Source organism: Schistocerca piceifrons, chromosome 3 (assembly GCF_021461385.2).
Source record: "Schistocerca piceifrons isolate TAMUIC-IGC-003096 chromosome 3, iqSchPice1.1, whole genome shotgun sequence".
Classification (NCBI taxonomy): Eukaryota; Metazoa; Arthropoda; class Insecta; order Orthoptera; family Acrididae; genus Schistocerca; species Schistocerca piceifrons.
Genome location: NC_060140.1, coordinates 557,269,597 through 557,557,954, shown reverse-complemented (window position 1 = coordinate 557,557,954; position 288,358 = coordinate 557,269,597). Strand labels below are relative to the sequence as shown.

The following is a 288,358-nucleotide window of genomic DNA, read 5'->3' as shown; positions in this document are numbered from 1 at the left end:
CTTTGGGTGGAATCTAAAAATCTCTGATAGCACGTGAGATTTCTTGTGTGTGATTATTATGAAAGAACTCATGTATCTTACCTACATATTCGCATTTGGCAATGATAACTACTTAGGGTCATCTTCAGATTTCACTGTCAGTGAAAAATTTCGAAATTAATCGTAGTATAAGACAACTCAAGCTAGATATTTATTTTTTCTGTAGCTCCATGATATTTGATTCCATTACTTATTTTTCGTTTCTTGTGTACCTAGTCTTTCGCGTTACTTTCTAGAGGTTCCAAATTATTGCAGATTGCATAGTTTGACTAAAAGTAACATATTATTTTAAAGTTTTAATAACCGCGGTAGTCTAATTTGGTATTAACGAAATGTTAAGGGCGTTTTTAAGTTCTCACATGTTGGTGATGCGATTTTATTTGTGCATGTGCTTCAATTTTTCGGCAGTCATTTCAGTCCAGTTTTATGTGAAATGCAGTGTCGGATTGTGTCAGTTGCCGTTGGTTGGACTATCTGTAACACATGTTTCAAATCACGCTGCAAGACAGTACGAATACCGAGTTGAAGTAGATGGCAAATTAAACTTTGCTGCAACAAAACTCAGTCGCTGTTTCTTTGTACGAAACTGCATCACGTGACAACGTTTTTCCAAGATGCCACACTGTCGTAATTCTTACCTGTAAAATTGAAGTCGTAGTTGAGGTTCAGGTCGACACCTGTACAATTCTGATAGGGCTGAATGTTCTTTCTCCATAGACGATCCTGTAAACAGATGAACCGAATATTTCACAGAGTGCTACCATCTATGAGAATTATAGCCTCTTAGCAGTAGTTGAGCAGTCAGGTACGTTATAATTAATTATAGCGTATCTTCATAACATCAACAACAATGAACAGAAAAAGAATAAGTTTCTTACGATCCTATGTAGCTATGTATCTCATTAAGTCATTTACCGGGTACATTTCACACAGTATTTTTAGACGTATATCTGCAAAATTTTCACAAATCTGCCAAAAGGAGATGTTACATGATATATTAAAAGCTGAGCTGGATCGGAATTCAGAGCGAGACGATGTGTCACATTTCAAAAGCTTTTATTTTCTACTTCTCTGAGGTTTTTACAACAAGATTGAAACCTTTAATTCTTCTGATATTAATTCCGTTTAATATTAAAAATTTTGATGTCATGTGCCTCCTTGACAACAAAAGAAAATGAACATAAGATTAGATTTGAACACGGTGCACTAAATTTCTAAAATCGTGCTCTTAGCTACTGCTCTACAAGCACACTTCCTTTTATGGCGCTAGTAGTCTGATGAAATCGCTTCGAAACTTTGACCGCCATTTCATTGGCAGCTATTGAGTGTTGGGACGTAAAGTAAAATAGGTACCCCTCTATTTTCATCCTCCTATCACCGTGCCACGTTTGAACTTGGTGACAGTGGCGGTAATCAATTGTGAGAGTTTCGGGTGATTACATATTCCCGCATACTGTCGGTTCGAGCATTTGGATAGCGACAGACATGAAAAAAAAAAAGAAAAAGAAAAACAAATCTAATAGGCTTTAGCCTACACTTGCACTTCTATTTTGCCAAATGATCACCGGTTGCGACAACAAGTACCATCATCAGTCTGTCCTACGATCAAAATTCAACAGTGCTCGATTAAAATATACTTTAGAAAATATTTACGAAATATTTTTCCATTTGATAGCTAAACTATGGCACAAACTCCACTTTTAAAATACAGGGAACCCCTACCTACGGTGCGTAATCACTAAGCGCTTACCCAAGCAAATGTGTGAATGTACGAGTAAGTGAACGTCAATTCTGTAGAAGCGAATAGCCACTACAAGTAATGAGGAAGCATGTTCCACAATGTAAGGAGTTTTTAAAAGCTTTTAGTGCAAAATAAACATTTTATTTATCTTCTGAACTACAGTTTACTGTGATGTTTTATTTTCTACATACACATCTAACTGTTAAAGGGATTTTTATGAATGAGCAACAGCGGTGACGGGCTGCCTATATTTTAATGATTCACTTTGAACCATATTTACATACAGAAAAACATTTTATCAGTACTTCCGGAAGTGTATTTCAGTTGTGCAGTGTGGTGATTGCGGCCCTGTGTTGATATGAAGATGGTACATGGCACCGAAATCTGTAGTCATGGGGCGAAACAAAGGGTGTGACAGTAGATTATAACAAATACAAATTTCTGTGTAGACTGATGTTTACATCTGCATCTACATCTGTAATTCACAAGCCACTTTATATTGTGATGCAGACGGTAATTCTTTGTCCACTGCCACGTCCCCCACCCCCCACAGCATCCATCCAGTCGCGAATAGTGCTCACGAAGATTGTTGGTAATCCTGTGTATGCGCTTTAGTTATTCAGATTTTACGTTCATTGTCTGTATGACGAAGAAATGTGTTACTTAATTCTTATTGGAAAGTAGGTTCACGGAATTTTAACTTTAAACCACAGTTTGATGCACAGTGCCTCTTGTAAAGTCTACCATGGGAGTTGGGTGAAAATCTTCGTGACACCTTTGCACTTACTGAATATACCTGAAACGAAGCGACTGCTCTTCTCTGCTGCTTCTGTCAATCGTCCTAGTCTGATGAGAATATTCAGGTGCCTAGATACGAGAGTTTTGTAAGGTATCTCCTTCGCGGATGGACTACGCTTCATGAGGATTCTCCCAATGAATCTCTGTCTGACATCTAACTTACCAACCATTACTTTTAGCGGTCGCTCCACATGAAATCTCTCCATATGATTACTCTACTGATTGTTCCGAAATAGCGTAAGCATAAAGTAATGTGTATTTGGGCGTATTGATGCGCGATACGTTACATTGGCTTATACTGAGAGTCAGCTGCTAATCAATTACCAGGCAATGTCCCTCTGCAGGTCTTCCTGCATTTCGCTACAGTTGTCTAGAGTTGAGACTTCAGTGCATACATAAGCATCATTCGCGAACATCCTCAACGTGTTTCCGGTGTTATGCTCTAGGTCATTCGTGCATGAAGGGTGAATTACCTAAAACCCGCTCCGCAAATATTGCTGAAATGGAAAGTGCTATTGATGAGCGATTTTCACAAAATGGATTGGTAGCCAGTCAATAAACAGATTGTAATAATACCTAGAAAGTTCATTTTTTGTGGGAACATACAGATTTTTGAGTGGAGGAACGCCTCCCAATATTAACAAACAAAACATAGGTTAAATTAAATTATCAATGGTGTTTGTTGCAGGATTACGAGGCAATAATATTTTGAAAAGTTCTTACAATAACACTTGTACAATATCTGTAGTGTTACACACCAAAGAACAACGCAAGTGTATACACTAGTTACGTGGACTGTGACCGCTAAAGGGACAACTGACCGTCACAGGTTATGTTCAAAACGATCATCGGCAGTGGAACTATCGCTAAAAACCTACTCAAATGCTAGCGTTTCAGCGGAGATTCCCGATCAAGCTGCAGTAATGAGTCGTTGCATATCACCGGATGTAGTTGGTATGTATTTGTAGACAGCGTCTTTCAGCTTTCCCCGCAGAAGAAAAAGTCTATAGGTGTGAAACCCGGGGAACGGGCCGGCCAATCCAACGATTTGGAAAAAAATACATGAAGACGTACTGTAGTAATTCGTGCACCGTGGGATGGACAGCCATCATGTTGGTCTCACATGTCATCTTAATCTACAGAGCAACGTCTTCTAGCAACCGTGGAAGATGGTCTGTTGGGAGGCTGCGATAGTTGTGCGCGGTCAGTGTTCTGTCTGTGAAATACGGGCCTATCACCTGATGTTTCACTATCCCACACCACACGTTTACACTCCATGGATGCTGAGGTTCCACCCGAAAAAGCCAACGGGTGTGGTCAACAGACCAATAGCATATGTTTCGCTGGTTTATCTGGCCATGATTGGTAAGTGTGGCCTCATCACTAAACAAGATACGTGGTAATCTAGAGTAGCTCGTCTTAAGGCCCATGTAGAGAAGTTAACACGATTCTCATAATCGTTTTCATATAGCTCTTGATGGAGAGAGATGTGATAGGGATGGAAACTATGTCGATGGAGAATGTGTAGGACGTTTGCCTGACTCACGCCACTTCCTCGTGTGATTGCGTGGGAGCTAATGTGCGGATCAACAACAGCAGCAAGAAAATTAATTTCCCTCTCTTCTGTCGTCACGTATTTCCTTCTGTTACTTTGCCTAAGTATTACATTACCACTTTCACGTGACTGGTTGAAAAGTTTTATATATAACTGCCGAAATGGTTGACGTCTATTGGCATATCTTGCCGCATACACCGTGCCAGAACAGACTGCATTCTTCCACACAGTCCATACGCTATGAGCTTACCGGATTTTTCTCCATTCGTCCACCCAATCGTCCACTCACGACCAGCTGCTTGGACTGTCACACACTAACTGAATGGCAAAGCACAGTATACTCAAGGAGCACACAAGCACACTGTATGCAAACAAAAGAAAAGCGTTGTACCTAGCAACTACCCTGCTTGAATGGCGTACGCAACTGTCGGTGTGTAAACTTTTGAAATAGTATGTCTAGTGAAAGACTCCCACCAGAATCGTGCAACACACGACACTGACAATCTGATTTACCATAATGTTATTAAAGTCAATAGGCATTGTTTCTTTCAAGAGAGCGTACGTTTGCACAAAATATACATTTTCAAAGTATTGTTGCAGTTTGTTTATTGGCTAACAATGCCAGTTCCTGACTACCAATACATTCTGTGAAAACCGCACATCAGAAACATCTTCCATTTCCGCAATAGTTGCGGTGCAAGTTTTAGATGATTCATCTCGCATGCTGAATGATGACGGTCCTGTAATACTCTCTTGGGCTATGTTTGAAGGTACCTTTAGGTACGAAGATTTCTCTCCGGTAAGATTCATGTGATGTGTTATATTTTCTACAAATGCTCACTCTATTGGCAAAGCTCGTCTTATATTGAGGACTCACTAGTTTCGTTCATTCCGCGATATTGCCGATCTGTATCGAATGTCTTCGGAAAACCAACTAGCACTTCAAACTAGGCGCAGTTGTCTAGTACCTTCTTTGTCTCGTGGATGAACAGAGCGATCTGGGTTTTACACGATCATTGTTTGTGAGTTTCATGTTGATTCACACAGTGGAGATTTTCAGTCTTTGGAAAGGTTATCACATGCGAGTATAACACAGACCGGTGCCACTGATGTAGGCCTATATTTGTGTGCGTCTGTTCGACGATCTTCCTTGAAAACAAGAATGACCTGGGCATTTTTATATTTTTTTTTCCAGTAATCTACGTTACACTGCAGTTACAAGACGAGCAGATCCTTCGCATATTCCATGTAGAATCGTATAGGTATACCATCAGGTACAGACTCTTTTCTTCTGTAAAGTGATTTTTATTATTTTCCTGTATCACACTTGAGAGGATTGAAAGCTGTAAACATAGTACGATATTCCTCAGCGAAACAATTTCGGGCAAGGGACTTTAATATTTCTACTATATCTCTCTCATCTTCCGTATCTGTGTCATGGCGTTGGTCCGTTTACTGATTTAAACTTAGACATAAACATTTAAAGATTTTTTATCAGATGTAGTTAGAATTTAGTTTTGAATTTACTGAACGCTTCACACATTGTTCCCCTTACGCAAATTTCGTCTTCGTTCAGTTTATGATTGTCTGTGAGACTTCAGTTTAGTCTAAATCTGCTGAGAAACTGTTTTTGTATCTGGATGGAACTTTCCAACACCATTTAGGAACCACTACAGTTCTTTCGAATCCTCACAATTTTCTACTTAAATAGTGAGAATTAGATAGTGAGATAACCAAGAAATAACGATTTATATTAAAGCATCACAACAATAGGAACACTGCTGAGATTATGTCCCATCTTTTGTCAAAATACGTGATTTATTCAATTTGGAAACACAACATGTTTCAGAAAGAAAATTATGAAATTCTATAAACAGTGGTACCACGAATCATTATTTTCGATAATTTCACATAAGCATCATACATGTAATGGATATCCGTTTATTCTGCCTATGTACTAATCTGTGTCCTAAAAGTGTTACGCTAATAGGCCTAGTCAAAAATCAAGCGGTAAAACTCCACTAACAGACATGTAAGACCCTCCGCTATGCAGGCCATGGTATAAAAATCGTAATTACTGCAGGCGCTCATATTTGTATGTCTATGTCGTAGTAGAGTCTAAAAGCATTGTTTACAGGTCTTGATAACGAGAGCTTGTTCTTCGCGATACAAGTTGTATTTTAAAATTAAACGAATCACACATTTGGACAACTGGTGCTTCATAATCTCTGCGTTGATGACTTGTTACACGTACACAACGGGCTTCGCAATGGATGAAACCAGAATAATTTCAGTGGAAACGTTAACTTCGATATTCCAACAACGACTTGCAAATCTACACTGATTGCGTAAAGACAAAGCTGATTTACGAATACATCATAAAAGACACTCAAAAGAAGAATTATGTTACAAGCAGTTACTCACTGTCGTCCAGGTATAGTTGTACCCATCAGGATTGCTGGAGGGCAAGATGTTGAACGTGACACGGGTGATGACGTCCCTGACGTCTGAGTCGTCTGTGGTTAAGATCTCGTTGATGAACCAGTTCATGCAGGCGGTGGCGATCCACTCATTGCCGTGCATACCTGTGAAGTTAAAGTTAATTCAACGCCGAAAGGAGGCACTCCATCGGCAAAATTTTTGAAACCCAACAATACTGCCACAGAGACTTCATATTCTCACTCCTTAGGGGTATATATTAACGGACAAAAAAAGTAAAGCGCCGAAAGACGTTTTCGGATGTCAATGTAACACAGTACACGCACACACCATTAACCGGTATATAATTCATTACAACTGCGATTCTCCTTGAAAGGTAAAACGGCCATCATAGTGCTCTGATGTTGTTCGCGTTTAGTGTTGTTACCAGGTTTAGTAGGATATACAAGGGAGTGAAGAGCGTCATATGTTGATTACGTTAAGTCGTATGGCATTAATGACTGTGAGATCCCGATGGATAGGTTTAGTTACCTAATTGGAAACATTTATCCTATCTTTCGCGCACGCAGGTAGATTTCCTTCGCGAAATGTGAGAGTTGTATGGGTAAGTGTACTTGTTAAGTACAGGTGACTATAGTGTGTGTTCGTGGAGTGTAGTGTCGTATCGTGTTGTCGTCTCTAACACGACGATGAGATAAGGAAGAGGGTGAAAATGGGAGCCAGCTTATAGCTTACACCTCTCTAATAACATAAAGGAGCCCGCCCAGCTTAACGTCTCCATGTGACAGACGGATCACCATCAAGTGTCGCATGCCTTCATTTCACGAAACACTATCGAGAGGATTGGTATTTAATTCACGACATCGGCGCAAAGGCTAATGATCGAGAGGATTGGTATTTAATCCACGACATCGGCGCAGAGGCTAATGGTCAGAGATTTTACGCTAACAACCCTTCTGCCCTCCACCGTAAAGACAATGGGGAAATGGTCAAAAGCACGCGACGTAACAGGGCGGCCACCCATTGAAGTATCGACCGCATCAGACGGTGTTAGACTTCGGTGGTCTGATGTTAACTGGTGTAACAACTTGGCACGGCCATTCAAGACGTAGAGTGACCATTGATAAAGACACGGAGACGCCGCGTGCTCGTTTGAGACAGTGTTACAGCAACCGACAGAGTTTGATGGGGATTCATTGTGCGTCTCCATATGGCCTGATAGTCGAATCGTGCAGCATCCTGACCTGTGGAGCATTTGGCTGTGACACTGCCCAGGCGTTCGACTTTATGGGAATGTGAGGACAGGCGTGTTATCGTCGAGGTACCAGTCGCCCACGTCTGACCAGAAGGGGGGATCGCCGTATTGTGCATCAGGAGCATCGTTAACCCATCGTATAGGTGCCTGCCATCCTACAGCAGCTGCACCTTTGGTTGGAGACACCAACCGGACTATGGAATTATCTTTCCAAATGTAGGTTACAGTTAACACCACAACACAAAAGGTTGAATTAGGAGTGGTGTCGTGACTGAGAAGCAGGTAGTGGCGATGAATGGCGTCGGTTTATACTTAGCGATGAATAGTGGTTCTATACTACCCTGGATGATCATCGTCGGCCAGTACGTTAGCGACCTGGGGAGAAGTCACACTTTTCCAATCTATTGGAGAGACACAAAGTTTTTGCTCCTGGTGTCATGGTTTGGGGAGCCGTCTGTGGTGACGTAAGGACATGGATGGCAGCGATTGAGGAAACACTGATGGCACAATGGTGTGCCACTGTTATCCTCCATCCTCATGGTTATCTCTCGTGTGGCAGTATTGTGCTGCTATTTTTCAGTAGGAAAATGCTCGTCCAGACATGAACTGTATGCGTGATTTTGAGGTACACCTGTGGTCCGCAGGATCCCCACATCCGTCCCCAGTAGAACATGTCTGTGGACATCTCGGATGTCAACTCATCCCAATGCCACTATGCAGAATACGAGGAACAGCACTTTGGACCAGTTTGTCTCAAGAGAGGATACGATGGCCTTATGAAAGAAAACTTTTCAAACCGAATGAGTGCTTGTATACTGTTATACTGTAAAAAGGTGGTGCAACATTATACTGATAAGTGGTCTCATTCTACCAAGTTATGTGCAAATAAGGATTTGACCACAGTATTCACCGTGGTTTAGGGGAAGCGTCTTTGGTTCACAATCAAAATATCATTGGTCCCGAGTTCTAACCCTGCCACCGCTTATAATTTGAATAAAAATCGCCACCAATGGCGGCCGAAGACTTCCGGCATAAGAAGTCACCTTCATTCTGCCAACGGTCTTGTCAAAGACGGTAGAAGAACTATTAGAGTTTCAGGGTACTCTTGTCCTTGGAGTGCAAAACTGATCCTTATGGCAGAAGAGTCGGTAATGATCAACGGCATCAGGATGAAGAAGGAAATGGAATTAAACACACATGGCATTAAAAACACATAATCTGTATTAACAGGACATGTAGCATGTAATCGACAAATTGTAATGATGACCTCCCCATAGGCAAAAGATTCGACTAGTCACCCATTCGGATCTCCGGGAGGGGACTGCCGATGGGGAGCTAACTATGAGGAAAAGCTTGAATAACCAACGGAGTGATAACGTTGTACGAGTCAGGGCACTGAACGTGGTAGCCAAGCTAGAAAATCTCAAAAGGGAAATGCTAAGGCCTAGTCTAGATAGAGTAGGGGTCAATAGAGTCATATGGAAAGAAGACTAGAATTTCTGAACAGGTAAGTATAGGGTAGTTTAAAAAGAGGAAGTAAGATCGTATTTAACGTACCGTCGACATCGGGGTCATTAGAAGCGGAGCACAAGCTCGTATTGCGTCATGGATAGCGAAGGAAATCGGCCGTGTCCTTTCGAACGAACCACGCTGGCATTTGCCTGGAGCGATTTTGGGGACATCATGAAAAGTCAAGATCAGGCTGCCCGGACGCGGGTTTGAGCCGTTATCCTCCAGAATGCAGGTCCAGTGTGCTAACCCCTGCGGTACCTCGCTCGATGGTAGTAACAACAACAAAAAAATGGTTCAAATGGCTCTGAGCACTATGGGACTTAACTTCTGAGGTTATCAGTCCCCTAGAACTTAGAACTACATAAGCCTAACTAACCTAAGGACATCACACTCATCCATGTCCGAAGCAGGATTCGAACCTGCGACCGTAGCGGTCGCGAGGTTCCAGACTATAGCGCCTAGAACCGCTCGGCCACTCAGGCTGGCGTAGTATCAACAGCAGTAGAAAGTGATATAACCGGAATAAGATTCGTGATGGATAGGAACGTAGGGCAGAGAATGTGTTACTGTGAACAGTTCAGTAATAGGGTGGTTCTCATCAGAATCTACGTCAAACCAACATGGACAACGATAGCTCAGGTATACATGCGGAAGTCGCAAGCCGAAATTAAAGAGATAGAGAAAATACATGACGGTGTTGAACAGGTAACTCAGCACGTAAAGGAAGACGAAAATCTAATAATCATGGGGGGAATTCGGTTGTAGGGAAAGGAGCAGAAGAAAGTGCTGCGGGAGAATAAGGGCTTGGTAGTAGGAATGAGAGAGGAGAAAAACTTACTGAGTTCTGCAAAAATCTCGGATGGAAATATCGAATACTCTGTTGAAGAAACAGCAGAGGAGGAGGTACACTAGGAAAAGTCCGGGAGATACATGAAGATTTCACTTAGATTATATCATTGTCAGGCAGTGATACCGAAATCAGATACTGGGTTGTAAGGCGTTCCCTGGAGAAGAAGAATGAAAAGATACGCTTGGAGTTCTCTGACATTTCAATAAGAAACAGTTTATTAGTCAGTTCAATGTAAGAGGAATGGACATCTCTAAAAAGGGTAATCACAGAGTTGGAAAGAAAAACGTAGGTACAAACAAGGTAACTGCGAAGAAACCATGGGTATCAGGAGAAATACTTGAGTAGACGAAAGAAGAAAAAGGATAGAAAAATACAAGTCTCTTAGGAATGAATGATGTAGTAAGTTCAGGGAAGCTAAGGCGAAATGGCTTCATGAGAAATGTGAAAAAACGGAACTGAAATGGTTGTCGGAAGGACTGACACAGCATATAAAATAATGTAAACAACCTTCAGTAAAATCAAAAGCAAGGGTAGCATCATTAAGAGTGCAATGGGAACAGTGCTGTTAAATGTAGCGGAGAGAACAGGTAAGTAGAAAAAGTACTTTGAAGACCTCTATGAGCGCAAAGACTGGTCTGATGACGTGATATAAGAAGAAAGACGAGTCGTCATAGAAGGAATAAGTGATCCAGTATTACAATCAGATTTTAAAAGAGCTTCGGAAGACTAAAGGTTGAATGGAGCAGTAGAGATGGATAACACTCGATCAGAATTTCTAAAATCATTGGCGGAGTGGCAACAAAACGACTGTTCACTATGGCGTGTAGAATGTATGAGTCTGAGGTTATACCAACTAATCTTCGGGAAAACATCATCCACACAATTCTGAAAATTGCATCAGCTGACAAATGCGAGAATTATCATTTTAACAGTCCTTGCATACAAGTTCCAAATAGAAAAGAGAAGTGAGCATCTGTTAGATGGCGATCGGTTTGGCTCTAGGAAAGGGAAGGGCACCAGAGAGGCGATTATAACGTTACAATTGATAATAGAATCGAGACTAAAGAAAAATCAAAACACGTTTATAGGTTTTGTCGACCTGGAAAAAGCGTTTGACAATGTCAAATGGAGCGAGATGTTCAAAATTATGAGAAAAATAGGAGTAAGCTATAGGGAAAGACGGGGAATATACAAAATGTACAAGAACTGTCCAATCTATACAGCGAAGAGGCAAGGATGGAAATTAAAGAAAGGTTTCAGAGTGGAATTAATATTCAACGTGAAAGGATAGCAAGGATAAGATTGGCTGATGACATTGCTATCCTGAGTGAAAATGGAGGAGAATTACAGGAAATGCTGAATGGATTGAACAATATAATGTGTACAGAATATTGATTGAGAGTAAATCGAAGAAAGATGAAAATAATAAGAAGTTACAGAAATGAGAAAACCGATAAACTTAAAGTTAGGATCGGTGATCAATAAATAGATGAAGTAAGGAATTCTGATAACGGGGTAGCAGAATAACCAATGATGGGCAGATCAGGGAGGACATCAGAGGCAGACTAGCACTAGCAGAAAAGGCATTCTTGGACAGAAGAAGCCTGTTAGTATCAAATATAGGCCTTAATTTGAGGAAGAAGTTTCTGTGAATGTACATTTGGAGATCAGCATTGTATGGTGGTAAAATATAGACTGTGGGAAAGCCGGAACAGCCGCGCGGGATTAGCCGAGCGGTCTAGGGCGCTGCAGTCATGGACTGTGCGGCTGGTCCCGGCGGAGGTTCGAGTCCTCCCTCGGGCGTGGGTGTGTGTGTTTGTCCTTAGGATAATTTAGGTTAAGTAGTGTGTAAGCTTAGGGACTGATGACCTTAGCAGTTAATTCCCATAAGATTTCACACACATTTGATTTTTTTTTTTTTTTTTTTTGAATCGGTGAGGAAAGGAATATATGGATAACACTGACAGGAAGGAAGGACAGGTTAGTAGGGCATCTGCTATATGCATCTAATAGCTCAGGAAATAGGTTGCAAGTACCCTGAGATGAAGAGGCTGGCGACTGACGAACAACTGTATGAAGCAGAACCACGTCCTCACTATCGGACGCTCAGAGAAGGGAAAAGGTCGCCAGGAGTCATGAGTCACGGAACACCTTCGATGGTAGGGGATTAGTACCTCAAAAATCACATGTGACAGTGTATCGAAATTGCCAACAGGACACGCTACATGTAGGTAGTGGAGGGATTGTCACGTACGAGATGGTTAGACGGAATGAAACAAGGCTCCTGAATCATCAGTTCTCATAGCCAAACCCACTCGCAAATTAAATGCATTCATTTCTTCCCCTATAGCGCCCTGAACACGAATTACTGACTGGTAGTCTATGGTTCAGTGTCTCAAGAGTGTAACTATGTGAACAGAAGCAATAAATAGGTCCGAAGAAGAGAACCTCCAACGAGAGACGTGAATTCAGTAACTTAGGAGGCTGACAGTAAATTATGAGACCTGATTTACTGAATTGTATATGAAACAGTTTCTACACGTTTATTTGCTGTGTTTAAAACTCTTTCACTATAAGCTACTTTACTGTAAAAGAAACAGTGGCGTACAAAATACGTAGGGTTGAAAGAAGCGAATTGGATATACTAAAAACGTAACAGACGTTCTGAAATAGTGAGTTTATAAAGGTTCATGGCAGATTGCACATACAAATTTTTAAACACGTAATTTCACATTACTCCCATCTAGTACAACATGCCATCATCATTGTGATATACGCGGAAACTTTGTCTATGTTGCCGAATATGTGTCTTTCTTTGAGAGAAGTTCTTTCCATTTAAGAAATGTCAACAAAATTAGCGTGGAAAATTACGAAAAAACAATCTCGAAGGAAATATCTACTTAGGTCATTATTCACAGGTGTAAGAAAAAGTTTACGTTCTTTGAGCTATTGAACATGAAAGTTTGTAGAAGAAATAAATGCTTGAGGATAATGAGTAAATAGTTATAGACCCATCCAAGGTACCCAGCACGAGAAATTGCGTCAAAGCTACACAAGAAATTATATTGAAAGAAATTCACTCACTCACCCTTATTTTATTATAAAGCAGTTGCAGACTTTACTCCGCCATCTCTTTAGCTTTCTCTCTTCAAATAGTTAACTTGTACCGCTATGTATTTGGCGAAGCTGATATTGGTGCAACTTGCACGCTCACTTACTCTTAATGAGAAAGTGAATTTCTCGCTGTCGACAAGTCTCATAAACAGACAAGTAAGATCTCTATGTTGGCCACGACCACGATGAGTTACGTATTGCAAATGGATCAGTATGCTTATAAACTAAGTTAAAAATATTGGTTATAAAGTATAATGTGGTATACGTGCCTCCCTCAAGCATTACTAGCCTGTTGTCCTCTGCAAATTTGATCTCGAGACCTAATTGTAGACCATTGTATGCTGTCCCAAGTTCAATAAACCTCGCAGTGCCAGGGTACTTCTCCTCTAGTGATGGCAACCATGCGTAGATCTATGAATGAGAATGAATGTATTAACTACAAGCTATACTCTAGTGAACAAAAAAAAAAATAAAATGATCGTATGGCAGTGATGGCAGTGAGTATCCACCTGGAGAAGTTCGGAGCCCGAGTTGCAAGTCTCTACAGTTGGGACCACACTGGACGACTTACGCGTCGATGATGAGGACAATGCAGCAACCAGTCCACGACCGAAGGAAAATACTACTGAACATTTCATGCATTGCGTTCGCCATACTTAGGAAGCTTCTGTGTTAATGCACAGTCTTCAAACCCTACTGTGAGCTACCAAAAGAAACTAGCTAGGACTATACACGTACCTTTTTTTTAAAAAAAATCTTACACTTGTTTGTTTCCTATGAACTTTCATTTTTAGTACATATAAAATGAATTTTAATTACTTTTATTTTGGAAGCTACCAAATAATAGATATGAAATTTTAAAAATGCAGTTTAGGTCAATTCATCGTCTTAGTAGGATTTCTTATTCTGTGCATTAATGTCTGAAACTCTGAATGAAATTTCGATTGCTGCTTAGACTTAGTACTACTTAAACCTAACTAACCCAAGTGCAGCACTCACATCCACGCCCGAGGCCGGATTCGAACCTGCGATCGTAGCAGCAGCGCGGTTCCGGATGAAGCGCCTAGAGCTGCTCGGTCACAGCGGCCGGCTAGTTGCCGGTTTGTATGGAATATTGATGAATGACATTGTATACATATTTGAAGGGCGATGAAGTAGCCACTAAAATGAAAACTGAGTTTTCACCAAACCATCTTAACTGACGGAAGCTTGCCGTTAATACGTTTTGAACCTACTTGATATAAGCATTCACACTACATATTTTTAAGTGATTTACAGGAATCATGAGCATTTTTGAAGGTTCACGTAGTGGCCACTTTTCCCTACCTTAGTGGATAACGTGACCAGTGCCTGACCGCATTACGGTTCAGGTCGTTGGTATAAAAACGATGTTGTATTTTGTTTTCTTCTGTCAAATGGTTCAAATGGCTCTGAGCACTATGGGACTCAACTGCTGAGGTCATTAGTCCCCTAGAACTTAGAACTAGTTAAGCCTAACTAACCTAAGGACATCACAAACATCCATGCCCGAGGCAGGATTCGAACCTGCGACCGTAGCGGTCTTGCGGTTCCAGACTGCAGCGCCTTTAACCGCACGGCCACTTCGGCCGGCTTTCTTCTGTCAGCTAGATTGCTAATTACCATAGGTTATTCAACTAAATCCATAAAATCGTTTTTCCATTTCAAAATTATTATTAACGGTTTCTTGTTCGTTTTCTTCACTGAATAAATTCCTTAAGCTTTCCATGATTATTTGACCACCCATTGCATTTCAGTTTTTTGCTATAGCTCTTCTTTTCTTTCATAAATTGTTTTGCTGGTTTAGAAAAAGACATCATTCTTTCAATCGCACTTTCCATCGCAACAGTCTCGCATGTTTGTTCCTGTGATTTCTAGACATATCAGCATAATCTTCAGGGCCTAGTGCCTAAAATAATACCGGGCGGCTGCAGAAGACCATTTTCAATCGGATTTTTGTACACGTATAACAGAACGGAAATGGTTTCAAATATAAGTAATTAATTAATTCAAAATCGCCATAATCAGTATAATACAAATGATAGCTTTGTATATAAGCGGATTTAGAAGTCCATCTGTAGCAATGCGCCTGACATATGGAAGTAATTAACTCTCATTGAGTTAAGCGGATACAAAATAAATTGCAGGGAAAGTAGTCAACTTGGCGACGAGTAGTGTGGTCTCCCTTTCACTGGACGACATGCTGGCATTATTGGTTCACAAATGAAACCATAAAACAAAAACAAAACAGCAAGGCACTATACTAGAAAACCAAAATATGTTTTTACACATAAGTTTTTAAAATGTATTTCTTTATGTATAAGAGAGCTAGAAATAATTATATAAATGACTTACCTTACATTAGAGAACTGAAAGTCAGAAAAAATTTTCCTAAACAATAACGGAACCAGCTCCGTTTGTCAAACTCACTGACAAGAATGAAGGTATATACACATTCGCTCATCAACTTCACGAAGGCTTCAGGACACCGTGAATACAAAATACGGGAGGTGTACATCAGCTCTTTTGAGTCACTGATATGCTGACACGAGCGTAGGTGGCTAAGAGAGGCCTCGCAGATTGGACAAGCGAGATTCAAATCTCAGTCTGGCCATTCAGGTTTTGGTTTTCATTCGAACTGGAGGCGACGAATTGTTCTTACCCCCCCCCCCCCCCTTTATCGGAGCCCAGATTGTGATCCTTCATGAATGACAACGACATCTTCGACGAATTGTCAAATCTTAACCCTGATTGGTTAGGGATGTATTTCATTAATAATATTTCGTCTCCTGTCACTATGCCTTTATTTTCTAATTATTGTACTAATACTGTGACTGAAAAGGAAATACTATTAATAAAATATATTCCTAAAGTACAAGCTAGAGTCACGGACAGCCAACGACTTATTACCTACAGGAAACGTGTTCGCAGTTGCGAATATGAAGAGTAGTCGGCAGTATATTGGAATGATGATTGTGAAAATTTGTGCTGAACCAGCACCCGATTTCGGAATTACGTGAGCGGTCGCCTTCACCGCTTTGGCCGTCCGATCATGATTCAGGGCCACAGTCAAACCTTTATATGTTGTCGTCCATGTGTCACATTCTGCATTCTTATTTTACATAGATTCCTGTCTAGAAAGGACGTGTTTATTGATGCGTTCATGGCAAATAAATACGAAATAAAAGTGCCTGTGTTATTTAGAAGTACGATACAATATTCCTTTGGACATGCATGTCCACGTGCTATTTCGTATTCGGTCTTAATATCCACTCATAACTAAATCCTTCTTATTGTTTGTACAAGTAGATACAATTGTAAAAATCTCATCATCTTTAAATGCTTAGAAATTAATAATTGCTCGTAAATTTTTCTACAGGAGAAAGTTAACTGGTAGTATGTACAGATGTAAGGCTATGAAGCTTTTATGTTTTTTGTAATGTCGGAAACTGGTACAGGTAATAACTTTTATAAGATTCAAAGAAAAATTTTGCAAACGCGTCGCGCTGTTAGTGGTGGAAACTACTCAACAGTAGGCTAGAGTTTGGCATTCGGAGAGAATTCGACAGGCGCTGTGCAGATGTCGGTCTGTGCGTGGCTTGGAGAAGAGACAATGTAACAATAATTTTTAAGTAACAAGTACGATCATATAAGGCTCTGACCCGTTATCAGCGATAAGTAGGGCTCGCTTCCAGCAACGCTTATGAAGAGGAAGAAACAGCTTTTGCAACCACAACTGGAGCGGGCTTGATAGAATTACGTTCAAGAGAAAGGCCATACTATCGGTTGATTGTGATTAAATGGGACTTATTCATAGAAAGGCCAGTGTGGACAGTAATTAACGTATGGCATTGAAACTTGGTTGATATGCTAATACGTTAATGCAGAACCGATTTACGCTGGAAAAAATTGGTTCTAATTTTGACCACCAGGTGTAAATCTGGCGCTGTGCAGCATCTCGTCGACGTCTCCAGTCCTCATACTGAACAAATTGTGTAAGTGGTGGTTAATAATAAACTTTACACTATGCTTATCTCATTTCTTTCAGTTTGTCTGCCAGCGTCCCGTTCGTAATCCATTAGATATGGAAACGTTTCTAAACCTCTTTCTTGCATTCACAGCGCCACAGATATGTTCCTGGTGGTGAAAACTGGTAGTAACTTTTTTGCAGCGTCAATCGATTCCTCTTTACCGCATCAGAATATCTACCAAGTTTCGCTGGCACAGAATAATTACAGCCCGTACTGGACTGGACTGGAACCGCGCATAGTGTGGAAGTGCCGAACTACAACAGGAAGTGGGCGTGCTGGTTGGTCGCTTCCCGGCTGTAATACGCAGTCTGTTAAATGGCACGCTGGATGCGCTGTTTGTGAAACCGTGCAGGGTCCACCTTGTTTAACCTTGGCCGATAGAAGGAGTAAATGAATTTGGTGAGCATCTTCGTGAAACATTTGCCCACACCATTTTCATGTCGCGGTATGTACAACTGTGGGTGTGCGAGCTTGTTTGGCTCCTTGTTTCAGCACGTTTAGGTGAGGACCGTTGAAGATATTTTTTCCCGTCGTTGTGTGACAGTGTAAATCTGAGAACAGGAAATTTTTCCATCTTGTTTGTTGCTGAAAGGTTTTGTGATTTAATTATTTATTTTTATGTTTAAAGACTCTTTCAATTTACTCTCCCTTATACATGCGAAGAAGGGTGTCGAGTTCCTACCCTAGACATTGAGATTGTTGTTGTTACCGAAATTCTAAGTTCTGTGGATCTTTGGAAATCAGTTATTCTGTGTTTAACTGAAGCTTCTTGATGGCTTTTACAAAGCTCTTGGTTTATAAAATGCAACTAGTTGTCCTATTTAAACCGTAAATTGCTATTTTATTCTTTTATTAACCTGTCTCAAGCTCAATTGCTTCTTTTTATTGGTATAATTATCACATTGTAGAATTCTTTGCATCATCGGTGTTTCAGGTTGTTTATATTTTGTTAATCATTAGGGCTTAGGAATATCCAGAGAAATTTCTCTGGTCCTCACTAAAAATTGTTACATAATGAGCGCCTCGGTGTATTGTAGTACAGCCAATGGATGCTAGAACTTAGACCAACTTCTGAGGGTGGATGGGTGGGGGGGGGGGGGTGGTTGAGGGGTGGTGGGGAGGGAGTGCGACGGGGGAGTTGGCATCTCCAGTACTGGTGATAGTCGTCGATTTCTTACTGGGTGTATTATCAGGTCATTGTAAACGCCTTGGCTGGTTTTTCAGAACCTTTGTCTTATAGTACAATTTTTGGCAGTTATTCGCGTGTTAATTTAAACCATTACAGCCGTGGTCTAAGTAAACACTCATTTTCTGTCTTCATGTGAATGATTTTTATATGATCACCTGGTACTTCCACTCCCAGGTCCGCTCTCCTAACGTTTCTGTTTCCTAATGTAATTTCCGGAATATCGCATGATGAAATTAGACTAAATTCCATTACCCTTGAGTTACTTTTGTTGACGATCAACTCGTATTGTTTCAAGACAGTATTCATATTGTTCAACATTTTTACAGATTCTACCCCGTCTGTGACAAAATTACAGTGTCATCAGCAAATCTCAAATTTTTATTTCTTCTTCCTGAACTTTAATTCCCTTTGCAAATTGCTCCTTGACAGGCAGGCAGGGTCGCCAACGAAGTACAACACTTAGCACTGATACCACGGTTATTATTGATACCAACGTACAGCCAGAACAGAGCGGACTTCGTAGGCGGAGAGTGCAGCTATTTATACAAACATAGAATATTCCAGAATATACAAATATTAGATATTTCAAGGACCATCCAGAAATATGAAATACTAAGTAACAAGCCATTTCTGCTTGCTTAATTTACAAATTCAATCACACTGGGGCAGGATACAACATTGTCTCGCTCTCTTCTCAAGCACTGCTCCCATTTGAAATCCTTCGACTCTTATAACTGCAGTTTGGTTTTTATGCAAGTTGTGGATGACCTCTCGCACGCTGTGTTGTGTCCTTGCTACGTCCCAATTTTCATACAGTGTAGTTCAATCAGCATAGTTAAAAGCTTTCTCTAAGTCCACAAACGCTATAAACGTAGGTTTGAATTTCTTCCTATTGTCTTCTAACTCGTAGAGTCAGTATTGCCTCGTATGTACGTGCAGTGCTCTGGGACCCAAACTGACTTTCCTCAAGGACGGCTTCTATTAGTTTTTCCATTCTCCTCTGAAATGTATGCTGTGCATTTCTATACGCACAGTCCTGGTAGAAAAGCGTTTCTAATGCTCCACGTTTAAACAGGTGGCGATCTTTATCACAGCAGACCGTTGATTTGTCCATATACCTCTGTGAAGACGATGTGACGACGCTTCGTCGAATACGTCTAGTCTTTTACGGGTGTGGAATTATCGTCTCTGCGATACGGCACCCTAGACACAAGAATTATTGTGTAGTGTTCGATGTGCTACTGTCACGTGGATGCTACAATGATGAACAAATCAGAAGGCAGGGTCGCCAACGAAGTGCAACACTTAGCACTGATATCAGTTATTACTGGTACCAATGTACAGGCCGGCCGTAGTGGCCGAGCGGTTCTGGGCGCTTCAGTCTGGAACCGCGTGACTGCTACGGTCGCAGGATCGAATCCTGCCTCGGGCATGGACGTGTGTGATGTCCTTAGGTTAGTTAGGTTTAAGTAGTTCTAAGTTCTAGGCGACTGATGACCTCAGATGTTAAGTTTCACGGTGCTCAGAGCCATTTGAACCATTTGAACCAACGTATAGCCAGAACAGAGCTGACTTTGTAGGCGGAGAGTGCAGCTATTTATACAAACATAGAATATTCCAGAATTCACAAATATCAGATATTTCGAGGACCATCCAGAAATATGAAATACTAAGTAACAAATAACTGCTGGTATCGGGACTGAGCAGGCGCACGCCAGCCAGCAGTGCTGATCACTAAGCCACACTGCACGCAGTGGCACAGCTCTCCCTCCTGGCGAAACAGCGATCCGCTGTTCCAAGTTGTCAGTCGAGTCGACTACAGCTCCCTTGATTCACATTTTGGCAGTCCTCTGTACGGCAGCGCTGATGAATCGTCAGGTTCTGGCCGAGTTGTTACACCCTCTTCACTAATGTGAGCACCGAAGGTGGATCCTCCCATTCAAGATTCACGATCGTCGAGTAGGTTTTCTGTTTCCTTGAACTTCCCATAATTTATCTGCGCCTCTGGACTGTAGTAGAGATTCATACAGAGGACATGGACGAATTCTCTACTTTCTCGTCTTCTTGATGCTCACAGTCCCATACTTTATTTCTGGCGACTGACAAGCTCCGAACAATACCATACGGTCCAAAGTGGCGCTTTAGCTACTTTTCCGATAGTGCCACTTTCCGCACCAGCGTAAAAATCAATACCAAGTCTCCCGGATTGTATCACAGATTTTCATATATATCTATTTGCTCATACATATGTCCGTAGCTGCCGTTCATCCCTGTCATCTACGGCTCGTGGTACACTCCAACTGCCGTGACGCCGGACTTGGATAGCTCTATTTTGTCAAGCACGCTATACTTATCCACAGCGGTACGCGAAAACTTTACAAACTTAGCCGTTTCAGGAATGCTTGCACCCATGGTCCGAAAGCCAATAATCACGCCCTTTTGGACGTCAGATAAATCGCTTCGTCTCAACATTATGACAACAACTTTACTATTTCCCTCGTCCCCCGAAACACCTTATATACCCTCCACTGCTCATGCTACCACATTACGTCTGTGAATGGTTACTACACGTTAATGTCTAACATAGACAGTGGTCACATTTAAGTGTTTTTATCGTCTAGTTTAAACTTCAGACAGTTCAATACATGGAAAATGAGCACTGCTGGCAAAAATACCGCCTTGTCATCCTGAACGGGTGGCATGAAGTCCAAGTCAGATATCTAACTGTATAGTGTGGATAACTGTGTCGTTTACTTACGTGATAAAGTTTTATATTTGTGTTGTGGATGAAGGAGACGGTAAAATGCTGTACTAGCTTCCACTTACTCCTCTAAATAAGCAAAAGTGACAGCCTCAAGATTTCAATGAAAGGACGCTGTGCACAGAAGCTCTGAATTTAACATTTAACCCAGATGAGGGAAATTTTACGCCAGCCCATTCATTGCTCCTTTTCAGTTTTCATCATTTATCCTTCTGCACGCCTACCCCCCCCCCCCCCCCCCAACACCATCAAGCGCACACACACACACACACACACACCACACACATACTCTTTGAGGCAAAACAGAACAGATGAAACTTCCTTTCACAATCCCGGTTCGAAGCAGCTACCTCAAGTTCAGTGCCACCACAACCGTTAATAATCTCTACCATGCAAATAGATCATTGGTATGAAGCTTAACTCATATGTTTTCAGTTCTTAAATTTAAAGCTGGCCATGATAAACCCTCAGAAAATAAAGGACACACTGTGCCGAATTTTTACAAACTTGTCAGAAGTAGGCTGAAGGATTTTTCAAAGAATTGCTCACCTCCTCAATGGTGTGATATTCATCTAAGGCAAAGTCCTCTCTCGTAGCTTTTTCTCGCCTCTGGTTGTCTATCAGTCTGAAAAGCGTGAGAAGTAATGTAATAATCAACTATGGTTTGAAATTCAAAGTGATTTGCCAGAGGTAATCAGACCAACTGACTATGATGTCTGCTCTTGTTTCAGAAACAGCTTACGTTGTCATTTGTGTACATCAAAATAACATTAAATCAACGTAAAACTTAAGGGTTTTCTGTTGCACTGTTATTTTCGAGAAAATCTAGTCTTTTCATGTTCTGGTAAAAAAATTCTTTAAGGATCCACATATAAAATACAAACTATGCCCCTATTCAAACATGCCAGCACATGTTATGCGTATTTTTTCTGCTTTTGCTTCTACTATTTCTATACCGCCTGGCGGTGCTTGGCGTGGAATAACTTGTGTAACAGTGTCACTTGGCACTTTTCCAGTTCCAGTCGGTGAAAGTACACAAGCAGTACGATTGCTTCTAGGCCTCCGTGTGAATTCTAATCATCTGCATATATCTCGAGAAAATAGCCTAAAGCGATCTGACATTTCTATAAGCAACAGTGTCATGAGTGTATAGTCTCGTGGCGTTTCAACGTTTCCCGCCAGAATGACATGGTGTGTTCTACTTGGTCACAAAGCTGGTCCGATATTCTCTATGATCATATATTGTTTATTAGGCAAAACTGCGGAAGTGTATCGGACGCCCTCTGAAAGTCAAGCAACCTGACTGCAGAGCGTTAATAAGTACACTCTACGATCTGTTTGGTTTTCACATGTGTCGTAAGACGAAAAAAAAAACTTCTCATAACCCTAGATGATTTTGCTACATTATACAGTGGTATGGGAGGATACTGCGCTTGGAAGAATTTCAGATGTTTGACAGTGATGTCACCGGTTTTCCAGGTATATCTGATGATGGAATTAGTAGTCTGAATCGAGGCTATATCTCCTATAAGTAACCTACATACACCTTTATATACATAATACAGGATGTATGTACGTAGGTCCAGCATCTTCTCCTAAATCAATGGAACTATTTCATCCTGGTTTGGTATATATACTGCTTGCTATATGAGAATCAGCACTGTGGGGTTTAGAGCCTCATAGGTCCCAGAGGAGGAAAGATAGAGTTGTGCAGACGGTATCAGCATGCCTCTCAGGGCTACATGTGTTTAGACAGAGAGAGTGTGTGAGAGGAGGAGATGGATACAGAGAGGGAGGTGAACCGGTGGACAGAGAGAGGAGGAAGAATGAGTTGGACAGAGGGAACGAGAGGAAGAAACAGACAGAGGGGGTGGGAGAGAGGTGAATAAATAGAGAGTGAGAATGTGAACATGAACAGAGAGAGTGAGGAGGAGGTGACAGACAAAGATAGTAGGGAGGAGAAGATGGATAGAAAGGGTTGATGATGAAATGGTCATAGAGAGGGGTAGGATGAAATGGACAGAGGTAGGGGACATGGACACAGAGAAAAGAGGAGGATGACATAGAGAGAAGGTGTAGGTGAGACAGAGAGCTGGGGTGGAGGAGATGGGCAGACACGTGTTACACTTAATAAATGGACCGTGGGAACACATACCGTGCCGACAGTACACCCTGTCGACATAGCGTAAGGGAAGTCCAGGAAGTTGGGAAAGTATGGGTAAGCTTTCAACTACAATTCGCTATTGACTAGAAAATCAAGAAGATATCCGTTGACATAACACCAGCTGCACTGAGGCGTTTCCATGGAAACATCAACAGAATACCAGCTGCACAGTAGCGTTTCCATAGAAATTTTCACTAGTTCGGCTCACCTGATGTCTTCAGGCAGGCTCGTGAGGCAGTAGCGCCATGCACACTGCATCCATCCTTATTCATCTTACGTCAACGCTACAATAGGATTACGCCTAAGGTAATAACAAACCAGATAAATTTCACTTATTAGGTTCCAACGCAGTATTCCTGTACCAACACAAATGTCGTTCATTCATTGCAGCTGTTCAAGTTACACATGTAACTGTATTTACAGGAACAAGCGACAACACACACCAAGAATTATCCTTTGACACAGTTCCAGCAACACTGAGGCACTGAGACGTGCACAAATTCAGGTAACGTAACTGGTTGAAGCAGGGGTAGAAGTGGCTCCACACTGCCTCCTACTTTCTGGCTTCATATCACGCCAACGCGACTACTACAGAGACGTTTCACGCTATTTCATTAACAATTACAGACTGAAATAAATAACAACTCCACATCTCCTGCACAGAGAGATTGGGGGAGGAAGAGCTGGACATACAGATGGTGGAAGAAGAGATGTGTGCGTTATATACGTCGAATGTCACAAGGGCAAACTCGCGGGGAAAAAGTTTATCATCAATAAATTTCAGCATCACGGAGTCCTCATTCTTTGTTAATAAATTTTTATTCAGTAATTTTTTATTTATCAGATGACAGTGATAAAGTTACCACTCTTTAGCCTTTAGTATAGAAGTAAAAGAAATGCAACCATTAACTTTTATGATGACGGAAAACGAGGGAATCCAGACATGATGCAATCGAGTTCTGTTTACTCCGCACAGTGATGATAGTAGTAATGATTCCTGGTAACTATATGGAAAATTAATTTGGGCGAGGCAGGTATTTTAGGCGATGTTACATGAAAAAGGATGCAGGAAGTACCTGGACATAAGAATTAATAGGGCTGATGTCGAGATTAGTGGGTTATAGGATTTGAGAGAGGATGGCGTGGAGCGTTTATTCAGAATGATGCAGGTGAGGTGGGTTAGCTACATTTAGCAGGATGGGTAGATTCCACGGATTTTATGACGGCCTGGAATAGGGAGACAGAATCGTCCTGGAAGTGTATTTGGAGTGTTTCGAGATGGAAAGAAGGTTGGATGTGCTGACATTGGCGTGGCAGCAGGTCACGGTTCTCAAGAATGTGCCTCACAGTGGGCTGTTAGGACTTACGTTAACGGCGGATGTAGGACTGGCGAAGGTGTAGGTGTTTGATATGATGAAACTTTATGAGCTGCCATAGCTTACAAATCGGAGAACGTATTTGGTTGCAGGAACAAAGAGGAGTGTTTGTCATTCAGGAATTTGGATGGATTCCTAAAAAATGGGAGGAGCAGAACACAAATTCAATCCCTTTTTTTCTCTATTTTCTTTCCGCAATTACGGCTACGGGCACGCAGCATTGATGCTACCCTCTTCAGTCGTTGATTAATACAATTAAAAATCTATATAATACACAGATGTGGGAATGAAAACGATGATGTGGGATTGCTAAGTTGATATGCTGTGAGAATACTGGTGCTGTGGTACCTTGGTAACAGTTTCAATGTGTGAATTTAGATGCGGATAGGAGTCGAGTGAAAATGATTGGAGAACGAACGTGGGATCAGTACTGATGAAGGACTAGAGACGGCATGTAAACAGGAATCAACACACGCAGGGAAACAGCGGGTTCGAGAATTCACTGGAAAAACGAGCATCGATGTTAGGTTACAGTTGATACAGTTCTCAGAAATTATCCTGAGAAAGGACACAATTTCAAAGCACACGAGCCACAATATAAACTAAAAGTTTATAGCATACGAAACGCACCGATAATTTCGAAGTCCAAACCGCTTTTTCCCCGCAATATCAGCGAAACCGAAAAATAAAGAGGCTCGCTGCTACTGCTAAAAGCGAGCTTCTTTATTTTTCGACTTTGTCGACATTGCTGTGAAAGAACGATTTGGACTTTGAAATTATCGGTGCGTACCATATAATGTAAACTTGCAGTTTTTGTTGTGGCTCGAGTACTCCATTTCAGCTTCAATACAGTCAAGTTGCCACCAGTGAACTTTTGAGACACATTTAGTGCTTTCAATGTGTAAATTTAAACCGTTTGCTTCTTTGGCCAGAAATATATGTCAGTAGGCACAAGTTCCGCAAACCTGCACTCACTGTTCGGATGGCGGAAACTGAAATCAAAATACAGTTTATCGACTGTAACTAAGCTCATAAACGTTTAAGTGTTTGTGTTGTGGAGCATTACATGCATACTCATGTGTGCACCATATGTGAAAAGTTTAGTGTACGATGTCCTCACTCACCATATTCATCGAACTTAGAAATGCTCCCATCAGTGAAAACTTTCAAGCTTTTCTATGTATTTCACCATAATTCTCTTAGAAGCCATATCTAAGTTTTAAAGTGCTTTCTAAATACTGAACATGTGCAGTAATATTTGATCATCTTGTTCCTCTGCGATGTCATCATGACGTTTCACCACCATCTCTCAAAATAATGCTATGTGTTAAGATGAGAAATAATCCACAAGTGAATAACTTCGTTCAGCATTGTAATTCTTCCCCGCAGCCTGCCTGAGTTGTCGCGTGAACGATAGGAGTTCTATTTATTACTAGCTAGTATGCATTTACTTCAATCTCATTAGTCCATATCCTCTTCCTTCCTCTCCGTTTCCATCTAGTCTGCCTGCTGTCCTTCCATCTGCTTCTCCCCCTTCTTTATGTCCACCTTCTCCACCACCACTCTCTGTTCAGCTCTTACTGTGCCACCGTCTATTCATCTGATACTCCCCCCCCCCCTCTCTCTCTCTCTCTGCCCACCTTCTCCACTCCTCTCTGTCAATCTCCATTTGTCCCTTCTCTCTGTTCAGCTAGTCCATCCCAATCCCTGCCCATCTCCTCCTGCCCCTCTGTCTATCTATCAACTGCTCCTATCTATCTCTGCCCATCTGCTCCTCCCCTCTCTAGATTCATCCCTTTCGCTTTTCTTTCTATGTCCACCTCCTTTTCCTCTCTCTCCCCAGCCACCTCCTCCGCTTTCCTTTCTCTGTCCATCCTCTCCTCTCCCTCTGTCTGTCTGTCTCCCCTTTCCCCCATATTTCCTGAACTATGAATCGTACAATGATATACTGAAGAGCCAAAGAAACTGGTGTACCTAACTAATACTGCGTACGGGCTCCGCGAACACACAGAAGTGCCGCAACACGACGTGGCATGGACACGACTAATCCCTATTAGTGCTGGAGGACATTTACACCATAAATCCTGCAGGGCTTTCCATAAATCCGTAAGAGTACGAGGGGTTCGAGATCTCATCTGAACAGCATCTTGTAAGGCATCCCAGATATGCTTCATAATGTTCATTTCTGGGGAGTTTAGTGAGCAGCGGAAGTGTTTAAACTCAGAAGAGTGTTCGTGGAGCCACTTTGTAGCAATTCTGGACTTGTGGAGTATCGCATTGTCCTGCTGCAAATGCCTAAGTCCCTCGGAATGCACAATAGACATGAATGGATGCAGGTGATCAGACAGGATGCTTACGTACGTGTCACCTGTCAGAATCATATCTAGACGTATCAGGGGCGAGATATCACTCCAGCTGCACACGCCCCCCACGATTAAAGTACCTCCACCAGTTTCAACAGTCCTCTGCTGACATGCAGGGGCCATGGATTCATGAAGTTGTCTCCACACTCATACACGTCCATCCGTTCGATACAGTTTGAAACGAAACTCGTCCGACCAGGCAACATGTTTCCAGTCATCAACAGTCCAATGTCGGTGATGATGGGCCCAGGCGACGCGCATTGCGCCGTGTAGTCATGAAGGGTACACGAGTGGTGCTTCGGCTCAGAAAGCCCATATTTCTTTGATGGTTCACATACTGACACTTACTGATGGCCCAACATTGAAATCTGCTGTAATTTGCGGAAGGGTTTCATTTCTGCCACGTTGAACGATTCTCTTCAGTCGGCATTGGTCCCGTTCTTGCAGAATATTTTTCCGCCCGCAGCGATGATGGAGATTTGATGTTTTACAGGATTCCTGATATTCAAAGTACACTCGTGAAATGGTCGTACGGGAAAATCCCCACTTCATCGCTACCTCAAAGATTCTGTGTCCTATCTCTCGTGCGCCGATTATAGCACCACATTCAAACTCCCTTAAATCTTGATAACCTGCCATTGTAGCAGCAGTAACCGGATCTAACAACTGCCCCAGGCATCTGTTGTCTTGTATGGGCGTTACCGACCGCAGCGCCGTATTCTGCCTGTTTACATTTCTCTGTATTTGACCACTCATGCCTATACCAGTTTCTTTGGCCCTTCGGTGTATAATTCGGCAGGTGTATTGAGCACCAAATTGGGATACTGTTTACAAGATTTCTTGCGAATTGAGTTAGTAGCAAAGAAGCTGTAAATGTAAACGTCATGAAGTCGTACGTGATGCTGCAGTTTTCCTGCATAACTAGCGAAAACGTAGTAAGCGATCATCTTTCTTTTCATTATTTTGTGGAGGTTTTCAGAAGGAAAAGTTTCATGTAAATGTTTGAAATCATGTGTAGAGTTTGTTACAAGTGACTAGGTGCTCTCGTTTTCAAGTACTGGTTGAATAAAATGTGGATATTCGTGCACTGTGGAAAACCCTTCTTTCTCAGCCCTACCCCTTTGATACGTAGGATTGTTCTTACCACCACAGTGATTATTTCCTGAAACTAAGTGGTGTGATTACCAAATTTGGTGGAAGTAGTTCCAGTGGTCTCAGAGGTCATGTGGAAATATATACACTTTTATAATATTTATGAATATTTTTTTGTGATCCGATTTTCATAAAATATAACCTATACGGTGCTCCTAGATTCACTGAAATTACTAGTGAAAACTCCATAAAAATCCGTCTAATAGTATTTGAGATTAGTGTGTTCAGAGAGACAGAAAAGAAAGCTGGAAGCATGTTATTTTAAATTGTGGACAACCGCAGCTAAATTTCCACACTTTGAATGAAATTATCCGCACTGGTTGCAGAATTCCTTTTATTAAATGCCACGAGCGGTTTCGCGTCAATTGAAGACGCATCCTCAGCTGATCTGTACAAATAATAAGAAAACGCCTTTTACAAACAATCCTTAAAAATGACAATGGTGGAAAGAAGAGAGGGACACCGAAAGATTGTATTATAGAGCTGTGCTTGAAGCGTAGTCACAAAGTTTCCTTTCAACAAGTCATCGCCGAAAGGAAATTGTCTTAGAACCACTCCCCATCAATCAAATCAAGTTATAAACAAATAACGCGCTGAAGGAGGTAGTTCATACTTAATATGAAGGGGAAACCTGTAAAAATAAAATCTGGATAAAAATTGAAGAGGCCAAACGAAGTTGTAGATAATGATGTACATAGACAATTTCAAAGAATAAACCCAGTAAACGAGAAGAGCCGTCTGAGTTATTGGCCGTTTTCGCGAACGACACATTCGGGCTCTCGTCTGCGTTGTACTTTTTATCCGTCGTAGCAATACGGCGGAGGTCATTTAACTTTTAGTTCTGGACCTCCGTTTCTCTATGGTGTATTTTATAGACCTTCCTCCACGTCCTTCTTTTAGCTGTTTTATCTTCCGTCGATTGAAATTGACGTTTAGTTGTTTTTAACTCCTCTCTTTGTCTTCATGTTTCACAGTTTTGACATGGGAGCCAATGCCCCTAGTGTTTCTTCTCGTCTTAAAACAAAAGAAACAAACAAACCGCAACACAAGCAGGAAGGTGGTTGAGCGGCATCAGGCAAGGCACTACTGACCGCTCTGCAATGGGGAAAACGTTTACAGGTGGTGTCAGAGGCGACAGGAACAACACCGACACTACAGCTGGCGTGATGGAGGGGTGGGGGGAGAAACATGTGCTGAAATACTTAAAAATATGCAAAAAAAAGACTTTCCCTACTTATAAAAATACTGAAAGTGCAAGATGTGCAGCATATTAATAATCCATGAGTCATAAAGTAAATTTCCTCTTGGACGAATATAGTTTATAAAAATACTGAAAGTGGATAGTTAAAATTGAAAATATTAATAAAACCCGACTGTTAGCGCTTATGCCCTCTTTGACAGCTACAGTGCCACGTTAGCGGACAAACGCAAAGGATAATGTGGGAAGCTAAAAGCTTGTGATAATAAAATGGTGGGCTATAAGAGTGCTGTGTAGACAGCAGAAAAAAATTTCACTAACATGCAGTTTAACAAGCAATGTCCAACAGAGAAAATTATTCCAAATTATTTCAAGTGTTTGTTTCGCAAAAATAGTTGTGATACAAGAAATGGTATGTGGAATATTACGCTGTTTTGCTTTCGAAATGAAATACGTTCTCTATATTCCAAAAAAATTTAGTGTAAATAAGTACCCATAACTAGCTCATTTGCATTTATCTAGGGTACTGAATGGACAGCAGTTTCAGGGCATTGAAGAGCAGTTTGATGTGTATCTGGACATTATTTGACCAAAAACCAGGATAACGGCGTAGTTTTTGTAATTCAGTAACAAACTGTGATTTTATGTTTTTTTTCCAAAAACATATAACTTAACGAATATCGCCTTCGATAAGAAAAGGAAATAGTTATTTTATGAGAGCTTACCATACAATACCTCATAGAAATTATAGCAACAACAGTTCGGTCAGTTAATCTCGCTTACTCTTCCTGATTTGGACGGAAAATTATTGACGATGGCCCAGCGCAATGAACTGGCTATAGGAGTAAACAAGATAGGTGAGAATAACTCTATTAGTTCATGTATTCCTAGATACCCATCTTCAATAGCATCTACAGAGAACATTACCATAAACAGAATTAATAAAAAAACTTCAGGATAAAAATAAGCTTGTAATACAGGTGGAAAAATCCAAACTAGCCGTGGTTATATCTGAAGAGCAATAAATCACTAAAGTGCAACATTCCACTGAGGCGGATCACATTGAAAAAAAATAGGTATAATCCACCCGCCAAAAATGTAGCATGTACTAAAAAACGATAAGGACACTAAATCATCTCTTAGTCCCTATCTATTATTCCGGTGATCCACTGTGCCCCTAGACTTCGAAGTGTTGTACAGTTGCATAAAGAAGGTATGCTGATTGACCAATTGTTAACGCCAGGAATGGACCCGGTTTTCATCAAGAGAATTTATTGGCAGAATATTTGAATAGGAATTTTAAAATCCAGTGAATTTCAATTTTTCGAACGGAGAGGAGCTGTTTAGTGAACTTCCCGACTTGTTAATCCTAGAGGACACATCTCTAGTTTCCTTTGCCATATATAATACGTATTCAAGCATACCTGCAGACCTACCTCATCACATAATCAACGAAAATCTCAGGGAGCATAGTGGAAGATCTTTTGACGAAACTGACGAAGTTTCTCAGTTACTGAAAATGAGTTTAGGTCCTGAAAAACTGGGTTTGACAATGGCCTCACCTGTGTCTTACTGCCATGCCAAATTTTTTTATGATTTTTTTTCGAACACAATATGACGTCGAAATAAAGCAAATTTCCTAGTCACATTCGAATGTTTTGCTTTTTTGCGTGAGTTGAACAAACTGCATGACAGGATCCAGTTCACTATGAAACAAAGCAATTATGAGACCCTCGCATTTTCCGATATATCTGCCAAAACTGATGGCTGTTCGATTAGTTATGATATTTTTAGGAAGATGATCGCCTGTGACGTCGTTATACACAAAACATCCAACCTCACATTACAGTTCAAAAAGGCGGCATTCAGGCCTCTACACCACAGACTACACAGTGTCCCACTGTCCCGTGAAGCTCATGATCAGGACTTCAAAATAATACGCTTCATAGCATACGCAAATGAATATGACACTGGTTTTACTAGTAAAATTAACAAAAGTATGTTACAGAAGTTTAATGAAAAGTTACATACAGCTCTACGGTCGCAGGCTCGAATCCTGCCTTGGGCATGGATGTGTGTGATGTCCTTAGGTTAGTTAGGTTTAGGTAGTTTTAAGTTCTAGGGGACTGATGACCTCAGAAGTTAAGTCCCATAGTGCTCAGAGCCATTTGAACCATTTTTTGACACAGGGGCGTTTTAGAAAATTTTGACTGCCTAAATAAACAGGCACCTCTCAAATGGTTCAAATGGCTCTGAGCACTATGGGACTCAACTGCTGAGGTCATTAGTCCCCTAGAACTTAGAACGAGTTAAACCTAACTAACCTAAGGACATCACAAACATCCATGCCCGAGGCAGGATTCGAACAGGCATCTCTCCTAAGGCCCACTGTTTTATTACCACAAGCGATTAGCTTCCCTGATTAGCCTTTGCCTTCGTTCAGTAATATGGCGTTGTCCTTGTGAAAGAAGGAATTTGTACTACCACTCGTGTTTTATTAATATTTTACATTTTAAATATCCACATTCAGTATCTTAATAAATTGTGCTTGTCAAAGTGAAAATTTAGAGTATCGTTCAGGTTTCATAAATACTTTACATTTTAATTGTCCACTTTCTATATTTGTTATTAATAGGGCTTGGTCTTTTTACATATTTTAAGTAGTTTAGCACACATACAGATCCCCCCCCCTTTCAATCACGGCCTCTATAGCGTCAGTTTTGTTCCCGTCTCCCCCGACGCCAGCAGTAAACATCGTCCCCATTGCATGGCGGTCAGTTCTGTCTTGTCTGCTGCCGTGCAACCCCCTTCCTGCTTGTGACGCGGTAAGGCTCGTCTCGTTTACTGGGTTCAGGCTTTGACGTTATCTCAATGCAATACTGGTTTCCAGCCTGGCTTGTCCCTTTGAGATGTCATCGAGATATAATTTTTATAGGTTCTGCTACCCCTCCGTTTTAAATAAGGACTACCGCTTTTGGGGTGCTATTTGTTTATATCATGACACGAATAATGGGGTGTGGCTCCAAGGTAATTATCTTTCAGCCATGACTTATTAGAAAGAATCTGTTAGCTACTCTTGGAGGACAGCTCTATAATATTACCTTTCAGTATCACTTTTTTCTATAGACCATAGGTAAGAATTGTTTGTAAAAATTTTTTCCTTATTATTTGAACAGACCTCTTGGAGATGCGTCTTCAGTTGACGTGAAACCGGTCGTGACTTTTAACAAAATGCTTCCTACAGCCAAAGAGGACCAGTTCATTAAAAAAGGAAGTTTCAGTAAAATTTTAAATCACGTAATCTTTTTTCCCCGTGATCTGATTCTAGTGATGTAAATCCTGTACGGTGCCACAAATTACGCTAGAACCCCTTGAATATTCGTTTAGTACTTTCGGAGATCAGCGTGTAGAGAGCCAAACACAAAGGTAAGTCGGTTCTACAGATGTATTATTACTGTAAGTTTAAAGAATTTTAACAACTGAGAGTTGGAAATGGCTCGTTTTACATTGAAACTTACTCCTGCACGTTGTAAATGAGGACGGGCGCCTCGATAGAATTTGCTTGAAGCCATGTCATGAAGCTGTTTTGCATCTTTGGCGCCACCATGACATCCGCTGCCACGTTGACGGCTCTGGCATCCTTCCAGAAGCGAATCTGGAAAGGAATTAAAAGTTGTTTGTCAGTATGATGTCTTAGTTTCTAAGGTGTAAGTTATCGTTAACGCAGAAGGGAACCAAATAATCTTACACAGTAACTCGTTGCTATATTTAACATACATTATATTGTACTTCCAAATGAAAGTGAGATAAAACCATTACCGTAGACAATAACTAACTGAAAGGTTTCCTGCAATGTTGTGCACAAAGGAAAATAAACGTTTTTGTGCTAACATAGAAATGTACGAAAATTTCACTCACGTTAAACATCTTCATCACATCATTTACGAATATTTGCGATGTTAGTGTGCTCCATAAATTTATTTATCTCATGTGTTATTTTAGTGAATCAGCCAGAGATACACACGAATAGACATACGCGCACGCATGGATGTATGCATGCATGCAAGCACATTCGCCAGATAATGAGTAATGCATTTACAGTGACTGTGTATTTTACTGTGTGATGTAAGAGAAAAGTATTATTGTAATTTGTACATAACTCTACTAGACTCAGGTCTAGACAAATAATCCTTCGAATTTTGTAGCCATATTAGTGTGAAATCAATAGAGACCTGTGAGTCACTTGCAGTATTGCAACAAACTGTAGACGATATAATTTTCCTTTTTATCTTTCGTTAGAGAGTGCGTGAACTACTCACACCAGTGCATTAACGAAAATAGTAAATTGAGTGAATTAAAATGTTGTGATGAGACTAGGAACTCAGTGGAAATAATGTGTAAAAACGAGATTGATTTACATCTTCACAACGGATTGCAATTTTTTGAAATATTGTGTGTATCTGTTGATGTACACTGATGTGAACAGAATGTGACATTATGATCTTGCATTAATGATACTGGAAGCAGTTGATAAGGCGCAGTCATGCTCTTTGGATACGGTCATTCCTTCAAAGAATATACCAAATACATATAATATACCTGATCACTGTTGTAATATAAATAAAATGCTGTAATTTCTTTCGTCACAGCAAGTTATTAAAGGCAACCGGGTTGAGCAGAGCACTTAGAGGAGCGGGTCCCAACCTTTCTTAGACCTTTATTCCTGAGTGCAATTAGGTATTACCTATTACCCCCGTCCTCCCTGTCGTCTGTTGACCCCCTCTCCACCACATTATCACCCCTCCACTACATTATCACCAACTTTAGCAATTAACTAAGCTGTAGAATGAAAGACTTTCCTTGGAACTCTTTTATGTCTAAAATAATGAATTATTTGAAAGATGATTGATATTTAGCGTGTGTCTTAGAAAGAATGATGAAGCAGGTTATGATGCATCACAAGTGCCATGACCCAAAACTCCTTCTCAGACAAGTAAGCTCTACTCAATGTGAATATAGACACTTGGTACAAAAGCTACTTCCCGTGAATTACTTCTCACCATTGCGGCACTTGCGTGACTTCCGTAGTTACTGCTGTGTCGTTCTGTCAGTTAATTTATTTATCTGTTTCGATGCGAGTAACGAAGCAATTTCTGAATGACGGGAAGTACTATCTACAACTTAAAGACTTTTGTTACGTGTGTGTCTCACTTTTATCAGCAATGTACGGGAGAAAGCACAACATATTTGTGTAGTGGGTGGACTATGTGGGGAATCTGTAACCTCTACCATATGAATGCCCCTAACTGAGAAAAAGTAATTGTTGATAATTTATATAAACAATGTTATCCCTCAGAAAATTTCATTTCACCCCTCAGGGGTTGATTACCCCCATGTTGAGAACTACTGACTTAGAGTCAGTGTTTGCAACCTTTTTTTGTATTTCGGGTACTTTGTTATCGGGATTGAGTCAGTGGCTTTTTAAATTCGTGCAGTTTTCACGTGACAGTGCCACAGTAGTAGTCTGGTACTCATGTGTGGATCACCGTTCGATTCACCAGGGGGGAGGGAGCACTGGGTTGTAGGCTCACAGGTTTTACTGTCTCTCTCCCTCTCCCGCTCCCCCCTATCCCAAACAGAACTAGCTGTAACCATCACTTAGAACAACTGCAAATGCCTACGTTTTTAATAACTAAAATAATATTAAATAAAATTATTTTAATACACTGGTGTCCAAAATTAAAGGAAGAAACGGAAATTTTGTAGGTTGCGTTTATTTTGCCACAAAACAGTATCAACAAGTGATAGTAAAGTAGAAACACTGTAAATAACACAGAAATTAAGCTGCAACGTACATAGTGGTAGACAATAATGTTCTTAGTTTTTTTCCATCTTAGTGACTTTGCACACACATTCCGGCAGCTGACTGCTGTGCTCAGTATGGGGTGTGATCACTTCTGGCAGCAATACAGGCCTGACAACGACGGGAATTGCTATGGATGATGTCATGGGTCTCACAGTGAGGCACTGATGCCCATTCTTCCTGCTGAGCCGTTTGCAAGTCTTGGAGAGTGGTTGGTGCATGCTCATACGACGCAATTCGTCTCCACAGTGCATCCCAGATATGCTCTATGCGATTTAAATCGGAAGAATGAGCAGGGCACGTTATGCGTGAAATATCTTCTGTTTCCAAGAAAACATCAACCACCCATGCACTGTTGGGTCAAGTATTATTGTCCATCAGTCCCAAGTCTGGACCCACAGCACCTCGCAACAGCCGCACATGAGGTCCCAAGACCTCGTCGCAGTACCTGACAGCAGTTAAACCTTGCCGATTCACCAGTACAGTTTCATGAAGAACTGTTCGAGCCGGCCGGAGTGGCCGTACGGTTCTAGGCGCTACAGTCTGGAACCGAGCGACCGCTACGGTCGCAGGTTCGAATCCTTCCTCGGGCATGGATGTGTGTGATGTTAATTAGTTCTAAGTTCTAGGTGACTGATGCCTCAGAAGTTAAGTCGCATAGTGCTCAGAGCCATTTGAAACATTTTGAACTGTTCGAGTGGTCAACATAGTCCCTACACACACCGTTAGGGATCATTCTCGTTATCGGTCTGTTTCCACAACGTTTGGGTCCCGAAATCGTGTTCCACGTTCCCTCCCCAGGCGAATGCGTTGAGAATCACTCTTCAGACCAATTCGGGACTCAACTGTGAGAAGAACATTTGCCCCTGTAGCAAGTTGACGACTCCACTCTGGACGTTCCCTTCTGAGAAGACGCATAGAGGTACACACACAGAAAATCTCCGACAGTAAAATCCACTCAGTCAAAGCCTTCTTTATATCGTTTGCTTCGACACAACACGTCCAACGGCTGTTGCGAGGTCAGCTGCAGTTGCCGTGCAGTACTAACGCGGTACCGTCGTGCCCTTACAGCTAAATAACAGTCCTCTCTTTCTGATGTCACACGTGGTCGGCCCTGTCCTGGTCTTTGAGGTACAGTTTCGTTCTCCACAAACTGCTGTCACATCCGAGAAGCAACAGAATGATTCTCATTAAGCCATCGGGCCACATCAGTTTGCGACTGTCCTGCTTACACTCTTCCTACGGCTCTCCACTGCACCGTCTGTGACAGTTTACACAGCGGTTGTGGATGTGGGACTACCCGACAAATACTACCGGGTATGATGGATGCCCTGACGTCATGGCTGGCGTGGTTACCTGTTGACCGGAATGCTGTCTTCCGTGCAGAACACGATCCTATGGACATCTGTTGATACTGTGTTTGATTATATCGTGAACTATGGCTGGGAGAGCGGGTTAATGACGAGAATGCTGTTGGCTTCAGGATTTCGGGAAGTCTGCCTTGCATTACTGAACTTGCTGCATCTTAGAGACTCTCGCTATGGATTCAGGAACTTTGTGGGATTTCCCGTTGACACCAGGTACCGCTAACCAGTGAATGTTTGCCTTCTCTTGGCTGTAATGTACACTGTACGCCGCAAGCCCGGCCAGGCAATCAACTGAAAAGCATCCTGTGTCAGACGCAGCTCGTAAGTTGTGGAATTTCTTGCTACATACCTTTGAGACTTTTTGTTTTCGTTTCATTATATTCTGCAAAAGCAAACAAATTTAGAAATTTATGTATGTAAAAATATAAGCAGTTTTACTCATATGCTTTAGCGGTGTTCATGACCCCACGCCACCCTCTTTTGATTCGCGCCTATTTTGTTTAAGTTCGTAAGCGCAAACGTTGTCAGTATAGATACAGTAGCCACACTGAGCAGGTCGCATAGAGGCACAGTTACTTCATTATTTGGCTTCTCTGCTACAGATTATTTGAGAAGCCGTTCAAAGTACAGCATCTGTTTAATTCGTAAGAAGTTGAACTGCAAGGGTTGAAACTACTTTATTAAACATTTTACTTAAACTGCTGAGCGAAATTGAATGCAAGTGAACCTACTTTGTCTTTACTTATTCCTATCATGTCAACACTGACCGACAATATTCTAGCGCAACGCAATCTGACTGCTCAAAAAGAGGATAACCTCACTTCAAATAATTAATTCAAAGGAATGGCTCTGACTAAAGAGAAACCCTAACAATAATCTATACACTTCATTAAGCACTTACGTCAGAAAAATCTTCATTACGCGAACTACTGCAATACGGCGAGCGTCAATACTGCCAGCTAAATAAAGATTCTAACCACTAAAGCCAGTAACTACTAATAGGCATGTGGTTGGCAAAGGAAATATTTTGTTACAAACCAAATAATGTATTCTTTTACCTTAATAATGTGACATCCACTTCAGACACAAACATAAATCGTCATTGACATCTAGTACAAAGGTGTATAATCATGAATAATATTCAATCTCCAAGTCGAACATGTATAGATTGTTAGCCAACGCTAACACTTCACACCGCTACCCTCCATCAATGGTGACTTCTCACATCTAACATCCATCACTGCTGACAGTTCACCTCCAACTGCCCAACAATACTTCCACCACTGCTGGCGACTAACTTCCAACTGCCCAACACTACCAGCGATTAACTTCCAGCAACGAGTCCAACCAGCCACAGAGTCTCTTACAAAGAAAGCGCAGTCAGAGATTCAATGCAAAGTGCTACACAGCGCTGCCAACACAGAAGCTGCCCACTTACAGAGCCTGAAGCTGGACAGGTGCTGGAAAGCTCAGAAGCGAGATAAGTTGGCTCCTCTCCGATCACAGATTCTCGCCGTGTTGGCTCCCGTCACATAGCTCGAGGCTTTCGCCAGCGAACGGGGTAATCCAGGAGACGTCCCAAGCTTATCCCTATCGTTTCGCTGCTGTGATAGGTCGGTTCCTGCCGACATTGAGAATGACCCTTCACACTGTGTCGAGTGGGAGCTTTATTCAGATGTTGCAGGCAGCAGTGAAATTTTTTCTGGCGAATTGGTCCAACAGTATTCCCTATTTCTCTGACACACAACTTTAAGATTTTGGGTCTCGCTAAAAATGATCCTGCCACGTTTCGTAGGTCGCGTGTCAGCCTGCACGTTCCGTCCTTTCACGAAGAGGAGGAGATTACGAGGTCAGTAGCGAAAGCTCGGATTAAGGAAAGATGGAGAAGGAAAGCAGCCGTGCCCTTTCTAGGGAAACATCGCGGCATTTGCCATAAGCGATTTAGTGAAATCAAGGAAAACGTATATCAGGATGGTGAGACGAGACCTTGAACAGTCGATCTCCCGAGTCGGAATTCAGCGAGCTACCACTGCGCTACTCCGCTCGGTCGCTCGTTCACAGAAGGGAGAGTAATTGTGTTAGGCAGCTCCAGTGTTGGCCCGCAATGGTGCGATGTAGAGTGGCCAAAGAGCGGAACTCCCGTGAGCAATGTAATCCGCGCACTACTGTTGTCATGGCAGTGCCGGTGCGAAGCAGCACGCTATCTCACCATGCGACACTATTACGGTATTGCAAGAAAAAATATTCTCAGCCGACCCATATCCCCACCGCGACCTCGAGGTACGGAAATAAATGTCCTAAAGTACTCGAAGAGGTCTTTAATGAAACCTATTCAGCGTTTGTTCGCTTTGTAGTAGCGATTTCAAAACGGAAATACTTATCGAAACAATGAATCATGTTTGATCTCGAAATGTTTAATTTATTTTATCAATGTCACGTTCAAATTTGTAGCCTCAGCAGTTTTCACATCGAGACACTGGTCAAGCATCCGGAGGTACGATGCATCAAGCCCGCTTCTGGACATCGTGATCCAGGTTTTTAGTGATTTCCCTTAACCGCTTCAGGCAAATGTCGGGATGATTCCTTTGAAAGGGCACGGGCGATTTCCTGCCCCATCCTTCACTAATCCGAGCTTGCGCTCCGTCTCTAATGACGTCGTTGTCGACGGGCGTTAAACACTAACCTCCTCCGCCAATTTTCATGCTGGCTCGAAATGGTTCAAATGGCTCTGAGCACTATGGGACTTAACATCTCAGGTCATCAGTCCCCTAGAACTACTTAAACCTAACTAACATAGGTACATCACACGCATCCATGTCCGAGGCAGGATTCGAACCTGGGGCCGTAGCGGTCGCGCGGTTCCAGACTGAAGCGCCTAGAACCGCTCGGCCACACATGCCGGGCAATTTTGATGCTTTGCAAGTCATTTCACGGTGATGACAAGAGTGAGATGTTTAATGTTCATGGGTATAAGGCGCTCTTGTTTGCGCTATTTGCAAGACTCCGATTCTTTTCAGTTAAGCAAGAGCCGATGGGAAATATTATAATAGATAAGTTCAAGTCTACAGGGGCCATCTTGGAATCGTAATTAACACTTTGCATTAGTCTCCAAGACGAAACGAAATTTAAGTTATTTTAGTCCACAGAGCCAGATTACCGTATTATCTAATGTGTCAGTCTGTTATAACAATCAATGGGTCAGGATATAAACTATGAGCAAAATGTGACAGCTGTGGGGAGCTGTATACAGATTCCATGGCGCGCTCACTTAAGTGAACCTTTTCCTGTTACTTTTGTTTCTCTGTGTCTTGATCGGCCTGAAAATTAAATAGCTTATTCATCAGGTGTTTCTTGCTTTTACTGACACAGCATCACCAGCAATTGTATGGTAATTGTTATGAGTTTATGATACTTTTAGTTCCTTTGAATTTTATGTTCTGAAAGACAGTTTTGGTTAAAGACGACAAATGGTTCAAATGGCTCTGAGCACTATGCGACATAACTTCTGAGGTCATCAGTCGCTTAGAACTTAGAACTAATTAAACCTAACTAACGTAAGGACATCACACACATCCATGCCCGAGGCAGGAGTCGAGCCTGCGACCGTAGCGGTCGCTCGGTTCCAGACTGTAGCGCCTAAAGACGACATATTCGAGTCATTACACACAGCGTCCTGTTTTCTTTCTTACTTCACGTTGACAAAGGCCCTACCAAGGTCGAAAGTGCGTAATCTGTATCACTAAGCGATTAGCCCGGGGCATGTTATCTAACAGCTACTGGGGAAAACAAAAATTTGACTTTCAGCCTTTCATATAGTCAGCAAATTTAAAAATCTGAAGTGCTGCTGTGATCTTTTTATCAAGATAAATCGTCGTTATAGTAAGACACGTATTACGCTTTTTGTATAGGGTTTCTGAAATTCCCGTTACAGACTTCCAGGACAGGACAGGAGAAAGAATACATAACATTCTGAATAGGAACCCACGTCCGGAAACACACTGTTTCCGTGCTACAGCCGTTTGAAAACATGTTTGCTAGGGTGGCACGCAACAGGGTAGTCATGTTGGGATGTGGTTACGTCGGATCGTCTGGTGTCACTTGACATGTCTGCGAATGTTAGAGGTACATGGTTGAGTACATACTTGCAGAATATATCGACGTGATCCCTCCGAATGGCGAAGCTCATTGTAATAGATGAACTGCTCGTCGCCTTTATCAATATCGTTCTCCATAACATTCGACTCCATCACATACCGTTTTCGCCACAATTATGCAACAGCTTCGAGCAAGGCTAACTTCACTGTCAGCAGGCGTGACTTTTGTGCTTTAAGCAGACGCCACGCATACGAAATGGAAGAGGCCGTACTGCATCACGTTGAAGAGAAGCCGTCAACGAGCACAAAAGCAATTCCTTTGGCTATTAGTGAGTGGAATTGAAAAACAAGTGATGTACTGGGTCATGCCTAATCGATTACTTGTGGAAGTGGTCGCATTTCCAACTTGTTTTCAGATGGTTCTAGCGCGGAAGCGATTCGTTTTCGGACATGGGTTCCAGTTCAAAATATTATCTACTCACTTCCCTCTACCAGCCCTAGAAGTTTACAACGGGAGTTTCCAAACGCTCTCTTTGTCTGGATACAGCGTAACTCGTAGTGGCAAGTTCCCCAAACTACATTCATCGACTACTTGAGAATGAGAGTACTTACGAACTTGCAATAAACTTCATATAAAGTTCCTAACCTTTGCAAAGCTTTTTCTCGCTGAAATCCCCCCTTAAAAATGTTACGAAAGGAAAAAGGTTTATCATTCCCTGAGATAACGAGCATTTCGCTCTCATTTAAGTATATGCTGAAAGAGTCAGTTTTCAGGAATTGTGAAACGAACGCTGTCGTCCAGTACCGGATGCCACAAAGGGGGTAGGTTCACCACGAGGTGGGGAAACTCATAGGCGTCTATTGTCTATTGAGGCCTAAGCGCTGTAGTGTGCGCGTGAGACAGACGAGAACCTACGTCATAGGAAAACCCAGTAGAAGCCACGTGTGGCCAAGGAGACGTAGCAGTGTTAAATATAGCGAACCTATGATCGACCATAAAGGGAAACGTTTATGAAAAGTATTTAATGTTGTAGTAGTGGAGGGAATCAAGCCACAGTAATTTTACTCTGCCATCCTCCATGAAATTTCTTTGTGATCCCAATAAAACTTGAATATTGATCAAGTCTATAATAGTTTGGGATTTACTGTTAAAGTGAAATTAACAAGTTTTGTAACAAAGACCTGAATGCTAAAATCTGAACGCTTTGGTCTTAACGATCGACATTTCATATACAAGTGCATCATTAAAATGACAGTTGGTGTAAATATCAACTCCGTACCTTTATATGTTTAAAAGATATAGTAAATTTACATTACCAGTATTTTCAGTTAAGCATCGGATCATCATTCCCTCCATATAAAACCCATTGAACGATGACGGCATGCCACCTTATTTAATCATTAGGCAATGGAATATTTGTTGTAACGTTTAGTGCATAATAGTTACTTTTGTTCTTTATTTATCGGGAAGCACATTGTTGCAAGGCTATTGGTCGTGACATTCAAAGCTAAGAAGGAAATTATATTGGTTTTATGTAAAAGAATGTAACGTTTATTATGTAATGGATATTATTGTTACTTTATTTAACACGTGAAAGTGGTCAAGCTTTGCTTATTTAAATATGTTGAAATGTAAAATAATGTAGAATAAGCTGTGGCCGATCAGATGGACGGCTTCAGGAAAGGGAACTGCCCTAGTCAGCTGAGCGACGATGTTCGGCAAGCGGGGGACGCGGCCCCAGGCGGGCAGGGGGACAGTTCGGCCGGAGACACTGAAGGTTACAGTTCGGATTGAGACGCGAAAGCGGACAGTCGGTCTTTAGGCAGGCAGGAAGTGAAACGACTTAGAAAATTTCGTGTTGTGTGGTATCGCGGGACTTAGTGTCTGAGAGGTGAGCAGCCGCGCGCGTGGTGTGAACTCTAACTTTTCGCATAGTTAACGAGGTGGAGTATCGAACTTGTATTTCGCGATGAGATTGTGAATGATCGAACTTTGTCAAATGGATATGCGCTCGAGTTTAACAGTAACTCTAAATACGACCACTTTCTCTGTTAGTTTGCTTTCTGAATAAACATTATTCTAACCATATCGCAAGTGTGTGGCCTACATCATTTACGGGTCGTTAATTTAGTTCCTGATATTATTATTACTGTTCTTATTTGTTATGTTAAATTTGTGTTCCGCAAACTTGCCATCAGCCACACAATTTAACCAAAGGATCGCAAGTGTCTAATTTAGGGTGTGTAATGCCACACGTGCGGTTCTGTCCCTAGACGAGTTTGAGCCAAGACATTTCGACGAAGAGAAACCGAATGTGAGCCCGAACATCTTTGAGATGTTAGCTCGCAACTCACTACATTTTCGCTGCTCGTGCAGTAAAACTGTCGCACCAGTCATGACCTTTTAATTTATTACTTCTTTATGAGTGACTGTATTCGCAAAGCGTTTTGCAGACAGTATTTAAATGTATTATTGAATATAACTGTAAAATTGGATCATTATACGATACATGGTTAAGTAGGTGTGACGTCCTAAAAGCTAAGATGCTTGAAAAATTTGCTTTCGCTTAAAATTTAGTGCACATTGCCCGGAATATACGCAACCTATATTTGTTAATTAGAACACTTAGCGGCTTCAAATATCAAATGTTTTGCTAAACTTTTCTCGCTTACATTCCTAACGTCACATATTTAACCCACTAACTCATTTATAAAATGATCAGATGTTTGAAACTGTTTTATACATTGGAATTCGATTCTTTAAAGATCGGTGGTTTACTGGTTTATCAAGAAAGTGTGAAGTTCTGGGCAGACTCGTATTTTGGGCAATATTTGTTCTGTTAAATTAGACACAAGGTAACCATGGTACGTTGTAATTCATTTGTGTTAGAGCTATGCACATTTTTATAGCGTTTGTCACTGGTTTTTTGAATATAACAGAAAGACAATAGAGAGAAATTATTCATCAACAAAATGTTCTCTTCCATCAACTAAAACAGTCTGATTATGGTTCTGAGGCGAGTTTTCGACTCCACGTCTGTAGAAACCAACTGGTTCAGCGATAATGATGTTAGACCAAATTTAAAGTGTATTTTCTGCCACAAAGAAATTTTCATCATAGCTGTTCAAGAAGGAGCGAGAAAGGTCAATGCTTGAGGGCGCGTGATTAGAATAAGTGCGGTAGGAATGGTTTTCCAGCCAAGCTCCTGGAGGGATCCTTTTGTACAATCAGCAAGGTGCAGAGGGGCGTTCTCATACGGTAGAAATACTTGATGCAGATTTCTTGGGCAGTTTTCTTATACTGCGACCACAAAGCTTCTCAATTGTTGGCAGTAGATGCCAGCTTGGTGATGGACACAACCCTGGAATACAGTTCGTAACACAAAACTCATTCTTTGTGTCACCAGATACATAACTTTACAGTTGAAGGACTTACACTGGCCTTTGTTCCAAATATATTTTTTTTCTTTTGGAGCCAGCCACTATTTTTGTTTTCTGAAGTTAGCAAACTATGTTTCAAATTCCTGTTTTGTCATCCTAAGCTAAGTTTTCCGTTAATTCCTCAATTCGATTAAGGCAAATGTTGGTATCCTTCCTGTGAATAGGCACAGTCGATTTCAGTCTCCATCTCTCCGAACCATACCTCCTGCTTTGTCTCTAATGACACTTTAGTCGATGGGACTTTAAACCGTAATCATCTTTTCTTTCATTTTCCTCCAACATTGTCCACTGAATGCATGTCTCTCACAAGCGTAAAGTAACCGCAGTTCACTACCTTTAGAAATAATCGGGTACACTGACGTGACCACAGAGGTAAACCTCAATGACGTCCTTTATCAAAGACAATTAGTCTTCTTGAATGTGGCGAATAACTGAAGTCAAAAAGATCCTACTTGAAACAAAAACAGTTTTCTGACGTGATGACCACAATGGACTTACTCCATACATAGCACACGGGTTTCCAGCTGAACATCCAACAAAAAGTCACAAATTTTAGAATTTTTCCGTTTCACACTCCTTTTTCTTGCGCTTCAACAACACTCAAACTTTCAAATCTGCAACAGTCAAGTGCGGTAGCGTTCTCGCTTCCCGCGCCCGGGTTCCCGGGTTCGATTCCCGGCGGTGTCAGGGATTTTCTCTGCCTCGTGATGACTGGGTGTTGTGTGATGTCCTTAGGTTAGTTAGGTTCTAAGTTCTAGGGGACTGATGACCGTAGATGTTAAGTCCCATAGTGCTCAGAGCCATTTTTTTTTTTTTTTTTTTTTTTGCAACAGTCCGGTCGGTCGGAGTGGGCGAGCGTTTCTAGGCGCTACAGTCTGGAACCGCGCGACTGTTACGGTCGCAGGTTCGAATCCTGCCTCGGGCATGGATTTGTGTGATGTCCTCAGGTTAGTTAGGTTTAAGTAGCGCTAAGTTCTAGAGGACTGATGACTTCAAATGTTAAGTCCCATAGTGCTCAGAGCCATTTGAACCATTTTTTTTTTTTTTTTTTTTTTTTGCAACAGTCAATAAGTAACGGGAAGAACAAAAGTAGAACCTCAAATAAAGAATGACTGATGGTGAATGTACTTATAGCAAGCTACTTACAACAGGCCTCACAAAAGCTCGACGAATTTATGCATCAATCTACTTTTTTTTAGGACCATTATGCGTGGAATCGGAGAGTACATACTTCAGTATTCTTTACGCTCGACGTTGCATGAGCAATGGTCACAACACTTTTGCCTATGCAGTTATACAAAACCAAATGCTATTCAAAACTAAACATAGCAGCACTCGACATCTAGACTTTCGGTTTACTCTGAACCCTATTTATCCACATACCATAGATACATAGAGCACTGTAGTAGCTCAGTTAGAAAGCGACATATTTGCTGACGTTTTCTTATCTTACAGTACTGGCAGTCCGTGCATATGACCGTTATGTAATTTTATGTCAGTGTTTACAAAATCAAGTCGAAAGTATGCATTGGGTAGCCGAGGCTGCTGGTAAAACGATGCGGACGAACAAGGAAATGTTTGAGACATTGTGGCGGATTAAAGTAGTATACTGTATCGGGATTCAAAATTAGGACGACTGCATTTTACTGGCAATTGCTCTAATGACTGAGCTTTCCAAGCAGAACACACGAGCAGCCGTCACAACTTTATTCTGCCAATACTTGCCCTCATCACAGAAGTTGCCCCGTGTCATTTGGACTAAGACTGCTGCAAGAAAATATATTCATGAGACATAACTTGCCGACAGCATTGGAGATTGCTTCCAAACTGCATTTTTTACTCTGCATCAGAATCTGGCCTGATGCGGAACTTAATGGCTAACGAAAACTGTGTGCCCAATCGGAACTTCAACGTGGTACCTGGCAGTTGTAAAGCTGTGAAGAGGGTTTGCGAGTCGTGATTGAGTAGATGAGCCAGTGTAGTAGATGACCGTGAGAAACAAGTTCGTGGGTTTCGTTTCCCGTGGGGCACAAGGTTTCCATCTGCTAGGAAGTTTCATATCAGAGCTAAAAATTGATCATCGTTTCTGGATAAGGCTGTAATATATCTCTCGAAAATGAAAATTCTCATGAAGTGTGGAACGTCCTTTGTTATGACAATGTAATAAGTCATGAAATGTATTCGCAAGTGAGAATGTGGAATCCATCAGCTGTATAATGGAATAACGACAATGAAAATTTCTGTCGGACTGGTACTCGAACGCGGATTTCCCGCTTATCGCAAGCGGTCGCCTTAGCATTTTTTAAATCTCATTTCATTCTATATTCTATCGCTTGAGCCTTGTCGCGTAGTTACGCACTGTCATCCATCGTTAATCGGATTTGGCATGTTAATGTTTAAGGGTTGGCCGGATGACCTTCCTGCCGCCATCCCGTACCCTCCCAGGACGGAATTAGTGTACCCCAACTGTCTGCATCGAGCATAATCCATGGAATAGTGCGAAAGTGTACAGATGTCTGCGAGCCGTGTAATTGAAGCGGAATATGGGGACCATCCCGGTATTCACCTAGCAGGATGTGGAAAACCGCCTAAAAACCACAACCAAGCTGGCTGGCACATCGGTCCTCGTCGTTAATCCGCCGGGCGGATTCGATCCGTTGCCAGCGCGCCTAGCCGAGTCCAGGAAGCAGCACGTTAGCGCTTTCGGCTACCATGGCGGGTCTCATTTCATCGGACGTCCGCCTCGACCAAATTCAACTAACTATAGCTAGTTGAATTTGGTCGAGGCGGACGTCCGATGACACCCGTCCGTGGCCGAGCGGTTCTAGGTGCTACAGTCTAGAACAGCGTGACCGCTACGGTCGCAGGTTCGAATCCTGCCTCGGGCATGGATGTGTGTGATGCCCTTAGGTTAGTTAGGTTTAAGTAGTTCTAAGTTCTAGGGGACTGATGACCTCAACAGTTGAGTCCCATAGTGCTCAGAGCCATTTGAACCATTTTGACGCCCGTTCAAGTTCTTCGTCGATACGTTCACTCTGTTTTTCATTACTGAGAATAGCTAACCTTCTGATTGAACACACTGAGCCACCGTGCCGGCAGCATTTGGCTCTTCGAGCGCAGCTGACAGGCGCAACCAAACTTCCATATGTCGTCAACCATGTGTCTACAACCTGTACTCGCATTCCATTATGTATATTTGCATACAGAGCAGACATATTACTCGAACGTCGCTTTCCCGGTGTCGGCGGATGAACTCGATATTGCAGCACCTGTGTTGTTGCGAATTACGACGCAAAGTGCCTTCGGACATGCATGCGGAAGTTTGGGTCGTGCTCATGTAGTCAAATGATAAGGCAACCGCTCGCGGTAGTCGGGAAATCCTTGTTTGAGTCCCTGTCCTGTACAAGTTTTCATTGTTGTCATTCCATTATAAAGTTGATGGTATTCCATATTCGCAGTTGTGAATACATTTCAGGTCTTTAATAATGGCTGTAGTTGCTGCAGTGTCTGTTGCTTCGGACATACATGCATGTCCAAAGGATCTTTGCATTATAATTCGGAATAACACAGGTGCTGCAACATCGTATGAATCATAAGTCATTCGTATGTAGTCTAGTTTAATGACTCTAGTTTCGTCTGCTAAAGGTCTGGATTCAAATCGTACTACAGGCAACAATTTTTAACAAGCACGAACAGACTATCTCACACCCGGTAACGCCAACTGAACAACGTAGAATTTCAGCGTGGTTCCAAACCCACGTTAAACATAATGCCCTTCCGCCACTGACCAGAGAAGATTTCCTGCATTGGAAGCTATGATATACTCAGAAATTGTGGCAAGCAGAAACTTCCACCAATAAGCATTATCAAACAAGAAAACTTATTTCAGTAATGAACCGTTCGTCTAAGGCGACAGTGCACTTGTTTCTAATGGCATCTGAACTGGTGACGTTGAAATATTGATACAGGACTGAGGTTCGAATTTCTAGGATTTAACTCCTCCGCGACGATAAAGTTCCACTGTTTCGCTGTCTCCCCAAGATTCCAAACCCTTAGGATGTCTGCGAAGTTCGTTTGTCTGGTTTTTGTGCCTTAACTGGCAAAAAAAAATTTCATCATATCATTTGAAGCTGTAGGACTGGCGTAAACTAATCTACAAATGAAAAATAGTTTTTACGTAATTTCGTACGTTATCAACAATAACGATAGGTGTCTGGTTTGACTTCGTGTCAGATTTTCATCACACCATATCATGTCCAAATATGCCACTCAGAGCCATCGGTGAAAAAGAATTCGGTACTTAACGTCTTGTCATGTATTGCCAACAAAAATGATAAATGCGGGTTCAACTTCTAGTCAGCACAGAACATTTCGTCAGCATATTTGCAGTTTAGACGTTCGCACATCTCGCTATTGGTGAAGTAAGCCGATTTATTACGACTGTTCGTGGCTAGGAAACGACGGCGATAGGTGACGGGTTTCAATCCTCGCAAAGGAAAACATTTTTGTCTCAACATTTCAGTTGGTCATCTCACTGCTAGTGATAAAATTCTATAACATTTGATTGGGCTTCCTTAACAACCAGAGTAGGTGCGAGTGCGATTCTCCGTCCAACGGAAACTGTACGTCAAGTCATATCAAATGTAAGCTTACGAAAACTTTGTTACTTTTAATTGATATCGCATTTAAGACCTTTCATGGTTAGTTGACAGGAATGATACTTGTCGGATAGCAGTTCCGGTCCAGTACAAAAATTTTCGTCATGTAATTTCAAGAAGGAGCTTGCTTTTTGAAATACCATTTCCTGAAATAAATTTGTGTTTACCAGCGCTAAGGACTGTGTCATCTCAAATAACGTGTTTCCTAATACTTGCGTTATCGTTTTATTTATTTGCGTATCCTTAAACGGCGGTGTTCTCTAGTGGTTTCTTGTAACATATATTTTGTCCAAGCGACTTAACTGAAAAGAGATTAAGACACCTGCAAGAAAATTATGGGTTCCATGCAAATCAGGTGTAACACAATTCAGATCATTCGTATACTTTTGAGCACGACACTGCAAGACGTAGCAGTGTAATACTGCACGGTCGAGAGTATAAAGTGTCTGTCATTTCGAACCTAGCCGAGCGCGGCCGCTGGGACCCAGCATGGAGTTGGATATGAACCTCCTGATAGCATCGACTCAAGGTTCGCTTGACAGGCCTATGATGCGGATGAATGGCAGCCGATCACTCTCGATAAGCAACGCTCCCATCCCTGACAAATTCCTACACGTGTTAGTACAGGTTTCTCTCTCTTACACGAATTGTGACACGATCTGATATACAACCACCATTCAAATGAGTTTTCTATATGAAATCTTTCCTGATACAGTATACGGAATGCCGGCCGAAGGGGCCGTGCGGTTCTAGGCGCTACAGTCTGGAGCCGAGCGACCGCTACGGTCGCAGGTTCGAATCCTGCCTCGGGCATGGATGTGTGTGATGTCCTTAGATTAGTTAGGTTTAATTAGTTCTAAGTTCTAGGCGACTGATGACCTCAGAAGTTAAGTCGCATAGTGCTCAGAGCCATTAGAACCATTTTTGAAGTATAAGGAATGTAGATGATATTACTTCTGTCTACATTTCGCGGTGATGTTGAGATACTAACCATTTGCATACTCAAACGTGTAGCACACTGTACGTTAATATGGCGTTAGTTGCACACCTCCTTCATGGTGTTGCAGTTTTAGTGGTCAGCTGTGGATTTGTAGTGATTTAGATCGAACTTATTGTTTCCGTACAAAACAAGAAATATTATAAAAGTTATGAAATTTTATTTTATTTGTGCGTAGGTACTGCAATTGTGAGCAATTTCATCGCTCCTTGAGGGTGAAATATCCTTTCATTACGAAAGTGGTCTCCACCCACGAGATAAAGAAAAAACGGATGGTTTTGGCGTGTAGCGTCTTAATGCGTGAGGAGAGCGCAGTACCCGTTTTGTAATTGTCCAAGTCAACAGCTTCAAACGGTTACTGTGGTACGAACCGGTAAAACCTGCATTGAAAGTATTAAATTGTTTTGAGTGGAGAAGAATATGGAGGCAGTCGCTTTTTTCCTTTTTTTCTATTTTTGCTTTGGACTATTTATGAAAACGCTGAAATCTGATGACTGGACGCCCCAACTGTAGTAACGCAAAATAAATCCTCGTTTCTTTTATTTTTGTAAGAGAGATATGAGTATTACTTATTTTTGATTCTCGTGTTTTGAAAAGGACAATACATGTGATTATTACAATCTTACAAGTGTATATGTAAGAAATGCGAACTGAATTTATAGTATTATCTTCCCTTTTTCTCGTGGCAACGGCCTTGCGGCAGTGGATACACCGGTTCCCGTGAGATCACTGAAGTTAAGCGCTGTCGGGCGTGGCAGGCAGTTAGGTGGGTCACCATCCAGCCGCCATGCGCTGATGCCATTTTTCGGGGTGCACTCAGCCTCGTGATGCCAATTGAGGAGCTACTCGACTGAATAGCAGCGGCTCCGGTCAAAGAAAACCATCATAACGACCGAGAGAGCGGTGTGCTGACCACACGCCCCTCCTATCCGCATCCTCAATGAGGATGACACGGCGGTCGGATGGTCCCGATGGGCCACTTGTGGCCTGAAGACGGAGTGCTGTTTTTCCCTTTCCTCGTACAGAGTGCATTCTGTTCAACAACAATTTTATTTACTAGTTATAGTTGTGTTATCTTTTCTATTGTGTTAGTGGAAATGTAATGTTTCAAATCATATTAAGTTAATGTGGCAACTAACTGAGAACCAGTTTTGCTGTTATGTATGTGTCGTTATCATTTAAGTACGAAAACCACAAAATACATTAGTATTGTCATGAATGCTTCAGTGAAAAGGTTGCTCCCTTATGATACTTAAAGAACGTTTCGTGTACAAATTTAGAAATAATTCATATATTCTATTAATATGCAAAAGGTGAACAAAGTTTTCAAAAGAGAAAAGTAATTTCGATTTGATATAAATATAGGGAGCTACTACATGATCCATCATCTTTTTCTTTGTCAGAGAAGAAAAGTTTCACAACAGAAGATATTGATAACAAATTGGTTAAAGTAGAAACAAAACAATTGTGAAACTGAGATTGGGTATTTATTTTAAATACAACATACTCATGAGTACAGTTTTTAAAAGATGAGTTATTGTGGTCACCGCTTGTGTTGTAAGTGTTGGCTCTGGAGTTCTCGGAAGAAAGAATCGAACTGTAGTCGATACCGATAATAAATGGAATTATCAGTATTCGAGTGCGCCAGATACGTGTTTGATTGTACACTATGTTCTTAGGAATTATAATATCCTTCGATGAGATAAATATGGTTTTCCACGCTACATTTAGTTATTGTAATAACTTGTTAATCAAAGTGAATATTATGTAGACTCTGTACTTAGGAAGTAGTTCCATTGAACATTAAGAGTTTCGCCTTCAGAAGCCGATGAACCTTCACTCTACTGGTGTCCAATGATAATTTAACGTAAACTTTAAAGTATGAGTGCTTGTTGCGTTAAACGGTACCTTAATCTGAACGATATAATTAAATTCACTCATTGAATATTTCGTAGTTATTATAGTTATATTAAGTAAGGTTAGACTTCCCGACTTACATTTCAGTCCCAATGCTGTTACAAGGACTGCAGCCAAAAACAATATGGAACATTTCGCTAGGGTGGTGACGCAATACTCACGTCGGGATGATACTTGACGAGTCCTCTAAGGAACTCCAACTGGTCCTGATACGCTGGCACCAGGCGGTAGACTCGGTAGCCGTCGTAGCGCACCATCTCCCCGGCAACCAGCACCAGACTAGCCACCAGGAACATCAAAATTCGAGGATCCATCCTGAAACTGAACCCCAGAGGCATAACTCTCATGTGCTGGACCATTACTACTGTACTCATAAGAGCCAACAAGTGAGAATAAACGTCTACAGTATGTTTCAGTGCACAAAAATTTAAGCTGATCAGCGAAAAAGACCAACCATTCGAATCCGAGTCGGATGAAAAGTTTCGATTACTGAAGAGTATCATTTCATTGCCTATGCCGGTGGAGGCTATGGTTGCTTTCTGGGTTTCCTAGAAGGCTCGACAGTATAAACGAATCAGGATATACATTCTTCAGTAAAATTAACCAGCATTATGCTCATCATTCGCCTCCTACAGAAGCATACAGGACTCTTCTACTCTTCTATATGCATCAAGGCCTTCAGCTGCTGCCATAGCACGTAGCTCCTGCATGTTTTCCAGTAGTACACCAGCCGTCGACTGTATGCCCCATTAAGTCGTGCATCATTTATTCGTTTATCAAATACGCTACAAAATGAGTTAAGAGATAGTCACATGTTCGTCTTACATACCCCCCTATGGAACGTTTCCTATGTTACTATGCTCGCTTGAGTAACACTTAGCAGACCTCCTCAGATATAGTAACTAAATGTCCTTATTTGCAAAAATTATTCCATTCTACCTTGGCGTTGTGGTATAGCAATCTTCTGTAGCTACTATTTAAAAAAGCAGTCGTAGGTTGCAGATTGTTTTATATTAACTTAAGAACGAAGCGTTTCGGCCGGATAGGGCATTATCAGGTTATCTGAAAATTTAAGGAAACGACTATATTACAATAAATTCGGCTTGGTCCTATTCTGGATTACTATAAAAGCAAACAAGCTTCAAAAACCGACCGAATAAAACTCTACAGAGAAACGTAATGTAACTCACGTTTAATGATCAGAAATAGTCTACCAAAAAGCATTCGTCAATAAGACATGCTGCCGCATGAAACATGCTGAAAAGCAACCTATATGGAAAAATATTAAAAATTAATTAAATAAAATCAGCGGGATCAGGCATTAGTAGAGAGCGAAGAAGAAACCAAGAAATGCCTATCACCTTTCAGAGAAGCGACGACAGGTATAGCAGCGCGGAACAGGACCTCGCACGCAAACTGTTAACAGCCATTCACTAAAACTGCCCCAGAGGGTCGGTCGTATTCGCAGAGTATACGTATGACTGATAGGAGCTCATGCAAAATATTGGGCTAGTAGTAATGACAGTCGCCATGCGGCGCTGCCGTCAGGTTTACAGTGTGATAATTGCGTAAAATTCAAATAGTAAAGGGTAAATTAAGAAATAAACAAAAGATAATTCAGCATATGGGAATATATAGTACCTGCAGGACATGCCAGATCGAAAGCTATGCACAGAGACATAGAAAACCCTTATGCTTAAAAGCGGTGTAACGGAATAATGAAATAGAAATTTTTTTATGTGAGTTATATTACGTTTTTCTGCGTAATTTAATTCGATAGAGTGTTGAAGCTTATTTGCTTTTATAGTAATCCAGAGCAGGACCACGCCGAATTTATTGTAATATAGTGATTCCCTTAATGTTTCAGATAACATGATGACGCCCTATCCGAGAGAAACGCGTCGTTCTTAAGTTAATAAAAACAATCTGTAACTTATGTTCCATTCATCCGTAATGACAATATGACAACGAAATTCATTGTTGTTCTTTGAGGTTACTGTGGGGAACCTGGAAAAGAAGAAAATCAAAGCGTTTCACATGTGCTGCTTTAGAAGGATGCTGAAACTGACATAGGCTGATAAGATAAGAAATGTGAATACTCTCCGCACATCAAACGAGGAAAGAAAGATGCAGAAAACTTTCCTAAGAACGAGAAACGAAATGACAGTATATGAGTGAATAACTTTCATTGTACGAAAGGCAGCTTTAGAGGCTAAAAACTGTAGGAGAACAAGAAAGTTGGAATATACCCAACAAGTAACTGAGGACGGTGGGTGCAAGTGCTGCCCTGAAACGAAGAGATTTGGTCGCTGCAGAGGATGCTGTCTTTTATTGCCTAGTAAAGTCAACAGAAGGTCGAAACAAATTGCAAAACGATTTACAAAACATATCTGTCTGGGGCGAAAAATTACAACCAAGCCTAAATAATGAAAAGTGTGCGGTCATCCACATGAGTGCTAAAAGGAATTCGTTAATCTTCGGTTACACGATAAAACAATTGAATCTAAATGCCGTAAATTCAACTAAATACATAGGACTTACAACTACCAACAACTAAAACAGGAAAGAACACATATAAAACGTTACGGGGAAGGCGAATCGAAGACTGCGATTTATTGGTTAATAGGTTAACGGGGTGCATCCAGAAAGTATAAATAAGAGCAGTACGTTTTGTGTTATTGAGAAGTAGGGGAGAGAGTGTCACGGATATGATACAGGATCACTAAAACAAAGGCGTTTCTCGTTGCGGCGGGCTCACGAAATTTCAGTCACCAACATTCTTCCCCGAATGCAGAAATATTTTGTTGACACCGACCTAAAAGGGAGAAACGATCATCATAATGAAATAATGGAAAACAAAGCTTTCGCGGAAATATATAGTTGTTCGTTTCCTCTGCGCGCTTTTCAAGAGGCGCATAATAGAGAATTATTGTGAAGGTGTGCGATGAACCCTCCGCCAGTCATCTAAGTATGAGTTACAGAGTATCGATGTAAATGTAGATGAAGATGTATCTTTGCACTGTCCAAAGAAGCCATGCAGTAAACTATTACTTCCTGCAACAATAGCCCTGACCTACATTCGTTTTGATGTAATGAATTTTAGATTGGCTGGTTCTTCGCTAAAACCGTTGTTCTAAACAGATGATGGTAGTCAGTTTTTAGTCACTCAGTCCCACTCACGGAAGATGTGAAGTACACATGAAGACTTCTCCTGCAGACCAATATAAATCCAGGAATGCGGCTTATCACAACAGACGATTCTTGAAGAAGTCACCAAACCCATCAGTTTGTAAAAATAAAAGTTACCTACTTCTAGAGAGTCTCGACACTACACCTGTTTGAAGCAATCGTATTGAGAGTGTTCCTTTAAAATGGTAAACTGAAATACTGTACTGTTGTGTAATTCTTTATTTATGACGGTTGTCGACAATGAAACTTCATCCAAAGTCGGTGAATGTTTGTTTGTTAAGGGCCTGATGTTTCATTTTTCAATCGTTAATAATGGAATGGTTATTTTCAAAAGCAGCTCTATGGGTCTTGGAAGATGACTAAGGACGTCCAAAAACTGCGAACACATATGGAAACTTGCCGAAAATGTAAAATAAAGTAATGGCTTATCGGCGATTACAGGAGAGTGAAAGAACATGGTACACTGTGCGACAAGAATTAACTATAATAAAGATTTCTACAACATAGGGGTAGCACTAGTTTAAGTTATCTGAAATCCAAAAAGAAAACAAACTTCACAGTATGTTTGGAATTCAGTTGACGTTACATGACGTTGAATGAGACAGTGAATCAAATCTAGGTCCACACTATCTCGAGAAGCAAATGAGTTTCTACGTAAGAACATATCTTTTCATTACCAGTTTGAAAACTACTGATCTTGTCCTGTCATGAGGCTGTCTTGGTTCTTAAAAACGAATGTACTGTGCGAAATGAAGTAGTAAATAAGACATGAGACACTGGTTTCATATGTGGGAGTACATGGATCAACCTCCAGTCAGATGTTCTTTAAATGGCTTATTCACCCCCACACCAAACATTTGTAGATGCGAAGTCAAGCTTTCTGGAATGACGACAAGATCTGTGTTTAAGTTCAGAATTTCTGCCTTCATTACTGGTGTCATACGTTCCTTGAAAGTATCAAGGATCATCTTCCTACTATTCTTTAGAAGAGCAGGTGGAGTCCTGCTCCAGACTGTACGAAGGCAACTGATTGCTTATCCATCCTTTTCCGTTAAAACGAAATATGACACCAACCAGCAGCTTTTCCTTTGGCATAGTTTTACGGTTGAGGAAGACATCTTCGTTCCATCGACAAGCAAACACATCACGATGGTTCATGATTTCTCACTGCCCATATTGCGGACCAATATACTGCAATATACTGTCGGCGCCTGTTCCTTCGACTGTTGTGCTGGATGTCTTATCTTTCTCCTCCTCCCTACACCCTCTATTTCTTTATCTCCTCCTTTCCCTTAATTGTTCGTTTCGTCCATCCTCGTGTCTGATCGTATCTTCCTCCGCCTCTCTCTGACCATATCCCTTCCCCTCAACTCCTTTCCTACCTGCGCATCACGCCTATACACCTTCCACCTGTCTCATGCATCCCTGATTCCTCACCTCTCTCTGTCCAGTTCCTCCTTCCCCTCGTTCTGTCCATCCACTCCTCTGTCTGTCTCATCTTGTCCCAGGCGACCTTCATAAGCACATGTATCCCTCCTGTTATTCAGAGCAGGCTACATGTCATGTGCTTCGAAATCATTTATTTGTTCCCCATGTGCAGACCACCATGAAGAGCTGTTCGATAAAGCTGGCTGATAGTAGTCCAACACAACATGTCTGTTGTTGAGGGCAACCTACATGTCAGGGCCTGGAAAACCATTTCTTGGCTCTGACATGTAGACTGCCCTGCAAAGCAAGTTGATATGACAGGCCCGTATTGTCCATACAACGTGCCTGTAGTACAGCACACCCTAAATGCCTTTTCTCACCATATCTCCACTCCTGTCAGAACTAGGCAGTTATAAACTGCACCATACTGATACTCATGGAGTCTGCTATTTCTGTGCCAAATTTGCTTGAAATCAATACAGGGATTTGGGAGTATATCCTCCGCACATACACAAACACTGCACTTCATATATATTACAGATAACAGATTAAGACTTTCCTCAACACAGAGATTTCTATCAGATATACACTGGGAACGTATTACAATAGTAATTATTAGAAATATTTATTATAATGAGTATTGTACAAGAATTCAATCACAATCCCCTCAAGATGTTCCTCCAGGTATTTCGATCTTATGAATCCTCTTCTTTTGCACCAAATCTTCTCATTCTCATCTGTAAATTTGGTAGCCAAGTAGTCACTAGTCATAATCTTCTTCTTTCCTCAGTTTCCTCTCCAGGATCCGTTTTGAAATTAGTTTTCCTTTATTACTCTAGTGTTTCTTACATGTTCTATGTTGGAAATTATTGCTGACCTTCTCCTAAACCCCTTTTCTAATACTTCCAGACTGTTTATATGACTCTGATTAGTTACATTCTCTCTAATAGTCAACTTCAATATTAGTCTCTTTGCTGGACTTGTTCTATTGAAGTATGGCGTTCAGATTCGCTTATGCTCCTAAAATCTCTTTGACGTTGAAGTCCAGATATCCCTTATGGCACGAAGCCTGTAAGTTCTATAAACTGCCAGAATCCGATCACAGTGGTAGTGTCCAACATGCTTTCATCGTCACAGCAGTAGAACAGGCAGAACTGGATAACTGTGGAAACACTACATATTGCTATTCAATGCGTCACTTAAAACACACATAGGTCCTGTACATCCTGAGACGTTTTCAGTGTCTCCACGGAACTAAGTCCACAGAAGTAAAGGTAATATCCGGAGTACCACATGGAAGTGTAATAGGATCGTTGCTGTTAACAATATATATAAATTATCTAGTGGAAAGCGTCGGGTGCTCTTTAAGGCTATTTCCAGATGATGCAGTTGTTTGTACCAAAGTAGCAACGCCAGAAGATAGTAAGAATTTGCAGAAGACCTGCAGAGAACTGATGAATGGTGCAAAGTCTGGCAGTTGACCCTGAACGTAAATAAACGTAACACATTGCGCACACTTAGTGAAAAGAAATCCACTATTGTACAGCTACACTATTGATGACCAACAGCTGGAGACAGCATCTGACGCAAAATATCTAGGCTTAACTATCCAGAGCGACATTAAGTGGAATGACCGTGCAAAAAAGATAGTGGGAGAAGCAGACACAAGACGCAGATTCATCGGAAGAATCTTAAGGAAATGTAACTCATCGACGAAAGAAGTGGCTAATAAGGCGCTTGTTCGCCCGATTATTGAGTACTGTTCATGTATCTGGGATCCCTATCAGGTAGGACTGATAGAGGGGATAGAGAAGGTCCAACGAAGAGCGGCGCGTTTAGTCACGGGATCGTTTAGGTGGCGAGAGAGCGTCACAGATGATGAACAAACTCCACTGGCAGACTGAGTGATTTACTATTGAAATTTCGGGACAGCACTTTTCAGGAGAAGTAAGATAACATATTACTTCCTCCACATACATCTCGGGTATTGATCACGAGGAGGAAATTCGAGAAATTAGAGCCAATACAGAGGCTTATCGACAATCATTCTTCCCACGCACTATTCGCGAGTGGAACAGGGTTGGGGGCATCAGATAGTGATACCGAAAGTACCCTCCGACATACACCATTAGGTGGCTTGTGGAGTATGATGTAGATGTAGATGAATGTGTATACTAGCAGCATTCTAATGTGACTTGTGTAGGCGCTAACCTTAGGTGAATAACAACATCAGTATCGTTCTTGCAATCTCTAGTTAACGCTAATCTGAAGTCAGATTGTTTGGCCTTTATTTTTCGTTCACTACTCATAAAACCACAACATTCATTCAACTATCAATACTCTCATTTGCAGTCGTACTCCCACATGACAAAAACACAACACACATCATCTCTTCCACCCACCTTGAGCGCTCTTGACTACCTGGCTTTGCAGTGGCAGTACCTCAGAGTGGGGGCGGCAGTAACACATACCAGACGAATAACTCGATATGTTTCAAGTGGGAGTCGAAACAATGGCACGCCAGTGACATTTCCGCCAACATCGCAGAAGAGGGCATCAAACAGTCGACGCAGGCAGTCTCACATCTGCAGGAAAGCTCTGACGCTGATTCAACATTGGTCGAACCTACGCGTCATATAATGGACATGATAAACAAACGTCTATTATTTCGCTAAGCTGCTACATTGCAGAATCTGTCACTGTGTTATAGCTCCTTTTGCATCCAGTGTTTCTACTCAAACATCACTGTCGTCCAGATATGCCCAACGTAAATCGAAATCATGTAACATAATAATAATAATAATAATAATAATAATAATAATAATAATAGCAATACTCAGTCGCCCTTAGCTCATTTGTACGGTGATACGAACAAGTTAATCAAAGAGGTATACTGGAATATGATAACATGGAAATTAACTATAGTTTTAAGCAGGTACAAAAACCATGGACCTGTGTAGCTGGTGTATAACTGGTGCCAGAGGATTGTGTGACCCTCCACTGCAGACATCATTCCTTTCAATGATTGTTTCAATTGTTAGGTAGAGAAAAACCTTAATGCAATACTGTTGTATAGTTGTGAGGGCAAATCTAAACGACGGCCCGTTCATAGTGGACAAATACGATGGACTTACACTGAAATGACCAAACTCATGGGACAGCGATATGCACATATACAGATGGCAGTAGTATGGCGTATGCAAGGGGCAGTGCACTGGCAGAAATGCCAACGCGTCATTGCATAGTTCTCTGCGAGTTGCCGAACGGAGAGGTACGATCTGACTGAGCGAAGGGAGTGGCGGATCGTTGCCCTGCAGAGCCTGCTATCTCGGCGGGCCTATTCGGACCCCTGCCTACAAAGGACCAGCAAATGCACCCGACCACAGGAGCGGTTGCCGAATGGAGCTCGAGACGGCGTTATGCACACGCGGCTTCGGCCGAAGAAAGGAATGATGTGGCTGATCCCCGTTCGGCAGAGCTTGCTCTGTCGGTGGCTGTATCCTGGCTGCCACCTACGACTGACAGACACTCACACCAAGTTGCAAGAAGATCGCAGTCATGAGATTCGGACACATTCAGTTGACATGTACAATGTTGATATGCACCGCATGGTCATCGTGGCCAATTCTAGAGCAAACAGGGCGACGCAAGAATCATCGTAGCCACCTGGAAGACGGAGCCAGCGCTGCACGCAGTCGCGCAGAACACGTCTGCAGAACGACCTGTTTCTGATGAGGACGACCCCTCACTTCGGGCCGCCTGTGGCAAGTTGCGGCCAGAAAAGAAGTTGCAGAAGTGAACCGCTGCACCCCCTCCAATCCTTAACAAGGACCATGACTGATTCGTCGCCCTCAGCCGGAGATACACTTCCAGGGCCAAAGTTCTCGAACCGATACTACAGCAGCAGACGTCAAATGGATTCGATGGTATCCTGGAGTCGGCTGATGCTGGCGTGAGTGACGCTGAGGTGTCACAGCGGAGGAAGCCTCCTCACCCTCTGCCAGTCGTCATCCGAGGAGGAGGGGTGGAAACATACAAGGTTTTCACGCAGAAAACCGAAGAGATCGAGTCAGCAACTGTTGCCTCTCTGAGCGGTTCAGTGATAGGATTGTTCTCATCAGAATCGACGGCAAAGTAACACCGACTGCGGCGATTCACTCATACGTGCCGACTTTGCAAGCTGAAGATAAAGAGATAGAGAAAATACACGAGGGTATTGAACGGGTAATTCAGTCTGAAAATTGAGTAGGAAATCTAATAGCCCTTGGGGCTGTAATGCTGTTGTAGCTGTAGGAGTAGACACACGGTTACAGGAGAAAACGGGCTTGATACTAGAAATGAGGGAGGAAAAAGACTAATTCAGTTCTGCAATAAATTCAGCTAGTAATACCGAATACTCTGTTCAAGAAACACACGATACAGGACGATTTTAGTTAGGTAACATCATGGGCAGTCTGAGATTCCGAAATCAGATACTGGATTATAATGCGTACGTGGGAAGAGTCATACCACAATTTAGTAATGGTGAAGAGTAGACTGAAACTCAAGAGCCCAGTCAGGAAGTAACAATGCGCAAAGAAGTGGGATACGGAAATACTAAGGAATGAAAAGGTACGCTTCAAGTTTTCGCAGGAGATAAATACTGCGATAAGGAATAGCCCAGTAAGCAGTTCAGTTGCAGACGAATCGACATCTCTAAAAAGTGAAATCACAGAGGTCGGAAAGATAAACATAGGTACAAAGAAGGTAACTGCGAAGAAACCGTCTTCAACAGAAGGAGTATTTCAGCAGATTGTTAAAAGAAAGAAGTACAAAAATGTCCAGAGAAATTCAGGAATACGGCAATACAAGTCGCTGAGGGACGCAACAAATAAGAAATGCGGGGAAGCTAAGGCGAAATGGCTGCATGAGAAACGTGATGTCAAAAAGGAATGTTTGCCGAAAGGACTGACTCAGCATACAGAAAAGTCAAGACAACCCCCTCCCCCCATCAGCTCCCCTACACCATTGCGCCGACGAGATTAGTAGAACACAGCGGCCAAGAATCAGTCAGCAGAAGAAGCTGGAGAAGCAGCCGCTCTACAAGCAGCACCGCGAGGCCGGACTTTATAGACAGAGCGTCTTCCCCCTCCCTCCCTACTACCCCTCCTCATTACCCCCTAAAGGTGCCACACACCAACTAGCAGCCGTTACCCAGTTCCACCGTGCTACTCCAACCGCGGAGGTTGCCCCATAGTGGCCGCCCCTGCACCAAGAGAAGACGCTGCAAAAGTACGATCACTTCTGCGATGGCTGAACGAGCTCCTGCAGCAACTGCCTCTCGTGGCGGAAGCCTCTGACCCCAGCAGGACAGGTTTCGTCAATGGCTTCAGGACGAGGGAATCGGCATCTGTCTCGTAAACATAAATCACCTCAAGGCTTAGTACAACGTGCGGACCCCTAAGTGCTCCTGTTACCGCAGCGATAGTCTTAATCCTGGAGTCGGCACTGCCATTTGCATTAAGAGGTCACTGCAGCATTATATGATACATATGCCCCCATTAGCCACCATGGAGGCCACAGGAGTGGCTGTCAGCACCGCTATCGCGCAGATCACATTCATCGCGGCCTATTGGCCTCCCAGAGGGAACTGAAAGTGTCCGATATTGACGCGCTACAGACAATGAGGGGTGCATTTTCGGTGCAAAGCATACGCAATGGGCTCCCGTCTGAGAAGGTTCAGCAGTCGTCGCCTCCTGCGTGCGACCCAGCAAAACAGCGCCACCATACTGGGACCGTACGAACGAACTCCCTTCCCGAGGACAGCCGGACATGCTCGACATCGCTATAGTCAAAGGTGTCGAAAAGCACTCGTCCGCCGCAACAACCTGCCCCCTGTCCATCTTCCTGTGGCGCACGAGCTCTACATGGTAGGCACATTGCTGTCTGCTTGCCGCCGCATTTAGGAAATAGTTAGGAAATTCAATATTTCTAGATCCACAGTGTCAAAAGTGTGCCGAGAATATCGGGTATCAGGTATTACCTCTCACCACGGACAATGTAGAGGCCTTTACTTAACGACCGAAAGAAACGGCGTTTGTGTAGAGTTGTCCATACTGACAGACAAACAACACTGCGTGAAATAACAACAGAAATCAGTGTGGGAGGCACGAAGAACGTATCCGTTAGGACAGTGCAGCGAAATTTTGCGTTAATGGGCTATGGCAGCAGATGATTGTCGTGAGTGCCTTTGCTAAAAGAAATACATCGCCTGCAGTGTCTCTCCTAGGCCCGTGATCATATCAGTTGGAGCCTAGGCGACTGGAAAACCGTAGCCTGGTCAGATGAGTCCCGAGTTCAGTTAATAAGAGGTGATGGTAGCGTTCGAGCGCGGGGCAGAACCCCCGAAGCCATGGACCCGAATTATCTGCAAGGAACTGTGAAAGCTGGTTGTGGCTCTGTAATGGGTGGGCTTTGTTTACATGGAACAGACCGCTCCCTCTGGTCGAACTAAACCGATCATCGACTGGAGACCATTCGCTATCATTCATGGACTCCATGTTCCCAAACAACGATGGAATTGTCACTGGGCAACAGCGGTTCGTGATTTGTTTGAACAACATTCTGGGAACTCGGGCGAATGATTTGACCTCCGAGAACGCCATAAATCGAGAGTCCAGTTCGTGTCCATCTTTACAACATCCTGTAGCGGCAACACTTTCACAATCATGGACGATTATAGGGCAGCATGGCTTAGTATATCTGCAGGGGACTTCCAATGACTTACTGAGTATGTGCCACGCCGAGTTGCTGCACTACGCAGGGCAAAAGGTTGTCCGACACGATATGAGGAGGTATCCCATTAGTTTTATCACCTCAGTGAATATCAAGAGTCACCCCCAGGCACACGTCTCCCACTGCTACAAAAGCCAATTACAAGTCAATGGGCTTCTCAATAGCTTCCCAGCTGCGCTTCAAACAAGATATCTCTGGAGATAGAAATCAAGTCTTCGGCACTCCTTAGAAAACACATTGTTATCTGTATCAGAATTCACGTTTGGAAATCTTAACAGGAAAAAAATATATATTTCCGTACGTCTACCAACCAAAGATAGTCTGCTTACTGCAGTGATTAATGAGCAACTTTCGATGTAGTTATTGCCAACTGAAGAGTATGAGAACTGATGTAGCTTCTTTACAGGCTCTATTTTCTATAAGTCCTAACTCTGTACAGTTTACGCGTTATTCATAATAGACAACGTAATAACTTCATAACTAACTAAAAGACTGTGTTCGAGAAGGACAGTAGATTAGAGTTTAACCCCGGGTCGTCGATGAGATTATTTGAGACGAAACATAATGTGCGAATGTTGGAGATGAAGAATAATGTTCGACAAACCCTCTTTAAAGAAACCAAGATAGTTGCCTAAACCAAATTACAAAACAACGCTCAGAAACTTTATTTAGGATTGCAGACCAGATTTAAAGTGAATACTTAAGGAGCTAAGAGCACTTGTTCCTCTTCGCTATTGTGAAATATATTTCCTGTACTGAACTAGTTCTCACAGCTCTTAAGGTATACTTTTTAGAGACCATGTAAACTAGAAATTCTTTTTCTTATTTTAGATCATACCGCCACCTCTGAAATTTGCCTGCATAAAATCTTAGCAACAACTGTACTACTGCCAGAGGTATTAGAACGATTTTCGCTTATAACTTCCGACTCGTTCGTGTCTGGGTTAGGGTCCGTTACTTAAGACTGATACATTTAACAAAAATTAACACATTAAATTTCCTACAGAAATTTGTTGTTTGTTATTTCTGTAAAAATAATAGTTGGCGCGTGGCTAGCGAGAGAATATTAAAGTCTCACCCTCGATTTTTGAAGACATTGGGGGTTGCATAAAATCCATTGGTAGGGGAAGCTAAATCTCGCTCTATATGGGCGCCAGCGCCTAGAACTTCGACTCTCTATAATGTCTTTGGATGATGTTCCCCGACGAGTGTTCCTACCCTCATCCTGTTTCTCAAGACATCTTCTACATCTCCTCAAAATCTGTCTGTGTAATTTTGAAACACCTTATATATATTAAGTATATACAGCCTACGTGCATCAAAATGTTCATTACACTATCACGTTAAAACATGAAGTAAATCGACCTGGAAGTTTTCGAGATTTTTTGCTGACAACCTTATCCAATATGTATGTGTGTGTGTGTGTGTGTGTGTGTGTGTGTGTGTGTGTGTGTGTATGTGTATTACGTAGATTAACTGATCTGAGGGTTCTTGGTAAAATATTTTATATATTTTGAAGGAACCAAAGACATCAGTGACCATATTCATGCTTTCAAGGTTTACAGGAAACTCACCGCCACAGATATTTTCATATCTGCCAATTCTCAACACTCAGTGATCCATAAACGTGGTGCCTTTTATTCAATGATGCATCACCTAATATCCATCCCCATGGGTGAAGACAAGTTTAAAATGGAATTAAATGCAAGAGAACATGAAGCATCAATTAATGACTACCCTCCTACGTTAGTGGACTTCATAAAGCGCAAAAAACAGAAGAAAACAGGAGTACTCTCTTCTCTACAATGTTTTCGACCCATCACCTCAAGAACACAATAAACGGTGCACGATTCCTTATTTAGAAAAAGTTTCATTGCATGTAGCCAGAAGCTTAAATCTAGGAACACGAAAACAACATTTTGTGTGCACAACACTCTTTGACACTTTTTGCCCAATGGTAAAGATAGCAGTCCAGCTTTGGGAAAGAGTGGAATATGTAAAAGTACTAGTAATTGTGAAGAATTCTGTAAAGGTCAATCTGGCAAGGCAATATGCACCCGCTTGAAGGAACACCACAAAAGTTGGAAATTTAGAAAAATAGAGTCTACTTTTGCAGACCACCTACTTGTAGGTATGATACGAGACGCTTTTCTGTTTATGTCAACTGACGGTACACGACCTTGAATATCTATTACCGCCATCGACAGAGCGCTCAGAGAAAGGTAACGGACGAACCAGAGCAATGTAAACATTGGACGTGTACAACGATGCGGCGCTGCGGTAAGGTGCTACCGGAACAAGAAATTTTAACAAAGTTGAGTAGTCAAGAACGTGTAATTCATTTCTCGTAAAGAATGAATTAAGTGCAAGCAGACTTTTCCACTTTTACGAAGTTACCTTAACGAAGGTCGTGATAGTAAAGAAAAGTTAACATTAAATAAGATGTGTTTCCGTTAGTACAAAATTAACCTACTATCAATTCGATCTGCATTAATTACAGACAGTTGTATCATCTTTTTACAATGGCATAAGGAAAATTAAATTAAGAATATTTTCCTTTTGTACAACAGTGCTGCAACGAAAATGAAAGCGGCATTACTTTGTTTCCTCTTACACCAATTTGCCTTTATGATACTGGCAGCATCGAAAATAAGTTCCTTTGTATGGCCCCAAAAGTAAAAATCCATTGATTTAAATCGATACTGCGTGCTGGTCATCGATGTGGACCAAAACGTCATATCCATCGTCCTAGAAATGGTCTTTTCAAAATTCTTAGCCGGCCACTGTGACCGAGTGGTTCTAGGCACTTCAGCCCGGAACCGCACTGCTGCTGCGGTCGCAGGTTCGAATCCTGCCTCGGACATAGATGTGTGTGATGTCCTTAGGTTAGTTAGGTTTACGTAGTTCTAAGTATAGGGAACTGATGACCTCAGATGTTAAGTCCCATAGTACTTAGAGCCATTTGAATCTGAAAAATCTTAGTACTATGTGACCAAAGTGCGGTGGAGCACCATCGTGCAGGAACCACGTGCTGTCTCCTACGGCTAACGGAATATCTTCTAATAACTTTGTTAGCAATCTCTCCTCTAGGGAGGTTCGGTAATGGTTACCAGTCAGTCGTGCAAGTAAAAACGTAAGGTCCAACAATGTAATCATCGATTATACCCAAAATTACATTTACGAAGAGCGGCGAATGCGTTGTTGCTAAATGGCACGGACTGTGTATACTCCACCTGCACGTGTTATGGAAATTAGTTATTCCATCGCGAGTGAAACACGCTTCATCTGTGCGATTCAGCCACTTGGCGGGCGATGCTTCTAGCACACTAAGTGGATGCGGTCCAGAATTTCTCAGCTTCCAATGTACGTTCTTCGCGTTGTGGACCATTGCCTTCTGCACGGGATAGTAAAGAGCCAATATCTCTCAACCTATGCAAATTAAATACGTACTCGTAAGTTGTATTCTGCCATGATTTATTTAATAATAAAACGGAAGTATATGAGAACAGAATACGGAATTAAATGATAAAATTGTATGGTTAACTACTGCATTTCGTCACGAATGTACTCCAAAATAATCGAGTAAAAGTGGAGAATTATTATGATATAAATCTTTGGTGAACTGTATCAAATGTCGATCGTGCAGGAAGTCTTCCTTGTGGGATGCGTTCTCGATAAATCCGTACATCTGCCCTCGCAACCCCTTTTGCCTCACCATAAATTAAATAAATACTCCATTGTTCAGCGATAGTAAATCTGCTTTCCATCATAACGTTTAACAGAGTTGCAATAACGTCTGCACAAGTAACTCGACGACAGTCAACGATTGGCGTGTTGCAGTACCTCAACGACGCGTACAGTAGATGCCTATGTGTTTGCGACTCTTTGATCGCGGTGTCAACAAAAGCAGGCAGCGGTGAATAACACAAACCGATTGCTCAAATATGTGGAGCTGTGCTAACGGAGGGGGCGGAGCAGGCAGCCCGTAGTGTTTTGATCCTGTTTAATCAATTCTCACAGTACACTGCACATAAAAGTTGCACAAGTCAGTCAAATCCGGATGCACAGTCCAGTGTCTACTTGCCCAAAGACATTGTCTCGAGGTGAACTGCTTTTTTTAAATGGAACAACCGTAATGGACAGTCATGTTACTAGGCGTTTTACAGCAGTTACTTGTGTTCTACTATCACGATTTTTTGGAAACTTAAACCATTTACACCCTGTGTTTTTATATATTAATATATGGCACTCCGTATTCAAATGAAACGTTGTGTCAGAATTAGAAGAACTTTCTGAGATTTGAGATTCCGAACACAATTTATATAGATTACGATTAGCATTTCTTGTTTCATGCCGTATTGAGAAATGTTTACTTACGACCTCAGGTAAGTGTTGTAAATGTGGATAATAAATCTAAGATGTCCTCAGGTACTGTGATGAGTAGCTATCATTGGATATTATGTGTTTTATCATATTAAGGTTGAACCGAAAGTAGTACCTAAGTTGTTGATTCTTTTTATTTCCCTTTTGGCTTTATCCTGTACCTCCACGAGGTCCACATGTTTACTATCGGGTTTGGAAATGTTAACGTTAGAGAGTTGCCTGAAGCCTTTCCTGTCTCCATAATAGGTAACTCGTTTTGCGTTGTGCAAATATGAAAACAAGAAAACGCATCTTTGTTCTATTAATAGTTAATTTCGAACAAGTTTCAGGCTTACTGGACCATTGCTGAGAGACAATTGACTATCGTCCAGTAGGGACGCTAGTGTGAAAGAAGCCGAATGTGAGAAACAATGATACCATCAACACAAGCAGAAACTTTTGCGATAACATGAGGTAGTAAACGTCAAATCGAGGGATCAGCTTTCGCGTTATGCAACGGACATGTTAAATTACAATTTACAAAATGAACAGCATAAGACACAGACATTATGGAAAAACGTAAAATTAAAATGTGCATGTCATGTGTATATAATACAAAAACTATAATTAAAAAGAAAGAAACGTAAAATTACAACACTCTCATCGTACAAGTTCAAGGAGATGATTCTCATCGTTTGAATTGTGGTTTGGAAATGTGTGGCTAGTCGATTGCATTATATGATGCTTAAGAGTAAGCACGTCTCTGCTGCAACCGATCAGTTACAACCAGGTGTGGTTTTCGATATAAAAACTTGCTTACCTCAGGTGCTTCTAATCAGGTACTGTTTCCCCTTTGTTTATCACAAATACACTCTAAGAGGAAAAAAGCGAAATACCACGAAGGAATTATCTGATCGGGACGGAAATCGATAAATTAGATGTATATGTACAGACAGATAAATGACTACAATTTCACAAAAAATTGGATAATTTATGCAGGAGAAAGATCTTCATAAACTGAGTAAACCAATAATGCGTTGATACACCTCTGACCCTTAAGCAGGCAAGTATTCAACTTGGCACTAATTCACAGAGTTATTAGTTGTCCTCCTGCGGGGTATCGTGCCAAATTCTGACCAATTGGCACGTTAGGTAGTCAAAATCCCTAGCACTGCCCACAAAGCTCCTGACGTTCTCAATCCGGGAGAAATCCAATCACCTCGGTGGCCAAGGTAGGGCTTGGCAAGCACGAGGAGAAGCAGTAGAAACTCTAGTCGCGTGTAGACAGGCATAATTTTGCTGAAATGTAAATCCGCGATTGCCTGCCATGAAGAACAACAAAACAAGGCGTAGAACATCGTCGACGTAACTCTGTGATGTAAGTTTTCCGCGGATGAGACATGTTATGAAATTGAAACGGCGCTCCACCCCACGGCACCACACCTGGCTGTCAGGTTGTATAGCAGGCGACAGGTTGGTAACCGCCGCTGTCCCGAACGTCCTTAGCAACCTCTTCGAGCTGGAATCTCACTGACTAGAGTAGAACTGTGTTCAGTAGTGAGTCCCACTTAGAAGTCAGCCACGATAACCAGTGAAGACATGCCTGGACACGGCTCAGACGCGGCGGGATACCAATATGTCAGTCGCCCGCCATGCGGAGCGACAACCAGCTGTAATGGCCAGGGGTGTCATTTCATTTCATTGTCATCTGCGGCACCCTTACAGTTCGGTGGTACGTCGACGATATTATACGACCCATTTTGTTTCCCTTCATGACAAGCCATCTTCGGCTTACACTGTAGCAAGGTAATGTCCGCCCACACAAAGCAAGAGTTTCAGCTGCTTACCAAACACTACTATGGCCAGAAATTCCCCAGATCTCTCCCAGTTGAGAACTTTTGGAGCATTATGAGTAGGGCCGCCCAAACAGCTCGGGCTATTGACAATCTAACGTGCAATTTGGACAGAATCTGACACGATATTTCTCAGGAGGACATCTAGAAACTCTGTCAAACAGTACCAACCCGAATAACTGGTTGCACATGGCCAGAGGTGGACCAACACATTATTGAGTTGCTCAGTTTGCGAACCTCGTTCCTTGAATAAATAATCCATTTTTTAAAATTAAAATCATTTGTTTTTCAATAAAAGTGCATCAGGTCTACCGATATTCGTCCCAAGCTGACAATTTCTTCGTGGTGCGTGTTTTTTATCTTAAGAGTGTGTATTCAGACAGCTGCCATGATGTGTTCCTGAAATGTACTGAGCTATGCTGGCCCAGTTTTTATCTCACTGTGTAGCACCTCTATGTTAACTTTTTACGTGTGACCTTCCATTCATACCCGTACAGAAGGAGTGGTATCTCACAGAATAAACTACAACCACGTTCATGCACAGCCAGTCTAGCCAATATATCTCCGCCTGTTTGACTAATATACAGTTCGTTACAGTTAATGCAAGTGACTTTATAAACTTCATTATTATTTAATAAGTCGGTTTATGCTTAACTGCAGTATAATTTGAATCGTGGTGTCTCTTAACATATAACAACTTTTGTAGTTATAGTTTTAGAGTTATGACTCTTACTGTAGAGTGGGCATTTAGGTAGGGAAGATCCATGTTGTTTCATTTGTAGAATGTTGTCAGTTAATTCGGAGCTATCGTCATTGCTCGACTCACAAGTTAATAGTGTCTATATCTAACTGGAAATGCTGTATTCAGATTGGTATAAATGCATATTACTCAAAATGCACATGCAGACTGTATAAAATTTGAAAGCAAGAAATTCTTCTCAAACATAATTTAAGTGGGATAAAAGGCTAGGCCTAGGTAGTTCAGTACATTTTAAGGATACATTACGGTAGTTGTTTGAAAATATTTGTGGTAAAAAATTGGTTTATATTTGGTGTTCAGGATCTTAAGAACGGCGGCTTGCCAGTTAAGAATTCTTTCATCAGCTTCAACGTAGGTGCTGCTAACGCTATTATTCTACAGAGTTAATATATCTATTTCTGCTGCTCGATAACGTTTGCCTAGAATTCAACACTCAGAAGGAATGGATTTTAACTCAGAGGAACTGTAAAACAAGGTAACATTTATCATCAAACGAACTTTCTGTCTCCTCTTCGGAAGCATAGGCCATTGGAGAATCAGTGACATGTGTTATACCAGTCTCACCTAAGCTGCTTTATATCAGATCTCAAAGGTGTCCTCCAATATTTGCACTCATCTAGTATAATGCAAACACCTAATAGATGTCATGCAAGAAGTACTAACAAAACACTACACAGCTGGCCAACAGGCACAGTTCATGTGGGTAATGGACCACTCAGGAACAATATTCGGGGAACAGGAGGACAGAACAGTAAAAGAGGCAATTTATGTACGACAGACACATGATTTAGAACTGCCACGAACTGAATTTAGTACTATCGTTAGAAGTTGAAAACTTTATACTGGATGACCCAGGAGGGATTCACATAGTTCGCGATGTGATTCTACGAGTGAAAATAAACCGAAAAGAGCCACGAGCATATGTCCAATTTTCGACCTTTACGGAAATGGAGTGGACTGAAGACTACACACATCCATGAATGAAAATGAGGACAAGTGTGACTATTACTTACGGAAATGCTGTGTAGGCGCTGTGGTGGACGGAGTAGTGATGGGACAGCTCACTGATCCATCCTACAACGGATGTTCAAAAAGTCGCTCATCCATCTCAAAGCACAATGTCAGTGCGTTGGAGGGTGTGTTGTGTTGCACATCTAACATCATCTCGGGGGATTTTAATGCACACAACAGCGTCGGTGATGCGAGAGTTCTTCATGTGTATCCAGCTTCGTAACATACAAATCTCCATTTTATGAGCTCCAAAAACAGAAGTTTCATGGGGTTAGCTCGCGTGATCTGGTACCTCACGACAAATTCACCATTGAGGAAATATATTATTCAGAAACTGGGTGATCCATCATGTTTCAGGTACATCTTCCGTCATTGCTATAATGTCACATCTTCCAAAAATCCAGGTAGGTCTCCTGTTAGGAAATATGCGTATGCTGTGGCTGTCATACCCTATCACCAGGTCATCAATCATACCACACTAGACGTTCACTGAAAACCTGACTTCGAATCTTGTTTTCATAATGTCGTGTCGGTTCCCATCGCCCTTGTATGAGAATTGCAGGTTTCATGACACCACTGGGTTTCAGTTTAGCCTCATCTGTAAACAAAGAGTACCCACGACGTCTCTGTGTGTAGCCAGCCATTCGCAGAACTCAATCGGTGTTGATCCACTGTGGACACGGGATTGTGGCTGGTCCAATATTTACCGAAGAAAATCGCCAAACAGCCGTAGGGTTTGAGAAGTTGTGAAAATAAAATAAAATCGTTTCTCAAAACATACGGCTGTTTGGCGATTTTTGTTGGTATATAAAACTGCACAAAATAGTGGTCTGCTTACTGAGTCACCTGGATGCAGATGTCGCACAGGCTGCACATGGAATGGGTAAAAGCCCTCAGATTGGAACGTACGCCACACTCGTGTTTTTAGAATATCGAACTGACTGCTGATGCACCGTGTATTGGTGATTGGACTCCGTTGTACCATTGCAATAATGAAGTTTCTTTCGTCACATGACCTGGCAGCGTCACGTTCTGATATTATGTGTACACTGTGTAGTGTTTCGGATTCACGTGATGTTGGAAAAGCTTGGGAAAATCCCTGGGACACGGGGTTCGTCTATGAGGGAAACGTCTGTGATATTCTGTCACAGCTGCACAGGCTCTGCTATTGCAATACTCCTACATAAACAACATGTCTACATATTCTGCATGAGTGAATGCTCGTGGCGTGTTGGTATTTACGGACACAATAGACTTGCTCAGTGGAACAACAGTCAAGCAACCCATGCACACGGCCTCGCTATTTCTCACTGATCCAATCCAGGATTGCACACTGGTTACGCTTGCAGCTGTTGTCTTGTTGCGACGTCACAATCCTGCCATCTGCTGGAGGACCCTCACATCTCTTGTAGGATGAATCAGTTATCTGTTCCACTCTTATACTGTCCACCACAGCATCTACACAGCCTTTCGGTAAGTATTTTTCACACTTGTCTTCAAATCCATTCATGGCTGTGTGTAGTGTACAACCTGCTCCAGTTCCGTAACGGTATAAAATCGGACATATATTCGTAGGTCTTTTTGAGTATATTTTCACATGTAGAATCACCTCACAAATTACACAATGCGATCAAAAGTATCCGGAGACTCCCAAAAACATACGTTTTTCATATTAGATGCATTGTGCTTCCACCTACTGGCAGGTACTCCATATCAGCGACCTCAGTAGTCATTAGACAACGTGAGAGAGCAGAACGGGGCGCTCCGCGGAACTCACGGACTTCGAACATGGTCCGGTGACCGAGTGTCACTTGTGACATACGTACGTATGCGAGATTTCCACACTCCTAAACATCCCAATGTCCGCTGTTTCCGATGTGCCCTGTTGACTGACAGAGGCCCACTGACAGTTGAAGAGATTCGTAATGTGTAGTAGGCAGACATCTATCCTCACCATCACGCAGGAATTCCAAACTGCATCGAGATCCACTGCAAGTACTATGACAGCTAGATGGGAGATGAGAAAACTTGGATTTCATAGTCGAGTGGGTGCTCATAAGCTACACATCACGCCAGTAAATGCTAAACGACGCCTCGCTCGGTGTAAGGAGTGTAAACATTGGACAATTGAACAGTCGAAAAACGTTGTGTGGAGTGACGAATCACGGTAAACAATGTGGGGATCCAATGACAGAGGGTGGGTATGGCGAATGCCTGGTGAACGTCATCTCTGAGCACTATGGGACTTAACATCTATGGTCATCAGTCGAACGTCATCTGCCATCGTGTATAGTGCCAACAGTAAAATTCGGAGGCGGTGGTCTTATGGTGTGGTCGTGTTTTTCGTGGATGGGGATTGCACCCTTTCTTGTTTTGCGTGGCACTATCACAGCACAGGTCTATATTGATGTTTTAAGCACCTTCTTGCTTCCCTCTGTTCAAGAGCAATTCGGGGATGGTGACTGCGTCTTTCAACACGATCGAGCACCTTTCCGTAACGCACGGCCTGTGGCGGAGTGGTTACACGACAATAACATCCCCGTAATGGAGTGGCCTGCGCAGAGACCTGACCTGAATCCTACAGAACACCTTTCGGATGCTTTGGAACGCCGACTTCGTGCCGGGCCTCAGCGACGACATCGATACTTCTCCTCAGTGCAGCACTCCGTGAAGAATGGGTTTCCATTCCCCAAGAACCCTTCCAGTACTTGTTTGAACGTGTCTGAGAGAGTGGAAGCTGTCATCAAGGCTAAGGGTGGGCCAACACCATACTGAATTCCAGCATTAACAATGGAGGGTGCCACGAACTTGTAAGCCGTTTTCAGCCATGTATCTAGATACTTTTGATTACACGATCTATGTGACATTCCTCCTGAATCACGCCTTATATCATGAGAAATGGCAGGTTCGTTTGGAATGTTTGCCGTAATGAGTGTCTCTGTTACTACCAGATGTGTATTATAAGTCATGGACGACCATGGCATGGAAAGAGAGAAACAGAGAGAGAAATTAGGTGTGATAGCTGACGTGATGCATAGAGAAAAAATTTTATTTGAGATGATTCCTGGTGTGTCTGAGAATAGAGAATGGTTCTGAGATGATCTAATAGAGAAACAGCACATCTGGATAAAATGTAGCGTGGATATAGTTCTTTTTTTGCCGGCAGCGCTAATCCAGAAATTATTGTGGCGTAAAGATTACATTTTATTCAGCTATATTTGCGTTCTGGTATCCAGGGCGAACTGTCGGTCATGAATCGAACATATTAATTACTATTATTTTGTCACCCTCGACTTCTACTTCAAAGCATTTTGTAGGAAGAGCAAGGAGCAAGTTTGATAACTAAAGTACTGTTTGTTTGAATGAGTGTTCATTGAATACTTTAATGCAAAGAAAGATCATAGTCTCACGTTAGTACGATTCACTTCTGTGTTATTAAAAGGACCACCTTACCATTTAAATTTAGAGCAACCTCTTTATTCGTTTGCAAACATTTCATTAAATTTGTCCTCACATTCCTACATTACAGTAAGTGGCTAACACTATTACGTGAACAGTTAGCTACAATTTTGGAAAGATAACAAAATTATACATTAGCAAAGCAACTTAAAGTAAATGATAAAGTAGTTATCCACGCAGTGATTTCTTTCAGAATCACGCAGTTCGGCACGTCATGTTCTTACGACTGAACAATACACAGCAGAGGTAAATTATCTGTTGTAGGAAAGAAACTATAGCAGTGCCTAAACAAACCTTGCGGGATGGGATTTGAAAAGTGTATTCATTTGTAAAATCTCTCTTTTGATTCAGTAGGTGCATGTCTCTAACAGGGCACAGTTTCCAAAACACAGCAATTAGCCAGTGTGTTATGATTATTTGATGAGGAAGCTGTTTTGTGTACTATTGATGGTCATTCCTTGTATTCAGTTTGATTTGTAGATAGTCATCCCATACATCTGAAGTAATCTATATAGTTAAAGTCCTTGTTCAAAAGTAGTTTATCAGTGCTATTCTAGAGCAGACCACATGGGCGACACTGTAATCGGACTATAAAAGTCACGCTGGAGTTAGAGGTCATCCACATCCCTTGCAGTGTAATATAGTCTCGGTACGGGAAACAGTGGTTGTAGCTTCTTCGCAGAAGAGCACTGCCTTGACAGTACTAGTCGGTAAAATGTTCACGTCTGACTTAAGCATTTAATGAATCGCCGTTAATTAATATGACACCTAGCATATCTTAATTCAGTACAACAACGATAATGGAAATTGTACACTCACTGCTCTGGGACCTACCATTACATACAGGTTCGCAAGACTTCAGGATGAAAGCAGCTTTCACATGATGTATCACTGCTAAGTAACATAGCTCGATGAAACTAAGGCCATACATCGAAAGAACTGCTACTGTATAGCAAAAAAGGTAACTGAAATAAATACGAAGTGGGAAGAACAGAAGTACCACTTTTATTCAAAGACAATAATTAGAAACAAGTCACCGCATTTCTTGATGATCCCCTGGATGTTTCAGAAGGCGGTACGTGGTTCTTAATAGGGTTTGACATCACCACACGCAGCTGTGTGATTCCATGCTGGAGACAGTGTTGGTGAACAGCTCTTGTGGTTGAGTTTTCCACAACTCCACCAGTGCGGTAGACAAGAGCTGGATAATCGTTGATGCATATGGACGTGCAGCAATACGTTCATTGCAAGGTATCGGTGTCCGAGCCCCATTATCAGATGTATCTGAAATGTAGCACTAGTAGGACGCCATGCCCGTGCCCTAACAACTAGTAGGCAAACATCTACGATACCTGTACCGTCGAATAACATCCCAAATTTTGACTGCGAAGAACTCCAACGTTCAGTCATAGCCACAAAGGGGGATGTTATTTGTTGGTCAGCCTAAGGTAGATGATTGTCTACTAGTGGTTAGTGCATTGACAAGACCTCCTACAACTGCTGGATTTCAGATACACCTGATGACGGGGCTAAGACGCCGAAAGCGTGGTAATATAAAGCGACTTATATCGTGCTAGACTTTGGTCAAAAACATTTTACATCTTTGGAGGGTTTATTTACCATGAAAATGTTGCAGAACAGTTGTGAATGCCTCACAGATAAAAACTTTTGCTGCAGTACATCTCCCCAACGCATCCTGCACGTGATCGATGGGATTTAAGTCGAGTGAAAGGGCACTCCAGTCCATTCCTCGAATACTTCACCGTCTGAGATGTTCGAAGTTATCCATAAAAATGAACTCAGGGTTGAATACATCCATGAAAAGACGGTCATGGGGACCAGAGAGCATACCGTGTCCAAAGATTTTTAGGTCAGTATGCCCATGCAACATTATGCCTCCCCACATGGACCTCCAAAGCGACCATTTTCGACAATTTTGCTGGGCCCATTACATACCCTCGTATGGCGGGAGGTGGAAATAGGAACTGCGCTTTGGAACACTTCCGAAAGAGATCGTTTTGTTGGTCCATGTGTTATGTTGTCAGGAGTCATAATGTTGCATGGGTGAACTGACATCCAAGTCATTGGAAAGTTACGCTCACCTGTCAACGTTATGGTGAGACTGTAGTCCTTCCTTGTGTCATTTGGCCCTGATTTCATTTCTTTTGATGACTGTGCGAGACCTTATCGAACAGCGAAGATGGAGGAGCTCTTGGAAAGAGAGGGTATTCGGCGAACGGATTCGTTGACCCGTTTCGCCGACTTAAATCACATCGAGCACGTGTGGGATGTATCGGGGTGGGTATATTGCACCAACGGCCACCCAGCGGCTGTCGACAAACCTGGCTGAGGAATGGAACGCCTTCCCAGAAGCGTGTCGAAGAGCATACATTGTCGTCCGTGGTGACCAATCATTCTATTAACAACCATGTTCCACGATTTGTAATGCCCAGAAGACCACAAAGAATCGCGGTGACTTAAGAGTGGTTATTGTATTTGCATAAAAAGTCATTCCTATTCGTCTTTTTCCGTATTCCTTCCTGTTACTTTCTGTATTTGACTGTAGAAATTCTTTCTATGCGTCCATATTTCGTTGACCTAAGTTAGTTGGCAGTGATACATCATGCGAAACATTTTTTCTTCCTTTAGTGTATTTTTACTCATCCAAAATGCAATTTTCAGACTTCGTCCTTTAGTGTATTTTTACGCATCCAAAATGCAATTTTCAGACTTCGGAGGTGAAAGAAGTTACAGCTATGTAGAATGTCGGTTATACAGTAGATACGAACGAGGACTATTCGTAAGGTAAGATCTGATCGGTTGCGAAATGGAAACAACAATGAAAATGAAAAATGTTTTGTTTGCAACAGTTCGCTATACCATCCAGCTACTTCTCTACACAATCACTTCTTCGATTTTGACGTTTGTCGCAGCGTTGTACGAACTTCCCTACACCCTCGTCATAGAAGGCAGCCACCCGTGCTTTCCGCCACTTCTCTACCCTAGTCTGCAGTTCGCTGTCTGTGCTAAAATGTTGTCTGCGGAAGCAGCGGTTCAAGTGAGCAGAGATGAACATCAGAGGGAGCGAAGTCCGGGCTGTGTTGTGGGTAATCTAAAACTTCCCACCGAAAACGATCCAGGGGCGCCCTCATTGCTCCTGCAGTGTACGGCCGGTAATTGCATGAAGAAGCAAATTCATAACAGAAACGTTATATGGGACTGCATGAAATCAGGCGAAAGGTCTTAGCAGGCACGTATATTTAGCTGGAGACGTTATTGTTCTAGTCGTCTTTACAAGCTCACGGTGTGCTCCGAACTGAAAAGCACGACGTGGCTCAATCGACAGGGATACTAGACACGCCGCCCAACACATATTTGCAAAGCTTCGTTGTTATTTCACAGTTGTTTCCATTTCTCGACCCATCGGACCCTACTTTCCGAAGAGCCCTTGTATATCCGCGACGTACCTCCCTTCGTCGATGTCGAACGCTGCGTTGCCGATGTCCTAAGAACAATATCGGTTCCAACGGCCAGGACCCGACTACGCCTTAATATGACGTTTGTGACATTAATAACTTGGCAAAAAACACTGATCCGTATCTTTTGTCTCCGATAAGACTTGTGATAATCGGAGAGGCTTGCGAGCGTCGGTATTATCGACCAGGCAGGGATAGCATTTAACGCACAGCTACTCTTTGACTTGATATCAATACGAGTACTTCAAAACAGGTACTAGCAGGAACGTCACTCAGGTTCTGTGTTTCTACACTGATGATTGGCGTGAACTTGTTGCCTAACTCTGAATAAATACGCAAACGTTTCTGAATATTTCTGCAGCAAAAGGGTGCATTCGAGTGAAAACTTGACGCCCCACAGTCAGAAGCATGAGAATGCACAAATAATAAAGTTTATAAAACTGTACATTATCTCTGACTTGGAGATTGGTTGTAAAGTCTCCAAATACTGCAATTATAGCCTCCATAGGTCACGACATGGAATCAACAAAGACTTGAAGTAATGATGACGAGTCATTGTCCGCACTTCTAGCGGCTGTATGTTGTAAGGCACTGGGGCAACGAAGGGTTTTAGGCCACAGAAAAAAAGACACATGAGATTCTCGTTTTCGAGAAAGCTGGTCGGACAGGTCCGCACAATTCTGTTTAAATTTCGTTTGCGACAGTTGTGTTTAGAATTATGAAATACGTCTTATGCTTATGTCTGCTCACCTTGGAAAACTAAAGTATCCTCTGCATGAACAGCATGGATTAAGTAAACATAAATTTTATTAAAATCTCCTTGTGCTGTTCTCCCGTGAGATCGAGAAGACCGTAGACAACGTCCATCATGTTGATGCTATGTTCCTTGACTTCCGAATGCGTTCATTATACTTCTGCTACGTTGTGTAGGGAAAAATATCAAATTATGGAATATAGAACAGGTTTAGTTATTTCCTTACCTCCTCCTTAACGTAATGAAGTAGTCAGAAATAAAAACAGCATAATGCGTACTCGAAGGAGTGTTACGGTGCCCTCAGATTTCACTTTGTACGTAAACGATACAGTGAATAAAATCGAAAGCTTCGTGACGTAGTTTGCTGATGATGTTTTAGTGTACTGGAAAGAACTAAATTGTACTAGAAACCAAGCTTGAAATGGTTGACAAGGTCGTGCGATTGCATCATCATCAAACATTGCTGGAAACATTGTCTTCCTCTACAGCTTTTTCCCTCTACAGCTCCCTCTAGTACCATGGAAGTCATTCCTTCATGTCTTAGCAGATGACCTATCATCCTGTCCCTTCTCCTTATCAGTGTTTTCCACATATTCCTTTCCTCTGCGATTCTGCGTAGAACCTCCTCATTCCTTACGTTATCAGTCCACCTAATTTTCAACATTCTTCTATAGTACCACATCTCAAATGCTTCGATTCTCTTCTGTTCCGGTTTTCCCACAGTCCATGTTTCACTACCATACAATGCTGTACTCCAGACGTACATCCTCAGAAATTTCTTCCTCAAATTATGGTCAGTATTTGATATTAGTAGACTTCTCTTGGCCAGAAATGCCTTTTTTGCCATAGCGAGTCTGCTTTTGATGTCCTCCTTGCTCCGACCGTCATTGGTTATTTTACTGCCTAGGTAGCAGAATTACTTAACTTCATTGACTTCGTGACCATCAATCCTGATGTTAAGTTTCTCGCTGTTCTCATTTCTACTACTTCTCATTACCTTCGTCTTTCTCCGATTTACTCTCAAACCATACTGTGTACTCATTAGACTGTTCATTCCGTTCAGCAGATCATTTAATTCTTCTTCACTTTCACTCAGGATATCAATGTCAGAATCTCCAACAGCTTGCACCATTTTATATTGTCAAACGCTTTTTCCAGGTCGACAAATCCTACGAAAGTGTCTTGATTTTTCTTTAGCCTTGCTTCCATTATTAGCCGTAACGTCAGAATTGCCTCTCTCGTCCCTTTACTTTTCCTAAAGCCAAACTGATCGTCACCTAGAGCATTCTCAATTTTCTTTTCCACTCTTCTGTATATTATTCTTGTAAGCAGCTTCGATGCATGAGCTGTTAAGCTGATTGTGCGATAATTCTCGCACTTGTCAGCTCTTGCCGTCTTCGGAATTGTGTGGATGATGCTTTTCCGAAAGTCAGATGGTGTATAGCCAGACTCATATATTCTACACACCAACGTGAATAGTCGTTTTGTTGCCCCTTCCCCCAATGATTTTAGAAATTCTGATGGAATGTTATCTATACCTTCTGCCTTATTTGACCGTAAGTCCTCCAAAGCTCTTTTAAATTGCGATTCTAATACTGGATCCCCTATCTCTTCTAAATCAACTCCTGTTTCTTCTTCTATCACATCAGACAAATCCTCACCCTCATAGAGGCTTTCAATGTATTCTTTTCACCTATCTGCTCTCTCCTCTGCATTTAACAGTGGAATTCCCGTTGCACTCTTAACGTCACCACCGTTGCTTTTAATGTCACCAAAGGTTGTTTTGACTTTCTTGTATGCTGAGTCTATCCTTCCGACAATCATATCTTTTTCGATGTCTTCACATTTTTCCTGCAGCCATTTCGTCTTAGCTTCCCTGCACTTCCTATTTATTTCATTCCTCAGCGACTTGTATTTCTGTATTCCTGATTTTCCCGGAAAATGTTTGTACTTCCTCCTTTCATCAATCAACTGAAGCATTTCTTCTGTTACCCGTGGTTTCTCCGCAGCTACCTTCTTTGTACGTATGTTTTCCTTCCCAACTTCTGTGATGGCCCTTTTTAGAGATGTCCATTCCTCTTCAACTAGTACTTCCATGGTACTAGAGGGAGCTGTAGAGGGCAAAAGCTGTAGAGGAAGACAGTGATTGGAATACGTCAAGCAAATAATTGAGGACGTAGGTTGCAAGTGCTACTCTCAGATGAAGAGGTTAGCACAGGAAAGGAATTTGTGGCGGGCCGCATCAAACCAAACCAGTCAGTAGTAGACTGCTGACAAAAAAAAAAAAAAAAAAAAAAAAAGAAGCGGAACGACGTGTTTACAGTCTGAGCTGCTATCGGCCCGGCTCTGTTTACCGACGGACTTTGCCTCCCGCGGAGCGGTATGTTGTGATGCCTGTACTTCGCCTCGTAGGCCGGCTGCCAATGGCACCTCTGGCTGATGCTTGCTGGAAATTGTACAGCCGGAGCCCGAGTTAGCAATTGCGAGGGCAGTGGTAACAATGTCTTTCGCAACATCCACAGCATCTGTCACCTATACAGCAGATGGAATAGCCGTTCGCAATACCTTTTGAGTCTCTCCATCATCTTCGCTCGGGCTACCGTCATCGCACGTGCGTCGCCGCTTATTCGCAATAAGATGACACTACTGCTGTCTGTTCGACAGTACCTTTATCAATGAGCGGCGTGAATTCTTCCCTGGAAATATGTTTTTTATCCTAGCATTCCCAACCGTGGACGGCTCCCCACTCACCAGCACTTTGGTGTCTGCTACCATACCCGCCAGCGTTAGTTTTTCACGCTGTTGCAAACTACTCTTTAACAGGAACACTTTGCGAGGGCAACTTTGGCGCAGATATCCACTTTCGTTGCAGATATGACATGTCAACGACTTACCACTGTACCTTACGTGGGCCCTGTAGCCACACACCAGAATGTAAGACGGGATATTGTCTTTAACGTGCATTTCAACTGACCTCATCCCACTGTAGCATTGTATCTTATGCTGACTGGACCATCATTTGTTACGAATATAGCGCACATCGTCGTATTTACTCAACACTTCCTTTAAGTAACAGTTCTCTACCTCCGGGGGTAAGTTAAACAAACGCACATTCTTGAATTCTAATATTTACTCAACACTTCCTTTAAGTAACAGTTCTCTACCTCCGGGGGTAAGTTAAACAAACGCACATTCTTGTATTCTACATCAGAGTTGGTAATAGTAACAGTACTTACAGTTTCATCGCGATGGCAAAATTCGGCTTTCCCTCCCGTTCTGAAGAGGTTTCTGTCGAGAAGCATTTTAATAAAAAAAAAAAAAAAACAGCATTTCTCAGTGTCATAATAAGCGGTGTGGACTTGGTTCGTTGTAAAGCCAATGATGTCAACAATCCACTCATAAACCTGTAAAGAACTCGGTTGCACACGTCGTGAAGCCTTGTCGAACTCGAAGCGCAGGGTACACTTCATTCGAAACATATGCTTGGTGTTTTTTAGCGCCCGGAGCAGCTATGAACAAAAAAACGACAAAAAAAGCACACACACACACACACACACACACACACACACACACACATACAGAAAACACACAGTCGCACACGAAATTACGACGCCACACGTAAAGTCACAAACAGTAGGAACAAGCGTTCGCGACTTGTAAAGACGAGTTAAAAGGAGCTTCAAGCACGTCCTCGCAGCACGGCGTCTCAGGCGGAACTGTGCTGAGCTAACCAAGAACGATTCATGACCCGTCCTCACAGCTTCAGTTCTGCCAGTACCTTGTCTCCTACCTTCCAAACTTCACAGAAGCTCTTCTGCGAACCTTGCAGAACTAGCAATCCTGGAAGAAAGAATATTGCGGAGACATGGCTTAGTCACAACTTACGGGATGTTTCCAAAATTCATTCTTGAAACATCCTGTTAGTTGTGGCTAAGCCATGTCTCCGCAGTATCCTTTCTATCAGGAATGCTAGTTCTGCAAGGTTCGCAGAAGGGGTTCTGTGAAGTTTGGAAGGTAGGAGACGAGGTACTGGCAGAATTGAAGCTGTGAGGATGGGTCGTGAATCGTTCTTGGGTAGCTCAGTTGGTAGCGCACGTGCCCTCGAAAGACAAAGGTCCCGAGTTCGAGTCTCGGTCCGGCACACAGTTTTAATCTACCAGGAAGTTTCATATCAGCTCACATTCCACTGGAGAGTCAAAATCTCATTCTGGAAAGAGAATATAAGTTTTCGGAATGTGGTGCTACAGACGAATGTTGAAGATTAGATGCGTCGATCTCGTAACTAATGAGGAGGTACTGAATAGAATTGGGAAACAAGAAAATTTTTTGCACAATTTGACCAAAACAAGGAATCGCTTGATAGGACACATTCTGAGGCACCGAGGGATCACCAGTTTAGTACCGGTTGGAAGGGGGGAGGGAGGGGGGTAAAAATCGTTGAAGGAGTCCAAGAGATGGATACAACGAGCAGATTAAGAAAGATGTATGTTGCGGTAGTTATTCTGATATGAACGGAAACGAAGAGGCTCGCACAGGATAGAGTAGCATGGATAGCTGCATCGCACCACACTTCGGACTGAAGGCGACAACGACAACGTTGTCACCTGGACTGTCGCATATAGAATATAATATGTGGTGAAATAAACCTGTCTCCCCACAGACCCCAGCAAATCGAATTCTTCGTCAGCGTTTCTTGCCTCTTATCAGAAAAGACTATCTCACCTGAGTAAACGGCATTAATATCGACATTGTCTCAGCGTCTTTGGATGGTCATCTCATAGGAGCCCAGAAAGAGTTTGATTAGAACCAGAACCGTGCTCCTTCAATAAGTTCAATATCTCGCAGGACATACAAAGATGTTCATACTTTCTCAAGCTTCCCCCTGAAAGATAAGGCGCAGAAACGTACAAGCTTCTGGCAGACATGAAGAAACATGCATCAGCGATGAGGCAGGGTCAAAGTTTACAAATTATAGTGCATAGTGAAGCACTCTGAGAAGGTTAAAGAGCTAAAAATCTAATTTCAGAGAGCCGAGGTGTCAACAATCAGCCACGCTCGCAGAACCTATCTGTACCCTAAGACAGTGAGACATAAACAGAAGTTCCAAGGAAGAAAAATCAGACAAAGGCAGCTGAGCACAGAAAAACCAAAATTCCATGATTCCCACCACGAAAACGAACAAGTAAAAACTGTACATTAAGTAGCTTAAAGGAAAATTGGGTCAAGGATACATCTGAATTGTGGTTATTGTGAATGAGAGTAGCGGTTGAAACTGAGGGCGACACGTATTATCGAATGGATCTTCAAGGAACGTGTGATGGCATGTATCTCGAGCTGTTAGGTGAAATGGTTGTGACTATAATGTTTACCCAGATTGAAGCTTTGTTTGTGTACTTCCAGCAAGGCACCGACACTGAGCCATTTGATTTCTCAGTCATTAACTGCTGGAATCGTCGACGTGGCTAGACATTGACTTTGCACTCCTCTGGAACAAGGGTTCTCAAACTTTACCTCTAACGTAACACTTTGAGAATCGTGATGCTTTGACGTAACACCTTGTTCATTTCTAAGGTTAATAATTTTTTTTTAATGAGAAAAATTTATTTTATTCAGTGATAACTTCAACCCTAAGTCATAAAATCATGACTAATAACACAGAAATCATAATAAAAAGAAGAACAAGAAATAGTGCCAAAAAAATCCATTTTACTAATAGTTTTTCTTGGAACACTTATTAACACGCAATTTGAGAAACCCTCCTCTAGAGCGATGGCGCTTTGGTATTTCTTTTGGGAGCGTGGTATAACCAGACGAAATTCAGCTTATGCGCTACTCCAAATGCCGTATCGTTGAAAGATGTCGAGAGTAAACTCACTGTTCCCTGCCCCCCCCCCCCCCCCCCCCCAATCTACGTCTATCTCTCACTTTTCCGATACTGTCAGTAGGTCTAAGCGAATCACGGCGGTCAGTTATTTTCTTCTCGCAACAGATCCAATCATATTATGTAATCAGAAAAGCTCACTCCATTAGTAAGAATAGTGACCTGACGACAGAGAGCAGTGACAGTAACTTTTAAAGACGGAAAATTCAGCACGTTTCATTGATCTCCGTCTGCTAAACTGCTTGCCGTGAACAACTGTTAACAGAATGAAATTTTCACTCCCGGCGGAGTGCACTGATAGGAAACTTCCTGAAAGAATAAAACTGTGTGCCAGACCGACTCTCTAGCTCGAGACCTTTGAATTTCGCGGGCAAAAGAATGGGTACTGGGGGAAGAAGAACAGTGAGGATGGGTCGTGGGTCGTAATTGGATAACTCAGTTGGTAGACCACTTGCCCGTGATAGGTTCAGAGTTTGAGTGTCGGTCCGACACACCGTTTTAATCTGCCAGGAAGCTTCAATAACTCTTAAGTAACGAGAAGTGTGTCATCCGTTTCCAAAATTCCTAATGTACTACACAAATCACTCTTTATTTTCGAGCCACTTTTATTACTTGGCAGCCGGCCGGAGTGGCCATGCGGTTCTAGGCGCTACAGTCTGGAACCGAGTGACCGCTACGGTCGCAGGTCCTAATGCTGCCTCGGGCATGGATGTGTGTGATGTCCTTAAGTTAGTTAGGTTTAATTAGTTCTAAGTTCTAGGCGACTGATGACCTCAGAAGTTAAGTCGCATAGTGCTCAGAGCCATTTGAACCATATTACTTGGCATGTAACTAAAATATTGTACATCTCATCAATATTGCCAGAGGTTTTGGTTTCTGCATGTTAATGATTCTTCATTCAGAACAAATATACTGAGCAAGCAATAAAGGAAACAAAAGAAAAATTTGTAGAAGGAATTAAAATCCATGGAGAAGAAATGAAAACTATGATGTTTGCCGATCACACTGTAATTCTGTCAGGCACACCAATGGACCTGGAAGAGCAGTTTAACGGAAAGGACATAGTCTTCAAAGGTGTATATAAGATGAACATCAACAAAATCAAGACGAGAATAATGGAATGTAGTCGAATTAAAGCAGGTGATGCTGAGGGAACTAGATTAGGAAATGAGACACTTAAAGTATTAGATGAGTTTTGCTGTTTAGGGAGGAAAATAAGTAATGATGGTCGAAAGAGAGAGGATATAAAGAGTGGCAATGGCAAGAAAAGTGTTTCTGAACAAGAGAAATCTGTTAACATCGAGTATAGATTTAAGTGTCAGGAAGTCTTTTCTAAAAATATTTGTATGGAGTGTAGCCATATAAGGATGTGAAACATGGACGATAAATAGTTTAGGCAAGAAGAGAACAGAAGCTTTCGAAATGTGGTACTACAGAAGAATGCTGAAGATTGGATGCATAGATCACGTAACGAATGAGGTGTTACTGAATATAATTGGGAAGAAGACGAATTTGTGGCATAACTTGATTAGAAGAAGGGATTGGTTGGTGGGACATTTTCTGAGGCATCACGGGATCACCAAGTTAGTGTTTGAGGGCTGCGTGGAGGGTAAAAATCATAGAGGGAGACCAAGAGATGAATACACTAATCAGATTCAGAAGGATGTAGGGTGCAGTAGTTACTTGGAGATGAAGAAGCTTGCACAGGATAGAGTAGCATGGAGAGCTGCATCAAACCAATCTCTGGATTGAAGACCACAACAATAATATTCAGAACAAAGTAGTAGGACTAGTGTGTAGCCTTCTTGGAAATCTTCATTCGTGGTATTTGTAATATCTCCTGTGAAGGTCATAACAGAAATTTGAAAGCTTTGGTTCTCGTCACTGAGCAGCCGGCTTATTCTAGTTGAAAGAAGTGTGTTCCATTCCACTAGGTTGGTGCTGCAGTACTCACATCAGGATGATACCTGCGGAGACCACCCAGGAACTCCAGCTGCTCCCCGCCTGCTGGCAGCACACGGTAGTCATCGTACCGCACCCTTTCTCCAGCTGTCAGCACCATCCCAGCCGCCAGGATCATCAAAATTCTAGGCACCATGGTGGAAGTGAAAACCAGAAGCATAACTGTAGCGCGCTCGATCCTTACAATGCAGCATATACAGTCTGATGAGAAGTATCCGGACACCCCACCCCTTGTAATTCAGAGTTGGCCACTAGATGTCATAGGAGGCGAAACCACCAGTATAAAAGGAAACTGGTAAAACTGTCAGTAGAGACGCAGTAACAACAGCAGAGCTCAGTGACTTAGAACATTGGATATCACCTCAGTAACGACACCCATAAGGGACACCTCAACCCTTCTAAATTTGCCTACGTCGACTGTTGATGAAGAGATTGTGAAGCGGAAACGCGGAATAGCAACCGCAGCTAAGCAAATGTACTCTCGGACAGGGACCGCTGAGCACAGCGGGGTGCGGATATAAAAATCGCATGAAATCTGCGGAAGGGAATAACCCGTGAGTTCCAGAGTTCTACCTGCAATCCAGCTAACACAAGAAATGTGTGCAGGGGCTCGATTTTGTGGTCAGTGCTGAGCGACGCTTGAGGAAGTATAAAGAGCGACGCTATTGGTCAGTGGATGACAGAAAATGTGGTGCCTGAGGAATCACGCTGTACCCTGTGGCAGTCCGATGGAAGGGGGTGAGTTTGGCGAACGCAGGCAAGTTACGCTCTGCCCTGACATACCTACATACTATGCAAAAATTTTCGATCTTTTTCACTTTTGTCTAGGAATAAGTCAGAATATATATAACGAGATGAAACTAGGTTCTAAACTTTATTTACTTAAAAAAAAGTATCGGAGCCCGGAAGACTAAATACTACAACTGTAGTTGGACTAAGGAATAATAGCGGTCGAGTTTAGGAACAACTGACATCACGGATTCACCTGTAAGCAATGAGGACTGAGTAGTGTTCTGAGTGCACTGCTGTGAAAGTCATGGCCGTTGCGAGAATTTAAACGTGGGCTTAGCGTGAATTTTTATTCCAGTTTTTGCGAGTTTTCATGGATAATGATAGTGGTAAGCGACAAATTCTACATAAGCAAGCGAGAGACGTAATTTTCAAGACGTACGCGTTCTCCAAGAGCAAAGATCTTGCATGCGCGTACCGCAGCTATCGCTTGAAACGGGCAACAACGCTATTTCCGACCTTGCATCGACCGGAACGTAACGGACTATAGTCGTAGAAGGCGCGCTCTAAGAATGCAACAACGAAACAGTGTATAGAAAGCAGTGACAGTATGTAGCAACAAAGGGCGGTGCAGTAGCCAAACACAATAAACGCAAACTTCTTTCAAAGAATTGAGTAATGAACAGCAGACTCTTTGATCTTCATCGCACAGAGAAAAAGGATTTCAAAGATCTTCTATAAATGACCATGGTATGTTTTAAATAGGGGAGCAATAAACTTTTTAATGGGTAATTTAAGAATATATTTCTGGAAAAAGAAAGGGAGAGCAACTTTTGTAGCCATATGTATATCGGTAAGAAACCAGAACTTTATAATATTGTAAGTAGCAAAAGTTAATCACCAAAAAAATTTGTGCCTTATGTTTAGGTACTAGATTACTATGTCAATTTATGTTTTAATGACAGGAAAAATAGTGATACCTATTGATGAAACTTCCTGGCAGATTAAAACTGTGTGCCGGACCGACACTCGAACTCGGGACCTTTGCCTTTCGCGGGCAAGTGCTCTACCAACTGAGCCACCCAAAGACGACTCACGCCCCGTCCTCACAGCTTTAGTTCTGCCAGTACCTCGTCTCCTACCTTCCAAACTTTACAGAAGCTCACTTGCGACCCTTGCAGAACTAGCACTCCTGAAAGAAAGGATATTGTGGAGACATGGCTTAGCCACAGCCTGGGGAATGTTTACAAAATGAGATTTTTACTCTGCAGCGGAGTGTGTGCTGATATGAAACTTCCTGGCAGATTAAAACTGTGTGCCGGCTTGAGACTCGAACTCGGGGCCTGTGCCTTTCGCGGACAATTGCTTGGTAGAGTTCGAGTCTCGAGGCGGCACACAGTTTTAATCTGCCAGGAAGTTTCATATCAGCGCACACTCCGCTGCAGAGTGAAAATCTCATTCTGGATACCTATTGATGATTGTTGGTAATCTAATAAATGAAAAGAGTTTTTTAATTATTCATCACGTTAGTCAAGTGATAATTTGGCAACCCTGACAGGATATTTATAGGATTTTTCCCCCATAAAAGTAGTGAGGGCTCGGCATCTTGAGAGATAGTGGCCGGCCGGAGTGGCCGAGCGGTTCTAGGCGCGTCAGTCTGGAACCGCGCGACCGCTACGATCGCAGGTTCGAATCCAGCCTCGGGCATGGATGTGTGTGATGTCCTTAGGTTAGTTAGGTTTAAGTAGTTCTAAGTTCTAGGGGACTAATGACCTCAGATGTTAAGTCCCATAGTGCTCAGAGCCATTTGAACCATTTTGAAGAGATAGTGCTCGAGTAGAATACATTTAAAATATAGCTCCTGTTTTCTTACTATAATAGTATCTACATATACATAAATACTCTGCAAGCCACCGTAAGGTGCGTAGCGCAGGGTATGCTGTTCTACTACGTGTCGTTTCTCGCCGTGCGGAGTGACCGCGCCGTTGGACGCGCCATGTCACGGATTGCGCGGCTCCTCCCGCCGGAGGTTCGAGTCCTCCCTCGGGCCCGGTGTTTGTGTTGTCCTTAGCAAAAGTTAGTTTAAGTAAGTCTAGGAACCGATGACCTTGGCAGTTTGGTCCCTCAGGAATTCAAACACATTTGAACATTTTAACGAGGCAAAAACGACAGTCTGCACGCCTCCGTATGAGCTCTAATTTCTCATATCTTATCTTCGTGGTCTTTGCGCGTGATGTAGTTGGCGGTAGAATCGTTCAGCATTCTGCTTCAAATTCTGGTTCTCTAAATTTTTCCAATAGTGTTCCCCGAAAGGGGCGCCACCTTCCCTCCAGGGATTCCCATTTCAGTTCCCGAAGCATCTCTGTAATACTTACGTTTTGTTCGAAGCTACCGGTAACAAATCTAGCAGCTCTCGTCTGAATTGCTTCGACGTCTTCCTTCATTCCGAACCAGTACGAATCCCAAGCACTCTAGCAGTACCCAAGAATAGGTTGCACCAGCATCCTACATGCGGTCTCTTTAACAGATGAACCACAGTTTCCTAAAATTCTCCCAATAAGCCAGAGTCGACCATTTGCCTTCCCTACCTCAGTTTTCACATGCCCGTTCCCCCTCATACCGCTTTGTAACGTTGCGTCTAGATACTTGAACGACTTAACTGTATCGAGTTGGACACTAGTAATACTGCATCGGAACGTTACAGGTTAGTTCTTCCTACTCATCCGTATTAACTTACATTTTTCCACGTTTAATGCTAGCTGCTATTCATCACAACTGAAAATTTTGTCTAAGTCCTGTTGTATCCTCCTATAGTCACACAACTTTGACACCTTGCCGTACATCACACACGGCATCATCGGCAGACTGCTGCCCACCCTGACCGCCAAATCATTTATGCATGTGGAGAACAACAGTGGTCCCATCACACTTCCCTGAGGCACTCCCGATGATACCTTTCTCTCTGATGAACATTCGCTGTCGCAGAAAATATACTGGGTTCTATTACGTAAGAAGTCTTAGTCACTCACATCTCTGTGAACTTATTCCATATGCTCATACCTTTGTTAACAGCCTGCAATGAGGCACCGTGTCAAATGCTTTCCGCAAATGTAGAAATATCGAATGTGCCTGTTGCCCTTCATCCCAAGCAAACCGGCAAAATATGGTATCAAGGTATGAACTCTGTGTGTCAGTAATCTTCATGTGTACTGAAAGAACAAATTTAAACAGGAAAAGGGAGTGGAGCGGCAGCGAGAAACAATTTGGGAATAAGAGTAGTTGCTGATTATACCTCTCATTTGTGCGTTCAGAATGTAAACATGACAACTTTTTTACGTCATACAATTTTAGACAGCAGCTCCTGAAAAGAAAACTGACAATGTTAGGAACCATACATAAAAATAAGCCAGATCATCCACAAAATATCACGAAAATGCAGGTTCATAGCTGTTCATTTTACATCACAAACGACACTGCGGTGGTCAATCATATTTCTAAGAGAAATAACAATGTTGTACTAATGAGCACTCTCCACCATAGTGGGGAAATATGTGACACTGGTGATAAGAAGCCATAAATGATTTTAGATTATAATTCAACCAAAGGTGCTGCAGACACACTCGATCATCTAACAGGTACGTATACATACAACCGAAAAACCAATAGATGGCCCATGATAGTTTTCTAGAATGTTATTGGTGTTGCTGCTTATAGTGTATATGTCCTGTAAACTTCAATGAATATAGAATGAGATTTTCACTCTGCAGCGGAGTGTGCGCTGATATGAAACTTCCTGGCAGAATAAAACTGCGTGCCAAACCGAGACTCGAAGTCGGGACCTTTGCCTTTCGCGGGCAAGTGCTCTATCGACTGAGCTACCCATGCACGACTCATGACCAGTCCTCACAGCTTCAATTCTGCCAGTACCTCGTCTCCTACCTTCCAAACTTCACAGAAGCTCTTCTGCGAACCTTGCAGAACTAGCACTCCTTCTAGAATGAAAATAATTTTGGAGGAATTTGGAAAGTAACTGGTTACAGAACTCATAGCATCAAGGAAACATTTTCCAAGAACAGAAAAATCTCTGAGAATGGTCAGGAGCATCCAATACCCTGAAGGGGTGGTAGGTGTGGTTAAATCAGTATCAACAAGAAACTCTACTAAATATGCATGCTGTAAGTTCTTTCGTTCATGCAATGACAATAAAACAAACATGTTGTGTGGAAAGGGTAATCAACACGTATGCAAAACACATGTTATCTACTTCCGTTCAAATGGCTCTGAGCACAATGCGACTTAAATTCTGAGGTCATCAGTCGCTTAGAACTTAGAACTAATTACACCTAACCAACCTAAGGACATCACACACATCCATGCCCGAGGCAGGATTCGGACCTGCGACCGTAGCGGTCGCTCGGTTCCAGACTGCAGCGCCTAGAACCGCACGGCCACTCTGGCCGGCATCTACTTGCGTCCAAACTGTAGTGAGTAAGAAGGAAGGAAAGTGATATGCGCAGGCCGACAGATGGTTGTTAAGTATGACTTTTGGTTGAAAAGATCTGTTGTTCCAAATACACCCAGCATGAAAATTAACACTGGGAGAGGCAAGTTATCCACTCATCTATTTTTCATGCACAAATAATTATCAAAGATTTTGTTACAACGTTACGCACCTTGAGTGAGACGCTAGAAAGTTAATGGCCTGAGCAGACGTTGATAGAGCCTGGTAGGGTACTAAAGGCATGAGGTATTTTTATGGTTCTTAAGAAGTCAGCCTCATCCTGCCAATGGCCTTGTCAAAGAGGGCGGAGGAGCGGATAGAGGTTCAGGGCAGTCTCTTGTCCTAGGGGTGGAAAATCGCCCCTAAAGGCGGAAGAATCAGCAATGATCAACGACATGAGGATGCAGAAGGCAATGGAAACCACTGCATTAAAGACACGTAACGTGTATCCACAGGACATGTGGCCTGTAATTGAAGAAGTGTCATGATGATCTCTCCATTGGCAAAAGATTCCGGAATAGTCCCCCATTCGAATCTCCGGGAGGGGACTGCCAAGGGGGAGGTTACCATGAGGAAAAGATTGAATAATCAACGAAAGGATAACGTTCTACGAGTAGGGGCGTGGAATGTCAGAAGCTTGAACGTGGTAGGGAAACTAGTAAATATGAAAAGGGAAATGCAAAGGCTCAATCTAGATATAGTAGGGATCAGTGAAGTGAAGTGGAGGGAAGACAGGGATTTCTGGTCAGATGAGTATCGGGTAATATCAACAGCACCAGAAAATGGTATAACAGATGTAGGATTCGTTATGAATAGGAAGGTAGGGCAGAGGGTGTGTTACTGTGAACAGTTCAGTGACCGGGTTGTTCTAATCAGAATCGACAGCAGACCAACACCGACAACGATAGTTCAGGTATACATGCCGACGTCGCAAGCTGAAGATGAACAGATAGAGAAAGTGTATGAGGATATTGAAAGGGTAATGCAGTATGTAAAGGGGGATGAAAATCTAATAGTCATGGGCGACTGGAATGCAGTTGTTGGGGAAGGAGTAGACGAAAACGTTACAGGAGAATATGGGCTAGGGGCAACGAATGAAAGAGGAGAAAGACTAATTGAGTTCTGTAACAAGTTTCAGCTAGTAATAGCGAATACCCTGTTCAAGACTCACAAGAGGAGGAGGTATACTTGGAAAAGGCCGGGAGATACGGGAAGATTTCAATTAGATTACATCATGGTCAGACAGAGATTCCGAAATCAGATACTGGATTGTAAGGCGTACCCAGGAGCAGATATAGACTCAGATCACAATATAGTAGTGATGAAGAGTAGGCTGAAGTTCAAGACATTAGTCAGGAAGAATCAATACGCAAAGAAGTGGGATACGGAAGTACTAAGGAATGACGAGATACGTTTGAAGTTCTCTAACTCTATAGATACAGCAATAGGGAATAGCGCAGTAGGCAGTACAGTTGAAGAGGAATGGACATCTCTAAAAAGGGAAGGAAAACATAGGTACAAGGAAGGTAGCTGCGAAGAAACCACGGGTAACAGAAGAAATGCTTCAGTTGATTGATGAAAGGAGGAAGTACAAACATGTTCCGGGAAAATCAGAAATACAGAAATACAAGTCGCTGAGGAATGAAATAAATAGGAAGTGCAGGGAAGCTAAGACGAAATGGCTGCAGGAAAAATGTGAAGACATCGAAAAAGATATAATTGTCGGAAGGACAGACTCAGCATACAGTAAAGTCAAAACAACCTTTGGTGACATTAAAAGCAACGGTGGTAACGTTAAGAGTGCAACGGGAATTCCACTGTTAAATGCAGAGGAGAGAGCAGATAGGTGAAAAGAATACATTGAAAGCCTCTATGAGGGTGAAGATTTGTCTGATGTGATAGAAGAAGAAACAGGAGTCGATTTAGAAGAGATAGGGGATCCAGTATTAGAATCGGAATTTAAAAGAGCTTCGGAGGACTTACGGTCAAATAAGGCAGAAAGGATAGATAACATTCCATCAGAATTTCTAAAATCATTTCGGAAAAGCATCATCCACACAATTCCGAAGACGGCAAGAGCTGACAAGTGCGAGAATTATCGCACAATCAGCTTAACAGCTCATGCATCGAAGCTGCTTACAAGAATAATATACAGAAGAATGGAAAAGAAAATTGAGAATGCGCTAGGTGACGATCAGTTTGGCTTTAGGAAAAGTAAAGGGGCGAGAGAGGCAATTCTGACGTTACGGCTAATAATGGAAGCAAGGCTAAAGAAAAATCAAGACACTTTCATCGGATCTGTCGACCTGGAAAAAGCGTTCGACAATATAAAATGGTGCAAGCTGTTCGAGATTCTGAAAAAAGTAGGGGTAAGCTATAGGGAGAGACGGGTCATATACAATATGTAGAACATCCAAGAGGGAATAATAAGAGTGGACGATCAAGAACGAAGTGCTCGTATTAAGAAGGGTGTAAGACAAGGCTGTAGCCTTTCGCCCCTACTCTTCAATCCGTACATCGAGGAAGCAATGATGGAAATAAAAGAAAGGTTCGGGAGTGGAATTAAAATACAAGCTGAAAGGATATCAGTGGTACGATTCGCTGATGACATTGCTATCCTGAGTGAAAGTGAAGAAGAATTAAATGATCTGCTGAACGGAATGAACAGTCTAATGAGTACACAGTATAATTTGAGAGTAAATCGGAGAAAGACGACGGTAATGAGAAGTAGTAGAAATGAGAACAGCGAGAAACTTAACATCAAGATTGATGGTCACGAAGTCAATGAAGTTAAGTAATTCTACTACCTAGGCAGTAAAATAACCAATGACGGACGGAGCAAGGAGGACATCAAAAGCAGACTCGCTATGGCAAAAAAGGCATTTCTGGCCAAGAGAAGTCTACTAATATCAAATACTGGCCTTAATTTGAGGAAGAAATTTCTGAGGATGTACGTCTGGAGTACAGCATTGTATGGTAGTGAAACATGGACTGTGGGAAAACCGGAACAGAAGAGCATCGAAGCATTTGAGATGTGGTGCTATAGAAGAATGTTGAAAATTATGTGGACTGATAACGTAAGGAATGAGGAGGTTCTACGCAGAATCGCAGAGGAAAGGAATATGTGGAAAACACTGATAAGGAGCAGGGACAGGATGATAGCACATCTGCTAAGACATGAAGGAATGACTTCCATGGCACTAGAGGGAGCTGTAGAGGGCAAAAGCTGTAGAGGAAGACAGAGATTGGAATACGTCAAGCAAATAATTGAGGACGTAGGTTGCAAGTGCTATTCTGAGATGAAGAGGTTAGCACAGGAAAGGAATTTGTGGCGGGCCGCTTCAAACCAGTCAGTAGACTGATGACCAAAAAAAAAAAGTTTGTAGAAATGGCATGTTGGAAGTTGACAGCAATTGGTGGTGAGCCCATCCATCAGTAAATCTTGCCACAGACGTACAGGACAGACAGAGCAGCACCTAGGTGAGACAGGTCTCCAGCAGAACAATGCCGCTATACCTGCATTGTGTGCAGAACCACATATAAAAAAATTGAAAAGATTTCGTGTTTGCCAATACTGCAAATAGGCCTGTGACCCACTTCCATCGACCACCTCAGTTGTATAAGAAACTCCAGCGTCTGAGAAACGTTTAGAGATAGAATCTTTATTACACCTCATAGCTAGGACTAACAAGCTCCAAGGCACAGGCGATTTATATAAAGATCTTTAAGATTTATCTGTTTGTTTGTTGCCGCAGGAAGCGACGCAACTTCAGACGAAAACACCTTCTCCCTCCACGGAAACTTAAAAAAGCCAGTAATTGTTTTTTTCCAGAGATGCAGGTTTCTTTACTCTTGCGCTGGTTCGACATGCGTTTGTGCTGTCGTGTAGGAGGGGAGATTAAACGCCTCTAAGACCCTGTGATTGGCTCAAGATGTGGTGAAGTTGGTATCGTTCTTCCACGATGCGTAAAAACGGAATTTTTTTATCTGGAGAGGTGTAGGGCACTCGGGTTCTGGACTACGGTCTAGAAGTGGTCTTCTGGTCGAAGCTCTGGCATGTGTGGTTGGTGCTTGGAACATGTCCTGAGACTGACTTCATTTGCAAGTAGTCAGACTGGAGAGCCACTGAGCCAAGAGAACGTGCAGCATAGCACCAGCAGCACTTGTGTGATAAACGGTAAATTAATTTAATGATTGTTTTTTCTTCAAATGCCTCTGTAAAATAAGTGAACTGTATGTGTGTATTTTACTGTGTAGACTAGTGGTTAGAAAATTAATCGTATTTTTTGTTTTTGCTTAATTCTTGTGAATATCCTTGTGAAGGGCGGCTTCCTAATGTAAATTATCCATGCAGAGATATTTGTTACTGTTTAATAGCTGGGAGTCTCAGAATCCAGTGAGAAATCTGCACGCCAACTGTTAGTGTTACTTTTTTCTCCTTTGGTATATTTTCAAACTTAGACCTCATTTGAGACCTCATATCTATTTTATACAAAGTATGATATCGCTAGGGACTGTGCTTGTTGTGAGCGGACACAAGGAGAGCTGGCTGCTGTCCGTAAACAGATGAAAGCTGCGTTGGCTACCGTCTACAAGCTTCTCGCTAATGCTCGAAGCTGCGGTGACGTCGGGGCGCCAGTGACGATACCTACAAACTTTTGGTGTCACTGGAATCGCCAGGTTGCCCGGACATCTCTGTGGCTTCCGATACGCAACATCTGACCGGTCCGTCTTCACTCCAGAGTGGGTTCGCGTGTCACTGGGTGGAAGGAGAAAGAGGGAGCAGGCTGTGTGGTCGGCTCCCTACGTCTTAGCAACGGGTACGAGGTGCTTCCCAGCGTTGACGATAGCTCTGAGCCAGCACAGGATGCCTCCCTTGTTGGGCCAGCGGTCGATTCTCCTGCCCAGTCCAGACACGTACAGAGAGTGGGTATGGTTGTCATTGGGAGCTACAGTGTTAGGTGGGTGATGGAGACCCTTAGGGAGATAGAAGGCAAGGCGAGAAAGAATTACAGTGTGCATTCGGTATGTTTGCCGGAAGGTCCCATCCATGATGTGATGGAGGCCCTACAGGCGGCTGTCGAGCACACTGTGTGCAACCGGCTGCATGTAGTAGCACATGTCGGTACGAATGATGCCTGCCGCTTCGGTTCTGAGGCCATCCTCGGCCCCTTTCTGCGGCTTGCTGCTTTGGTGAAGGCAACTAGCAATGCAGGCAGGGTGCAGGCTGAGCTGTCTATTTGTAGCATTTTACCAAGAGTTCATCGCGGTGCTCTGGTTTGGAGTGGCAGGTCTAAACCAGAGGCTATCGGATACGAATTTCTCGACCTACGCTATCGGGTAAAGAATTGTAAGGTTCCCCTTAATAGGTCAGGTATGCACTACACGCAGAAAGCGGCTACTTGGGTAGTGGAGTACCTGTGGCGTGCACATGGGGCTTTTTTAGTTTAGAGGACCCCTCCCTTGGGAGAAAACACAATTTGCCTGTTAAATCAGCCGCAGCAGCCTCAGAGAATCTTGGTCTTCGCAGATCAAAGATAGAAAAAATTAATATGAGTTTAGTAAACTGCAGGAGCATCCGAGGAAAGGTCCCAAATTAGTATCGCTTATTGAAGGTTATAATGCACAGTTATTACTGGGAACAGAAAGCTGGTTGAAGGCAGACGTCAATGACAACGAAATCCTAAGTTCAGACTGGAATGATTATCGTAAGGATAGGTTAGTCACCATTGGTGGTGGCGTGTTTATTGCAGTAAAAGATTAGATAAAATCGGGCGAGGTTATCACGGATTCCGAATGTGAATTAATCTGGGCGAAACTGAGTATCAAAGAACGGTAAAAAATGGTGATCGGATGCCTTTATAGACCACCTGGCTCAGTATCTGTAGTTCCAAAGCGCTTCAGACAGAGCTTGCAGAATATCATTAGTAATTGTCCTGATCATGTCCTTGTAATATGGGGTGACTCCAACATGCTAGTTATAGATTGGGAGTGTTATGCCATCAAAACTGGTGCCAGAGACAGGGAATGTGTGGCATTGTACTGGATGTCTTGTCCGAAAATTACCTTGAGCAGATAGAGAATCAACTCGTGAGAGTTGGCAACAAACAGACCTGAACTTATCGAATCAGTTAACGTAGAGGAAGAGGAAGGCTGTGACAGCATCTATGACGACGGATGCTACAATGAATGTTAAGAAAGGTGGGATGATATATTGGCTCAGCAAGACTGACCAGATACAAATTTCAGAATATCTCAGCAGCCAGCATCAAATATTCGGTGATGAGGAGGAAGATATGGAGAACAAATGAAAAAAATTCAAAGGCATCGTTCAATATGCCCTAAGCAAGAATGTTCCGAGTAAGATTTTAAGGGATGGGAAAGATCCACTATGGTTTAATAGCCGTGTTAGAAAAGCGCTACGTAAACAAAGAGCACTTCGTCTCAGATTCAAGAGAAGTAAAATCCTAGCTGGCAAACAAAACCTAAATGAAGCGAAAATGAGCATAAGGGGAATAATGAGATAAGCGTTCAATGATTTAGAAAGTAAGACGTTGTCAACCGACCTGAGTACAAACCGTAAGAGGTTTTGGTTGTATGTAAAATCAGTGGGTGAGTCAAAATCATCTATTCATTCTCTCAGCGACCACACCGCCCACCGAAACGGAAGATAACAGAGAGAAGGCCGAAATACTGAATTCGGTCTTCCGAAGTTGTTTCACCCCGGAAGATCGTAACACTGTCCCTCCTTTAAATCGTCGTGTGAACGTCGAAATGGCAGATACTGAGATGACCGATCGCGGAACTGAAAAGCAGCTACAATCGGGTAGTAGTGGAAAGGCTTCTGGACCAGATGAGATACCTAAAAGATTCTATAAAGATTATGCGAAAGAACTTGCCCCCTTTCTAGCAGTAATTTATCGTAGATCGCCTGAACAACAAAAGCTACCTAACGACTGGAAAAGAGCGCATGTTATTCCCGTTTCCAAGAACAGGCGTAAGACAGATCCACACAATTATAGAGCTATATCGTTGACGTCAATCTGTTGTAGAATTATGGAACACGTTTTATGCTCAATAATTATGACGTTTTTGGTAAGTGAACATCAACTCTATAAAAAACAAAATGGATTCCGCAAACAGAGATCCTGCGAAATTTAGCTCGCTCTGTTCCTCCATGAGATCCACAGTTCAGTGGACAACGGCGCTCAGGCTGATGCCGTGTTCTTTGACTTCAGTAAGGCATTTGACAGCGCCCCGCACTGCCGTTTAATGAAAAAAATACGAGCTTACAGAGTATCGGAGCTGACCTGCGATTTGATTCAAGACTTTCTTGCAGACAGAACTCAACACGTCGCTCTTAACGGTAATAAATCGACAGAGGTAAAGGCAATATCCGGAATACCACAGGGAAGTGTGATAGGACCGTTGCTGTTCACAATACATATAAATGATCTAGTAGAAAGCGTCGGATGCTCCTTAAGGCTTCTCTCAGAAGATGCAGTTGTTTATACTAAAGTAGCAACACTAGAAGATAGTAATAATTTGCAGAACGACCTGCAGAGAATTGATGAATGATGCAGACACTGGCAGTTGACCCTGAACGTAAATAAATGTAACATATTGTGCATACATAGAAAACGAAATCCACTACTATAGAGCTTCACTATTGATGACAAACAGCTGGAGACAGTGTCTGCCGTAAAATATCTAGACGTAACTATCCAGAGCGCCCATAAGTGGAATGACCATATAAAACAGATAGTGGGAAAAGCAGGCACAAGACTCAGATTCATCGGAAGAATCTTAAGGAAATGTAACTCATCCACGAAAGAAGGGGCTTATAAGGCGCTTGTTCGCCCGATTCTTGAGTATTGTTCATCTATCTGGGATCCCTATCAGGTAGAACTGATAGAGGAGATAGAGATGATCCCACGAAGAGCAGCGCGTTTCATCACGTGATCGTTTAGCTGCCGAGAGAGCGTTACGGAAACGCTAAACAAACTCCACTGGCAGACGTTACGAGAAAGACGTTGTGCATCACGGAGAGATTTACTACTGAAATCTCGGGACAGCACTTGTCAGGAGGAGTCAAATGGCTCTGAGCACTATGGGACTTAACATCTATGGTCATCAGTCCCCTAGAACTTAGAACTACTTAAACCTAACTAACCTAAGGACAGCACACAACACCCAGCCATCACGAGGCAGAGAAAATCCCTGACCCCGCCGGGAATCGAACCCGGGAAAGGAGGAGTCAGACATCATATTACTTCCCCCCACATATATCTCTCGTATTGAGAACGAGGAGAAAATTCGAGGAATTAGAACCAATACAGAGGCTCACCGACAATCATTCTTCCCACGCAATATTCGCGAGTGGAACAGGGTTGGAGGAATCAGATGGTGGTACCGAAAGTACCCTCCGCCACACACCATTAGGTGCTTGCGCAGTATGATATAGATGTAGATATAGAAGGTGAAGTTCTTACTGTATCGACAGTGTGACTTCAAACGTCTCGGACAACTCGTTTGCCGAGGGCATACTTATTCGTTTTAGGTTTACGTCTTGACGTTTGGCATTCTTGTGCGCTCTGTCGTATAAGTGAGCCCAATTGTTCCTCGGTACGACCAGCGAACGGGTGTGTTACATACTGAAATCTACCATCATTTCAGGGTTCTGATAGAGAGTAAATTGCGATCCGTCTACCTGACCGCTAGATCGTGAGATTTTTGCATTTCTGTCGTGGTCGCGATCGATTCACAGATGGCGCCTCGTCGCCAAATGTGGGGCCTTGTCCACTCGTCTCGTGTAGGGTGCCTGAGGGATGCTGCGTTCTCGGAATACTACACAATAATTCAAACAAATAACAACAGTAGGGTTATTTCAATAAAGCAGATTTGACAATACTTAACTTTGGGATTTACAAGGAGTAGTCGCAAAAGTTGGGCGACATAGAAACAGTAACGTTCTTCGCTATAGACAAGTAAGCAATTGATACAAATCATTACTAATTGCTACCGTGGCACTCTCTGCTAGGCCCTGCTAAAGGTCGGTGAATACTGTTCACTAACATTCGGCTGAGGCTACCAGGAGTGGCGCTTATATTCACTTCGGCTAGATGCCGTTCGTATCGTGGTGGCGTCCTGGTCAGCGCGCTATTGGCTGCCGTCATCTCACCGCCTTCTCTTCTCTTGCGTTCTTCATCTTCGTTGTTGTGCTAGTGGTTACGCCAGAACACTATCAAATACAGAGAGGAAACTATATTCATGGGACAACGGTACATACACATACAGCTAGCGATAGTATTGCGTGCACAGGGTGTAAAAGGGCAGTACACTGGCGGAGCAGTCATTTGTAAACAGGTGATTCATATGAAAGGTTTCCGCTGTGATTATGGCCACACGACGCTAATTAACAGAATTTCAACGCGGAATGTCAGTTGAAACTAGACACATTGGACATTACATTTCGGAAACCGTTAGGGAATTCAAAATTCCGTGATCCACTGTGTCAAGAGTGTGCCGAAATTAGCAAATTTCATTCATTATCTCTCACCACGGATTACGCAGTGCCCAACGGCCTTCGTTTAACGACCTAGAGCGGCGCTGTTTGCGTAGAGTTGTCAGGGCTAACGGACAAGCAGTACTCCAGAAATAACCACAGAAATCAATGTGGGATGTACAATGAAAGGATCCGCTAGGAAAGACGGCTAAATTTGGCGTTGATGGCCTATGGCAACATACGACCGACGCGAGTGCCTTTACTAATGGCACATCGCCAGCAATGCCTCCTCTAAGCTCGTGACCAAATCTGTTGAACTTTAGACGAACGGAAAATCGTGAGCTGGTCAAGTGAGTCCCGATTTCAGTTGGTAAGAGCTGATGGTAGATTTCACGTGTGGCGCAGACTGCAAGAAACCATGAACCCAAGATGTCAACAAAGCACTGTGCAAGATGTTGGTGGTTCCACAATGGTGTGGGCTGTGTTTACATGAGATGCACTGGGTCCTCTGGTCCGACTGAACCAATCACTGACTGGAAATGGTTATGATCGGCCCTTGGAGACCATTTGCAGCCATTCATGGACTTGATGTTCCCAAACAACGGTGTCATGTTACCAGGCCACAATAGTTCACAATTGGTTCGAAGAAAATTCTGGAGAATTCTAGAGAATAATTTGGTCGCCCATCGAATTTTTATGGAACATAATTGAGAGATCAGATAGTGCCAAACATGTTGCACCTGCAACACTTTCGTAATTGCGGACAGCTGTAGAAGCAGCATGACTCAGTATTTCTGCAGGAGACTTCCGACGACTTGTAGAATCAGTGTCACTTCCAGCTGCAGCTCTAAGCCGGAAAAAAGGAGGTCCGACACGATATTAAGAGGAATCACGACTTTTGCCACCTCAGTGTATATGAGAAAGTATGTCGAATGACAGGATCGCGTAGTCAATGAGGTTTAAGGATTCGATGTAAAAGGCAAAAGAACAAATCAATGAACTTGATATGGGTGAAACAAGACCATATAAGAAACAAAGTTGACAAAAAAATGATGAAAACGTAGAAGCGATGAAATCATTCAAGATGGAATGGTCTATGACCATTAAAGGGGATGATTAATAATCTGAACACCATTATCATACTAGACTGAGGTAATACTATTAGCCTAGTTCAAGGAGAATTTTGGGACAGCATGTGAACGCCAGATGGATTTTGAAATCCAGTGACAGGATTACATATTTGAGGAGTGAATAAAAGGAAAAGCAGTAAATTTGCCAATAGTCATGTGTAAATTTAGCACTAATGATCTGTATTTTAGTCAATGATGTTGGTTTTACCAAAGAAGAGTGCGAACATTTTATTAATGTAGAGTGGTTATGCAAGAGCCTGTACAAAAACCGAGGATAGTATAAAAGAACTGGACAGAAGGTCTTTTCCTTTGGCACAGCAATCAATAGAACACCGAGCAGGCACAGAGAGGAAATGAAGGAAGGTAAGAGGGAGTTTCCAGATTAGGAGAAATAAGATGTTCTTCTCATTCACTGAGAGGGAATTGCATTTAGTATTAAGTGCCCTATAGATGTTTTAAACAGAAGAAATATTTATTATCTTGATTTTGTGTCAAAATAAATTATCAGAAAACTAAATACTTATTGTAGAGAAATGAATGTTGGTATACAGTAGACTATAAGGTTATTTTAAAAAGACTAGATAGTTATTATATACAGTTTTCAGCAGAGAATATAGAAAGTGAGATTAATCGATGAAAAGAACAGGTAGCAATTTAGTGTAGATAACAATACTCATTGTAACGAGAGAAGAGGCCAGGACGGCATTTAAGGTAAGAGATAACCTCATTTTAAAATTACTTAAGAGCAAATGTGGGAGTAATGGGAGGAGAGCAGTAGCAAAACAAGGATATATTTTGTACTTACGAAAAACTTCGAGGAGAAGAGGGGTCTCAGGAATAATTACGCATCCATATACAAGTAGAGGGAAAGAAATGAAAATGGTATATTATGAATAAAGAAACATAGTAAAACCTTAAAAGTAGTCTATATGGCTATGGAAATGTTTTATTGCTTTGGGGAATCATGTTTTGACTATATGTGCGTATATGCTGGAAGATGTGAAGGTAACACAGAAAATATTTATTGAGAAAGTGTTTCTGGATTTCTACAATTTCTGCATAGTATATATTTTGTAAGTATTTAAAGTCTTACCTTTAATACAGTGATCTGAAATATATAAGCGGACTGAATATGTACTGACAAATATTATTTTGTAAGGTGTAAGACTGAGGATGAATATATTTCAATGTAATGTTCACGGGACATTTTCAAGGATCCTGGATTCAAAATCATTTCTTTTATCTGAATGTGCTTTGTAGCCACGAAGTCAATGATATAAAAAAATATTTTACTAATAACAGATGTACATAGTCTGCAAGTAAACAGAAGAAATGTAAGTGCGTATGTATATAAAAGAAGTCTAATTTAAATATTTAATAGAAAAGTCAGAACGCGTGCACTACGAAACTAATTCTAGAGGTAGGCAGTGTCAGGTCATACTTTACCCTGACGTAAAAATTCTGATTCTTTTTTACTTTTACCTTGCAAGAATAATGAATGTACGTAAAGAGATAGAGTTAGATTCTAAAGTTTCTTTTCTGTAATTTTAATATGTCGTAGAGTGTGGATGGCGAAATGTTCTGATAGATAAAGAAGGCTGACTCTGTGAATTCAACAAGAAAACAGGGTGTAGAAAATAGTGACACTATTGAACTAACAGAAGGCAGCGCAGTGGCCAGAGACAACAAATCCAGACTTCTTTCAAAAGATTACAAGAAGTAATGAACAGTGCTAACCTGTAAGTCTAACCTTTGTGGTTCGTAAAAGACGAAACTTTATGTGTGTAAAGTGTGTTCAGTGATTTAATTTCATTTTTAAACTTAATCAGTGTTTCCATCTACGGTAAATGTCAATGCTGCTGTAGGACAGTCATACAAAGAGTATTACATGTAGATTGTGGGTTGCAGTTCCTTTGAGGACACTGTAATGGTAATGGTGTGGGAACTCAATGAGGTACTCGAATGAAACTGTAGACTCGGTAAAAAGAGAAAGGAGAATCGCTGAACAGGAGGAAAAGGTTTTGCCCTCAGGTGAACAAGGTTACTTAAAATTTGAACTAACAAGGCTGAAGGGGGAAAGTGATTTTAGGAAACGGGTAAATATAACAAGTAATGGGAAAAATGGAAACAGCATTGCAATTTGTTTATCTACATTGAGCCAACAGTATCTGATAAGCTTGATTTATTACTTGGACTAAAACAGGAAGAGCCTCATTCACCTATATGTCACAGTAGGGTGCAGCGGACGTCTAGCCAAGAAACTAAGTGTATGTCGGTACCAAAAGAGAATATGAGGAAAACAGTCTCGCTGCCAGGTAGTAGCATATGGATGGGTGTAGGCTTGATGGTACAGGAAAATCTAGGAACTGGGTGACAGACGAGAGGTTTTCTGAAACCAAGTGTCAGCCTTAGCCAGGTGACAGGGGATGTCAAAAATTTGTGTAAAGATTTTTACGATATCACAGTAGGTGGAGCAGAGAACAGCTCTGGTGCTGCAGAGTGAAAATCTCGTTCTATTATATCTATGTTTACAGCTGAGTCAGAAATTGTGTCATCAAATGAGAGATCATCTTCACTTCCAGATGGAATCTCAAGGATGGCAAGAGTATCTTCCTCCTCTAACTTTCATTTGCGATCTTTGTAGCTGCTTCCATTTGAAGTACCTTACCACCTAAGTGATAACTGTATTTAGATTCAAATAGCAATTTTCTATCTATGAAACAACTACAAATAAGTCTATCTGACATTTATTGTAGACACTAAAAAAATACTTTCACTGCATGTTGCAGTATAAACGCTACACTCCTATTTCGGGATATTTTCCCATGAAAACGGAAAGAAAACACAGGCTGAACATAGATAGTTGTAATTCCATACCTTTTGCACAGAAAAATAGTTTTTGAAGACTTCTATGTGCCGTTTTTACTTGATAAACAAGCAGACTAATTCGACTTGATGGCACAGCCACCATTATAACATAGGCTTGTCCAAGATACAACAAACAAAACAACAGACATTTAAGGAACTCAGGAACAACAATGTCATACATAAGCTTACAGAAGTCAAGGAGACACTCTAACACAATTAATGCTGCCATTGGTTACAATTCTGCTGATTTAGAAGCAAATGACCTTGATGTAGCAAAAGTAACACATTATGCAGTGTAGAGTTAGGCTTCTGCAGTGACAGCACACTACGACAAATACTCAATATTACTAAGGAAAGCTATTAAACAATCATGAAACATCAGCAATATGCCAGAAATCAGTAATTCCCGCAGCAAATTTAAGACTGTATGGGAAACAAAAGAGAGGACAACAGTCCCCAGAGCAGGATATCATTATTACTGAATTAAACTGGAAAGCTGTAAATGATTGGACTTGGGTAGTAGATACATTCAAGAATCATTTATTTAAATTAGTAGAAAGGTTCAGGAGAAAAATCACAATGGGATGCTGAAAAAGCAACTCTCATGACATTCCCTCCTCTGTATGCATCCCCATCTTCCTTCGAAGCTGAAAAAATTATATAGTCTCTCAAAAATAAAAGTTCATACGTATTTTATCGTGCTACCAACAGAACACTTAAGAATTTTTCCCATATAACAAGTCCTGTTACATGTTGTTGTTGTTGTTGTTGTTGTGGTCTTCAGTCCTGAGACTGGTTTGATGCAGCTCTCCATGCTACTCTATCCTGTGCAAGCTTTTTCATCTCCCAGTACCTACTGCAACCTACATCCTTCTGAATCTGCTTAGTGTATTCATCTCTTGGTCTCCCTCTACGATTTTTACCCTCCACGCTGCCCTCCAATACTAAATTGGTGATCCCTTGATGCCTCAGAACATGTCCTACCAACCGATCCCTTCTTCTGGTCAAGTTGTGCCACAAACTTCTCTTCTCCCCAATCCTATTCAATACTTCCTCATTAGTTATGTGATCTACCCATCTAATCTTCAGCATTCTTCTGTAGCACCACATTTCGAAAGCTTCTATTCTCTTCTTGTCCAAACTATTTATCGTCCATGTTTCACTTCCATACATGGCTACACTCCATACGAATACTTTCAGAAATGACTTCCTGACACTTAAATCAATACAGGATGTTAACAAATTTCTCTTCTTCAGAAACGCTTTCCTTGCCATTGCCAGCCTACATTTTATATCCTCTCTACTTCGACCATCATCAGTTATTTTGCTCCCCAAATAGCAAAACTCCTTTACTACTTTAAGTGCCTCATTTCCTAATCTAATTCCCTCAGCATCACCCGACTTAATTAGACTACATTCCATTATCCTTGTTTTGCTTTTGTTGATGTTCATCTTATATCCTCCTTTCAAGACACTGTCCATTCCATTCAACTGCTCTTCCAAGTCCTTTGCTGTCTCTGACAGAATTACAATGTCATCGGCGAACCTCAAAGTTTTTATTTCTTCTCCATGAATTTTAATACCTACTCCGAATTTTTCTTGTGTTTCCTTTACTGCTTGCTCAATATACAGATTGAACAACATCGGGGAGAGGCTACAACCCTGTCTTACTCCCTTCCCAACAACTGCGTCCCTTTCATGTCCCTCGACTCTTATAACTGCCATCTGGTTTCTGTACAAATTGTAAATAGCCTTTCGCTCCCTGTATTTTATCCCTGCCACCTTTAGAATTTGAAAGAGAGTATTCCAGTCAACATTGTCAAAAGCTTTCTCTAAGTCTACAAATGCTAGAAACGTAGGTTTGCCTTTCCTTAATCTTTCTTCTAAGATAAGTCGTAAGGTCAGTATTGCCTCACGTGTTCCAGTGTTTCTACGGAATCCAAACTGATCTTCCCCGAGGTTGGCTTCTACTAGTTTTTCCATTCGTCTGTAAAGAATTCGTGTTAGTATTTTGCAACTGTGACTTATTAAGCTGATAGTTCGGTAATTTTCACATCTGTCAACACCTGCTTTCTTTGGGATTGGAATTATTATATTCTTCTTGAAGTCTGAGGGTATTTCGCCTGTTTCATACATCTTGCTCACCAGATGGTAGAGTTTTGTCAGGACTGGCTCTCCCACGGCCGTCAGTAGTTCCAATGGAATATTGTCTACTCCGGGGGTCTTGTTTTGACTCAGGTCTTTCAGTGCTCTGTCAAACTCTTCACGCAGTATCGTATCTCCCATTTCATCTTCATCTACATCCTCTTCCATTTCCATAATATTGTCCTCAAGTACATCGCCCTTGTATAGACCCTCTATATACTCCTTCCACCTTTCTGCTTTCCCTTCTTTGCTTAGAACTGGGTTTCCATCTGAGCTCTTGATATTCATACAAGTGTTTCTCCTTTCTCCAAAGGTCTCTTTAATTTTCCTGTAGGCGGTATCTATCTTACCCCTAGTGAGATAGGCCTCTACATCCTTACATTTGTCCTCTAGCCATCCCTGCTTAGCCATTTTGCACTTCCTGTCGATCTCATTTTTGAGACGTTTGTATTCCTTTTTGCCTGTTTCACTTACTGCATTTTTATATTTTCTCCTTGCATCAGTTAAATTCAATATTTCTTCTGTTACCCAAGGATTTCTACTAGCCCTCGTCTTTTTACCTACTTGATCCTCTGCTGCCTTCACTACTTCATCCCTCAAAGCTACCCATTCTTCTTCTACTGTATTTATTTCCCCCATTCCTGTCAATTGCTCCCTTATGCTCTCCCTGAATCTCTGTACAACCTCTGGTTCTTTTAGTTTATCCAGGTCCCATCTCCTTAAATTCCCACCTTTTTGCAGTTTCTTCAGTTTTAATCTACAGGTCATAACCAATAGATTGTGGTCAGAGTCCACATCTGCCCCTGGAAATGTCTTACAATTTAAAACCTGTTACATGTGAAATATGTAATTCGTCCTTAAGTCATTTTTCCAGACAGATCGAAACATGCCACTGTTAAACACGTCTACAAGGAAGATGAAGGGGAGATGTCAATAACTACCAAACTGTTTCACTACTGACTGTGCTTTCTAAAACTTTTGAGAAGGTAACGCATTATTAAAATAGTATCTCACCAGAGCAACAATATTATGCTCACTAAATCACAGTTTGGAGTTCCTAAGGCTTACCCAACTGAGAATTACACATTCACTTACTAAATTTACAAGCAAAAATAAGAAAAAGACAGCAGTTTCAACTATCTGCGACCTATCCAAGGCATCTGATTGTGTAAATCACAAATTTTTTACATAAACTGAGGCTTTATTGGTGTAGCCGAACAATGAATAATAGCATATCTAACCAAAAGAACGAAGAATGCAGGTGGCTTTACTTAGTAATCTAGCTAATTTAACCACAGAAAAACCACAGATCAGGGCCCCAGAGCTCAAATTCATGTTTGCTATTCTTCCTTATGCGTGTAAACGATCTCCCATCTATAATTTATGTATAATTAGTTCTTTTTGGGAATGACACTAGTATTTTAATCAGTCAAAGCATACATATGCCAAGAGAATCAATGGTAAACAATATTCCTTGAAGTATTATTGACTGATTTTCTGTGAATGGTCTCACTTTCAATGACAAAAATTTACAACATATTCAATTCTCCACGTCTAGAAGTATTACACCACCAATGACAGTAAACCATTGGGGCGCCTTTCGTACCTGCTCACCTTCTCGAAGTTACTGACATGTAGCTTCAGCTAGAAATAGGTATAGAAAAAAAACAGCTGTACACATCATAACCTCAAGTCGCAATAAAATTGTTTTGTCGGCAGAAGGAACAAGTAAATGAAAATATTTATGTGCATAATATTTCTTTCTATTACTATAAGTCTCCGGGCACTAGTTACTACCAAGCCCTAATCTAAGCTGTACAAAGTTTGAAAAATTCACATGCACACATCATTCATAATAGCAGCCAGTGTATGGTAATTATGAAACATTCTTCAAAGAAAGTTTACAAACGAATTGTTTCTTTCAGAATTGTTCGCTCAGATGTTGCTGATGTCAGTCTCACGGAACAAAGTGTTAGAGTTCGCTAGTAAGTAAGACACCACGCAGAATTAGTTATTTAAATGTCACCAAATGTTCCGAATTCCACACTGTGCTTTACATCGAACTTGCTTCCACACTTTTCGGCACTTCTCTAACATTTTGGTACTGTGATGTCACAATATCAATAATTTTCGACGGAGTACATATCCAACCCCCGACTCTACTCTCTCTCCCTCTACACAAAACAAGTTTCTACTTCCAAAGAAAGGTGCGAATATACTAATTTCGGATTGGCAGATAAACATCACAGACAATCGGAAAGCAACATAAAACCTGCTCAACCCCATACATATTTACAAAACCAATCAAAATTCGTCACTTAATCAGAACAGTAAATTATGATAACTAAACACAATAATATTAGTTATTAATAAACAATTAGAAATTTAAACAAACAAACCGGGAAATAAAATTGACAGTATTTTGACTGTAGCTCACTCAGTGTCCATCAGCTAGTGACCTCTGTCTTCCGTGTGACTCATACTGCACACCTATTTACAGATCTCCTATCTCAATAGTGAACATGTATAGGTGCTACGCCTCAACATGGAGGAAAATAATAACCAGGGTGAAAACTTCAAAAATTTTTGGTGTCTATCTTGATCAGAAGTGAATCTGGGAAAAGCACATTTTGGCACTCCTAAAACAAGTATCTAACAGCGCGCGGGAAGAACGAGCCCTTAAATCTTTCCGTGCGAGCCCTGATCTCTCTTACTTTATTATCGCGATTATTATTTCCTACGTATGTGGGCATCAACAAAATATTTCTACACTCTGAGGAGAATGTTAGCGAATGAAATTCCTAGAAAAGATCATCTCGCAATGAAAATCGTATTTGTTTTAATGATTTCCACCCCAGTTCACGTATCATGTCCGTAGTACATACATAATACGAAACGAGCTGCCCTTCTTTTAACTGTTTCGGTGTCCTACGTTGCTCCTCTCTGATATGGAGACCGCACATCAGTCTTCTAAAACATGGCGCACAAGGGTGGTGCAAGAACAATCCCTGTTGTACTTTTCAAGTGTTCTACTAGTAAATCTCTATCTTTGATTTCCTTTTCTCACATCATCGATGTGATTGATCCAATTTAAATTATTCGTAGTTGTAATGTAGCTGAAAGTACAGCTTTTTTATATTTGTGTTGTGTATCCTGTAACTAAAATTTAGCGTGAAATGAAATTTTTGCTCTGCAGCGGACAGTGCGCTGATATGGAACTTCCTGGCAGATGAAGAGTATGTGCAGGACGGAGACCCAAACACAGGACCTTCACTTTTCGGGGACAAGTGCTCTACCGCCTGAGCTACCCAAGCACGACTCTAAGACCTGTCCTCACAGCTTCACCTCCGGCAGTACCTCGTCACTTTGCCGGCGAAAGGCGAAGGTCCTGAGCTCGAGCCTCGGTCCAGCACACAGTTTTAATCTGTCAAGAAGTTTTGAAATTTAGTGTATTCCTTTTACTACTCATGTGAACCACTTCAAAATTTTCATTATTTAGAGTCAGTTGACACTTTTCGTATCATACACGTGTCTTGTCTAAATTGTTCAGCAATTTGATTTGATCATCTGATGACTTTATAAGACTATAAAGGGCTGGATCATCTGCAAAAAATCTAAGAGGCCTGCTTATAGTGTCTCCTAAATCGTTTATGTACTAGGGTGAGTCAAATGAAAACTTTCAATTTGTAATAACAAATCGAAATTTCGCCCCGTTATCCTGTAAGTTGGTAAGCGTGCTACGAACAGCGTGCAGAATGGCATATAGGTGGCAGCATACTGCATATGCACACATACCGTCGCAGTACCAGTATAAACATGGCCACCCCACTTGCGACTTGCAATAGGGAAGAATAGCGTTCTGTTATTAGGTTTTCGCGCATGAAGGTGTGAAACCTATTGAGATTCATCGACGAATGAAGGTTCAGTACGGTGATGCATGTCTGTCACAGCAGCAAGTCAACCAATAGAGTAGGAAGTTCGCAAATGATGTGACTTCAGTGGAAGATGCTCCTCGTCCAGGTCAGGTACAACGAGTTGTGACTCCACAGAACATTGCAGCAGTTGAAGCCATAGTGAAGGAAAACCGCCGAGTGACACTGAATGATATTGCAGTATGTTTGCAGGTTAGTCATGGATCAGCCCACCACATTGTGCATGATGTGCTCCAGTTTCACAAAGTGTCTGCAAGATGGGTGCCACGGCAGCTGACTCCTGAAATGAGAGAACGACGTTTTGATGCTTGTGAAGAACTTCTTCGGCGCTTTGAACGAGAAGGTGATGGCTTGCTTGCAAGAATCGTTACTGGGGACGAAACCTGGGTTCACTTCCAGCAACAGGAAACGAAGAGAGAAGGAATGGCACCATTCCTCATCACCAAAACCAAAGAAGTTTCCAAAAGAACCATCAGCAGGGAAGGTTATGCTGAATCTCTTTTGGGACGAAAAAGGCGTCATATTGGAGCATTACATGCCTATAGGGACCGCAGTCACCACTGAATCATACACAGATCTCCTAAAAAATCATCTGCGGCCTGCAATCAAATCAAATCGACTTGGATTGCTGTCAGCAGCTGTCCCTTTGCAACATGACAGTGCAAGGCCCCGTACAACAGTTGCAACGATCACAGACCTGCATTTTGAATGTCTTCCTCATCCACCATACTCACCATACCTTGCCCCAAGTAATTTCCATATGTTTGGAGCACTCAAAGAGGCAATGGAAGGAAAGAAGTTCCGTTTTGAAGAAGTACGCCACGCGGTGCATGAGTGGTTACGCGGACTACTAAAAGAATTTTTTAAAAGTAATTTATTCACTTTGTAAGAGCTGGAGGACTTACATTGAACGTGAGGGAGATTATGTTGAAAAAAGATACAGCTTTGTACCACTTCTGCACAATAAAAATAAACACTACTGGCCATTAAAATTGCTACACCAACGAGAAATGCAGATGATAAACGGGTATTCATTGGACAAATATATTATACCAGAACTGACATGTGATTACATTTTCACACAGTTTGGGTGCATAGATCCTGAGAAATCAGTACCCAGAACAACCACCTCTGGCCGTAATAACTGCCCTGATACGCCTGGGCATTGGGTCAAACAGAGTTTGGATGGCGTGTATAGGTACAGCTGCCCATGCAGCCTCAACACGATACCACAGTTCATCAAGAGTAGTGACTGGCGTATTGTGACGAGTTAGTTGCTCGACCACCATTGACCAGACGTTTTGAGTTGGTGAGAGATCTGGAGAATGTGCTGGCTAGGGCAGTAGTCGAACATTATCTGTATCCAGAAAGGCCCGTACAGGACCTGCAACATGCGGTCGTGGATTATCCTGCTGAAACGTAGAGTTTCGCAGGGATCGAATGAAGAGTAGAGCCACGGGTCGTATCACATCTTAAATGTAATGTCCACTATTCAAAGTGCCGTCAATGCGAACAGGAGGTGACCGAGACGTGTAACCACTGACACCCCATACTATCACGCCGGGTGATACGCCAGTATGGCGATGACGAATACACGCTTCCAATGTGCGTTCACCGCGATGTCGCCAAACACGGATGCGACCATCATGAAGCTGTAAACAGAACCTGGATTCATCCGAAAAAATGACGTTTTGCCATTCATGCACCCAGGTTCGTCGTTGTGTACACCATCGCAGGCGCTCCTGTCTGTGATGCAGCGTCAAGGGTAACCGCAGCCGTGGTCTCCGAGCTGATAGTCCATGCTGCTGCAAACGTCGTCGAACTGTTAGTGCAGATGGTTGTTGTCTTGTAAACGTCCCCATCTGTTGATTCAGGGATCGAGACGTGGCTGCACGATCCGTTACAGCCATGCGGATAAGATGCCTGCTAGTGATACAAGGCCGTTGAGATCCAGCACGGCGTTCCGTATTACCCCCCTGAACCCACCGATTCCATATTCTGCTAATAGTCATTGGATCTCGACCAACGCGAGCAGCAATGTTGCGATACGATAAACCACAATGGCGATAGGCTACAATCCGACCTTTATCAAAGACGAAAACGTGATGGTACGTATTTCTACTCCTTACACGAGGCATCACAACAACGTTTCACCAGGCAACGCCGGTCAACGGCTGTTTGTGTATGAGAAATCGGTTGGAAACTTTCCTTATGTCAGCACGTTGTAGGTGTCGCCACCGGCGCCAACCTTGTGTGAATACTCTGGAAAGCTAACCATTTACATATCACAGCATCTTCTTCCTGTCGGTTAAATAACGCGTCTGTAGCACGTCATCTTCGTGGTGTAGCAATTTTAATGGCCAGTAGTGTATTTTAAAAAATATTTAAGGTTTTCATTTGACTCACCTTCCTAGATCAGGAACAGTAGAGGGCCTATAACAATTCCTTGGGAAAAGCCTGATAGTACTTCTGTGTTACTATCTGATTTTTCGTCGATTACTACGAACTGTCATTTTTATGAGGAAATCACGAATCCATTCGCAAAGATGAAGTGACACTCAGTAGGAACACAATTTGATTTGAAGTCCCTTGTAAAGAACGGTGTCAAAAGCCTTCTGGAAATATAAAAATACACAATCAGTTTGGCATTCCCCGTCGAAAGCAATCAGTACTTCGTGAGAATGAAGTGCCACTTGTGTTTCACAAGACCGATATTATCTAAATCCGTGTTTCCTGTTCTTGAACAAATTGTTTTCTTCAATGGAACTCATAATGTTCGAAAACAGTATGTATTCTAGAATCCTACTGCAAATCGATGTTAGGACATGGGCCTTTCATTCAGCGGATTACTCCCATTTCCTTTCTTGGGTATTTGTGTGGCTTGTGCAACTTTACAGTTTTTAGCTACGTATCTTTCGAGGGGGGAGCTGTTGTATCAGGAACCTCACTGGGATACAGTCTGCCTTTATCATATTTATAAGTAGCTCATGTAGGTAGTTCTTCTTGATTCGAGTTCCGAGATATTTACTTCGTCTTCCTTGGTGAAGGAATTTCGGAAAACTGAGTTTAGTAACTCCACTTTAGTGTGATTGTCATCGGTAACATCACCGTTGTTATCGCACGGTGAAGGTATTGATTGAATCTTTCCGCAGGTGTACTGTACTTAACGACCAGAATCTCCGAATTTTCTGTCAGATTTCGAGTAAGAGTTTCGTTATGGAAACTATTAAAAGCATCTCGACTTATGTTTGCGTTAAATATCGACCTTTTGCAGATATTTACCAATCTTAGAGTTTTTGCGTTTTATCAAATTCGGCATGATTCTTTCGTTACCTTTGCAACAGTGTTGTGACCTTTTTTATGTACAATGTGGGATCAGTACCATCTCTTGTTAGATTACCTGGTATATATCTCTCAAGAGCTGTTGATACTATTTCTTTGAATTTAAACCTCACCTACACTTACGTAGATTGTAAGGATTTGGCACTATCTCTTAGGGAGGAATCAAAGACTTTTATCTGCTTTTCTTAAACAGATGTATTTTGCGTTTATTTTTGTTGGGTTTGGATGTTACGGCATTCAGTCTCCTTGCTGCAACCTTGTGGCTGCTACTCCCCGTAAATGCACAGAGATCCATCAACTGCAATTCAAGGCAAAGCTTAAGAGGAGCAGTTTATTGATACTTAAGTACGGTTTCTTTTCCTTATTTTTTATAAAATGAAATAACTAGAAGTGGCTAGGCGTTGTAGGCATCGTTACCGCACACTCTACTCGAAATGACAGAAGTACAAGGTAATTCTAGCGTAATTCTGAAAGCACATGTGAGTGGAAATATAGCAGTTGATGAGTCAGGGATTTTGAGAAATAACGACGTTATGGGAACAAAGTAATTTAGTAATTCATAACACCATGATGAACTAGAGAATCGAAGCTTCCACTCCGTTAACGAGGTCTATTGAGATCGAAATTAATGAGAATATGAAACGAAGACTTATTACTTTGATTTAGTAGAAATTCTATCTTTCAGATACTTCAACAAATTAATTCTAAAATAGAAATGTACGTTATATTGAACAAGGTTGTCAAGAATGCAGTGAGAAAATGGATATACAGACACTACTGAACAAACAGGTCAAGAATATAATAAAGTTTTGAAGCAAGTAAACATTATCCTGGGTACTGTTGAATAAAGATATTTACGAGGAGCAGTTGACACTGTTTTTAAAGAAAAAGGCAGTGAGGTCTTGATCTCTATTCCGAACTGAAACACTTCCATGATTGTGGATAGTTTCGAAAATTCAGACAAGATTAGATCCAGCTGCCATAGTAAGACGATTTAAGACCTCAGCTTCTAGCCTGTGTCCTGAGAGACATAAAATCGGCGTAATATGTGTCAGCTCCACGAAGAATGGAGTGCACATACGTTAATCAATAAGTATCCATGAAGCAGGAAATAACCTGTTTAGACTAATGGCAGAAACAGCGTGGAATTATTCGAACAGATAACATAACTCACGAAATTTTTCCTAGTGTGCGACAGGGACATAAATCACATATTTTCCGACCAACAAATTAAGGTTTGCGAATCCTTACTGGCTAAGCCCTCTGTCCATTAAATTGCGCACTCGGCAGAACAGGTCACATAATGAATATTTGTCGGAGATGAAAACTGAGTGCCGGACTGGGACTGGAGTTCGGGACCTTCGCCCTCTGCGGCAAGTGCTCCACGAAGTGGGCTACCCAAGTGCGACACATGATACGTCCTCATAGCTTTACTGTCTCCAGTACATCTCCAACCTTCCAAACTTCTCAGAAGCTCTCTAGCGAACCTTGCAACATTAGCACTACTTGAAGAATATCGCGGAGATATGGCTTAGCCACAGCCTAGAGGATGTTTCCAGAATGAAATTTTCAGTCTACAGCGGAGTGTGTATTGATGTTTGACTTCCTGGCAGATTAAAACTGTGCTACCAGATTTAAATTGCGTGACGTACTGAGACTTGAACCACAGCCCGCGAAATCCGCTAGCAATGTCTTTACCGAACGTTTCTACCGATTGAGCGATCCAGGCACAACACACGACCCGCCTCACAGCTCGCAGTAGGACGGTGGTCCTTGAGGATGAGAGATGTGAGCGGGTTGTGAGTCGCGCCTGGATAGCTCAGTCGGAGACAAAAGGGAAAGAAGGCATCGCCCGTGAGCGGCAGCTAATCAGACTCGAACCCCAAGAATTTCCAGTATCTGAAGTTAGGTTTATATCAGTATTTTCTAACAAGACATTTTAGTCGTAATAGAAAGCTAATGGCAGCGTTCTTTAATTCTATAAGTATTCCCGAATCCCGAAATCCAAAGCAATTTCGACAACAATTGACTGTTATCATCCATCGATACGGTGCCATTAATGAGTGTGAAATTTAGCAGTCGCATCAATGTACATGATGGAAAAAAGTCGCTACACCCAGAAGAGTTGTACGACATAAATGATAGTTTCTACACCTGAAAGATTATATCCATTACAATTTCGTGCCAGTCCCATAAAAGTGGCGCTAGTAGCACCCTTACGAGCATGCACATCAGGTTTGTTGTAAATGCACGCTGTACCGGTCGTGAGTGTTAGTTTATCTTTGAGACTGGACCTGGTGAGTTTTGTTATTCAAAAATGTGTTTAAGACGACAAAGGCATCATTATCAACACCTCATTGTGTTTGAACTAGGTGGTTTAATAAGGCTACGAGGGACTGGATGTTCCCTCTGCGATCTGCAGAGAGACGTGGCAGGAAAGTAGCAATAGTACATGGTTGATGGCAGCGGTGCACACGAGAATCTACGGTCGCGAGAAGACCAGGCGCCGGACGCCACGTGGCATTACCGAGAGGGAAGACCATCGTGTTCGGTGTATGGCTCTGGCGCATCGTACTGCATGTCCAGCATCGATATGAGTTGCAGTTGACATCGCAGAGACACAACGAACTATTACAAATCGGTTAGTTCAAGGATAGCTCCGAACCCGACACCCTGTAGAGTGCATTCCAATGATTCCAAACCACCGCCATTTTCGACTTCAGTGGTGTCAAACGAGAGCTCATATGGAGGGCGGGGTGGAGAGCTGTCGTGTTTTCTGATGAAATCTGATTCTACCTCGGTGCCGGTGATGGCCGTGTGTTGGTTAAAATGAGGCCAGGTGAGGGCGTGCAACCAACCTATCTGCGTGGTAGACACACTGGACCTACACCTGGAATTTCAGTCTGGAATGTGATTTAGTATGACAATTGGAGCACTCTCGTGGTTATCTCACTCACTCTGACTGCAAATTTGTACGTCCTCTTTTAGAATACTGCTGCGCGGTGTGGGATCCTTACCAGATAGGACTGAAGGAGTACATCGAAAAAGTTCAAAGAAAGCTAGCACGCTTTGTATTATCGCGAAGTATGAGAGAGAGTGTCACAGAATGCAAAAATATTTTGTTGACACCGACCTACATAGGGAGGAACGATCACCAAGATAAAATAAGGCAATTCAGAGCTCGTACGGAAAGATATAGCGCGCTATACGAGGTTGGAATAATAGAGAATTGTGAAGGTGGTTCGATGAACCCTCTGCCTGGCATTTAAATGTGATTTGCATAGTATCCATGTAGATGTAGATGTAGATGAGAATCTGGAGATTCTTCCTGTTGTGCTGCCATTCATGAACGAACAGTTTTCCAACACGATAACGCTCGCCTACATATCGCAGTTGTAACCCAACACGCTCTACAGAGTGTCAACGCGTTGCCTTCACCCGCTCTATCACCAGATCTGTCTATAATAGAGCACGTATGGGACACCAACGGACGACAGCTCCAGCGTAATCCACACATAGCATTAATCGTACCTGTGTTGGCCGACCAACTGCAACAGGCATGGAACTCCATCCCACAAACTGATATACGGCATCTGTACAACACAATGGATATACGTTTCCAGGCTTGGATTCAACATTCTGGCAGATTTCACAGGTTATTAATGTACCAATGTTTCACATATGCAATCGTTTATCTCGCGCTGACATTAACCTGTGGCCTCGTAATTTTAATCGCTTACTTGTGTTACCTAGACAAATATTTTCCAGAAATTTCGCTACACTACATTAATTATGGTTTCGTGTTGTAACTTTTTTTTCCATTAGTGCATCTGATGTTATCACATGGACCTGTCTGTTCAGTACTATGAAGGTTGTTAGCGTAGCATGGCTGACAATCATAGAGGAGACTATTCGGGATATTCACGTTAATAACGAACTGTTTTCTGTTTGATATTACTGCCGATTGTTTTTGGATCCAAGAAACCATTCTTAGAATAGTCAGCCAATATAATATTTCCTGAGACGTATACTGTGCAAAAAGTCTATGAAAGTATAACTAGAGAGATTCGAGCTACATAGAGGCTCACAAAAAACTGAAAACTAAGAAGTCCCAAAAAATCGATCAGCTAAGTATCAGAATGTAACCAGATTATTACAGACGTATTCCTGCGCTCCAAAGGATAATATATCTTGCCAGGTCTTACAAAAAAGTAACGAGACTGCGGCTGTAAACATAGTACTTATCAAAAGGTACACAATGGCACTTCAAATTAGGTTTCACCCGAATCCATAATGGTGCACATTCCTTCTTTCCATGGCTCAAAACTTTTCCGAGAATCATTTTCCATATAATGCACGTGATAGTGGCCCGTTTTGCTTCTCAGCGGAGCTTACGGACACAGCTGTAGTACGTTACTCATCCACCGACACTCAGTTTACGGATTCTGAAGGAACGTGACACAGCATAAAGCTCAAAAACAGTCGCACAACAAAACTAATCGTTGGAAAGGCCGCTGCCTTACATAGACCCATTTGAAGAAACCTCACGAAGTGTGATGGACCCGGGAAAAAGGGTAGCGTGCCGAATCCTCGTTCGAGAGTTACTTCAATGTGGCTCTCCAGTCTGGGATTCTTACCAGATATGATTGATAAATGAAATAGACAAGGTCCAAAGACGAGCAGCACATTTCCTCACAGATTCCCTCTGTAAGTGTGAAAGCGTCATCGATGTGTAGACCCAACTCCAGTGGCAGACGGTACAAGAGAGGCGCTGTGCACCACAATTAAAATTCAGAAGGCATAGCTTCCCTGAGAAGCAAACAATGTATTACATCCTCCTATGTATTTCTCGCGAAATGACCATGCAGGTAAATCACAAAGATATGAGCTCACACGGTAGCTTTCCTAGAGTCATTACTTTCGAGCTCCATTCGCGACTGGAACAGGAAACTGGGGACGTGACAGTGGTCACCAAGTGACTTGCAACGTGCAGATGAAGATCTATATGTACACCGCCGCAAACATTTCTTTGTTAAAGTCACCAGCCTCATTTCTTTTCTGATTGACTATATAGCATACTTTCTCAACACAACACACTCTCTTTGTACGAAATAGTTGTTTTATCTTCTTGTTGGACGGAAAGAATGGCCGTGGAGCACCATCTAAGGACTACTAAGCCGTTCAGTTTTCAGATACTAAGCACTCAACGAATTTCTATGAGGTTATCAGCATGACACAAGCCATCTCATTTCGATGCAACAACAGGAAATTGCATATTCCCATTCACTATTTTGTGAAAGATTATTGGCTTTTTTATGTATCCAAAATATGATACTTCCGCCATTCAGAGGTGAAAGTATTTAGATATCTAAACATCACATTTTACAGGACGCGGGTATCTGGCTGCAACGTACCTTTCTTCTTCGATGCCGGAACCTGTGCAGACGATGTCGTATGTGCAGTATTGAATACACACCGTAGGTGCCGACTATCAGATGACTTATATTTTCTGCCTCTGATAAAACTTCTTATAATTAAACAGATAACTATTTAAATAGAAAAACCAGCAACGCTGCAATTCACCGAACATGGTAAACAACTACTCCAACGCTATTCTTAGTCCCTATCGCAATTTATTTATTTTAACAACTCCGAGATAGATTCAAAGAAATGTTCCATGAACGCCGTACACACTCGATAATGCTACACTGACAACGTCAACTTCTTGTACGCTTCAACATACAGTGAGGTGACAAAAGTCATGGGGTTGCGGTACACACATATGCAGATAGTGGTACATGTATCACATTGGAGCAACCGAAATAAAATGTGCAAACGTACCTACGTTCTGTATTTTAATTTAAAAAAACTACCTGTTACCAACTGTTCGTCTAAAACTGTGAGCCATATGTTTGGGACTATTACAGCGCCATCTGTCACAAAGCGAAAAAAGTGGTCCAACTAAAACATTCATATTTCTTTACGTACTACACGAATATGTAATAAAAATGAGTTTTCCTATTTAAGAAACGCAGTTGATATCCGTTTGACCTATGGCAGCGCCATCTAGCGGGCCAGCCATAGCGCCATTTGGTTTCCCCCTTCAAGCTAGACAAGTTTCGTACTTTGTAGTTTTTTCGTTTGACGCTTATTTCGTGAGATATTTGGCCCGGTCACGATCAATGGACCACCCTGTATATAACCACTCGCTCACAGATAGATCCGTACCTAAGCCTGGAAAATTGCTCAAATCACACCAATACCCAAAAAGGGAAGTAGGAGTAATCCGCTGAATTACAGACCTATATCATATACTAAAACGTTGGGTATCACCTCAGAATTCATCAACCGACCACGGCATAACAGCCCGGATAATTATAATGGACATGATATTTCCGGCCGTGAAAGTTTACATTTTAGTATCAGACGCCTCTACGGCGAGGAGATGTCAAGAGAAGTGCGACGCCTGGAAGGACCCCAGAAGAAGAGAGTGCAGCTTTTGTGTTCCCTCACATTCCTGTCTCGTTGCAGAGCCGTCGGCGTTATACCGAAGTTTCTGAAGATAAAGCGACTGTTCTATTCGGGAAAGGCACAACGCATTTTCAAACGGACTGAGGAGGCCTTACTACGAGAGCGCATTCAGCAGACCCGACGGGACTTGGCAAGCACAAACTGTAAGTTAATGTCTCTCCATATTACGATCAGTAATAAACTGTGCAGCGGTGACTGGGATAAAATTGATAGACTACTGCATGATACCATGGGGAAGCGTATGTTGACGACGCCTAGTAGACAGAAGAAGAAGTTTGATAATTTGCTACCTAATCAGACTGTTCGGCATTTAGACGTTTCCCGGACCGTTATCAATTTGTCCAAACGTTCGTTATCTGACGATGAGACATCTGTGCTTGCCAAGGGAGGAAATTTTGCTGTTAGTCCGAGTTTTGTGCCCACGGAAGAAATTATAGCCAATGTAGAAGCAGGAATTCGCAGTGTAGATTCTGTAACAGCTGATAAAATCCGTATAGAAACAGTGAGAATATTAGCCAATGCAAAACCGTCGAAAAGTAATATAACCGTGGGTGAGAGAAGAGCTTTAAAACTCCTGAATGACGACGATAGTATTTTGGTTCTCCCAGCTGACAAAGGAAGCGCAACGGTGGTTATGGATGTGGCCGACTATCAGAGAAAAATTACGGATCTACTGGATCCGCAAGCATATAGGAAGCTGAATAAGGACCCCACTAACAACGTTCTCAGAACTGTGTCGCGGTTAATAAAAACGTCCTCCATTGACGAGAGTGTACAGAAAGGTCTCTGCAGTTCGGTTGCGCTACCACCGAGGCTTTATGGATTGCCCAAAATTCATAAAGAAAATGTTCCGTTAAGACCGATACTAAGTGCCATTGGTTCGCCCACCTACTCGTTAGCCAAGTTTTTGACTACGCTGTTAAAACCACATGTGGGCCGTTCGGACTCGTATATAAAGAATTCGACACATTTCATCAGCAGATTGAATGGCATAGTGGTCCAGCCGGAGGACGTATTGGTCAGCTTCGATGTGGTATCGCTGTTTACCATGGTTCCACTTAATGATGTATTGGAACAGCTGGATCGAATTTTTCCTGCCGATATTTTAGAGCTGTTTAAGTGTTGTTTGACGACCACATACTTCAAGTGGAATGAACAGTTTTATGAGCAAGCGGATGGCGTGGCTATGGGAAGCCCCCTAAGTCCCGTAATTGCAAACTTCTTTATGGAGAAATTCGAAGAACAGGCCTTAGGTACTGCCAGCAAGAAACCAAATGTATGGTTCCGATACGTGGATGACACGTTTGTGTTGTGGAGACATGGTAGGGAGGAACTAAGTCGGTTCCACGAACATCTGAACAGCATAAACCCAAGAATTCAGTTTACTATGGAGGAGGAGGTAGACGGCAAACTACATTTCCTCGATGTGCTTGTGTTTAGAAATGATAATGGTAGTTTGGGCCACTCAGTGTACTGCAAACCCACGCACACGGACCGTTATTTGCACCGGGATTCGAACCACCACCCACAACAGAAGCGGGGTGTTATCAAGACGTTAGCGGACAGAGCTAGAAATATTTGTGAACCTGAGTTGCTCGACGCTGAGATGGAACATCTCCACAATGCACTAACGAAGAACGGATATTCGTCCGCCGAAATAAAACGTGCGTTGAGGCAGCCACGCAGAAATCATACTGACGTACAGGCTACTGCAAAACCTAAGGTTTTCCTGCCGTTTGTTAAAAATGTAACGGAAAGAATAGGGAGGATCTTGACGAAGCGGAATATTACCGTAATTTACAAGCCCACCAGGAAGATACAGGAATACCTTAGGCCTGCCAAGGACGCTCGCAAACAATTGGAAAAATCTGGAGTGTATAGGATCCCATGCAGCTGTGGTGATGTTTATGTGGGTACCACCAAAAGAACTGTTTCTAAAAGTTTGGAAGAGCACAAGGGAAATTGTAGAAGAGGAGAAACGGAACGATCAGCTGTTGCGGAGCATGCTTTCCAGCCAGGGAACCACAATATTCGTTTCGAGGAGACGCAAGTACTAGCGGCCACGAGCGGATACTACGAAAGGCTCTACAGGGAGGCAATCGAAATCGCTAAACACCCAAATAATTTCAACCGAAAGGAGGAGGGCGTCAAATTTAACGGTATATGGATGCCGGTGTTAAAGAAGATGTGTACCACTCGTCCACTACAGGGTGATGGCAACGGCGATCGACGGCAACGGACAGCGGCCAATTGCACTGACGTTTTCAAAACACGTGACGTCACGCCGCGGCGCGGGGGCGCGCGGACACGGAATTTAGCGGCAGTCAGTAGCGAGCCAGTGTGTTTGTTGGACCTTCCATCAAGCTACGGACCCCCTTGAAGATGTCTCCCGCAGTCGGAGACGAAACGTTGGGAATCACCTCAGAATTCATCAACCGACCACGGCATAACAGCCCGGATAATTATAATGGACAAGACCCATATCACTAACGATTTGCAGTAGGGTTTTGGAACATATACGGTATTCGAACATTATGAAGTACCTCGAAGAAAACGATGTATTGACACTTCGCACGGTTTCAGAAAATATCGTTCTTGTGAAGCACACCTAGCTCTTTATACTCATGAAGTAATAAGAGCTACCGACAGGGGATTTGAAATTGATTCCATATTTTTAGATTTCCAGAAGGCTTTCGACACCGTTCCACACAAGCGTCTTCTAACCAGACTGCATGCCTACGGAGCATCTCCTCAGTTCTGCTACTGGATACGCGATTTTCTGTCAGAAAGGTCACAGTTCGTAGTAGTAGACGGAAAGTCATTGAGTAAAACAGAAGTAATATTCTGCGTTCCCCAAGGAAGTGTTATAGGCCCTCTATTGTCCCTGATCTATATTAACGACGTAGGAGACAATCGGAGTAGCCGTCTTAGATTGTTTGCAGATGATGCTGTCATTTACCGTCTTGTAAAATCATCAGATGATCAAAACGATTTGCAAAATTATTTAGGTAAGATATCTGAATGGTACGAAAAGTGGCAATTGACCCAGAATAAGGAAAGTGTGACGTTATTCACATGAGTACTGAAAGAAATAACCTAAATTTCGGTTACGCGATAACTCACACAAATCCGAAGGCTGTAGATTCAACTAAATACTTAGGGATTACAATTACAAATAAATTGGAACGATCACATAAATAATGTTGTGGGTAGAGCAAACCAAAGACTGCGATTCATTGGCAAAATACTTAGAAGGTTCAACAGGTCTACTAAAGAGACTGCTTACACCACGCTTGTCCGCCTTATTCTGGAGTATTGCTGTGCCGTGTGGGATCCGCATCAGTTGGGACTGACGGATGACATCGAAAAAGGGCATCTCGTTTTGTATTACCGCGAAATAGGGGAGATAGTGTCACAGACATGATACATGAATTGTAGTGGCAATCATTAAAACCAAGGCGTTTTTCGTTGCGACGGGATCTTCTCATGAAATTTCAATCACCAGTTTTCTGCTCCGATTGCGAAAACATTCTGTTGGCACCCACCTACGTAGGGAGATAAAATAAGATAAAAGAAGAGAAATCAGAGCTTGCACAGAAAAATTTAGGTGCTCGTTTATCCTGCGTGCCGTTCGAGAGTGGAACGGTAGAGAGGTAGCTTGAAGGTGGTTCATTGAACCCTCTCCCAGGCACTTTATTGTCAATAGCAGAGTAATCATGTAGATGTAGATGTATATGCAAACGAAATGCGATTAAAAAAAAAAAAAAGGAATGGAGTGAATTCTATCTCGTGACTGCGTGGCTACATTCCGCGATGTTTACCAGTAGACCACCAGCAGTTCCTGCATTGTAACCTCTCGAGGAAATATCAACACTTTGTCATTCTACGGTGTTTTCAGATCGTGCATATAACTGGACTTAGAATTCTAAGGGGCGATCGTCTTTTTTATTGGCCACTTGAAGTGAATAACTCTGACTTAGCGTCAGCAACAGCCGGCCGGTGATCTTTTTTTTTATTTTTTTAATAACTGTACCTGCTGCCTGTAAGTCTCTGTTAGGAGTTTTCGATTTTGTCTGTTTCAGGATACGCTGGTTGAATCATCGTCCTACGAAATTTGCTGGATGTTGGATTTCCTTGGATTCTAATGTTTCGACATCAGTTCCAATAATCCTGTAACATGCTTCTGTAAGCGGAAAGATATTGATTACATAATTTTCAGTGCTATGGGGTCCGCAGCTGCGATGAATGATTTCTTGAAGCCTTCATCTGCCATTTTCTTTATTTCCTGTACGATTGTAAAATTTCGGCCGTAGGCCATTTTATAGTATTTATAGTAGGCCATTTTATAGTATATAGTACAGTATAGTATTCATACACTGAATACATTAGTGACACTTTTGATTTTGATGTAGAAAGCAGATCATATCTGTAGATATAATGGGCGCATAATAACCTACTTTATGTATGAGTTTTTAGTAACTGACTATGTCATCTACGTCGTTGCTCCTATGACATCATGTTACGCTCATAAATAGGACCAACGTTTTCACGCCATTGTAGGAGCACGCTACTTCAGCGAAGTTGTTGCGAAGCTCTTATATATAACGTACTTCGGAAGATTATAATTATGTTACAGAAATTTGCTATTTAACCTGCGTACGCTTTCGTTCTCAGTTATATTTAATTACCGTTAAACGAAGCACAGAAAAAATAAAGTTCTTTTACGGCCGTATCTAGCTATTATTTCCGACAAAATTGCTCTATGTTCCAAGGATATAAAATTATGTACCAGTTACAGAACCACTAACAATATAAACCGATTGTTGAGACACATACCACGTATATCAGAACAGTTTTAGCAATCAGGAATCTACAAAATTAACTGATTTAAAGAACACACGACAACGATTTAAAGAACACACGACAACAACCCATCCACATTTGCTGCACACTTAAAAGACACCAACCACAAAATACCAAATATAGATGGATCACTTCAAATATTGCATAAGTTACAGAAAGGAAATTAAATACAACTGAGAACAGGCATATGCAGGTTAAATAGCAAATTTCTGTAAATTAATTATAATCTTCCTATGTACGTTATGTATAAGAGCTTTGAAACAACTGCTCTAAAGTAACGTGCTCTTAAAATAGCGTGAACATCTGGAACTAGTTTATGAGCATAACATGATGTCATAGGAGCAAAGATTTCTATGACATAATCTGATACAAAAATTCATCCATAATGTAAGTTAAAATGCGCCTAGTATACCTACAGATATGACTTGTTTCCTACATCAAAATCACAAGTGTCACTAATGTATCCAATGTATGAAACTTTCGTTTTAGATACTTGAAAATGTCCTAAGTCCGAAATTTTACAATCGTACAAGAAATAAAGATAATGGCAGCTGAGGGCTTCAAGAAATCATTCGAAAAAAATATTTATTAGCTGACGACTGTATTTCAACTTCTCTACCACTTCTGAAATTTTGGCCGTGAGAGTCTTAAAACTTTTGTGCCTCTTAGACCTTTAGTTCTTATAGCTGCACGTTTACGGAAATCCTCAAAGGTCTCTTTCATCTGTAAACATCTGCTCTGAAAACAAATACATTGTTATCTATCTTTTTATCAACTCGTGTTTCTAAATTCATTGTTGCTGAACTGCACTGCATCAACTTGTTCCCGAAGTTTACGTACTGAGTAAGCGCTGTGCGAACTTCGATTTGATTTACCCTAAGTTATTCATCTACAGCTTTTATCTAGTGATCTACTTAGCCTTCTAATGTGTCGAACCTTTAACACATGGTTTTCGTGTTTCCGTTTAATGTACCTAGTTCCCGCTGCAAAATTTCCAATTCATTGTTTTATAAAGACACTAGAGAAATGTTCGACGATTGGATTTTCTCACTTAATATACCGTTTGACTGACTGTTTCATTACGCACTCATAGCTAATATTCCTTTTGTCCGTTGACTGATTTCACTGTTTTGACTCGTTTCCAAGTTTCCAAATTTGTCTTTACAGTAACTGGACACTTTTGCTCCGTTAGTGGAAACGTCATTTCCCCTCCACCAAAACAGTCACACTCCTGTTCGTCTTCTACATCTGCGAGCAAACTTGCTTTGTAATTCATTTCGTTACAATTTCCTTTTTCATTAAAGAACTTATGGTTTTATTACACTGGCTACTGCCCTGTTGTCCCGGCCTACCCGTTTTGTTCCCGCTATGCTATTTTGCCACGGCATCTCCAATGACATGTCAGACACTTTTGTTGCTACCTGTTCAAATTTTCTAATCTCAGGCAACAGCCCCAATTTACTGATGTCGAAATGCAAGAGTCACTACAAAATTAACTATTGTCCTGAAGGCTACTGTCGGCGCGTACGGCCGTCGTGATTTATTATTTAATTACCCTGATATACTGCGAGATGAGCGCGAAAATGCATCTGATTACTCAACACCGTCTTACAACAAATTTACTGAAAGCGCATGTAATTGTACAATCTCAGGTGAGGTGTTTTGCAGAGTTTTGAAATAGGAATTTACATTAAAAAATAGAAAAAGATGGACTCTTATAGCCATAATAAAAGAAAGACTAATGAACGCAAAGCTTAGAAAACGACAAAATATAATCATATGGCGAACAATAATAAGTACGTGCACAGATGCAATGAGTCTATATTACTACCCATTCATAGGCAACACTGCTATTATAATAAAATATGCTGTGAAGATAATGAAATCCGCTGTTTTTACTGCAATGGCAAAGATATTTTCATGTAGCAACTTTACACGAGTTCAAGTAGCAAATATAATTCTCATTTACGAAGACAGGTCGTAGAATAAAAGAAAACAAGTTTAACGGACTATCTTGATGAATTTATATAAAATAAATGCGAAACTAGTCATTGAGACGCTGCACTTTATAATACTCTTATTTTTTCACACACTTAGGAATCTTTCTAATCCGTTTACATCTCGTCATCCGCGGTAATAAATTTCTTCTTCCCTTGCTAATATATCGCTTCTGTAATTATGTCGTGCTACGATTTTCTTTCAGATAATGTGTTCTCACATCACAGAATTTCAAGCACACACATCGCCACCTTGCCAGACAGCCACAGTATTACTGCACGATACTCTTACAGCAAACAACATTTCTGCCTAATCAGTGCAGTTCTCTTAGAGGCCTAATGAAATGGTTAAATATTTTTGTTGTTGTTTTTTTTTACACATTCTAATCTTTGTGATGCTTAACTTTGAGAGAACTTACTACAAAAATAACTTGCAATTTCAGCATTACTACGAAAGGAAATAAAAACGTTCGTACAAACAGATCCTTACGCAAGTACCAGATGGGCTTATTTGTTACATTGGAAGAACATTGATGCATACGTTACAATAGTTCAAACTGATTTACTTGAGAATTTCGACAAATATACAAACGAAAATTGTGTGCGCCATTACGTTATATATGAATATGCTTTAAATGTATGATTAGGTTTTGACTTAACGGTGTCGTACAAGATTACAGAAAGATACAGGTATTAAAATTCTTCTGTGCAGCCTGTACACAGTAGGTGCTGCGGTCATCCTGTGGTGAAAAAAGGATGATCTAATATTAACGTATGTTCAGTTCTTATGTTAGTCTGCTGTTAACATAACATTTTTTAAAATATTCCCTGACTTTGTTAATATGAAGTTATCGTCTTCTTATGGTGTTTTTAGTTACCTCCATTGCTAATGCTCCTTGGATGTTGTTGCTCACTGTTCATAAACCTGGAAAGGACTTTCCAAACACGAAATCACAATCAACTTTATTGTTCAGGAGAAACAAGAAGACTGTCAAAAGAGAGCTATGTTTGATTTTACTGGTGCTACTGGTGTTGTCAGTCACTTTCAGTGTTTTCAGCACTGCTTGCTGTTGGGACTGCGATGTGGTCACCGATATATATTACAGTAAGGCTCTGATTCGTACAGATAAAATTGACGGTATAAAAGCAATTTTAAAGAATTACACTGTTATTTCTGGAATACTGACTGATAAATATTCTAAATTTTGTGACGTCAAAACTTACATTAAGAATATTATGATGCGTGCCTCTAACTTATTTGCATTACGTACGCTGTTTGCGATGGAACAGCTTATACATCGACCTAGAAAGCCGTAAGGACCACAACAAAATATACAATCGTTTCACCTTATGTCTGAGTAAATGCAGGCACTTTAAGGTGTTTTTTAAAAATGCAACAAAGTGGGTATATATGTTCAATTACGACATGCCGCTGATCAAAAGTCAATGTAACTGGAAATGTTTACCATCTGAAGACAGGCATGATAGCCCAAAATTGGTTATAGAGTTGAAGTGAACTGCTTTAAAAGCAATTACGGCTGGCTGTGTTAATCAGCAACTATTCTTAATTCTTACTCGTTTTATATTTTATCGGTACTGAATTGAAGTTGCTGATGAAATATGAGTTTCGTAACTCTAATTTCGTTCAGAATCATAGTTTTGGCCATGTGTGAATCTTCCTATATCCTCCAAGATATCCGTTTCTGGCTCTTCTCTGACGTATACAGGACATTAAGATAGTTGTCTACTGCAATACTATCCTGTTTCGTCCGTGATTTTGCTGCTCCTATCTACGGGTTTTATGCAACTCACAACGTCTTCAGATAGTAGAAGCAAGATTTTCACATTATGTCCCTCACTATAGGGAAACCGTTAGAACTAACAGTTAGCGCGTAGCAATCGAGATTATATGAGAATCTTGCGCATGGTTTCCGAAGGCGTTGCAGGTTGCTTAAAACCAATATGCAGGTGCAGTTGAATCACCCTGAATGTTACACTACTTACGTTTATCATGTTCGAAACAATCGTGTGTTCTTTAAAGAGAATCTTAAATTTTTATTCCGCTTGGGCAATGCAGTACTTTGACAAAACTAGATAAATTCATCTTCATGTAGTTACCAAGTACCTTATTTTATAAATAAGTATCCAAATTCTGTCTTCGGCTCGCTTTCCTTTATTTCTGTTTGACGGTTTCGCCTAGCTGCCCATCTTCATATCTATTAAAAAATTATAGTTACAAATGGTTCGATTTACAAAAGGTTTAAACTTTAAGTTTAGGAAGCTCCAAGATTCGTAACAAATTAGTTACCGGTATAATGCAAATTTGGGCAATATACCATTTGTTGTAGTTACAGAGTAACCTGCCGAAAATGGAACTGAAAGTTCACTGGCATAAACAGCCATTCATTCACCTACTGCGGCTTTATAAAAAAATTTAAGAAACCTGATTGGTGCAACACATAAAGCACTGAAATGCGCCCTCTATTTGTAGAGAGTGGCATGATGTAACTTATAAAACTCTTAAGTATATCATGAAAAACTGCAGTGGAATTCTACTGTATTAAAATATTTAAAAAAACTTTATAGTACGATTATAAAAAACCTGATATTTTTTATAGGGCTTCTAACTAACGCAAAGTTTGTAGCGCTCTAAAGTGCGTATGTGGATTGATGTAATATATAAAATATGTTCCTAATGTAACAAATGAAACATCGATGAGGGTAATACTGCTATTAAAAACCTTAAAAGAATTCTGAAACATTCCAAAAATATGTTCATCCATTTGGTGAACATAGAGCTAGTAGCGCTCAAGAGTGCCCTCTGTAGTCTGAAATAATTCATATATAAAAATGTTCCCGACCACATATAAAAAAGTAAGGCTTTGATGTAATTAAAAACTTTAAAATATACATACAAAATTCCAATGTTCTCTTCTCTTCCTCTTATTTAGCGGTTGCAGAAACACTAAAGCATCCGGCCGAACACCACACCACGATGAATTTTCCCCAGCCCTCTGCCGTGTCCACTACGCCGCCGACAGTATGTTGAGGGATGCTGCAGCTGGTATTTAGTACGGCGTGTCTCCTCGTCCAAAAGCATGACTATAACAAATTTTTGAGAATTTCGCAACTGTTACTATGTATAAAGTCACTTTGCTCATTAAACAGTTTCTCTCGTTCTTTCTTGGTGGGCGTAAGTATCTAGTCGCTCCAGCACGTTAAAATAACAACTTGTCAGAGCGCCCTGTAGCTCTTACATTTGTTCGCTTGTTGCTCTAATCTCACCCTCACAAACCAAACATCATCATCATCATCTAATCTCACGTTTGTTATCTTTCACATGCGCTGCAAATATAAGTCGCATTTCAACACTGTAGGTGTAGCACCATCCAGGTTTCTTCAAAAAAATTTGAACGCCCAACACGCTAGTGTATTACTTATGGCAGTGAACTTTCATTTCCACGTTAGACAGGCCACTCTATTTGTAATAAGTGCTATGTTGCCCAAATTTGTATTATAACTAGTTTCTTACGAATCTCGGAGCTTCCTAAACTTGAATTTTAAACCATTTGTAATTTGAACCAGCTATAATAATTAAATAATTTTTGTAATAGATCTGAAGGTTGGCAGCTGGCCCGAAACCGGTCATATGAATTTAAAAGAAAGCGATTCGAAGACAGAATTCGGATACTTTTTTAGTGTAGGATTTGTTGTAATGACTGGATGTTAATATACAGAGCCCTGATTTTCCAAGTTATCCTGGTGATTGTGAGAATTCATCCACATGCTTCTTCCTTCATTTGTCTATGATGACAAGAGTGATCTGGATATCTGTGTTTTTATATAACTTGGCTACTTCGTCTGTAATGACTCAAACATGCAAGGGCATCCCGAAAAGTAATGCCTCTAAATTTTCGTGCGAATATTCTTAAAGCTTCCTTTTTTAAAAAATAAATTTTGCTAATAGCCTGTGTCTTTACTCTTCACGTCTACATATTTATTTTTCAACGTAGTCACCCAGGCGATGGACACAGTTCTCGCAAAGAGACACCAGTTTCTTGATACCGTCACTATAGTGCCTGACTTTAACGGAGTCACAACCTCACCTCTGCATCCATAATTTCATCACTGTCAAAATGATGTCCTCGAAGGTATTCTTTAAGTTTTGGAAATGGATGAAAATCGGATGAGGTGAAGGCGGGACTGTATGGAGGATGGTCGATGACAGTGAACCTAAGGCGTCGGATTCTTGCAGGTGTAGCAGCGGTAGTGCGTGTTCTGGCGTTGTCATAATGGAGGTGACGATGCTCCATATTTGGAAGAACTCTTGGAATGCGTGTTTTCGATTACAGAACGTTGTTTCTTATGCACGTACACAGTTACATGAGCATTGTCCTGCATAATGATGGTCTGGTCCTGCAGAAAGTGTCATCACTTCTGTTTCTATGCTGATCAGTTTTGGAACACAACCTACGACCAGTTTAGAGAAAGAAGTGATGACACTTTCTGCAGGACTTGACCATCATTTTACAGGACAATTCTCATCCACGTACAGTGCATGCTGTTACTGGTTTGTTTGACTGATGGGGCTCCTAAATGCTATACCACCTACTGCACTCGTCTGACTTAAGCTCTCTTGAGTTCAACTCGATTTCTAAACTGAAGGAAACACTTCACGGCATTCGCTTCAGAACTGCTACAAATTCGTCGGGCAATAGGCTGCGCCGCTCGAACTGTCAACACAACTGGTACTGCAAAGAGTATCCTACGACTTCCAAATCGCTGGCAACGGGTTATACACAATGCTGGTGACTACTTTAAAGCTCAGTAAAACTCTGAATCACCTATCTGTTTTGCACGAGCTGTACATAAATAGTTGCCCCGATTAAAGTTCCAACCCTCGTATTATTTTTCCTTCTCTTGTTCTTCTTAGTACCGAGTTCTAGTCACATATCACAATTAAATTTTTATATCCTTTAACTATCGGAATAATTTATTTTATGAAATCATACATTCTTTCAATCTCTTCATCGCCTGTGGAGCTAGTTGGCATGTCAACTCGCACTGTTGTAGCTGGCATTGGCTTTGTGTCAGTCTCGGCTACGACAATAAATACAGTGCTCATAATAGCTTACTCAAATTGCTATTCTCTTTTTCATTATTAGACCTACTCCTGTGTTACCCCTATTTGATTTTGTAGTGATAACCCTGTACTCACTTGACGATAAGTTCCACTTTTAAAATTTTCTATCCTACCTAGCCGATTAAGGAACCGAACATTCCGCGCCCTGACTCGTAGAATGGAAATTTTGTTTTTCATGACGACAACCTCCTGAGTAGTATCCTCTCTGAGATCTGAATGAGGGACTATTTTATCTCCGGAATATTTTAGCCTAGAGGGTTCCATCATCATTTAACCCTACAGTAGAGCTGCAACTCTTCAGGAAAACTAGTGGCTGTACTTTCCCATCGGTTACAGCCGTTCGCAGTACCAGCAACGCCATGTTGGCTGGTGTTACAAGGGCAGATTAGTCAATCAGCCATACCGTTATCCCTGCAGGTACTAAAAAGGCCGTTGCCCCTCTTCAGAAACCACATGTCTGTCTGGGCTCTCAACAGACAATCGTCCATTGTGGATGCACCTATGGTATAGCTAGCTATCTGTATCGTTTAGGAACGCAAGCCACCCACCACAGCATAGTGCATCGTCCATGGAGCGACACTTAATAAAGCGACTTTGACAGATGACGACGAAAAATAATGGGAACTGAGAATTTTATTTGCAAGTCTACCTTCCGCGAAAAACTCCGACGGTATCATTTACCTAGCAAAACGGCGCGAAAATACCCGTTATCGAATTTTATCAATTTTTGTACAATCATTGTGTTACACAACAGGTCTAACATTTTAATGTTTACGTTCTTCTATGTGACTAGTACCTGGATATTAGGCAACCCAACTGCCACAACTGAAGAGCGGTATAAGCAACACATAACGTAAGTCATCCATGTTGGACTTTGGTTTGGAAACAGCGATTGGTTATGAGATGAAATATAAAGCAAAACGTTTATCTATATCAGTACTACCATTGTCCCCCACATCACGTTTCGGAGGCTTCACTCTCGACTTCAGGATTATTAGTGATTCGCATTACCATTTTGTTTTCTGGATGTAATCAGTTCTCTGTTCTGAATTTCATTCCGAAGATGCCCCAACAGAAAGAAGGTCATTATAAATCTATTCTTCAGCAGTAAACGTCATACACACGAAGCAACGACAACGGTTTGTTTTGTTATCCTAAAATGTGTGTAATGAAATGCACGGTCGTACAGGTCAGTCGCCCATACTTCTTAGCTAATCATTGATAACAAAGTGAACATTTCATTCTTCTCGATTGAAGATTCATGCCTTCCCACACACGAGTACTTTGTTTATTACTTTTCTATTGCAAATTCCCCTCGCAGTTAACAAAAATGAAATATGTGAAACGCAGACTTTGAGTGCTCTGACTTGGGATCCACTGTTTCTGTGCCGTTAAGGCATGAAATCTTGTGCAAGTGGTAGATTAGCAGTAGGCAGTTGATGCTTCCAACAGCTGTAGTTCTTCTCCCACATTTTTCAGGAACTCCTACTCAGCACACCACTCGCTTCTCCTCATGTGGCATGTCAACTGTGGATATATATGAAGATCTCAAAAACTTTCGGCGAATGTCTCTGACGTGAAAGCCACTAGAATAGTGTACCGAACACTTTCTATCAGAAGGTTTGCGATATTTTGTGTCATTTGACGAGCACGGCTTAGGTCTCGCAAAAGTATAGAGGAATGACATTTTTACTGTACCCTTCACTGAATTACAGAAATAAAATTCAATGTTTAGATGTTTACTTTTATCTCTTGCCTGTAGGTCATACAGCCGCTTGACAGTGACCTGGGGGTTTTTCAGGACTTCACAGGACAAAAGCACATTTATCTAAAGTTATTATTCTTATTAAAACTAAAATATCACTCGTAAGAAGTGGGTAATGGATGATTTTACCGCACTAATTACTGTCTGAATGCCATTTGATGGATTTCATACAGCCTTAACATGCAAAAAATACAGGCCAGACAAACGAGTAGCTCCTGAAGAGAGGCAGCAGCCTTTTCAGTAGTTGCAGGGGCAACAGTATGGATGATTGACTGATCTGGCCTTGAAACACTAACCAAAACGGTCTTGCTGTGCTGGTACTGCGAACGGCTGAAAGCAAGGGGAAACTACAGCCGTAATTTTTCCTGAGGACATGCAGCTTTACTGTATGGATAAATTATGATGGCGTCCTCTTGGGTAAAATATTCCTGAAGAGTACTCAGTATTTTAGAACTCTCAGTATAATGTCGTTTATTGAAACTGAACCACACTTCTCGAACACTCACTACATACACACAAAAACAAATAACTTATAGATGATCATTCATCAAGAGTGTCGGTGAGGTCTGTCAGAGCTGGTCCTAGCTCGGCGAGGAACTGACTGTACTGCTGCTGCGCTGGCCTTATAAAGCCGGTGGAGGCCAGCGGAGTACTCCAACTTTCCCTGTATCTGTGAGGTGACCTCTGCAGAAAAAGGTTCCCATTAGTCTCTAGCAAGTTCTGTTTGTTTTGAAGAATTGTTTTCCTCTTGGTTGCGTCTGCAAGTGCTTGTGTATGACACAGGGGTGTCTTGAGTGTAGTCTACCTGTCAGGGGCAGTCTGTAGCAGACGTAACATACCACCCTTCTAGGGGGGGGGGGGAGGGGGGAGGGAGCTGCGCGAAAGATCGATAGTTGCTACATCATGGAGATCTGTGGCTGCAGCTCCCTGGAGGAGGCTGTGGAGGCTGCCTCTTGGAGAATATTGTTCTATACGTCCTGCGATGCGGGCTGACCTGCGTACTGGTTGTGATGGCGGCATGGGTGGGACCAGTGGCGTCGGTTCGTCTTCTTCGGTGGCCATCGGCTGTTGGGGAGGTGCCAAAGAGGGGCCGGACAGCTGGTCAGTCGGTTGTGGCTGCTGTGTTGGTGGTGGCGGCGACTGATGCCCTGAAATGTCACCCATGCAACGAGTAGATGGCATTAGTGAAGAGGTCTGTGTAGGTGGTCCGCAATGGGTTGTAGATGTGGCGGTGGTCCATGTCGTAGGGTGCAGTGCAGGTGTCGCAGGGTAGTGAGGACGCAATTGATTTCGATGGCGACGGACTATGTGGCCATCGAAGATGACATCAAAAAGTTCGTGACCCCGGGAACGCTGGATGATGGCGGGCAGCCAACCTGCTTTAATGCCAAAACCTCAGGTCCAGATGAATGAGGCAGGGAAGAACCAGGACTGTCCACGAGGTATCTGAATTCTCGGCAGAGAAGATGTAGGAGGGTCCTGGGTTGGTGGCCATGAAGTGCTTTCGCTGGGCTTTTGTCCCCTATCAGAGTGGCTCGATATAAACTGAGGAATAGTGTCAGAGCCTCTTCAAGGGAGTGATCTTTGGTATATTTGAGCATTTGTGTCTTGAAAGTTCTGACCAGGTGTTCCACTTCCCCATTAGATTGGGGATGGAAGGGCAGGGTGAGAAGATGCTGGATGCTGTTGTCAGTGCAAAAGGAGAGGAATTCCTGGCTTCGAAATTGTGGTCCATTGTCTGTGACTATGGCTTTCAAATGGCTCTGAGCACTATGGGACTTAACTTCACAGGTCATCAGTCCCCTAGAACTTAGAACTACTTAAACCTAACTAACTTAAGGACATCACACACATCAATGCCCGAGGCAGGATTCGAACCTGCGACCATAGCGGTCGCGCGGTTCCAGACTGTAGCGCCTAGAACCGCTCGGCCACTCCGGCCGGCGACTATGGCTTTCGGTAATCCTTCCAAGCAAGATATTTTGCGAGGGCTGATAAGGTAACGTGCATGGTGATTGCTGAACACCGAACGATGTACAGGAAATGGGAAAATGCTTCTGTGACTTGGAGCCATTGGTGGCCCAGAAATGGTCCTGTGAAGTCAAGGTGGATGTGTTCCCAGGGACCGTTCGGCATAGGCCAGGGAAGGAATTTTTTGGGGGGACGGGGCAATTGTTGGGCACAGACGGTACAGCGCTGCACCATCTCTGTGGTGTCAGACGTGAGGCTGATCCAGAAAACACGCCTTCTTGCGAGAGATTTGGTGTGATCAGTCCCCCAATGCAGTTGGTGCAGAATGTGGAGGATCGTCAGCTGCAGGGATCTCGGAATGATGACCCTTGGTTCTGCTCTAAGCAAAGGAGGACTCCATCCACCACCGAAAGCTGGTGTCGGATGGAATAACACAACCGGAAGTGGCGTTGATCCTGAGGAGGCGACGAGGATGGCCAACAATGAAGAACGTGGTTCTGGGCGTCTCTGAGAAGGGAATCTTCTGCGGTGGCTACTTTGACAGTCGAAACGGGAAATGCCTTCAGGACCTCTTGGACTGCATCATCAATCTGAAAAACGAGGAGGACCAGCTGGTCAAAAGCAGGGTCCGTACCTTGTGGTAGACACGACAAGGCGACCGCATTGGCGTGCTGGGAGGTGGTATGGAAATGCATGGTGTAGCGAAATTGGGATAGGAACAACGCCCAACACTGGAGACTTTGGGATGTTTTGGTCGGTAATCGCATGGAAGGCGCAAATAAAGAGAGAAGCGGTTTGCGATCAGTAATAAAGTGAAAGGACTTGCCATAGCGAAAGGGATAGATCTTGGAACAGGCAAAAACAATGGCAAGTTCTTCTTTCTCGATTTGGAAATATTTGATTTGTGCTGTGGAGAGAGCATTTGAGATGTATGCTATGGGGTGCTCTGTGCCACCCGGCTGTTTGTGGGGCAGGACGGCTCGCACACCATACTCAGAGGCGACCGTAGTAAGTATCAAAGGAAGATTTGGGTCATAAGGCATGAGACACGCAGTGGATTGGAGCTGCTGTTTGAGGGTATGGAAGGCGGTCTTGCAGACTGGGGTCCAACAGAATGGGACATTTTTTGCGGCAGAGATAGTGTAAGTAGGCAGTTTAGGTTTTTTTATTGGTAACGCCACGTAGCGCTCTGTATGAAAATCACTGGCTGTGCTGTGTGCAGTCTGTGGTGGTTTGTATTGTTGTTGGCCATTGTAGTGTTGGGCAGTTGGCTGTTAACAGCGCGTAGCGTTGCGCAGTTGGAGGTGAGCCGCCAGCAGTGGTGGATGTGAGGAGAGAAATGGCGGAGTTTTGAAATTTATAAGACTGGATGTCATTAACTGCTATATATATTATGACTTTGGAACACTATTAAGGTAAATACATTGTTTGTTCTCTATCAAAATCTTTCATTTGCTAACTATGCCTATCAGTAGTTAGTGCCTTCAGTAGTTTGAATCTTTTATTTAGCTGGCAGTAGTGGTGCTCGCTGTATTGCAGTAGTTCGAGTAACGAAGATTTTTGGTGAGGTGATTTGTGAAAGGTATAGGTTAATGTTAGTCAGATCCATTCTTTTGCAGGGATTATTCAAAGTCAGTATGCGTTGCGCTAAAAATATTGTGTGTCAGTTTATGCACAGTCATGTATAATTGTTCAAAGGGGACGTTTCATACTTCGACCCTTAGCCGAGGATACCTCACTGGAATCTTCTGATTTTTTCATGTAGTTTGTGTAATTAGTGCAGCCTTTGTTTATTGCTAGCGCGTAATTGTAGAGAGAATTTCCTTTGTGGATGTAGTTTTTCATTCTTGTACAGTAAAACAGTCGTGGCATGCATGTAGATTTGTACCAAGTATTTCGCAGCTGTGCTTGCAATTAACGAGATATTATTTTCAATGCTATGTTAATGTGTTTTCTTATTTTTCTCTTCAAATTGTGCTTTTCTGTGTTGTCGTGTGAAATATTGTGACGATAATGGCGTGTGAAAAACGTAATACTAGGCTCCAAAGTAAACTGAGAAATTACAGTGAAGACGAAAGCAGTGTGTTAACGCCGCCGAGTAATGAATTAACTAATGTTCAAACTGGTAATTTGGTAATTGTGCATAGGGAAATGGAGCGGGCTGCAAATAATGGTGTAGGCAGTGAAACAATTAGTGAACAGGGAAGCATTATCGATCGATCGGTCGGCAACAGCTTGCCTCAGGAATCCGAAATGACAGGACACAATCTTGCAAATAGTGTAGATTCAGGTTTGGCGTCCTCGCCGTTTTCTCAAATAAGTCAAGACACATTTTCTGCTTTTCAAAATGCGAATATTGCCGGATCAAATGCATTGCCGAATAGCACTGAGGAACACGTTTCAAACACCAGTGCATTGTTATTACAATTAATGCAACAAATGGGACAAAAGCTTCAAAAGTTAGACACAATGCAACAAAATCTTCAAAAGTTAAACACAATGGAACAAAATCAGAGACAAACACAGCAAAAGCTTCAAAAGTTAGACACAATGGGACAAAATCAGAGACAAACACAGCAAAAGCTTCAAAAGTTAGACACCACACTTGAACAAACACGTGAAGATTTAACTACTGAGTGTTACATAACATTGAATCGAAATGTCAAAAAGTCTGTAATGACGATAAAACACAAATTTGTGAGCATTTTCAACCTATTTTTTCGCGACATGAAAATTCATTACAGAATCACGAAGCAGCCATAAAAGAACTGTAAACCATTGTTCATGAAAATCATGTGACCTTATGGGCTATCTGGAACCGCGAGACCGCTACGGTCGCAGGTTCGAATCCTGCCTCGGGCATGGATGTGTGTGATGTCCTTAGGTTGGTTAGGTTTAAGTAGTTCTAAGTTCTAGGGGACTAATGACCTCAGAAGTTGAGTCCCATAGTGCTCAGAGACATTTTGAACCTTGTGGGCTAAAATTGACTCAGTTGCATCTACCGATTCAGTTACGCTACTTGCAAAAACTCAGGAAAACTTAAAGGACACAGTAGATACGATTTCAACACAAACTGACACTCTGAAACTTGGTTCAGAAGAACACACTGAGGAAATAAGTACACTATAAGAGAAAGTAGCCGAACTTTCGGATCAGTTCGCTAACTTATCTGCAAAGGTAGATGATGATCTGAATGACACAAGACCTGTAGCCATCACTGACACAAAAGAGTATGAACAAATTAAGAAATTCAAACAAAATCAGAATCAAATTAATACGCAACACAAAAGAGAAATCCGGGAAGTACAAGATCAGTTGGCACAAGTAATACAAAAATTAGATATTTCAGAGGACACTCGCGCTCCAACACGGGAAGAGGGACCTAGAAATACGGAAAAGTCACAAAATAATAACACAGCGCATTTCGGAAATTATGAAAGAAATTGGCAAGGTGCACCGCATTTTGAGATGGAACCGCCGACACGACGTAACAATGACCGATATGCTACTCGCAGACACGATGATTTTGACTATAAGCTGTTCATTACTACACGTAAATTCAAAACATTTAAGAATTCTGGCAACGACATTCATCCACAAGCGTGGCTTCATCAATTCTCTCATTGCTTTCCTTCCAACTGGTCATTAGAGCATAGATTAGAATCTATGTGTGGCTACTTAGAGAATGAACCAGCTGTAAGAGTGCGATCGGTCATTCACGATTGTCACAGTGAAGGAGAATTTTATCATGCCTTCCTCTCAGCATATTGGTCTCAAGCTACACAAGACCGAGTAAAACATAGCATCATAATGATGAAACATTTCAAACAATCTGAATTTTCCAGTCTTGTGAAATATTTTGAAGACATGTTGCACAAGAATCAGTACCTGTCAAACCCTTACAGCCCTTCAGAACTCATCCGCATTTGCTTAATCAAATTGCCTGAACATTTGAGACATTTTGGTTTGCCAGGACGTTGCAAAGACGACATTGAAGCTTTTCAGGGACTATTACAAAGAATTGGAAATTGATACTGACAATCGCAGAACGCGAAAACAGGAGCACAACAATTACAGGTCACATCCGTCACAATTCCGCGATGACAGAAATAATAAATGGACACGACAAGGCTATTCTTACAACGTAAATCGTGACCAAAACAGACATCACCCGTATGACAACCATTGGCAGAGTAGTAATAATTACAGGGAAAGATCACTTCTCTGCGGTAATGACTATCACAGAGACAATCAGAGAAACAGACAATATGGGAACCAAAATAATTATTATCAAGGGAGACCGAATAACTTCAGACGCAACAGTCCACCGTGCAGTTACCATTCAGGGAGAGATTCTCCACCACAAAACCGACAAAAAAGAAACTATGTAAACTACCGACATAACAACAGACCAGAATTTAACCAAAATTGGCGTGGTTCAAACAGGGCAGGGCCCTCTTGGCAAGGTGAATTTGTAGAAGTTAGGTTTCCTAATCCCAATAACGACGCGCGCCAAGAAAGAGACAGACAATGACTCGCACTGCAGGCAGCCACATGCTGGCTCAGAGAAAAATAACATAAGCTAACCTTGAGAAAAATTCCAGTATTCTTTACTGACGTATACCACATGATAATTGCGTTCAAGTTAAAACTCTGAGTAAAGGAATGCACCACACTTCACATGTTAAACCGCTTATTGAGAGATAATCTGGTTTTTTTAATGAGTGACACAATTTATATTATTGCTTTTGCGCATGTCTGTTTTATATCTGCACAGTTTTTCTGAATTATTCTGGAAAGTAAAACATGTTTTAGTAGTAACTTTTGTGGTATAGCTACAACGAGACAGCCTTTTCTGTAGCACAACAATACGTTACAGCACAGTACTTTCTTCATCACGGCAATAAGCGTAATAACTAAGATATCTAAACGCAAAGCATTTCACTTTTGTTTATCATGAGATAAGTACATTGACTTCTGCAGAACTTAGCTTTCGAAGGACGATAACTACGACACTTCCACAGAGATTGTCTTACAACAAGACGCACTGTTTAGCGCTACAGTACACGTATTTGAGTGATTAATTTTGTACTTAAAACATTTATTTTTAAAGATATTTGAAGTACAATGATACAAAGGTTTTCTGTGATACATTTCCTTCCATTGCTGTAATCTGTCACATCTGAGGATATAATTACATTAATCCTCAGGGGGTACATGCCTGCATTGTGTACTGTGTGGCTGGCACAAGGAGCCCTAGCTAATACGGTATTTGCTTATACAACTTGACACATCGGTACCATATTTCTCTAACACAGAATTACACAGCTATCTGATTATTTAACAGAGAAACAAATCTTTTTTACTACGTCAGTGACAGATATTTACGCAATTACACAGCTGGATAACTTCACACTTATGAAATTGTATTTCGTCTGTACTTTGTGAACTGTTCATATTTTATCAGAACCATTGTGATACTATGAGAGCTCTGAATGATGTATTTGGTATGGGATCATGATTTTAAAGTACGTTTGAGGTAGATGACACTATTGAAATGAGCAGAGAATTTTTCTTAGGTTTTGAAATTATTGGAGGAAGCTACGGTGATTTTGAGAATTGACTGAGATGTTATGATATTATTATGAAGACGATATGTATTATGCTGTTGAGGTATGTTTATGATCAATAAGATGATGCTACCGTATATGAGGAATTTTATTATGCTATGTATTTCTTATGATGAAATATTGAAGAAGTGTCGATGAATATGTATATGTATAATAAGGTAAGGAATAATGAGTAGTGGTTAGGGACTCTGATTTGTGGAAAAGGATGTTGGAAACCAAGAATCGTACTTTAGAATTATGAAATGTGTGTACATGTGTGAATGTATCATAATACCGCAGAAAATTTTTTGGTCACCGTTGTATTTATAGGATTTTGTTTCTACACATTTGTAATGCAAATTCTCGACCTGTGAAATTTTTTATATGATACTGTCACTGTAGCACAAACTGCTGTCATAAATATTTCAGTAGGAAAGTGAAGTGACCTTCACGTATTGTGTGGTGGGCAACCAGCTGTGCGATAGTTGCCTGGGAATAAGCCATTAGTGTGTGTCTTTCAGAGGCACAGGTGGAGAAAAAAAAGAGACCATTAACCTGGCTATTGACATTCCTTTGTAGAAAGCATCGCAAATATGACATGCTCATTACTTGAAAACATATGATTACTCATACTTTGTGCTACTTACTGAAATGCTTATGAATTGATGTGAAATATTCGTACATCTACACACCTGATTATGACAGGTGTCTTTCTACGAGAATTGAGAGAAATTCTACTAACTTATGAAATGCCTCATGACTACTGAATGATTATTTTATGCTTTACTTTGTACATAGTTGCTTATTTTATTTGATATCTGTTTTCCAGGTGTGTTGGATCAATGCTTTTATAAAATTAAATTAAATGCATTTGCTAGTGTGAACACTTTCTGTCAACAGATCTGTTAGATAATAATTTTATGATCCACATTCTTCAAAAAAAAAAAAAAAGAAAAAGAAAAAAAAGGGAGCACTTGGAAAGGAAAGAACAGTAAGAAGGGTCTAATAACAGTAACTTCATACATAATTTACTTTTCAAGTACTTGGTAATTTTTATGGTAGAATAAGTTGTGGTGCACCACTTTAATTACATAGACATTAAGATGTGAATAGACATTTCCCTTATCTGCATTGTTGTCTTTAGTGTGCTATTTTTTCTGCTTGAGCTTTGTCATGTTTAGGTATAAGTTATTGCATTTGCTGCTGCTGTGTGCCAGGCATAGTGCTACTGAATTTCACGTTGTATTACTCTGTTAAGCCAGTTTTACTACTGATTTATTTTTCTTGTTGCTGCACATTGGCTCATATTAGTTGTAATGTTGCATTTTCTCTGTTAATTCAGATTTACTGCTACGTGCTTTGCCAATTTGCATTTTTTGTCATTGCTGTCTGTGTTAATTGTTTTGTGCTGCTGCATTGCCTCGTCCCTTAGTTTAGCATCTGAGCTCAGTAGCTATAAGTTAGCTTAAGAGGGGTAGACTATATAAGAGAATGAGTTGCGATGAATTGGAAGAAATGCATTGAGAAGTTTTATGAAAAAAGTACAGAAAGCAGGTATAAATAGCACTTTTGAAATAATGAAGAACGAAGGGAGATCTCCAAGAAGTAAAGAAAGTTTTGTTTGCAAGATACTGCAGTAAAACAAACCCTGTCCTTTCCCTTTCTGTTATTCCGCTATGTGTTTGTGTACTCTTGTATATTTGTGTTCTTCCTGTCTTTATGTGTTTATCTGATGAGAGTTACATTGTAGAATTTTTCTGATAATATGTCATTTACTTTGTAAAGATGTTTAAACATTATTTATTCTGTTTTGTTGCTGATATGTGAAGGTGATGTTTCAAAAGGTATTCTGATCTTTTATGTATTTACTTATGTCATAATTCCTGTAACACTGATGTATATGTTATTTCGATTCTTTTGTAAAGCCTGTATTACTACAAATGTTATCTGTATTGTCATGTTCTTTAATGATGTATTTTGTACCTTTGTTATTGTATTCTTATGTTATAAAATTGTAATTGACACCAGTTCATCAAATTAAGTAACTTGTAAGCATTCATTTCATTGCACATATTTCTATTGGTCATAGTATATGCACAATACGTGAAAAAAAGAGGACTGTTAGTGTTTGGACATGTGTTAATAATTCAGCAAGGGACTGATTAACAGCACTGCTGGTTCAAAGGACAATTCCAAAAACTTTGTGAGTGGTTTGTGAGTGGTTTATGCACTTGCTATATTCTCCGCAAGACTCTTTGATGGTGATTGTGCACCTGCACAGTCGCAACAGATAGCTGCTGGCCGTCTCTACAAGGACTACAGTGGGTCTACATCTTTGATGGCCCACCAATACCATTATTTCTACAAGGACTGCAGTGGGTCCGCACCTCTGATGGCCCACCAATACCATATACTCTACCAGGACTACAGTGGGTCTGCTCTGTGATGACCTACCTACCAATATTCTTCAAAACTTCGACTGACTCTGCTGTGGGTTTGCTCTGTTGTGGCCCATTAGCTGTCTGCATGTCAAGAGTCAGCACTGTCTTTCCATTGGAAGGACAACACTACTTCTTCAAGACTGCATGGAAATCCACTACTTCCGTGTGCATTCTCTTTTACTGCTCAGACTTTGAGGAAAAAAAAAACACTGCAGTTTTACTGTGATCAATGATCAGGACTGTCTTTATGGACTGTGAGAAAATTTTAGCTTTTGACCAACATTTTATCAATAAGTGTGTGCATTTGATTTCTTTGTTATCTTAATTATGAAATTTTTTTTCAAATCTGTATTGGCCACAACCCAAAACAATTCGTAAAATTTTTTTGTGGGGAGCATGGGGGCTATGTAAGTAGGCTGTTTAGGTTTTTATATTGGTAACGCTACGCAGCGCTCTGTATGAAAATCACTGGTTGTGCACTCTGTGGCTGGTTTGCATTGTTGTTGGCCATTGTAGTGTTGGGCAGTTGGCTGTCAACAGCGCGTAGCGTTGCACAGTTGGAGGTGAGCCGCCAGCAGTGGTGGATGTGAGGAGAGAAATGGCGGAGTTCTGAAATTTGTAAGACTGGATGTCATGAACTGCTATATATATATATATATATATATATATATATATATATATATATATATATATATATATATTGACTTTTGAACACTATTAAGGTAAATACATTGTTTGTTCTCTATCAAAATCTTTCATTTGCTAACTATGCCTATGAGTAGTTAGTGCCTTCAGTAGTTTGAATCTTTTATTTAGCTGACAGTAGTGGCGCTCGCTGTATTGCAGTAGTTCGAGTAAAAAAAATGGTTCAAATGGCTCTGAGCACTATGGGACTCAACTGCTGAGGTCATTAGTCCCCTAGAACTTAGAGCTAGTTAAACCTAACTAACCTAAGGACATCACAAACATCCATGCCCGAGGCAGGATTCGAACCTGCGACTGTAGCGGTCTTGCGGTTCCAGACTGCAGCGCCTTTAACCGCACGGCCACTTCGGCCGGCAGTTCGAGTAACGAATATTTTTGGTGAGGTAAGTGATTTGTGAAAGGTATAGGTTAATGTTAGTCAGGGCCATTCTTTTGTAGGGATTATTGAAAGTCAGATTGCGTTGCGCTAAAAATATTGTGTGTCAGTTTATGCACAGTCATGTATTATTGTTCAAAGGGGACGTTTCAGTGGTACAGCTTGAGCTTCAGAAGGAACGAATTTCTTGTAATACGAAATTTTTCCCAAGAAGAATTTCAACTGACGAAGGTTCCAGGGACGGGTCAGGTTGTTAATGGCGTCGATATGAGAGAAAGATGGAGAAATGCCGTTCTGGAAAATGATATCACCCAGATAGGAAATAGATTGTTGGAAAAATGAACATTTAGAAATATTACATTTCACACCTGCAGTTCGAAAGTGGAGGAAGAGGAGGCAAAGCTTCGCTATGTGCTCTTCGGGGGAGGACCCCGTGACGACTATGTCGTCAATGTAATTTATACAGCCCGGGATATCAGTGAGAAGTTGTTCAAGGTATCTTTGAAAGATTGCAGGAGCTCTGGCTAAACCGAACGTGAGTCGGTTTAGTTGGAAGAGGCTGAAAGGAGTATTTATAACAGTGTATTTATGGGAGGAAAGATCAAGAGGAATTTGGAGATATGCTTCTGCTAGGTCGATTTTGGTAAAGTAGGAGCCCCCTGCCAATTTGCGAAAAAGATCTGCCGGTCGTGAAAGGGGATAACCATCCACGAGAAGCTGTGGGTTGACTGTAGACTTAAAGTCACCACAGAGGCGAAGGCGGCGGCCTGGCTTCTGCATGTTGACTAAGGGTGTGGACCACAAGCTCAACTGCACGGGCTAGAGAACCCCTTCATCCTGAAGACGTTGGAGTTCTTCTTTCAGCGGCTGTTGTAGTGAAACTAGTACCTGGCGTGCCTGGAAGTAGCGGGGCCGTGCGGCGGGACGGAGTTGGAGCGAGGCCTCAAAGTCCTTGGCACAGCGTATGCCTGGTGAAAACAGGTCCTGGAATTCATTACAGAGTGCATCAACTTCAGGAAAAGAAACGTGCTGAGACACTAGGTGAACATCGTCCATAATGCAAAATCCGAATAAGCGGAAGGCGTCCAGTCCGAATAAGTCTGCTGCGGAGGAACTGTTGACAACCAGAAACGTGATAGGATGGTGAACCGATTTGTACCTGACTTGAGCCGTGAATTGTTCAAGGAGAGCTATCTCTTCTTTATTGTACGCCAGTAGGCGCTTAGGGGCTGGAGAGAGGGGTGGTGAACCAATTTTGGCAGATGAAGTGTAATTAATCAAGGAGACTGCTGTGCCTGCGTCGACTTGCAGACACAGAGGCTTGTCATTGATAGTGACGTATATAAAAATTTTTGATGTCGAGGAGTTGTCTACCTGGTTGACGTCCATTGGGGTGTTGTTCAATCCATCTGGATATGGCCTGGGCTGGCGGCTGCTGGAGTGGTGGTTTCTGCGCGACAAACGGGCGCTAAATGGCCTTCCCTGCCGCAGTGTGTGCGTTGCGGCCAGCGGTCTGGGCGTTCTTCTCTGTCATGTGTTGAACAGCAGGTGGGGCAGGAGGGCAGGCGGAGTCGATCCCACCGACGACGTTGCTGGTTGGGTTGTGGCTGCAGTGGCTTCTGGCTCCAGCCGGGATGGTGCGACTCGGCGTCTTGTTGTGGATGGCGGTCTCCGACAGCGGCGGCGGTAGGAGCGCGGTGTTGAGCCCTGGATTGCTGCGACGTCTTCGGTGTCTGCCGTGGCTCGTCACGGATTGCTGCTACATCTGCCCAGGATTCCAGTCGACGATCGGCGGCTGTAGAAATTTCTAACTTACAGGCTAGTTTTATGACCTACTCGAGGGACAGGTCTTCTAACTTGACGGCGTCATGGCGTAAAGCGGTGTCTAGCGCTGCCTGTATCAAGTGGTCACGCACCATGTCATGAGCGTATGATTCTTTGGAAAGATGTGTGTCAAACATACATCTCCTGCTGAGACCTTGCAGCTCGGCGGCCCACTGGCTTTAGGTTTGCTCGGGTTTCTTCCAGCATTGGTAGAACTCGACGCGGGCTGCGAGTACATGATATTGGCGTTTGTAGTAGGCATTTAACGTCGCACAGATGGAGGTGAAGGTGAGGGAGTCGGGGTCTAGCGGCTGCAGTTCGTGAGCAGGAAGTACATCTTCGATTGGTTCCAAGAAAAAGGTGTGCTTCCTGTCTTCTTGGGTGACTTGATGAATCGTGAAGTGTTGCCGGATACGTCGTTCGTATGTTTCCCATTCTTCAACTTCATCGTTGAGTGCTTGGGACGGCAGTGGCGTCGCGGGGCGGTGGAGGCTTCGGATTTCGGCAACCAGTTGTGTCTGAGTTTCCCAGAACTGGTCCAGAAGTCCTTGAAGAATTGTTGCCATTCCATAGGGGCTCCTGTCGTAATCATGATGTTCGTCGGTTCGTTCTACTATACTCGTCGCCACTGAACAATACCCAGTATTGTAGAACACTCAGTATAATGTCGTTTATTGAAACTGAACTACACTTCTCGATCAATCACTACATACACAAAAAACAAATAACTTATAGATGATCATTCATCAAGAGTGTCGGTGAGGTCCATCGGAGCGTCGCCACTGAACAATACCCAGTATTGTAGAACACTCAGTATAATGTCGTTTATTGAAACTGAACTACACTTCTCGATCAATCACTACATACACAAAAAACAAATAACTTATAGATGATCATTCATCAAGAGTGTCGGTGAGGTCCATCGGAGCTGGTCCTAGCTCAGTGAGGAACTGGCTGTACTGCTGCTGTACTGGCCTTATAAAGCCAGCAGAGGCCGGCAGAGTACTCCAACTTTCCCTGTATCTGTGCGGCGACCTCTGCAGAAAAAGGTTCACATTAGTCTCTAGAAAGTTCTGTTTGTTTTGAAGAATAGTTTTCCTCTTGGTTGTGCCTGCAAGTGCTTGTGTATGTTATATGGTACACCGGGGTGTCTTGAGTGTAGCCTGCCTGGCAGGGGGCGTCTGTGGCAGACATAACAATTCCGGTGGTAAAATAGTCCCCCATTAGGATCTCCGGGCGGGGACTACTCAAGAGGAAGTCGTTATCAGGAGAAAGAAAACTGGCGTTCTATGGATTGGAGCGTAGAATGTCAGATCCCTTAATTGGGCAGGTCGGTCAGAAAATTTAAAAAGGTCGATGGATAGGTTAAAGTTATATATAGTGGGAATTAGTGAAGTTCGGTGGCAGGAGGAACAAGACTTTTGGTCAGGGAATACAGGGTTATAAATACAAAATCAAATAGGAGGAATGCATGAGTAGATTTAATAATGAATAAAAAATAGGAGTGTGGGTAAGCTACTACAAACAGCATAGTGAACACATTATTGTGGCCAAGATAGACACGAAGCCCACGCCTACTACAGTAGTACAAGTTTATATGCCAACTACCTCTGCAGATGACGAAGAAATTGATGAAATGTATGATGAGATAAAATAAATTATTCAGACAGTTAAGGGAAAAAAATTTAATAGTCATGGGTGACTGAAATTCGATAGTAGGAAAATAGAAAGAAGGAAACGTATTAGGTGAATATAGATTGGGGGTAAGAAATGAAAGAGGAAGCCGCCTGGTAGAATTTTGCACAGAGCATAATTTAATCATAGCTAACAGTTGGTTCAAGAATCATGAAAGAAGAGTGTATACATGGAAGAAGCCTGGAGATACTAGAAGGTATCAGACAGATTATATAATGGTAAGACAGAGATTTAGGAACCAGGTTTTAAATTGTAAGACATTTCCAGGGGCAGATGTGGACTCTGACTACAATCTATTGACTACGAACTGTAGATTAAAACTGAAGAAACTGCAAAAAGGTCGGAATGTAAGGAGATGGGACCTGGATAAACTGACTAAACCAGAGGTTATACAGAGATTCAGGGAAAGCATAAGGAAACAACTGACAGGAAGTTGGGAAATAAATACAGTAGAAGAAGAATGTGTAGCTTTGCGGAATGAGGTAGTGAAGGCAGCAGAGGATCAAGTAGGTAAGAAGACGAGGGCTAGTAGAAATCCTTGGACAACAGAAGAAAAGTTGAAATTAATTGATGAAAGGAGAAAATATAAAAATGCAGTAAATTAAGCAGGCAAAATGGAATACAAACGTCTCAAAAATGAGATCGACAGGAAGTGTAAAATGGCTAAGCAGGGATGGCTAGAGGACAAATGTACGGTTTTAGAGGCTTATCTCACGAGGGGTAAGATAGATACGGCCTACAGGAAAATTAAAGAGACCTTTGGAGAAAAGAAACCACTTGCATGAATATCAACAGCTCAGATGCAAACCCAGTTCTAAGCAAAGAAGGGAAATCAGAAAGGTGGAAGGAGTATATAGAGTGTCTATACAAGGGCGATGTACTTGAGGACAATATTAAGGAAATGGAAGAGGATGTAGTTGAAGATGAAATGGGAGATATGATATTGCGTGAAGAGTTTGACAGAGCACTGAAAGACCTGAGTTGAAACAAGGCCCATGGAATAGACAACATTCCATTAGAACTACTGACAGCCTTGGGAGAGCCAGTCCTGACAAAACTCTACCATCTGGTGAGCAAGATGTATGAGACAGGCGAAATACCCTCAGACTTCAAGAAGAATATAATAATTCCAATCCCAAAGAAAGCAGGTGTTGACAGATGTGAAAATTACCGAACTATCAGTTTAATAAGACACAGCTGCAAAATACTAACTCCAGTTCTTTACAGACGAATGGAAAAACTGGTAGAAGCCGACCTCGGGGAAGATCAGTTTGGATTCCATAGAAGTGCTGGAACCCATGAGGCAATACTGACCCTACGACTTGTCTTAAAAAATAGATTAAGGAACGCCAAACCTACGTTTCCATCATTTGTAGACTTAGAGAAAGATTTTGACAATGTTGACTGGAATACTCTCTTTCAAATTCTGAAGGTGGCAAGGTGTCAAACAGGGACCGAAAGGCTATTTACAATTCGTACAGAAACCAGATGGCAGTTATAAGAGTCGAGGGGCATGAAAGGGAAGCAGTGGTTGGGAAGGGAGTGAGACAGGGTCGTAGCCTCTCCCTGATGTTATTCAATCTGTATATTGAGCAAGCAGTAAAGGAAACAAAAGAAAAATTCGGAGTAGGCATTAAAATCCATGGAGGAGAAATAAAAACTTTGAGATTCGCCGATGACATTGTAATTCTGTCAGAGACAGCAAAGGACTTGTAAGAGCAGTTGTACGGAGTGGACAGAGTCTTGCAAGAAGGATATAAGGTGAACATCAACAAAAGCAAAACGAGGACAATGGAATATAATCGAATGAAGTCGGGTGATGCTGAGGGAATTAGATTAGGAAATGAGAGGCTTGAAGTAGTAAAGGAGTTTTGCTATTTGGGGAGCAAAATAACTGATGATGGACGAAGTAGAGAGGATATAAAATGTGAACTGGCAATGGCAAGGAAAGCGTTTCTGAAGAAGGGAAATTTGTTAACATTGAGTACAGATTTAAGCGTCAGGAAGTCGATCGGCCACTGCTGGTCGCTGATCTAGACCTGCGTCCGTACCGCGTGGACGTCCAGAACCTGGTCCGCGGGTGTGGGAATGTTCCACATACCATTGCTGAAAGTCATTATGTCCAGTAATCAGTCGACACATCAATCAAGCTTTCCTTAGGCCCACAGTGCGACACCGTCCAAATGGTTGAAGCTCTTCAACACTAGTACACATTCATCAGTGATGTTTGGTTTGTGATGATGTTTGGTTTGTGAGGCGATAAACTGCGCGGTCATCAGCGCCCGTACAAAGTCCCAATTTTTACACAATCCAATTCAGCCACTATCACGAATGATGATGATGAAATGATGAGGACAACACAAACACCCATTCCCCGGGCAGAGAAAATCCCCAACCCGGCATTCATCAGTGGATTAGGGGGACATGGTTATAGACTAGAAACGAATATTGCAGAAATTGTTTGACTCTGAAATCATCACATTTACTGCCCACAGAGTCAAAACACATGGTGCCGTCTGAGTGCCTTCTTATTGCCGATGACAGTGATAGAGGAATCACTTTTACAATCCGTTAGGATGAACACATTATACCATCGTGCCACAAAACACAGTGTTTGGGGCATGGGAGTCTATAGAAGTTTTAGCAAGAGGGAGTATGATTCAAAAATTGACAGCTCTTTTGTAACTGATTCGGTGAGACTGAAATCGTGCCTTTCTCCTGAAAATAAATCTGAGAAGGATGATGTATAACTTAAAGTATCTCGATTCTTTTTTAGTTACCTACTTAGTATTTTTAAGGTGAATGCTTTGGTATCGAAACGATAAGCATATTTAATACGGTACGTAAAATACACCCATTTAGTTGTTAATGTGTAAATGGCTCAACCCTTTTGATCCAACGATCTGAAATTACATCCACATGTGATTAAATTATTTATTATAATTTACTGATACTCACGCAGTTATGTTAGGTTGAAACTCATAATTAAAATATTTAAAAAAATTGAATGATTGAGTAAACCCAGTTGAATATCAGCAAATACGCCACATTAATACCCGTCGATATGGCACAACAGGAAACAAACTTTAAAAAAGGCTTATTGGTCCTCAGTGCCAACAATATTATTTTGTTTATTTATAAAACGCTTTCGTTCACTTTCATGGATTTATTGCATTATTTATATGTTAACTCTAGTCCAACAAAATGTGTTTAGGAAGCTACATTTCTATGGCTTGGTCAGCCACCGTGCAGCACAGGGGCCCATACACGACTAGGTGAAAGTCGGAAACCGCCAGAAAACATCCGCAAACTGGCCGATAAAATGAACATTTGGCAACCTAGAACTGCACTAAGGTACTCCTCGTCTCTCCGTTTCGTCACCTTATTGTGCAGCATGCCACCTGGAATTCTTTCAACCACAGATTTTTAGACGGTCTCGTGGAGAGCACATTTTTCAACCTTAAGATTTCATCTTCCTTTCCCAATCTTCTAACGGAGAATGCGATGTCTTTTTTTCTGTTGGTGTATTAGGAATTGATAAGAGATGCATACGACTACGATATGTATGAGGAATTCAAATGAAAACCGAACAACCGCCACAACAGGACTACGGAATGGTTCCATTCAGAGGTAATCACTACACGCGTTAAGACATTTATCTCACTGGAAGATGAGACGATCAGTTCCTGTTTCGTAGAAACCGGACAACCGTTGACACATCCACAGCTCCTGGCGCTCGTGCACTTTCCTATCAGACAGAAACTGACATCCACACATGTCTGTCTTATAAAGTCGCCAAAGATGTGAAAATTACATGGTGGAAGATCCGAGCTGGACACTGGATGTTGCAGTGTTCCCCATTCAAACTACTTTAATGTAGCCCTCGCCCGATTGGCAGTGTAAGGAAGGGGGGGGGGGGGGGGGGAGGGCGGGCGTTGTCGCGCAGCAGGATAATTGATAATTCCGCCCGATAGCATTTCTGGGCGTTCTGCATTTTTGGGCGCGTCACGCTTTCCGCAAGGTATCTTCACAGCGCAGCATATTGACTGTGGTTTCTGATTTCTACAGACAAATGGTATACTATTGTGGAAACCCACGGAATCTAGGTCTACGTGAGAAGAATGCGAAGCCCCAAATGTGGGATTGTGGTCCAGTAGCACGCCCAAGGGCGACTGTAAGACGGTGTTGGCTATGAGTACAGTATTTAGTGTCGGGATTTATACAATGCAACATAGTTTACCTGTGGTGTATACTGATGACAACAAAGTAGCACGTGTGGCTGGGAGCTGATGACATTCCCGAATGTGTAGGTGTCAATGATGCTTGGCGTGGAAAAGGAGTGCATAGTCAGCAGAGGTGGTGTCGTGCAGGATGCCGACCCACAGGTCTGCAGGGGTTTCCCGTCCAGCCGGGATTCTAACAGCTTGGCAAACCAGAGCACCAACGTGCTCTCATGGTCATAACAGTTTGCACCCTGCTCAGCGGCCAACAGTTCTGCATGGTACGGCAGTAGTCATGCAGAAGTATGCCCTGGGCTCCCAACAAGATATGGCCAAGACACTGGTAGCACAAGCACAGCCAGGGCGCAGGACAAGTGCAGCTCTCCCGGAAGGTGTGAGGTCAGCAGCTCGCAGGATACCGTTAACTGACCCCCAGTGGGTCGTTGATAGAAGGCACTCAGATCTTCTCATCAATGGCAGCAAAGATGTCAGCAACAGAAGTCCGCAGCAGTGATGTGCATCAGGCTGTCTGTCTGTTTTCTTGTAACTGACATTATTAGACGAATGATAGGCTGCTCTTTTGTTTTCTTTCCTGATTTACATTTCAACTGAGACATTGCATTCGAGCCTGTTTATTTAAGCTCTGTGCTTGTCAGGCAAAAACCGTAAAAATAGTTTTTGTTCATGCTGAATTGCATTCTTTGTAGCAAAATTCTGCTCCCCTTCAGAAACAATCTCATTATACACGTTTTACATTGACAGTTGTACACAATACATATTTTATTATTTGGCTATTCATGAGAGCTGAACCGCAATGTTTTTGTTTGGCTTGGCTTCTTAATTCTATGACACTGCTTCCTAGTTTTCATCCATTGAATTCATCTGGTCTAACCCTGTGCTATCTTAGTTTACTCCTTATGTGATAACATAAATTAACAGTTTAATTACTTTGTACCTTTAATGCTTATTTACATTAGTAAGCCACTCGAAAGGTATCTGATGTGCCAGTAAGTCACCGGGATGGACAGTTTTATATTTAAAGCAAAAGTAGAGTAAACAAACTGCTACTAGAACCACGGCAACACTGGTGGTCGTATCACTTAGAGCCGTGATGTTATAATGTTATCTACGCGGTACTGTTGGATATGCTAGAACATTCTTAGCATGGAAATTCGTCCTCTCTGCAGTGCTATAAGTTCGTCAAATTAGTCTAATAGGTCCGGGTTCAAGGTGTTGTATAAACTAAGGTATTTCATTCGTAACACTTCGAAACGTTTTTCTATTCAGTTTAATGCAGAGAGTGAAACTACATTGTAGCCATGCAGGCGACTGCAGGTGGGACGTGAAACTGTACTTCTGCTAAATCAGAAGTTGTACTACTGATGAATGTAAAACTGTTCAATAACTTTATTTTTATCATGCTCTGGGTCTTCCATTCTGTAATAATTACTGTTTCTGGCGAGAAATAACAAGTCCATCACCTGCCCACACTCTGGAACTGAGATGGGTCTTCACTTCACATTCGATTTCCCTAAGAACAACTATATTTCACATGCGTGAGTGTCAGCCTGTATCACTCTGCCTGGGAAAACTGCATTATTTAAGATATTTTCATAACTTTTTCAATTACATAAGAATGTAAGTTTTCCTGCTCTGAGATTATCAATCTTTCCGGAGTTGAAGAACGGATAGTCAGTTGTGCATGTGAGGATAGTATCAGGGGCTCAAGTGGGCATCCGGGATGTTTCTCTTACACGTAAAATAAGGACTTCTAGGATTCAGAGAAAAATGGGTTTTATTCGCAAGGACAAACATTAGGCGGTAAAGTACTCACGAAAACTGGCTACGGCCGAAGAGTGAACGGCGCATGGGAAGGACTGGCGTACACGTATAGAAAGGAAGCTGGGAGGCAAGAGAGCTACCCGATGTTGTGGCCGCTAAGTCGCTGACTGTCTTGCGTACCTCACGTGACGGCTCTCCATCTTCCCATTGGCGGATTTGTGACAGAAAGTTGGCGTCCCTAGATCAGCGTCATAGCGGAGTAGTTTACGTAACTGATCACGCCACTGCCTGAGGCTAAGTTACAATCAAGGAGGAAGAATACAATAAAAACTTTTACCATTACTAATCCTTCCCCATCGAGTGAGAACCGGTTAGGGGTTTGTGATTGTGACAGTGGCTGACACTATTCACTCTTAATGACCGATTCAAAACACTCATCCGGCCGCGGTGACCGGGCGGTTCTAGACGCTTCAGTCCGGAACCGCGCGACTGCTACGGTCGCAGAATCGAATCCTGCCTCGGGCATGGATGTGTGTGATGTCATTAGGTTAGTTAGGTTTAAGTAGTTCTAAGTTCTAGGGAACTGATGACCTGAGATGTTAAGTCCCATAGTGCTCAGATCCATATGAACCAAAACACACAAAAACTTTTTTTAAAAAAAAACTTATTATGAAATATGCAGCAGGGACAGAGAGTATAAAGTACGAGAATTTACCTTACAGTATCATTATCCAGTGGTGTCATTTGAGTTGCTGTTCATTGGAAGTTTCTATTAATATGGTTAATGTCTTTTTTTATACACACTTGGCGAATCAGCCGGAGTCGGTGCAACGGCCAGTAGTGGACTGCGTGCGTGGAGCCAAGGCGGTGGTGGGCGCGGTGGCGGCGACCACCTGGGCTGCAGCTGAGCCGAACTGCATGGTCACCTGGGCTCTGTAATACCGACCCGGACTCCACGTCGCTAGAGTGCCGGCTGTCCGAATGAGAGCTTGTCAGGTACCAGCCACTGCAACTCTCGCAGGCGGGAATAGCGTCAATGGAGGCTCAAGTTACTAACAATAATCATGGGTTAAACTTACGGCAAGAGATAGATTTAACTGCAGACTGCTCCTCTAGGAGGCGTAACGGGCAGCTGAACAAACCAGGCATCAAACGTTTTCATTAAAAATAGCTAGTTTGTTTTTATTCCCGAGATCTGACAACTACTTGCCAATAAAATTGTTTTTACCAAATTTGCATAAAACTTGAGTACACAGTTATAAAAAACTCTACAGCTTAACTAACTGGTAGGGCCGTGCCTGTGAAGTGTGACTCTTCAGACGTTACGCACGGTATTCACCGTCTGGCTGTGGATTTCGTACAACCTGTGGTGGCGATTCGCGGGATTTGCGGTACCCATATTTATCCAAATTGCATACAAAGAAGCCAGTGGCCACTAGAGCTACAGACACAGACGTAACGCTTCAAATGACTACTCTATTGGAATAATTCTGAGTGTGTCATTCAGAAATGTGTAAGGAAGCAAACGTAGCGATGAAGGAACACAGATTGCCACAGCCGACAAGCAGCAAAGTTTTATTTCTATCCCTTAAGGTGAGGCATGCGTTACCGAGGTGCAAAGCGTTCAATATCTTCGTAGAGTTTCACTTTCTGACATTTAAGTAATGTACTTGGTTAATCTAGTAGGACACCGTTGACGCCTTACGACAAAACACTGAGAAAGTGAGATGGATCACGGCATCAAAACAGGAACGATACCTCGGTATAAGGTGGGTGGAAAATAATGTGATAATCTCACTAACTGTGCAGGGTCCCGATTAATCCGGCTAGCTCCTCAGACACAGAAAAAAGAAATACATAATAGAGCTGACAACAGGGTAACTGATAAAAGCGGGACGGTCAAAAAATTAACTGCACCAAGATGCGGTCATGGGTGCTAATTGGCAATTCCAGCAGAACGGACGCACATGTACAGTGCCCCGTGAGTAGCATAAATAACCGTGTCGTCACAATCAATACAGGCTTACTCGGTCCACCGTAGAAATCAACAGGTGCATAGTCTCACGTCGATCGATATATTACGCGTTTCTGCGTTTCCGGCTGTCCAAGGGCGTAGTGGCGTGGCCACTCAAGAGTTCGTTGCAGGCCGGTGCGTCTTGTTTTGGCATACGCCATACAACTTTTGGCGCCACCTTTAGTGACACTGATCCGCTATGTATGTTAGTGCAGGTATCTGTTACCAGTTCTCAGGGGCTAATCTTTTTATATCTCCTGTTTTACTGGGGATTGCTACTGCACCGAATTGGTGAAGTAACACGTATCATGGCACACACATTCTACGTGGATTCAAGGCGAAAAGTATTTGTTGCATAAAGTGCTCTGCGTACAAGTCTCTCAGTGAGAGCAAATAATTGTTTACAATATCTCCATAAGGAGGTATGCCCTCGTATCTGTTGTTTCCCTCGACTGCTATCTTCAAATCAATAAAGTTGAAATAATATGAAATATCCATATGTTCTATTTCCCAATAGATCAGTTTGAGCCTCCTGTAACTGCATTGAACAGTTTTATACATGACACAATAAAATAAAAACAAAACTACCCTTCAAAGTGGGGAGGCAAGCTCAGAGAGAGGGGGTAAACTATCAGATAAAACACACAAATGCATAATAAAATACAAAACCTTGCCGGTGCAGCTCCAGAATCTTACGCTAAACTCAATATACATTTTCACATATATTTCCAGTAGCTACTGCAGGGGCTGCTACGATAACCTTTCTCTCGATATCTATGTTGTCATGTGCTTCTGCTTATAGGTTTCACGTGAAAGTATTGAGCAGTGTGAGCCCCACGGTTCTGCCTATAACTTAGTGCGTCATGAATTCCAGTATTACTTCTACTTGTTACCAAGACATGATCTTCTTAACAATGTTTGGCTCTCGCAAATGCTTTAATACTGGTATGATATATTCATTGATCATCTTCTATTATGTGTTTCGTTTCTTTTTCCTTGCAATCCTTATTCCAGTAAGCGATCATTGTCGGACTTTCTGGTGATTTCTTCAACCTACCTTCAATATCCCGACGACAGTTGCGCCGCATTGAAGATATTCGCAGAAAGCAGCATATGATTTTCCAGTGACGAACTTACCTTGAAGTCTCAATGAAACCTGGTAGTCAAGGGAAGGCAGGATTCGGTTACGATTGTGTACGGGGCCGTAATCAGTTACTATTGGTTGCCTTTTACGGTTACACACAATTTATTTTAAATCAGTAATTTGACACTCAATAATAAATGAAAATACCACACGTTATTAATGAAGGAATAAACAACTGTGTAAATAATAGTGTTTTCAGCGAGTTACAGTTTAACAAATCACCATTAAATACAGATACAGCAGATAATGTTTTAAAAGCAAGTCACTGTGATCTGGGCAGAAGGCCTTACACGCCAAGAATGGCAATAAAGTAAGAATTGTTTAAAACTCGCTGCAACTTACAAATTAGGTATTGAAATATTAAACGCAAGTCGCCACAAACACAGAAGAAGGCATCAGACGCCAGGAATAGCAGTAAATAAGGTTTTAAAGGCTTGCTGCGTAAATACATGTACCAAATTGGAAATTTACGGCAAGTGAGCACAATCACGACTGAAGGACTTACACGCCAAGAATGGCAATAAAGTAAGAATTGCTTAAGAACTCGCTACAATTTATAACCTACAGATATCGAAATATTAAAGCTGAGTCGCCACAAGCACAGTAGAAGGCATCAGACGCCAGGAATGGCAGTAAATAAGGTTTTAAGGCTTACTGTTAAAATACAGATACCAAATTAGAATTTTAAGGCAAATGACGACAATCACGGCTGACGGCCTTACACGCCAGGAACAGCAATAATAAAAAAATTTAGAAACCTGCTGTAAAACAGCAAATAGAAAAGCAAAGGTTAATTAAAAAAACAAGCAACTGATCACCAAGCGGGTGAAATAAGATGATGGTAAACTTTGTAACACAACCCTTAACATCCACTAAACGCTACACTGCTGGATTTATTGCGAAAGGTGACTAGAACTATTAACTAGACATGTGCAACCTTTAATGTAGGCATTAAAAGGTATTGTAATAAAAAAAATAATAAAACACAAGGACCAGTACATAAGTTCGTTAAAGTGTACTGAGGCAGATTATAGCCACATAAGGCGTGGAATGAAGGAGCATTACACTGAACTACTGGCGATCAGATCTCCTTTTAGAACACACATGTCTTACAAGAACCAAGAGGCCACAGACGGTGCTCCAGGAATCGACCTCTAAGAAGGTCCGGCAACAAACACTTACGCGAGAAATGAGATAGGCAGCCAAGAGTTGCATTCACTTCATAAGATGGTAACTCAAATTAGTGGAAATATAACGAATGACCAATGACAATCTTGCTGAAGATACCTGACGTCCGATAAACCAAATGCAACGATGGAACAATACGCCAAAGCCGGAACCAGCCATCTGCACTACGTCCCCAAAATACAGTGCTTAGAGCGCCCGGAACGAGAAAGAAATCACTACCACCAGAGTAGAAGAATCACCAACTGGCCTACAATCAAGAAAGCTGGCAAAACTACACGCCTTACCGGACAGCAGTTACATACACTTACCCCCCGGTGTGAAGGCATTGCTAATTACGCGTATAAAAATTTTTTTCGTGATTTTCATTGGATTTCTATTCTTTTCCTTTTGTTCATATGGGCATTTCTAATTGCGATTATGTAACATTCTACTGTGGTTTTTAAATGTAAAGATGTAATTGTGATTATTTCGTTTGCCAATGGATAAATATGTTTCTAGCATTGTACCTGTGGTAAAGTTTCTAAAGTTCTCTTTTTGAATATTATTAATTGTGAAAAATGCAGTCAATAACATTTATAAAGGTTTATGTAATTTACGATAACTATATAACACCTATAGACAAGGGACAGCGATAGTGATATCGAGAGTTGAAAGGTTGTTGCATAGTAGAGGGGATGGTGGATGGCGTGTCTGTGAAGCGTGCGCGGGAAAAATAGTACTGTGTTCCATGAAAAGCATACGTAATTGTATGGACAGTGATATCGAACTATCAGATTTTTAATTCTCTTTACCACTTCGGTATGTAATGCCATCGCCAGCGAACTTTAAGAACAAATAAACCGGACTGTGAAAGTGCCGCTAACATTACTTTGTTGTGGCCGACACGAACTGTGCCTTTATTCGAATGAACTTTGCTGGTATTGGTTTTGGGTGGTGGAACTGTTGAATATCACATTCTATCAAGCCATGAGAGTGAAGACTAACTAACTGTGCAATATAAATGGTTTTCAGTGACGTTGTCGAAGTTTGAAATGCGAGAACAGAGTGGACATTGTTTACGGTGTGTTTCACATACATGAACAATTCTATGAACTGTGTATTTGTGGCTAAGACTATATGAATGTGACGAACCGTGTAATTATGGACAATAGCGTCACGGATAGTGCATAAAGTGTAAAAACGAGCGATGTCCACGACATGTACTTTGAAAGAGAGGACATGTCAACAACGTTCGTATACTGGCGTCTTGTGGTTTGTTAATCACCACGGGGTTAATGATACAGCTGTGCCGGAACTTTATTTGCGTTTCGCCGGAGAAGATTAACCAGCGGAACTGTCTGTATCCTGCCCTCATCATCGTAACCCGCCGACATCGTGCTGCCTAACGAAACGCTTCGTATGCAACAAAAAGTTCAGGGATTTCGCTGAACGCTATCCCCTGACCTAGAAACGTTCTTTCTCTATTAAAAGTGTAAGAGTTACAGACTCTGTTGAATTAAATTCTTTGTTTAGTTTGTTTGATTTCTGCTAACGAAAATAAAATTACAATCAGTGAATTAAAAGTTGCCTGGTAGTCATTGTTGAAACACCAGTAAATATAAACTTCTTCCTCTCATTAGGACTAATTCTCCTTGCATGTCAAAATTATTGTAGTTATTTTATGTAGTTTTATGTATTGTTATGAGACTAGATATATGACAGTAACTAATAAGAGTATTTTGTCGCGAAATATGGCTTCGCGCGAAAATTACGGCGACTGCCATAATTGCTTGCGTTCTGACCAATAATGTAAAAGCTGCTATTCCGGTATTGGTGCTTTTCCTGACGTGAGCGGGAATTATAAATGTCAGCTGTCAAATCACGTAGTGACAGTTTACCCAGTAATAAAAGTTTTTTGATATTGTATTGCTGCGTAGTATTAGGAGACACTGGTTATACTCAAATGTGGGTGACTTCAATATAAATTATATAAGTGGTTGTGTAAGGAAAACGATGCTGGTAGACCTCCTTAATTCATATAATCTTATGCAAACCGTATTCTTTCCAACGAGAGTGCAAGGGAACAGTAGAACAACCATAGACAATATTTTTGTTCATTCGTCATTACTAGAAGGGCATTCTGTTAGCAAAATGGTGAATGGCCTTTCAGATCATGATGCACAAATTTTAAGTCTAAAAGATTTTTGTGCTGCAGCACGTTAAATATAGTTACCAACTTTTTAGGAAAGCTGATCCAGTTGCTGTAGAGACTTTTGTAAACCTTATCAAGGAACAAGAGTGGCAAGATGTTTATAGTGCTGGTACAGTAGACGATAAATATAATGCTTTCCTCAAGACTTTTCCCGTGCTCTTTGAAAGTTGCTTTCCGTTAGAAAGTTCAAAACAGGGTACTAGCACAAACAGGCAGCCTGGGTGGCTGACTAAAGGTATAAGAATATCTTGTAGAACAAAGTGGCAATTATATCAAAACGTTAGAAACAGTCACAATCTAAATGCAGTAGCCCATTACAAACAATATTGTAAGGTGCTTAAAAAAGTTATTAGGAAGGCAAAAAGTATGTGGTATGCAGATAGAATAGCTAAGTCTCAGGATAAAATTAAAACCATATGGTCAGTCGTAAAGGAAGTGGCTGGTCTGCAGAGACAGGTCGAGGATATATAATCAGTGCATAGTGGGAATGTCTGTGTTACTGATAAGTCACATATATGTACAGTATTTAATAATCACTTTCTGAATATAGCAGGTGAAGTAAATAGAAACCTAGTCCCAACAGGGAATCATATAGCGCTCGCAGAAAAAAGGGTTCCGAGACTGTTAACTGAAATGCTCCTCCATGATACTGACAAGAGGGAGATTGAGTTAATAATTAAATCACTAAAGACCAAGAACTCTCATGGATATGACGGGGTATCTAGCAGAATGCTGAAGTATTGTTCCATGTATGTTAGCCCAGTACTTGGCCATATCTGTAACTTTTCCTTTAGGAGTGGTCGGTTTCCTGACCGAATAAAGTACTCGGTAGTGAAGCCACTTTATAAAAAGGGAGACAGGGATAATGTTGATAATTATAGACCTATTTCTCTGCCATCGGTGTTTCCTAAAGTTATCGAGAAGGTTGTATATACAAGGTTACTGCAGCATTTAAATTCCCATAATTTGCTGTCAAATGTACAGTTTGGTTTTAGAAATGGCTTAACAACTGAAAATGCTATAGTCTCTTTTCTCTGTGAGGTTTTGGACGGATTAAATAAAAGGTTGCGAACGTTAGGTGTTTTCTTTGATTTAACGAAGGCTTTTCACTGTGTTGACCACAAAATATTACTGCAGAAGTTGGAACATTATGGAGTAAGGGGGGTAGCTTACAATTGGTTCGCCTCTTACTTTAAGAACAGAAAGCAGAAGGTAATTCTCCGCAATATTGAGAGTGGTAATGATGTTCAGTCCCAATGGGGCACTGTTAAGTGGGGTGTTCCCCAAGGATCGGTGCGGGAGCCACTGCTGTTTCTTATTTATATAAATGATATGCCTTCTAGTATTACAGGTGATTCAAAAATATTTCTGTTTGCTGATGACACCAGCTTGGTAGTGAAGGATCTTGTGTGTAATATTGAAACAATATCAAATAATGTAATTCATGAAATAAGTTCATGGCTTGTGGAAAATAATTTGATGCTAAATCACAGTAAGACTCAGTTTTTACAGTTTCTAACTCACAATTCAACAAGAACTGATATTTTAATCAGACAGAATGGGCATGTTATAAGCGAGACGGAACAGTTCAAGTTCCTAGGCGTACGGATAGATAGTAAGCTGTTGTGGAAAGCCCATGTTCAGGATCTTGTTCAGAAACTAAATGCCGCTTTATTTACCATTAGAACAGTATCTGAAATAAGTGACATTTCAACACGAAAAGTAGTCTACTTCGCATATTTTCATACGCTTATGTCATATGGTATTATTTTTTTGGGGTAATTCTTCTGATTCAAAAAGGGTATTTTTGGCTCAAAAACGGGCTGTTCGAGCTATGTGTGGTGTAAGTTCGAAAACCTCTTGTCGACCCCTATTCAATAGTCTGGGAATTTTGACATTGCCCTCACAGTATATATTTTCTTTAATGTCGTTTGTTGTTAGCAATATTAGCTTATTCCCAAGAGTTAGCAGCTTTCACTCAGTTAATACTAGGCAGAAATCAAATCTGCTTGTGGAATGCACTTCCTTGACTCTTGTGCAGAAAAGAGTGCAGTATTCTGCTGCATCCATTTGAACTCAAAAATCTTAGCAGTAGTCCAAACGCTTTTAAGTCTAAACTGAAGAGTTTCCTCATAGCTCACTCCTTCTATTCTGTCGAGGAGCTCCTGGAAGAGCTAAAAAATTAAGCAAATTCCAGTGTTACATTCTTGATTTTCTTTATTTAAACTAACGACGTGTCGCCTGAATATGTTTCTTATATTTCATTTTATCTGTTTCTACAATCTACAACTGAATGTGTTTCTTATATTTCATTTTATCTGTTTCTACAATCGTGTTATAATTTTATGTATTGACTCGTTCCATGACCATGGAGACTTCTCCTTAATGTGGTCCCACGGAACAATAAATAAATAAACATGTATGGTGAAACCCTCCAGTGTTCATGCGATTGTTAACAGTATTGTGTATGATTCACGAAATTTTTTCACTTTTTCTAATTCCTTTCAGATATTGTCTTAGATGTCTTTGAAGTCTCAGAGAATATATACACAATTTTATCGGTTCAGGTTAATTTAAGAACAGTTTCTCGCGAATATTAGAATTTTCAGTTCATAAACAAAGTGGGATCGTAACCAATTGAGAAGTATAACAAAGAGTGTGGTTTTGCAACTAGAATTTTGGATGATTTCACAGTTCAGATTTTGATAATTATTTTTCCTGTGGGTTGAGGTCATCACACAGGGCAGGTACCTGTGGCGTTAGCGGCCACCAGGCAAGAAAAATTACCGCTGGTTGAACTAAACAAATTGTAACACGTTAGACGCAGTATATCGTAATAAGAAGTCGAGGAAAATCAGATCTGCTTCCCCCAAACACTCCGCTCGCCGCTCTTCGCCTCGGCGACACTACGAGCAGCAACACGTACCCAAGTCACTGGAGAATCGCGAGGTATCACAATAGTGGAGGTTTCTCTACTTGGATTAAAATGAACTCATCCTAAGGCGTGCTGAGTCCCCAACCGAACTCCCACATTCACACAACACAGAAAAACAAAGACGTCGCCCCAAAGATAGGGCAACAGTTACTACATACCTATAACCGCCGCTGCTGCCACTAGCGGCAGGACAAGCTTGCGAAACCGAGTGGCGCCAGTCAACACGAGAAGAAGACAAACAACAGCAACCATTCCAACTAAACGATACAGTCTGCCCTCCGAGAAAGAGTGGAAACCTACAAACAGCACCAACGCGAGCCGCAGTACGGCTCACTGAAAACTACGTATCTTGTTACAATCTCAGTACCTCAAAACTAAAAGTTGTGCGTTTTAGTCGCAAGCTTGGAGCTTGTAGACAATGCCTTGACTAATAACAGATGGTCCCTTCGAGTCGAAAGAGCCCGAGGCTGAATGGCCGTGAAACTCCATCCGGCATTACGGTGTCGTGAGAGGCTGTATCTTCAAAATCGACGTTTTGCCAAAAATTTGCAGCACGAATTTCTGTATATATTTTGTAAAAACATGAATAACTGTGTTTGGTAAAATCAGTATGTATAAAGGGAAGGCTGCGGCTGTACTGCAAAGTTTTCTAACTGCGTTGTGTAAAGGTGCTGGATGCTGTAGCTAAGTGAGGCTCGGCGCAGTCGCTGTGGCGTGATGGCAGTGGTATGTGCTATAGTGAGCAGAATCCAGTTATAATGAATTATATAATGTTTGAGTTACTTACACGAGTCGGTATCGTATGCGAATGTGCAGTAACTGGCTCTATAGTCGCTGCCAACTTCTGCTGCTGGCCTGTATTCATTTGTTCTGAGCCTTGTTGTGAAACGCGCATCGACTCTTCTATCGTTTGTTTCCAATGCTCTAAATCAGCACCTAACTGCTGTCGCACGTCCTCAAGTCCTTTCGCAAACAAACTCTCTTCCTGTTTGCCAGATAAACTCTGGAATGCTGTTTTAACATTTTTCTCAACGTTTTCACAAATTAGCCTTTTGTTTTCTAATGTGATTTCGGATAATTTACCCGTTAACACATTAATTTGGTGGTCTATAACGTCTTGACGTTCTGTCAGATGTTCAACACTTTCCTTTAGGTTAGTCTGCGTACGTGCCAATTCAGGAAGTTGCGCAATTGCACATGACATGGCATCTTGCTTTTGTACTAATTGCGGAACCATTTCCACCTGTTCCCGTACGGTATCTATCTTAATAGCCACATACTCCTTCATTTCTACACGTACGCGGTGAGTAGATTCCTCACATTGAGCTTTCACCAATTCTATTTGTGCAGTTAATTTTCGTTCCGTCTCTTCGGCCTGATCTTTGAGTTCCTTGGTCTTCGTCTCTATCCGCTGCTCTAATTCGGAAAAACTGTCTTGTAACTGCTGCTTAACCTCAGCTTTCAGATTTTCCTGCCCTTCCGTAACTGAGGCTAACTTCGCGTTAATGTCGATTTTCAAATTTTCCTGCCCTTCAGTAACTGAGGCTAATTTTGTATTCAAATCATTTTGCCCTTCAGTAACTGAGGCGAATTTCGCATTAATTTCAGATTATTCATGCTCTCGGTTATCATCTGCATCTGTCTCATGATAATTACCAATGGATCTAATCCATGTTGCGTACTTGCTGTTACATCTCCAGCCGTGTCTACCGGGCGTTCTATTGCGCTATCTGTAGCGATCGGTTCTACAGCACTTCTTACTACATCATTATTATCAGTGCTAACAGCTGAAGGCTGTTGCGTGCTGCTCTGCTCTGCTTGACTCATCTTCAACATTGCCCTAGTTAAAACCATATAAATGTTCTACTATCACTATATTTATATCTCCCTTCACACGAGAGTACTTCTGTGGCTACTTTCTTACTGTACTTATACAGATAAATGCAACTGGGGCAGGTCAATCAAACTACATCTAGCATGAGCACAATTAATCAATATTCAAATATCCAATAATACTAAACAGAAAAGCGTATACTTCATGTACACTAGCAAGCTTTAATATTAAAATTATAAATCTGGCCTTTTCTCGGCGCCCGGCGTCTTGTCTTATGTTCTTATTTGTAGATCCACTTAATTTGACTGCGAGTATTTCCTCTCTTTTCCAAGCGTCAGTTAAGTTGGCTCGTCGTAGTTCACATGAAACAGAGAACAAAATTATTTTAACAACGTCCAAAAACGTGTCCTGTCACGGATTGGCCATTATAATGAATTATATAATGTTATTGGGAGAATATCTTTATATCTATATTACTGACTGATGAATATATGTGAATGCAGCTTGCCGCTAACTTGGTGTAATGTTTTGTCTGTACAGAGGTGTATCTGTCGCCTTTATTACCCCTTCACTCTCACACATAAATCGGTACAATAAAGTTAGGGCCTCCTGTTTTATCTTTAGGCTGATCCGTGATAAGACAGGCAAACAATTATACTAATGGAGGATTCTGAGTATTTTCTCGAATTTCATTCGCTCTCTCTCTCTCTCTCTCTCTCTCTCTCTCTCTCTCTGTCCTTTATCTATGTACAGTTTTAAATATAATATTTCATTTACGTGAAATCAGCCCAATAGAATCTCTGGTGGAGCCCTTCGTCTTAGTATTCAGCGGCTGGCTTGCTGGAAAAGATCTTTACATTTGTTATTATTGTTAAGCGCTGCATTCAGTTGGGAAAATCGATCGTTTGAACAATTCGTTCATTTTACGATAGATTTAGAATTTCAGATGTGGACGAAGCCTTTTTGGACGATTTTATAAGAACTCGGTGACTGCAGGCTCTCTTCGTCACAGCTGAAACTTCCCCACTAATTACAGGGCCAAGACAATCATCAATGATTCAGACAGAGAACTCATTCGTCATTCACTCTAGAATAAAAGGGTATATTCAATCCATCTCCATTACATGTTCCGTTTTCTGTTGATTCCAAGTCTTACTTAATTTGCGTTTACAGTCTTTCTCTCTCTTCAAATAACCCGCTAGTGGCACAAACGTTAATAGCTCGCTTTAGCGAGAAGAAAAGCAAATACACTCCTGGAAATGGAAAAAAGAACACATTGACACCGGTGTGTCAGACCCACCATACTTGCTCCGGACACTGCGAGAGGGCTGTACAAGCAATGATCACACGCACGGCACAGCGGACACACCAGGAACCGCGGTGTTGGCCGTCGAATGGCGCTAGCTGCGCAGCATTTGTGCACCGCCGCCGTCAGTGTCAGCCAGTTTGCCGTGGCGTACGGAGCTCCATCGCAGTCTTTAACACTGGTAGCATGCCGCGACAGCATGGACGTGAACCGTATGTGCAGTTGACGGACTTTGAGCGAGGGCGTATAGTGGGCATGCGGGAGGCCGGGTGGACGTACCGCCGAATTGCTCAACACGTGGGGCGTGAGGTCTCCACAGTACATCGATGTTGTCGCCAGTGGTCGGCGGAAGGTGCACGTGCCCGTCGACCTGGGACCGGACCGCAGCGACGCACGGATGCACGCCAAGACCGTAGGATCCTACGCATTGCCGTAGGAGACCGCACCGCCACTTCCCAGCAAATTAGGGACACTGTTGCTCCTGGGGTATCGGCGAGGACCATTCGCAACCGTCTCCATGAAGCTGGGCTACGAACCCTCACACCGTTAGGCCGTCTTCCGCTCACGCCCCAACATCGTGCAGCCCGCCTCCAGTGGTGTCGCGACAGGCGTGAATGGAGGGACGAATGGAGACGTGTCGTCTTCAGCGATGAGAGTCGCTTCTGCCTTGGTGTCAATGATGGTCGTATGCGTGTTTGGCGCCGTGCAGGTGAGCGCCACAATCAGGACTGCATACGACCGAGGCACACAGGGCCAACACCCGGCATCATGGTGTGGGGAGCGATCTCCTACACTGGCCGTACACCACTGGTGATCGTCGAGGGGACACTGAATAGTGCACGGTACATCCAAACCGTCATCGAACCCATCGTTCTACCATTCCTAGACCGGCAAGGGAACTTGCTGTTCCAACAGGACAATGCACGTCCGCATGTATCCCGTGCCACCCAACGTGCTCTAGAAGGTGTAAGTCAACTACCCTGGCCAGCAAGACCTCCGGATCTGTCCCCCATTGAGCATGTTTGGGACTGGATGAAGCGTCGTCTCACGCGGTTTGCACGTCCAGCACGAACGCTGGTCCAACTGAGGCGCCAGGTGGAAATGGCATGGCAAGCCGTTCCACAGGACTACATCCAGCATCTCTACGATCGTCTCCATGGGAGAATAGCAGCCTGCATTGCTGCGAAAGGTGGATATACACTGTACTAGTGCCGACATTGTGCATGCTCTGTTGCCTGTGTCTATGTGCCTGTGATTCTGTCAGTGTGATCATGTGATGTATCTGACCCCAGGAATGTGTCAATAAAGTTTCCCCTTCCTGGGACAATGAATTCACGGTGTTCTTATTTCAATTTCCAGGAGTGTATGTCTCTTTTAGAAGCCCGTCAATCTTCCAACAGATATTTCCGAAGCTGTCCTTCTTACCCGTCTATAATAACCATGGAGAATACATCTATGTATCTCTGTTATTCCAAAGAATAAACGTACTAGAAAAATACCTTGGCGTCGACGAGCTGTCGGCGCATATATTACTAGAAAATCCGATCAGATACTTTTAAAAAGTGAATAAATATGGATGATCTGATTGACCATTATTAATTATTGCGTGGTAGAGGGTAATTTTCCGTGGGGAGATTACACAGTGTCGCGTCGGCAGCGAGCGTACTTCCGAAGTGCGAGCTGCTCGTCCAGTGCCTTTATGGCGGACCATATTCATGCGCTGGAAAATGTATCTGGCTCGTTGGCGCAGTGGTAGATTCAATTTTGATTTGTATTGCTCCAGAGTTTTCTTTCATCGTTACATATGCAAAACCCGTAATTTACTTCAATTACGTTTTGTGACGTAATGACCCGGCTGGGAATGCTGCAGCTTGATAAACTGGTTGTGCGTAGTTACTTTTAAATGCTCAGTTCCTCATACCATGATTTCAGCTACAAAATAAATGGCAGTTCTCTCTCTAATTTGAATGAAATTTAAATTAAGACGATCAATAACGAGTATGACATCATATCTTGAATAGAATTTCACAATATTTGTATCTTAATGTGAAATTTCTGCTTAGTTTGAGATCTGAGTAAGTTTACTCAGGCAGGATTTGATATTACTGGAGTATTATATTGTTTCTCTCTCACACGCATTGCACGGAATTCCACGGAAATACATATCGTCGCGAGTACTTGCTAAAGTAAGAATATACGTTTACCACCCCTGCTACAGTGACAGATAGGACGGCAATATCTGCCGGGAAGTGTTAACTGAACTTGCTAATGGGACTTGCGTTTACTTAAAACTACATCATTTATGGTTCTGCTTCTTCAGTCACACAACGGAGTCAGGTTGTGTGATAAACCAGAAATATTTTCCTTAATCTACTGAAAGCTATTAGCATTAGTTTGCACACTATGGTTGATGTAGCAGTTCATGCAGAATGTTTTCAGGTGAGCTCCGAGCGCTCTAACATTGGACTTGTTTAAGCCATTAAGGAAGTGCATAACCGTTTAGTTGATAATGAATTTAATGTTTTAACTTTCTGTTTTAATAATTCTTTGCTAATCTGGGATACAGTGGGTATGTTATGAAGAGAAATAATCTTCCGGTATGCTCAGCTTAGTACGGTAGCGTTCGAGTGGAGGTGGTAAACAGCAAGCGGACACATGGCCATACAGGTGGGAGCCGCACGACGGCAGAGTGATGGCCGCCGCTTGCCAACAAAGAAGTGGTGAGGAGCCGGCGCCCATTCGAACCTCCGACGCGGGAGACGATATGGCGTTGCTCATCGGAGCAGCTAAGATTTTCGAATTGTAGCTTCGTTAACATTTCCTATCAGGAGGGTGCAAAGACGTTTACCAGGCAGTCGGTACATGTTTCTACAGTGCAGAAATCTTTAGAGACACTCCTATGGCCCTGTTGATTCTAAGCTGACAAAAATGATCTTATGTTTATTATTTTCCTGTTTTATAATAAATTATCCTTATTACCAGATAATAATCAATAATCTTGAACATTAAAGGGATTGTATTACTGCTCAGTATGCGAAATCTGAGTGTAAAATAAGTCATGGCTTTGTTTGAAAGTATGGTTCTAACTCAACTCGTGTAAGTTCTAAACGTTGTATGAAAGTTAGCTATTTTAATGAAGTATTTCATCTTCGTGTAAACAACATTGGTTGACATGAAATTGGCAATGTGTAACGTGTTACATTTTTATTACAGTTTGTGTAGATATACGCAGCAACTTTCTCATGTCAGAATAAATTACTGGCTGAAAAAACATCTCTTAATACTTGTTAAGAGACAGAGCTGCCCTATGCATGAAGTATGGTAGATAGAGGTAAGACATGTGTTTACTAGTAACAGTTGTTCCTTGTAAACGCGAGATTTTTGTGTCTCGTGTGTCTCAAGCTATCCAGCGGTACTAATAATACTGAGTGAAATGACCAACTTTCGAGTGGAGCATAACTTGGTTCTTCACATGTATCTAACACATGCAGTGACTTGCGTTTCTTAGAAATGGATTAATCATTTGAGAGGCATTTTGCTACATTTCCGTCTATCCCACTTACAGTGTTGCATTATGCAAACTTATTCTCTTTAGCTTCTCCGTGCATGACCAAGTGTAAGTGGTAGACAATGTCCAACTTGTGACTCCTGCTTCGAAAACTTACTCATACCTACAGATTTCCCTGTAATTGATAGAAATTTTTCACAACTAGAACAGTTGACTACTTGTCATGACTTGAATCATCATTTTCTTCTGCTCTAGCTACTACAACTAATAGGATAATTTGACACAACTAGAAACATAAAAGAGCACAAGCAACCCCTGCACGTTTTTTTTTTTTTTTTTGTTTTTGTTTTAGTGGATCCGCATGCATCTCTGTTCCACTCAATTCTGTCCAGTTAATACATTTTACAGATATAACCAAGTAATTAAAAGATTATCTTTCCTGTCCTCTTGTGACATTCTTATCACTACATCTTTCTCATTTAGTAGCTGGACCTCAGGGCATAGGGATGCTTGTATCTTGAAGTGTAAAGAGGACGTGCTGGGAACACTCTGTCTTTCTTCTTTGGCTGCTTTGTCGGCACGATTTTCGGGTATAAGCAGGCGGTGCTGCTTGAGGCAGCACAGTGTCGTGATATGGCTTTAGCCAATCAAAGTGTACTATTGTAATTGAATTTTGCGTTCACCGTGGAGCTGCTACACAATAGAGGGAAGGGGCATTCGTACCGAGGAGTGAACCTCTTAGTTCGCCCCTGTTTTACCACGGCATTTCGGAGCAATCCAGATGACCAGGTTTATATTGAGGGAGTGTAGTTCGTCTGTTGCTGCATTCTAGGTGTTTTTATGTGGCTTTGAAATTACTATGACATCTTGGTTCCATATGGCTTTGAGATGGCGGGTTAGCGGTTTCAATTCGCCTAAATTGACGTCAAGGGGCAGCTTGTCAATCTCAAAAGTTGAATTCATTGGTCCCCCAAAGACTACTTCGTACACGGAGCATCCCTTTGCCTCATGAACATGACTGTCGTATGCTGTACATAATACGATAGCATTTGCACAATATATTTGTGCTCTCACTCAAGGCACCTGTTGTATTTAGGGCGAAAGGGCATAACTCGCAATTTTTTTTTATTTGTAACATTTTATAAATTTGTGCAAACAGTGCTGATATAAAATTGGAGTCTTGTTCGGTAGGTATTGCTTCAGGAATTCCGAACGGCAATAGCAAGTTCGGCAAAGGTGCAAGCAACAGTTTCAGCGGTCATATCGGAAAGTGGTACCGAAACTAAGTACCATATGTATTCTTGGTACCTTGTGGAAATGGGCCACAGATACGCAAGACCACAATCCGGTTTCGATGCATCTGGTAATGTTTGTAAAGGAACTTTACTCCCTGGTAGAGGCACTCTTTGCACATAAGGCAGACAGTTTTGTATATACTTCTGAAAATCGGTTTGTCGACCTCTCCACCAGTAATTTGAGGCTATTCTTGCATTTGTGGATCGTCGCCCATTATGGCAGACCTGTAAACTGTCATCACATTGTGCTGTTATTTATTGTTACAATTCTTTAGGTTTTACTGCTCTGTTACCCAACGGGGTCTTGGATATAGTATACCACCTCCTGCAACAAAATCAGAGATTGATGCATACCAGTGGCATTCCACATCTCTGTCTTGCGATTCTTTAAATTCTTCTATGGAAACGTCATCTGTCTGGACAACTCAAACCTCTCAGCTTACGCCGTTGGCATTTTTGTGCAGGAGGCCAGTGTTATGCCGAACTGTGTAATCATGGACTAATAATTTTAATGCCCATCTAGTCAAAGATTACTGGTGAGTTTTAAACTTAACATCCATACTAAAGCAGCGTGCACCATAACCACAGTGAACTGACATCCATACAAGTAACACTTAAAGTACTTTACTCCAAACATGAGAGCCAGCAGCTCCTTCTCTGTAATACCGTAATTAATTTCTGCTGAGTTGATTTGTTTGCAGGCGTAACCAGTTGGTCTTTCCTCACCATTAAACTCCTGACTTAAAACAGCTCTGTCAGCGTAGCCTGATGCGTCCGTCGAAGAATAAAAGCTTTTTTCAAAATCTGGAAATATTAGCAAAGGTGAGCTAGTCAAAATTTCTTTAATTTTCCTCATTGCTGCTTTGTACTCATTTTTCCATTCAAATATTCGTCTTTCTTTAGTAATTTTGTTAATGGCTTTGCTATAGTACAATAATCCTGCACAAAACCCCTATTGTAGGTGGCTACACCTAGGAAGGGTTGTAATTCTATAACATTTCTTAGGGTTAGAAAATTATCCACTGCTTCAGTTACCCTAGGATCCGGCTTAACTCCACCTGAACTAATGATGTGCCCCACGTACTGAATCTGTGACTGTGCGAAAGAACACCTTTCTAGTTTTAAACTCAAGTGTGCACTTTTCAATCTAGACAATACATTTCTTAATATTTCAGTCTGCTCTTTAATTGTTTTTGCAAAAATTACGATGTCGTCTAAATACACAAGATACATAGCAAACTTTAAACTTCTCAATATCAAGTCCACAAATCTTTGAAAAGTCACAAACGCATTTCTTGGACCAAAAGGCATGCATTAGAGTTCATACAGTCCAGATGGACCCACGAAAGTAGTTTTTGGTGTAACTCTTGATGCAGTCGGAATCTGATGATATCCAGAAAGCATATGCAGGATGGTAAGGTATTAGCAGTTTCCTAATCTGTCTAAGGTCCCGTCGACACGTGGTAGAGGGTAAGTGTCCGGTGTGGTAACCTTGTTTACCGCTCCCATATTGACACCTGGAAGATAGGTTTTCTACCCACTGATTGATTTCTTTGGCACAATGACTATTGGACTGCCAATGGGCTTGCAGAGGGTTGAATGATCCCTGCAGCCATTTGTTGTTGAATCTTATCTTCAACAACAGATTGCAATTGATAGGATAAACGATACGACTTATGTGCTATTGGTCTATCGACTCCCGTGGGAATTTCGTGTTGTGTGAGGACAGTTTCCGGCAAATATTCCATTTCCTCGAATAACCAAGGATATTCCTCTAAAACTGGATGAAAAAGATTTTGCTCTGGCACTGACAAATGTGCCAACTTCTCTTTCAACTGATTTCTTATTGAAAGTGCTAGTGCACTGACCTTCCTCACAGGTAACTGCTTACATTTTTTCTCTTGACACTGTTTCTTCTTCGAAACTTCTGTTTCCGTAACTTCTTCGCCACTTGCTAGTACTGAACCATGCAGGATTTATAGGTCCCACTGACAAAAATTTTCAATTCACACAGGTATTTGAAAACTGTTCCCTTCTACTTTGAGTCTACTTAGACCTATCCTGCAACATGGATCTGCAACCTGTCGAGAAAGTCATTCTGGACGAGCGGGGCGACCAGAAAGTCCGATCTCGACGCTAGCCGGTCTTTGACTTCAAACTAGAGAACTTTCCCTATTCTACCACTAAGTGTTAGATGTGTGATAGTTTTCAACGTCTATGAACACGGTTCAGTTGGAGCTTGTCAGGTACGCCTCGCTTCACAGGTTCCTCGCGAATGAGATGCATTGCACAGAGCACTGACTGGACAGTGTACTATATCACTGAAACGAACTGTGCGCGTTCTATAATCTATCACAGCCTGATAGCGAATTAGGAAATCGTTCCCCAGGATGATATCAAAATTCCGTCTACGTTTTCATACTACTTCCGTATCAAAGACATAATTTCTCCCTTCAATGTGCAGTCTATTATACAAGTGCCTGCAGGAATGATTATCATGTCTCCTAATCCATTTATGTTGTGGAGTGGCGGTTTTAGCACATACAGATATAACCGAAAACCAGGTGTTTCAGCAATAAGCGCCATCACTAGAGTTAACGCGCTGCTTCCGGGATGCTGTGATAGGAGCCTGCCCCAAATCATATCCTCCTTGCGGATTAGCGACGAGTACTGGTGAGCTGACCAGCCTGGATGTTGTTTTAGGCGCTTAGCAACATCCAGTTAGGTAAACATTGGGCAACTACCCACGTCCCGCCTCAGATACATGCTACGGAAACATTTATAAAACGTCCTCATATTTGAACGTGAGATTTACTCTAGGCGCAGACATATAGAGTACACTCCTGTTCCCGGAGGGTATGGTGGTGTCACGAAGGGCATCCAGCAACCAACTGCTACTAACAGTGCTAAAACCCATATAACTATTTTGTGAATGAGAGGTATCTGTTCTCTCGGACACGTTCGAAAGAACAGACAGCACACATTGATAAGATTGATTTGCCTAGATGAGCAATGGAGCAACCTTCTTCAGTGTGGAGGCACAAGTACATCCGACCTCGTGCGACAGTCTGAGTACAGAGCATGGAGGATATGGACAGGGACTGAGGACAGGTGGCACTCGGTGGGAATGTGGGTCGGCCGTGAGGCGCGCCGAGGTAATCCGCACAGTGGCGGCGACTGCTGTGTCCCGGGTGACGCAGTGGTCAACGCACCTGCGTATTGAGCACGCGCTTCCAGGTACGAACCCCAGTCCGGCACGTATTTTCACTCACCGCCGCTGATTCCGCGTAATTTCCAGGTGCAGCTGACGTCATTAATCCGTTCCCTTTCCTTTCGTTTTCTCTCCTCTGCACTTTCAGGTTACATATACCATATAAAAGTGCTGACCCTGACGAGAAACGGAAAAAACAAGGAAGAAAGAGAAGATCGTTGACGTCAAACTGCCGCAGGATATGGGAGTTTTATTATATCAGTAGGAGATTTTTGAGAATGAAAATCTCCTCTGTAAAACGTAAGGTCTGGGACGTTGCATTGTAAGAGCAGGAGCAGAAGATGACGTTCATCGCCAGTGGCCTCCTAGGTCTCCAGGCCGCGCACCTCTGACTTTTACCTATGGGATTACCACCCACGCCCTCCCCCTATACCTCATAGTCTTGAAAGTCTTAGGCGTCTCTCGTGTGTGGCAGGAAATGAGCCACCATTTTGATATTTGTAGTGTACGCAAGGTGCTCACACTGAACTTTTCACTTTCCGGGAACGTTGGAATTATGAGCAACCATTTTGATATTTGTAGTGTAACGCAAGGTGCTCACACTGAACTTTTCACTTTCCGGGAACGTTGGAATTGTGTTTCTATCTTTTGTAGTTTGAAACCTGTTCCTTCTTTTTGAATAGCCCTGTATTTGTAAATTACCTGGCGGATAACGTCAGAAGCTCCATTATACTGTTCGTGGACGCTGCTGTTGTCTCAAGAATGTTGTAACTCCAGAAGACTGTATCGTGGCGAGGAAGATTTGAAGCGTATCGTAGGGTGTTGCCGTTGACTCTAAATGTGAATAAATTTAAAGTATAGCACATAAATAGGTGACGAGATAAACCACTCTTCGATTACAGCACTGGCGACAAATTACACTAAATAACAACTAAATTAATATACCTAGTTGCAACATCCGAAGCGACCTAAAGGAGAATCACGACGTAAAACCAAAACTACGGTACCCATATGTCAAGCTGAGATAAATTGGGTTGACCTTAAGGAATTATAATTTATTTACATAAATAGCCCACAAAACCTTTTTTCGAATGTCCCTTGAACAATGTTCGTCAATCTGAGACCATTACTAACTTGGATTAACAGAAGACGCACACAAAATCCAATGAAGAGCGTCACGATTTGTCACTGGATCGTCCAGTCGGCGCGACAGCGTTATCGAAATGCTGCACAAACTTCAGTGGCAGATGCTACAAAAGAGGCACTATTCAGCATAGGGAGATACATTGAGATTTTTAGAGCGTAGTTAGAAGAAGAGCCGGGCAACACACTACTTCCTACACTACTGGCCATTAAAATTGTTACACACGAAGATGACGTGCTACAGACGCGAAATTTAACCTACAGGAAAAAGATACTGTGATATGCAAATGATTAGCTTTTCAGAACATTCACACAAAGTTGTCGCCGTTGGCAACACCTACAACGTGCTGACATGAGGAAAGTTTCCAACCGATTTCTCATACACAAACAGCCGTTGACCGGCGTTGCCTGGTGAGACGTTGTTGTGATGCCTCGTGTAAGGAGGGGAAATGGGTACCATCACGTTTTCGACTTTGATAAAGGTCGGATTGTAGCCTATCGAAATTGCGGTTTATCGTATTGCGACATTATTGCTCACGTTGGTCGAGATCCAATGACTGTTAGCAGAATATGGAATCGGTGGGTTCAGGAGGGTAATACGGAAAGCCGTGCTGGATCCCAACGGCCTCGTATCACTAGCAGTCGAGATGACAAGCATTTTATCCGCGTGGCTGTAACAGATCGTGCAGCCACGTCTCGATCCCTGAGTCAACAGATTGGGACGTTTGCAAGACAACGGCCATCTGCACGAACAGTTCGACGACGTTTGCAGCAGCATGGACTATCAGCTCGACCATGGCTGCGGTTACCCTGACGCTGCATCACAGACAGGAGCGCCTGCGATGGTGTACTCAACGACGAACCTGGGTGCACGAATGGCTAAACGTCGTTTTTTCGGATGAATACAGGTTCTGTTTACAGCATCATGATGGTCGCATCCGTGTTTGGTGACATCGCGGTGCACGCACATTGGAAGCGTGTATTCGTCATCGCCATAATGGCGTATCACCTGGCGTGATGGTATGGGGTGCCATTGGTTACACGTCTCGGTCACCTCTTGTTCGCATTGACGGTACTTTGAACAGTGGACGTTAGATTTCAGATGTGATACGACCCGTTGCTCTACCCATCATTCGATCCCTGCGAAACCCTACATTTCGGCAGGATAATGCACGACCGCATGTTGCAGGTCCTGTACGGGCCTTTCTGGATACAGAAAATATTCGACTGCTGCCCTGGCCAGCACGTTCTCCAGATCTCTCACCAACTGAAAACGTCTGGTCAATGGTGGCCGGGCAACTGACTCGTCACAATACGCCAGTAACTGAAGTGTGGTATCGTGTTGAAGCTGCATGGGCAGCTGTACCTGTACACACCATCGAAGCTCTGTTTGACTCAATGCCCAGCCGTATCAATGCCGTTTATTAGGGCCAGAGGTGGTTGTTCGGCGTACTGATTTCTCAGGATCTATGCACCCAAATTGCGTGAAAATGTAATCACATGTCACTTCTAGTATAATATATTTGTCCAATGAATACCCGTTTATTATCTGCATTTCTTCTTGGTGTAGCAATTTTAATGGCCAGTAGTTTATTATATATATATCTAATCTCGCGAAGTGGCCACGACGAAAATATCAGAGAAAGTACAACTAATACTGAGTTTTATTAACAATCATTCTTCCGTTGTGTCATTCTTGAAAGAAACAGGGAAGAGAGGAGGATTCTGGTAACAGAACTGCGTTCCACCACACGCAGGAAGAAGACAGCGAATGTATTGAAGCATACCTCTGCAGTCCGTATATTTTATCTGTATTTCAGTGTTTACGTCGTTCACACTGCATGCTATAACCAAACTTGTTTCAAAGCTAGTATAATCTACGTACGATAAGTGAGGAATAGCTGATTTGGAGACCGTTGTTGTTACTATAATTGACATGAATACCACAGCCAATAATAAGTTCGCAAAGAACCTAAATAATACGCCTGCAATACTGACTGCAATACATTCTTGATACAAACAAAACGGCCCACTTCTCAAAAAGTAGTTGGCTTCAGACTTGTTTACACGACTCTTCTTAAGATTTAACCAGTATTACGCCCCATAGAAATACATACTTTCCTTCTTTAAACACCGAGTAAAACCTTGCGCTTTGTGTTTGCGCTGCTGGGGTCGTTTTTAGGCGAGCAATTGTGTGAAATTAGTAAAACTGTTTAATATTACCACATGTTGACTATTGTTACACAACATTACAGAAGCTGCCGTCTTTAATTCCTAGTGAGGTCTTTAGTGCTGGTGCTCACGATGACTCATACTGCCAATGAAAATCAATATGTTACAATGCATCGCCCAAAACAAGAATATTTTTCACCAAAAAGAGAACTATTGGTGACATAGATATTAAATAGTCTAACAGTACACGAATGATAAAGAAACGTTATCATGTGAAATGCCCGAGATCTCCTCGTTACGTTATCTGTAGCACAAACGCACACGCTCTTACATCTGATAGTAGCTCGCACTGTCCAGATTTTTCTTTCGATTTAAGTAGAACAGGTGCAGGTTATTTCGAACACTTGTTGTTCACTGATGGTGCTATACATGTACTTGGTTCATAACAAGAAAAGAAAGATATCGATGGAGTGTAGCTCCTCATTTGACAGCGACATCGTAACAGAGAGCGAAAGAAGCGGCAGTGAAGAATCGCCTCTTGGTTTTTGTTCGGGATCTATGGTCCACGTTTGCTTAACGATGCATCAACAAGTGGCTACGAAAAGTTGAACAGTACTGAATCGATAGTGGTTTTTTCAAGGCACCGAACCATATTCATCTGAAACAACGTAGGTTAACCACGGAAAGATTAATGCAGGATACCAGAACTGGAATTTTATCTTCTCTCCTCTTGCAAACTACTGCATCACCCAACATGAGTTCTCTAAGAATTAATGTCAATTTTTTTACGATACTGACACTGCCAGAATGAGAAAGTCTATTTCATTGTGTTCACAGTGCAGCATGAATCTCAAATCTATTTCGCCGCTCACTCGGTAGAGAAAAAGTTGCTCTCAACTGGATCTTTTTTCTTCTCCTTTTTTGTGAGTGCTTTCTAGAACTCCCTGTATTGCAACAGGAAGACATTGGAATGCATTTATGTGATAACATCATGATTTTACTTATTTGTTTTGTAGCTTTTTACCTCTAGTTTCTAAACAGGCTGTATTCATTATTACACAAATTATTTCTGTCAAGTCATTGGTTTCCTACAAGTTGGAATCTAGTAACACAAAATGCTCTGTTATAGCTGACACAATACTACTTCCTAATTATTTATTTCTGCAATTGATGAACTTTGTTTCAAGTACAATAAATAACTTGATCCTCCACTAGTATGCTCTGCAACTTGTTTCCCTTCTATGATCTTAACGATATTTCAGTGGCTGTGTTGTTCATGCAATGTTCCTTCAGACATGCGCACGTGGACTAAGGAACAGTCACTGCTGCGATTAGAGTCGTCATGAAATATGTAAAACGTGTTCGCTGCTGCGAACGTAAACAGCTATCAGCTGTATAACGGAATGAAGACAATGAAAATTCATGCTTGACCGAGACTCGGATACCAGTTCGGTTTTACAAAGAATACTCCACGTCATTGGCGCCTTACGTAGCTTTCATTTATCACGAATCTCCTGACCAACGCAAAGTACCAAATGACTGGAAAAAAATGATGGTGACTCTTGTGCATAAGAAGGGTAAAAGAACGGACCCCCAAAATTACAGACCAATATCTTTAATATCGCTTTGCTGCAGAATTCTGAAGCATATTCTGCTTTAGAATATAATAAATTTCCAAGGGATAGAAAAGCTCATGTCCACGAAATCAGCCCACAGATTTAGAAAGCATCGCTCGTGCGATCTTTTCACACATGGTATACTGTGAACTATGGATGATGGACAACGGGCAGATTGCATATTTCTAGATTTAGGAAAAGCATTCGACACGGTACCCCACTGCAGACCGTTAACGAAAGTAGGTGCATGCGGAATAGGCTCCCAGATGTGTGACTGGCTCGAACACTTACTTCTTCATCGGAGGTTGGGGTAACATCAGGAGTGTCCCAGCGAAGTGTGATAGGGCCGTTGCTATTTTCTGTGTACATAATTATCTGGCAGACAGATAATCTGTGGTTGTTCGCTGATTATAATGTGGTGTACAGGAAGGTGTCGAAGATAAGTGACTATACAGTGATACAAGATGACGTAGATAAAATTTCTAGTTGGTATGATGAATGGCAGGTGGTTCTTAATGTTGAAAATTGTAAGTTAATGCGGATGAGTAGGAAAAGCAACCCGTAATTTTCAGATACATCATTATTAATGTGTTTCTTGACACAGTTAGGTCGTTTAAACATCTGGGCGTAACGTTGCGAAGCGATATGAAATGGAACGTGCAAGTGAGGTTTGTGGTAGCGAAGACTTCCGTTTAGTGGAAGAATTTTGGAAAGTGTGGTTCATCTGTAAAGAAGGCCGCACATAGAACGCTAGTGCGACCTGTTCTTGAGTACTTGTCGAGAGTTTGGGACAGGTCGGAGTGAAAGAAGATATCGAAACAATTCAGAGGCGAGCCACTAGATTTGTTACCGGTAGGTTCGATCGGCAGCAAGTGTTGCTGATATGCTTCGGGAACTCAAGTGGAAATCTCTGGAGGGAAGAAACCATTCATTTCGAAGAACACTACTGAGAAAGTGTAGAGAAGTGGTATTTGAAACTGACTGTGGAACTATCCTACTGCCGCCAACATACATTTCGCGTAGGGACTGAGAAATGGAGGCTCATACGGAGGCATATAGACAGTCGCTTTCCTCTGTCTCTGTCTGCGAGTGGAACAGGAAAGAAAACGACTTGTTGTGGTAAATGGTACCCTCCGCCTCGCACCGTACAATGGCTTGTGGAGCATGTATGTAGATGTAGATTTCCCGCTTATCGTTAGTAGTCACCTTCATGACTTTGGCCATCCGTGCATGCTTCGCAGGCGTATATTGTCAACCATGTGTTTACAATCTGCACTCGTACATCCATTACGTATATTTCTTTACAGGAGAGACATTTTATTTGGAAGCCGCTTGCTCGGTAGAGGCGGATAAATACAATATTGCAGTGCCTGTGTTGTTCTCGAGTACGATGCAGTGTTCCTTCGGATAGATCTGCGGCACTACGGCTATTACAGCCATTATGAAGTGCATCAAACATATTCGCAGTTGCGAGAATGAAAATTCATGCCGGAACGGGACTCGAGCCTGGATTTCCCGGTTATATCAACTGGTCCCCTTACCATCTGGCTATCCAATCATGCTTCACAGCCAGACCCAAATTTTCATATGTCGTCTACAACCTGCACTCGTAAATCAATTATGTCTATTCCCATATAGGGGAGACATTGTTGTCGGCCGCGCGGGATTAGCCGAGCGCCGGCCGCGGTGACCGTGCGGTTCTAGGCGCTCCAGTCCGGATCCGTGCTGCTGCTACGGTCGCAGGTTCGAATCCTGCCTCGGACATGGATGTGTGTGATGTCCTTAGGTTAGGTAGGTTTAAGTAGTCCTAAGTTCTAGGGGACTGATGACCACAGCAGTTGAGTTCCATAGTGCTCAGAGCCATTTGAACCATTTAGCCGTGCGGTCTAGGGCGCTGCAGTCATGGACTGTGCGGATGATCCCGGCGGAGGTTCGACTCCTCCCTCGGACATGGGTGTGTGTGTTTGTCCAGGATAATTTAGGTTAAGTAGTGTGTAAGCTTGGGACTGATGACCTCAGCAGTTAAGTCCCATAAGATTTCACACACATTTGAACATTTTGAACATTGTTGTCGTTCCACTATACGGCTGATGGTTGTTCATATTCGCAACTGTGAATACATTTCACGCATTTCATGTGTTTCCCTACTGTCTGTCAGTGATAAGCATATAGCTATTGTGAAATAGATTGTAAACGGTAAAGGCACGAGTTTTAGTCTGCCACATTCCACAACGTACCCCTCCAGTAGCTTTGGCATTGTGGGTGGCATTTCAGGAAAAAAAAAATGTAAACACCATGTTTTAGTCATCCCTCCCATTTCTCCTTTACGAAAATTTTGAACTATAATGTTTAAAGATTCTTATAAACCCAAAAAAAGTCCAATTTTAATTTGTGTGTGAGTGATTCAGATTACAAGACATATTCATTACTAATTTCGCCATGGGCTCTTAAATTTCTCTCTGCGTGTGTGTGTGACGAAATTCAGAGACTGAACAGAATCTGAAGTACAGTATTTGACAAAAAGTTTTCGTGGGGGAGTATAAAGCAATGATTTATGAAAATACGTGCGTGTGTTACGAAATTTAGTAACAATACGGTGTTAGATATAAAATTTTTGGTGCTAACATGTGAAACAGGCATTTATGAAAATGTGTGAGTGTGTTTCATAAAATGCTAGTATTTGACATACATATTTGAGATAAAACTTTTTGTGCTACAGTATGAAACTATGTAGTCAAGGCTGACACGTTGCTCACGCTTGCCAGAGTAGCACAAGTTTATATGCCACCTAGCTCCGGGGATGATGAAGACATTGAAGAAATGTGTGAAGAGATCAAAGAAATTATTTACATAGTTAAGGGAAATGAAAATTTAACAGTCATTGGGGACAGAAATTAGATAATAGAAAAAGGAAGCGACGAAAATGAAGTAGGTGAATAGGGACGAGGGCTTAGGAATGAAAGAGGAAGCCGAATTGAAGACGTTTGCTAGCCTTCTGTTTGCAAGGGACGACTTCGTTGCTCCGAGGAGCATCGTGTTATCGTGATCTTAACCACATGCTCGCCCGTGTCACCCCAGTTTTATTGGTATTGTTATGATCACCGATGGTGTACCCTTGGCTGTCGAGCAGCAGAAACTGTTGACCTCGGTTGTCTTCGCTGCGTTTCTTTCCAAACTTTTGTTGCAACCTTTCGTCGTTCAGCGGACAGGGCTTCATCCACAAGATGACGTACTACTCAAGCCTTTAATGAATTCACGTAAAAGATATTGCCCATGATTGTTGTCTCGCAAAGCAATATTCCCCCGACATAGTCTTCCGTTTTGATTCAGTTGCTGCCAAACGCTATCAAAAATATCACCATACAGCGGACATATCCAGGTAGTATGTACTGGATGGCTTTCTTTATTACAGGCACATTCCGAGGGTTGTGACTGCATACAAATTAGGATTCTTTCATAGTAAGCTGATACAGCTATTCCATACTTGCCAATCATATACAACTGTTCGCTCGAGGAAAGATCCCTACCTAAAGACGGGATAGTCTCTCTGGTCACACCAATATTCAAGAAAAGAAATAGAAGTAATTCACCGAATTACAGACCAACATCACTGACGTGGATCTGCTATAGGAGTTTGGAACATATACTGTCATAGAACATTGTGAACTACCTCTAAGAAAACTGTCTGTGGGCACATAGGACGGATCCAGGCCGGCCGCGGTGGTCTAGCTGTTCTGGCGCTGCAGTCCGGAACCGCGGGACTGCTACGGTCGCAGGTTCGAATCCTGCCTCGGGCATGGGTGTGTGTGATGTCCTTAGGTTAGTTAGGTTAAAGTAGTTCTAAGTTCTAGGGGACTTATGACCTAAGATGTTGAGTCCCATAATGCTCAGAGCCATTTGACCGATCCAGAAAATATCGTTCTTGTGAAATATTTTTAGCTCTTCATTCGAACGAAGTAATGAATTCTGTCGGGATCTCAGATTGATTCCATATTTCTAGATTGCCAGAAAACTATTGATACCGTACCAACTTCCTCCATCAAATACGAAAATATTTTATTGACGCACACCTACATAGGGAGGAATTATCATCGTAGTAAAACAAGACAATCAGAGCTGGCACAGAAAGAGTTAAGTGTTCGTTTTCCCCGCGCGCTGTTCGAGATTGTAACGGTATAGAAATAGTTTGAAGGTTGTTCGATGAAACATCCGCAAGGCACTTCACTGAGAATCTCAGACAAGTCATGATAGATGCAATTCTTCTGTTTCTCCCGGTGTATTTGTTGATCGAACAGTCCTCGGATGTACTGTCGATTAGTAGCGTCAGCGGCCGTTGAGACACAACCGTCGGCCTCTGTAAAATCGTTGATATAAGTTCTCTATCCGCACCGGTCGCCACATCGTATTGTTTGCTGAGTCTTTTTAATTAGACTCAGTGCCGCTTCCCAAGTCTTGACAAGACTATAGTCGCAATCTTGGTTGATGAGATCGTCCCTGCTGCGAATTTCTATGAACTCTCTAACGACTCTGTCCAAGTATTTGGACGTCTTTGCCAAGATCCTGGTACGTCGGTACTCCTTAGCGATGGAGAGGCCATAAAAATTCGACCAAGGACGATCTCATCAACCGAGATTGGGGCTAAAATCTTAGCAAGGCTTGAAAACCAGAACAATTTAGTTGAGAAGACTTGAAAGTTAACCCGTGGGGTGGTTATATAAAATGATTGAAAATGTATGCAAAATTTAGTTTACTAACAATATTTATTTTCCCGAAACAAAGACAGACATAAATTATGCTAAACAAGTTATGATTGGATACGGTAAACAACTAATAAGTGACCACAATGTACAAGGATCCTGGATAGCAGAAGTGAGTCAAGTAGTCTGGCCCTAAAAATGTGGATAACGCAATCTAAATTGATCTGACGCTTAGCAGACTTTGATTGTTCAAATCTACAGAAGTTTATATAGGTGCAGCTGAGAGCAAGTGGCGATTGAGATCTGTACGCCCTGACAAGGGCCGGAGCAGCAGTACGTTACCCTGTTTGCTTCGTGTGGCAGTGTAACTCGCAGCTGGCGTGATGTGTGCGGCGGAGGCGATCCGTGAGGCGCCGCCTGTGAATCGATCGCGGTCACGAAAGAAATGCAAAACTCTCACGGTCTAGTGATCAGGCAGACGGATCGCAATTTAGTCTCTACCAGAGCACTGAAATCATGGTAGATTTCAGTGTGTCACACACCCGTTCGCTGGTCGTACCAAGGACCAATTTGGCTCACTTATATGACAGAGCGCACAAGGACACCGAACGTCAAGACGTAAACCAAAAATGAATAAGTGTCCCCTGGGCAAACGAGAAGTCGGAGGCATTTGAAGTCACACTGTCGGTACAGTAAGAACTTCACCACAGTCCAAACTGCTCGCAAGTGAAGTCAGCCTCAGGACAGGTCCCAAGCACGAACCACATATGCCAGAGCATCGAAAAGAAGTGTTCTCTCACCAGACCAAAGTCGAGCACCAGAGTGCTTCGCACCTCTTCAGAAGAAATAATCCGTTTTGCCGCACAGTGCACGAACGATACCGAATTCACGCCATCTTGAGCCAATCACCAGGCTGTAGAGGCGCCAAAACTCCCCTCCCACATGACAGCACAAACTCCTGTCGAACCAGGGCAAGAATTCAGAAACCTGCGTCTCTGGAGAAAGAAGAAACCTTCAATTACTGGCTTTTTTAAGTTTTTTCGGGGAGGGAAGATGTTTCTCTCCGAAGTTGCATCGCTTCCTGCAGCAACAATGAACAGATACAATCTTAAATATCGTTATCTAAATCGCCTGTGCCTTGGAGGTTGTTAGTTATACTTATGAGGTGTAACAGGATTCTATCACTAAACGTTTCTCAGATGCCGGAGTTTCTTATACAACCGAGGCAGCTGATGAAACTGGTCACAGGCCTATCTGCAGTATCGGTGAACACGAAAACATGTGAATTTTTATTATGCGTGACCCTGCGCACAATGCCCAATTAACGATTCCACTGTGTAGATGCGTCCCTTCAGTCCATCGCCCCCAGTCCAGCCTTGGACTGGCGCCAATGCGGGTATAGCAGCATTGTTCTCCTGGAGACCTGTCTCGCCAAGGGGCTGCTCTGTCTGCCCTCTACAGCTGTGTGAGCCTAACGGGCAAACACAACGACCTTGTGACCAGGGCCGACTGACAACTTACATTAATGCTATAAGCTAGCGTCCACGCGACCGCTTATATGCAGCCATAGGAGCTGAACGTGGAGTGAGCGGCTCGTGGGAGCAGGGGATGTTGGTTGGACATGTGTCCTCATGAGCTCAGCACACCTGACGATGGCGATATGGCTGATTACCGAAATATTATGCACTTTGGATACAATGAAGCTGTAGTACACAGTGGACTGTTTGATCACGCTGCCTTCAGCTGATTCGATGATAGTAGATGACATAAGATCAGTGACTCATCAAGAGATGTGTCAAGCCTCTTGAGGGATTCAGGTGCCTCATTGTCCCTCCGTTTTACGTTTGGAAGAAAACAATTGATCTGCACATCAGCCTGTTGCTTCTGTCACAGCAGGGGTGCTAATTTTAAATTAGCTGCTTGCTTGTGCCACACATTGCAGTTAAATATTATTCTTCATGATCTTCTTCTTTCTTCAGCCAACACATCACTGCTTTATTTCTCTGTAATTGGAGACGGAGTGAACATATCCCAAATTTTAACTACCATACCTCGACCTGCAAATTTCAGATGCTTATAATTGAAGTGCAGCTACTCACGCAGGTCCAGTGTAGGTTGTATTTATTGTATGGCAAGGAAACTTAATACTTATGCTAACGCGTTCATTCTGAATCAATTTACGCTCAAAAACAGGTGAAGATGTGGCACTGTACACTATTTATATGACGGAATGAGATCCACGCTGTTAACTGACAAGCCATAACACGAGAGAACAGTGTAGCTATCGAGAAGACAGACTGTGATCTGTTTATGAAACTGTCTGACGTGAAGGCAGCAATTACAGTGCTGCCTTGAGAGAGTATCGGCAACTGAAATGTCTGAGGAGAGCACTGATGCCATTAACTGGTCTCAAAAAGATGATAATGAAATGCGAAGACACAGGTGAGCATTGTGTGGCACTTGGAAGAGGAAGGCGTCCTATCCCAGTGGAAGTTACTGACAACGTTGCTGCTGCTGAAACTGACCATGCTGCATGTGCCCCGGTTGTGCCAGGGCTCGTGCAGTGTCATCAAGAATTATCCATACCATGATCAACAGTATGGAATGTTCTGCGGTCTATTTTACAGCTGTACCCATACAAGATGCAGACGGTGCAGTAGCTGTACATCATGATCCATAGCAACGTTGAGGTATGGATCTGAGTTGATGATATGTGGCTGAAAATATTCTGCGACGTAATGGAGGAGATTCTTCACTACAGGCTGTAGTGAATATACAGAACTGATGAATTTAGGGTACTGTTAAACCGCGTGTTCTTCATTATGAGCCATTGCTGTCATCATATATAACTGAGTGGTGTGGTTCACAAGCATCTTTATTTTCGGTCCGTTCTTTTTTGAAGAGATTACACTCGGAAGACCTGTCAGGGGTATCGTGACATCTGTACTCCTTTTACAATACGAGATTCTTGCTCTGGAAGTGCGCAACTCTGTAGAAACCAGTGATTTCATGCACGATGGGGCAACACTTCATGTCGCTTATCCGGTGAAAGATCTGCTTAATATTACCCTACGCAACTGTTGATCAATTCGTTTTACGGATGCTGCATCTCGTCGACGTCTCCGATGCTCGTATTGAGTAAATTGTGTGAGCGCCTGTCAATAATAGAATCAACGTTATGCTTTTCACACTTGTTTTAGCTTTCGTGCCCACATCCTGATTCCTGATTCCTTACATATGGCATCATTTCTATATGCCTTTCTTTCATTCGCAGGGCCAGCTTTTCACCTGGCGGCCAAAACTGAAACAAATACTTTTTGTATTTTTTGTGTTTTTCTTTTTTTTCAGAGTAAATCGGTTCCATATTAATACACTAAAGTATCTACTAAGTTTCGTTGATATATGGGAATTACAGCCCACGCTGGACCTATGTGAGTAGCTACACTGTAACTAAAACCACTCGGTACAAAAAGGTCCCATCTACCGACGAAATATTCTACATTTGACCCATCCTGGGGTAGTGAGCGATAGTCTGCGAGTTCAAGCATTCGCAGAGTATCCCACGACCTGAGTTAGGTTGTGTTACAACTAATTCTTATTGTTCTCATTGGTAGTTTATGAACATAACTGGGTAGAGTAATGATTTTGTTCATCAGGCTTACTCACCGCTTCAGTATGAGCGGTGAAATTGAATTAGAAGGCGTGTCTCTCTTACCACCAGCCCTTCTTGTCGCGCTTGCGTGAGTCCGGTGCTTGTGATTCTTGTTAGAGGGCACGTTCGGCAATGTGAGGTCAGCAGCAGCATCTTTCTGAGCTTTTCTGAGGGAATACGATTCAGCGGTGGGCAGTCTGCTGTATGGAGACGTAAGCTCTAAATCATCTGGTCGTGGCCACCATGGAAGCAGCTGACAATCCTGTGACATACTGCCAGGATCCAGGCATTGACACGACTGATGGGGTTATCTGTTGGAGGGCTGGCCCTAAAGATGCCAGTCAATGTTACGGAGGAGAAGCTGATATAACAGCTTGGGCCACTGCCAGAGGCCATAGTGTCCTTCAGCTGACAGGTTGTGGGCGGTGCTGGGCTGCGTTGGAGTGCTGGTCACACTTGTTTCGGGTTTGGTGTTGCTGGCACAAGTAGTAACCACAAGCGACATTTTGAAGGACGGCCAGCAAGTGAAATGCAAAGGGTAAGAGACTGGGAGGTGGTTGTATTGGTCAATACAGGGCATGGCCATGCTGTATGTAGACACTGCCTATTTGGACAGTGGATGGTGTCCTTTCCTGGTGTCCAGAAGAAGACAGCAGTCCACAGCCAGAGAAGAAGAACTGTGAACAGTTTAATTGTTGCAGACGTGTACGGGATACCATGTGCTATGCGTTTTATGACCCACATCTATTGGCAGGCAACTGACAGGTATTCGCAATGTGATGTTAGTGTGCGGCAGGTACCGAAGTAGTGAAGTCAGCTTGTGTCTATTGCACTGATTTGAAGTATGTTACAGCTATTATAAGTTGTGAAGTCTATACTGCAAGCCTAGACCGTGGTGCATAGGAGAGAGGTTTAACAGAATTGTGATTTTTTTATTCACGCAGAAGGCGTGAGTAGACATGGTCTTCTCTCAGTCTTCAGAAGAAGATGGCAGCCTACAGTCAGAGACAACGGACACTAAAGAGTTTAGTTATGGCGGAAATGTAGTGACAACAAGTGTTGTTCATTTACGACGCACATCTATTGGCGAGAAACTGACAGTTTTTCGCAATGTGAAGTTTGTGTGGCGTGTAGGGAAGTAGTTGAAGCCAGCTGGTACCTGTTGTGGCATTTTCAAATATGTTGTAGCCATTACTAGTTGTGAAGCCTGTACTTCACAGTATAGGCCATGGTGCATAAGAGCGTTTTTCTGAGATGTGTTTTTTGTATTCGTGCAGAAGATTCAATCATCGTATATACCTATAACAATTTCTGCACTTTTTTGCTTTCCTTTGTCAGTATGACCCCCCCATGAACCATGGACCTTGCCGTTGGTGGGGAGGCTTGCGTGCCTCAGCGATACAGATAGCCGTACCGTAGGTGCAACCACAACGGAGGGGTATCTGTTGAGAGACCAGACAAACGTGTGGTTCCTGAAGAGGGGCAGCAGCCTTTTCAGTAGTTGCAAGGGCAACAGTCTGGATGATTGACTGATCTGGCCTTGTAACAATAACCAAAACGGCCTTGCTGTGCTGGTACTGCGAACGGCTGAAAGCAAGGGGAAACTACAGCCGTAATTTTTCCCGAGGGCATGCAGCTTTACTGTATGATTACATGATGATGGCGTCCTCTTGGGTAAAATATTCCGGAGGTAAAATAGTCCCCCATTCGGATCTCCGGGCGGGGACTACTCAAGAGGATGTCGTTATCAGGAGAAAGAAAACTGGCGTTCTACGGATCGGAGCGTGGAATGTCAGATCCCTTAATCGGGCAGGTAGGTTAGAAAATTTAAAAAGGGAAATGGATATGTTGCAGTTAGATATAGTGGGAATTAGTGAAGTTCGGTGGCAGGAGGAACAAGACTTCTGGTCAGGTGACTACAGGGTTATAAACACAAAATCAAATAGGGGTAATGCAGGAGTAGGTTTAATAATGAATAGGAAAATAGGAATGCGGGTAAGCTACTACAAACAGCATAGTGAACGCATTATTGTGGCCAAGATAGATACGAAGCCCACACCTACTACAGTAGTACAAGTTTATATGCCAACTAGCTCTGCAGATGACGAAGAAATTGAAGAAATGTATGATGAAATAAAAGAAATTATTCAGGTAGTGAAGGGAGACGAAAATTTAATAGTCATGGGTGACTGGAATTCGAGTGTAGGAAAAGGGAGAGAAGGAAACATAGTAGGTGAATATGGATTGGGGGACAGAAATGAAAGAGGAAGCCGCCTGGTAGAATTTTGCACAGAGCACAACATAATCATAACTAACACTTGGTTTAAGAATCATGAAAGAAGGTTGTATACATGGAAGAACCCTGGAGATACTAAAAGGTTTCAGATAGATTATATAATGGTAAGACAGAGATTTAGGAACCAGGTTTTAAATTGTAAGACATTTCCAGGGGTAGATGTGGACTCTGATCACAATCTATTGGTTATGACCTGTAGATTAAAACTGAAGAAACTGCAAAAAGGTGGGAATTTAAGGAGATGGGTCCTGGATAAACTAAAAGAACCAGAGGTTGTACAGAGATTCAGGGAGAGCATAAGGGAGCAATTGACAGGAATGGGGGAAATAAATACAGTAGAAGAAGAATGGGTAGCTTTGAGGGATGAAGTAGTGAAGGCAGCAGAGGATCAAGTAGGTAAAAAGACGAGGGCTAGTAGAAATCCTTGGGTAACAGAAGAAATATTGAATTTAATTGATGAAAGGAGAAAATATAAAAATGCAGTAAGTGAAACAGGCAAAAAGGAATACAAACGTCTCAAAAATGATATCGACAGGAAGTGCAAAATGGCTAAGCAGGGATGGCTAGAGGACAAATGTAAGGATGTAGAGGCCTATCTCACTAGGGGTAAGATAGATACCGCCTACAGGAAAATTAAAGAGACCTTTGGAGATAAGAGAACGACTTGTATGAATATCAAGAGCTCAGATGGTAACCCAGTTCTAAGCAAAGAAGGGAAAGCAGAAAGGTGGAAGGAGTATATAGAGAGTCTATACAAGGGCGATGTACTTGAGGACAATATTATGGAAATGGAAAAGGATGTAGATGAAGATGAAATGGGAGATACGATACTGCGTGAAGAGTTTGACAGAGCACTGAAAGACGTGAGTCGAAACAAGGCCCCCGGAGTAGACAATATTCCATTGGAACTACTGACGGCCGTGGGAGAGCCAGTCCTGACAAAACTCTACCATCTGGTGAGCAAGATGTATGAAACAGGCGAAATACCCTCAGACTTCAAGAAGAATATAATAATTCCAATCCCAAAGAAAGCAGGTGTTGACAGATGTGAAAATTACCGAATTATCAGCTTAATAAGTCACAGCTGCAAAATACTAACACGAATTCTTTACAGACGAATGGAAAAACTAGTAGAAGCCAACCTCGGGGAAGATCAGTTTGGATTCCGCAGAAATACTGGAACACGTGAGGCAATACTGACCTTACGACTTATCTTAGAAGAAAGATTAAGGAAAGGCAAACCTACGTTTCTAGCATTTGTAGACTTAGAGAAAGCTTTTGACAATGTTGACTGGAATACTCTCTTTCAAATTCTAAAGGTGGCAGGGGTAAAATACAGGGAGCGAAAGGCTATTTACAATTTGTACAGAAACCAGATGGCAGTTATAAGAGTCGAGGGACATGAAAGGGAAGCAGTGGTTGGGAAGGGAGTAAGACAGGGTTGTAGCCTGTCCCCGATGTTGTTCAATCTGTATATTGAGCAAGCAGTAAAGGAAACAAAAGAAAAATTCGGAGTGGGTATTAAAATTCATGGAGAAGAAATAAAAACTTTGAGGTTCGCCGATGACATTGTAATTCTGTCAGAGACAGCAAAGGACTTGGAAGAGCAGTTGAATGGAATGGATAGTGTCTTGAAAGGAGGATATAAGATGAACATCAACAAAAGCAAAACAAGGATAATGGAATGTAGTCTAATTAAGTCGGGTGATGCTGAGGGAATTAGATTAGGAAATGAGGCACTTAAAGTAGTAAAGGAGTTTTGCTATTTGGGCAGCAAAATAACTGATGATGGTCGAAGTAGAGAGGATATAAAATGTAGGCTGGCAATGGCGAGGAAAGCGTTTCTGAAGAAGAGAAATTTGTTAACATCCAGTATTGATTTAAGTGTCAGGAAGTCATTTCTGAAAGTATTCGTATGGAGTGTAGCCATGTATGGAAGTGAAACATGGACGATAAATAGTTTGGACAAGAAGAGAATAGAAGCTTTCGAAATGTGGTGCTACAGAAGAATGCTGAAGATTAGATGGGTGGATCACATAACTAATGAGGAAGTATTGAATAGGATTGGGGAGAAGAGAAGTTTGTGGCACAACTTGACCAGAAGAAGGGATCGGTTGGTAGGACATGTTCTGAGGCATCAAGGGATCACCAATTTAGTATTGGAGGGCAGCGTGGAGGGTAAAAATCGTAGGGGGAGACCAAGAGATGAATACACTAAGCAGATTCAGAAGGATGTAGGTTGCAGTAAGTACTGGGAGATGAAAAAGCTTGCACAGGATAGAGTAGCATGGAGAGCTGCATCAAACCAGTCTCAGGACTGAAGACCACAACAACAACAACATGTCAGTGTGTTAGGTAGCTCTGTGTGGCTGTGTTGTCTGTAGTACCAGATTGGTAGATGGTGGAGTCTGGTGATACTAGACTGTGTCTCTTCTTATCGCAGCTCATGGGTTTTAATGTATGGTGTTATTCTGGATGCCTGCTTATAAAGTCACAGGGTTGTATTGTGATACCTGTTTCTGGTTGATGCCTCACTTGTCTGTCCCCAGGACCGAATAAGATTATTATAGAAAAATATTTCCTGATTTATTTCATTATTTTGTACTGTGCCCCTTTTAATGACTTAAGCCTCGGCAGAACACTGTTCTTTTTGTGATAATTATCAAGGATTTCTGTCGATTTCATTGAAGCTTTTATTCTACAATATTTGGTTGTTAGCAAAGTCTTTCCAACTGAATCTCAATGTGTTACAACCCCATACATACCCTGTTTTACAACTGGAAGTAGGGCGAGGTTGTGTTTTGTGCCAATATGATGCCATGACGTTAGCATTAGCTTATTGGGAAGCTGTCAAGTTGGAGATACAGTTTACAAGGTATCCATTCACAGATAGGCCCCCATGAGCAATGTGACTGACTTGCCTCAACAACTTCGAAAGATGATGTACAAGCTATTGCAGTTGACAGCTGGGAAGCAGATAGACGTGGGTAGGAGCTCCCTTACCTCTATAGCCAGAATAGATGACAGTTAATCATTCGTTCCAGCAGGGTCTTTCCAACAAAGTTCGGTAAGGCGATACTCTGGTAACTGCTGGAACATGTGCGGTCCTGCCGGCCGCGGTGGTCTAGTGGTTCTAGGCGCGCAATCCGGAACCGCGGGACTGCTACGGTCGCAGGTTCGAATCCTGCCTCGGGCATGGATGTGTGTGATGTCCTTAGGTTAGTTAGGTTTAAGTAGTTCTAAGTTCTAGGGGACTGATGACCACAGATGTTAAGTCCCATAGTGCTCAGAGCCATTTTTTGTGCGGTCCTTTCCTCATTTGAAGAGAGGAGTCAAAACTGTCTCTCTCCAAGAGTGAGAAAGTCACCTGTCTGGAATATCAAATTAAAACATTCGAGAAGGATTTCCTTTGACACTGTGGACAAATGTCAAAGCTCGCATTACCTCATTTTACCGTAACTGGGTGCAGTATCAGAGTCTTAGACAAAGCCGATTCCATCCCAACGGGGAGAAAGAGTAGTTATAATACTCAGAATTGTTGGATATGCAAGTCCAGCTTGCCCATCTCTACAGTCACACGGTATCGGCGAAACTCCGGATTCTGACTGGCATTGACAGTAGTCTTTACAAAACGCTCCAGCAGCTCTGTCTCCAAGTACAAAACGATAATATCACGTGGGGACTGCACGTAGCTACTGTCAACAAACCATTATGTGTTGCTCATGTGATAGATGTACCTGCTTTATACACAGTGAACTGTGAGAGCAACAAGAGCGCACAATTTTCAAGATGTTATTCAGGTAGGACACACAGTTTTGACTTTAATGTAGAACCTTGTGAACGAAGTGAAATGTGTTGTCGATTGAGAGGAGATCAGTTCTTAAATAAATACTTATCACGATTCACAATGTTAGATAAGTGAAAAGACACTAAACCATGCAATTTCGATGTGTCATGGGAGACTGTCAAGCAAGGAAAATACATTATTATGGCTTTGTTCTTGTGCATGTACCCAAAACCAAGCGTGGACAGCTGTGACCACGTCAATAACTTGAATCTTTTAAGATAAATTACGGTCGCCAGTATGATGAAAACTTGAACTAACGATTTCATAATGTGTGTGAACAGAGAGAAAGGAAATTGTGTTCCACACAAGTAGTTGGCCTTCTCGACAAACTACAAGATGTTACGGTGCGTCAACCCACTATTCTTGTTACTGTGAACGTTGGACACACGAACTAATTCCACGCTACTCGTACCAAACCTGTTACCACGTCAATCTCGTGTAACGAACTAGTTTTGTACCTCAAACCGAGGTTAATATTTTGTGTGTTCTTTCTTACTGGGAGAATTTAAGATATTTTGTGTTTCATACTTTTTTTATAATGCAGACTAATGTGTAAGTTTTGATTAAAAGGAATACGAAAACTATGGTCGTTACTCTAATATTTTCGTTGTTTTAACCTGTTTTAGCTATTTTATTTTATCAGGAGCACACCTGCGATATAATGTTTGACTTCACCATTTTTGTATTACTATTTACTTACTGTTTGACCACACCTGTTGTATCACTATTTATAGATATGTACACTATTTTTGTGCACAGTGACACAAATGTGAACTCAGCACCGAAGTTGAATTTTGTGAATTGCATATGTCTTAAGTTTTGTTTGGATTTTTGTGTCACGTAAGCTGTTGCATATACATTTCTTGAGATTCATTTGTAGCTTGCGCTGTATATGTTATTGTGTGACGATGTACTTTCAGGTTTATTTTGCCATGTTTATAGTACTTTAACACATATATTTGTAAAAAGGATGTATGAGTGAAATTGTAAGACTGGTTTTAGTTTAGAAGGAATAATTAATTAACATTTAAAGAATGAATAAGTATGAGTGAGCCTAATCTATCAGTGAATGAATGAGTAAGGAAAGTAACAATACATTCTTCATAGAGTCAATGAGTGTGAATAAGAGTCAAGATAGGAATACGAATTGTAAACTTAATTTTAAAATATGATTGAATTAGTTATAAGGTAGTACTCTTGATGAATTTGATTTGTTTAATAAATAAAATTACCCTTTTATGCCAGGAAGGAAATGAATGAGTGCATAATTACTTATTACATTGGTAAGGAACACAATAAATGATGATGTGTAGCCTTGGCAAAATACTATCGTTGTCCAAACGAACATTGCCAATGGTTAACACATAATCCCAGTGCCTAGTCTGGACAAATTCCTTTAATGCACGTATACTATATGAATTCTGAGTTCAGCAGCAGCTACTACATAAAGTGGAAAGAGCAGAAAGCTGTGATATAATGTGAGAGTTCCTTTTTCCCAAACTTTCCTGCTCACTTGTGTAGAACCCTAAAGAGGAGTCAAATCAAATCTGAATAAAGTCACCTTCCACCAAAAAATAAGATATGTATAAGTACCAGTGATTGTCAATACTTAGTTACCTAGATTACAATTTCCTATATTAATCTGCATTTATAACTAATTGAGATGCTACTATGAAACCAGGCTGCACCTGGCTGTGGACGAGACAACAAGCTGTAGGGGTTGCCTAACAGGCGGGAGCCAGCCCCCAGCAGAATTCACAGAAATGCCGCCCGCACACATGCCAAGGACCACACCAGACATTTGGGCCAGACATTACTTTGAGGACAACTGCCTTGACACTGGCTAATCAAAGTTATAATCCGTATTACATCTCCACGACTAGTAGGAACAAGATACTTTGATTGGTTAGCGGTGTGCGGTCGGGGGAATAACTGTCGTTCTTAGCAGAGTCCCAGAAGAACTGCTATGTTGGAAAATCTGGAGGCAGGCAAAATTCACCAAAAACCATGGGCTGTTAAGATAACATCTTAAAAATGCAATGGGTTCGGAAATTTTAGTGCTCTTTTGAATATCGCGAGACACTGTGTGTCAATTTTTACATCTCTATCTACATTATTCCGTGGTTTATTAAGTTTTCAAATCTATACTGACTTTTTGATCACCCTGTAAATCTTGATCTACGAATGTAGACCACGCACCTATACGTGTTAGTGTCACGTACCTAACGGAGGTTTAAGAAAATGTAAAGCAGGGACCATTGGTTGTTAGAAATAATTTACGAGTTGGATTAAACAGTGCAGCTGTGTTTGCAGAGATCCCACCTTACCGAGCGACAAACGCAGACAGAGAGAGCAGACGTTTTAGAGCGCCAATTCTAACAGATTTCGTAACTGGTTAACCATGTGAAATGCGAGTGAGGAAGGGAGACCAGCATCTTGTAAGACAACTTCTTACTGGCCTGCACTCCTAGTATTTATCAGTTTACCATTCAGCCGATCAAAATTACATGACGCCAGAAAACGCAGAGAATCGAGTTTTCCTTATCGGAGTAGAACTGCAGAAAATTATTTCTCTGGCGAGGTTCTCAAAGGGCGGACTTCACATCTAGACGACTGCTGCAGACTTGTCTGCGAGCAGAGGCTCTCACCCATCTGAGCTGAACTTAGACGCAAGCTGCCAGTACAGAGTCAGCGACTGAGTTTGCAGCCACTTTAGCCACCATCTGAGGATTGAGTGTGGTGAGATTCAGACGCAACAGTGAGGTGAACTGTAGGGAAAGTCCAGCTATCTTTAACGACGTTCAGAAATTTCAGTCTTCATGCTGAAGACCAGTTTGCAGTTAGTGATTCAGCATTCTTTCAACTCCAGCAGTAGATGCAGGGCAAGCATATCCTTCTGTAGTATTTTCTGCCTGTATGAACAGTCCTTCAACAATCATGTTAAGACTTCTGCGAATGTAAATATTTTATACAGAGGTGTGTTCACCTGAGTTACATTCCAGATTCCTGATCCAGGTTTACCAAGGCATTAGCTTATTATTTCCAATGATTTTTAATCCATTTCTTTTAAGCTACGCTCATTACCAGATGACCTCTGTGCCTAGTTATGCAAGCTTTCTTTTCAAATTTTGTGTCATATGATGAACTGTTGTTCTTCATTACGAATGTAATTTCAGTCGTATTTAACTCTGGTTCAACGTGTGCTACGTAAAACGTAGCGAACTTTGTACTATTTTATCCCGTTTGAAGCTCATTTATAAATGTTACTCAATAATTTGTAAAATTAATTTTTGTTAAAAGCTATATTGGCTATACGTGTGATTTACTTCAGAAAATGTGTAATATACAAAATTGTTTTGCTCACGTTACTAGTGGCCCGCTTGTGGCGCACCCTACATTACGTTTAATGGCAGCGTGACTAGTTACCACACAGTCAGCCTTTTCACATCGCACCGGTGTTACTTATGTTTTAATGTTTGACCTTTTGAAGAACATTATGTTTTATATTTTAATGTATGAGTTGAGAAACTCAGCTCTTAAATCACTGTACATCTTTGACGATATGTTCTTCATGTAAGTACTATTTGTTTTACACTCGTTTACATTAATGTAACTTTTATTAGATAAGAATTTAATCTGACATATTCATTTTAGGTAATTACCTTACCTTGTGATGAAGTCACTCTTAGAGGTGATGAAACCTGGTCAAGGTATATAGAAAACCTTTGCAACCGGTTGGCTGGTTTTTTGCATATTTTTCAAATTTATGTATACGGTTGCTACAAACGTCAGCCATGTTCAAAGTTGTACATTTCTTTTGTTTTTACATGTAATAAACTAAGTTAATTGATATCGCTGTCTAATTTCGTAGTCAGATGAATTCCTTGATCATTGTTTCGGTGGGTAATGATTTGTGTATCTCTCTATATAAAAGATAATGTCCTGGCTGACTGACTGACTGGCTCATTGTCGCCCAGCCCAAACCGCTAAGGACATAAGCTTGAAATCAGCAGAAGGTGTGGATCTTATACTGTAGGCGATGTTTAAGAAAGAATTTTCCGAAATTACAACTCCAACGGGATGGAACAGGGGACAAACTTTTTTTTTAATGTCTCCATTAAGGCAATTGTAAAGTAGACCAACGAAAATTGGTATTCGGATTCTCGGTCAGAAAACGATAAAGATCGTATTTCAGCATTTTTGGAAATTCAACCAAAATAAATAATTACTAAATTATTTTCAAGACTATATCTATGACAGTTGGTATTTGGCTTTTCAGTTAGAAATTTAAAAAATGCAGCAGTACTCTGTGTACACATGGTATTAGTATGATTACTTCTAAAAGACCTGTGTCGTATGTTGATATTTATGACATGCGCTACACATTATTTAAATAATGACAAATGTAATGTTGTGGCTTAAACAATTTAACCTTTATCCGTGAAGATGGTCCAAGACTGAAATCGGTCGATATTTGGGTACAAAAAAAAAAAAGACAGATGGACAAACATGCATTTTATATAATGAAATTATGGATGCTACATCGGTGTAATTCACCTATCACATAGCAGCCAACCATACACTGGAGTCAAAGGGGAGGACCGTGTAGTGGAGTCGCAAGGACCGGTTCAGCAGACATCGGCCGATAAGTTTTGCGAGACCACCAAGCCACCAGGCAGCAGCGTGGGTACCACGAGAGGTCCCTGGACCTGTCAACCTACTTGCTTACGTGGGGTCAAATGGCCCTAAATAAACCCTGCTGTATCATGATACCTGCATGGTATTTAGACTGGCGCCTAGGGTGTGCCACGGAGTTCTGTGCTTCGATTTATCTGAGGAAGGCACAGACTGCAGTAGTGGTTCCGCATTCAGAGCTAAGGAACCATCAGGATCCACGACCCATTACTCGAGCCAGAAACGTGAGTCTTGCGGAGCTACCAGCACCGCCACCTTGCATCACGTAGATACGGCCTTTGCACCACTGATATTTGTGGACTTTGGTACTGGTCGTCATCATGGGTGAGTCATTGAATTTTCGTCCAAAGTAAATTCGGGCATTAAATCTGATATTTACTTGGGGCCTTTAGCTCAACAGACAATTACTGTGTCAGTTAGGCACAGATAAGAGTTAATTGCGCATTGTCAATGTAAAAAAAACGTACTCGAAGGGGAACATTTAGTTAATGCGCCTTTTCCAGTAAATTTCCTCTAATTGTTCACTTGGGCTACGTTGTTATTGCGCTTCTGGCGCCGCCGTACATATCAAAGGAAAACAAGTCATGGATAAATTGAGAGAAACAGACGTTGTTGGAATTTCAAAGGCAGATTATGCAACGACTGGTAGCAACAGTGCAAACGCATACAGTAGAAAAGGAATGGGTTGCTTACAGCAGCTTAAAATAGTGGAAGCAGCAGAGAAACAAACTGATAAAAATACAAGGAGCAGGTACGGTTAGACTAAAAATACAAGGCCGTAGGAGCGTGCGTAACTAGAAAATCTACAGGAAAATTGTAGTGAAGTTTAGACAAAATAGAATCACATCTTCAAGAGCTTAGAGGGCAATCCTCTACTACACAAAGAACGAAAGCAAGAAAGATCGAAGGAATATCTAGAGGGCCGTGAAACTTGGACGGAAAATGGCATCGTTAAATTAATTGTAGATGGACCCGCCATAGGAAGAGTAACTAACACAAAAGTTATAGGATGATGTGCGGTAAACACGAATAGAATGTCATCAGTGTGTTACGCCCTCAGACTCCTGCCATCAGTGTGCAAGAGCCGGTGTCATTTAGGTACATACTGTTCATGTGCACACAGACTTCTTACCTGTGGAATTCTTTCCTGGGGAATAAATTCAGAAAATACTAGCACAGTTTTGGAACTACAGAAAAGGGCAATGAGAATAATAGCAGAAAATAGTAATCATTGTAAAGATCCGTTGGAAACATTTTGGATTTTAACTTCATCATGTGAGTAAATTTACCGGCCAGCTATTCGCATCAAAACCAACATTGATAATTACTGCACAAATATCTCTGTCCAAGTCTATGGAACAAGAGATAGATTGAACTTACAGTTCATAGGAACGAATAAACAAACATCTCAAACAGTATTTTCTTCCAAAAATATCACAAAATAAAAGTTATAAACGTTATTTAAAAAGGCAGTTAAAAAGTGCGCGTTAAACTATACTTCCAGTACATTGAAGGATTACTTAAACAACATAGACTAGTGGTCTGGTAGAAAAGGTAACACACACTGTATAAATAATATAGATATTAAAAGATATATTATTTCATATACCACTTTCACACTACTCTTCCTTATTATTTTTCTTTTTTGGAAAAACTTATTCTCAAAGCTGTACAGTGTACGACGTTATTCCCTTTCTGAGCTCAGCGTGTCACTCATTGTTGAGGGACGGTGAGCCTGTTTCTTCAGGCTAGCAAACAGGAAATCGCTATACACAAAATGGAAACAGACATCGTCGCTGTAACCCTGACATCAGCTGATAGTGTATATAGTGATATTTTATGAAACAATATGTGTATAGTGCGAGTTTCCTAAATTTCTTCAGGCTAATTCCGGGATTGTCCGTAAATGAGGCCACAGTAGGCTACCTGATGCACATATATCAAACTAGACCTGCTAGTCAGAGATCCTTGCGACAAGACGCCATGATAAAACTATTCCACCTAGTATGGAAGATAAAAGTGACACTCCAATACCCTGAGACCTAAAAAGAAATTTAATAATCTCAATTTCAAAGAATGCTGGCTCATACAAGTTTCAGTCACTTTAATATGTCATGGTGGCGAAATACTGAGAAAAAATGGTTCAAATGGCTCTGAGCACTATGCGACTTAACTTCTGAGGTCATCAGTCGCCTAGAACTTAGAACTAATTAAACCTAACTAACCTAAGGACATCACACACATCCATGCCCGAGGCAGGATTCGAACCTGCGACCACAGCGGTCACGCGGTTCCAGAAGCACCTTTAACCGCACGGCCACACCGCCCGGCGAAATACTGAGACGAATTATTTACAGACAAATGGGAAAACTGGCAGAGGTCAACCTCAGGGAACATCACTTTTGGTTCCAGAGATGTAGGAACACTATAGGCAGAACTGCGCTCACCACATAACTTAGAAGATAGACTGAACACAGAAAAATGTACATTTACAGCATTTGCTTATTCAGAGAAAGGTTTCGAATATGTTTGTCTGGGACACGCTCTTTGATGTTCTGAACAGAGAATGAATAAAATATTGAGAGCGAAAAGTTATCTAGAACTTTTGCAGAAAGCAGTCGAAGGACGCGAAAGTCGAGAGCAGAAGTAAATAAAACACAGATGGGCAGCAGCATAGAAAAGCGTTTTTGAAAAAGAGAAATTTTTTAAGGTCCGATATAAAATTTAAAGTTAAAGAAGTCTTTTCTGATGGTAATTATCAGGAGTGTAGTTTTGTACGGAAGTGAATCGTGGACGATAAACAGTGCAGACAGCAAGCGGATAGAAGTTTTTGAAATATAGTACCAGAGTGGGTAGACCGAATAACTAATGAATCAATGGTGAATCGATTTGACGAGAAAAGACATTTTCCCACATAACTCGAGTAAAAGAAGGAATCGGTGGGTAAGACACATCCTGAAACCAAGAAGTAGTCAATATGGCAACGAGGGAAGTGAATACCCTAAATAGGTTTAAAAGAATGTAGGGAAGCATTTATACAGAGATGAATAGAACAACTGCTATCTAACTTGTCTTCCAGACTGAAGACCACAACAACAACTTGCTATTTAAGGGGAGCTGCTTCACGGTGGCTTTAGATTACATTTTGTAGAAATATTACTCCAGTTTCCATAGGAACCTGTTCCAAAATACAGTCAGTCGCGTAAAGAAGACGTCATTACACTTTAATGAATAAAAACTGACTGATTTAAAATCTGTTACCCACCATACGGAAACTTCCTCCTAGTTCTACATCAAAACAGAGAGAGGACTGACTATGTCTCTCAAAATTACTTTTATCATCCTGAAAAGTTTGGACCATATCACCAGAATAACGTTTTCTATATGTTTCCACAGCAGTAAAAAATGAGAAAAAATTCACTTCTCAATAAAGTCATCGTGTTTATTCACAGTCCTCCTTATGTAATAGCCAACTTATTTTTTTTTTAATGTCAGTATCAATTTTTCATCTTGGTAAAAACCACGCAGGTAAGTTACCCACAGCATAAGGTAGGAGTGTACGGACCACCGAATATACACGGTCAGAGATATCAAAACTTCAGAAAACGTTCCAAGTAACATGTCCATAATAACGAAAGTAAATTTAAAACTGTCATTCAGACAGGAAATTTGAGAAGAATTACAAGGTTTTAAATTACTCTGATATGTCAACAACTGAGAGTAGTTTGGCACAAATAGAGCACAAACACACCAAAAATTTTGCCAAATTTTTCACTTTTTAATGTGCATACTGGTACACTAACACCATTTCCCCTACGAACTTCGGAAAATTTTTCTTCTTTAGTCACAAATAACTTATCTGGAATTAAATGTAAATTGCTTAGTTATTTTTAAATTAATGTTCTGTTTTGACTCAACCTGTGTACTTTTATGCACATGTAAGTTCCTTTAAGTAACTAAATATTTATCTAAAGTTAAAATAACAATAATACTTTATACAGCTACAAAGAATTAAACAATACAACATTAACTCATGAAGCAATTTCTGTTTGTTCTGAGTGAGGTCTAAATATGTGTTATGTCTTTCTGTGTAACTCTTGGATCAGTTCTGCGCTGATGTAAGCCATGTGCTGCCATATTTCTTATTGACATATACTTTATGCTGCAACATTGTGAAAGTTGGTCGTTTCTCTAAAAGGTATGTTGCATTAGAACATAATTTCCCATGAGACTATCAGACTGAAATACACGTAATATGTTCATCTGATTTATACAGATGATGGTAGTAGATATCACTCGCTTTGGTGACATAGTCATACAGCACCAGCCTTTTGATACGTGATTCTATGCATTCAGAAGTTGGCGCACTAATACTCGTCAGTAAAACGCCAAATATCGTACAGCACTCAACAGTGTGTTAGTGTGTGCTATCTTTTATTGCTGAAATGACACGTCACAATTTCAAAATACGTGAATACATATTCACATCCGAAGAGGGCTGCCGACACGGTAAATATGCCCCTTTTCCTTGGTGTTCAAGTTTAATTTCAGAACGTAAACTGAATCAGTTAATGAGAAGAGAGCAGAGAAGAAGTAAGAGTTAATTTGGAAAATAGTCTACTTGGTTTCGACGAAATCTGTGTCGACAACGATTGTGAAAGAAGTAATTAAATTTCCACTTATTAAGCAACTTCTACAATCAAGCTACAGCTTTTATTACGTTGCTTGGTGAGAATGGAGACTTCGTTTTGTCAATACTTTTCCGGACACAAAGATGGAGATTCCTAATTTATTGCATTTCAGTGAGGAAGGGATACTCATCAACGAATCTTATGTGAACCTCCTCTGATGTGCGGGTAACATTAATGCGTTCACATTGACTGCAGAACATTTCAACAATGAACAAATGAAATCAGTAGAACAAGCATGAGAGTGGATCTGAAAATTACAGTGAAAATAAAATTGCACAGGTATAATAAGTATGCTGAAAGAAAACAGCGAGGATTTCATCTGTAAGATTGTTACACCTTGGAACGCTTCAGGTAAATGAAAAATAGGAGTGGATAATCCCTGAAAGAAAGAAATAGTAAAATAAAATAGTTTGAATTCGCATGGGATATAAAAGTGCTGTACTTCAAAGAAAATTAGATGTAAACCAACCACGAAATGAGGCGTGACTAACAGGTTACATTAAAATATCCTTTTAGGGTAACAAGGGATCTGTATGAAACTGGGTTGCAAATTTGTGGAATGGCAGGAAGGGGGGGGGCTGGGTGTTACGTTGGTTAACAAACTGAATTTTTCTGGGTAAGTAACGACCTTAGCAGAGTAATAGGCAGAAAAATCGGGACATATTTCGGTGAATAAGAACGAACAATGAAATATATGAAGAACTGCAGAAGAATACGTGCAGCAGACTATGGTGTCTGCTGATGATAATGGCGACGATATCCCTAACTCGTTAAAATACAAGGAAAAAGCTGAAGAAGAGGAGAAAGAAACTTGACCGTTGTAAATTGTTTTATCCGGAGATGCCATGAAACACTGCTAGATTTAGTTGACCTGTAAACAATTTTGCGCCACATTGCGACAGTGTTAGTAAGAGAAAGTTGTTTGGGATTTCCGTTCTGATTCACCATATCGCTGAGTATATTGCTTTATTGCGTAATATAGTTCTCAGATTCAACGCTCTTTCAAGAAATTCGAATAATAATTCTTAAAGTACTCCTTACATTACAGGAATTATTGTCATGAATTTAATACCATAGCTTCCGCAATTCATATTTTGAAAATTTAAAGCTAATGATTAAACGTGTTGTTACACTTTACACTATCAAACATTTATTAAAAATTGTAAGGGAAGGGGTTACACTTATGGCACATAATATCGGAACCAACAGCAGTATAAATGTTCCAAAATTCTGAAACTGCAGGACTGCGACACTTCTGTGTAATGTTTGTTTGGTTTTTTTATCTGTTGTATAGCAATGATGATGAATATCTGTCGTACTCTTTTGCTGCTTTGTAACTTAGAACTCGAGTACAAGAAGCTTACCTTTAAAAGCACCTGAAGGTAATTTTCTAGTTGAGCTGTGAACAATTTTGCGCCACGTTGCGACAGTGATAGTTAGTACGAGAAAGTTGTTTGGGATTTCCTTTCTGATGCACCATATCACTGAGTATATTGCTTTACTGTGTAATATCGTTCTCAGATTAAACGCTCTTATCGATGCCTACCACTATGAAAAGAACCTTTTATCTCGATTGGTTGTTTGCTTAGTTCAAGGCCGTTTTTAAAAGACGAGTGAATACTGTCGGAAACTGGGACACATGACGTTCATTATAAGATTGCCTGCGGATTTCATTCTATATAAAAGCGATATATCACCGAGGTTACTCACTTGCTTTTACAGGACAACACAGTAGGTATGATTACCGAGCTATCTGTAGTATCGCACTAAAATAGATCCAAAGTAATGATACTGTTTGTAAGTGAGACGTAATTTTAGTTTTAAGCTGTCATTGTAGTAAAGCAAGAAACTGTAGCAAGCTAAAATTTCGTAGCGGTCTACTGTTAAGAGCTGTGGTCCTTAACTATATTAGCAATAATTTGCTGTTTGCCAAAAGTTAAAATTCTGCAATTTGGAAGTGTAAGTATCACTATGTGATCAAAAGTATACGGACACCCCCAAAAGCACATGTTTTTCATATTAGGTGCATCGTGCCTCCACCAGGTACTTCATATCAGCCAACTCAGCAGTCATTAGACATTGTGAGAGAGCAGAATGGGGCGCTCCGCGGAAATCACGGACTTCGAACGTGGTCAGGTGATTGGATGTCACTTGTGTCATACGATTGTACCCGAGATTTCCACACTCCTAAACATCCCTAGGTCCACTGTTTACGATGTGATAGTGAAGTGGAAACGTGAAGGGACACGTACAGCACAAAGGCGTACAGGACGACCTCGTCTGTTGATTGACAGCGACCGCCGACAGTTGAAGAGGTTCGTAATGTGTAATAGGCAGACATCTATTCACACCATCATACAGGAATTCCACACTGCATCATGATCCACTGCAAGTACTATGACAGTTAGGCGGGAGGTGAGAAAACGTGGATTTCATGCTAGAGCGGCTGCTCATAAGCTACACATCACGCCGGTAAAAGCCAAACGACGCCTCGCTTGGTGCAATGAGCGTAAACATTGGACGATTGAACCGTGGAAAAAGGTTGTATGGAGTGACGAATCACGGTACACAATGTGGTGATCTGATGGCACGGTGTGGGTTTGGCGAGTGCCCGGTGGCAGCGTGTGTAGTGCGAGCAGCAAAATTCGGAGGCGTGGTGTTATGGTGTGGTCATGTTTTTCATGGAGGGGGCTGGCATCTCTTGGTGTTTTGCGTAGCACTTTAAGCACCTTCTTGCTTCGCACTGTTGAAGAGCACTTCGGGGATAGCGATTGCATATTTCAACACGATTGATCACATGTCCATAATTCACGAACTGTGGCGGAATGCTTACAGAACAATAACATCCCTGTAATGGACAAGCCTGCACGGAGTCCTGACCTGAAGCACATAGAAGACCTTTGGGATGCTTTGGAACACCGACTTCGTGCCAGGCCTCAATGACCGACATCGATACCTTTCCTCTGCGCATCACTCCATGAAGAATGGGCTCCATTCCCCAAAAAACTTTCGAGCACCTGATTGAACGTATGCTTGCGATAGTGGAAGCTGTCATCAAGGCTAAGAGTGGGCCAACGCCATATTGAATTCCAGCATTACCGATGGAAGGCGCCACGAAATTGTATGTCATTTTCAGCCAGGTTTAGGGATACTTTTGATCACATAGTTTTTTAATAAAGTGCCCATTGTTAGAAGCAAGTGGATGCTACGCAATTATCGCTTATCGACGGAACGATTAAGCCGATAAATGTTTAGTAATGGTGAGCAAGGTTGAAAATTTTTTTCAGATTTTTATGTTTCTTTTATGAGTCACTTACACCTGATTTTGGGTTGTTGTATCTCAACAACGTAACATTTCGTCGCATCATCTCACATCATTTTCCTTCTAACGTAGAGTATTATTCATCTAATAACATAGCAGTCACCGGCCGCAGTGTCCGAATAGTTCTAGGCGCTTCAGTCAGGAACCGCGCGACTGCTACGGTCGCAGGTTCGAATCCTGCCTCGGGCATGGATGTGTGTGACGTCCTTAGGTTAGTTAGGTTAAAGTAGTTCTAAGTTCTAGGGGACTGATGACCTCAGATGTTGAGTCCCATAGTGCTCAGAGCCATTTGAACTTAGCAGTCGACAGAATACGAAAGATGAACATGTATTTGAGTTCTCATTTGACCAGGGTTTTCTCACGTAATACTAGTTAAAGAAAAGGTCCTTCTCAGTAGTTACGAAAAATGTCTAATGAAACATTTGAATTTAAACTCTTTTAATAAGCCTAATGTTATATCCCCCATCAGTGTTGTGCAAGGCAAGTGATGAATTGTTCGTAGATAAATTGACATTTTGTACGATACAATTGTCAAAGTTAATGATAGTGCCTAAGAGTATTAAGATATGCATCAGAGGAACTGGTCGTTGTTTTTCTGATCCACGACTACTGTACGTAATTGACGGTCTTGCGCAATGTAGTGTTCCAGTTTTTCATAGCGCATCAGATTTCTATGTGCTGCAGCCTTCTGTCGCTATTTTCAAACGTCTCAGAGTCAGAAGCCGCTAACGCACAAATTTGCAGTAGTGATCGACAATGAAGTTGCCCTTCTCGACGGAAGAATATGAAGGACGTCAGTACAAAGAGAGCTGGGGTGTTTTTCTCATATTATGGCGTGGCTTTTTAGAAGACTATTGGAGAAGTACCACTGATTAGACCAGAGGATGACTCCTGCGTTGCTGGAGCTGAGGATCATTTATCAAGACCTCAAAGATACAGCACCACATTAGTATTTCTTTCATTTGTGTTTCAACAAATCGGGAAATTTCGTGACCATATCAAGAATTCAGAACGACATGAATTCGGATGCAACTAGGAAACGCTCTCAGCCCAGACAGCATTCACTGTAATTAACAGTTTCGATTTATGCCTTTCAACACAAATCATCGCACCCTTTCTCTTCATCTCGTAACCTGAGAAATCACTGGTGACAAAAAAAAAATTATTATCGAACCACTTCAGTTTGTGTGTGGCACAATGTCTTTAATAAGGAAGAACGAGCACACGTGCGATGTCAGGGCAACAGTGCCGCAGCAGAATCTGAAAGGCGAGGCGAGGTCATCCTTTTAGCTGTAACGGTAACAAAAGAAATTATTTGTCAGGAGAGGTGGAAGAGGACTTTTAGGGTATAGTTCATGCTCACTTTGTGCCAATATTCTGGGTGAGATTCCATCTACGTAGTTTCTTATGAAATGAGGAGGTGTTACAATTTTGTTGGTGAGTCGTCTATGGTATGGGGATGCTGTTTCCAGGAACCCACTTTCTGCTATCGAAATGGTACAGACTATGTACAGTCTCCCTATTATCCCCTCATTTCTCTGTTTCATTACCATGAATACTGCTGTGTAGTCGAGTGGAGACATCCTAGAATGATGTCAAGATGGTTGCTGGTAACCTATGAAGCGTCGAACATTTATTCATGGTGTTTACAACGCGTTGCTCTCCCGCACCAGCCTTAGGTGATGTTTCATTCAGCTGCGTGTTGGATGGCGTTAACAACGTCAATGCCGAGGCGGGCTGCCGGTGGCAGGCGACGACCATGCTCAGTGCGAGAATTTGGTCTCTCACTGGCAGCTGGAGTGTCCTCGGTTCTACTGCAGATTCTACAATGACGCTTGATGACCCATGAGTGATGTATGTTGTGTAGTCGGTTGATCTCCTCGCTACTGCCCTGGTTGCTTTCATCGCCTAGAGGTGCCTGGGCGCTGAAAAGAAACATGAACCCGGAGAGACCTATTGCTGATTTCCACGTTGGAGCTCAGTTCTGGAAGCTCTCTGCGATGTGATGTTGTGTAAGACAGTCAGCTTCTCCATCATTACATGATAGTCGGCGAGCTTAATGAAGTTTATCAGGTAAATACCATCATCTCGAGTACATCTTCAGCTAGTTCATAGACTGTGCTGGAACATCATTCACTACAGTATTGTAATCGTAGAACTGAATGCTACTGCTGTGAATAGCATCATTCCCGATGGTCAACCGACGAGACCTGGAAAACTGGAGTATTTAAACGAAGGTCGAGGTGTGCACCAACAAAGAAAAGTTTGCCCTCCCAACACCGACGTTCCGGCAGGCTAGGAAACCATTTTTGAAAAAAGGAAGTAGCGAGTTCTATGGCCCATTAGACGACAGCTAGCCTCTTGGTCACCCAGCAACTTGGCACCAAAATAACTTCTTTCAGCAGTAGGCATACTCGTGTGAGGCGGCAACAAGCTAACAAAACCTCTGAGCATCGCCGCTCTGCATCGTCTTCTGGAAGGCCCACCAGCTGCCGCGTGCACTCGACCGCGTCTGCTCCGTAAGTACACTCACTCTACTGTAAATTTTAACGGTCGTCATTTCGGGTAAAGTCTAGTAATGAAGCTAGGATTACATTGCTGTTTCTGTCGTTCGGCGATCAGATGAGCGTCAGCACCAACCATGCGGTAAGGTTCACCGAAATCTGCCACCCCTTTTGTTGCCGAACCTCAGTATTCTCTCTCCAAAGTGTTCACATCTAAGCCTACGCAGTTATAGGTGACTTTTGTTTCTATATCTTGCGCTGTTAATGTGTCTGTCAGTGGAGGCTGCCCTCAGTTAAGAGAACATTGTTCTGCTCTGATTACAGTATATATCTCTTTGTGCTACTTTGTAAATTATTTATTTGTGTTGTGAATTCTACCATCTTTTCTCAGTATCCATTGAAATCAGGGCTCCCTGCAAGAAGAGTCGCAGTGTACGCCTTCCCACACTTCGGTACCGGGTAGAATAATATAACGTGAGGTCCCTATAGCCTATCAACATTTATCTCGCCCGCTAATTGAAGCAAGCTCTTTTCATTCAGGCCTCCTGGGCTACGAAAACAGCAGTGGCAGTCAGTGTAGGAGAGGAATTGCAGTGTCATATAAACTTCAGTGGAACTAGCGAAAGAAATTTTCTCGTTGCTTGGTTAGCAAACTCTCTCCTTGTCCTTCTATTGACATACATATAAAATAATTTAACAGGTTGGTAATTAACGTAGTCCACACAACGATAATAACACTCGCCATTTTTTCAAGTATATCTGGTACAAAAACATGAATGCGCCTTTATTTGTGCCTGATCATTTCAACATCCACCAGGAGGGGGCAAATTACGTCCGACTTTCCCATTTTCATTTATGTCAAGACAACTGAAAAATTAGACTGCAACTGAGATAAAACTGCAGACATGGAGGCTAAATCGATAGTAAAAGATACCTGACGAGAAGAATAAAGATACAAAAGCTACATAAAACCACTAAACTGAACAGAATTATGTCGACGCCGGGGGAAGGTCTGATATATTACTGGTGAACATGAGGACACGGCGACGGTCGACCACTCTCTGTATCGAGATACAACAGAACAGCCTGGGCAGCATGCGATCTTGCATTATGTTGTTGAAAGATAAAGTTACAGAGACCTCGAAGACAGGACACAGCCATTGGCCTTAACAAGTCAGTAGTGAAACCCCAGCTGTCCACACTACTGTCTATGTGAATCTAATGTGACCTTGCTGTGACGCAGTGGCAACCCGCACAGTCGCGCCGGGTGCAGCCAGACAAAGTTTGTCCTCGTACGTTCATACTCGTGTTGTACGTGGTACCGTGACTCCTCCAAAAAGAAGACGTGTCGCCACTCCTGTGTCGCAATATGTCGTTGGGCCGCGCTGTCGGTGCGCCTCTCTCAGATCTCCCGTGCTGGATATCCGTGGTGCTTCAATGGAAAGCGATACGCACATATAAAGATGGCGATAGTGTGCCATACACAAGGCATAAAAGGGAAGTGCATTGACGGAGCTGTCATTTTACTCAAGTGATTCTTGTGAAAAGGTTTCCGATGTGATTATTCAGTATTCTGCGATCCACACTGTCAAGAGAATTCTGGGAATACCAAATTTCAGGCAGTATCTCTCACCACGGGCAAAGCTATGGCCAGTGGCCTTCACTTAGCGACCGAGAGAAGCGGAGTTTGCGCAGACTTTTCAGTGCTAACAGACAAGTAACACTACTTGAAATAACGGCGGAAGTCTATGTCGGACGAACGGCGAACGTATCCGTTAGCATGGTGTTGCGCAATTTGGCGTTAATGGGCTATGGCAGCAGACGACCAACGCGAGTGCCCTTGTTAACAGTACTACATAGCCTGCAATGCCTCTCGTGGGCTCGTGACCACATTGGTTGGGCCCCGAGGGCTGGATAACCGTGGGCTAGTCAGATGAGACCCAATTTCTGCAGGTAAGAACTGATCATGAGATTCGAATGTGGTGCAGACCCCCGAAGCTGTGAACCCAACTTGTCAACAAGGCACTGTGCAGGGTGGTGGTGGCCCTATAATGGTGTGGGCTGTTTTACGTGGGATGGATTGAGTCCGCTGGTCCAACTGAGCGGATCACCGACTGTAAATGGTTATTTTCGGCTACTTGGAGACCATTAGCAGTCATTCATGGACTTCATGTTCCCAAACAACGATGCTATTTTTAGGAATGACAATGCGCCATGTCATCAGGCCACACTTGTTCGCAATTGGTCTGAAGATATTGTGGACAGTTTGAGATAATAATTTAGGCACCCAAATCGATCGGCACGAATCACATCAAACATTTGTGGGACGTAATCAAGGGGTCAGTTTGAGCACAAACTCCTGCACTGGCGCCGGCCGTTGTGGCCGAGCGGTTCTAGGTACTTCAGTCCGGAACCGTGCTGCTGCTACAGTCGCAGGTTCGAATCCTGCCTCTGGCATGGATGTGTGTGATGTCCTTAGCTTAGTTAGGTGTAAGTAGTTCTAAGTCTAGGGGACTGATGACGTCAGATGTTAAGTCCCATAGTGCTCGGAGCCATTTGAAAATGCACTGGCAACACTTCAGCAATTTTGGACGGCTACAGAGAAAGCACGGCGAAATATTTTTGCAGGACACTTCCAATGACTTGTTGGTACTTCAATCCAGTGACTCATTTTAGAATCACACGAAGAAATGAGCACCAGAGATCGCCATAAGCATTTTCTTACACTTTACAGAAGTTGTTGTTGTTAGACATTAGGTTGTGTTTTCTGCAGCATTTGTATACGTTCCACATTCTGGACTTTTAAGTGCTGTATAACGTATTACAACTATTTGGGATATATTGTAAGTTATTCAAGTACATAATTTTATGGTGTGTAAAATTCTATATATTCTTAGATTTGTATTACATGTGGACAGTTAAGCCGCACTTTGGCGCTCATGCAGCATCTTGGAACGGAAGACGGTGTTCTTGTAAATGAACTGAGTTTTTTTAATATCTTAACCACTGGGTGGTTATAAGTAAAACATAGTTACTCACACAGGTCCAGTACTGGCTGCAGTGATCGTATGGCAGCGAAATTTGATAGATATTCTGATGCGTTAATGCGGAATCCATATAAACTAGTAAAAAGTCAGTTCTAGTATTGGCCACCAAGTGTAAACTTGGTGGTGTGAATGCAAGGACACATGCTGAATTGTTTCCATTTGTAATGGATTAGGAATGGAGTTTGGGTAGAAAATGACAAACAGTTGAGAACCGCATATTGTTGGTGTTATTATTAAATGGCGCTTACACAATTTGTTTAGTATGAGCACCGGAGATGTCGACGAGATGTCGTACATTGCCACATTTTCACCTGGTGGCCAAAACTGAAAGTAATTTTTTTCCCAGCGTGTGTGGGTTGCACATTAACACATTAGAATATCTACCAAGTTTTGCTGGTATAGAGTCTAAACCATTTCTGGTGAACATTAACAGAATTAAAACAAACAAGAAACACATATTTGATACTTTAGAACTCAATACCATTTAAGAAGGAACCTATATATGACACGACGCCAGTAGAGGACTACTAGCTCACTTAACAATGATAAGTGCTAGAACACTTTATGAGGCTTATTCGGATTCTACATACCAAAATGCATACTGACTGACATATTACATCTCAGACGCAAATGGGCTGTTGAGTAGTGTAATTAGACCGCAAATTAAGTAGTCCATTTCTCTGTGTATCAATACAGATTGTCAATCTTGTCTACAAGGAATGGTGTATAATTTGCAGCCATGTAACATGGCGTAAGGACACTGATCCTAACTAACGCTGACCAGAGATGACTGTCTCGTCTTGTCAATCACAGTCGATTTCAGACCTGAGAGGAAATGCTGTCAGTGAATACAAATCCATTTCAGCTAGATTCCTAATAAATATTTAAAATGTAAGTACATGGAATGAGAATTGGGTATCTCGTAAAACGCCATTTCTCACAGAGCACAATAAGTTGCAGGTCTTCAGTAGGCGATACAACAGAGAAGCTCGACAGTAGTTGACTGGAGGTTGTACTGTAGTCCGATTAATTGCTAAAATGACGCAAGGTATCGAGTGCACCGACAGCCCAAAGAGGCGTTTAAATTTCAGTGTATCAGAGGGTGTAGCTGAGCAGAGGCAGAACCTAGTTCTACGATGTTTTGGGTTAGAGGACGAGGAGGGGTTTGTTTCTCATACCGTGACATGGGTTCATTCATTCAAGTAAAGTGGAATGAACCAAGATTTTCGGATTTTCATTTCAACATTGTCACTGACCAATTGTTGGCTTTTCTTTCACGTTTCATGACGAGTGTGTTGTTGGTACTCACCCTTCTAAGTTGGCAGCAGCTGTGTTCCAGGGGCTGCACAAATGTGTTCCTAGTGTAGCGGATACTCACACATCATAATGCCCCTCGACTGGTACAGTGAATAACCAAGCCATAATCGCACAGAAAATCTCCCCACTGGAAGATTGGGTAAAATGTAACAATCAATTTCCTCCCCATTAGGAAGCTCTGCAGGAGCTGCTCATCAATTAACGGCTTCCACTTGACACGAAGTACCAGAAAAATTGGTGGGCTCTCTTCCTTGCCGAAATGCAGCTGCTGTCAAAGCTAGAGGCGATGTTACACTATACTAGCTGATATCTTCAGGTGATTACTAATTTTGTCCGGTATGGTTATCTTTGTACTGTGTGGTTAAAATCGGAAGATATCCATACTTCTGTTCCAGGATGGTGCATAGAGTTTTGGTGTTCCTCGTGGCTGGTCTTGCGCTAGCTGCTGGAGAGAAGGTGCGCTATGACGACCACCGTGTGTACCGGGTACTGCCAGCCAATGTGGATCAGCTGCAGTTCCTCAATGGGCTCACCAAGTACCACAAAGATGTGAGTATTCCTTCACCAGCGACTACAGTACCGCTTCTTTCTGCAGAGTTCTTCTAGTCACAGTGTTCAGCTGACATCGGTCTTTCTGCAACAGTATTCCAACTTCTCTAAAGGCAGCTGCTGAATATTTTCTCCCCAATAAATAGCTTATTCAAAAAGCATGTGCAAAAGTGGTTGTAATCTTCCTATGTTATAACATAATAGCAGTGTCTGCTGTTACATAAGGATTTTCTAGACTCCCAAGTTTCCAAGAAGACAAGGGACTAGTCCTTGTGTTGATTCTCCAGTGACGGTCTTTCGAAACCCACTTTACGCCGAGTTAGGTATTCGTAATCTTCGCTTGCTTTGTGTTGTTATTTGACTCCAGTCTTTGGGTAGACTGTCGAATGCCATGTAAGGGTTATAGTTAATTTCTCAAGGAGCTCATTGTTTCTTAGTAAGCTGATGCCAGCGATTCCAGTCTTTCGCCGTCAGACTAAATGTATATGTGATACTCATAATGAAAGAAAATACCCATTTCAAGGTGTAACGTGTTAAACAAGTAACTCATCTTCCACTGAATTCCTGAAACAATGCCAGTTAACTCGATATGTCACACAATATATCGAGTGAGACTGTACGAATACTATGAATATGCAGATCCAATAAACAAGCAAGCATTTCGTGAGTATAAACCACTAACACTCACACTCGTAATTGCACGCAAGTAATTTTCCAGACCTGAGCTACGAGATGCAGTTATGAGGGAAGTAGAACTTTATGATGGCATGTCCATCCCGCGCGGCGCGAAACCTCACAGCAGGACACCTAGCAGACCCAATGAGACATCGGAGTCACTGCGTAGACCGCCGGCAAAAGTGGGCCTTGACCCCGCATCTAACGACAACCATTCATAAAGCCTTTCTGCAGGAACACGGCGGAAAAAGCCAGATAAACGTCTGGAGAAACCCTACTCAAAACATTGGTGACTCGCTGTAGCTGCCTGAGTTAAAACTCGCATGGAAGAATAAGCTGTTTATCTCAGTATTACGTATTAAAAGTTAAACTCTGCCCTATGAGAGAAACGACACGTGTTATAGGCTAAATCTCTAGTGGGAGGAGTCATAACAAGTATGAACACTCTGATTGACCCGAAAGAAAACGCATGGCCACCAGCTTTGATCTAAACAAATTGCAGACAGAGTAACTCGCTGTTTCTCTTGCAGCAAATCGTCGAGTGTCTGAGCCAGGCGACTCGCGCCGCGCTGAGACGACTGAGAAAGTCATTATTTGAACACTTGTTCACAGGCTCATCTTAACTCATAAGAAGTTAAACTGCAAACTCTCCTAGTATGGAGAATCGCACCAAGCACTGACAACGCTAGTGAGAGATTTGAGGGCAACAATGTACGATAAATTCCAGCCAGATACCGTGTACCATGCCAATTAACTTAGCTAGCGAATAACTGGGAGCCTCGGTTTCACTGAAGATGTAGGAAATGCATCCAACTGGTGTTCAACAGACGAGAGAGATTTAGAATAGATTCTCAGGTTCACAGCTGGCGCCGACAGCAGCCACTGCCGCCGTCAATCAAGTGCAAACACGCGCGCTCGCGGTTCACCAGCAAGTGATATTCAATTCACTCAGAACTGTGGTCATCTCGATCTCTCCTAATTTTTGTACATTTAACCATGACCTGTAGTTAAACATAATCAAAACTGTCGGGTTTCATTGGAGCAGAAATGTGAGATATCCGATCTAATAGAAAGGATTGATCAGCCACTGTAGAGTGCTTTATACCCTCAAGTTATTAAAATGTTTTTATTGCGACCTTCTTTCTGGTTGCTCTTTACCCACCCTATCCATTATTTGATTATTTTCATTGTGCATTTTAGGTAAACTAATATCTCTAGCCCCAATTGTATTCGATTTGTTTGTACTTTTATCGACCTGCAGACATAGTCATCACACTTCTCATCATTAAAGAACCTTATGATAGGAATTTCGCTTCACAGTGGTAAACACCCAATATCAATATTTTACCATCCTGTAAGTAATTTTTCTAACATTAGTATGTCATAAAGTCATACTTAGAGTAAAAATAAACCTTAATAAATAAAATCTAGGATTTTCATTTTTTGCTAACCTATGTTTGCACATCAATCCGTTCACTAATTTCTGTCAGCCCTAATGTTTCCTTTGCAGGGAGTGTAGTGGAACTGACATTGAGATCATTTTCTGATTATATCACTTTCCGTTCTGCTGCACTCTTCTTAACTCTGTATGCAAGAGAGGGTATGTTCCTACCTTGCAGGCCATAGGTTCAACACCAAATTCCTGAAACACTCACAAAGCGTTCTTGCGCATCTGTGGTAGGAAGATAGATCTGAACCGGTCTCACACTTATTAGAGAGATCATAATAGTACATAAACATTTTTGAGTTCCAGCATGCAAAGAACTGTTACTCGTATAGACTTCAATTGATTATTAATTTATTAACATTAATGCTAAAGACTACCAGTTCTGTTTGCGAGACGAAAACAGATCTCACTGTCAGTATCAACACTGACATGAGTGACTGTGCACCTTTGGTACACAGCTGAGTGGAGGCTCAGAAGGTTCTGCGACCGTATAGGCTGCAAATTGCTTGATTTGTGTTATAGGGTGTGCGTTTCAGGTTCCGATAAACAGGTCGGAGGTCCATTGGAGGCGGCTACACGGGTAGCGGGGCTATGTACAGTGGACTGGGTGGATATATAAGTTAGAGGGTCTCAGTCTCAAAGGATGTAGGGCAAACAAAGGCTAGGGTGGAACTAGAAAATATATTGTAGTTGTAAATTTTCGTAGTTGTGTTGGGAAAAAATTAGAGATCCAACCGCTAACAGAAAGCTCCGATACCTAAGTCGTTGTAGGCAGTGAAAGCTGACTGACTCCAGAGATAAGTTCAGTAGAAATTTTTACAAAAAACCTAATGGTGTTCAGCCATAATGGATTAAATATAGTTTGTGGAGGTGTGTTTGTTGTCATTGGAAGTGGTTTACCTTGTAGTGAAATTGTGGTCTACAGTTCCTGTGAGTTAGCACTAGTAGAGGCTATACTCGGCAATCTGAACAAATTCATAATTGGTTCCTTTTAACCACTCCCTGCCGAAACATTCATAGAATTATTGTGACTAATATCAAATAGGTACCCCACTCAATAGGTACCCCACTCATACAACTACAGGCAGTGGTGACTTCAGTCTACTCTCTGTATGTTAGAGAAAATACATTTTTAAAGTCGGCGTTAGACATAAACCAAGACCAGAAATTTTACTCAATGCTTCCTCCTAAGTGTATTTTGAACAGTTAGTTCAAGAGCCTCGTCGAAGTGTAAAAGGTTGCGAAAACATACTTTATCTCGTAGCAACAAATAATCGTGAGTTAATACGGCGCATCATGTGTGATTTTAGGGTTTCCCGGCGTAGGAAAATCTTGAATAGTTCTCGGATGAACAGACGGTGATCACAAGCGTGTTATAGTGAGATTTACCGTCTAAATCCTCCAAAAATAAAAATCATGTTTAAAGTAGAAGATAGAAATTTGCTTGACACCTTCCTAAGAGACAGTCTCCACCTCTTCCCAACTAACTATGTAAGCGTAGACCAAATGTGGCCTCAGTTAAAAGAAATGGTATCGGCATGTTGCAGTGGTTAGCAAACTGGACCATTCGGGAGAACGACGGTTCAAATCCGCGTCCGGCCATCGTGATTTAGATTTTCCGTGATTTCCCCAAATCGCTTCCGGCATATTCCGGGATGGTTCCTTTGAAAGGGCTCGGCCGAATTTCTTTCCCATCCTTCCCTAATCCGATGGGACCGATGACCTCGCTGTTTGGTCCCCTCCCCAAAATCAACAAACAAACTAACCAATAGCATCGGCGATAATTGAGAAATATACGAGGGCAGTTAAATAAGTAATGCAACACATTTTTTTTCTGAAACAGGGGTTGTTTTATTCAGCATTGAAATACACCAGGTTATTCCCCAATATTTTAGCTACACAACACTATTTTTCATCGTAATCTCCATTCAATGCTACGGCCTTACGCCACCTTGAAATGAGGGCCTGTATGTCTGCACGGTATCATTCCACTGGTCGATGTCGGAGCCAACGTCGTACTGCATCAATAACTTCTTCATCATCCGCGTAGTGCCTCCCATGGATTGCGTCCTTCATTGGGCCAAACATATGGAAATCCGACGGTGCGAGATCGGGGCTGTAGGGTGCATGAGGAAGAACAGTCCACTGAAGTTTTGTGAGCTCCTCTCGGGTGCGAAGACTTGTGTGAGGTCTTGCGTTGTCATGAAGAAGGAGAAGTTCGTTCAGATTTTTGTGCCTACGAACACGCTGAAGTCGTTTCTTCAATTTCTGAAGAGTAGCACAATACACTTCAGAGTTGATCGTTTGACCATGGGGAAGGACATCGAACAGAATAACCCCTTCAGCGTCCCAGAAGACTGTAACCATGACTTTACCGGCTGAGGGTATGGTTTTAAACTTTTTCTTGGTAGGGGAGTGAGTGTGACGCCACTCCATTGACTGCCGTTTTGTTTCAGGTTCGAAGTGATGAACCCATGTTTCATCGCATGTAACAATCTTTGACAAGAAATTGTCACCCTCAGCCACATGACGAGCAAGCAATTCCGCACAGATGGTTCTCCTTTGCTCTTTATGGTGTCCGGTTAGACAACGAGGGACCCAGCGGGAACAAACCTTTGAATATCCCAACTGGTGAACAACTGTGACAGCACTACCAACAGAGATGTCAAGTTGAGCACTGAGTTGTTTGATGGTGATCCGTCGATCATCTCGACGAGTGTGTTCGCACGCTCCGCCATTGCAGGAGTCACAGCTGTGCACGGCCGGCCCGCGCGCGGGAGATCAGACAGTCTTGCTTGACCTTGCGGCGATGATGACACACGCTTTGCCCAACGACTCACCGTGCTTTTGTCCACTGCCAAATCACCGTAGACATTCTGCAAGCGCCTATGAATATCTGAGATGCCCTGGTTTTCCGCCCAAAGAAACTCGATCACTGCCCGTTGTTTGCAACGCACATCCGTTACAGACGCCATTTTAACAGCTGCGTACAGCGCTGCCACCTGTCGGAAGTCAATGAAACTATACGAGACGAAGCGGGAATGTTTGAAAATATTCCACAAGAAATTTCCGGTTTTTTCAACCAAAATACGCCGAAAAAAAAAGTGTTGCATTACTTATTGAACTGCCCTCGTATACCAAATAAATTAATGATGGAACTGGTCCATCATGCTTCACAAAACAGGTCAGATCACCAGATCACTGTTACAGAAGTAACGAAAAATGCTTGCTGAATTTAATAGAATGCTAAATACTTAAGATCGGTATCGTTTTTCAGAAGCTCGATATTAAGCAGAAAGGTCAGTGCGAGATGCTCTTAATAGTACCACAGCGAAATTCTCTCTTTGTCAGAAACCCCAAACACATTTTAGTTGTATGTAAAGTATTCCAGCGGTAAGATACATTCAGTACCTTCACTGTACCATAACAATGGCAATCTTACTGAAGACAGTGCCAATAAAGCAGAATTAAGAAGTACGGTATTCCGAGATTTCTTCACCAAAGAAGACGAAGTAAACATTCCAGAACTGGAATCAAGCACAGTTGCCAACAAAACTAGCTTACAAGTAGATATCCTCGGTGTAGCGTAGCTGTTTAAATCAGTAATAACAGGTCTTATGTTCCAGATTCGTACCAAAGTGGTTCCTTTCAGAGATGTTGATATAATAACTCCGTACCTAGCAATGAAATACAATAGCTCGCTCGACGAAAGTTCCGTACCTGAAGATTAGGAAATTGCGTAGGTCACACCAATGCTCAAGAAAACGAATAGGAGTAATCCGATGGATTACAGATCCATGCCTTTGAAGTCGACTTGCAGCAGGGCTTTGGAACATATATTTCACTTGAACGCTATGAATTACGTCGAAGGTAACGCTCTACTGACACATACTTAGAGCGGATTCAGAAAATATAATTCTTATTAAGACAATTAGCTCTCTATTCTCACGAAGTAATGAATGATATTGGCATGGGATGTCGAATTGATTCCATATTTCCAGATTTACAAAAGGCTTTTGATACTGTTTCCCAGAAGCGGTTTCTAACTAAATTGCGTGGCTATGGAGTATCGTCACTGTTGTGCGATTGAATTCGTGCTTTTCTGTCAGAAAGGTCAGAGTTCGTAGTAAATCACAGAAAACTATCGAGTAAAACATAAGTAATATCTTAGTTCCCCAGGGAAGTGTTAGAAGTCCTCTGCTGTTTCAGAACTACATAAACGACATAGGAGACAATCAGAACAGCCCTCTTATATTGTTTGCAGACGGTACATTCATTTACCAGCTGGTAAAGTGACTAGATGGTCAAAATCAAATACAAAATAATTTAGAGAAGATACTGTATGGTGCGACAAAAGGCAATTGACTCTCAATAATGAATAGTACTAAAAGGAATCCGCCAAATTTCGGTTACACGATAAATCACACAAAAATTACTGTTGTAAATTCAGATAAATACTTAGGGATTACAATTACGATTAACTCAAATTGGAATGATCACATAGATAAAGACTGTGATTTATTCATAGAACAAGTAGAAAATGCAACAACTCAACTAAAGAGTCCGCTTACACTACACTTGTCCACCCTCTTCTGGAGTATGGCTGTGCAGTATGGGATCCGCATCAGATAGGATTGACGGAGGACACTGAAAAAGTTGTTGAAAGAAAGGCAGTTCGTTTTGTAGTATAGCGAAATAAGGGAGATAGTGCCACGGGTATGATCAGCGGTGGCAATCACTAAAACAGAGGCGTTTTTCGTTGCAGCACGATCTTCTCATGAAATTTTAAACACGAATTTTCTCCCCAGATTGTGAAAACACTTTTCTGGCGCCCACCTACATAGGGAGGAGTGATCATCATAGTAAGATAAGAGAAATAAGAAATCGCACGGAAACATTTAAGTGTACGTTTTTCCTACGCGCTATTCGAGATAGGACAGGGAGAGCCGTTGAAGGCGGTTCGCTGAACACTCTGCTAGAACCTTAATTGTAAACTGTGGAGTAGTCAAGTAGATGTAGATACAGGTAGTAGAAAGGAGAATTAAAACTCACCAAATATATATATATATATATATATATATATATATATATATATGTGTGTGTGTGTGTGTGTGTGTGTGTATGTATGTATACACTCCTGGAAATTGAAATAAGAACACCGTGAATTCATTGTCCCAGGAAGGGGAAACTTTATTGACACATTCCTGGGGTCAGATACATCACATGATCACACTGACAGAACCACAGGCACATAGACACAGGCAACAGAGCATGCACAATGTCGGCACTAGTACAGTGTATATCCACCTTTCGCAGCAATGCAGGCTGCTATTCTCCCATGGAGACGATCGTAGAGATGCTGGATGTAGTCCTGTGGAACGGCTTGCCATGCCATTTCCACCTGGCGCCTCAGTTGGACCAGCGTTCGTGCTGGACGTGCAGACCGCGTGAGACGACGCTTCATCCAGTCCCAAACATGCTCAATGGGGGACAGATCCGGAGATCTTGCTGGCCAGGGTAGTTGACTTACACCTTCTAGAGCACGTTGGGTGGCACGGGATACATGCGGACGTGCATTGTCCTGTTGGAACAGCAAGTTCCCTTGCCGGTCTAGGAATGGTAGAACGATGGGTTCGATGACGGTTTGGATGTACCGTGCACTATTCAGTGTCCCCTCGACGATCACCACTGGTGTACGGCCAGTGTAGGAGATCGCTCCCCACACCATGATGCCGGGTGTTGGCCCTGTGTGCCTCGGTCGTATGCAGTCCTGATTGTGGCGCTCACCTGCACGGCGCCAAACACGCATACGACCATCATTGGCACCAAGGCAGAAGCGACTCTCATCGCTGAAGACGACACGTCTCCATTCGTCCCTCCACTCACGCCTGTCGCGACACCACTGGAGGCGGGCTGCACGATGTTGGGGCGTGAGCGGAAGACGGCCTAACGGTGTGCGGGACCGTAGCCCAGCTTCATGGAGACGGTTGCGAATGGTCCTCGCCGATACCCCAGGAGCAACAGTGTCCCTAATTTGCTGGGAAGTGGCGGCGCGGTCCCCTACGGCACTGCGTAGGATCCTACGGTCTTGGCGTGCATTCGTGCGTCGCTGCGGTCCGGTCCCAGGTCGACGGGCACGTGCACCTTCCGCCGACCACTGGCGACAACATCGATGTACTGTGGAGACCTCACGCCCCACGTGTTGAGCAATTCGGCGGTACGTCCACCCGGCCTCCCACATGCCCACTATACGCCCTCGCTCAAAGTCCGTCAACTGCACATACGGTTCACGTCCACGCTGTCGCGGCATGCTACCAGTGTTAAAGACTGCGATGGAGCTCCGTATGCCACGGCAAACTGGCTGACACTGACGGCGGCGGTGCACAAATGCTGCGCAGCTAGCGCCATTCGACGGCCAACACCGCGGTTCCTGGTGTGTCCGCTGTGCCGTGCGTGTGATCATTGCTTGTACAGCCCTCTCGCAGTGTCCGGAGCAAGTATGGTGGGTCTGACACACCGGTGTCAATATGTTCTTTTATCCATTTCCAGGAGTGTATGTTGCAGTGCTCTCCGATACACACGATCGAACAGCGGAGGAGTGGTACTCAATCGTCAACTTTAGGTTACAATATCTCCCTATGTAATTAACATTTTACAATGCAACAAACGGCACTGATTATGTATTTGTTTATATGATCAGATGTGCTAATAAAACTAACGTGGTTCCATTTAAAAAAACGTAGGTTTTTGTGAAAAAACATACTTCCGTGTATTTTTGTATGGTTTGTATTAAACAATTACACTAGCCCCTCTCCTCACGTTCGGTTCGTCAGGATTTGATGTGGTTTACGAAGTATATCCAGCGGTAACGTTAGGTGACTCACCCTGTATATACCACTGCTGATTTGGTGTAATTTATGAATAAGGAACTGAGACATTTGAATGTATCTATCATTTTATCAGTGACGATGATAAATGATAAGAAAAATTCCTTTAAATCGTGCTTAATATAGCGAAGCTGCAATGATAATTTTACTCCTGCATATGATTTGTTCGGTTAATTGTGTGTGGCTCAGTGGCGGAGTGCAAGTCTTCCAATCGGACGCCACTTCGGTGACCTGCCCCCGTCGTAGGTTCGAGTCCTCCCTCGGGCATGGGTGGGTGTGTCGTCCTTTATGTAAGTTAGTTTAAGTTAGATTAGTGTGTAAGCTAAGGGGCTAATGACCTCAGCAGTTTGGTCCCATAAAACCTTACCAGAAGTTTCCAAATTTCCGGTGACCTGCTTCTCCCTAGCCTACCAACCTACCCCAGTTGACCACCTGGATTAGAGTGGTTACGCTTCCGTTACTTGTTACACATATTTCTGATCCACACGTAAAATATGCATACACCACAACGCCACTGGTTAAAGGCCCCCTACTGTCGTTTCCCTGTAAAGTACTGAATATAAGTAAGAACATGTTATCTTTCAGATTTACTTCTGGAAGGAACCTAGTGTCGTGAATAAACCAGCCGATGTTATGGTATCGCCTAAAATGCAAGCCAGCTTCATGGAGGGCCTAGAAGCAAATGGCATTGAGTCGTCCGTCTACATCGATGATGTGCAGAGGTAAGCGTTAGCGTGGCTAGAGTAACCTTCAAATTATTTTTCATGTGTATGTCATACACAGCTGCTACCCTAAAAAAAATACAAGTGGGACAATGAAAGCTAAATTTGTATTACGAAAATTATTAGTGGGCCTTTGCACTCCTGTGTGTGCTTTACATGAAGTGAATATTCACACCTCCTTGTTTTTTGTTTTTTTTTTTGTTTTAAGTAAATGAGATTACACTTTGTAAGTGACCACTTAGCAGTTCCTATCTCTATATGAATATGCAGTGCAGAGCCAAAATATTATGACCACAGACTACCGCGAAGCTGAATATCTCCTGGCGACGTAGCACGTACGTCAGGGCTTCACAACATACGTGCTCGCGGAGAAAGCTGTGAACAGCAAGGCGCGAACACGGAGCAGCGCGAGTACGCTACCCCCACTACCGGACCAGAGCGGAGAGTGGGGAAAGTCATGTGGGGCACACAACAGCTGCCACCAGTCAATGTAAATCCGCGGCCACCTGCAGGGATGTCACTCACGAATTATTACTGAGACAAATAAAGGAGAATGTACACATGCCACATAATTTTATTAGCTTAGTGTATGCCTCTACATTCGCATTAATTTGTGAGCTGTTACACAATAAAAGGTGTCACTGAAGTGTGGGATTCTCAGTTATCTTGTACTCTTTGCCCTTTACAATTGCGTCTATGTTCGGAGTAATTGTTCTTGTGCACTTAAATTTCGATCAGACAATGCGTTTCTCAGGCGCGTCTTGTTACATTTCATTGCAGAGAGCAGTTGTTCACAAACATATGTGGAACCGAACATTGATATTATTGTAGCCGCCAGTTTGTGCAAATGAGGAAATCTATCGTGAATCTATTGTTCTGAAATTTGTCTCTGTATTCTCTGTCACACTGCAGGTCAATAATTTCTTGCTGCAGCTCAGGACGAATCTCTTAAATATTCGCTGAATATGGAGAGAACAGATCAAAATCACTGTCTAGTGCTGTCAGATCTTGAAAGCGTTATTCAAATTCTCCCTTAAGGGCAACTAAACTATGTGAATAACGTTCACAGTCTTTGTGAACATCTTGCATGGATGATAATTTAGGAAAATGAGCTAGGTTTCCTGTTTCCAGCTGACTCACCCAAAGTGTCAATTTCATTTTAAAAGCTCGTATTCGATCTACGAAATGAGTAATTAGCAGATCTTTACCTTGTATTAAAATGTTCAAAGCATTCAGATGGCTAGTTAAATCTGCCAAGAACGCGAGATCACATTCAAATGTGCACGCGCATTTCCCCTCCCTTCCCTCCCTCCCCTCCCTCCCCTCCCTCCCTACTCCGCGACCTTGCACCTGCTCGCGAGCACGTGCCTGAGCAGACGCGAGTACTCGCGCTCAAAACCGGCCAGTTGTTAAGCCCTGATGTATGTGATGCGATAAGGAGAGTGCGTGAGTGGAACAGAGACGAATAGGGAATCATTCTAGAGACTACTATACGTGGGGTGACTTGGGAAATCCGCTGAAATAAGTGAGTTGTTATGGCCCGACGACTGCGAACTTGCATCTCAGAAACGGCGAAGCTGGTCCGATGTTTACGTTCTCATGGTTCAAATGGCTCAAATGGCTCTGAGCACTATGGGACTTAACATCTGAGGTCATCAGTCCCCTAGAACAGAACTACTTGAACCTAACTAACCTAAGGACATCACACACATCCATGCCCGAGGCAAGATTCGAACCTGCGACCGTAGCGGTCGCGTGGTTCCGGACTTAAGCGCCTAGAACCGTTCGGCCACCGCGACCGGCACGTCTTCATGTCATGCGCAGATATGGAAAGTCGTTGAGTGCTCTGAAACCACGTCTTGACGACAAGATGTTGAACGTACAAATTAAATCACAGTGCATAGGGCTCCACAGCAGACAGCCGCTATGTGTTCCCACATAAATGGAATCGTAACTGATCATGTTGTTGGTTCAACAACATCTTCAGTTACGATTCCAGTGTACCCGGGATCATAGAGGCTGGGCCGTGGATCAATGGAAACGTTTCGCTTCATCCTGTGTATAACGGTACATCCTGCACCACGTCAATGGTCGTGTCCGCATGTGCTGTTATCCAGGCTTTGATGGTCTGATAAGTGTGACAGGCAAATCACGCTGATAACTTGACCACCAACTTCGCCTGATCTGAATTCGATGAGACACACCTGGGACAACAAATCACCAGCCATTAATTTGTGGGGACTGCGTGACATGTGCGTAGATATTTGATACCGCAGCATACCTACGGAAACCTGCCAAGAACTTTTGGTACCCATACCAAGCATAAACCCTGCTGTATTTCTTTCCAAAAACGGGTTAACACGCCCTTTAATAGATGCTAATGGTGTTTCCTACTTCGTAGGCTGCCTTTACGCTGTGTAGTGTAGGCCATACGTCGGTGGAAAGCTTGGAAAACTGTAAGTCTCCATGCATGCCCGAATTCCTCTAATGTTACAGGCGGGACCACCAAGTGACATTTGGGTATGAGGGAGTAATGCTTCTCTAGATTCGTCTTGGGACGGCGGCTCTCGCAATATTAAAAATAAAGCCTTTTATGATACATACGTCATTCTCATAGCCTTTCCCATCAGTATTTGATGGGCAATTTTGTCACATTCGCTTTTTTCCTCGGTTGTCAGGACGGTGCACAGTATTCAACAAGTAGTTGCACAAGAATTTGTAGTCCTATTTATTCCATAGTGCTGTGAATTTGAGACGTCAGCTGTGAAATACTTTCGTATTAAGAACAGACGCTGTTGTATTACTAATTTTAGACGGAGTAGAGATGAGTTATTTTAGCTGATTTCGACGCGAATACATATTGATTTTCAGGAACCTCTTGTTAGACCCCAGTTGGTGTAGATGATGCCATAGCTGAATCGAAGTCCATTGCAAATTATTTAACCATAAACACAACTCAGTGTTCGAAAAGTGCGTGAGTGAATTTAATTCCACACAATTCTACTAATGAATCTGTTTGGATCTATGGGATTGTTCTATCTTACAAAAATTTGGATGGATATCCCTAAGTAATTCACATTTGCAAGTGAATAATTACATCCCGATTTGACCTGTATCAATGAAATTACTGTTTAACAAGCTGCATTTTCCCTTCTACAGTGGAAAAATGCTCGTTAGTGGCTGTAAACTTTTAGCATCAGGCTGAAAGTAGGTAGTGTTCATTCACAAACAAAAGAGTAAATGGATCTGAAGGCGTACGAAATAAATATTTATGATTCACGTAAAGCTTCATCGTATGCTTTTAGGGTACAGACTCCTTAACCAAGTTCACTTTTTTTTTATATCACATATAGTTTGTATTTCCTTTTTACCTACTTCTTCAAGTACGTAATAAAGTTTTTTTTTCCATGTGAATAGTCTCTTGCTCCAATTTCAGTCGTCGTTGTGCCGGCCACTGTGGCCGAGAAGTTCTAGGTGCTTCAGTCCGGAATCGCGCAGCTGCTACGGTCGCAGGTTCGAATCCTACCTCGGTCATGGATGTGTGTGATGTCCTTAGGTTAGTTCGGTTTAAGTAGTTCTAAGTCTAGGGGACTGATGACCGCAAATGTTAAGTCCCATAGCGCTTATATGTAGTAGTCGTTGTTTCTGTTCTTGTTGTTATGTTTGTTCTTGTGGTAGTGGTCGTGGTAACTATGGTGACGGTGGTCTTCAATCCGAAGACTGGTTTGATGCAGCTCTCCAACACAGTCTATCCTCTGCAAACCTCTTCATTTCTGCATAACTGCAAGAATCTGTCTGTGAAATGTTTGTTCTCCACATCTGACTTCCGTACAACGCTACACTTTAAATATCTGTAGAAAAGACTTCCTAACACTAAGGTCTTTTATTTAATGGTAACAAATTTCTCTTTGTCGCGAATGTTTTCTTGCCATTGCCAGTCTACATTTTCCATCCTCTTCGCTTTGGCCGCCTTTAGATATTTTGCTCCCCATCTACTAGTTTTATTGTTTATTTCCCAATGTAATGGCCTCAATATCACTTGATTTAATTCAGTCACGTTCGATTACCCTTGTTTTACAGCTGTTATTATTCGACCACAATCTTTTTTATAGATCTTCCAAGTCCTTTGCTGTTTATTATAGAATTACCGTCTCATTGACAAACAATAAGGTTTTTATTCATTTTCCGTTAATTTTCATTCCCTTCTCAAATGTCTCTTTGGTATCCATCATGTCAGTGCATAGACTGGATAACGTCTGGGACGGGCTACAGCCCTTCCGGTTCCTTCTCAACTATTGCTTTCCTTTGATTTATAGCTGCAGTATAATTTCTGTTCAAGTGTACATAACCTATTAATCGCTGTATTTTACCCTTATACTTTCAGAATTAAGAAGAGTTCATTCCAGTCGACATTGTCAAAAGCTTCCTTTAAATCCACAGTATTGCCACAAGCGTTTCTACATCTCTCCGGAACCCAAATTTATCCTCCCTGAGATCAACTAACTTTTTCATTCGTCTATTAATAATTCGACTCACCACTTTGTGTTCATCACTTATTAGAGTAATAGTTCGATGCAATTCACGCCTATCGATACCTTCCTACTTTGTAACTGGAATTATTACATTCATCTTAAAAAGTGAAGGTATTTAACCTGTCTTATATATCTTACGTACAGGTGGACGATTCTCCCAAGGATCATAATAAGTCTAAGGGAATGTAGCATACTCCTATGATCTCAGTGCTTTGTCGGATTCTTCCAGCCTTAAACTACTTCCTTTTCCCTTTCCATAATGTTGTCTTCAAGTTAGTTTCTTTCGTATAGCCTTCCACGTGCCAGTTTCCTCTTCTTTGCTCAGTAATGACTTGTCGTCCGAGCTCGTAATATTCATACAGTGTTCTGTGTTCCTCAGAGGTCTCTGTAAATTTCCGGTATCGATCTTTCACCGACTCTTCCTTGGTTACGCAACTTTATATTTCCTCTCTCTCCATTTCTAGTCAGCCATTTGCGATTTTCTGTTAATTTTATTTTTAGATGTTTATATTTTCTTTTCTTTATATTTTCTCCTTTTGTCAGTTTAGATCAATATGTCATCTAATATCCAAGGACATTTACTGACCCGTTTCTTTTTCTTATTTGACCATTTGCTTCCGTCTATATTTCGCCATTGAACGCAAAACGAATCAGAAATCTTTTTCGACAAGAATATGAAATATATTTTTCTTCGGTTTCGGAAAACCTTCGTTAAACTTCATCACTGATGCCATCGAAGGCCGAGAATTGTTAGCCTAGTTACGAGTTGCTGACTCTAAAGCTTTCTAAGAAAGCGCAGACGATAACATGACGACGTGAAGTTTTCATGTACTAAAGGATAAAGTGATCACATTCCTAACTTAAAACGACGTACTCACCGTTACTGCTTCATCGAGCAGTGATGTAGTAGATTTTCCCTTTGTAGACGCCGTTGCGGAAGGTAAATTCATTTAATGTTATTCTACCACCTTTGTGACGTTCTTTCAACCTTACAAATTTTGCAAATACTGCAATTAGCTGTGGCCTATAGGTCACTGTCATATGTCATTTGTCATCTCTTGTTCCATTTGAAATGTACCATTGATGAAAATGTTACAATTAATGCCAGCGGAAGAATGAGCTCCGTTCACCAGCACAGACAACGTCTCAGTTGTGATCGCCACGATAGGGTGATAACAACGATTTACTTACTTTCCAGACTCATCGACAACGAGAGACCAGTTCGAGAGCCCAAAGCAAGCTTCGCATTCGATGATTACCATAGCCTGGAGGAGGTAAAGTATGATTCTATGTTATCCTAAACACACAATATTTAGAGATACGTGTAACTTGGAATTATAATTTGATAATGAATTCGATTGGGAGGAGCACTGTGTGTGTGTTGTGTGTGTGTGTGTGTGTGTGTGTGTGTGTGTGTGTGTGTGTGTGTGTGTGTGTGTGGGTGGGTGGGTGGGTGTGTGTATGTGGATTGGTAAGCTGGGTCGGGGGGGGGGGGGGGTTGGCGATGAGGGGGGAGAGTGAGGGACACATTTGCAGTGTACAAAAGCGTGTTATACTAATTGTTGTGTTGTGAACGGACGGAAGAGTACCCTGCAGATCCGTTCATGGAACTGGGGACATTAGCTTCCGCATCCTACTAAATTTACCCTTTAATGAAATTTGGCGCACACAATATTTCTCTTTTTCATACCAAAAGCGCAAAAGATTTAAAGTCACTAACTTTGGTTCAGAAATGTGTACATTATTCAGAAATACGTATGTTCAATACCCTTCCAGCAGTCATAAAGAGATTAACTGCTAATAAAGTTCAGACTTGAAACCGCCTATTCCATCAACAAATATGTTCGTATAACCTACTGACTTATATTTTATCAATAATATCCAATAACGTGACTTTTACTCGTCTTGTGTCCAGTAACGTGATGAATGTAAGTAAGTACTTCAAACTTTGTTTCTCTTCGATAATGCGTGGCTTCAACTGCCACCATCATATGCGCCCCATTTAATTGTACATTTAGATGCTTTGTGAAATGTTTGTTGTTAAATCAAAATATGTTTCAGATTTTTTTATTTACTCCACATTTTGAGGATCATTTACCGTAGGACCTGTGGGGTCGTAAAAAGATCTTTATTTCGCAAATGTGTGTTATGTATTCTTGTTTCAAGATTTGTTGTACACCCCTGAGCCTCTGCTCTCTATGAATCTATGGAACAAAATATATGTTTAATCTCATCTGTTTTTACGGCATTCTCTTATAGAACTGTTTGCGACAAGGAGAAGTTTCCATCTGTAAGCAGTTGACGTTTTGGTGTCTTTAAGAAGGCCAATTGAAACCTAGCATTAAAAGGAGAGACTTAGTTCTAGGTCCCAGGGGTTTTTCTCTGTCTGAGCTACTTACATGAACTGCCTAAATGGGATATTTATTAATCCATCCAGTGGAAAGTACCTTTAATTTGTAACACAGAATAGCTTCTGGCAATGGAAGAAATTGGACATTAAATTAGTGGTCCTCAACCACACTATACGTGAAGTTACAGCGGAGCGCGATGATGGCGACCACCGTCCTCCATTAGTATAGGGAATACTTTACATCCATGCTCTTAAAACTGACAACGCTGGTCATTACCCACCACAGGAACTGGACAGGTGTATCTGTAAGCGATATTTCCATCAACGCAAAAAAGTCAGAGATAGCTTTCCTACCACTATAAGGAATGTTGGAGTGTTGCCGCTTTGTTCACAACGTCTCACTACGTTTTGCTGTAGAAATTACAAATTTGATGTGTTACCAAAAATTATAGTCTGTGCATTAACGGCCATGTCGAAATACGGTTTGGAACAACTGTAGGTATCATAGCTGGGCAAAGTAATTCAGAATCGTACACTCTCCCACAGCTCTTGCTAAGTAGGGCACCAGCCCACTGAATGATCTGTCTGCCTAAACGCGTTTTTTTTTTAATAATGAAACTCTCATTATTCGTAGTAAAGGATTAATCGCAAGCCTGAAGAGTCATTTGATAGTGATTGAATGATGAGTGTCTACTAGTACTTTCGTGATTGTGGTGCTCTGGCGAGTAGAGCACCAACTACTCCCCCAGTCCCAGGTAGGCGTGGGGAATATTCTTCGTATCAACCCTCCAAGCCATCCCTGATCCACTCAGCCAGCTGTCAAATGAGTACCGGTGACCTTTCGTGAGTATAAACGGCAGCCGGCTAGATGGGCCCGGGTAACACAGAGGAAATTTACAGAGCAGTAGATTGTTTAATAACTTTACTTCAGTGCTCACAGTCTTTGCCAATACTGACCAGAGAGCTCCTGCTCTGAGGAAAAACAGCCAATTTCCAGAGTGTCCATAAGGAGACCGCTTCGCTATAGGCTTTTACGAGCAACGACTTCACTGCAGGATTTGAAAGAGTACACCTCACTTCAGCTTTTGCAGACTTAAGACTTCAGGTTAGGACTCGAGCTTGATGCCTCTAGAAGAATGCCTATAAAGCATTATTACAAAGAGAGGGCTGAAGTCACATTCTCAAGCAATTGCTGCTGCCGGGTACCTCATTTGCGCTCCGCTTGTTTGGGAAGATGGGGCATCGTTGCACTCGCCCATGCCACTCAGACAAGAAGTTAATTCACTGCCTTCAGCAGGCGAGTACGTGAGTTTAAAGACATGCGTCTAGTTTGTTGCTCTCACAGCGCGTTTTGGCGATCTTATGGCGTTCTTTTCAGTGTGTTTAGAGTAAAATAGAGGCAGATGATCAATATCAAACCCTAATATACAAAAAGCCGGAAATTTACTCATACTGATTGATATATTCATTTTAAAACAAAACAAGACTTCGTTCAGAAAGTAGACCAAATTGTAGACTAAGTACCAACTCTTTATATATTTTTTAAAACTATGTAATGCTTGTTCATTTTGCCGGTATATAAGGCTTAGATGGCCAGACATGCAAGGAATAGATGGCCAACTGACAAAACACTTTAAAACAGAAGTCGCATTAAATGTGTATCCAACAAAATTAAAACGTCTTTATTGAACTACTTGTTACAGATAAGTTTGTAGAGAAAATTGTAGAAAATCACACAGTTTTAAATGTGACTGATATTTTTTTCCTGCCGCATCCATGCCATACATCAGTATGTCATGTGCAGGATTCGTGTAGCCAACGCTTGTACCTCACACACTGAATCCAACACCACTGTTCTTTTGTTTCTTGTAATCCTCCCCACAACCAAAGCGCTCTTCATCGTAAAAGCCATCACGCGAGTCTCCCCTGTACGGAAATTCCTCTGATGAGCCTGAACTGTCTGAAGTCACTTTAGCCTCCGTCTTAATGAAAGCCTCCTATCACTTGCAAAATCGTAATCTGGAGCTGCATCTGGATTAAAGGGGTAAATTCCCATTGCTCTGAACTCAGACATGGCGTTCGCTGGCGTTTCTGCTTTCCTGCAACACTCATGAAGAAGCTCGCAAAATTGTCATCTGTCTAGCTTCCGATCTGGATGATTCCTTTGCCATTTTGCTGCGACACTGTAAAAATAGTTCAGAATTAGTACAACATTTCCACAGGGCTTACGAGGCAAAAAATGATTCTCTAGCGACTCACATAGGCAAATTTCCTTGATACCACCATTTAACTACCCACTTTTTTCCTAGTTAACTCCGTTCATGACAACGTAAGGAGGAAGAAACATCCCTTCGGAATTGCAGCACGTCAGCACTGTAATATTTCCTCCCTTTTCAGACAATGTAACGACAGGTACTGCCTTTGATTGTCTTTCCCCTTTAACAGCGACTGGTAGGTTGTTTAACTCAAGTCCCGCCTCACCCGTATTAAATATACAACCAGGTTTTGTGAGAAAACCGTTCTCTTCTATTAGGCTGGAAAGTAAAACGAGATATTCCTTGGTTTCGTACAAAGTATTCCCTGGACTCTGACATGAGATACATCTTCATATTTCCGCACAGATAGTGCAGGATGTCTAGAAAAGAAATGCTTCAACAATCGTTACCTGTCTTTTACTTTTCAACGTTAAATCTACGTTTTAAGTGAAGCTAAATCCCAAAATTACTAGCCAAACTCCGTGCGCTGTACTTTGTGACAGGAAACCCGTTGGCTTGGATTCTTTTATATGACAAAGCCCAACAGGTATCTAGACCCATTGCAGCTTTTGAATAACAACCAGGTTTTGTTATTCGTTCCAGGGTTTCCTTGGAAGCTTGTGTGATTGAATAACCATTTTTTTTTTTACTTTATTAATTGAAATTTGAAAGTCTTCTTCTCTACATCAGCCTAAGTGGAACTAATACATGATTATTGTGTAGTGTATTTTATGCATATGAAAATACAGCTGGATGAATTAGAATTCAACAACAGCTGGAAAAAATGCGCTGTGCACGCCTTAGGGTTATGACAATGCCGCACCATGCCAGGCGTATGTGGAGAACTACAACGAAAAATTCGACAAGTCAGCACAAAAGCTCTATTCAGTCCCTGTGCTAACCATTCCTCAAATCTTAATGGTGTTTACGCATTCTCTTATATTTCCTCTAGCGTCGCCTGCATTGAAACTGTAGACAAGTCATACTTCTTCTTCTCGTCTTCTACACGAACGAGTTGGTAGCAATTGCTAGTAGACGGAAAAGAAAAAAGTTTGAAACAATTGTCCAATACGCAGGAATGCTCATTACAATTTAGTTCAAGTCATAAAAATATGTGGAAACAACTGTGAGCGATTTGGAAAATATACAAGATCCTTCTACGGTAAACCTTGATAGCAGGTTTGCAGCAAGCTTGCTCCTTCCAGCTATATACATTTTAGCTTTTTAACCTACATCAACTTTTGACACACGACGCTGGACGAAACAAAGTCTACAAAGTCTACTGTCTCCAAAAACGTCTTCCGGTGAAGGACTCCACAAATTACAAACAGTGAATGAGGTTTAATCACGAACTAGAATTCTAGGCAATGCTGTAACTTTCGACACTTTTTTTGGAGTCATCAGTCTTCTGGCTGGTTTGATACTGACTGCCAGCTATGAATTCCTCTCCTGTGCCAACCTCTTCATCTCAGAGTAGCAATTGCAACCTACATCCACAACTATCTGCTGAACGAATTTCAATTTCTGTCTTCCTCTATAGTTTATGCCCTCCTTCTAGTACCATGGAAGTCATTCACTGATTTCTTAAGATATGTACCATCATCCTGTCCCTTCTCCTTTCCAGTGTTTTCCACATATTCCTTCCCCTTCCGTTTCTGCGCAGAACCTCCTCATTCCTTACCTTCGTCTGTAGCACCATATCGCAAATTCTTCAATTCTCTCCTGCTCCAGTTTTCCCGCAGTCCATGTTTCACTACCATACAATGCTGTGCTCCAAACGTACATTCTCAGACATTTCTTCCTCAAATTAAGGCCTAGTTCGATACTAGTAGACATCTCTTGGCCAGGAATGCCCTTTTCGCCGGTGTTAGTTTGTTTTTCATATCCTCCTTGCCGTCTGTCATTGGTTATTTTGCTGCCTAGGTGGCAGAAATCCCTAACTTCATCTACTTCGTGACCCTCAATTCTGATGCTAAGTTTCGCGCTGTTCTCATTTCTCCTACTTCTCATTACTTTTTCCTTTCCTCGATTTACTCTCAGTCCATAGACTGTTCATCCAGTTCAGCATATCATGTAATTCTTCTTTACTTTCACTCAGGATAGCAATGTCATCAGCGAATCGTATCATTGATACCCATTCACCTTGAATTTTAATTCCACTCCTGAACGTTCCTTTTACTTCCATCATTGCTTCTTCGATGTACAGATTGAACAGCAAGGCCGAAAGACTACATCCTTAACTCGCACCCTTCTCAATCCGAGAACTACGTTCTTGGTCGCCCACTCTTATTATTCCCTATTCACTCTTGGACATACTGTATATTACCCCCTATAGCGTACCCCTAGTTTTCTCAGAATTTTGAACGTCTTACACCGTTTTCGTTGTCGAACGTTTTTTCCAGGTCGACAAATACTATGAATGTGTCTTGATTTTTCTTAGTCTTGCTTCCATTATCATCCGCATCGTCAAAATTGAATCTCTGGTGCCTTTATGTTTCCTAATGCCAAACTGATCGTCATATAACACATCCTCAGCTTTCTTTTCCATTCTTGTATATATTACTTTTGTCAGTAACGTCGATGCATGAGCTGTTAAGTTGTTTATGGGATAATTCTCGCACCTGTGAGCTCTTGCAATCTTCGGAATTGTGTGGATGATATTTTTGGTATGTCACCAAACTCATACATTCTACACACAAACGTGATTATTCGTTTTGTTGCCACTTCCCGCAATGCCTTTAGAAATTCTGATGGAATGTTATCTGTCCCTTCTGCCTTTTTTTTTCTAGCTTCCCTGCCATGTTCAAGATTCTGAAATTCCACGCTCCAACTCGTAGGACATTATCCTTCCGTTGGTTATTCAATCTTTTTCTCATGATCAGTTCCCCCTCGGCAGTCCCCTCTCGGAGATCGGAGTGGGGACACTTCACCGGAATATTTTGCCAGAGGAGAGATCATCATGACATTTTTTCAATTACACGTCACATGTCCTGTAGATGCACGTCGTGTGTCTTTAATGCAGTGGTTTACATTGCCTTCTGCATCCTCATGCCGTTGATCGCTGCTGATTCTTCCGCCTTTCGGGGTAGTAACCCCCCCCCTCCCCCCAAGAACAAGATAGTGCCCTGAGCCTCTGTCTGCTCCTCCGCCCCCTTTGATAAGACCGTTGGCAGAATGAGGATGACTTTTTATGCAGGAAGTCTGCGCCGGCCACAAATGCTGATTATTATTCAAAGATTAAGCGGTGGCGGATTTCGAGCCCGTTATAAAGGGAGGTTTTGATTAGTAATCAAAGACGCTACCCATAGACCACGGGTGCATCGTCTAGTGCTTTGACACTAAGAAAACGAAATGGTATGGACGTTAACGTTGATCGACGAGGAGGAAGGAGGTAAATAAAACAACGCCAGATGAAATAGCTCATGATGTTGGATTATCGATTCAAGAAGTTCGTCGATAAGTGTTTGAATGCACAAACCAATTTATACGAGAACTGTCACAACGATACAGAGCCATGAAGGAAATCACTAAAATTTTTCCAAATTGTTGAAGCAAAATCTATGGTCAACGCTTCATACGACGATGCGGCTGTAGCATTGGAGTACCTGGCAGAAATTTACGATGAGTTTGATAAGAAGTAGGTTCTGCAAGAAATAAAAGTTATGGTAGGTATCTACGTGCGGACAAGACTAGAGTGGCCGTTGCTGCGAGATGGATTTTAGTTTGTAATGGAAGCTCAGTGAATCATTTCCACATATACCACCTATAATCCAATACTATTTTACCATTCGTGTCTCTGTCACATTATGCGAGAGAAATTTTTCTAAATTGAAACTAATAATTTTCTTCACATTACGAAGAATCAAGAACAACTAATCAGTCTGTCCATTTTTCCAACAGAAAGAAAACTTTCAAATGGAAGATTTCAACGACGTTATTGAGAATTTCAGCAAAACATTTACCACACTAATACCAATAATAACTACTATCTCGTACTATGATTGCGAAAATAATTCATACTATTATCGTATAAACTTTCTTTCCAGACGTATCAAATATAAATGTAATTTTCTTATTCTATTCTTTATTAATTCTGTACAGTGTACCTGATGGTTGCTGTGTTAAATGACGATCCGTATTCTAAGATTCTCACCTATGTCTCTATGAATGTTTATTGGTACTATTAGAGGGTAGAGCGCCAACAATATAAATACTTATTTAATTTGTCAGCCATTATAGCTACAAATACGTCAGTTTCTAAAACAACCAAGGGCCTCATTTAGTTTGTCACTAGTCTGGAGTGTGATGTTTTTTGGAAGTTAAACGTGAACAATCAATGGTAGAAACTAGAAGTTCGCAGAAGGATTTGAAATTTGGCGTTACAGTAGAATGCTGAAGACGAGAAGGTCGAGTAACTAATGAAGAGGTACTTAACCCCATTGGAAAGAAAAACATTTATGGTACAACTTGTCTTAAAGAAGGGAACGATTGATGGAACAATATCTTGTGGCCTCAAGGAATAGTCAGTCTGCTTACAGAGGGAAGTGTGTGGCGTAAAAGATGGTAGAGCGAGATCGAGGCTGTAGAATATTTATGATCATATGGAAATTTTGGAAATTTGTAGGAAAGGTCTACGGGACCAAACTGCTTAGGTCATCAGTCCCTAGGCTTACACACTACTTGATCTACCTTAAACTAACTTACACTAAGGACAACACACACACCCATGCCCAAGGGAGGACTCGAACCTCCGACGGGGCGAGCCCCGCGAACCGTGAAAAGGCGCCCAAGACCGCACGGCTACCCTGCGCGGCTATGATCAGATTCCCACAAGTCACCAATGTAGCTCACGCACCTTTTGTTTCCAGTTATGTGCAACAATACGTGATGCTTCTGTACTTGTTCGCAGATCTACGCCTGGCTGGACACTCTGGTGGAAACATACCCAGGTACAGTGACGACAGTCGTGGGTGGAAGCACGTACGAAGGTCGCGAAATTAAAGGTGTGAAGATCTCTTTTGGGGACGGTAACCCAGTAGCAGTCATTGAGGGAGGTGAGTAAAGCGTTCTGAACCTTATAATGAGTAACTTAACATATAAGGTGTCCAGAAAAGGGCTCTCTGATTTCAAAATTAAATATCTCGAAAAAGATCGATAGAGGAATGCAGTAAACGGTATGTTTATTGTGAAAGCTGTAAGAAGTTTATACAGCAGTTTGAAATAATAGTTACAAAAGCTGCTAACAGATGGCGCTGTACGCTGTACAGCTCATATCAGCATACATGAGTGAAATAATCGTATGAAAACAATCTTTGCAAACAATCACATCACAATGTTTTCAAAAGGTTCACCATTGGCACTACAGAGGTGCCACAAACGAAGAATGAAATTCGCCATCACATTTCGTAGTGTCTCAACCGAAATGGATTCACATGCCATACAGATCGACGATTGAAGCTCGTCCAGCGTGGCGGGATGCTTCGGGTAGACCATATCTTTCACTGTGCCCCACAAAAAAAAAGTCACAGGGAGTCAAATCCGGCGAATATGGAGGCCAATCCATGCCTGCACCTGTAAATTTGGGATATTCCAAAGCAATGACTCGATTCCCGAAGTATTCCTAAAGAAAGCGAAACACTTGTTCGGTCCGATGTGGTCGGGCTCCATCTTGCATAAACCATTCAGTAACTGGTCGATCCTCTAACGCTTGCTGTGTGGCGACAAATTGTTCCAAAATTGCAACGTAACGTGCACCAGTGACCGTTTCTCGAACGAAAAAAGGGCCAGTAATGCCTCTGCTGCGTACTGCAGCCCACACAGTAATTTTAGGAGAGTACAGGGGTTTCGCTTAACACCAATATGGCTTTTCGGAACCCCAAAATCGCCAGTTATGCCTATTCACGTATCCATTCAGGTGGAAGTGTGCTTCATCTGTAAACCAGATGCAGCCAACATCAAATCCTTCAGTATCAATCATTGTGAGCATCTGATTAGTAAAGGCAACTCTTTGTTGCACAGCTCGTACGGGTATGGCATGGGGCGTTTGAACTTTGAATGGAAACATGTGTAGGCTCTTGCTCAGTATTTTCTGCGTGCTGGAACGCTTCAAACCAGTCTCAGATGCAATTCTACGGACGGATGACATTGGATTTCGCTGAATAATTCCAGAAACTGTGGCGATATTTTCAGGCGTAACTGCGGTTTGCTTCCGGCCAACATGCCCCACTAGATCATCAGTTACGCTGCCTGTTCGTTGAAATTTTGGGAAGAGCGTACGAATGGTTTTCGCATCGGGTCCTTTTGGAACATTAAATTGTGCTTGAAAACTTCGCCTTGTTGCCGTAGGACTCTCTTCTAACCTGTGGCACCAGAAAAACACGTTGTTCAATGGAGTACATGGTTTTAATCTCTTCCTTCGGTACGCTAACCTCCTTTCACGTTTCAATAGTGGAATTGATCGCTCTGGGCTTCGGATCACTATTTATATTTGGCATTACGTATGGCGATTACAGCGCCATCTGTTAGCAGCTTTTGTAACTATTATTTCAAACTGCTGTATAAACTTCTTACAGCTTTCACAATAAACATACCGTTTACTGAATTCCTCTATCGATCTTTGTTTTCGAGATATTTAATTTTGAAATCAGGGAGTTCTTTTCTGGACACCCTGTACAGTCACACTTACACAGTACAAGATTTTTAACGATTGGTTTGGGATGTGAAGCGTTCGTTTACAAGTGAGATGAGCAGTGAAGTCTCCACTTCGCGATGGTCTTGGAGCGTCGTAGTGGTTTTTGAATCCAAAGAGGTTGCCGAAGACGGATATGCCAGGGCGAGTAATTCGAAAATTAATTTTACTGTTGTAGCAGCAGACATACATTTAACAGACTGAAGCTGTCGTATGTAATAACGAAATGCCTTTGAGTATGCACAACCGTAACATTGTGGTTTCGTGTTGGGTGTTTTCAGTGACAGATCCAGAATGTACATACACACTTTTTATGCTGCTGGTGATCAGAAACGGTTGTCAATGGGAAAAGAATATATTACAGTTAATTTGCATCTGTCAGTTGAATTAAATTTCTACCTGTAGAGAAATGAATTAGTAGTTCCATCAGGCTTTCTATCACACGATCTATGATGTGAATGTACTTCGAATATCTCCTCCTTGTACCTGAAGAAGGGACCTTGTGGTTCCTCAACTGAAAGGCCATAAATACAGCTGAGTGTATAAATAACCATAGCTACGAGAATGTAGAGTACTTTCTTTCCACTTTGAAGTCAGAGTTCACAATCCCGTAGACGTCGATCTCACTGAATCATTAATACAAGTTGACTGACTTTAGTCGATTTCCTTCAACCAGCTAGCTTGGAAAACCGAATAAAAAGGTTACTGCTAACAGATCTAATTGTCAGTGACGTGCGGTAGTACATTCGTTTTCATAAAAATAGCAGACAGGAAACATGTGATTGCGTTCAATCCTTATACAGTACACTATGTAAATTATGTATGACATTGGTTCCAGCACACAAAGTAATAAAATAGAGAAAATAACACAAGAAACGTTCAGTGAAACCTCAGTTCTTCAGAACTTACATTACTCACTGATGCTGTGCCACTTTCATGGGCCCCATTACTTTCTGCTTTTTTACTCCAGCAGCATGCGATTGTTCAGAAAAGTTTTTGTTGTTGTTGAGTGAACTTAGTAAATGCATTTTCGTAGAATGCTGACCTTTTAAACCTGAAGACGAAGCATAATTCCTGTAGACAAAAGTGCTAAGTGTGAAATAGGCTCTTGATTCTGTTTAGAACTTTAAGAAGCCTTTCTGATTTTTATAAGAATTTCATTTGAAGATGTAGGAAAGTTAGCTCTTTGTAATCCGAGCCTGGTGGTATACAAGAGAGACACAAAATCCAAAACATAGAAGAATGAATTCTTCGTTCCAGGTTTGCATTTGCATGTTGCAGAAATTGTTGTTTGCGGTGATCAGAAACCCAACTCATATTAAAATGAGAAAATATTGATTGTAATGAGTAGGCTAACACTCTGTGACGATACACAAGATTTTTCCTATATTTGAGGTACAACAATCCCGAAAGCGCTAAACGTAGTTGTATCATTACTGTGCTAAGTTATTATCTCGGTCTTGCAGGTGAGTCGATTTACCTTATCAGTACTGTACTACTGCATGCAGCAGCATTTCACCGTGTATGTGGACTTTCACGTCAAGCAACTGCGAACAGTGAGCGCCTCTACAGCAGCTCCCTGCATCTAAATGTACCTACATCGCTTCATAAGAACGTTAATTGCTTTTGGCAGGCATGCATGCTTTGGAGTGGGCCACCGTAGCCTGTATGTCGTGGTTCATCAATGAGATCCTCACCACCGACAACTCGACAGTCAGGGACGTCATCGAGCAGCTCGACTTCTATATCTTCCCCACCACAAACCCCGACGGGTATCACTACACTTGGACTACAGTAAGTAACTCGTGAATTTTATGACGTTTCACGCACTAAATACACAATATTCAAATTACATACTGTTAAATGAAATACGATGTCCATAATCTATTTTAGATATTTAAATGTAAAATAAATCTCACCAGTCTCGTTGATGAGTGAATTAGAAGCACCTAGGTAGTAGGTTGCATTCGCCCGGTTGGCGGCGGCGAGGTGTAGGCATACACAAAAGCATTGGTGGGTCACCCTGGTCCATAATCACTCAGCCAGTTTCCTCAAGCCACTGACATTTGTAAAAAGTGGGTCAAAGACGAACACATTTTGCTCAGTGGTGTCATAAATGTGTTCAATAGGATTGATATGACTTCAGGAACCACACAAGCACCCCCATGTCAATGAATTGATCCTTTAAAGGTTTCGACACACATTTGGGAGCAGTGAGATGGTGTATTGTCTTGCTGAATGCGCATGGTGCCTACGGGCTTTACAGGCAAACAAATGTAATCACTTCCCGGACAACAGAAACCTGTATCACCCGCTGGTCGAAAGTGATGACAGACTTATGAAGGACCCCATTTAACCTTACGTACACACTAAAACTAAACTCCGCCCGAATAAGCCTCGGCAGGTCCAGTGGTACTGACCGAAGGCCGCGTTATCCTCAGCCTATAGACGTCAGGGGATGCGGATATGTAGGGGCATGTGGTCAGCAGACCACTCTTCCAGCCGTTGTCAGTTTTGGTGACCGGAGCCGCTACTTCTCAGTCAAGTAGCGCCTCAATTGGCCTCGCAAGGGCTAAGTGCACCGAGCTTGCCAACAGAGCTCGGCACACCGGACGGTCGCCCATCCAAGTGCTAGTAAAGCTTAATATTCAAGGGAAATGTTTGCAGCATTGCTTGTATCAAAGTCAGTAATAAACAAATGCCGAATTCAGATACAACTTTCTTTGCATTTACTGCTGCACAGTGCAACTCGATAGTAATTGTTCCAGTGAAAGTATACTTCTAGCATCGCTCTCAGACGTTGTTCCTTTGTTGAGTCGCATGCGACAGCACACCATACCAATATATTCCAAAACACCACGCATAAAAACGGGATTTTTCCGAGACTCATATTTAGCGTTTAGTTGTGATAGAAAGGGAGGGTAAAATATTGGAGGGTAAAATATTTTGGATAGCCCTCGGGCTAGGGACAATTTCTATACCCAACAGAAGGATCGTCTTACTGTGCTATAGAACAGGGTCAGTTTTTGAATATTACACACTTCCTCCAGCTTAGGCAAATGGAGCAAATCGAATGGTTCGTTTTACATCAGATGTTTATTATGCAGGGCCTAAAGGGACTTATCAAATGGTTCAAATGGCTCTAAGCACCATGCGACTTAACTTCTGAGGTCATCAGTCGCCTAGAACTTAGAACTAATTAAACCTAACTAACCTAAGGACATCACACACATCCATGCCCGAGGCAGGATTCGAACCTGCGACCGTAGCAGTCCCACGGTTCCGGACTGAGCGCCTAGAACCGCTAGACCACCGCGGCTGGCAAGGGGACTTATCGAGCCACCATTTAGTCCATGGACGGTTCCTGAAAACACCCGAAAAAGACGTTTTTCACCATTTTTTTTCTGTCAGCAGCTACTGCTCAGATTTTAATGGTATGATCTGTATTATCTAGAGGTGCCATATTTCCGTTAGCGAAAAAACATAATTATTGAGATACAGCCGAAAAACAAGATTTTTTTGCTATCAAAACCGAATTTTTGAAGGCGCTAAGGAAAGCCGAATGAAGCACCCCATTTTTCAGTCTATCTTTTAAAAAGTAGCTTATTCGCATTTTTTGTGCTACGATAAGAGCATTTTTCTGCTGGTTGCGAAAGATACATGTTTTTTCATTTGTAAAAGACTTCCGGCATAAGAAGTTACCCTCTTTCTGCCAAGGGCATTGTCAAAGAGGGCGAAGGAGCGGACAGAGGTTCTTGCCCATTGGGTGGAAAACCTTCTCTGAAAGGCAGAATAATCAGCCATGATCAACCGCATGAGGATGCAAAAGGCAATGGAAAGCACCGGGTTAAAGATACATAATATGTATCCGTGGGACCTGTTGCCTGTAATCGAAAATGTGTCATGAAGATCTTTTCATTACCGAAAGAATCTCCGGAAGGATACAGCCAAGACGGAAGTGACCATTAGAGAAAGACTCAATAACGAATGAAAGGATAACGTTCTACGAGTCGTAGCGCGGAACATCAGAAGTTTCAACGTGGTAGTGAAGCTAGAAAACGTGTAATAGGAAATGCTAAGTCTCAATCTAGAAATAGTGGGGCCCAGTGAAATTACGTGAAAAGAAGGCAAGGATTTCTGGTCAGATGAGTATAGCATAATACGAAAAGCAGCATAAAATAGTATAACGGGAGTAAGATTCGCTATGAATAGAAAAATAGGGCAGAGAGTGGGTTGCTGTGAACAATTCAGTGTTTGAGCTGTTCCCATTGATGTCGACAGCAAACCAACACCGACAACGAAAGTTCAGGTATACATACCGCAAGCAGAAGTGAAGAGAAACGGAAAGTATTTTAGAAAACTGAACGCATAATTCAGAACGTAAAGGTGTAACGGGAAGTCCACTGTAAAAAATTCGGAGGGGAGAGAGCAGATGGATGGAAGCAGCACACTGAAGGGCTGTTTGAGGGGGAGGACTAGTTTGATGACGTGATAGAAGTATAAATATGAGTCGAGTTAGAAGCGGTTGTGGAACCAGTGTGAAAATCGTAACCTAAAAGAGCTCTGGAGATGTTAACATCAAATAAAGCGGAAAGGATGGATAACATTCCATCATAATTTCTTAAATCACTGAAGGAAGTGACAACAAAACTATTATCCACGTTGGTGTGCATATTGTATGAGACTGGCGATATACTTACAACCAGACTTCCGGAAAAACATCGTCCACACAATTTCGAAAACTGCCAGAGCCGGCAATTTCGAGAATTGTGGCACAATCAGTTCAACAGCTGTTTCATCCAAATTGGTTAAAGGAATAATACACAGAAGAATGGAATTGAAAACTGAGGATCTGTTAGATGATGATCAGTTTGGCTTTAGGAGAGGTAAAGGAACCAGAGTAGCAGTTCTGGCGTTGCACTTGATAATAGAAGCGAGACTAAAGAAGAATCAAGAGACGTTCAGAGGTTCAGTCGAGCTCCAGAAATCGTTCGACATTTTCAAATGGGGCAACACGTTAGAAATTCTGAGAAAAGTAGGGGTATGCTATAGGGGAAGACGGATAACATACTATATGTACAAGAACCAAGAGGAAACAATGAGAGAGGAAGACCAAAAACGAAGTGTTTGGATGAAAAAGGGTCTAAGTCAGGGATGTAAGCTTTTGCCCCTTCTGTTTAAACAATATATCTAAGAAGCACTTAAAAGAAACGTTCAAAAGTGGAATTAAAATTAAAGGTGAAAGGACATCAATGATATGATTTGCTGATGATATTGCTATCCAGAGTGAATGCGAAGAAGAACTGTTGAATGGAATGGACAGGTTAAGAATACAGAATATAGATTGAGAGCAAATCGATGAAAGTCGAAAGCAATGATGAGTAGCAGAAATGAGAACACGAGAAATTTAACATCAGGACTGATGATCACGAAGTAGATGAAGTTAAGGAATTCTGCTACCTAGGCAGCAAAGTAACTCAGGACGGGCGGACATAAAAAGCAGATTAGCACTGGCATTTCTGACAATGTGCGCTTGGAACGCAGCAGTGTATGGTAGTGAAACTGGGCTTTGCTGAAACCGGAACAAAAGAGAGTAGAAATATTTGAGATGTGGTGATACAGAAGAATGTTCTAAATTAGGTGAACTGATAAGGTAGGGAATGAGGAGGTTCTCCGCGCAATCGGTGAGGAAAGGAATATGATAAAAACGCTGACAGGAAGAAGGGACAAGATGATAGGACATATGTTAAGACGTTACGGAATAAATTCCATGGTAGTAAAGGAAGCTGTAGAGAGTAAAAACTGTAGAGGAAGACAGAGATTTGATTGCAACCAGCAAATAATTGAGGACGTACGTTGCTAGTTCTATTCTGAGATGGAATGATTGGCACAGGAGAGGAATTCCTGGCGGACCCCATCAAACCAGTAAGAAGACTGATGACTCAAAAAAGCAACTTTATGTCGCTCTAATCTCGTGATTTGGTGATAGCAAAGAATGAACGCTAATACTAATGCGCAGTTGTTCCAGGAGCATGTTCAATACACGCAATTATCCTGTCAGTAACGTGAAATTCAACAAGTTTATACAAAACTTTTTTTTTGCGGGGTTAAAAAGTGATGTAATATATTTATAAAATAGAGAAAAATCCTCATTAAGCAAATTAGTAATAATAATAACGGAAAATATGGTTTGACTTTCGGCGCAGGTCGGACAGTGGACCATAACTACGAAGCACCCTGAGAACAGTGCGCAATAATAAAAATATGTGCAAGTACTTCTCGCTAAATGACACCCCAATGACTGCAGTAATTTGAGGCAGACGCTCACACTATGAGGGAAGTTGAGAATGATAAATTATGTACAAGAAAAAAATTTCAAGGGATGGCTCCCAACTGATAACTATTAGTGAGCAATGGGATTAACTTTGCAATCAATTTTCCAATTAAGAACACACAGTTAAACAAATGAGTAACAGTCAGGAATTCATCAACAAATTAAAACCAAAGGTGTCAGCTGGCTACCGTTAAAGACTATTTTCATCCATCCCAGATCAAGCACTACTCCACATTACACATCGCGTTCGAATTTCAAACAATAGAAATATTTTTAACATCGACAAACAAAAATCGTAATAAAATATTATGTGCACTCTTAGCTATTTGATAAAAAGCTGTATGAGTACTGTATAGTCGGAGGAAGAGAGAGGCTCAACGGGCTCATTTAAGACAAGGAAACCGAACCTCTCACCACGTGGACACATGCTGCAGACAACTAGCGGTCTTCGCGAATTATCCGCAGTGCATAGGGAGACATTGCCACAGAGGCACGTACGAGTAAAGCAGAATCAGTTTCAATAATGTAACTGCCGATAAACACTCCCTTGAAATCAAAATTGATTCAAATGGCTCTGAGCACTATCGGACTTAACATCTGAGGTCATGAGTCCCCTATAAATTAGAACTACTTAAACCTAACTAACCTAAGGACATCACACACATCCATGCCCGAGGCAGGATTCGAACCTGCGACTGTAGCGGTCGCGCGGTTCCAGACTGAAGCGCCTAGAACCGCTCGACCACACAGGCCGGCACTCCCTTGAAAGTGGTTTGTCTGAAACACAGAGGCAAACACCCGACATTATAGAATAAGATGCTCACCAAAAAGTCCATACGCTTCTGCAGCTCCACCCAGCGTAGGAGTCAGAGACAAACGGCCGGGGTGAACCATGGTCGTCTTGCAATTCGAGCACCGTATTTCCCAACACACTAAGTTTGGCAATGCAGACCTCCGCTAAAAATATGGCATGATTGGAGCAGGTGGTTGTAGCCTTCAAGATCCACGCAATCACCACTCATAACTGCTTGGTGGCTTTCCACTGATTGGCGGTGAGCAGCAACCAGAGCCGTACATCTTTTCCTTTCTACTCCACTGCAACTGTAGAAGCAGCTCAACCGGCCGCAACGAAGACACAAGAGTGCACGCGTATTGAACCACAACGGTCAAAGCAGGCCGCCTTTGGTTTCCACAAGTCTAGCAAGCTTTGTGGGACCCGTCGAGCCTGCTGCATCTGACAACAGATTGTGCTATCAATCCAGTATGACTAACCAGATAGACGTGTGAGTGGATAGTTTCACTGCAACCCTTTTTTTTCACAACGATGGGAGCAGTATAATTACCAAACCCAACGTAAAGGAGATCGAGGAGAAATTAAGAATTGGGGAATATATATCAGTAACGAAACAGAGCACAAGTCCAGAAGGGGAAAGGTTTCCGTGTTTTTATGAGGCACCTTGAAATACATCGGTAGATGTCTCTCACTGCCAATCGTGTAAAATGTTACTTAACGCTTATTCGGGAACCTCTAATATATTACATGTTTATATTAGTTTCATGACTCTGTAATTATTTTGAAAGATGGCAAAGACTTAGTGACTGACAAGTAAGTGGGAATTGAGGCCATTTAGCGATATATAGGCTTTTCAGATCTAGGGCAAATATTGATTGAAATAGAGAGTAGTGTGGCTCAGTGGATAGTACGAACTATAGTGTGGCTGAATGCGATGAAGTGCGAAGAAATCTTAGTATAAAAGAAAAGCTTCTTCTTTCAGACATGTACTTTTTAGAGCAACGTAATATGACAAACGAACTTCGTGTTTGCTAAAGTGCTTTGGGGGAATCTAGAATGAATTTAGCCGACCCGCTATGCACATTCTAGAAAAAGTAAACAAAATTGGTGTAACTGGGATCGTATTTGGCTGAAACACATTAAAGTTACAGAAACAATACTTCCAAATCCCTACTTCAGTTAGCGTTGCAGCACAATTGACATCTTCAGGCTGTCAGGTGAAAAGGATCTGGACTTTCAGAGATGGCTCTGCTTACTGTATTACAGGTGACCCCATGATGGTTCGAAGTGAGAATAGCCAGTACTAGTCGAAAGAGGGTGAAGTTGTACAGAAACCGTTCATATCGAAATAAACAAATAAGCTGGAAATACGCCGAAAAGGAAAACAGGTCAAATAAAATCCTCCATTTTCTGGCCTACAATGCTCGAAAACGAATGTATTTTTCATTGAGTCTCGCCTTGTGATACGCGGGTGAAAAGGATTTTTTATCAACTGCCAAAACCTACTCATAACATTACAACGAAGCAGTACAGAATAAACGGCTACGTAGCGTAGAACATCGCGAAGGCAAGCTAGATTACTTTACCCTACCTGGGACGCGCATAGCTTTGCTTGAATGGGGGTGAAGCCTCACACCCGTTTTGCTAATAATATGCTGCACCTTACCTGCCTGGCTAACAGGCAAGCATGCAGGTTAAAAGCTGAGTGTGTACACCACTGGCAGCAACCGAGGCCGAGCCGAGCCAGAGAGACGCTGAGTCAAAGAGCCAGGCCATAAGAGCGCCCCTTCGCCGTGCGCCAGGGAGGACGTTGCTTGGCGGCTGGCAAACATATCGATAGGGGGCATGGTTCATGTAGTAATATTGGTGTCCTTAGGTAATAATAAAGTAAACGCTCAACACCTAACCAGCATCAGATAATGGATCCACATGGTTGAAATCGTGTACTAGTGGCCGATAGAGACGATTGTTTCTCATATTATCTCTCACCCCGTTTACATGGGACTCCCAAAACAGGATTTCGTAGCCTATTTGCCAATGCCACTTTTGGGTGATCATGTGAACACTTCAAAACCGATTCCGGAGATCATCTTCTAATTGCCGGTTTTCCAATCCCGCAGGCGATTTTTGCTCCCATGTATACGCAACCGGTTTTTAAAAGTTCTAGGACTGTCAAGTTCTATCTTATTTTTAAGAATTTTTGGCTGGTGTGGACGAATCGGCTTTTTGTACACTAAAGTAGAAGTAGAAATATTAGACTAAAGCTGCTTACATCTGATGTAATTGAAGAGAAATAGCGATTTTGGTGACTAAATCACAAACTGTAAGAGCTGTTTTCCAGGCGCTATATTTAACTGGGCTAACAAATCCGCTTCAGACCTTAACGTGTAAACATGAAAGCGAAAAATGTTTTTTTCCGGATTCGGTTTTCGTCTTTCGGAAGATGTGTCGCAAGTAAACGTAGTGACTATGCTCTGAACTGTGTAACACCGACACGGTTCTAAATATTTCTGCTCAGAATAAATTAAATTCCAAAATTTGTCGTGGAATAACTCTTTGTCTTTTACCCGCCATTTCTTTAATCGTTTTCCTTTCGGCAGGAAGTGCAAAATGCCAATACATTTCACCCGTTATTCCAATCACTGTCGTGATAACAAGTAATTAACTTATACATGTAGTAAAAAATTGAGGTAGCTGTACTTGTTATACAGAATGACCTGAAAGTATCTATTTAATGTTATAAAATACATTTTTTTCAGTAGCAGTAGATCATTCTCCGATGACCACAGACCTGAAGGCGTCGAGCAGATCGAACCGGTAATATTATTGTTGTGGGAGGAAATTAATAGTAACTGGATGCGTAAAGTCACCGATCTCTATGGACAATATGTGTCCCCTGATTGCAGGTTGTTCGTCTAATAGCCACCGATGTCTTAAACTAATCTGAGCGTATCTTTGAGAACTTTTGTTGCGAACTCATATGTTTTCAGGACCGTCTTTGGCGCAAGAATCGGCAGCCGAACCCGAACTCGACCTGCGTGGGGACCGATGTTAACCGCAACTGGGGCTTCCACTGGGGAGGTAAGACCTGCGCACCGCCCTGCGTAGCCGCTGTCAGGCTCTTTCTGCGCTTAGTTACACATTTGAAACTCTGCCCTTTGCCGAAGTAACCATTCCTGTTCTGACATTTATTACTGTTCCGTATAGGCTGCGTCTTGCTTGAAAAAGAGTACTTAATTCTGCATTACGATTGACTGACTTAGTGCTCATAGACGTTTTCCTGTATACAAAAAAAGAAAAAAACACAAAAAGACAAATCGCCATATAATCGAAAGTGAATCTTTGTTACACAGCTTTGGAACGAGTACCGGAACGCCCATGTTGAGTTAGAGGCATCCTGTTGAGTGGCAGCTTATGCCGGTAGAAAAATGAACCACCCTCAATGTCTGCGTTCAGTGGCACCAGAGTGTAATATGTAGGCAGTGAGGGACTATAGAGTTAGTTCGTCATTTGTCACGGTCGTCGGCGTTCTGACGGCCTGTCTATGTGCCCTCTGCTTTGAATCTGCGGACAGAAACTGCACTGCGTGTTTACTGATTCTAGAGTACAACCATGCCCCACCTACGAGTACGTACTTCTGTTGGACAGTTTCACCATTTGGGTAGGGTCGCATTGTGCACATGATGGAAACTGGGTGGATGAATCGACGGGTTACTACACATGTTGGGCAAAATGTATCGGTGATGTCTCGCAGTTTTCAACAGTGGTCTGTGGAACGCTTCCACACCTGTAGATCAGGTTCTGGTCGTCTGCATAGCAGAGACGTACATTAAGATCGACACATTGTCCGAGCAGCGGTGGCCGACCGAATGTAGTACAGGGACAAAATTTGGACACCTGATGCGTCCACTATGTCATCAGAGACCGTTGGGAATCGGCTGCTTGCAACAAGATTAAGACCACAGGTACCTCTGGCCAGGCTACCACTTACATCGCGGCACTGCCAAGCTGGGCCACTCTGGTGTCGTGAAACAGTTGATTGGAGAATGTGATGCCCCTCTGTTGTCATCATTGATGGGAGTAAGTTCCGACTGAATGCCACTGAGGGAAGTACATGCGTATGGGATGGACCTGGTGAGGTGCCTGTTCCAGAGCGCAGAGACGACACACGTGTCTTATACCAGGCTTCATGATGTGTGTATGGGGATGGGGTACCAATTACAGCTCGCGGGCACATTTGGCATTTCTGCAGGTTAAAGAAATACCTTCCTGCTCATTAATAGGAAAATTGCAACAAAAGGAGCAAGATGCTTGGAACAATGTATCGCAGAATGCTATTTGGCACCTTTATGATAGTTTACATATAAGAATACACGCATGAATTGCCGACAGGAGAGCATATGTTGTGTATTGTGTATCCTCATCATACTGCTATTTCTTCGAAAGGAAGATGTACTTTTTCAGCAGGACAGTGCGCGTCCACTAATGGCAGCTACGAAACAACTTTTTCTTCTTGATGTACAGCAACTACCCTGGCCGTAAAGACCACCAGATCTCCCACCAATTGACCACATATGGGACATGATGAAGCTGGAACTTAATCGTTCTTGCCGAATTACAATAAAAGGCGCAAGATTCTTGGGAAAATGTATCGCAGGATGCTATGTGGCACCTATATGTTCGTTTGCATACGAGAATACACGCATGCATTGCCGCCAGAAGAGCATATATTGTGTATTGTTAAGATTTTACTGTGACATGTGTGTTTCATTTGGTCTGAATTTTTTGTCATATACTCTTAGAGAGATGATCTACCTGCGGCCTCAAATGTTAATAGAATGATCGTGTCCTTGAGAGTATTGCAATTTTTATACCGGCAGTGTATGTATGCGCCTTCCTGCCGCCATGTGCGTACTGACGATAATGAACATGCATGCATACTTGAAAATTACTATGAGGTCAAACTCGACCGATGGTTGTATGGAATAAAGTACTTTATTTCAAACAACATACATTTCATACGAAAACGCAATATAGTAAAACATTTGTTCACCTTTTATCAAATAATTTCTGCAACTCCTTTGGGCCTTGACATCTAGAAGTACACTCTTTCGGTTTGATCTTGATTTCCAGTTTATTGCCTTGCCGTGAAACATATTTATGAGAAACATATGTCCCATAAATTTCATCTGCCCTCTGCCTTCTGACTGAGCTTCTGTCATTTACCTCGTATACTATTTCCAGATCTAACGTCCTTTACCTTCAGATCGTTCTAATGATCTAGGCCGATTTTATATCATTTGATCTTCAATCTCACTTTCTCTATGCCCGGTATCCAGCTCTAAGATAAGTGGATAATGGTTATCCAGAAATATGGCTCATGTCGAATATTCTGATATTGATGTGTTTGTAGTAGGAATATTTTATTTTGCAGTAAATAACTTGTTTTAAGCATCTTTTATCTACTGTTATTTTACTACCGAGATAGCATAGCTACTTTATTCGATTAATATTAACTCAATCAGTTTTCTTCCTTGCACTGATCTCTCTAACAATTTGCTTAATTACCATCACTATAATTTATTCTCACCTTCTTTTAATTTTCGCTATTTTATTGCATCAGATACGACCTAAGGCCGAATACACCTTGTTGTACTTAGTAATTAAGGCACTTCTGTTTATCCGGTTGCTTCCGAGAAAATAGAATATTCAAAAAGATGCTAACTTCAGTGCCTTTCCCATAACGCATACTACGAACGGGTAGGAGTGGGTACTTTAAGCCCACTAAAAAAAAAAAAAAAAAAAAAAAAAAAAAAAAAAAAAAAAAAAACCGAAATAGAAGTTTAGTTAATTTTTTTCAGTTTCATTAGAAAATATTTTGTTCTGAATAATGTACACTACCAATGGGAGAGGTAGAGGACAACTAAAAAGATAAGAGATGCAAATTTCGCTAATTGTAGTTGACTTTCATTAACAACTCTCTTTTTAAACCGATACTAATGTCGAAGTAGGGTCCAGAACCTCAAAATATTCACATTCTTTATGAAGATTGCATCTGCTGCTTCACTTCAGACTTCAACTTCAGGATTAAGTTTAACTTAAAAAATTAAAACAGTTAAAGACTCTGGTAGAAAGTTTTACTGAAAAACAATAAATATTTTCTTCAGAATTTTAAAATATAAATTACATGACCAGATTACAATACTTACAAAAGTTGGGCTTAGGGTACCCCTGACTTCCGTTGCTATTGCGATGGTTAAATGCTCTTACATCAAATATTCACATCCAGTGAGTTAAAATACGTGTATTTCACATTATTCGTTATTGTAGAAGAGTAATATTCAGCAACAGAAATCCAGTACATCTGACGAATTTGAAGCTGATATTGGTAATTAAACATCTGAAAGGTAGAACAAAACTGCAACAGCGTGAAGGATACAACAAAATATGTTTACTATATTGACATTGACCATAATACCTGAAATGCTGCTCTCAGAACAGCCAAGGTATGGCATGAATTACTGCGGGTAAGAAGACACTTCTCCAGAGTACTAGCCGGTCGGAGTGGCCATGCGTTTCTAAGCGCTACAGTCTGGAACTGCGAGACCGCTACGGTCGCAGGTTCGAATCCTGCCTCGGGCATGGGTGTGTGTGATGTCCTTAGGTTAGTTAGGTTTAAGTAGTTCTACGTCTAGGGGACTGATGACCTTAGAAGTTAAGTCCCATAGTGCTCAGAGCTATTTGAACCAGAGTACTATTAACATGTCAAGGAAATGAAAAAGTCGTTCCATGTGCAACTTCTGTGGCGTCGAAGATGTTTATCCACGAGATGCACTTTATATTCTTGCACTGTTGAGTTTTCCGCCACTTGCATCGGCATAACGAAGTACATAACCATGCAAAATCTTGCTTCTGTAGATCTGAGCAGCCACCGTTTTCGTGGAAGAACTTGATGTCTTCACACCCATGTTAATCTAAATTACGGATTCTGGCAATTCCATTGTTGATACGTGCGTGCTAATGTGAAATCACTGGGCCCATGCTGCGTTCCGTAAGTCCTAGAACAAGCTAAATTTCACTCTTAATTTAGTAGTCGGTTTTTTACTGCATCAAACCTAAAAGTGATATACTTGTCATATTGAAAATGTGATTAGTTTAATTGTAAATGAGACAATGAGACAGTACAGTAATAAAAGGCCATGCGACAGATACCATAACACAGGGAGCCGCGCTGCAAACATTTGTGTCAATGGATAACGAACTTGTGATGCGGGCAGTGGTGATGGGGGGGGGGGGGGGGCGGTCATCTAGAATTCTGTAGAAGATTGGTGAAGGTGTACATCCACTTTCCAGAAAATGTAAGACGTAATAAATATGCTAAGTTCATGGAATATTCCGTCAGTTCTTGGAGAAACACAGACGTATTAATAATACACAGTGTTAATATTGCACAATAATATTTATTTAATGTTTCGTTATGAACCGGCTTTCGGCTTCTTCGGCCATCGTCAAATAACTTCAAACTATACAGATATTCCACACAACTTTAGCGAGAATTCGTAGTTGTACAAAGACTGTTGAACAGTGATATGTGAGAATTTATGACTATATCGATGCAAACCACGAGCATAATGTAATACCTAAAGAGACTCTGAACAAATATATATTATATAATTGTATATTCAAATGTTAAAACTATATGAACGTACAAACCAAATATATTGTACCACGAAGTACTGGCACACGCTACTATGTCTTACTTGGTCTGTCATATGTACAAGCTAGTGATGTGATGAACAGGCTGAAGAAAAGGAGGGTGGGGAGAGAAAGAAGTCTATGGAGCGTGGAACAGTTGTAACAAGCTTATTATCTGATGGCTACATAAATAATAACTGGCTGTTGCTACTTTAGTAAGGGTGAGTAATGGAACAACGTTTGTTCATTAAGGACCTTCTCAGGGTTCTTTGATTGTTGTTTATTAATGGCCAGAACTCCCTGTAGTGTTAGTTTTCTGCCTTTAGTTATTTTATGGGGAACACTGCACTTCACATCATATGAATGACGTTTATTCAGAGCATGTTCCGTAAGGCCGGCCATTAATAAACACCGATCAAAGAATCCTAACCTGGTCCTTAATTACTAAACGCAACTCCATTATTCACCCTCACTTAGTAGCAGCAGCCAGTTATTGCTTCTCTAACCATCAGATAATGAGTTTGTTATAACTGTTCTACACCCACATTCCACAGAGTCTTTCTCCCACTCCCCCTCCCCCCACCGTCCCCTTTTTTGGCTTGTTAATCACATTTACCAGTTTATCCATGTGACACAGTTGCCTGTGCCATTACTCGCTTGTGCAATATATTTGGCTTATACATTCATATAATTTTAATATTTCAATACCCAGGTACATAAGATATATTTTTCAGAGTTTCTTTAGGTATTACATTATGCTTGTGTTTTGTATGTAAGAATCCAAAAGCTGGTGCATAACGAGCTAGTACAGTGCAAAATAACAGTTCTGACAACAAAGAAATTAATAATAAATGGAAGAAAATTATTTAACAGAGGTGTTATTCACGCTTAGTTCGTCCGTTATGCGAGAAGAGAAGAAAGACATCACAACACCTGGCCCCGTTTGACATTTAGGGGCTCAGCCTACATATGGCTTGTCGACACGTCTCAATTACGGCTTGTTGACTTTAATTAATGCGCCGACTAATTAGTTCTGTGGATCTCCACTTTAGCACAGCTCATAACCACAGTGATGTTGCCAATCCTCACCCAACCTCAAGTTTTAAGGCAATACAGTGACAAAGTAGCATCGTAAAGTTATTATGAGTGCCATACTTCAATCGCCCTACACGCTGAAACTGCGACTTTTGTATACACCCTGCATACAGCCCTCTGATAACATGGTTAAAATCTAAGCACAACACGTTGCTTTGAAAGCCAGACTTCCCAATCACGGTCGCTTATTAGTCTTCAGTCCAGTGGACTAGTCTGTTTCGTCTTTGTAAACACTCCCGTGGCGAGCGATGAGAAAAGTGCGCATGGCTGGTCGCTTTGCATACGTACTGCAGTCATACAGTCTTCTGCATGCAACACTCCATACGATCAACTCCCAGATGGCTGCAGCAAGAGCACAACGTAGTAGGCGTGTAGTCCTTACTCTATTTCATTTGTACCCCGCACGATATCGACAAAAGCGGCATGCATTGTGCCAAGAACCAGCCAGTCCTATCGACGAGACTTCTCAGGGCGATCACAGCAAAGACGTTTTACGAACGAATGTGGAAACTGGTGAGGCTAATTCCGTACCATCGAACAGCAACAGACAGGCATGGTGATTCCACGTTAGTACAACTCATAACCTCTTTTATAAAACAGTTGACTGCGAGCCGTTTCTTAAAACAGCGATGATGGGGCTCTTTTTATTTGTTTTATGACATAGCAACTGTGTAGTTTCAATTGCTGGATATAAGGTCTGCCCGTCAGCCAAACAACTGCATTTTCATAATCCTCAAACATATTCTTTATTCTGTGAACATATTTTAAATAATAATTAGTCTAATGGACATTGAGCCTAAGAGCAGTTTTTGTCTGTTGTTGTCACTATCTTAATTTTTGTACATTATTGGGTAATATAGGACCCTCTGTACATTATTGGAAATTGGTAACTTGTCATACGTAATTAAAAGATGTTATCGTTGGTTTGGTTGCTGAATGAACATACCGCTTCATTTCCAAACGCAATGCTATTGTGCGAAAATATTTCTCGATTATATTACTTACAGGTAGCTTTCGAAAATCGTTTTTCATTTCTTGTTGAAACTTACGCACATATACCACATATATATTTTGAATCTTCGCTCGTAAGTAACACTTTTTCACTTTACAAAAGACAGTGTTAACGTGTCTACAGCCTGTCGAAGTTTACCTCTTTTCATTTCAGTTTGGCGCCAAAAAATGGCTCTAAGCACTATATGATTTAACATCTGAGGTCATCAGTCCCCTAGCCTTAGAACTAATTAAACCTAACTAACCTAAGGACATCACACACACCCATGCCCGAGGCAGGATTCGAACCTGCGACCGTAGCAGCGCGGTTCTGGAGTGAAGAGCCTAGTACCGCTCGACCACAGCGGCCGGCTCAGTTTCGCTCCAAATTTGCACCTAGTTTATTAGCTTTCTCCACTGTCCCTCTCTCTTTCCTTGTGTATCTGTGAGTCTGTGTGTGTGTGTGTGTGTGTGTGTGTGTGTAACCATTTCCTTTAGTGTGTTAAGTACTCTGCCATCGCATATTGCAGTGAAGTCATTTATAGCATGTTTTCCATCAGTTAATGTCTACTGTATGTGGAAATTTTCTTCCGCTGTAAGTTATTAGTATAGGCGGAGGTTGGGCTTCACGGTTTTTAAATCTGTTTATATTTCAGTTTTGTGGTTGCCATGGTCTGTTAAGTGGAAAAAAGGAAAAAAGGAAAATATTTTGTACTATGAAATTTTTTAATATGTGAGTATGTGCCATTTTGTTTTGTGAATGGGTGCTTGTTTGTTATGTCTTGTGTGTGGTGTGAGTGTGTGTGTCATGTTCTTTGAGTTGTACAAGATCTTGTGTATAAGTGGTGAATTCATTCTTTGCCCATTTACATATTATCTTGTTAATTTCCTTAGTGTATTCAGCGCCTGTGTGCAGCTCTTTTTGTTTATGGTTGCTCTGTTTAATCTGTGGAGATCACTCGTTTCTATTTCATCAAGTGGTTTGACTGACTGTGACTGGTGCAGCTGTTTTATGTGTGTTAATGGTTCATCACTCAGGAATGCCATTGGCAGAGTACATCCAAGGTCTTTGTTCTTTTGGTTGTTCATGAAAATGACGGCTGAGATCCCACTAATTTGTGATCCCATTGAGAGTCTTCCATGTTGTGAATATAATTCTTTGTTGAACACAAAGTAATTTTGTGCTGTTATGGTCCTGTGTGTGGTTGCTATTCAATATGTGGGTGCCTACTACGTTACCTTGTTCTTTTCGTTCTAGTGTAATGATGTTCATTGTGTCATCTACTGGAATGCAAGTATACTTTGATATGACTTCAAGTGGTATAAGGCTTACTGTGTCTCCAACGTCTATATTCTTCATCCTGTTTGTTAATACATTTGTGTTTTCCATGCCACTATTGTTTTCAAAAGGGTATATTTTCTGTAGTAATGTGTGTGCTGGGCTAGATGATGTGATGCAAAATTTCTGAACTTAATGACTGGTCTTAAAGGAATATGTTGTGTGTGCATTTTTGATATGGAATTTAGAATGGGGGCCTTTTGATGTCCCAGTGTCTTTCTTTCTGTCTGGTCTCTAGTGAATGTATTTTTAAAGCTTTTCCGACTTTGTTGAATGTTAATGTTGTTATTTGCTGTTAAATCGGTGTTTATCTTCGTGATGTTGCTCTTCAGAAAATCTAGTGTTTTGTCTATGCACTCCTTTTCTTTCATGATGACCATCTTACTGCCTTGTCTCCTTTGTTGGTATAGCATTGTGTTAGGATTGTTGAACCTTCTTGGCTGTAAATTCTTCAGATATTCTACTACTTGAGATCACAGTGGATCTGTGCATTTCCATCATCTGTGTTATTTCTACAGCTGCTAATCTTTTTATTGAAGTTTTCATAAAAAATTTATGTGTTGAGTCCTTTCTCCAATATAATGTGTTCAGTCTCTTTTATAAGGTCTTCCTGGGTTTTGTATGGCATGTGTGTGTTAATGCTGTGTGCTGACGTTTTTCCTGGTACATACTTTCATTATTTTGTGATATTACTGTTTTGCAAATTATATGATTCACTTGATGATTCTCTGCAGTGGTGTTCTTATGCTGTTTATCATTGTGTTGAATTTTTGCTTTGTTTCTCCTGTTTTTCTTGCATTATCTTTTGTACGTGTGCCTTTCCTCTTTCTATTATTTTCTCAAAGTGAGCTGATATTATGGAAGATCTAGATGCGTTATGTAATGTTCAGTGTTGAGCGACTGCTTTTTAGCATGTAGTTCCTACTTATTTGTTTTAACTGCATCAGTTCCAACTTCCTTTCTACTTTTCTTGCTGGAGATTACATGCTATTCACAGACAGTTTTGCAGTCTAGAATTACACTATGAGCTAGACAATTTCCATCAAACTTTATGTTGAAGATTATCATCTATAAATTTATGAAGTGTATTTGTTGTAGAGCTTGCTGCAGAATGCCTGGCTAAGTGATGGCTAGGTGATGAAGTATCGATCATTTGGTTCTGCAGCTCTTCTGGGTACTGTGTTTACTGGTTGCTCATTACAAGGTGCACCTGTTACCCAAACTCCGGTTTCTTCATAGAAACTCAAACATGTATGAGCACTTTTGTGCCATCACCAATGGGTACTCTTTATTCAGTTCTGCAAAATGTAAATTGGATCTAAGTAATGTTTATTCTGACAGAAACTGGGCCCAGACACAAGTTTCCTGTACATTATTGGATACTGTTGGCTTGTAATCTGCAATTAAACGACGTTACTGTGAATACGGTTTGTGAGTTAACAAATCACTATCTCTAAATGCAAAAGTATTTCGATTTGATACTGAAAATCCCCTCTATAAAAATCTACATGGATTCTTCAACAGAGTATCAATAATTATGCCATGTTCCTTGGATTTCGAAAAGTATTTGATACAGTTCCACACTGTTATTCAGCGATAAAATACTAGGTTACCCAGTATAGGACACAGTTTGTGGCTGGATTCAGAATTCCTTGCATACAGAACTCAACACGCCATTCATAGCAGAACAGAACACACAGATGTACCAGTAATTTCAGGAGTGTCTCAGATGAGTCAAGTAGGGCCATTACTGTTATTGATCTGTTGAATAACATCATATGCTCCATGAGGCTTTTCATGTATAATGATGCGGTCTATAGCTGCAACTCCAGAGAAGGCTACGATCAGAAAGAGGAAATCTGTGTGGTAAAATATATATGCCAGCACGACCCAGTTATCTTTCAACTTTAGTCTAGAAACCTTATTCTCCTCAAATACTGTTTTGAGGGTGGTCAGTAGGGGTTTCGGTGGTAGCAGCACATGTTGTTTAGTCATCCTGCATAATTAATGGGTCCGAGTGACTTTCTGAGTAACAGTCAGTGGTGCAGGGTTCTTATTAGTAAATTTGATATTATAACTACTGAACTTTGTGTGTGTGATCAAAACGATGTTATCAACCTTGTACAAGTAAGTTCACTAGCACAATAACGCAGAATGCTATCCAAAGGCCACGCGTTAACGTTCCTTTCCTGCATGGTCAAACAGTATTGCTAACGAAATCCCACGCTATATGTTGTTTGGAGCATGTGGACGACGGCATTTGATGCCGTTTTTTTACATCGCATGAAGAAAATAAACATTTACAGCTCTGCAAAAAAAAAAATCATTATCATCATCATCTGCATTCATAGATTAGGTTTAAGGAAATTGTTCTGACTTCAGCGTCTTATCACCATAGCTTCGTGGGGCAACCTGCATTCCCTTTTTGGGTATATATTGCAAAACATTTTTAGTACATCTTTCTTGTTCAAGTCAATCTACATACTGCTTAAGTCTTTTTGTATGTCTCATTTTCTCCTGTTATTTCAAATATTTTAAGCTCATTTATAAAATCTTCGTTTCTTATTCTGTAGTTTAGTTTAAATTCTTTAACTGCTCTGAAGAATTTCATTTCTGCCATCGCAGTTTAGTTTATGTCTTCAATGTTTGCTATCCAATTTGCTGGTCTGTAAAGCAGCACTGGAGAAGATAGTGTTTTATAGAATTTCAGTAATGTTTCTTTGGTTGTCTTTTTGTTTAATTTTGTTTTTATTGTTTCGCAAATACCCTGACGTTTTACTGTTTTATTCTTTATTATAATAAAAAGATATGTCACAGCTCAAGTAGTCAAAATGACCAATTTTCTCAATAATTTGGTTTCTGCTCCTATTTTTGAGTGCACCTGTTGTTCCCCTCAGGAAACATTATTTTTGTCTTTTTTATAGATATTTTAAAATTATAATTTTGGTCTGTTAGCTTTAATTTTTAAATATTTCTTTGTTATTCTTCATCCAAAGCGGTTGTCATAGTTTGTTATTCAGCATACATAAATCTTTTTACATGATGTTCGTATCTCATTTTAAGTCTCTGTTGTTTTGTATACCCTCATTCCGTTTTTTAATCGTATATATTTGAATAATTTTATAGAAGGATGCAACCTTATATAATTCTGTTGGTTATTTATACCACTCTTTCTTATTTTCTTCCTTGCTTTTATTAAAACTTTAGTTTTATTGTATAAGCTTCTTATCAGATTTCACAGAATCCCATTTTCTTGTAATAATAGCAGAAGCTTTACCTTGTTTAATCAGTCAAACGCCTTGACAGAGTCAAATAGAAGCAGTATGTGTCTCATTATTAAATTATCTTATTTTATTAATCAATACCTACAAACTACGTTTTATCCATTGTTGGTTGTCGAAATCTAAATCCACTCTGGTCTTTAGTTGACTGCTTTGGCGTTGGTCTCAGCCTTAGAAATAAAGTTTTTGTATTAACTTTATATCCAACTGTTTAAACACTTATTTTCCAATAATTAATACAGTCTTTTCGACCTCCTCTCTTAAAATTTGATTCCTGGCGGCTATTGAATAGAGTTCCAGTATTCTAGCTTTCATCCAGCATAAATTTAAGAAAAGTAAAAGCTTAGATTAGTGGGAGTTCTGCAGTATTTTAATATCTCACTGTCAGTATCGTTTACACAAACTGCAATTCTTCTGTTCAGTACATTTACACCTTTCCTATATTTCTCCTTGTTCCATTAAGTTTTGATCATACCACATTTTTTGCAATGTTCTTCCCATTTTTGTTCGTTGATGGTTCCAGTGTTTAATACATCTTTTTCTTGTCTGTTTAAATATTTAGTTGTTTTATAGCTAATTTCTTTTTGTTCATGAAAGTCATTTTCAATATTATTTACATCCATTTCCCAATATCGTCTGTGTGCTTCTTTACACTCTCTTTTAAAAACTGCTCTGTACTGGTTATATTCTACTCTTAATTCGGGCAGTATTTTGTATATGTTTTAGAAATCCTTCCTTTTTCTCCCTTGTTGCTTTTTCTAACTGTTCATTCCATTTTCTTAATACCTTCTTGTTGTATCTTTTAAATGCTGTTCCCAGTGCATTACAAGCTGTCTCCTAAACAGTATTACTCATTGTCTACCAGTCTTCACTAATAGCATCAGTGGTTGGTTTTATTAGCAATTGTTCATTTAGTCTCTTTTTGTATGATGTTTAAACACTTTTATCATGTGTTAAGTGTATTTGGGCTGCCATTTCTTTATTTCTGTAAGTGTTGTAACTCCTTCTCCATCTTATTAAAATTACTGAAGGACATGTTGCTTCCTCGATACACTCTTTTATTTGTTGTCAGTGAGAATACTTTTTTGGTAAGTCACACGTAATCAAATAATGACATTTGATCTCCAATGTACAGTCTATTCATGTGGATATCGATTTTCTTAAAATGTGTTGGTAATTTTCAAATTATTAAACTAGTGAATCGTCTGTATTCTTGTCCATTTTCATTTAAAATGTTGTCCCCTTCAGTGCCAATTTAGTTATAGATGGTTCCCTAATCTTGTGTTTAAATCTGACAGTAATATTATAAGCAATTTTATTTTGCTTATCTACTTCGTTTCACAAATAGAATGCAATTCTAATGTTTTCTGTTCCTTTCCTTTTTCTATATATATTACTACTACTGTCATGTAGCCACTGTTGTACTTTAATCTTACAGTCATCATACGTTCATTAATAAAGATATATGAGTCTATTTTATGTGCCTATATTTTTTTCCAAGGTGTCCACTCCCAATTGAGCTCTGGTTTTCTCCGGAATTTCACTGTAAAACATCATCATATCATTAATCATCTTTCATTATTTTAACTCTTTCTTCGTTTCTGTTGCAGCTAGTATATCTATGTCCTTGTCTTCCATTTCTTTAAGTAATTCAGTTTCTTCGTTGCCGAGCCTACTAACATTGTAAGTTGCTGTATTTAAGCTGTCCTGATACCATATTTTTTCTTCCTTTGCCTTTGCGTGCTGTAGGTAACATAACACTTAGTCGTCTAGATATTTATCTACTGAAGATTGTAAGTGGTTAATTTTTTTCTTTTTGCAAGTAGAGTTTACTGGCCTCGAGATACACCTCTGTTCCGGGGAACAAGTAAATATAATTTCGGGTGTTCTTTCCCTGGAGAAGATACCTTCATTGCAGCTGACGAACTTAACCTATCCATTGTAGGCCAATTTTGCTTCCACTCAACTCTTCTTATTCAGAAATCTAGCGAACTATACTTCCCTGGGAAGGACATCTGGATCACTGAATACTGTGCCCACCTACCACGACAAATTGAGGCCAAAAGGGCGATGCAATAATGAATAAATAACTTAAATATGATTTGTTTGTTTGAAGTAGGGAAGCATAATTGAGAATTAGAATATTGTGTTGACAGAGTACGACGCCAGTGAAGACCCATGCGCCTACAACCACCGTGGCCCAGCCAATTTCACCCAACAGGAAGTGATTACGTTCGCGGATTTTCTGCTGAATTTCGGCGACGACCTGCTCTTCTATTCCAATTTCCACGCTTACTCTCAAGTGCTCATATTCCCATATGGGGTTCCGAACGTGACTGCGGACAATTACGACGAGCTGGTGGGTATATCATTCATTTATGTGATCTTTGTAATTATACAAAGAATTTATTCATTAAGGCTGACTACGTGAAACTTTCAAATACCAAGGTTTTTTTTTTTCCTCAGGCCATTCGTTTTAATTGAGAAAAATAATTTTCAACTTTGAGACAACTCTCTCTAGCAGGGATAAGATGGATACATTTCCATCTAGTTATACTGATTCAGGTATCCCACGTATTTCGTAAATCCGTGCTTGTAACTTAGTCAGTGTTCAACCTTCTATAACTTTGATTTCGACGCGTTTTTAGAGACATTAACCCTCTTTAATCGTACATGTGTTGAGACTTCTACACAATGACGCTCTTTAGCATTAGTATTTTGGAACACACATTTTAGCAAACAGCATTGCAATGTTTTAATATTGCAAGAAACCTACCAATACGGGAGGAAACACTCTGTTCTGCTAGAAGGACTACGATACAGAAAATCGAATCAACCACTCAACTCTAAACTATCAACCGATATTAAGAAACCACTCAATAAAATATCACAATCTTATGTATATGACAAATAGGTGGGACTGTCAGGGATTCTTGAATACCATGAGCAGGAACAGCGTGAGGTAGCATTAACATTTATTGATATTTCCAAAGACTGGACTCCCGAGTCGTTCTTTTGAAATTGCGTTTCGTATGTGGAGTTCAATTTTTCTCGTTTTTCCGTCTATATCTCTTTATCTTACAAGAAACTACGTGTGATGTGCTGCTATGCAGTGCATATTATTGAATCAGATGCAACTGGATTAGGAAAAAGTGAAGTGCAGTATAGATAAAAATAATTAAGTTGGAAGTGCCATTACATCTGTAACGTTCGTAGTAGTAACAAAACATTGGATAAATATGTAAGCGCTGTGACTTTCCAAAGTACGAATGAAAGGGAAGAAAGTGCACAAATCAAATGGAGTCCACTAGCAGCGTTCGTTAGAAATGAAAGTTACCAGCAAGTTGCAAAGGCATGATACCCGAATGAAATATAGAATAATGTGAAGAAATTTGAAACTGTTGCCTAAAGGACAAGCTGGTAGTATACAGAACGAAATCTCCCAAATGTGTGAGTATGATAGAAAAAAATGGTTCAAATGGCTCTGAGCACTATGGGACTCAACTGCTGTGGTCATAAGTCCCCAAGAACGTAGAACTACTTAAACCTAACTAACCTAAGGACATCACACACATCCATGCCCGAGGCAGGATTCGAACCTGCGACCGTAGCGGTCGTGCGGTCCCAGACTGTAGCGCCTTTAACCGCTCGGCCACTCCGGCCGGCAGTATGATAGAACTACGAACTAGCGTCATAGTAATATGACATTATCTGTTGTGGTGTAATAGATTTTCCAATGCTGTGGACATGGAATACTGAAAGATTTATGCTGAAAGAAAGCTGCAGATTTGGATTAAATATAGGCTGTGATCAGGGGATCCTCCATGAGAAAAGCTGTGTTTACTTATTTATTCAATTTTTACTCAAATGTTAATCTGTATCGGCAAACAGAGATCATAGAATATGTTATTCATAAAATATTTTGACAAAGAGCAAGTCAGAGTAATGAAACATCGAACCATCGAAAGCTGCACAGAAAATAGCACTGAAGATAACAACAATAAAATATATGGAATTAGAATTCACATTATTTTCAATATTTTGTGAAAGCCTAGGAAAACAAAAACCAGAATGGTGTCCTGTTTCTCGCGAGAATATAATTTCCTGTAATATTCAATTTCAGAAATGTATATGTTTCAATGATGCTTGTGTAGTCAGTAAAAACAGAGCATTAGAGTATCTAAAATAGCTGGAGACACATTAAAACGCAGCTCTGACAAAGAAGTGATTCTAATGTAGATCCTAGCTTAAGACCTCACTTTTAACCACTTTAAAGTACCATCTGTTCTCTGTTGCTCAAATGAGATTCATATATCTGAATTCCTTACTCCTATTTTCAGTATACTCTGATTTGTTTATATCTTGATTACATAGATAAAAGCAATTACGATGGCACGGGGGGGGGGGGGGGGAGGAGGCGGGATGATAACCAGAATCTGCAGTTGTTGATGAACATCATTCACTATTTCATGCAAGGAACCTATATTGCCTACTCAGTTAAGGAGGTATGCATAAAATCAAACTGAAAATCTCTCGGTGAATTGTGCTCAAGGAAATAGGCAGCTATGGTGTTATACAGTGGTCTTTTGAAGCTTTTCTGATTCGTATATGATACTGCAGTGAGTTAATCTGCAGTTAACATCGTTTCATTTTTTATTTAGTACCTTCAACAATGAATATTTAAATCTCTCTGAGAAAATATCTGTCCTAAGACTTATTTTGCGCAGGTATACAGCTATGAAAGAGGCAAAAATAGTAATTTATTTTTGTTGTGAGCTACTCTAGAAATTTCTCGATAGTGTTGTAAAAACTAATGAAATTCGCATTTTGTTTTACACGATATTCTGATGCCTGTATATATGCTGTTCACTTGATGGGATCTGGCCCGGTTTGCTACATTTCCATTGTGAGTGTACGAGTTCAGAACTTTGATTTTCCCGCGCAAAATAGAGACGATAGCACTGCACCACTGTAGACATTAAAGGAAGAGAACTTTATACGCATGCTTGAATTTTGTCCCCGCCTTCCAGCGCGTCAGTCGCTGCTCGTCGGTCGCTGAGTGAGGTGCTACAAAACGTGTTCGTCGGATTACCGATTCTCTCAAAATGACCGAACGTGTTGAGCAAAGATACTGCATCAAATTTTGTCAGAATCTTGGTGATTCTCAAATCGAAACAATTCGTAATATTCAGGAGCTGTTTGGAGAAGATGTGATGCGTGTAACACAAATTAAGGAGTGGTTCAATCGATTCAAAAATGGCTGCACATCAGCGGAGAGTGACCAGCGTTCTGGCAGATCCTAAACTGCTCAGAGTGCAGCTGCTGTTGAGAGGGTGCAAAATTTGGTGATGGCAGATCGTCGTTTGACCATGTGAGAGATTTCCCAAGAGGTTGGAATGAGTAAAGATTCTGCACATGCAATTTTGCGTGATGATTTGAACAAGCACCGAGTGGCTACGAAATTCGTGCCCAAGTTGTTGTCGCCGGAACAAAGAGACCTCTGTTTTGACGTTGCACAGGACCTTCTGGACACCACCAACACTGATCCTGGGTTTCTGAGCGCTGTGATAACTGGAGACGAGTCATGGGTGTATCGGTATGACTCAGAAACAAAAAGACCGTCTTCACAATGGAAGCATCCCGAGTCTCCAAAGTCGAAGAAAGTGTGGCAGGTGCGAAGCAAAATCAGGGTGATGCTAACTGTCTTCTTTGATGTCCGTTGAATTGGGCATCACGAATACGCACTGGAAGGCCAAACAGTGACAAAGGAGTGCTATCAAGACATTCTCCAGCGAGTCTGTGACGCAGTTAGGCGCAAAAGACCAGACATGTGGACGGCGAAAAACTGGCAACTGCATCACGACAACGCCCCCGCACATTCATCCTACATGATCCAGAATTTCTTGGCCTAATACGGAATTACAGCCGTTTGCCAACCTCGCTACTCTCCATACATGGTTCCTTGCGACTTTTGGTTGTTTCCAAAATTGAAGACGCCACTGAAAGGATCCCGTTTTGAGAGTAGAGAAGAGATAATGTGGAACACGACGACGGAGCTGAACACCATTAGAAAAGAAGTCTTCGAGAGATGTTTCAAGTGGTGGAAGGATTGGTGGGCTAAGTGTGTGCAAGCACAAGGGGCCTAATTTGATGGGGATTAGGGTCCCAACCCCCTCAGATATTCGAAATATTTATTCTGGCCAAAGGTCGATACTTTTTAGATAGGCCTCGTATAGTACGCTAGGACTCGCTCTCTTCCCATTGTTTCAACCTCAGTGATAAGCAGGGACACAGCTGTTAATATAAGATACGTTCTTATTCACGAATTGTTTTACAAAGCGCACAAAGTGCCCACGAGCTATGGCCGTTTGTTGGTCGAGTCGTACATCTGCTAGCTCCAGTGTCTCTAGGCCGTCTGGTTCATCCGTTCCCTTCGACCGCTCAATGGTATCCATATGCACAAAGAACCTGGGCGGTAACGTTAGGCGCACCCAGAGTTACATATCTCCACAGCGGGAAATTATACTGGGCAAATTGACATGTCGAGTCTGCAAGATACCAGTAGGAGTGGCAAAGTGAGTAGCATAACTCAGGACTGTATTGTTCACACTGTTTCATCTGCCACTGTTGTGTTTTTTGTTCCTTAGTGGAAGTCAGATATCATGAAATGCAGTGAAAGTGTATGGTTGTCTTGTATTTTCTGACCCGTCAGTATGCACTACCTCTTGCCATTTGAAAAGCCGAATAAATAACTATAATGCATCTGTGTTAGTGATGTAAATATATTGCATACGTTTGTTTTCTTTTATTTCTGAATACCTCTCAGTCCCAGGACCCAGTACCTCATCTTCTAAATTCCCATTAGTAATATCATCCACACAGCCCCTATCTGGTGGTTGCGCTTAGGTAAAATTTAGAGTTCAATATCAATGAAACAGGGAATTAATTAAAAGAAACATGTAACGTTTACCTTACCGAGTAGTGCACAACAAGATCATTCTGAGACCTACAGAATGTTTACAAGTATATTAGACATCTTTGTTACTGAGTACAATAACAAAAAGTCGACTGTGTTCATACATATGTGATCGAATTCACGGAACATCTATATTAATGTAAGTCTTCAAAGTACTGTGATGAAATATACTGAGACAAATTTAACACCATGTAATTTGTCCAGTACAAAAGTTAAATTACGTACAGTCTCCACTTGCGGCTGTGTGTAAAGTTCAGAATTGTCATTATTCTTTAATGGACCATATTACACTTCATATAAGTCGGTTTAAATGAGTTTTACGAATTTTAAGTCACTTTAAATGACTTTCAGGTATACTCATCTTCTCTCACTTACATGGAATATCAGAAGACATTTAGAGACAGCTGTTACTTCATTAATGGACTGTTGATGTGTAAGTTTCGTAACCAGTCATTGTTCGATGGAAGTAAAATCTAAATTTTTCTTTCCAGTACCAACTGGCTGAAAAGGGTCGCGATGCTCTGAGGGTCAGATATGGCACGGAGTACACCATTGGTACCACACAAGAAGTTTTTGGTAAGTGTCAGATAAGAAGATAAATATTTGATTATCGCCTTGCTAAGAGCCAGTCTCCGCTCCTTTGAAACAAAGTATGTAATTCCTGATGAGAAGTGGCTTAAGTAGTGTCGAAGGCGGTTGAGATTTTTATATCAAGTGAATTTGTAAGAGACGGATCACATTCCCCATACGTCACAAAACAGGTCAAGGCACTGTTACAGAAGCATGAAAAAAAGCATACCAGATTTAAAAGAACGGAACATTCCTAAGATTGGAAACGGTTTTCAGATGCTCGTAATTTAGATCGGACTTCAGTGCCAGATGTTTTTGATAGTTTCCTCAATTTGGCAGAAAATCCATAGAGAATGTGGTCGTTTGTAAAGTAAAAGTGGCAAGACGACCAGTACCTTCACTGTGCTGCACAGTGTTAGTGTCACTGAAACGGTGTCACTAATTCCTTCACCAAAGAAGATGCAGTAAATAGCACAGAATTTAAATCACGAGTGATTTAGCAAAGCAGCTTAGCTACTTAATGAAGCAAGTCTACCGGTCCTGTCTTTATACCAAATAGAATCCTTTCGAGGTCTGATGAAATTTTCATTTTTGGCGATCACTTACGTACAACCGTTCTCTCAACGAAAGATCCGTACCTAATTACTGAAAAGTTGCATGGGTCACTTAAAAAAAGGAAAGAGAAAAAGACTTAATCCTCTAAATTAAAGGCGCACACCACTGACATCGATTTGCAGTATAATTTTGGAACATATAACTTACAGTGTTTGAATATTGTGAAAGAGGTCGAAGAAAACGACGTACTGGCACACAACCACCACGGATTCAGAAGACATCGTTCTAATGAAACAAAATTGGCTCTTTCTTCACACCCATCGCGGGATAAACTAATATACGAGTTCACCGCCAAGAGATGTCTACCATCCGCCGTGACATCCTCTGCCAATTGGCGTCATGGAGATGCGGTATGGGGGAGGGGTGGTGGGGGGGCACTTGGTCAACACACCGCTCTCCCGGCTGTTTAGCAGACTTTCCAAAGCGTGGAGCCCCTGCCACTCGGTAAATTAGCTCCTCAGCGGGCATCTCGAGGCTGAGTGCACCCCGACCAGTCCTCTCACCAACAAAAATCGTAGGCAGCACCGGAATCGAACCTGTACCCTCTGCATAGCATCCATATACCTTGACTCCTCAACTGCGGAGGCGTATTCGGAGATACAAACTGGGAAAATTATTTCATGCACCTTTAGATACGCAACTAAACTTAGTCCACCTGCTCAGTGGGCAGATGAAGTAAATTCTGTTGCCTACCTTCATGAAATATTTTCGAGGCAACTTTTATTATGCCCATCCTGTATAAAAGGATGATAGCAGAATTTTACTGCAGTCTTTCTAGAATGTAACCTCTTTCAATTAATCCGACGGGATTATCGGAAAACCACGGCCCGTTTCTTCCAAAAATTTCCATTACATATCAGTGATCATATCTCATACACTTCATATGCGTTATGTCGTTCTGATATTACCCTAGCAGCGTGTCTATAAATTCGTTTTACGTCTGTTGTAATTCCCAGTTCTCAGGACACCAAACGCTGGAATAGTAGTCTGGAATTGGTCACATTGTCATCATCTACCGAGATCTCTTGCGAATGGGCTGCTCTTTCCCAGAACCCTCCAAGCAAATCTATGTTGTCTCTCCGACTAATCTAAAACTCTTGTGTGTTCCCATCATTTCATACCGCCTTTTGATGTTAGCCCTAATTACTTATACAATATGATGTGCTAAAGATCTAAGGATTCTTTTTCTTTGTTATTGGCATTATCTTTCATTTATCCACATTTGGAGACAACTGTCATTAATTATATAGAAATTTTTTCCCCTAGACAACTTCTTCAGCATTTCCATGGGTCATTGAGCGTCGTAATCTTCTTGCAAACACAACTGCGTTCGCTACTGGGTTTTATTAGCAGCTGACAGGGTAAGAAAAACTGATGTATGTTCACCAAAAGCAATTGTACGAGCACAAAGGGAACTCAGCAGAATGTAAGTTGCTCCACAAGGTCATGGGGATGGGCAAGAACGTTAGTTGACGACGTATTGCTATGACTGCATTGACAAAGGACTTATGGGGCATCTTCATGACTGTCCTGCTGAAAGCAGTCCGCAGACAATCCAGGTATCTCAGCTTTCCTTGTGTCCATTCTCATAAAACGTTTGAGGTCAGTTAACCCTTTTTATTGACTTTGTTACACGTTACCCGTACAGCGTTACGCCATTTTCAAACGCTCTACAGTAAAATGCGTACACATGAGGAACATGTATAGACATCAGACAGTAGTAAATACACCGTGGCAAGCGAATGCAAACTAACACTTACCGAATATGTGACACAAACTGTCTTATGGACCAACAAGTGGCAAAAATTAATCTGTTCAACATACGAAGTTACATACTATTTTGTCATTGTTAACGTCGTGAGAAGTAAGTGCAAACTGATTGGAATGTTCCCACGAAAACCTTAAGAAATAAATTCGGACAGAGTGCATTTAACGTATGGTGACTATTATATGTACTATTTTGGCACTACAAAAGTAATTTACGTTTTGTGATCATCATATAAATATAGAATAACAAATATTCCCGATAGCTTGAATTTTTTTTCTCTATGTGCTGTACTCCCGAAAGCCAAACTTTTTTATTCTCTTCTTACAACGCTGATAAAAAGTACGGGATAGAGATCTGTTACCTGTTGACTTTGCAGTCAACCTGTGCAACCAAATGGCAGAGAATCACTGCCGCTTTCTCCTTCTTCCAGGTCCAACGACGGGCAACAGCATCGACTGGATGCAAGGTGTGGTCGGCAAGAGGTACAATATGGTGTGGGAGCTGAGGGACAAGGGCCAGTACGGCTACTTGCTGCCAACGGACCAGCTGATCCCCACGAGCGAAGAGGTCTGGGACAGCGTCGTCACCGTGCTGGCCGGCGTTCTCGCCTCCTCCACAGCCAGCCCCTAGCCTCACTAACACGACACCTGTACACCGTGCAAATAAAGCAGCTTACTACAGTCAGTCTGCGTCTCGTTATATTGCGTGAATGCTTGCCTTCTTTTTATAGGAAATACGTAGTTGAGTTTTATGTATGTAGTCTTCCTCAGCGCTTTGGAAAAGGTTATTTGTCCGATCACGAACAGGCATTCAGCTTCTCAGTCAATGCACTCACAGATATTGCTGATACAGAAGATACATAAAATGTGCAGATACGAAGTTATTTGTAAAGGAAAAATATTATTTCTTTATGTCACATGAGCATTGTAACATTTAACACTAGAATTGACATTTTTAATTTATGTGAAGTCATTACATTTAACAAAATATGGAAATAATCCAATTTTCTGTTGTAATCAAACATTTGTGTAAGTCAAACTTAATGTAACTGAGAGGAAAAAGGAAATTACGTTCGGTCATTTAGAAGTGTCATATGTTTATTTATTCCAAGTACTTCCAGTTGCGTCTTATTCTACCTTTCCTCAAAGTGTGAAATATGTTTAAATCTACATCGTATGGGTAGTTTTTTGCTGACACATGTTACGCAAATCTTTAACTTGTCTTTCCTAGCCCTCAGCTTCTCTCTTTTTCCGATAACCTAGAAACCTCAGCTCCTCCAGACTGACCAACATATAAATCTCCAAGGCGCTTGTAGGGGATTTTAAACGCGTCACTCTCTGACAATGGGTTGATTTAGTATATAGTACTGAATGATAATTTAGTTATACCGTAGTTGTTGTAAACTCAGGTGCGAATATGTCAGAATTTAACTTCTAGCAAGGCTGTCTGAAACTTTGACATCAGATGGGATAATGGATCAGTCTTAGTAACTACTGAGTTGTTATTTTGGGCAGTGGTATAATTTTACGCCTTTTTATTCCTGAAATACTATCAATCACGTCATAGCAATAGCCGTGATTGGAAGTTAGGAGTGTGGCTGAATATTTTTCAGTCTGACACCCATAATTAGATAACGGAGACCTAAGCTGATTAAGTATTCGGTTGGTGCGTAGGTTAGTAGAGTTTTTCCGTAAGTTTAATAAACACAACAGGTACACATAACACAGATTTTAGTCATCGATAATATATTCCCCTTCACTATTTACAACAGTCTGCGAACGCTGGGGTAGCTTTTCGATTCAGCAACTGTAAGAGTCACGTGGTTTTGAGACAAATAAGTCGTCGAGCCACATTCGGAGAGCATTTTCATCCAGAAAGGAAGTTCTTTGAACGTTGTTCCATGCAGAGCGGAAAAGGTGTAAATCTGAGACTCCAACATTAAGCGAAAATGGTGGGTATGGAATGACTTCCCAACCCCAATCCTGTACAGTGTTTTTTGTCAGTCTAGCAGAATATGGGCAGGTGTTATCGTGGTGTAACATCACTCCACACTGTTTTCCTGGTCGTTCTTCTTGAACTGCTCGTTGCAGGACGGTTCAGTTGATGACAATAAATGCCAGCAGTGATGGTTATACCTCGGGGAACCAATTCGTATTACACCACACTGTCGTTGTCGCACCAGATGCATAATTTTATCATTTGTGGATGTGCGGTTGTCTTTGTACGGGGAGTTTCTGCTTTTTTGTTTTTATTTCAGATATTCTTTTCTTTTCTTTATGTTAGCATAAAGACACCATTTATCGTCGCCAGTAACGATGTGGGGTGGGAATGGTCGGTGTTTTTCACGAGCCAGTTGATGAAGACCAAGCAGAAATGCACATACGTCCACCTGCTGATGTTGTGTTTCTGGCTTAGGGTATGCGGTTCAATACACCCGCAAGCAAATATCACACTACGGTAGAGTGATCACAGTTCGCCACGTTTGTCCTTTCTCAGCGTTAGTGATGTGTATCATTGCGGATTAATGGGCTCAAACGGTCTTCATCAAATCCCGAAGGTCTTCCAGAACTTGGAGTATCACTAATGTCCAAATGAGCTTTCTTAAAAAGAGAAAATCATATTCTGTCTGTGGTCTGTCCAAGCGGAGTTACCCGCAGACACGGCGACAGTGTTTCTGGCTGCCTCCGCTGGTGTCAACCCTCTATTGAGCTCAAACAGAAGAATACGTAGGAAAACTTCCGATTTCTCGACTTGGCACTCAATTTCATAGCGTCCACAGCTCCACTATCTCCAAATACAAAATGACAATATTGAAACTCAAATAGCAACAGTGAACTACAAATAAAAATGACAATGGATAAATTAACCCACAGAACCAGAATACTTAGATGCAAAACAAAAACACTATGAACTTATGTACTAAACTAATATTAAATTTTGATACTCAGTGGCTCTTTTTAAAAGAAAATCTTGTCGTCAGATGAGTGCGTAAGTTTAGAACGTGGAAAGAATTCTATGCACATTGGGTCTGAAACCTGGTAGAAAATCTAAGTGATTTTACCTTAACATAATAAAGTTGACTATTGTCACAGCCATAGAAGCGGCTCCTCTTTATTTTCACCTTTTTAAGATGTCGTTGAAGTGCCATGATCGGATCGCGTCCTGATTTTTTGTGTTATAACTCCATTACATACTACACCTTTGATATTAGGTTGTGTGAATGCGTAGAACTAGAGTCGCTTCTTATTATTTACTGTCCACTAATATTGCCATTTAACACAGGATCTTTTCTTTATTACAGCAACAATTCGGCGAGCTTTTATCCACATCAAGTTTACTCTTTTACCTTTACTAAAACATCTACCACCACCTGAGGAATATTTAAGATGTGTCTGTTTCTGACGTGCTTTCAGTGAAGAGTCTGAATCGAATACAACAAAAATCTCCTAACAATGGATTCTCTTGTATACTTCAGTGGTTCTGCTATGCCTGTAGCTTCTGCAGCTTGCAAGAACGCATATTGTGAAAGTTTATGCAGTTTTTCATAATAGGTTTTAGGACATATATAGAACACTTAAATATGGTTCTTCCTATAACCCTATGTCAGTGAAGATACAAGTATACAAAGAACTGGACCAACATTCTTCTTCATAAGTCAAACAGCGTGGCGTTAGCGTGTTGGTTACCGTGTTGATTCATGTGCCGGTAGTAAACTGGAAGTGATTACAAGAACTGCGTCGTATTCTATAAAGTTACTGCTGGAGAAACCAACGCTTCGGCCACGGTTGCAGTGGCCTTCTTCTGGGACTGCTGCTAGAAGGTCGCTGCAACCGTGGCCGAAGCGTTGGTTTTCTCCAGCAGTAGTTTTACACAATATGACGCGGTACCATACCCTGAAAACTTTTATGTCGACTGGCCGCGGAAGCCTACGCAATTATATGATTACAAGAAGATTAACCAGTGCGCTAACATAAGTAGTTTACACTAAGGTTCAAATGATTCAAATGGCTCTGAGCACTATGGGACTTAACATCTGAGGTCATCAGTCCCGTGGAACTTAGAACTACTTAAACCTAACTAACCTAAGGTCATCGCAAATATCAATGCCCGAGGCAGGATTTGAACCTGCGAACGTAGCAGTCACGCGGTTCCAGACTGAAGCGCCTAGAACCGTTCGGACACAACGGCCGGCTACGCTAAGGGAAATTATATTTAGAGACGTGTTTTATTGGCATGTAACTGTTGTAGTTATTACTGCGTGAAGAATTATGCTGAGTTGAACTCACGCAGTTTTTGTTAAGTAAACTGAGTAAAAACCCCCCTGTCACTACCGAGCGAGGTGGCGCAGTGGTTAGCACACTGGACTCGCATTCGGGAGGACGACGGTTCAATCCCGTCTCCAGCCATCCTGATTTAGGTTTTCCGTGATTTCCCTAAATCGTTTCAGGCAAATGCCGGGATGGTTCCTTTGAAAGGGCACGGCCGATTTCCTTCCCAGTCCTTCCCTAACCCGAGCTTGCGCTCCGTCTCTAATGACCTCGTTGTCGACGGGACGTTAAACACTAACAACCACCACCACCCCCCTGTCACTCGTGTGATAATACCTGACAAGGTCGCTCGTACGGAAGATAGGTGTAATCCACAAGATGAACTGTGTATTTACGTACTCTGAAAGGTACATATGACTGATTTTAACAATGTTTTATTGAAATCTAAACATAATACATTTAACACGCATGTACAGTAAGGTGTAAACTAGGTGAGGAATATTTTTGGTAAATTGTTAGTAAATTGTCTCAGTAGCCTCTGAGAGGAACCAACTTGTCAAGCACTCTGCGAATACCTCTTTCAAGGATGCAATCAGACTTCAAGCATCTCAAGAGAAACATCAATCGGCCGTTTTTGGTCACGCGTAAATGACATCATTCAAGTCTGTTAGCAACTGAGTTATCCTCCAACTCCGATAAATTCTTTCTAGAACACCTCAGAGACCCACACAGACATAACATATCAATGAAAGTTCTGATCCCTATGACATCTGTTTCTGCAGCATCCCATTCCATAGCAAAGTTACAACGAATTTCATTCATGTAAGTATTAGTACATACTGCAGTAATGCATATTATATTTTCACCCAAGAATAACTTCAGGATATCTATTTCTGTCTTAGTTATAGGAATTTAAGTTTTGGGTTCAGGTAAAAGCATAAGGATATTATAAAAGATTCTTCTAAAATTGATAGCATATTTACTTTTCCTGCATTTAGTAGTTCCATCGTTTGCTAAAAGATATACGTCCTTGTGAATTACTCCTTCTTGTGATTCAAATTCAACGTTTTCTGGCACTTCTTGTTCTATTCCTGAGATAACTTTGATGTACAGAAACATCGTTCTCCGAGTCAGCAGCAACACTGTCAGGATCTTCATCATTCAGCTCCTGAAATCATTCCACCCATACATCAGGATCTCCGCAAAACTCTGTCTTAGGTTTCTCTTTTGATGTTTCTAAAGAGAAAATTCACTTTTATTGTGTTAGTTTTCTAGGTAAGAAGCAAATTAATCATTTCACCCATACATCAGGATCTCCGCAAAACTCTGTCTTAGGTTTCTCTTTTGATGTTTCTAAAGAGAAAATTCACTTTTATTGTGTTAGTTTTCTAGGTAAGAAGCAAATTAACTGTAACTAGTTTCAGTGCACTTGAATTAATCACAGAAAATTGGATTGAATCTAGAAATGCAATAAAGTAACACATACTTAGTTCGTTTTATATTGTAGCACCAAGCTCGTGAAGATGACCAGTGTCCAACAAAGCTATAATAATGTTTCATAAACAAAGTAACTCCCGTAAGTGGCAGCCAATAATATTTGGAGTTAAATGACGAGGAATTAATGGAAAGGCACTGAAAATGGAGTGTAGTCATTCCAGCTGATTCAGTGCTATAAAAAACGTAACTAGCAGTTTTAGTCGACAAGATTAAGTTCATTTATTTATTACTCAGGAATTGTGCTGCACGATGTACACAGAATTCTTACCTCGAAAATCTACTACAAGCCTGTCTCAAATGGATATTTCATAGTTAGAAAAAGAAAAAAACACGTAAAAAGTTCCTAATATATGTATTTACTTGTCATATGGTATATGGTATTACTATTAGCGGCATATGACACAGGTACTTATTAACCTACTCTCCTGTCGTCCAACATTTTGCAAGTGCAGTTAAGCTCGGACTCGCAAGCAGACCTTCTGTGCAAGGTGCAGTGCATAGTTGACATTCCAGTAGGTTTTCTATTTTCTGCGCTTCCCGGCAGTCACAGTTCAACCTTGGGGCTGCTGGGACTTGCCCATGTAATGGATGGTTTTCCTGATGAGTCTGTTATCTCCACGTTGACAGCTACTTCAATACGGATATCTTGCGACACCATGCCTACGATCTGACAGAATTTTACAGGTGGTGTGAGTTTCAAGCAATCTTTAATAAACCTACTGGATTCACTTAGGGCAATGTGAACTATCTTTGCAAGGGTTGATTTATACCACACTGGACACGAATACTCTGCAGCACTGTTACATGTTGTTTGTCCCGTCGTTCTCATGGTTTGCGGTGGAGAATCCAACGTGTCACCAGTGATCTTACGAAGGCTAGTATTTGTGGAGTCAACTTTCACTCTCATATTTTCTCAATCTGCTTGTTTATAGGATTGCGATCCCGAATGAATCCCAGATATTATCGACGGGGCGTATTCAGTAACTGTTTACGAGTTGACCGATTGTGCCATTTCTTTGACATCTCCATCGCTTACGCTGGCACTGGGAGTTCACATAAAATCTCGTGTTTTGGACTATACTTTGAATAAATTGGTGAAAACTACAATCTTTCGTTGTCCGTACGTACTCACCGACATGTAAAGCAGTGCCATCTTATTCAAGCCTCAGGTTCAGGCTTTCCCCATGGGATTGTCCTTTGTAGACGATACAGACATTCTAACTGTAGATGGTAATAATATTTCCTCATGACTGAACGAGCTGGTGCAAGTCTTTCAATGTACGCCACTTTGGTGACCTGCTTGTCCATGAAAGAACGGCACATGGTGATTGCGGGCAGACAACCATCCAAGTACTAACAGGGCCCAGTGCTGCTCAACATCGGTGACAGGCTGGGAGCCCGCACATCCAACGTGGTTTTCTATTTGGCAATTTCAGTTGATTATCCCAGATTTCCTTTTCAGGGTAATGCCCGTGAACCCAACGTCGTTAGGTGTTCATTAAAAATTGAATTATAACTTCTTTGATGTATGCATATAGCCTTCATTCTAATACGGTTGCAGGAAACAAATACTTTTAATCAGTGCTGTCCCGTTTACAGAAAATCGGCAGTCTACGGCATGGCAGAAGCATTTGTCCTGATGCACAGAAGAACTTTCCATGACAGATAGATCACGGAAACAGTTTATCAGTTGAGATCGTCGCTGCTCCCTTCAGTGCAGGTAAATTCACGTACCTGTCGATATGGCCAGATTTAGTTCTTCCGTGATTTCCCTAAGCTAAATTCCCAGATGGTTACTTTGAAAGAAGAACATTTCTCCCTATTTCCCCGATCCCAGCCTGTGCTCCTTCTCTATTGCCCTCATTTGAGACTTGACTTACACGTTAACTTCCTTCCGAAAAACTTGAATTGATTACTGGAGAGGAACGAAACATACACTGTGTGATCAAAAGTATCCGGACACCCCCAAAAATATACGTTTTCCATGTTAGGTGCATTGTGCCGCCACCTACTGCCAGGTACTCCATATCAGCGACCTCAATAGTCCTTAGACACCGTGAGAGAGCACAATGGGGCGCTCCGCGATGTAATAGTGAAGTGGAAACGTGAAGGGACACGTACAGCGCAAAAGCGTACAGGCTGACCTCGTCTGTTGACGCAGAGACCGCTAACAGCTGAAGAGGGTCGTAATGTGTAATGGGCAGACATCTATCCAGACACTCACACAGGAATTCCAAACTGCGTCAGGATCCACTGCAAGCACTATGATAGTTAGGCGGGAGGTGAGAAAACTTGGATTTCATAGTCGAGCGGTTGCTCATAGATAACACATCACGCCAGCAAATGCCAAACGGCGCCTCGCTTGGTGTGAGGAGCGTAAACATTGGACGATTGAACAGTGGAAAAGCGTTGTATGGAGTGACGAATCACGGTACACAATGTGGTGATCCGATGGCAGGATGTGGGTATAGCGAATGCCCGGTGAACTTCATTTGCCAGAGTGTGTAGTGCCAACAGTAAAATTCGGTGGCGGTGGTGTTATGGTGTGGTCGTCTTTTCCATGGATGTGACTTGGACCGCTTGTTGTTTTGCGTGGCACTATCACAGCATAGGCCTATATTGATGTTTTAAGCACCTTCTTGCTTCCCACTGTTGAAGAGCAATTCGGGGATGGCGATTGCATCTTTCAACACGATCGAGCATCTGTTCACAATGCACGGCATATGGCGGAGCGGTTCCACGACAATAACATCCCTGTAATGGACTAGCCTGCACAAAGTCCTGACCAGAATCCTATAGAACATGTTTGGGATGTTTTGGAACGCCGACTTCGTACCAGGCGTCACCGACCGACGTCGATACCTCTCCCCAGTGCAGATCTCCGTGAATAATAGGCTGCCATTCCGCAAGAAACCTTCCAGGAACTCATTGAACTTATGCGTACGAGAGTGGAAGCTGTCATCAAGGCTAAGGGTGAGCCAACATCATATTGAATTTCAGCATTACGGATGGAGGGCGCAAACGAACTTGTAAGTAATTTTCAGCCAGGTGCCTGGATACTTTTGATCACATAGTGTACAAACCACTGTGCGATGATCCCACCAGTGTACATGTTATAAATGTTCATGTCGAGGTACTGGACAATGCACAGCCACAAACAAAAACTGACGTGTCTGTGGAAGATTGTAATTGGCCGTCACAAACATTGTCTAGTACTGTTTCGCTAATTTAGACGTTGTATAACTTATGTTCTGCATTTCAGTGTTTCGTAACAATATCTTGTATTTTGACCGATTTTTTTTTTCCTGCGATATCTACGCTATCGGAATTCCTTGTAAAAAAATGCTACTTACACATTCCTACCCAGCGTTCCTGGATATATATATATTTCTATCTTCTCTTGGGCCATGTCCTCCTCCACCACCTCCCTCTGTCCACCTTTTCCTCCCACCACTCTGTCCATCTCCTCCTGTCCCCATCTCTATCTCTTCCTCCCCATCTCTCTGTCGACCTTCTCCTCCACCTCATCCTGCCCATCTCCTCCTACCGCCTCTCACTGATCTCCTACTCTCTCCTCTGTACCCCCATCTCCTCCTCTGTCCCTCCTCTGTCCACCTTCTCCTTTCCCTTCTCTCTGTCCGTTTCCCACTCCTCTTCTCTCTACCCATCTTCTCCTTTCCCCTACCTGTGTCCGTCTTTTCCTTCCCCCTCTGTCTCTATCTCCTCCTCCTCATCATTTCTTTCTCGATATTATCGTCCTCACTCCAATAGGAGGCTGGTCCTTCTTAAACACACAGTATTTGTTTCCAGGTCGTAACTAATATGTGTACCAAAGTTGTCTGAAATCGTTCCAGGATTAAGGATGATATTGCTACCAGTGGTTTTGCTCACGGACACACAAACATTTTTTTCACTTGTATTTAACGTACTTCGCAAGTGTTTGTAGAGATATTTTACCTACATCACTAGTGAATTTTACCCTATAGTTTCCTTTTCACGCAGCTCATTGTTCACGACGCCGTATCTCCTGAACTATGTATAATACAATTATATATTTTTGTGGGTACGTTCAGCGACCTATGAGGATAAAGTCCAGGAAATGTGTAACAGATAGAGTTAGAAGTAAAGAAATAACAAACCGAAACATCATATATGGTGTGGCAGTACTTCACGCATCTCAGCGTTTATGACGTCATGTCTCCTGAACTACTTGTCATACAATGATATAGGTTTACTTGTACATTCAGTGGTACATTTGAACACATTCTGCAAAAGGTGTTGTGAACACAATTAGTAGTAAAGAAATTATTATTTAAAACTTCATGCTTCATGCGGCCATATTACTGCATAAACATCGAAAAGGTACTAACCCATAAACTTTTTCCCTTTCATCATTTTGTGGAGGTTATCAGAAACAAAACGTTTCGTGAAGGTTGTCGGCTTTCAAATAACATGGAATTATGTTGTGTAGTATGGGTAGTGGCCCTCAACTACGTACCTTCCGACTCAGTGTTGAAATATTAAATGTTTTGACTGGTTTCGTTGTCTAGGGGCTGGGATACGTAGTTGCCGCATTACAAGCCAAATACTGCTGAGTCTACAGTATACGATAAGAATACACACATGAATCGAATGGTCGAAGGTTTCTATCACTCGGAAATTGCGAATTATGAATGTAACATATAAATTTGTAAATGAAAGATTCCAATTAAATAAAATCTGCAAGTACTATCTTAACGACTTTAAATGATGATTACGATAGTCGAAGTACTTCTGAGAACGCGGTATATTTCTGTAAAACACTTATTGGTGTCGATGGTCCAGCAATTAAAAAAACATAAGTTGAATAACAGGGAAACAATAGATTCCTACTGCATGTAATTAGTTATGAACGACAACATAGCTCGCAAGATATTCACTTCTAAACGCTTACTCCGTCTTCACTGACGAAGCCACGGAAATCATAAATATTCCTACGGCTGGACCGTAAACACGCTCTAACACACATTATTAGATACAAAAACTGAAGTGTTGGCAGAAGAGCCAACACTGTGTTGCTAGAGGAGGCCGAAATGCACGCGTTTAGTTACACCCAGACTGGCGTGAGGTCTGGAACAGTTAAGGGAATTAATAGTAGCAAATAAAGTACGTAGTTGATGTAATACTTAACTTTAATCCATAATTGGTGTACATCGCTCTTGACGATACATTAATAGGCTCAATATAAAATGGTAATGGCGCCTTGCTAGGTCGTAGCAAATGACGTAGCTGAAGGCTATGCTAACTATCGTCTCGGCAAATGAGAGCGTAATTGTCGGTGAACCATTCCTAGCAACGGCGGCTGCACAACTGGGGCTAGTGCCAGTAAGTCTCTCTAGACCTGCCGTGTGGTGGCGCTCGGTCTGCAATCACTGACAGTGGCGACACGCGGGTCCGACGTATACTAACGGACCGCGGCCGATTTAAAGGCTACCACCTAGCAAGTGTGGTGTCTGGCGGTGACACCACATAAACAAATTAAATAAACGTAAATCAAATGAATAGCACAAAAGGTAGGCCAGTAGCCCAATGTCTGTGCTTTCTAAAACACAGTAAATATTTAACCAATCTCTTCATGAATACTATAGGATATAAACAAATACATAGATGAATAAATATATTTATAAGCATGCTGCTACCTTTTCTTCATGTAACTGTGGAGTACTTATGGCCTGACGCGATTGACAGTAATCGGCCACTTTGACCTCCAATAACTCATGTACCATTTAAGTTACACGCCTGTATTTCATACCAATTTATGTTTACACTAATAGATTTCTAAAGACACGCCGATCGACAAAATCGGATGAAGCGGCTAGATTTTGGAAATTCGTTGGTGGATGTTCTCGTATAATCTACAGTCAGATACTAAACTTTAAACTAATAAAGGTAGTGAAAATCTGATTACAACTTCAGAATCGTCGTGCAAATAATAGTAAAGTACCTGTTTCTTTTTGACGTATCATGATTCATCTGGCTACTATTAATTTCTGTACGAACTGTGAAATGTCTGCCATGATGGTTTCACAAACTTTGGCACTCGCGGCATACAAGCCTCTTTCATTGACACAGCGTCACCATGGAATTCCCAGCCACGTGGTCGGGCTGGACCCCTCTTGCTTCGGCCAATGTCTGGCACCACGTGGTTGCTACCGTGCCGCGGTTTTGACAAGCGTCGTGTGTGGCCGCCCCAACTCCGAACATACAATATTTCCAGGGCGCTACACCCCCTCCGTTACCTCAGAAGGTTTGATATTAGATGCAAAGTTTGTTGCAAGTTACTAAGTGCTTTCATTTTAAAAACTGGGTGAATAACGTATGGATATTCACATATTGTGGGCTGCACTGCTTTTTCATTCCCATCCCTAAACATCTGAGACTATGTGGTTCTCACGCCACAGCGATTATCTCTAGACAGTAAGTGACATATGTACCAATCTTGGCTGAAGCAGGTCCAGTGGTCTGGGAGGGATTGTTGACCATATATATACATATATATATTTATAATCTGTATGGATATATCAATCGCTGTTACTGAGATGTGCGAGTGTTGTTTCTGGTACAAAATTTAATTTAAATAAACTTCAAATGAACTACTGATAGGTGCATAGCTGTGAGAGTGTATGGATCACTATTTTGTCACTGGCTCCTTTATTATCAATATCGAACAAAATGTATGCTCGAAAAAGAAGTTAAATTAGTAGACCGATTCTTAAGTCGCCATATAGCATAGACAACAATACGACACTTCTTAGTACCAAGCGCTCATGGTCAGTGTAAATCAGTGTTCGACAAGCCACAAATAAAAATATTCTCGACTTTGCATAACGCAGCAGAAATTCAAAATTTCAGTTAGCATATACCATTGAAAAATTAGTCAGTCTCGATGGCCAATCTCGAAAAATCATAAAAATCCGCAAAATCCGCAGAATGAGACAGATGTCGAAACACGACTCATCTCCGAAAATTTAACAAGTGCCGAGTGCATACAAGTGAAGAATTCTAAGAGCTCAAACTGAAATGAGCAGCTCGTGTGTTATGCAGAGTGCAACAGATGCGGCCTCCACTGTGGTCCGAATCGAACAGTTCTGCTCCAGCTTCTGTTTATTGTTTATATGTATTCAGATCTCAGGCTAGATATTCTGTAATTCACACTTTGTTGGCCGTAAAGCTTACATGAGTAAAAATTTATGTTTTGCATGCCCTTATGCTTAATTAAATCCAGTTCCACCGGATGATGCTAATTTCAACAGTATATTGGGAATAGTGTCTAAAATTTGTTAATAACGAAGTATCACTTTATTCTTAGAGAAAATTTCCTCTCCTTTCTATTGATGGAAACAGAATTTAAATTATGAGCAAAACTATTTATAAAAAAATGAACTAGCGCAAAATATCCAGATAAATCCTATAAAACATCACACGTCTTCTCTTCTCTATATATAAAGAGAAGTTCCCTGGTCTCCTCTGTCAATGTGTGCAGGATAATCTCAGGAACAGTTGTATGGATTTTTATCTGGTTTCGAGCTAGACTGATTCACGAGGAAGGTCGCGTATATTAATTTATAAATGTTTCGTGGCAATTGGTTGAACTATGATAAAGTCCGTCGCCAATGTGAAAACGATGGCATTTCCATTCATCAGTACTGCCGGCACATCACCAGAGAGCAGCAGAGATGGAGTGGAATACAAGTTAGTCCTGGAGATATAGTAGTAAAGTGCATGCCTGAAAACCAAGGATTATGAAACATAATCCCGGTCCGACGGATCTTTCACTGCACTGACCTTTCGGTGATATCAACATTCGCTCGAAGGAAAACGCGGTTCATATTCCATGTTGGAGTGTAGGTCTCCTTTACTGGCCGCAAGATCCGATTCGGACGTGGTAGTCTAACTGTAAAGTGCATTCCTGGTAGCCGAAATGTCGTGAGATCGAGTTCCCGTCACAAAAGAATTTTTATCTCTGTTTTTTTCCTTTTTAAGCTAGCAACAATCTCTCAATTATGTGGAGATTTGCCGTTAACGGAATTAGTTGCAGATCCAAACTAAACTGTAGGTAGCCATTTCCCTGCTCAATAATTGAATAGGAAGGTTGAAGTCACCGAAGCGGCGTCCAATACACCAAGGGAATGACACACACGAAACTGCAATTACCATAACTTGTGATAACGAAGCCCTTACCATCTAGCGGTGATGGGTGACTTACAATGCCATCCAATGAGTGTGCAAAGCCATTTGTCTAACAAGACGATTCTCACTGAAACGAATGACATCGAAAGCTGAAATATGCTGTACAGCAGACAACTGTTTGCAATCATACTACAATTACTAACACGAGGCTTCTTTGGAAAAATCATCCTGAAAGCATGGCTTAAGACACACTGCATCGTAAACGACAAGAACCATCATCAGGTGGTACAGATTAAGAACAAAACACGTTTGGTGAAGCCCGACTTGAATTGAATAAACGACCTATAACAGAATTTTGGACTTCTTTTTTCGATATACTCCAATATAATACATCAACCAACATGGAATATTAGCGAAAAACAAACTACGACCATTCTGTCTTTCACAGACAGTTCAAAATGTCAATCACCTGAATCACGAGAAATGTTTACATCTTGATAATGTCATCAATCAATAGCATTGAAGGGAAAAGGTTTTTCAATGCCATCAATCAAGAGCAGTGAAGGGAAAAGGTTTTTCCTTCGATGTGCCTTGAGGCACTGCCAAAACGACTTTACATAGATTAAATTTCAGCAGTAATCTCAAAAGGGAGTCTCTGCAGTGCACAGTAAAATACAGACACTGATAATTAGTGTTGCATGCCTGGAAAATCCGCGATAATAATACTAAACTCTGCCAGTGTGGGATTCACATCAAGTACACTAGTGCAGGCGTGAGCTCTCGATGAGATCTGGAGGTTTGGGTTGCGCTGGAAGACGTGCGCTGGTAGCCGAAGTGACAGTCTGAGTTTGGCAGTCAAACAGTGGCGACAGAGCTATTTAAGTCCTCGTCATGGTGCTTGTTTTTATCGTATTTACACGCCTCATCAACCATCACACAACTGGATGTCTTTCAGAATAAATGGCCAGTTATTATCAGAAGTCATCGCTGAAGTTCAGCTTCTGAACTCAGTATGCACGTCCCAAAGCCCTGGGTATAGAACGACTCCTTCAAGACAATGTGGAGATTCCCTGTACAGATCTCAAAGGACCCACCTCTCAATTTTGAACAGCATGGTTTACCTTAAATTAGTAATTCATGCTGGATGCGGTGCGATTTTACAGAAGGTGAGAGACATTTGGTCCAGTGACTGTGAATCATGTGGATCTCGCTCTCAGGATGATTCGCATGTTCGAATTCCCATGGAAGTCCTGGTTGATGAAGTAGTGCCAGGGTTGAGGCACTATGGAACGATTCACAACTATATTACAGAGAATTATGGCACAATGCAGCACATATCCTGTATTGAATGGAATGTGACAGA

General features: G+C 41.7%; 2 protein-coding genes across 2 annotated transcripts in view; one reads left to right on the top strand and one right to left on the bottom strand.

Annotated features, from left to right (window-relative positions):
- LOC124788833 (zinc carboxypeptidase-like) overlaps positions 1–86,937 on the bottom strand; it is a 121,801-nt gene extending 34,864 nt beyond the window's left edge. Inside the window, exons 1-7 of the mRNA XM_047256115.1 lie at positions 86,807–86,937; positions 52,054–52,207; positions 33,074–33,210; positions 21,852–21,927; positions 13,573–13,714; positions 6,558–6,718; positions 678–762 (exon numbers count right to left, since the gene is read on the bottom strand). Coding sequence (XP_047112071.1) covers positions 678–762; positions 6,558–6,718; positions 13,573–13,714; positions 21,852–21,927; positions 33,074–33,210; positions 52,054–52,207; positions 86,807–86,937 — 886 coding nt within the window. The remainder of the gene's footprint in view (positions 1–677; positions 763–6,557; positions 6,719–13,572; positions 13,715–21,851; positions 21,928–33,073; positions 33,211–52,053; positions 52,208–86,806) is intronic.
- Positions 86,938–154,388: 67,451 nt separating this feature from the next.
- LOC124788832 (zinc carboxypeptidase-like) lies at positions 154,389–273,691 on the top strand. The gene is made up of 9 exons (XM_047256114.1): positions 154,389–154,492; positions 215,896–216,049; positions 225,644–225,780; positions 231,511–231,586; positions 239,827–239,971; positions 243,239–243,399; positions 251,723–251,813; positions 265,289–265,495; positions 273,492–273,691. Exons 1-9 carry the CDS (start codon positions 154,389–154,391, stop codon positions 273,689–273,691), a joined length of 1,275 nt encoding a protein of 424 aa, XP_047112070.1.
- The last annotated feature ends 14,667 nt before the right edge of the window (positions 273,692–288,358 follow it).

Bases quoted from the DNA above. Each gene is read 5' to 3' on its own strand.
- LOC124788832 (XM_047256114.1), top strand. From the start codon at position 154,389: ATGCAGAAGTATGCCCTGGGCTCCCAACAAGATATGGCCAAGACACTG. The intron at 225,781-231,510 runs GTAAGCGTTAGC...CTTACTTTCCAG, and splicing joins TACATCGATGATGTGCAGAG to ACTCATCGACAACGAGAGAC. The intron at 231,587-239,826 runs GTAAAGTATGAT...ACTTGTTCGCAG, and splicing joins ATTACCATAGCCTGGAGGAG to ATCTACGCCTGGCTGGACAC.